The sequence below is a fragment of the Ranitomeya imitator genome, chromosome 6, assembly GCF_032444005.1.
Source record: "Ranitomeya imitator isolate aRanImi1 chromosome 6, aRanImi1.pri, whole genome shotgun sequence".
Classification (NCBI taxonomy): domain Eukaryota; kingdom Metazoa; phylum Chordata; class Amphibia; order Anura; family Dendrobatidae; genus Ranitomeya; species Ranitomeya imitator.
Genome location: NC_091287.1, coordinates 441623557 through 441911914, shown reverse-complemented (window position 1 = coordinate 441911914; position 288358 = coordinate 441623557). Strand labels below are relative to the sequence as shown.

General features: G+C 43.1%; 2 protein-coding genes across 6 annotated transcripts; both read left to right on the top strand.

The window, feature by feature from the left end:
- The first annotated feature begins 56113 nt into the window (after positions 1–56113).
- ASPH (aspartate beta-hydroxylase) lies at positions 56114–280096 on the top strand. 5 transcript variants are annotated; one of them, XM_069731393.1, is made up of 28 exons: positions 56114–56335; positions 94503–94649; positions 98368–98412; positions 111073–111141; positions 138956–139024; positions 146398–146463; positions 146629–146676; positions 151961–152035; positions 153964–154380; positions 156144–156200; positions 158331–158354; positions 161562–161606; positions 164792–164818; positions 166637–166675; positions 168707–168748; positions 171385–171429; positions 191491–191526; positions 214271–214356; positions 225280–225366; positions 230133–230283; positions 235295–235431; positions 237584–237682; positions 242458–242547; positions 243689–243826; positions 271010–271145; positions 273668–273759; positions 275655–275788; positions 279467–280091. In XM_069731393.1, exons 1-28 carry the CDS (start codon positions 56302–56304, stop codon positions 279615–279617), a joined length of 2586 nt encoding a protein of 861 aa, XP_069587494.1. In that variant the 5' UTR covers positions 56114–56301; the 3' UTR covers positions 279618–280091. The 5 variants fall into 5 exon arrangements, with proteins under 5 accessions (XP_069587494.1, XP_069587497.1, XP_069587498.1 ...); XM_069731394.1 differs by lacking the exon at positions 56114–56335 and adding an exon at positions 88728–90028 and having other exon boundaries at positions 279467–280096; XM_069731396.1 differs by lacking the exon at positions 166637–166675 and having other exon boundaries at positions 279467–280094.
- Positions 116914–128602, top strand: LOC138642286 (uncharacterized). The gene is made up of 4 exons (XM_069730366.1): positions 116914–116947; positions 122613–122657; positions 125552–125593; positions 127947–128602. Exons 1-4 carry the CDS (start codon positions 116914–116916, stop codon positions 128183–128185), a joined length of 360 nt encoding a protein of 119 aa, XP_069586467.1. The 3' UTR covers positions 128186–128602.
- Positions 280097–288358: the final 8262 nt, after the last annotated feature.

Sequence of the window (288358 nt, the reverse complement as noted above, 5' to 3'; positions counted from 1 at the left end):
TTGGAGACCCTCTGATGTACCTCAACAGTGGAAACCCCTCAATTCTAACTCCAACCCTAACCCCAACACACCCCTAATCCTAATCCCAACCCTAATCCCAATACACCCCTAACCCTAATCCCAACCCTAACCATAACCCTAAACCCAAACCTAACCCTAATCCCAAACCTAACCCTAATGCCAAACCTAACCTTAATCCCAACTCTAACTCTAATCCCAACCCTAACCCTACTCTCAAGCCTAACCCTAATCCAAACCCTAATCCCAACCCTAACCCTAATCCCAACTCTAATCCTAACTTTAGCCCCAACCCTAACCCTAACTTTAGCCCAACTCACTTTAGCCCAACTGTAACCCTAATTGGAAATTGGAAATAAATACATTTTCTTTATTTTATTATTTTTTTACTAACTAAGAGGGTGATAAAGGGGGGTTTATTTACTATTTTTATTTTGATCACTGTGATAGGGTCTATCACGGTGACCAAAATGAACCAATAGCAAAAATCTTAATCTTGTTGCCAGGTGCCAGCCAGCAGATCTCGGCAGGCGCACTGCGCATGCGCTCGCCATTTTCTTATCGGATGAAGACGCCAGCGGCCGTGAGGGGAAGCAGGAGGACCCAGGGACACCGGGAGACACTGGTAAGTATCGGGGGCGATCGTGGACCCTATTTCTCTGTCCTTTGTTGTGCGAAGAAAGACATTAAATGGCACATCATACTTCTTTTTTTTTGCGGTAGCCGGTATTCGGTTAATACCGGCGATCGCAAAACAGGGGTCGTTAAAAACCGACTCGAATCATGTTCTTTGGGCAGCTGAGACCCCAAGATCTGTGGGGTGCCAGCCGGCAGTGCCCATTTTCTTCCCAGAAGATGGCAGCACCCATGGGAGGGATTCACGAGGGCCGAGGAGCAGCAAGAGGGATCGGGGACCCTATTTGTCTGTCCTCTCATGTGTGAACACATCGGAGGAAAGGAAATTAAATGGCAAATTGCGCTTTTTTTTGCGGTCCCGGTAAATGATTAATACCGGCGGTAGTAACCTTGGGGTCGGCAAAAACCGATCAGAAACATGTTTTCTAGGGTCTCGGCTACCCCCCGGCAGCTGAGACCCCGGAGATAACACACTTTTTCCACAATGCCGCTAATTAACGGCGCTGTGGTTTAAGTACCCTCAACTACCGCCGTTAAAAGGCGCATCGGCGATTATTAAGGGATTACAAAAAGCCTAAAAGCCACCCGACCGCGACAAGGTATACCAAAATCAAGATGGACCCTAGCTCTTGTAGTTCACCTTGCTATGCATCAGCAGACTTCAAAACAGACAGGGGCAGCGCTGGACCCAGACCTGACTGCAGGGTATTTGCTCATTTTGTTTTTATCTTAGGTTTTGTCTTGACAACTGGCTAATGTGAATGTGAGCCTACACATTACACTTATACCAACATGTGTTTCTGCTCATTTCTTTGGTTTTGTTATTTTCTTATATAGGCACAAGTCTCTGCATAAATTTTGCACATCTTTTGCTGTGCTTGCACCAGAAATTGGCTAGAATACATTTGCACTATAATTCATACAAATTTCAGGAGTAAAATACAGTAAATATGTGAGGCTGCAGCAGGCCAACCTCTCCCATTAAACCATACGCTCTTTTGAAAAAATTAGATAATAAAGCATAAAATAGAAAAAAATGCAAATTATTGCACAAAATAAGTAGAATGTTCCTTGAAACGAGCACTTTTTTATCTTAAAGTAACTTTTTATCATTGCTGTTTAAGATAAAAATGTTCATTTTTCAAGAAGCAACTGCTGCTATATTCTCCTCTAGTTTTATGGATATTTTCCTAGCATTGTGCCGAGCAGCCCCCATCTGTGCGAAGCTAAACTGTTGAGGAGCGTTATGTTGTATATGTTTCTGGATATGTTCTGGGAAGCCGCTGGTTGATGAACTTTTCACTGTCGATGAGAAACAAACTTTCTTGCTGCCTATACTGTCCAGAATTGTTGTTTGCTATAATTTGCAACGTTTTCACTCCCATTGGCAAATAGTCCAAAGAATCCGCCCTCTTCTGTATCAAAACTTAAAAATATTTGTCTATATAGAAGACACGAACACATTCTCGATTTTATACATCTGTTTGCAATGACTGTGTCTGAGACACCTAACTCTAAGGGTACGTGTCCACGTTGAGGATGGCCGGCGGTTTGGACGGAGCGGCAAAATCGCTCCGCCCAAAGCTCCGCCCCCTTCTGGGGATGCGATGATGCCGGATGTGTTCATTGCACACATCCGGTATCATCGCACCCCACACATAGGGCCCTGTGTTATATCTTGCGGCGGCGCAGCGGCGCCGCAAGGTAAACGGACATGCTGCGATCTAAAAAGACGCGCCGCATGTCTGGAATCGCAGGGCCGCCGGATGCGTGTTACCACACATAGTGGAGACAGGATTTCATTAAATCCCCTCCACTATGCTGTAACATCTGGACGCTGCGTGCTTGACGCTGCGTCTCTATGCAGCGTCAAACATGCAGCGTTTCCTGAACATGGAAACATACCCTCATAAATAGGAGCTGTGTTCAAAAACATATTTTTGCCACACAGATTATTTGTGACCAACATTTTCTAACCATAGAAATCACTCTTTCTGGCCTAAATATAAAAGTACTTTTTCAATTTCAGTAAATCTAAATACACAAGTTTCAGTGAGCCTAAGTGGACCCATGAATAGTTGCTGACCTAGGCAATGTTATATTTACATAGCGAGGAATAGGATCAAACTGGTAATTCAAGTTTTCGATCGGGAACAGTTTCTATCCCTGTAATGAATTCTTACATTGTGGATAGAATCTGACCCGCAGCTGTAAATGAGTTATGTCGCTTACTAACTACGTCCGTTGACCTCAACATGATAAAGAGGTCATACACTTTAAATAGATATTTTTTATTACCGACTCCGAAGAAAGCCAATGGAAAGCTTCTAGCTACTGATAGATTTATAGAGCCATATAAAAGGCAACCGAATGGACTGAAAATAGTTTATAACCCTATTGGCATATTTTACTGATGTATGAGTATTTCTAGAATTCACTTACACTCCTAAACTCACAAGCTCTCCATCACAAAGTACGTAGCGTTGAATAGTGTACTCCATATTTCTTCATGCTATATACAGGTCCTTCTCAAAAAATTAGCATATAGTGTTAAATTTCATTATTTACCATAATGTAATGATTACAATTAAACTTTCATATATTATAGATTCATTATCCACCAACTGAAATTTGTCAGGTCTTTTATTGTTTTAATACTGATGATTTTGGCATACAACTCCTGATAACCCAAAAAACCTGTCTCAATAAATTAGCATATGAAGAAAAGGTTCTCTAAACGACCTATTACCCTAATCTTCTGAATCAACTAATTAACTCTAAACACATGCAAAAGATACCTGAGGCTTTTATAAACTCCCTGCCTGGTTCATTACTCAAAACCCCCATCATGGGTAAGACTAGCGACCTGACAGATGTCAAGAAGGCCATCATTGACACCCTCAAGCAAGAGGGTAAGACCCAGAAAGAAATTTCTCAACAAATAGGCTGTTCCCAGAGTGCTGTATCAAGGCACCTCAATGGTAAGTCTGTTGGAAGGAAACAATGTGGCAGAAAACGCTGTACAACGAGAAGAGGAGACCGGACCCTGAGGAAGATTGTGGAGAAGGACCGATTCCAGACCTTGGGGAACCTGAGGAAGCAGTGGACTGAGTCTGGTGTGGAAACATCCAGAGCCACCGTGCACAGGCGTGTGCAGGAAATGGGCTACAGGTGCCGCATTCCCCAGGTAAAGCCACTTTTGAACCATAAACAGCGGCAGAGGCGCCTGTCCTGGGCTACAGAGAAGCAGCACTGGACTGTTGCTAAGTGGTCCCAAGTACTTTTTTCTGATGAAAGCAAATTTTGCATGTCATTCGGAAATCAAGGTGCCAGAGTCTGGAGGAAGACTGGGGAGAAGGAAATGCCAAAATGCCTGAAGTCCAGTGTCAAGTACCCACAGTCAGTGATGGTGTGGGGTGCCATGTCAGCTGCTGGTGTTGGTCCACTGTGTTTCATCAAGGGCAGGGTCAATGCAGCTAGCTATCAGGAGATTTTGGAGCACTTCATGCTTCCATCGGCTGAAATGCTTTATGGAGATGAATATTTCATTTTTCAGCATGACCTGGCACCTGCTCACAGTGCCAAAACCACTGGTAAATGGTTTACTGACCATGGTATTACTGTGCTCAATTGGCCTGCCAACTCTCCTGACCTGAACCCCATAGAGAATCTGTGGGATATTGTGAAGAGAAAGTTGAGAGACGCAAGACCCAACACTCTGGATGAGCTTAAGGCCGCTATTGAAGCATCCTGGGCCTCCATAACATCTCAGCAGTGTCACAGGCTGATTGCCTCCATGCCACACCGCATTGAAGCAGTCATTTCTGCCAAAGGATTCCCGACCAAGTATTGAGTGCATAACTGAACATTATTATTTGTTGGTTTTTTTGTTTGTTATTAAAAAACACTTTTATTTGATTGGATGGGTGAAATATGCTAATTTATTGAGACAGGTTTTTTGGGTTATCAGGAGTTGTATGCCAAAATCATCAGTATTAAAACAATAAAAGACCTGACAAATTTCAGTTGGTGGATAATGAATCTATAATATACAGTGGGGCAAAAAAGTATTTAGTCAGTCAGCAATAGTGCAAGTTCCACCACTTAAAAAGAAGAGAGGCGTCTGTAATTTACATCATAGGTAGACCTCAACTATGGGAGACAAACTGAGAAAAAAAAATCCAGAAAATCACATTGTCTGTTTTTTTATCATTTTATTTGCATATTATGGTGGAAAATAAGTATTTGGTCAGAAACAAAATTTCAACTCAATACTTTGTAATATATCCTTTGTTGGCAATGACAGAGGTCAAACATTTTCTGTAAGTCTTCACAAGGTTGCCACACACTGTTGTTGGTATGTTGGCCCATTCCTCCATGCAGATCTCCTCTAGAGCAGTGATGTTTTTGGCTTTTCGCTTGGCAACACGGACTTTCAACTCCCTCCAAAGGTTTTCTATAGGGTTGAGATCTGGAGACTGGCTAGGCCACTCCAGGACCTTCAAATGCTTCTTACGAAGCCACTCCTTCGTTGCCCTGGCGGTGTGCTTTGGATCATTATCATGTTGAAAGACCCATCCACGTTTCATCTTCAATGCCCTTGCTGATGGAAGGAGGTTTGCATTCAAAATCTCACGATACATGGCCCCATTCATTCTTTCATGTACCCGGATCAGTCGTCCTGGCCCCTTTGCAGAGAAACAGCCCCAAAGCATGATGTTTCCACCACCATGCTTTACAGTAGGTATGGTGTTTGATGGATGCAACTCAGTATTCTTTTTCCTCCAAACACGACAAGTTGTGTTTCTACCAAACAGTTCCAGTTTGGTTTCATCAGACCATAGGACATTCTCCCAAAACTCCTCTGGATCATCCAAATGCTCTCTAGCAAACTTCAGACGGGCCCGGACATGTACTGGCTTAAGCAGTGGGACACGTCTGGCACTGCAGGATCTGAGTCCATGGTGGCGTAGTGTGTTACTTATGGTAGGCCTTGTTACATTGGTCCCAGCTCTCTGCAGTTCATTCACTAGGTCCCCCCGCGTGGTTCTGGGATTTTTGCTCACCGTTCTTGTGATCATTCTGACCCCACGGGGTGGGATTTTGCGTGGAGCCCCAGATCGAGGGAGATTATCAGTGGTCTTGTATGTCTTCCATTTTCTAATTATTGCTCCCACTGTTGATTTCTTCACTCCAAGCTGGTTGGCTATTGCAGATTCAGTCTTCCCAGCCTGGTGCAGGGCTACAATTTTGTTTCTGGTGTCCTTTGACAGCTCTTTGGTCTTCACCATAGTGGAGTTTGGAGTCAGACTGTTTGAGGGTGTGCACAGGTGTCTTTTTATACTGATAACAAGTTTAAACAGGTGCCATTACTACAGGTAATGAGTGGAGGAAAGAGGAGAATCTTAAAGAAGAAGTTACAGGTCTGTGAGAGCCAGAAATCTTGATTGTTTGTTTCTGACCAAATACTTATTTTCCACCATAATATGCAAATAAAATGATTAAAAAAAAGACAATGTGATTTTCTGGATTTTTTTTTCTCAGTTTGTCTCCCATAGTTGAGGTCTACCTATGATGTAAATTACAGACGCCTCTCATCTTTTTAAGTGGTGGAACTTGCACTATTGCTGACTGACTAAATACTTTTTTGCCCCACTGTATGAAAGTTTAATTGTAATCATTACATTATGGTAAATAATGAAATTTAACACTATATGCTAATTTTTTGAGAAGGACCTGTATTAGACTTATACCTGACTTTATCCTATTAATACATTTTGCTGAATTTATTTTTACATTTGCAATTTACATTGCAGCATAAAATTGCTATGGAATTCTGCTTTAGGGCTCATGCAAACGAATGTATAAATCAGATGTGTGCAGTCCGACTTTTAATCGGACAGCACGGTGACTGATGTTATTCGACAGCGCTGATCAGATTAACTATTTTTTTCTCAGCTCGATTGTGAGAAAAAAAATCGCAACATGCACTACTTTTTTCCGAGTTTCGGATGAGATTCAACCATTCAAGTCTATCCGAGTGGTATACGATTTTTACGAATATATTTTTATTATAAACCTGGGAATCTGTATTTGATCAAGTACATTTTTTAGGATAGATATGTGTGAAAAAGGAACGCACACAGAGAAATCAGACATAGGGATGAAAATTAGAAAAAAATCATCAGTTTTCTCGATGACTCACAATTTCTCATGCACCCATCGACAGAAACACACGGATGGTACACAGATGAAAACTAGAAACAAAAAGTCAGAGTTTTCTGGATGAAACTTGGCCGATTTCTCATACACTCATTTGCAGGGGCCTTTATAGAAAGATTTTGAAAAAAATTGACACCAATACTCTTCTTTAGCTAATGTCCTAACAAATCATCACCATCTCAGAACAAAGAAATCTAGTATTTTTTAAAAAGAAAAAAGCTGCAAAAAAATTGAAGACACAAAATAAAACATTTGGTTTTCTGAGTGTCCAGGATTTTAGGTGATGAGCTCCTGTTCTCCATCCGGCTCAGCTTTAGTGACCAAAATATAAGGTAAAAGGAAGAAAAAGAGTTACAAGAATGATGTGCATACCTCAATACAAAATAAATAATGATAATATATAAAATAGAAATACTTTATTGAAACATCACATACAGTGACGGAAATAATTATTTGATCCCTTGCCAGTCTCCAGACCTTAATCCCATAGAAAAGTTATGGAGTTGAAGCTCTGAGTTGCCAAGCGACAGCCTCAAAATCTTAATGATTTAGAGATGATCTGCAAAGAGGAGTGGACCAAAATTCCTCCTGACATGTGCGCAAACCTCATCATCAACTACAAAAAACATCTGACTGCTGTGCTTGCCAACAAGGGTTTTGCCACCAAGTATTTAGTCTTGTTTGCCAGAGGGATAAAATACTTATTTCTCACTGCAAAATGCAAATAAATTGATATAATTTATACAATGCGATTTTCTGGATTTTATTTTTGATATTCTATCTATCAATGTTAAAATTACTGTATTTTTTGTACTTTAAGACGCACTTTTTCCCCAAAAAATTTTGCGGAAAATGGGGGTGCGTCTTTTAGTCGAAATGAACTTACAGTTAGCGTGGTGGCAGCAAGAGGCAGGTGATTTTTCCGGTGGTCCGATGCTGCAGTGTGGTGATCTTGCTTCCATTCCAGCCTGGTGCTGCTGGTGTGGCAGGTTCAGCGGTGCTCATAGGTGCGCGATGGTGCGGGCAGCTCCAGCAACATTTTGTGAAAGCTCCTGCACTTCTATTGCCTCGGAGCTGCGGTCTCAGGGAAAATAACTGCCGAAGGCGGCGCATGCACAGATTGAGATCTTGGCTCCGAGATCTCATCTCTCGAGTTCTCGGGACAATATTTCATTGCTGAAAACTCAATCTGTGCCTGGGGAATTAATCTTGCCTCCGGAGGTGGTGCAGGCGCAGATAATATAAGAACGTAGCCTAAAAGAGAATACTCTGCTGCGTTTATTTCATGACCTCCATCAATGATTTAGATAGGTAACTTTGGCCCTGAGAAATAAAGAAATAATAATAGGTTGCTCAAATGATGCTTTATTGATCTCCGACCAATGAATACAGACAAAGGTGATACCATTTTGGAAGCTACCTCCATCTAGGAATTTAAATCCATTGGTGATTAGTGGAATTGTATAATATTAGGTTGTGCAAAGGAGAAATTACCATACATTTTTCCACTAAAATGTTGTTTAAGCCCAATGATTTTAATTTTCAAAAGGGCTAGTAGGAGAAAATGGACTACATTGGAGTGCAGATTTTACTAGAATGGTTTGTTGATGCATGGTCACATTGAGTCCCTGAGGTACCAGAACAGTAGAGCCCCCCACAAATAAGCCCATTTTACAAACTACAGCACTCAATTAATTCATCTAGGTGTACATATTGGCACCAGAGGTAATAATAATAATAATTGCATTTTCCCACTACATTGTTGCTTTAACCCAAATTTATATTAACCCAACATAAACCTGGTATCGCTGTAATCGCATCGACCCGAATAATAAAGTCGTCTAATCACTTACAGTATATGCAAGGAGGAATGGCGTAAAAAATAAATAAAACCAATTCTTCACCTGCTGTTGATTTGTTCATTCTGCCTCCCAAATATCGCAGTACAGCTCAGCTCACATTTATCCTGCGCTTTAAACTGAGCGTGTAAATATCTGAAATAAGTGATTCAGATGGAATCCCCTGCAGAAGTTTCCCTATAATGAGGAAGATGGAGGCACTGTGAACGCTGTCTGGCCTGTAACCCAGCAATGTCTGTCTTTTTATTAGGAGTACAAAAAAGTGCTGTCAGACACAGTTTTCTGCACCTCTGAAAAAAAAGAAAACGCTGAACAGAGGCCATATGGAGTCCAGAGTTACTCTTCACCCTCAGGAGTGTTAGGGGTCGAGTTCTCACCTCTGCACAGGGAGAATCTCGAGCCATCTCCGTTGCGGTCTCCCATTCTTCTCCTGCCGCAGTGGAGCCTGCTCAATGGAGGCGTCGGTCCCAGCGTCTCGCTCAGTCTGACACTGTGCAAAGGGTTACTGCTGCCTTTCCAGCTTCTGCCATTGTAGCCAGTACTGGTCAGTGGAGAGCAGACTAAGTCCTATTTTTCCCCTTCTGAGCATGCCCAGGGTAAGATCTCTCATTGGAGATCAAGGGTCACATGCTCAGGTACTGCAGCAACTCCCATTGGTCCTCTTGGAAGGTCCTGAAGATGCTTAAGTTCTGTGGCAGCCTCCCATTGGTCCTTCTGGGAAGGTCCTGAAGTTGCTGCAGCTATAAAAGGTTTGCATGACCACATGGTCATGCGCCAGTATCAACCTATGTTATGTGCTTTGCGCCAGTGTGGTCTTGTGTCTATGTATTTAGGGCCCCGGCTCAAATAAGCCCCTAGAATACTGGCACCTCCGGTGAGGAGTTTTGTGTGTATGTATTCAGGGTCCCGGCTGAAATAAGCCCTAGAATACCGGCACCTCCGGTGAGGAGTTTGTGTGTGTGAAAGACCACTGACTGCTATCAGCTCAGCAGTTAGCTGTGTACTCATGTGAGTCTAACAGGGCACAGTGCTTTCTTTTGTTGGCGACTCTGTGAAGTAACGGAGTTCGCTTATACCGTCACATAGTGCCATTTGCTAGCAGTAGGTTCCTCCTGCACGGTGGACCCTGGGCTGCAAACGCACCAATAACTTCATCTATTTACTTGGTGCATTCTGCTAGCCCTAACAGAATACTAGCGCCAGTATACTGGCTAGTAAATGGCAGACAATCAGTGTCCACAGCGGTACATCCAGCAGCTGGAGGATAGGTTGACGGCACTAGAACACACAACCTCAGCTGTGGATGTTACCACAGTCGCTGTTCAGGCTGCTAGTGTGGCTGCAGCCAGTTTATCCTCTGCCACCCCTGCTCCAACTTTATCCCGTCACCCGGTTCCAGACAAGTTTGTTGGTGACAGTAAGCAATGTCGGTACAGGAAGAAGGTGTCAGTGCCCGGGAACCAGGGACGTCCAGGGACCGCGCCAGGAGCAGGTGAGTATAATTAGACAGTCCCTGCTCCCCCTCCCCTGCCGACCCCTGGGTATGACTCGAGTATAAGCCGAGAGGGGGACTTTCAGCCCCCAAAAATAGGCTGAATATCTCAGCTTATACTCGAGTATACACGGTACTTGAGAAAATCACAAAAATAAATACCGTATTTTGTGGACTATAAGACGCACTTTTCCCCCCTCAAATTCGCTGGGAGCCGGCGTCAGTCGAGCTGAAATGCAGGAGCTGGTAGCCACGGAGATCTTTCAGCGCTGCCAAAGCCGCCGGCGGTGGAGTGGCCACTGCAGGAGCCGCCGGCGGTGTTACAGCCACTGCCTGAGCCGCCGACGGTGGAGCGGCCCTGCTGGAGCTGCCAGCGGTGGAGTCACGGAGGTCTGTCCCAGAGCGGCCTTGCTGGAAAGGCCACTACGGGAGCCGCCTGCAGTGCAGCGGCCCAGCCGGAGCCGCTGGCAATGGAGTGGCAGTGTGGGAGCCGCCGCAAAGTCGCTATCTGTCGGCGGTGCAGGGGCCACTGCGGGAGCCGCCAGCAGTGCAGCGGCCCTGCCGGAGCTGCCGGCGGTGCAGCGGCAGTGTTGGAGCCGCCGGTGGAGTCGCTGAGGTCTGTTGGCGGAGCAGCTGCTGTGGAGGTGTCTTGGCACAGCCGCTGTAGTTCAGTATACTGCAGCCACACTAAACAGAAAGTAGGAGGTCTCACATCCGGTCACGTGCTGCAGTGAAGTACTGGCCCTGTCTCATCAGCTACTATTGTTACTGTGGCTCGTGATCTGGATGGGAGAACATCTACCGTACTTCCCCTTCTAACGTGGCCACGGTAATTTGGAGCAAAAGTTTAAAAAAAAGTTACAGTAAAACACTCACTACTGTCGCGCACTCTAACTCCCAGCATGTTACAGGAGCTGCATGTTGGGAGTTAGGGCCTGTTTCCATGTGGCATAATACATCCAGATTTGCTGCGGATTGGATGCTGTGTACATCCATAGCGTCCAATCCGCAGCATCCAGATGTAATAGTATAGTGGAGAGAATTTTATGAAATCCCATCTCCACTATGCGTGTATCCGCATGTGTATCCGGACATGCGGCGCGTCTTTATAGACTGCGGTGCAGCGCCCCAGAGACCTGGTCGTTGCAGTATGACACTCTGACACTCTGCTGCTAAGGGGAGTGATGGTACGTCTGATGGCACTGAAGGAATTCTACTGACCAGGTATCACCAGCACACATTACACTTCACACGCCGGCCACTAGGGGGAGAAAAAGGCTTTATTTATTGGGCCACTCCTCACACTGGTAAAACTAGGGGTTGGATAGGAAGTTAGTCAGAAGCTGACTGGGTTGGATTCAGGCAACATCCCGTGGCAGGGGGTGTTGCAGGGAGAAGATTCAGGGGGGTGCCTGTCAGGCGTGGGAACCTGGCAGGTACCTAGCGAACAGAACGTTACGGAACCGTGCCTGCACTACCTTGCGGTGGTATCCTAAGAAAGAGACACGAAGCGAAGGATATTGTGGAACAGTGAGAAATGAGATCAAGCACAATGGAGAACCAGTAGGAGTCGTGCCCCGAGAACGGCAACATCCTACTGAGGCGCGTGGCCGGAACACCGAGGAAGTAACTGACTCTATGCCTTACTTCAAACTCTGCAGGACAGTTAATTATAGGTTGGCTGTCTACCTTAAATTTCCTACGCAGACATAGGGGGCAACGCGTGGAGAGGGGCGTCTCTAGGGTCCCGGAAGAGCTCCGAGCCTTCCCGTCATACAGGTGCGTCCTAGCCATAACATACCTGGGGGACGAGAAACTAGTAACATCTGGAACGAAATAGAAAGAAAGAGAAAGAACTAGAAAGAACAAACGAATGAACTAGAACAGAAGTTGTGAGGACTATACCGAATGCTCAGCAGGGTAGCACTACAACACACAGGCGCTATTGGTAGGCAACGATTTCCACCTGCAAAGGGAACTCTGGATGTGCCCATCGGACCGGCCTGTCTCAGATAGCCCTGTTAACTGTGCTCTGGAATGAGGATCCTGAAGTCTTCAGTAAAGAGGTAAAGAGACTGCAACCATGTGTCCTCATTATTGTCTGTACCTCACACCATCTCCATCCACCCTACTGGGAAGCCCTGGGGACATACTTCACCTGTGGGAAGGCATACCATCTAGCTGCCATTCCATCACCCCAGTGGACCCCACAGCAGCGTCGGTCACCCTGACCGAACACCACAGGTGGCGTCACGAAACCTTGACAGACTCCTATCACCTTTTATTGGACGCCCCTTAGCAGGGTCACGGACCGGGTCCAGCCACCGTGACTAACACCAGAACTGAGACAGAAAGGACTGGTACCAAGTAACCTGTGGCCCTGTGTCTGGGGGCGCTCCAGCAGCATGTCTATCTTGTGGAGACGTAAATACCAGTCAATGAATACGATGCGGACTTCCGCATGTGCTCAATGAACACATTTGGAATCACCGCGCATACAACAGGGACTGGTGCTTTGGGCGGAGCAAGGCATCCGCTGCGTCCAAAGCGCTGAGTTTCCTGAATGAACGTGGAAACATAGTCATAGTCCTCCAAAGCACTTGACATACGGTACAATAAATGGCACCTATGACATACTGTATTAAAGGTGATATGTTTTCTAAATACAGGCTGTCCAATGCATAGGCAGCATGCATTAGTGTAGCAACCAGCTGTATGACTTTAATCACTTTTTTCTCTGAAATGCCACAGCATTTCAGAGGAAAAAAAAGTGGCTAAAGTCATACAGCCCACTGTTACGCTAATACCGTACATGCTGGCTATGCATTGAACATCCCGTACTTTAAAAGCCACCTAAAGACTAGTCAGACAGGTCCCCAGCCGCTTCTCCCCATCCGCTCCCAATGAGTGACAATTTTCTTACTGCGTGCGCATACAGGAAGAGACCTGTCAGTGATTGGCAGCAGGAGGGGAAAAGCCAAAGGTATGGTACAGTGTGTTTTTCTCTGAAACGCCGTAGCATTTCAGAGTGAAGCATACCATACCTGGCTTATGGTAGATGATACAGCCAGTGTCTGATACATGCTGTCCGTGGATTACGGTAGCATGTGGTATCAGCTGTCAGGTTCCCTTCATACTGTAGTGTTTACGGTACTTCCGCATTGGGAGATGAGCTGCATTCACATGTGGACAGATGCATGATTGGCAACTACAGTGTCATGTAGGTGCCTTGGTTGGTTCACTTTGATGGTAGGATGTCAGCACTACTCACTTCCCAATCCAGAAGCAAACGGTGCCAGAAAAACCCCTTTAACCCATCAAAAATACAAGATGTCATCAATCTGTACACACGCTTTTTTTTATCACGCCGCATAAAGAAGTGATTGAAAACCATAAGTACGGTACCATACCACAAATTGGTACTAATAAAAACTTCAGCTTGTTAAAAAAAACTCATACATACGGTGAACAGAAAAATTACCACAGAGTTAGTGGTCAATTACGGTATCGGTATTACCGTATTTTTTATTATGCATTGACTACGGTACCGTATATTGGACTATCCTATTCCACAGTATTTTACAGACATTATCATCACTGTCCCCATTAGGGCTCACAATATCTCTATCTGTATGTGTTGGAAGTGTGGGAGGAAAGCTGAGAATGCGGAGGAAACCCACACAAACCTGGGGACAACATACAAACTCCTTGGTAGGGTGTTGTTCCGTACAAGAGTGTAGCACTACCTATGGCCCTCCAGCAACAGATCCCTTACCATAACAGTGTCAGCAGCAGGACAAAGTACTGTACTGATACCGTAATTTTGTATTTTTGTATTTTCTTGCAGAAAGATACGTTACCGTACTCTCCTGGAAAGAAAGATGTCAAAGCAGGGAAGAATTTCATATAAAATCCCTTTTAAACTGGAGGTAGTGAAGTACGCCAAAGAACATGGGAACAAGGCAGCGGAGAGACACTTCGGGCCACCTCCAACTGAAAAAAAGATACAAGAATGGAGGAAACAGGAGGATCAGCTGCAAATAATGGACAAAGATAAAAAAAAAATTTGTGGGCATGCTGCAAAGTGGCCACATTTAGAAGTGGATGTGAAAGAGTGGATCATACGCCACAGGAACGATGGATATTCTGTATCGACAAAAATGATCATTTACGAAGCTAAACGTCTTGCTGCAGAGAAAGGCATTCAGGACTTCACAGGATCACCATCATGGTGCTATAGATTTATGAAGCGATGTGGCCTTGCTATGCACACAAAAACTAGGATTGCACAAAAAATGCCTAAAGAATACGAAACCAAGATTGTGTCTTTTCACAAATTTGTACTGGAAGCAAGAAAGAAAAATGGATATGAAATTACTCAAGATTGGGAACATGGATAAAGTCCCGTTGACCTTCGATGTTCCGTCAATAAAACGGTTGATGCAAAAGGTGCCAAAACTATAGCCGCGAAGATGTCAGGGCATGAGAAAACCCATTATACAGTTGTGTTGTCCTGCTGTGCAGATGGCACCAAATTGCCTCCACTGCTGATTTTCAAGAGAACATCCATGCCAAAAGAGGCAATCCCAAAAGGATTTGTTTGTCATTGTTCATGTTCACAACAAGGGATGGATGGATGAAAATGGCATGAAGATATGGATAGAAAAAGTGTGGTCCAAACGTCCTGGAGGGCTTCTGAAAAAAACTGCTCTATTAGTGCTGGACTAGTTTAGGGCACATATCACTGAAGCCACAAAAAGGAGATTTAAAGAAGAGAAAACCCATATTGCCGTAATTCCTGGAGGGCTTACCAGTCAGTTGCAACCTTTGGACGTTTCCATTAACAAGCCATTTAAAGTTTTCATGAGAGAAGAGTGGAATAAATGGATGGCTGCTGGAAACCATGATCTGACACCAACTGGATGAATGAAGAGGCCCACAATCACCCAAGTTTGTGAGTGGGTGAAAACCTCATGGCAGTCCGTTAAGGATGAAACCATTGTGAAGTCCTTCAAAAAATGTGGCTTCAGCAATGCCTTAGATGGCTCTGAAGATGACATCCTCTATGAACAGAGTGAAGACAGTGATACTAGTGATTCTGAGGAACCGAGCTTCATAAATATGGACAGTAGTGAAGAGGAGTTCTTGGGGTTCCTGATGACAGAGGAGTTTCTGTACTTAAATCAGTAATGGTTGTTAATGTTGCTGCTGAGTTCTGTTTACATTTCCATTGGTGAAATATTATGTTATTTATGTTATTAAATATTTTACCCAGTTATTTGCTTCAAAACATTTTTATTTCCTATTTTCAACCTCTAAAACTTAGGTGCGTCTTATGGTCCGGTGAGTCTTATAGTCCGAAAAATACGGTAGGTTTCACATCCTGCTGTGCTTGCACTTCTTTCACCAAAAACACTGCACAAACTAATAGCAGCATTTTTCCACTTTCGCAATGCTTTTCCTGGGTGAAAAAAACATTACAACATAGTTTTCAAAAACACAGCAGTTTTCCCAATTCAGTCAGGAAAAAAATCAAGAGTGTGTCTGAGATTTCTGAAATCTCATAGCTTTTGCTGGTACTGCAAAAAAAGCAGCTTTTAATTTGCATAAAGAACACATCAAAAATGCTGAAAAAATGCAATGTAAGAACATAGCCTAAAAGAGAATGCTCTGCTACGTTTATTTCATGACTTCCATCAATGATTTTAGATAGGTAATTTCAGCCCTGAAGAATAAAGAAATGATAATAGGTTGCTCAAATGATGCTTTAATGATCTCCGACCAATGAATACAGGCAAAGGTGACAACATTTTGGAAGCTACCCCCATTTAGGAATTAAAATCCAGTGGTGATTTGTGGAATTGTATAATATTGGGATGTGGAAAGGAGATATTACTGCACATTTTTCCACTAAAATATTGTTTTAGCCCAATGTTTTTAATTTTCAAAAGGGCTAGGAGGAGAAAATGGACTACATTGGAGTGCAGATTTTACTGAAATGGTTTGTGGATGCACGGTCACATTGACAGAGTCCCTGAGGTACCAGAACAGTAGAGCCCCCCATAAATAAGTCCATTTTATGAACTACAGTACTCAATTAATTGATCTAGGGGTACATACTGACACCAGAGTCGTTTCACAAAATATTATACTATTGAGCTGTAAAAGAAAAAATAATAACATTTTTACCACTACAATGTTGTTTTACCCCAAATTTATAAAAACCCAATATAAACCTGGCATCGCTGTAATCACACCGACCCGAAGAATAAAGTCATCTAATCACTTATATGTAAGGGGGAATGGCGTAAAAAATAACTAAAACCATTTTTTCACCCGCTGTTGATTTGTTCATTCTACCTCCCAAATAGCGCAGTAGGGCTCTGCTCACATTTATCCTGCACTTTATGCTGAGCGCGTACATCAGGGGGTTTCCATGTAAATCACTGAAATACATGATTCAGATGGAATTCCCTGCAGAAGTTTCCCTATAATGAGGAAGATGGAGGCACTGTGAACGCTGCCTGTCTTTTTATTAGAAGTACATAAAAGTGCTGTCGGCCACACTTTTCTGCACCTCTGAAAAAAAGGAAAATGCTGAACAGAGGCCAGACGGAGTCCAGAGTAACTCTGCTCCCTCGGGGGGTTTCATCTCAATCATGTCACTCAGAGATTTAGGAGGAAACACCTATATAAGTGCTCAGCGTCGAGCGTCATATAAATGTGATCCAAATTGTTATGTAAAATGTTCCCAATAAAAGCTTCAACTCAACCCACAAAAACAGCAAGTCCTCATTCCTGTCCATCATCTGTTAACGGAAATATAGGGGGTTTCCACGTTACTGGTCACATGATCGGGGGTCAGCGATGCATTAGGATAGTAACCATAGAGGTCCTTAAGACCTCTATGGTTACTGATGCTGGCCTGTTCTGAGCGCCACCTTGTTGTCGGCGCTCATAGCAAGCCTGCAATTCAGCTACAGGTCCTTCTCAAAAAATTAGCATATAGTGTTAAATTTCATTATTTACCATAATGTAATGATTACAATTAAACTTTCATATATTATAGATTCATTATCCACCAACTGAAATTTGTCAGGTCTTTTATTGTTTTAATACTGATGATTTTGGCATACAACTCCTGATAACCCAAAAAACCTGTCTCAATAAATTAGCATATTTCACCCATCCAATCAAATAAAAGTGTTTTTTAATAACAAACAAAAAAACCAACAAATAATAATGTTCAGTTATGCACTCAATACTTGGTCGGGAATCCTTTGGCAGAAATGACTGCTTCAATGCGGCGTGGCATGGAGGCAATCAGCCTGTGACACTGCTGAGATGTTATGGAGGCCCAGGATGCTTCAATAGCGGCCTTAAGCTCATCCAGAGTGTTGGGTCTTGCGTCTCTCAACTTTCTCTTCACAATATCCCACAGATTCTCTATGGGGTTCAGGTCAGGAGAGTTGGCAGGCCAATTGAGCACAGTAATACCATGGTCAGTAAACCATTTACCAGTGGTTTTGACACTGTGAGCAGGTGCCAGGTCGTGCTGAAAAATGAAATCTTCATCTCCATAAAGCATTTCAGCCGATGGAAGCATGAAGTGCTCCAAAATCTCCTGATAGCTAGCTGCATTGACCCTGCCCTTGATGAAACACAGTGGACCAACACCAGCAGCTGACATGGCACCCCACACCATCACTGACTGTGGGTACTTGACACTGGACTTCAGGCATTTTGGCATTTCCTTCTCCCCAGTCTTCCTCCAGACTCTGGCACCTTGATTTCCGAATGACATGCAAAATTTGCTTTCATCAGAAAAAAGTACTTGGGACCACTTAGCATCAGTCCAGTGCTGCTTCTCTGTAGCCCAGGTCAGGCGCCTCTGCCGCTGTTTATGGTTCAAAAGTGGCTTTACCTGGGGAATGCGGCACCTGTAGCCCATTTCCTGCACACGCCTGTGCACGGTGGCTCTGGATGTTTCCACACCAGACTCAGTCCACTGCTTCCTCAGGTTCCCCAAGGTCTGGAATCGGTCCTTCTCCACAATCTTCCTCAGGGTCCGGTCTCCTCTTCTCGTTGTACAGCGTTTTCTGCCACATTGTTTCCTTCCAACAGACTTACCATTGAGGTGCCTTGATACAGCACTCTGGGAACAGCCTATTTGTTGAGAAATTTCTTTCTGGGTCTTACCCTCTTGCTTGAGGGTGTCAATGATGGCCTTCTTGACATCTGTCAGGTCGCTAGTCTTACCCATGATGGGGGTTTTGAGTAATGAACCAGGCAGGGAGTTTATAAAAGCCTTAGGTATCTTTTGTATGTGTTTAGAGTTAATTAGTTGATTCAGAAGATTAGGGTAATAGGTCGTTTAGAGAACCTTTTCTTGATATGCTAATTTATTGAGACAGGGTTTTTGGGTTATCAGGAGTTGTATGCCAAAATCATCAGTATTAAAACAATAAAAGACCTGACAAATTTCAGTTGGTGGATAATGAATCTATAATATATGAAAGTTTAATTGTAATCATTACATTATGGTAAATAATGAAATTTAACACTATATGCTAATTTTTTGAGAAGGACCTGTACATAGCAGCGATCTAGTGATCGCTGCTATGTAGCTGAGCCGATCGAGTTGTGCCAGCTTCTAGCCTCCCATGGAGGCTATTGAAGCATGGCAAGAGTTAAAAAAAAGTTTTAAAAAATATGAAAAAAATAGAAAAAATATAAAAGTTTAAATCACCCCCCTTTTGCCCCATCCAAAATAAAAAAATTAAAAAAAATCAAACCTACACATATTTGGTATCGCCGCGTTCAGAATCGCCCGATCTATCAATAAAAAAAAGCATTAACCTGATCGCTAAACAGCATAGTGAGAAAAAAATTAGAAACGCCAGAATTTTTTTTGGTTGCCGCAACATTGCATTAAAATGCAATAACGGCGATCAAAAGAACGCATCTGAACAAAAGTGGTATCATTAAAATACTTCAGCTCAGCACGCAAAAAATAAGCCCTCAACTGACCTCAGATCACGAAAAATGGAGACGCTATGGGTATTGGAAAATGGCGCTTTTTTTTTTTTAGCAAAGTTTAGAATTTTTTTGACCACTTAGATAAAAAAGAACCTAGACATGTTAGGTGTCTGTGAACTCGTAATGACCTAGAAAATCACAATGGCAGGTCAGTTTTAGCATTTAGTGAACCTAGCAAAAAAGCCAAACAAAAAACAAGTGTGGGATTGCACTTTTTTGCAATTTCACCACACCTGGACCCGTCGAAGCACTTTGTGTGCGAAACGGCCGTCGTCCACACTCCAACATCGCACCCTCCTGTGTACCTGATGTCCTGACGGATGCATTTCTTTCATTTTCTCCAATAAAATTCACGATTCCCACTGCTATATTGGGGTGAGTGACGCATATTTCCTTCGTTTTGGCTATTTTGGACTTTCAGTTCTACTTTTAGTATGCAGAGCACCATAGCCCGCAAGAACTCGTGAAGCCTGATTTTCATTTGTCCGCCATCAGTCCTGTCTGTCGGATTTCGTATTTGCTCTAGTGCCGTCCTTCTTCTTCTATTGGTTATAGCTTTACAAAAAGATATCCAAAGAATTGATAATGCCAGTCAGCAGCGTTCAAACTGTGATTAACAAATGGAAAATCAGGGGCTCTGTAAAAACAAAATAATTTTGTTGGCAGTTGTTGAAAACATTTTTTTTGGTCTACCTGATGTAGACCAAAAAAAATGTTGACAACAACTGCCAACAAAATTGTTCGGGATGCAAAGAAAAACCCACATATAACATCAGCTAAAATACTGGACTCTCTGAAAACTAGCGGTGTGGATGTTTCAAGATGCACAATAAGGAGGCACTTGAAGAAACATGGGCTGCATGGTCGAGTCGCCAGAAGAAAGCCATTACTGTGCAAATGCCACAAAGTATCTCACCTATAATATGCAAAAAAAAAACCACAGAGACAAGCCTCAAAACTTCTAGAACAAGGTAATTTGGAGTGATGAGACCAAAATTGAACTTTTTGGCCACAACCATAAACTTTACATTTGGAGAGAGGTCAACAAGGCCTATGATGAAAGGAACGCCATTCCCACTGTAAAGCACGGAGGTGGAACGCTGATGTTTTGGGGATGTGTGAGCTACAAAGGCATGGAAAACTTGGTCAAAATTGAAGGAAAGATGAATGCAGCACGTTATCAGCAAATACTGGAGGCAAATTTGCAATCATCAGCCCGGAAGCTGCGCATGGTATGTACTTGGACGTTTCAACATGACAACAATCCAAAACACAAGGCCAAGTCAACCTGTCATTGGCTACAGAAGAACAAAGTGAAGGTTATGGAGTGGCCAGCTCAGTCTCCTGACGTCAATATCATTGAGCCACTCTGGGGAGATCTCAAGTGTGCATTTCATGCTAGACAGCCCAGAAATTTACAAGAACTGGAGTATTTTTGCCAAGGAGAGTGAGCAGCTTTAACATCTGAGAAAATAAGGAAATAAAATGTCATGCCATTCTGTCTGTTTCTGGTTTTGGCATGACAATGCATATGTTTGCTTTAACCCTTTACTCTTTTCCCCTTAATTTGAGCAAGGATACTGTTGGCTTTTACCTGAATGGAGCCTTCTCAGTTCCCTGCACTGCTGCGCAGTCGTACATGGGCATTTAGGTATTTGCCCTGCTGCATACCTTCTGTTATGGCTGGCAATCAGGCAACACAGCGTGCAGTAATCAGCGCACATACAGAGATCTGGCAATAACCAAAAACAATAGGACGAGCTCTGAGACGTGGAATCTCTGTAGACTGCAGTACCTGATCTATCCTCACACAACTATAAGCAGCAGTGGATTGCGCCTAACACTACCTATGCAACTCGACACTGCCTGAGGAGCTGACTAGCCTGAAGATAGAAATACAAGCCTGACTTACCTCAGAGAAATACCCCAAAGGAATAGGCAGCCCCCACATATAATAACTGTTAGCAAGATGAAAAGACAAACGTAGGAATGAAATAGATTCAGCAAAGTGAGGCCCGATATTCTAGACAGAGCGAGGATAGCAAAGAGAACTATGCAGTCTACAAAAAACCCTAAAACGAAAACCACGCAAAGGGGCAAAAAGACCCACCGTGCCGAACTAACAGCACGGCGGTGCACCCCTTTGCTTCTCAGAGCTTCCAGCAAAAGTTAATAGCAAGCTGGACAGAAAAAACAGAAAACAAACTAGAAGCACTTATCTAGCAGAGCAGCAGGCCCAAGGAAAGATGCAGTAGCTCAGATCCAACACTGGAACATTGACAAGGAGCAAGGAAGACAGACTCAGGTGGAGCTAAATAGCAAGGCAGCCAACGAGCTCACCAAAACACCTGAGGGAGGAAGCCCAGAGACTGCAATACCACTTGTGACCACAGAAGTGAACTCAGCCACAGAATTCACAACAGTACCCCCCCCTTGAGGAGGGGTCACCGAACCCTCACCAGAACCCCCAGGCCGACCAGGATGAGCCACATGAAAGGCACGAACAAGATCTGGGGCATGGACATCAGAGGCAAAAACCCAGGAATTATCTTCCTGAGCATAACCCTTCCATTTGACCAGATACTGGAGTTTCCGTCTAGAGACACGAGAATCCAAAATCTTCTCCACAATATACTCCAATTCCCCCTCCACCAAAACAGGGGCAGGAGGCTCCACAGATGGAACCATAGGTGCCACGTATCTCCTCAACAACGACCTATGGAATACATTATGTATGGAAAAGGAGTCTGGGAGGGTCAGACGAAAAGACACCGGATTGAGAATCTCAGAAATCCTATACGGACCAATAAAACGAGGTTTAAATTTAGGAGAGGAAACCTTCATAGGAATATGACGAGAAGATAACCAAACCAGATCCCCAACACGAAGTCGGGGTCCCACACGGCGTCTGCGATTAGCGAAAAGCTGAGCCTTCTCCTGGGACAAGGTCAAATTGTCCACTACCTGAGTCCAGATCTGCTGCAACCTGTCCACCACAGAATCCACACCAGGACAGTCCGAAGACTCAACCTGTCCTGAAGAGAAACGAGGATGGAACCCAGAATTGCAGAAAAATGGAGAGACCAAGGTAGCCGAGCTGGCCCGATTATTAAGGGCGAACTCAGCCAACGGCAAAAATGACACCCAATCATCCTGGTCAGCGGAAACAAAACATCTCAGATATGTTTCCAAGGTCTGATTGGTTCGTTCGGTCTGGCCATTAGTCTGAGGATGGAAGGCCGAGGAGAAAGATAGGTCAATGCCCATCCTACCACAAAAGGCTCGCCAGAACCTCGAGACAAACTGGGAACCTCTGTCAGAAACAATATTCTCAGGAATGCCATGTAAACGAACCACATGCTGGAAGAACAAAGGCACCAAATCAGAGGAGGAAGGCAATTTAACCAAGGGCACCAGATGGACCATTTTAGAAAAGCGATCACAGACCACCCAAATGACCGACATTTTTTGAGAAACGGGAAGGTCAGAAATGAAATCCATCGAAATATGTGTCCAAGGCCTCTTCGGGACCGGCAAGGGCAAAAGCAACCCACTGGCACGTGAACAGCAGGGCTTAGCCCTAGCACAAATTCCACAGGACTGCACAAAAGCACGCACATCCCGTGACAGAGATGGCCACCAGAAGGATCTAGCAACCAACTCCCTGGTACCAAAGATTCCTGGATGACCGGCCAGCACCGAACAATGAAGTTCAGAGATAACTTTACTAGTCCACCTATCAGGGACGAACAGTTTCTCGGCCGGACAACGATCAGGTTTATTAGCCTGAAATTTCTGCAACACTCTCCGCAAATCAGGGGAGATGGCAGACACAATGACTCCTTCCTTGAGGATACTCGCCGGCTCAGATAACCCCGGAGAGTCGGGCACAAAACTCCTAGACAGAGCATCCGCCTTCACATTTTTAGAGCCCGGAAGGTATGAAATCACAAAATCAAAACGAGCAAAAAATAACGACCAACGGGCCTGTCTAGGATTCAAGCGCTTGGCAGACTCAAGATAAGTAAGGTTCTTATGATCAGTCAAAACCACCACGCGATGTTTAGCACCCTCAAGCCAATGACGCCACTCCTCGAATGCCCACTTCATGGCCAGCAACTCTCGGTTGCCCACATCATAATTACGCTCAGCAGCAGAAAATTTCCTGGAAAAGAAAGCACATGGTTTGAACACTGAGCAACCAGAACCTCTCTGTGACAAAACCGCCCCTGCACCAATCTCAGAAGCATCAACCTCGACCTGGAACGGAAGAGAAACATCAGGTTGACATAACACAGGGGCACAGCAAAAACGACGCTTCAACTCCTGAAAAGCTTCCACGGCAGCAGAAGACCAATTAACCAAATCAGCACCCTTCTTGGTCAAATCGGTCAATGGTCTGGCAATGCTAGAAAAATTACAGATGAAGCGACGATAAAAATTAGCAAAGCCCAGGAATTTCTGCAGACTTTTTAGAGATGTCGGCTGAGTCCAATCCTGGATGGCCTGAACCTTAACCGGATCCATCTCGATAGTAGAAGGGGAAAAGATGAACCCCAAAAATGAAACTTTCTGCACACCGAAGAGACACTTTGATCCCTTCACGAACAAGGAATTAGCACGCAGTACCTGGAAAACCATTCTGACTTGCTTCACATGAGACTCCCAATCATCTGAGAAGATCAAAATGTCATCCAAGTAAACAATCAAGAATTTATCCAGATACTCACGGAAAATGTCATGCATAAAAGACTGAAAAACAGATGGAGCATTGGCAAGTCCGAACGGCATCACCAGATACTCAAAATGACCCTCGGGCGTATTAAATGCCGTTTTCCATTCATCTCCCTGCCTGATTCTCACCAGATTATACGCACCACGAAGATCAATCTTAGTAAACCAACTAGCCCCCTTAATCCGAGCAAACAAGTCAGAAATCAATGGCAAGGGATACTGAAACTTAACAGTGATCTTATTAAGAAGGCGGTAATCAATACACGGTCTTAGCGAACCATCCTTCTTGGCTACAAAAAAGAACCCTGCTCCCAATGGTGACGACGATGGGCGAATATGTCCCTTCTCCAGGGACTCCTTCACATAACTGCGCATAGCGGTGTGTTCAGGTACGGACAAATTAAATAAACGACCCTTAGGGAATTTACTACCAGGAATCAAATCGATAGCACAATCACAATTCCTATGCGGAGGTAGGGCATCAGACTTGGACTCTTCAAATACATCCTGAAAGTCCGACAAGAACTCTGGGATGTCAGAAGGAATGGATGACGAAATTGACAAAAATGGAACATCACCATGTACTCCCTAACAACCCCAGCTGGTTACCGACATAGAGTTCCAATCCAATACTGGATTATGGGTTTGTAGCCATGGCAACCCCAACACGACCACATCATGCAAATTATGCAGTACCAGAAAGCGAATAACTTCCTGATGTGCAGGAGCCATGCACATGGTCAGCTGGGCCCAGTACTGAGGCTTATTCTTGGCCAAAGGTGTAGCATCAATTCCTCTCAACGGAATAGGACACCGCAAAGGCTCCAAGAAAAATCCACAACGTTTAGCATAATCCAAATCCATCAGATTCAGGGCAGCGCCTGAATCCACAAACGCCATGACAGAATACGATGACAAAGAGCACATTAAGGTAATGGACAAAAGGAATTTGGACTGTACAGTACCAATAACGGCAGAGCTATCGAACCGCCTAGTGCGTTTAGGACAATTAGAAATAGCATGAGTAGAATCACCACAATAGAAACACAGTCTGTTCAGACGTCTGTGTTCTTGCCGTTCTACTTTAGTCATAGTCCTGTCGCACTGCATAGGCTCAGGTTTACTCTCAGACAATACCGCCAGATGGTGCACAGATTTACGCTCGCGCAAGCGACGACCGATCTGAATGGCCAAGGACATAGACTCATTCAAACCAGCAGGCATAGGAAATCCCACCATTACATCCTTAAGAGCTTCAGAGAGACCCTTTCTGAACAAGGCCACTAGTGCAGATTCATTCCACAGAGTGAGTACTGACCACCTCCTAAATTTCTGACAATATACTTCTACATCATCCTGACCCTGGCATAAAGCCAGCAGATTTTTTTCAGCCTGATCCACTGAATTAGGCTCATCGTAAAGCAATCCCAGCGCCTGGAAAAATGCATCAACATTACTCAATGCAGAATCTCCTGGTGCAAGAGAAAACGCCCAGTCCTGTGGGTCGCCGCGCAAAAAAGAAATAATAATCAAAACCTGTTGAATAGGATTACCAGAAGAATGAGGTTTCAAGGCCAAAAATAGCTTACAATTATTTCTGAAGCTCAGGAACTTAGTTCTGTCACCAAAAAACAAATCAGGAATCGGAATTCTTGGTTCTAGCATCGATTTCTGATCAATAGTATCTTGAATCTTTTGTACATTTACAACGAGATTATCCATTGAGGAGCACAGAGCCTGAATATCCATGTCCACAGCTGTGTCCTGAAGCACTCTAATGTCTAGGGGAAAAAAAAGACTGAAGACAGAGCTAAGAAAAAAAAATGATGTCAGGATTTCTTTTTTCCCTCTATTGGGAATCATTGGTGTGGCTCCTTGTACTGTTATGGCTGGCAATCAGGCAACACAGCGTGCAGTAATCAGCGCACATACAGAGATCTGGCAATAACCAAAAACAATAGGACGAGCTCTGAGACGTGGAATCTCTGTAGACTGCAGTACCTGATCTATCCTCACACAACTATAAGCAGCAGTGGATTGCGCCTAACACTACCTATGCAACTCGACACTGCCTGAGGAGCTGACTAGCCTGAAGATAGAAATACAAGCCTGACTTACCTCAGAGAAATACCCCAAAGGAATAGGCAGCCCCCACATATAATAACTGTTAGCAAGATGAAAAGACAAACGTAGGAATGAAATAGATTCAGCAAAGTGAGGCCCGATATTCTAGACAGAGCGAGGATAGCAAAGAGAACTATGCAGTCTACAAAAAACCCTAAAACGAAAACCACGCAAAGGGGCAAAAAGACCCACCGTGCCGAACTAACAGCACGGCGGTGCACCCCTTTGCTTCTCAGAGCTTCCAGCAAAAGTTAATAGCAAGCTGGACAGAAAAAACAGAAAACAAACTAGAAGCACTTATCTAGCAGAGCAGCAGGCCCAAGGAAAGATGCAGTAGCTCAGATCCAACACTGGAACATTGACAAGGAGCAAGGAAGACAGACTCAGGTGGAGCTAAATAGCAAGGCAGCCAACGAGCTCACCAAAACACCTGAGGGAGGAAGCCCAGAGACTGCAATACCACTTGTGACCACAGAAGTGAAGTCAGCCACAGAATTCACAACAACCTTCCTCATGTGCGGTCCCTGGTTGCTGCTGTGAAGCTGTCCATGGGTTGTGAGGTAATTTGCGGCTGGTGCATGACCTTCCACGTGGCTCAGTGCATGCAGTTTCAGTCAGGTGCCCAGAGCCTCAGAACCCGCACTGTTGGTGCTGTAATGGTTTCTGTGTGTGCTTAGGGCATGCGCGGCCACATCTCCCCTGCTTTTATCAGGGTTAGGGTGTGTGCTTCAAATGCTGTCCCCAGCCAATTACTGAGGGGCAGCTCATATATGAAGCTCTACTGCCCTATCGGCGGGGCCTGAGCTACACTCACAAAGCTCCTGAACTTTGCTATGTGTGTTTGTGTTCCTGCACCTCTCCTATGTTTTGGTACCAAAGTCCTTGCCTTGATTCCTGTTTTGTCCTGTTCTGGCGCCTGTCCTGGAGGCGGTATATCCAGGCCAGAATCCTTGATCCTGTACCTGTCCTGAACCTGTCTGAACTGTGTCTGCTGTGATTATGTTCCTGGAATCCCTCTGCATCTGGAGCCTCACTCCCAGTGACTTTGAGTCTCCTGAAACCGGTGTTTCTGCTGAGCATCTACTACTCTGTGCTCTGTCTACCATGCGGTGTTAATGCTGTCTGGCTCATGTCCAGTACAGCGGTGTTTGCACCATCACGCTTGAGTTCCTTCCTAGGTCCTATGCCCGGAGCCTGACGACCGCAGTCTGGAACCTGATGACCGCTGTCTGGAGCTTGGAGCTGGATGACTCTGGTGGTGCCTGTAGGTCGTTTCGGATGTCCGGAACTGAACGATTCCTGTCTGATGTCTGCCGGTGACCCTGGGTCCAGATGTCCTGTCTGTATCCTGATGTCCTGCCTGTGTCTTGATGACCTCATGGACCCTGATGTCCTGATATCCTGTCTGTTCCCTGGTGTCCTGATGTCCTGAGATCTTTCCTGAGTCCAGATGTCCTGTTTGTATCCTGATGTCTTGCCTGTACCCTGATGTCCTCATGTACCCTGATGTCCTGCCTGGGTCCCGATGTCCCGCCTATCTGTGCCTCGGTGATCCGTTGGTGCCTTGGGGTCCACTGGGTGGTACCCTTCTGATGTGTGGAATCGGGAGCCTGACATCGTCATGTTTTGTTTACGTATTGTGTGACTTTACTTTAATAAACTTTACTTTCTCTATACCTGAAGTATCGGTGTAATCAAGTCCTACGTGTCTCTTTCCTTGCCCTAGTTCGGGTAGGCCGGGTCCCCCTCTGCAGTTTAAAGGGTCTGTATTTCGTCCCTGGGGGACGCACGCCCCACGCCTTCTGAGGTTGGTCGGCTTGGGGGCGTCTATGGGCTGTGCCGCATCTGCGGCCGCAGCTGATCGTGACATAAAGAACCTTACCCACAACTACCACAAAAGACTTCAAGCTGTCATTGATGTTAGAGGGAGCAATACATGGTATTAAGAAATGGGGTATGTTAAGTTTTGATCAGGGTCATTTGGGTGTTTTGGGCTATCATTGATTTAAAAAAGAGAAAACACAATAGTTTGACAATAAATGGCTTCACCCAACTACTAACTATGAATGGAGAAAACGTTTTGGTGTTGTCATTCATATTCTCTGAAAGAAGGCCAAGAAAGCAAAAATTCTGCAGGGGTATGTAAACTTTTGAGCACAACTGTACAGCTGTGCCATAAACCATAACACTGCAAGCCAGTTACTAGACTATTTGATCATTATTCTTATCTATTACTATGATTCTGCAAGCATGAATTAGTTGACATTACTGCTACCCTGCTATTAACCATTTGCTTACTGCTTGCTCCTGATGGTCTATACTTTTTCCTTGTACCCTCACATCTGGCTTGGTTTAATCTATGGAATCTTGCTCAGCTTATCTATCTGCTGCCCGTCATATCCTGCTGCTCTGATCTTTGCTGATTCACAAGTCATCTCACAAAACCTGCTCTGCTTTTGGATTGTTGGTGCAAAATATATGAGCATTGCACTATATCATTTAACATACTTATAAATATACTTATATAAGTATATACTTATATACAGTATATACTTCTTGTTTATAACTAAACAATGCTGATATATAAAAACTCAGCGTTAGCCACATGACAAATCCTGGCTATTATATAGAAGCACACTACAGTTTTTGAGGAGCCATAGAAGCCAAATCTGTTTGTCTATTATATATAGGTACATTACTGTCATATCTAACAGACCGAACATTCAGTGTCTCCCTCTCCCACACCACCTCTTCACCTCGCCCCCTGCCTGTCGGTCTTCCCCAAGGCTCAGTCCTAGGACCCCTGCTCTTCTCCATCTACACCTTCGGCCTGAGACAGCTCATAGAATCCCACGGTATGCAGTATCATCTCTACGCCGATGACACACAGATCTACCTATCTGGACCCGACTTCACCTCCTTACCCACCAAAATCCCTCACTGTCTATCTGCTATTTCAGCTTTCTTTTCTGCTCGCTTTCTAAAACTGAACATGGACAAAACAGAATTCATCATCTTTCCCCCTTCTCACTCTACCCCTCCACTAAACCTCTCCATCAATGTCAATGGCTGCTCACTTTCCCCGGTCCCGCATGCTTGGTGCCTCGGGGTGATCCTCGACTCTGCCCTCTCTTTTAAGCCTCATATCCAAGCCCTCACTCAAACTCAAAAATATTTCCTGGATCCGAGCATTCCTTGACCATGAAACCACAAAAATGCTAGTGCACGCCCTTTTCATCTCCCACCTCGATTACTGCAAACTCCTACTCTCTGGCCTCACGCTCCAGCACTCTGGCACCACTCCAATCCATCCTACCTCTGCTGCCAGACTAATCCACCTGTCTCCCCGTTATTCCCCAGCCTCTCCTCTCTGCCAAGCCCTTCACTGGCTTCCTATTGTCCAGAGGCTCCAGTTAAAAATCCTAACTATGACGTACAAAGCCATCCACAACCTGTCTCCTCCATACATCTGCGACATGGTCTCTCGGTACTTACCTACATGCACCTTCGATCCTCTCAAGATCTCCTTCTCTACTCCCCTCTTATCTCTTCTTCCCATAACCGTATACAAGAATTCTCCCATGCTTACCCCATACTCTGGAACTCTCTACCCCAACACATCAGACTTTATCAGACTTTCGCCTACCACGGAAACCTTCAAAAAGAACCTGAAGACTCACCTCTTCCGACAAGCCTACAATCTGCAGTGATCCTTACTCTGCTGAACCGCCGCATGATCAGCTCTATCCTCTCCTGTGTATCCTCACCCATCCCCTGTAGACTGTGAGCCCTCGTGGGCAGGGTCCTCTCTCTTTCTGTACTTGTGTGTGACTTGTATTGCTCATGTTTATTATGCTTGTCTATATTTGCCTCTTTTCACATGTAAAGCGCCATGGAATAAATGGGGCTATATAAATGTATAATAATAATAATAATAAATTACTGTTTCCGGGAGATATGTAACTATAGTAAAAATATATTATAGAACAGTATACTATAATACAATATACTGCAGTAAAGGACAGTATAGGATAGTATATGTTAGTTACTCCGGTGTGTCGGAGCTTCTAGCCTCCCAAGGGCGGTATTGTGACTTATTGTCTATTTACCATAATGCTGTTAGAGCCACAAGTGCTATTTGAAAGCCATATAAAACTCTGAGCTGTTTAATCACTATTCAAGGACAATATGCTGTTGATGTAATCCCAAAGGCTGGAGGGTTTAAAAGCTTCTGTGGGAAAATGTAAATAGTAAGGTTTAAAAACCTAAGCTCCAAGTTGATAGCGATAGCAATCACTACCCTGAATATATGAATATAAATGTATTAGAGTAGAACACATTTGTTTCTACATCAGCAGTCTGTCGTTCCCTTTACCTACCAGTAGGCTTTCTATATATGTACAAAAATCTCTTGCTTCCAATGATACATCTAGACTAGGAATGCACAAGATTTTCTGTTCTTCGGGCCACACTATCAACTGTACAATTCTTATGGACCACAATAAAATGTTAACTAGTTGCTGACTCCCCAAAGGCTAAAAATGTCCAGATTGTTGATACCTGTTTTAATACAACCTGCAGAATTATCCTTTCTTCTCTCACTCCACCTCCATCACAGCTATGCCCCTACTGATTTTAGATACCTGGAAATATTAAGTTTTACTCCGAGACCAATTAGAATGATTTCAAGCATGAAGGCCAAATGTAGCAGCCACAGTGCCGGGATGATATGCACAAGAAATTACAGTTTCACAACAAATCATAGGCATTTTTTGAATGTGATATTTATAGGTAAAACAGTAGTCTGAAATTGTATAAATTCATGGAAAAAAACCCTTGTCTAATTAATTTATCTCGCAAAAAGTAACTCCAAGAAAATAACTGTTTTTACCATTTTTTTTCTTCCATTTTGAATAGGAAAAATCTTAGAAGACGTGGAAGTTCTACACATTAAAGGAGTTGTCCAGTCTTAAGCTCCATGTCTGCAGTCACTCTATGTGAGGACATTGTTGTGAATTCTGCTTTTGGGCTCCCTCCGGTGGTTGTAGGTGGTAATGCAGTTGTCCCAGGGCTGCAGTCATGGTCAGGTGTTTCTGCTGATTGCAATTCTGACTGGGGTATTTAGGTTTGCAGGATTCATTAGTCCTTGCCAGTTGTCAATGGTTCTTGGGAGGTGTTAGACTTCTGTCTGGTTTCTCCTGCTTAGCTGCCAATTCAGCAAAGATAAGTGTCCGGTTGTTTTTTCTATGGCACACATGCTGTGTGCTGGATTTCTGATTGGATTTCTGCTCTGTGTGTAGGATTCTCTGGAGTTGCAGATATACATTCCACGTCTTTAGTTAGATGGAGGATTTTTTTGTATAATCTGCTGTGGATATTTTTGGAAGGGTTTTAATACTGACCGCACAGAACTCTGTCCTATCCTTTCCTATTTTAGCTAGAGTGGCCTCTTTTGCTAAATCTTGTTTTCGGCCTACGTGTGTCTTTCCTCTCCTACTCACAGTCAATATTCGTGGGGGGCTGCCTATCCTTTGGGGTTCTGCTCTGAGGCAAGATAGTATTCCTATTTCCATCTATAGGGGTATTTAGTTCTCCGGCTGTGACGAGGTGTCTAGGGTTTGTTAGGCACACCCCACGGCTACTTCTAGTTGCGGTGTCAGATCAGGGTTTGCGGTCAGTACAGTTACCACCTACTCCAGTGAAAGTTATTCATGCGGCTCCAAGGTCACCGGATCATAACAGGACATACTGCACGCAATGAGGACTCTTCGGCATCGGGAACACAATATGCAAACTCCCAGACACATTCCGACTAGACTGTTTCCAGCCAGTGTGCACATAGCATACTTGCGTCACATGACTGCTGTTTCCGACACCGGAGAGTCCTCACTGCATGCAGTGTGAGCGATGTGAGGATTCACAAGTGTGTAGTGACATAGAGTGACTGCAGACTTGTAGCCTAAGACTGCATAACACCTTTAAGAAAAGAACAAACACATGTAGAGTGGCAGAGGAATAGTACAAAAATATAGTATTATATTATCACTCGACTTGTAAGAGGATCGAAAATGAGTTTACTCCCCAATTACGAATATTACAGGCTGTGGTTATCTGATCCCCCATTGCTACCTGTTGAATTGTAGAACTATGCTAATGCCATGTTCATGTTATATGTTTGTATATGTAGTGCAATGTCTTATATTATGACTGGGGTTTATATGTATGTTTTGACAACTGAGCAAAAGATTCAGTGAAGTGATAGAAGTGTGATGCGAATGGTTGGTGTTGCATGTATCAATACATTTAATAGAAGATATCCTCTGGGTCTAATGTGGAAAAACAGGATGCCACTGAGTAGCAGGAGTAATGTCAGAAGTTCTGAAAGCAGAGCATAAAGAGTTAACACTCTGAGAAGCTGTGTGAATTGTTGAGTCCTGGGGCATATTTAGCTTGCATTAGCTTGATTGTCCATGCCCCCTGTAGGATACAGAGAGTGCCTATGGCTGTCCTCTTTTGTTTTGAACACTAAACAAGTTGAAAACAGACTCAAGTATGCTCAGCTGGAAAGATAAAAAGTAAGTGGTGAATAACACCACCCCAGAAAACTAGTTAAAAACTAGGACCAAAAACAAACATGAAAGTAGCTCCATCCTGTACTACATGGCATGACACAGCTGTCAGGTGACCCGGAGCTCCTTCCCCGTCCCTAACATTTGAAGGCACCAAAGCTCACCCTACTCGCGGGGATACTTCTGGTGAAGATGCCGGAGCCTCTACCCTTGCCTTATCGCCTGAGTTAGACTTCCGTCTATTCTCTTCCCCCACCCAGGGAAGAGAGGCACTACTGTGCACCATAGTTCTCCAACCCGACAAACAAGGCAATGCAAACAAGGGTTAACAGAAAACTCCAGGCATACAAAATATTCACTCACAAATAAAAGAGGAATGCATCGGGGCGTAGAGGTAGGGGAATAAACCAAAATAGAAAAGGATAGGGAATTACCACACATATAAACCAAACAACAGTCACAGATAACTCCTCCAACTCTCCTTTTCATATGAACTCCCTCCGTTAGCCATGCAGAAAATGTTTGCTCTGACAAGGATTTGTAACAGAGCCCAGATTATAAAGGGGAAAGGAGTGGCTCAGCTGTGAACACAGGGATTTCCAACATGGCCAATTAACCCCTGTTCTACCAGAAGAAATAAACACATTTAAAATGAAGAAGTGCTTCTTCTCAGCGCCGGAGTAGGAGCAATCAGAAGCTGTTGTCTTCTGGTTACACACTGTGGCGGTAATCCCGTGACACTACAGTTGTTGTAGCCAGCCCCAAGAGAAAGAGATTATCCTTCTTGGATGTAGAATGTAATAGTATTGCCACTATAAACGGAAGTATAGAGGCTTATCCCTATGTCTAAAGACAGGGTGAATATTCACCGACGTAAAAGCACAGACTAGACATAGCAGAGGGTAGGAGAGGGGCTTATTTCTGACTTTGAGAATTGCAGTATTAGAATAGGCCACAAGAGGGTGCTAGTTGCTACACATGAACTACTTCATTGCACCATTGCCAAGAGAGGAGATTGTGAGTAGGGCCATGACAAGGACTGTAGATATATGCTGCACTGTGAAGGAAACAACAGGATTGTGTCTGTGTGAAGGAAATGCTGCTGATAGTTTGCTAGCAAACACCTAAGTACAAGAAAAGTATCACCAATGTTAGCTTATTAATGTGTAAAACAATCAAGCAACAAAAAATTGAGCAGACTTGTTTTGTCCACACACAGGATGCTTTTTTTTCTATACGACAAGCATCATGTGAAAAATTAAAGAACTTTAAAAGTTAACCTTCACTTAACAATTTAAATGATGTAAGCTGAAGCTACACATATGCGCACAATATTAGACAAATAACAGAAATATATACCACCAGAGATCAGTCAATCACGGAGTACAATGAATATCTATATACATAATTGTCTAAGGGTCACTTCCGTCTGTCTGTCTGTCCTTCTGTCTGTCACGGATATTCATTGGTCGCGGCCTCTGTCAGTCATGGAAATCCAAGTCGCTGATTGGTCGTGGCAAAACAGCCACGACCAATCAGAGACGGGCACAGTCCGGAAGAAAATGGCTGCTCCTTCCTCCCCACAGTCAGTGCCCGGCGTCCGCATACTCCCCTCCAGTCACTGCTCACACAGGGTTAATGGCAGCGTTGACCGTGGTGTAACGCACTCGGTTAATGCTGCTATTAACCCTGTGTGACCAACTTTTTACTATTCATGCTGCCTATGCGGCATGAATAGTAAAAATATCTAATGTTAAAAATAATAATAATAAAAAAAAATAGTTACATACTCACCCTCTGGTGCGTCATCATCTCGCGAGATCGCAATGCAATCTTCAGACCGGAGCGCGCGACGACCATCTGGAACTGGCCGCTTCGATCCGGAGGCTCCAGGAAGTGAGTATGTAACTATTTTTTATTTTAATTCTTTTTTTTTAACAGGGATATGGTACATACTACGTGACTGGCCAATATACTACGTGACTGGGCAGTATACTACGTGTCTGTGCGGTATACTACGTGGCTCTGTGCTGTATACTACGTGGCTCTGTGCTGTATACTACGTGGCTCTGTGCTGTATACTACGTGACTCTGTGCTGTATACTACGTGGCTCTGTGCTGTAAACTACGTGACTCTGTGCTGTATACTACGTGGCTCTGTGCTGTAAACTACGTGACTCTGCTGTATACTACGTGACTCTGTGCTGTATACTACGTGGCTCTGTGCTGTATACTGTGTGGCTGGGCAATATACTACATGGCTCTGTGCTGTATACTACGTGGCTTTGTGCTGTATACTACGTGGCTCTGTGCTGTATACTATGTGACTGTGCTGTATACTACGTGGCTCTGTGCTGTATACTACGTGGCTCTGTGCTGTATACCAGGGGTCCCCAACTCCAGTCCTCAAGGCCCACCAACATGTCATGTTTTCAGGATTTCCTTAGTCTTGCCCAGGTAATAATTGCATCACCTGTGCAATGCAAAGGAAATCCTGAAAACATGACCTGTTGGTGGGCCTTGAGGACTGGAGTTGGGGACCCCTGCTGTATACTACGTGGCTCTGTGCTGTATACTACGTGGCTCTGTGCTGTATACTACATGGCTGGGCAATATACTATGTGGCTGGCCAATATACTATGTGACTTGGCAAGCTGGGCAATATACTACGTGACTGGGCAATATACTATGTGACTGGGCAATATACTACGTGAACTACATGGCTGGGCAATATACTATGTGGCTGGGCAATATACTACGTGGCTGGGCAATATACTATGTGGCTGGGCAAGCTGGGCAATATACTATGTGACTGGGCAATATACTATTTGACTGTGCAAGCTGGGCAATATACTACGTAGCTGGGCAATATACTACGTGAACTACGTGGCTGGGCAATATACTACGTGGCTGGGCAATATACTACGTGGCTGGGCAATATACTACGTCGCTGGGCAATAAACTACGTGGCTGGGCAATATACTACGTGGACATACAGTACATATTCTAGAATACCCGATGCGTTAGAATCGGGCCACCATCTAGTCTACTATATAATTGTCTAAGGGTCACTTCCGTCTTTCTGTCTGTCTGTCACGGACATTTATTGGTCGCAGCCTCTGTCTGTCATGGAAATCCAAGTCGCTGATTGGTCGCGGCAAAACAGCCAGGACCAATCAGCGTCGAGCACAGTCCGGAAGAAAATGGCCGGTCCTTACTCCCCGCAGTCAGTGCCTGGCGCCCGCATACTCCCCTCCAGTCACTGCTCACACAGGGTTAATGCCGGCGATAACGGACCGCGTTATGCCGCGGGTAACACACTCCGTAACCGCTGCTATTAACCCTGTGTGTCCCCAACTTTTACTATTGATGCTGCCTATGCGGCATCAATACTAAAAAAATGTAACGTTAAAAATAATAAAAAAACAAAAAACCTGCTATTCTCACCCTCCGTAGTCCGCCAAGCCGCTCGCGCCGGCCGCCATCTTCCGTTCCCGGCGATGCATTGCAAAATTACTAAGAAGACTTAGCGGTCTTGCGAGACCGCCAAGTCATCTGGGTAATTTCGCAATGCATCCTGGGAACGGAAGATGGTGGCAGCCGCGCGCGTATCGCCGGAGCTTTGGTGGATCCCAGGGGGTGAGTATATAACTATTTTTTATTTTAATTATTTTTTTAAAAGGGATATGGTGCCCACACTGATAAATACTGTGTGGGCAGTGTTATATACCTTGTGGCTGCTATATACTACATAGGCAGTGTTATATACTGCGTGGGCTGTGCTATATATTATGTGGCCACTGTTATATACTGCATGGGCAGTGTTATATACTACGTGGCTGCTATATACTGCGTGGGCAGTGTTATATACTACGTGGCTGCTATATACTGCGTGGGCTGTGTTATATATTACGTGGTTGTTATATACTGGGTGGGCAGTGTTATATACTACGTGGCTGCTATATACTGCATGGGCTGTGCTATATATTACGTGGCCAGTGTTATATACTGTGTGGCCTGTGTTATATATTACGTCGCCTGTGTTATATACTGCGTGGCTGTTATATACTGCGTGGGCTGTGTTATATAGTACGTGGCTGTGTTATATACTGCGTGGTCACTGTTATAAACTGCATGGCCTGTATTAACGCATCTGGTATTCTACAATATGTATGTATATAGCAGCCACATAGTATATAGCACAGGCCATGTAGTATTTGTCTGCTATATACTACATGGCTCCTATATACTACGTGGCCTATGCTATATACTATGTGGCTGCTATATACATACATAAATACATATTCTAGAATACCCGATGCATTAGAATCGAGCCACCATCTAGTATAATATAATGAATATCACATTCAAACAGTCCCTCACTACTTTCAAGGCCACACTCGCCACATCTAAACAAACCTACTTCTCATCTCTCATATCCTCCCTGTCTCACAACTCTAAACAGTTATTCAACACCTTCAATTCTCTCCTCTGTCCTCCAGCAACGCCTCCCTCCCCACTCATCTCAGCTGAAGACTTTGCCTCATTTTTCAAGCATAAGATTGATAACATCAGAGACAGTTTTGGTCAACAACCCCCAGAGCCCTTCCTCCCAACTTTCCAGCCCTCCACCTCCAAAACCAACTTCTCCACCATTACAGAAGATCAACTCTCCACTCTACTCTCAAGATAACATCTCACTACCTGTGCACTTGACCCGATATCATCCCACTTCATCCCAAACCTCACCACAGTCTTCATCCCAACCCTAACCCATCTCTTCAACCTATCACTAACAACTGGTGTTTTCCCCTCAAGCTTTAAACATGCCTCAATCACACCATGTTAGGGCTAGCGGAACGCACCAAATAATTAGAGAAAAGGAATAAGGTGCGTTCGCAGCCCGGGGTCCACCGTGCAGAGATGGAACCTGCTGCTAAGCAATGACGGACTATATGGCGGTACAATGAGAATACACACACGGGTTAGCTTCACCCTGTGTGAAAGAAGCGAACCCTGTTGCGTCACAGGGCCGCAGTACCGCACGTAACAGAAATAATAAATAATAAAGTAGCACAAGAGTGCATTCGGTGCCACACTGCTGGACGCCACTAAACTTGGGTTTGGAAAGCGTGGGGATAGCGCACGGCGCTGCACTGGCGGTCACAGCAACCAGTGGGAGCTGCTACAGTAACTGAGCAACTTCAGGACCTTCCTAGAGGACCAATAGGAGCTACTGCAGTACCTAAGCATGTGACCCCAGACCTCCACTGAGAGGTCTTCCTTTGGGCATGCTCAGAAGGGGAAAAGCAGGACTTAGTCCCAGAGACGTCTGCTCGCCGCTGATCAGTACAGGCTACAATGGCAGAGCCTGGAAAGGCAGCAGTAACCCTTTGCACAGAATCAGACGCTGGGACCGACGACTCCGCTAAGCAGGCTCCACTGCCTCCACAGCAGGCTCCACCGCAGCAGGCAAGGTTCGAGATTCCTTTGTGCAGCGTCGGGAACTCAACTCCTAACATACCTATCCTCAAAAAGTCCTCTCTTGACCCATCCTCTGTATCTGGCTATCGCCCTATATCACTTCTCCCCTATGCCTCCAAACTACTGGAACAACACGTCTATCTTGAACTGTCCTCCCATCTCTCTTCTTGCTCCCTCTTCGACTGCTTACAATCTGGCTTCCGGTCACACCACTCCACTGAAACTGCCCTAACTAAAGTCACCAATGACCTATTAACCGCCAAGAGCAAGCGACACTACTCTGTCCTCCTCCTCCTGGACCTGTCCTCTGCCTTTGACACAGTCGACCATTCCCTATTACTACAGACCCTCTCATACCTTGGCATCACAGATTTGGCCCTATCCTGGATCTCGTCATACCTAACAGACCTAACATTCAGCGTCTCTCACTCACACACCACCTCCTCACCTCGCCCCCTATCTGTCGGAGTCCCGCAAGGTTCAGTCCTAGGGACCCTGCTCTTCTCCATTTACACCCTTGGCCTGGGACGGCTCATGGAATCTCACAGCTTTCAGTATCACCTCTATGCTGATGAAACACAGATCTACATCTTTGGACCAGATATCACCTCCCTACTAACCAGAATCCCTCAATGTCTGTCCACTATTTCATCCTTCTTCTCCTCTAGATTTCTGAAACTTAACATGTTCAAAACAGAATTAAGAAGCAGAGCTGGCTTCTCCCCCTTTTTCATTTTGATATTGGTTTGTGGCTGATCACCACTGTTGCCGTGCGTGCTGGGTTATGTACGCCATTCTTTCTGTGTTTTTTGTGATTGACCTAGGCTGCTGTACACACATACAGCAGCCCTGCCCTGCCCCAGGCTCTGTTTGATTGTGCACCTGTGTCCAAGCCTGTCTCACCCTTCATCTGTGGTGCTGGTTGGGCAGTGTGGAGGTTGTACCTGAAATGTCTATGTCCAGACCTGGTCAACCTTTATCTGAGCTTGCCCTTTCCGGCGCCATGGGGATGATTCACAAATGCTTCAGGTACAGTTTGCATTTAATGTGGTCTTGCTTTTAATACATGTAGGAGGCCATAATGGCACAGTGAATATAAAAAACGTAGAGTAGGACTGCCCCATTATGAGAATGCCTTGGCTTGGCGGGGTGGCTCAAAGAATTGATCAATTGTTTGCTAAATTTCTCATTTTGAAATACAGTTAGAAATCAATATATGCATGTGCACTTTATGTATTGCGTTCTGACCATAAGCAGCTCTGGCTTCTCCCCCTTTTTTATAAAGAAAAATATACTCACATAAACAACAGATGTAAACATCAGAGAGTGGAGGATGGGGTAAAACCAAAGTAGGACAAGGAGGGGAAATTAGCACACAAGCAAAACCTAGAAACAGACTCAGATAAATCCACCAAACTCCTTCTCAAACAACAACAAACCACCATGTCCTAACCATGAAGCATGAAGCTAGTCTGACAATGAGTGCTTGTCAGGACCCAGAATATATAGGTGGGGAGTGGTCAACAGTGAACAGCTGAGAGTCTTAATGCATGAAAGTTTCCAAGAGCTGATTAACCTTTGCACTGCTAAAAGACACCTGCACCATTTATTATGAAGGTGAAATGCTTCTAAACAGTGCAGAAGTAGCAGAAATCAGACGTTGCGGTCCTCTGGTTTGCGGTAAACCCATGACAGGTACCAAATTAACTCCACAGCTGACCCTAGATACAGAAATACCCTGTATATATTTGTAGATATACAATTTCAAGGGTGCCAACACTATTGGCAATGACTGTATATAGAATATATACAGTACAGACCAAAAGTTTGGACACACCTTCTCATTTAAAGAATTTTCTGTATTTTCATGACTATGAAAATTGTACATTCACACTGAAGGCATCAAAACTATGAATTAACACATGTGGAATTATATACTTAAAAAAGTGTGAAACAACTGAAACTATGTCTTATATTCTAGGTTCTTCAAAGTAGCCACCTTTTGCTTTGATGACTGCTTTGGACACTCTTGGCATTCTCTTGATGAGGTTCAAGAGGTAGTCACCGGGAATGGTTTTTACTTCGCAGGTGTGCCCTGTCAGGTTTAATAAGTGGGATTTCTTGCCTTATAAATGGGATTGAGACCATCAGTTGTGTTGTGCAGAAGTCTGGTGGATACACAGCTGATAGTCCTACTGAATAGACTGTTAAAATTTGTATTATGGCAAGAAAAAAGCAGCTAAGTAAAGAAAAACGAGTGGTCATCATTACTTTAAGAAATGAAGGTCAGTCAGTGCGAAAAATTGGGAAAACTTTGAAAGTGTCCCCAAGTGCAGTGGCAACTGCAACCATCAAGCGCTACAAAGAAACTGGCTCACATGAGGACCGCCCCAGGAAAGGAAGACCAAGAGTCACCTCTGCTTCTGGGGATAAGTTTATTCAAGTCACCAGCCTCAAAAATCGCAGGTTAACAGCAGCTCAGATTAGAGACCAGGTCAATGCCACACAGAGTTCTAGCAGCAGACACATCTCTACAACAACTGTTAAGAGGAGACTTTGTGCAGCAGGCCTTCATGGTAAAATAGCTGCTAGGAAACCACTGCTAAGGACAGGCAACAAGCAGAAGAGACTTGTTTGGGCTAAAGAACACAAGGAATGGACATTAGACCAGTGGAAATCTGTGCTTTGGTCTGATGAGTCCAAATTTTGAGACCTTTGGATCCAACCACCATGTCTTTGTGCGACACAGAAAAGGTGAACAGATGAACTCTACATGCCTGGTTCCCTCCGTGAAGCATGGAGGAGGTGTGATGGTGTGGGGGTGCTTTGCTGGTGACACTGTTGGGGATTTATTCAAAATTGAAGGCATACTGAACCAGCATGGCTACCACAGCATCTTGCAGTGGCATGCTATTCCATCCAGTTTGCGTTTAGTTGGACCATAATTTTTTTTTTCAACAGGACAATGACCCCAAACACACCTCCAAGCTGTGTAAGGGCTATTTGACCAAGAAGGAGAGTGATGGGGTGCTACACCAGATGACCTGGCTTCCACCGTCACCAGACCTGAACCGAATCAAGATGGTTTGGGGTGAGCTGGACCGTAGAGTGAAGGCAAAAGGGCCAACAAGTGCTAAAAATCTCTGGAAACTCCTTCAAGATTGTTGGAAGACCATTCCCGGTGACTACCTCTTGAAGCTCATCACGAGAATGCCAAGAGTGTGCAAAGCAGTCATCAAAGCAAAAGGTGGCTACTTTGAAGAACCTAGAATATAAGACATAATTTCAGTTGTTTCACACTTTTTTTGTTAAGTATATAATTCCACATGTGTTAATTCTTAGTTTTGATGCCTTCAGTGTGAATGTGCAATTTTCATAGTCATGAAAATACTGAAAAATCTTTAAATGAGGTGTGTCCAAACTTTTGGTCTGTATGGTATAGTAGAGGTTTGTACTCACTCAGCTGCGGTTGAGGTAGGTACAGAACGTGGTATTACTGAAATGTCCAGACAGGTTTATTAAGACTGCATAAACCGCTCAGGGAAGCAAGCAAAAGAACAGCCTTTTCCGTCACAAATTGAAAACACAAAGTAAAAAGTCCATACAATATAGGGAGTCCACTCACTCAGTGTCCTTTTCTTTAGGCCTTAGTACAGACCAACACATCTCCAGACCCAGACACTGAATGAGACACTTGTTCTCAATTTTATCTGCCAAACTATGCCCCTGTGGTGGGGATATGTCAGCAGTCATTCCCATCTCTTTTGACTGCTCATAAAACCTGGCCCTGTAACGGCCTTATAACTCTCTCAGCACTATATGTGCTGGAGCATGCTTTCTGAGCTCACATCACTGAATCTACCAACCACAATGATACATATCTCCCCTCAAGGAACTGTCCGGCGGCCATCTTACAAATACAGTATATATATATATATATATATATATACTGTGTACAGTCATGACTGATAATGTTGACACCATTGAAACTGTTCTAGAAAATGACTTATTTCTCCCATAAAATTATTGTAAATACTCGTTTTGTTATACACATTTATTTCCTTAAAAAAAATGAGAAACAAAAGGGAAAATGGGGGAACAAAATTGTTGGCACAGTTCCAAAAATGCGGTTAAACAACTTTGATTCAACAATATGATCCTCGTTCAAACTCACCTGTGACAAGCAACAGGTATGGGCAATATGATAATCACACATGAAACCAGATAAAAAGGAGAGAAGTTGACACAATCCTTGCATTTTGTGTCTGTGTGTGCCACACAAAGCATTGAGAACAGAAACAGAAGAAAACTGTCTGAGGAGTTGAACCAAAATAGTTCAAAAATATCAACAATCTCAAGGTTACAAATCCATCTCTAGAGATCTTGATGTTCCTTTGTCCACAGTGGGCAACACAACCAAGAAGTTTTCAACCCAGGGCTCTGTAGCTAATCTCCCTGGGCGTGGAAGACAGAGAAAAATTGATGAAAGGTTGCAATGCAGGATATTTCGGATGGTGGATAAGTAGCACCAATCAAGTTCCAAAGAAATTCAAGCTGTCCTGAATGCTCAGGGTGCATTAGTGTCAACGTGAACTATCCGTCTACATGAGTGAAATGAAACGCTATGTCAGGAGACCCAGGAGGATCCCAATGCTGACAGAGATATAAAAAGCTAGACTGCAGTTTTTCAAAATGTGTGTAATCCAAAACCCTACTAGGAAAGCATATTGTGGACAGATTAGACCAAGATAGAGCACAACAGTCAAATATAGTGTAGGTTCAAAGATGTTTTGGGGTTGTTTTGCTGCCTCTGGCACTGGGTGCCTTGACAGTGGGCAAGGCATTATGAAACCTGCAGTTTACCAAAGGATTTTAGGTTGCAATGTAGTGCCCAGTGTCAGGAAGCTGGGTTTGTATCCTAGATCATGGGTCTTCCAGTAGGACAATGACCCCAAAGATACTTCATGACGCACCCAGAAAAGGATGGAAACAAAGCGATGGAGCGTTCTGAAGTGGTCAGCAATGGGTCCAAATCTAAATCTCATTGAACACCTGTGAAGAGATCTTAAAATTGCTGTTGGGAGAAGGCACCCTTCAAATATGAGAGACCTAGAGCAGTTTTCAAAAGAAAAGTGGTCCAAAACTCAAGATGAGAAGTGTACGGAGCTTGTTGATGGTTACAGGAAGCAGCTGATTGCAGTTATTTTGTTCCAAAGGGTGTGCAGCCAAATATTTAGTTGAGGGTGCCAACAATTTACCTGGCCCATTTCTGGGGTTTTATGTGAACTTATGTATAATTTGCATTTTATTCTGTTTTTGTTTTGTGTTTTTCAAAACACACAAAGGAAATAAACGTGTATAATAAAATACGTGATTTTAATATTTTTGGAGAAAACTATTTCATTGTCTGGAGGAAATTCAAGGTTGACACTTTCGGCAATGACTGTACAGGTCCTTCTCAAAATATTAGCATATAGTGTTACATTTCATTATTTACCATAATGTAATGATTACAATTAAACTTTCATATATTATAGATTCATTATCCACCAACTGAAATTTGTCAGGTCTTTTATTGTTTTAATACTGATGATTTTGGCATACAACTCCTGATAACCCAAAAAACCTGTCTCAATAAATTAGCATATTTCACCCATCCAATCAAATAAAAGTGTTTTTTAATAACAAACAAAAAAACCATCAAATAATAATGTTCAGTTATGCACTCAATACTTGGTCGGGAATCCTTTGGCAGAAATGACTGCATCAATGCGGCGTGCCATATGAGGGCCATACGAGGGCTTGTCTTTTGATGGACTAAGTTGTACTTTTGAATTTTATAATCAATTTTATCATGTGATGTACGGCAAAACTTGGGAAAAAATTCCAATTGTGATAAAACGGTGTAAAATGCACAATTCTGCAATTATTGTTTGTTCTTTATGTCGAAACGCGTAGATTGCGTGCTTGACAATTGACATATATGGATTGATATTTTAAGCATGGAATAATAAAAAATATTTTTTCGCTCACCCACGCCCTATTGCTGGATTATTCCTCTTTTTTCATGACTACTACATTGGACTGCTCCTCCAGATCCGTGCAAGGTGGTGGGTGATATATGGGAATCCTCAGAAGGCTCGGTAAGCTGACTTTACCTGTTATTTATTAGGGTACGTTCACATTAGCGTTTTGTGGGGCTGCGTCGGGCGCAGCCGCGGCGAAGCATGCGTCATGCGCCCCTATATTTAACATGGGGGCGCATGGACATGCGTTGTCTTGCGTTTTGTGACGCATGCGTCTTTTTTTGGCGCAAGCGTCAGGGCGCAAAGGACGCAGCAAGTTGCATTTTTTTTGCATCCAAAATCATGCCAAAAAAGGACGCATGCGTCACAAAACAATGCGTTTTGCATGCGTTTTTGTTTGCGTTGTGCGTTGCGTCGCCGACGCAGCCCCGCACAAGGCAAATGTGAACGTAGCCTAAACTAGGCTCATAATTTGGCTCACAGAGAGCGCAAGACACGGACTGAATGAAGCAAGAACTTTTCATTTTGTTCCATATTTTGATACATTCTGTGCTGAATGTCCATCTCGAAGAAGTTAAATAATCCTTTCCTTTGTTTCATCTAACTATTTTATTATTGAGCCCAAGTGATCTTTCAATAGGACAAGTTGAACGGCTTGGTGAGGTGTATAAAAATTTGTTTTCAGTTTATTTTTCACTAATTTTTATACCAACTTTTTTTTTTTTAACTCTGAGTGATCCCATCATTTTGTCTTCCACCTGATCAAGAAAAAAAAACATATGCCATTAATTAAAAAGAATACTTTCATATGTTTTACAAATCACAGCTAATCGCTAAAGTGATTACCCAATAGATTAACCCCCTTAAGGATTGAGTCACTTTTGGCGTTAATGACCAAGCGACGATTTTCAAATCTGATATACTGTATGTCACTTTATGGGGTAATAACTCTAGAATACTTCAGACCAAAGTGAGTCTGAGAAAGTTTTCCAAGACATATTTTTCTTCATGATGGTTTTAAATTGAGGTCAGTATGATTTGTGCTTATGAAAATTATCTTATTAATTTATATTCTGGCTGATTTATTAAAATGCACCCCCCCCCCCTTTTTTTGAGCAAGGCACATCACTTATATAGCTTCCCATGGGCTGGTGTCTGAAACAGTCAGGCTCTGGTCCTGGTCTGCTCTCATCTACATTGAGGTCAGCTGCCATAAGGTGAGGTTTTAATATTAGAAGATAGGAACTTTCTGATAAGGGTAAATGTTGCTTTATCCCAAAATAAATAATTTTGACAAGGTAGCAGGAGAAAATTGTACAATTTCTCATGAGTATGCAAATTTGTCTGGAATACAGGGTGAGCCATATATATGGACAGCCCTAAATAAAATGGTAATGGTTGGTGATATCAACTTCCTGTTTGTGGCACATTAGTATGTGGGAGGGGGAAAACTTTTCAAGATGGTTGATTACCATGGAGGCCATTTTCAAGTCGGCCATTTTTGATCCAACTTTATTTTTTCCAATGGGAAAGGGGTCATGTGACACATCTAACTTATTGAGAATTTCACAAGAAAAACAATGGTGTGTTTGGTTTTAACATAACTGCATTATTTCATGAGTTATTTACAAGTTTATGACCACTTATAAAATGTGTTCAAAGTGCTGCCCATTGTGTTGGATTGACAATGCAATCCTCTTCTCCCACTCTTGACACACTGATAGCATCATCACAGAATAAATGCTAGCACAGGCTTCCAGTATCCATTATTTCAGATGCTGCACATCTCGTATCTTCACAGCACAGACAATTGCCTTCAGATGACCCCAAAGATAAAAGTCTAATGAGGTCAGATCGGGAGACCTTGGAGGCCATTCAACTGGCCCACGATGACCAATCCACTTTCCAGGAAACTGTTCATGTAGGAATACTCGGACCTCACATCCATATTGTGGCGGTGCACCATCTTGCTGGAAAAACTCAGGGAACATGCCATTTTCAGTGCATAAATAGGGCAACACATCATCATGTAGCAATTTCAGATATCTAGTGGCATTGAGGTTTCCATTGATGAAGAATGACACCATACCATCAATTTTTGTGTTCCAACAGTCTTGGAGGGATCTATCCCCTGTGGGTTAGTGTCAGACCAATAGCAGTGGTTTTGTTTGTTAACTTCACCATTCACAAAAAAGTTTGCCTCATCACTGAACATAATGTTCCGTGTAAACTGAGGGACCTGTTCCAATTTTTGTTTTGTCCATTCTGCAAATTCAGCTCGCCGATCTGGGTCATCCTCGTTGAGATGCTGCAGCAGCTGGATTCTGTAAGGGTGCCATTTGTGATCAGCTAATATCCGCCGAAGGGATTTTCGACTGATGCCACTCCAGTGACACGCAGTGACTGCTACGCTGTGGGCTCTTGCTGTATGAAGCTAGGACAGCCAATGATGTTTCTCCAATAGTGACAGTTTTCTTGCGTCCACATTTTGGCAAATCCAACACTGAATCAGTTTCATGAAATTTGGCAAGCAGTTTGCTAACTGTAGCATGGGAGATGGGTAGTCTTGTAGGGTGCTTTGCACTGAAATCTGCTGCAATGACCCGGGTACTGCGTTCACCAGAAATCAACACAATTTCTATCCGCTCCTCACGTGTTAACCTCTGCGACATGTCAATGGCTGTAAACAAAGAGAAACTTGTAAATAACTCATGAAAGAATAAAGTTACGTTAAAATCAAGCACACTATTGTTTTTCTTGTGAAATTCTCAATAAATTTGATGTCACATGACCCTCTTCCCATTGAAAAAAATAAAGTTGGATCAAAATGGCCGACTTCAAAATGGCCGCCATGGTCACCATCCATCTTGAAGTTTTCCCCCTCCCATATACTAATGCGCCACAAACAGGAAGTTGATATCACCAACCATTCCCATTTTATGTAGGTATATCCATATAAATGGCTCACCCTGTAGATTGCAGACACCATGTCGCATTTGACGAGCCCCCAAAGTGCCTACATAGCAGAAACCTTCAAGTACCGACCCTATTTTGGAAACTACACCCCTCAATATCTATACAAGCCTATAGCTGCTACTGCGTAGGAGCCCCGTGCGCCATATTCAAAATGACTTTTTTTTACTCACTCAAGTAAATCCGAAAAAAGGGATTACGTGCACAATAACCATGCGATTATGTTGCAGTGCAGGTGCCACGGCCGATACCTGCCCGCAGAAGAATTTTTTTTATTCAGTATGTAATGGTGTTCATTATGCAAACTAGGGGGCAGGTCAGTGAGGGATCAGTGACCTGTCAGCAGTCTGCATTATGAATACCGAATCAGAGCACCAAATACACCAACCCCACCTTAGGGCACAAGAATCTCATTAACACAAAACTGAAAATAAAGATTAAGAAACAACAAGACAGATTTCATCAACCAAGGTATTATTTTAATCAGTATAGTGCGCTGCGTCCTGCCCTGTGCATTCGTGCTCTTCCTGTTGCCACAGTGCACTGATCAGTATCGCTGCTGATCAGAGTCTGCACCAAGGGATTTTTTTCTTTTTTTAGTTAGCTTGAGTAAAGCACATCGCAGTGTAAGTGACATCAGATTTATTTTTTTGGAAAAAAATAATAGCAGTTAGTACAGTGCAGTTTCATAGATAGCGAGGTAGTGCATTAGAGTAGCAGACGTCACACTGTTAGTGAAAGCCAATTTCCTTTTAGAAAAAAAAGTTAGTACAGAGTAGCTCTACAGGTAGGGATGTAGCGTCTTTCTTTTGCATAATAAAATTGTTGTTGCTCTCAATTGCACCCAATTTTGTGTTAAAAAAGTCAAATGGCGCTCCTTACCTTCCTAGCCCTGCCATGCACCCAAACAGTGGTTTTCCCCCACATATGAGGTATCGGCATACTCAGGACAAATTCCACAAGAAATTTTGGTGTCCATTTTTTCCTGTTAACCTTTTGAAAATAAAAACTTTGTGGCTAAAAGATATTTTTTATGGAAAAAATATTATTTTTATTTTCACGGCTCTACGTTATAAACTTTTGTGAAACACCTGGGGGAGGTTGAAGGTTCTCAATATACAGCTAGATAAGTATATTGAGGGGGTCTAGTTTCCAAACTGGAGTCACTTTTGGGGGGGTTTCCACTGTTCAGACACATCAGGGGCTCTCCAAACATCATGGATTCTGTTCTCAATTCCTGCCGTGCGCCTAGTGGTGTTCCCCACACATGGGGTATCAGCGTCAAGAGAAATTGCACAACAAATGTTGGCTTTAAATTAAATGTTCATTTTTTCCTTCCACAATCCATTCATTCCTGTGAAGCACCTAAAGGGTTAATACACTTCTTGAATGTGGTTTTCAGCACCTTGAGGGTGTCCTGCAATTAACGTTTGGTCCATGATTTTGATGCCCCCAAATGGACCAAACATTAGTCACAGGGCAATAAAACTTTCACACTCCTTATCTGTGAACTGTTCCAAAATGTATGGCCACAACTGGTTCTTCCCTTCCCATACTGATAGTTCTGCTTAATGTCACTTGTCTTATTGCATTATTTCTGTTTCCTGTTGTGCATAAATATGTGACTCTTCAGTTAGCCATATAGGGTATGTGCCGATGATCCAGAACTGGCAGCGCTCTGGAAACAGGACATGTTTGCTGCTTCCGTCTATTAAACGCAAGTGAATCCGCATCTGTTCACCGAACCGTTCGAATTCACCACGTCCAATACATTGTATGGGTGAAATTTGACATGCTCAGGTATGGAGAGACGCCCCGCATGTCTGTCTCCACGGGTGATCAACCGACGCATAGTGGGCATGGGATTTCTTGAAATTCCATCTACTATGGTTGAACTAGATGGACTTATAGTCTTCCTTCAACCTTAACCCCTCTCTGACCTTAGATGTACTATCCCGTCGAGGTGCCCTGGGCCTATCTGACCCTCGACGGGATAGTACGTCATAGCGATCGGCCGCGCTCACGGGGGGAGCGCGGCCGATCGCGGCCGGGTGTCAGCTGCCTATCGCAGCTGACATCCGGCACAATGTGCCAGGAGTGGTCACGGACCGCCCCCGGCACATTAACCCCCGGCACACCGCGATCAAACATGATCGCAATGTGCCGGCGGTACAGGGAAGCATCGCGCAGGGAGGGGGCTCCCTGCGGGCTTCCCTGATCCCCCCGCAGCAATGCGATGTGATCGCGTTGCTCTGCGAGGGTCTCCGTACCTCCCTCCCTGCTCCAGGCCCGGATCCAAGATGGCCGCGGCATCCGGGTCCTGCAGGGAGGGAGGTGGCTTCACAGAGCCTGCTTAGAGCAGGCACTGTGAAGCCTGCAGTGCTGCAAGTCAGATCGGTGATCTGACAGAGTGCTATGTAAACTGTCAGATCACCGATCTGTGATGTCCCCCCCGGGACAAAGTAAAACAAGTAAAAAAAAATTTTTTCCAAATGTGTAAAAAAAAAAAAAAATCCTAAATAATGAAAAAAAAAATATTATTCCCATAAATACATTTCTTTATCTAAATAAAATAAAAAAAAACAATAAAAGTACACATATTTAGTATCGCCGCGTCCATAATGACCCAACCTATAAAACTGGCCCACTAGTTAACCCCTTCAGTTAACACCGTAAGAAAAAAAAAAGAGGCAAAAAACAACGCTTTATCATACCGCCGAACAAAAAATGGAAAAACACGCGATCAAAAAGACATTTATAAATAACCATGGTACCGCTGAAAACGTCATCTTGTCCCGCAAAAAACGAGCCGCCATACAGCATCATCACCAAAAAAATAAAAAAGTTATACTCCTCAGAATAAAGCGATGCCAAAATAATTATTTTTTCTATAAAATAGTTTTTATTGTATAAAAGCGCCAAAACATAAAAAAATGATATAAATGAGGTGTCGCTGTCATCGTACTGAACTAAAGAATAAAACTGCTTTATCCATTTTACCAAACGCGGAACGGTATAAACGCCTCCCCCAAAAGAAATTCATGAATAGCTGGTTTTCGGTCATTCTGCCTCACAAAAATCGGAATAAAAAGCGATCAAAAAATGTCACGTGCCCAAAAATGTTACCAATAAAAACGTCAACTCGTCCCGCAAAAAACAAGACCTCACATGACTCTGTGGACTCAAATATGGAAAAATTATAGCTCTCAAAATGTGGTAACGCAAAAAATATTTTTTGCAATAAAAAGCGTCTTTCAGTGTGTGACGGCTGCCAATCATAAAAATCCGCTAAAAAACCCGCTATAAAAGTAAATCAAATCCCCCTTCATCTTCCCCTTAGTTAGGGAAAAATTAAAAAAATGTATTTATTTCCATTTTCCCATTAGGGCTAGCGCTAGGGTTAGGGCTAGGGTTAAAGGGACACTGTCTCCTGAATTTGGAGGGAACAATCTTCAGCCATGGAGGCGGGGTTTTTGGGTGTTTGATTCACCCTTTCCTTACCTGCTGGCGGCATGCTGGCTGCAATATTGGATTTAAGTTCATTCTCTGTCCTCCATAGTACATGCCTGCACAAGGCCATCTTGAAGCGTTCCAGAGTTATAACCTCATGAAGGGACAGTGGTCAGAATTGTAAAAATTGGCCCGGTCATTAACGTGCACACCACCCTCAGGGGTAAAGGGGTTAATAACTATGTTACTATGTAAATAGCACTTTATTATAGGAATTGACATTTTATGGTATTAAGTGATTTTGTATATGATCCATATTGTATCCGTCTAAGCATATGTTGTGGTATTACTACTATTAACCCCTTTCTGCCATCGGACGGAAGAGTACGTCCGAGGTCAGATCCACTGCTTTGATGTGGGCTCCGGCGTTGAGCCGCATCAAAGCTGCGACTTGTTAGGTGGAATCACGATTCACCCGCCACTATTAACTAGTTAAATGCCGCTGTCAAACGCTGACAGCGGCATTTAACTAGCGCTTCCGGACGGAAATGCGCGCATCGCTGACCCCGTCATGTGATCGGGGGTCAGCGATGCGTTGCCATGACAACCAGAGGTCTCATTGAGACCTCTATGGTTGTTGATGCCGGATTGCTGTGAGCGCCACCTTGTGGTCGGCGCTCATAGCAATGCAGTAATTCTACTACATAGGAGCGAAGCATAGATCACTCCTATGTAGCTAAGCCGATCAAGTTGTGGCAGCTTCTAGCCTCCCATGGAGTCCATTGAAGCATGGCAAAAGCAAAAAAAAAATGTTTTGAAAGATATGAAAAAAATAAAAAACATATAAAAAAGATTAAATCACCCCCCCTTCGCCCCATTCAAAATAAAACAATAAAAACAAATCAAATATACACATATTTAGCATCGCCGCGTTCAGAATCGCCCGATCAATAAAAAACGTACTAACTTGATCGCTAAACGGCATATTGAGAAAAAAATTTGAAACGCCAGAATTGTTTTTTTTGGTCGCCGCAACATTGCATTAACTCCTTCATGACCTTGGGATTTTCCGTTTTTCCGTGTTCGTTTTTCACTCCCCTCCTTCCCAGAGCCATAACTTTTTTATTTTTCCGTCAATTTGTCCATGTGAGGGCTTATTTTTTGCGGGACGAGTTGTACTTTTGAACGACATCATTGGTTTTACCATGTTGTGTACTACTAAACGGGAAAAAAATTCCAAGTGCGGTGAAATTGCACAAAAAGTGCAATCCCACACTTGTTTTTTGCTTGGCTTTTTTGCTAGGTTGACTAAATGCTAAAACTGACCTGCCATTATGATTCTCCAGGTCATTACGAGTTCATAGACACCAAACATGTCTAGGTTATTTTTTATCTAAGTGGTGAAAACAAATTCCAAACTTTGCTAAAAAAAAATAATTGTGCCATTTTCCGATACCCGTAGCGTCTCCATTTTTCGTGATCTGGGGTCGGGTGAGGGCTTATTTTTTGCGTGCCGAGCTGGCATTTTTAATTATAGCATTTTGGTGCACCTACGTTCTTTTGATCGCCCGTTATTGCATTTTAATTTAATGTCGCGTCGACCAAAAAAACGTAATTCTGGCGTTTTGAATTTTTTTCTCGCTACGCCGTTTAGCGATCAGGTTAATGCTTTTTTTATTGATAGGTCAGGCGATTCTGAACGCGGCAATACCAAATATGTGTAGGTTCGATTTTTTTTTAATTGATTTATTTTGAATGGGGCGAAGGGGGGTGATTTAAACTTTTATATTTTTTTCACATTTTTTTTTTACTTTTGCCATGCTTCAATAGCCTCCATGGGAGGCTAGAAGCAGGCACAATGCGATCGCCTCTGCTACATAGCAGCGATCTTATGTTCGCTGCTATGTAGCAGAAAATCAGGTGTGCTGTGAGCGCCGACCACAGGGTGGCGCTCACAGCTACCGGCGATCAGTAACCATAGAGGTCTCAAGGACCTCTATGGTTACTATTCAGAAGCATCGCCGACCTCCGATCATGTGACGGGGGTCGGCGACGCGATCATTTCCGGCCGCCCGGCAGGAAGCGGTAGTTAACTGCCGCTGTCTGCATTTGACAGCGGCATTTAACTAGTTAATAGGCGCGGGCACATCGCGATTCTGCCCGCGCCTATTACGGGCACATGTCAGCTGTTCAAAACAGATGACATGTCCAGGCTTTGATGCGGGCTCACCGCCGGGCCTGCATCAAAGCGGGGCTTCTGACCTCGGACGTACTATCCCGTCCGTGGTCAAAAAGGGGTTAAAATGCAATAACGGGCGATCAAAAGAACGTATCGGAACCAAAATGGTATCATTAAAAATGTCAGCTCAGCACGCAAAAAATCAGCTCTCACCCGACCCCAGATCACAAAAAATGGAGATGCTATGGGTATCGGAAAATTGTGCAATTTTTTTTTTTAGCAAAGTTTGGAATTTTTTTTACCACTTAGATAAAAAATAACCTAGTCATGTTAGGTGTCTATGAACTCATAATGACCTGTGGAATCATAATATCAGGTCAGTTTTAGCATTTAGTGAACCTAGCAAAAAAAGCCAAACAAAAAACAAGTGTGGGATTGCACTTTTTTTTGCAATTTCACCACACTTGGAATTTTTTTCCCGTTTTCTAGTACACGACATGGTAAAACCAATGATGTCGTTCAAAAGTACAACTCATCCCGCAAAACATAAGCCTTCACATGGCCATAGTGACGGAAAAATAGAAAAAGTTATGGCTCTGGGAAGAAGGGGAGCAAAAAACGAAAAAAGCTCCGGGGGTGAAGGGGTTAAGCTATATTAGTTTCCATGATCGTCCTTGGGTCTGACATTTAAAATATAGGATGTCATGGATGAATATAGCAATTTGTCCCTTGTAACGTGTAATGGACCACAAAGGCCAATTCTAAATCCAACTTTGATATTGCACCCCATGTTACACCTCACACCAGAGTACATCACTTTTTACTTATGCTGATATTTTTGGGTCAAAAAGGTAACAATACCAGTAAGTGTGGTTGCCGGCGCTTGTTACCTGACCCATTGGGGGAAGGCGTTAAGGGTCCAGTTACCTTAGTCTCTCACCCACTCATTTGCTTGGCACCAAAATACCTTGTCCAGGTCTGGCTCACCAGAGGGAAGTGCTGGGTTTGGACATGAGGCAGAGGGGGCTGGTGTGTGAGCTTGGCGATAGTGTAACACCCCAGGTTCCTGGTTGTCACAGTGGCGATGCTTTCCTCACAGGGAGAGTGATGTCACGCTTGGAAGCGATGAAGGATTCCTCTTAACAGGTATTCACAAGCATACAACACGTTCACACTCCAGGCCAGAAGGGGGAGCTCTGATCCAGTTTGTGGGAGGCTCCCTTATATATTCTGGTCTGGAGGGAAAGTTGGTGTTGTGAAAGGAAAGGGGCCGTGCAGACGAGAAGAGCTGCAGCTCCTGTGAGGAAAGTGAGGGCCATGCAGCCACGTGAGATTCTGCAGCTCTTGGAAAGAAAGGAAAGCAGAACAGATTGTAGAGAGCGTGAAGGAGAGAAGCACAGGCAAAGTGAAGAGCTAGGGGTTAGCTGCGACTGAGCTGCCGCCGTACTTAGCGCATGAAACCGATAGCTGGAAGACCGAGGTTGTGCAGTATTCTACATCTCACAGCAGAAACGGGCGGGACAGCTGATTGCAAGTTACCTTTCCACCACTAACACCCGAGGACACAGGAGCAGATAGAGCCTGGGTTGTGATAGAAATTCTGTAAAAAGGCTCCAGTTACCTGTCATACATGTAGTGTCCTACCTAAAGGGGGACAGGGAGAACGTGAGGACTTTGTGTGAGGCCTAAGGCAGCAATGGACTACAACTCAGCGCTAGAGTGAAGGCTTCCAACCCCACCTGGTTAGGGGGATTCCAGATAATAATAATCTTTATTTATATAGCGCCAACATATTCCGCAGCGCTTTACAGTTTAACAGTTTCAAACACAACAGTCATAGGTAACAATGTTAACAATACAGTAATAAAGCGAAATAAGACGACCCTGCTCATGAGAGCTTACAATCTACAATGAGGTGGGGGAGAAACAAAGTACAGGTGTGTATTTACAGTGATGTATTTACAATGATGGTCCAGCCATCTTCAGGGGGTGGGGGGTAGATGGGGATAGTGAATGGGCCACACACACAAACATAAAATGACTGATTAGGGAACGTGATAGGCCGCTCTGAACAAATGAGTTTTGAGCGAGCGCCTAAAACTATGCAAGTTGTGAATGGTCCTAATTTCTTGGGGTAGAGCATTCCAGAGGATTGGCGCAGCATGGGAGAAGTCTTGGAGTCGGGAGGTACGGATTAGTGCATAGGTTAGTCGAAAGTCATTTGCAGAGCGCAGTGGTCTGTTAGGCTGATAAGACAGAAATGAGGGAGGAGATGTAAGGGGGTGCCGCACTGTGGAGAGCTTTGTGAGTGAGAACAAGTACTTTGAATTGTATCCTGTAATGAATGGGCAGCCAGTGTAACGACTGGCGAAGAGCGGACACGTCCGAGTAACGACGAGCCACGGCTGCGGCATACTTTGCTCTGCCCTCTTGAGGGCAGAGGATAGTACTGCAGTGCGCAGGAACTGGAAAGGTCAGAGGCCCGGCGCCTGCGCACTGCAGTACTTTGTTGTGCCCTCAACAAGGCAGAGCAAAGTACGCCTGCGCCGGAGCTGAAGATCAGAAGAGGACGTCTTGTAATGAAGATGGGAGGCGCCGCAGCGGACCAGAGACGCCCATCTGACCAGACCGCAGCGGGACCGCCCCTGGGTGAGTATAATAGAACGTCTCTTTCTCCTCTTTCAGGTAACATTACAGAATGCTGTAGATAAGCCCCTGATGCCGGTGGGCTTACCTCACCCGGGATTATCGGGGTGACAGGTTCCCTTTAAGTACTGGACACGGTACCAAGTACCCCACGGCCCTGGCGGGCGTCACGATAGCAGCACGGTCCAATCCTGCATTACAGCGGTGCTCGGTCATCATTTTGCTCGATTTTCGCAAACTAAATCCCCAACTATTTGTTATATTCTGGGAAATCTGTTGATGTGGCTTGTGATGTGCAATCCCCACCCGTGCACACGGCAGTTTCAGCCTGTGACACGGAGAGGAGACGGGAGCTGCGCCGGTCACTCCGCACTACAACCCGCACCGTGACTGGCACTGACTGCACAGTGGACAGTGGACACGGAGGCGCGAACGTCTCTGATTTACTCCCGAAACCTCGCGAGAACTGCGCCGCTTCCATGTTGCCACGTTCAATACTCCTGGAACGCAAGAGAAATCCCAGCTCCGGGGCAGGCCACGCCCACTATTGTGCTTTATTGGGGTCAGGGCTAAGGGAATGGTCTCTTCCCGGGGGCGTGGTCATGGATGAAACCACGCCTATTTGTGACTGCTATTGGCCCACATCTGCTGCCAGTCACGAAATTGGGCGTGTCTCGCGAAACGGAGAACGGGGAGGTGTGTGGTCACGTAACAAAGCGTGGCTCAGGCTCGGTCCAGGTGAACGGAAGACGGTGACTGTCACTTCATCACTTCCCGGAGGGACGACGCGGTTTCTGCTTTCTTTCATTTCCTGCTCTTCCATTTACCTCTAATACCCACAACAACAATCATGGCTCCAAAGAGAAGCAAACCAGTGAGGAAAGGTCAGTGTTCCCAGTGCTCGGGGCTGAACTTTGACCTGGCAGTGGAATGTTCTGATTTTTGGCAACAGCAAAATCTCCATGATGTTGTGTGCAGCAGGGCATGATGGGAAGAGTAGTTCTCCCGTCTCACTGACTGAGCCACATGGGTGATGCTGGCGGAGCGGTGCCGGTGTCCTCGGTATCAGGCGATGGCAGCAGCTTCTCCGTGCAATCTTGGAGCAGTTATAGGTTATCGTCCCCATAAACCTGTAGTGTGGGGTCATGTCTGGGACTGCTCGCCCGCATGCCAGATCTCTCACCCGTGCCCAGGTCGCCCGCATGTCAGATCTCTCACCCGTGCCCAGGTCGCCCGCATGTCAGATCTCTCCCCCGTTCCCAGGTCGCCCGCATGTCAGATCTCTCCCCCGTGCCCAGGTCGCCCGCGTGCCAGATCTCTCCCCTGTTCCCAGGTCGCCCGCATGCCAGATCTCTCGCCCGTGCCCAGGTCGCCCGCATGCCAGATCTCTCGCCCGTGCCCAGGTCGCCCGCATGCCAGATCTCTCCCCTGTTCCCAGGTCGCCCGCATGCCAGATCTCTCGCCCGTGCCCAGGTCGCCCGCATGCCAGATCTGTCGCCCACGTGCCAGATCTCTCGCCCGTGCCCAGGTCGCCCGCATGTCAGATCTCTCACCCGTGCCCAGGTCGCCCGCATGTCAGATCTCTCACCCGTGCCCAGGTCGCCCGTGTGTCAGATCTCTCGCCCGTGCCCAGGTCGCCCGCATGTCAGATCTCTCCCCCGTGCCCAGGTCGCCCGCGTGCCAGATCTCTCGCCCGTGCCCAGGTCGCCCGCATGCCAGATCTCTCCCCTGTTCCCAGGTCGCCCGCATGCCAGATCTCTCGCCCGTGCCCAGGTCGCCCGCATGCCAGATCTGTCGCCCACGTGCCAGATCTCTCGCCCGTGCCCAGGTCGCCCGCATGTCAGATCTCTCCCCCGTGCCCAGGTCGCCCGCATGCCAGATCTCTCCCCTGTTCCCAGGTCGCCCGCATGCCAGATCTCTCCCCCGTGCCCAGGTCGCCCGCGTGCCAGATCTCTCGCCCGTGCCCAGGTCGCCCGCATGCCAGATCTCTCCCCCGTTCCCAGGTCGCCCGCATGCCAGATCTCTCGCCCGTGCCCAGGTCGCCCGCATGCCAGATCTGTCGCCCACGTGCCAGATCTCTCGCCCGTGCCCAGGTCGCCCGCATGTCAGATCTCTCCCCCGTGCCCAGGTCGCCCGCGTGCCAGATCTCTCGCCCGTGCCCAGGTCGCCCGCGTGCCAGATCTCTCGCCCGTGCCCAGGTCGCCCGCGTGCCAGATCTCTCGCCCGTGCCCAGGTCGCCCGCGTGCCAGATCTCTCGCCCGTGCCCAGGTCGCCCGCGTGCCAGATCTCTCGCCCGTGCCCAGGTCGCCCGCGTGCCAGATCTCTCGCCCGTGCCCAGGTCGCCCGCGTGCCAGATCTCTCGCCCGTGCCCAGGTCGCCCGCGTGCCAGATCTCTCGCCCGTGCCCAGGTCGCCCGCGTGCCAGATCTCTCGCCCGTGCCCAGGTCGCCCGCGTGCCAGATCTCTCGCCCGTGCCCAGGTCGCCCGCGTGCCAGATCTCTCGCCCGTGCCCAGGTCGCCCGCGTGCCAGATCTCTCGCCCGTGCCCAGGTCGCCCGCGTGCCAGATCTCTCGCCCGTGCCCAGGTCGCCCGCGTGCCAGATCTCTCGCCCGCGTGCCAGATCTCTCGCCCGTGCCCAGGTCGCCCGCGTGCCAGATCTCTCGCCCGTGCCCAGGTCGCCTGCGTGCCAGATCTCTCGCCCGTGCCCAGGTCGCCCGCGTGCCAGATCTCGCGCCCGTCCCCAGGTCGCCCGCGTGCCAGATCTCTTGCCCGTCGCCCGCGTGCCAGATATCTCGCTTGTTCCCAGGTCGCCCGCGTGCCAGATCTCTCGCCCGTTCCCAGGTCACCCGCGTGCCAGATCTCGTGCCAGATCTCTTGCCCGTCCCCAGGTCGCCCGCGTGCCAGATCTCTCGCCCGTCCCCAGGTCGCCCGCGTGCCAGATCTCTCGCCCGTCCCCAGGCCGCCTGCGTGCCAGATCTCTCGCCCGTTCCCAGGTCGCCCGCGTGCCAGATCTCTCGCCCGTTCCCAGGTCGCCTGCGTGCCAGATCTCTCGCCCGTTCCCAAGCCGCCCGCGTGCCAGATCTCTCGCTCGTTCCCAAGCCGCCCGCGTGCCAGATCTCTCGCTCGTTCCCAAGCCGCCCGCGTGCCAGATCTCTCGCTCGTTCCCAAGCCGCCCGCGTGCCAGATCTCTCGCCCGTTCCCAGGTCACCCGCGTGCCAGATCTCGTGCCAGATCTCTTGCCCGTCCCCAGGTCGCCCGCGTGCCAGATCTCTCGCCCGTCCCCAGGTCACCCGCGTGCCAGATCTCTCGCCCGTCCCCAGGCCGCCTGCGTGCCAGATCTCTCGCCCGTTCCCAGGTCGCCCGCGTGCCAGATCTCTCGCCCGTCCCCAGGTCACCCGCGTGCCAGATCTCTCGCCCGTCCCCAGGTCACCCGCGTGCCAGATCTCTCGCCCGTCCCCAGGCCGCCTGCGTGCCAGATCTCTCGCCCGTTCCCAGGTCGCCCGCGTGCCAGATCTCTCGCCCGTTCCCAAGCCGCCCGCGTGCCAGATCTCTCGCTCGTTCCCAAGCCGCCCGCGTGCCAGATCTCTCGCTCGTTCCCAAGCCGCCCGCGTGCCAGATCTCTCGCCCGTTCCCAGGCTGCCCGCGTGCCAGATCTCTCGCCCGTTCCCAGGCCGCCCGCGTACCCACATCTCTCGGACCGTTCCCAGGTTGCCAGCGTGCCAGATCGCTCACCCGTTCCCAGGTCGCCCGCCACAATTTCTTAGGTTGCATGCTCCTCTGTGATTGCCTGTTGGAAATGAATGAGTCGCATTGTAAATGTCACTGGTGTAACTGTAGCAGCTGCTATAGGGCCCAGAGGGTGAGGGCCCACCTGGGAGTCACAAGATGGCATTTTTCTGCTATCTGTGAGCTCCGATAGATGCCGCCCCTAACCCCACCTCAGATTCCTGGTGCTTGTGCCACTGTTGTTGGTTTTTGTCAGTAGGTGGGGATCAGTCTAATTTTTGCTCTGTGAACCAATCTCATGCTAGATTTTCAACTGCAGGTATCATAGGTCTTTAATAGTATTGATCTTCTTCTCATATGGGACCTTTTCTGCTTCAGGACCCACATGTCACCTCAACCCCCCCACCCCCCTGTACCTACCTACTATAACTACACCCTTGCCATCAGAGGTGTAACTTGAAGCTCGTGGTCCACAATGCAAAATGTCCAACCTCTGATATCATGGGTCTTAAATAGTGTTGGTCTTCTCATATGGGACTTTTTTAGGCTCAGATGTGACTATCCCTGCATCCTCTACAGTCATACCCCTGACTGTCGGGGCTTTCAGTGAGTTGTGACTTTCTTCTGCACCTTTTTTGATGTCACAAGAAGCTGAGTTCAGCCGGTCCTGACTACAACATTTCTAGCTGAGCTGCCTTTGGGGCGGTGATCGTTGTTACTAAGTGAAAGGACATCAGGAATTTGCAGAACAGTGATCTCAGATTAATGATTGCAGGACAACTCCCAGCAGTCACTGTGAATAGACATTGGCATCTGACTCCTAAATCTTGGTGTCTTGGTTTTTCTTTTTTTATTGATCGCTTTGGAAGCTCTGGCCGCTGAGTCGGCCTCCTGCGGTTCTCCGGGTCTGGCCGCTGGGTCGGCCTCCTGCAATCCTCCGGGTCTGGCTGCTGAGTCGGCCTCCTGCAATCCTCCGGGTCTGGCCGCTGAGCCAGCCTTCTGCGGTCCTTCAGGTCTGGCCGCTGGGTCGGCCTCCTGCGGTCCTCCGGGTCTGGCCGCTGGGTCGGCCTCCTGCGATCCGCTGGGTCGGCCTCCTGCGATCCGCTGGGTCGGCCTCCTGCGATCCTCCGGGTCGGCCTCCTGCGATCCTCCGGGTCTGGCCGCTGGGTCGGCCTCCTGCGGTCCTCCGGGTCTGGCCGCTGGGTCGGCCTCCTGCGGTCCTCCGGGTCTGGCCGCTGGGTCGGCCTCCTGAGGTCCTCCCGTTGAGTGGAACAGACCCAGTAGCTCAATTGTTTCCAGGCATGCAAGACGTGTAAAATAAGCAGGCACTATGACCAGCCTTCATAAGATGTCAGGAAATGAAGAATGAATGAACTGCTGTGTCTCCAGGTGGAGAGAAAATCCTTTCCATGTGGCTCTCCAGTCTTGCTCACGTGTCACTTTGTAAGAGGGTCTATGGAGATTGCGGAGGAGGGGTTATGGGGGATGCAGACCCTCCTCCCTGCTATGTGGTGGAGCTGGTAGCACTAAGCTGTGATCCAGATGTTGCAGTGACTGAGGACACTGGGGGTGACAGGCCGAGGATGGACGGATGCAGAGTCCCGCTCCTTCCTGATATCTATCACATTCTTTCTAGTTACACGTTAACAAGGCGAGGTGATTGCAGTTTATAAGCGATGATGGTTCACGTGTCTGCACCGTAGTTAAGGTCTTCACCCTTTATCCACTTGTTATCAGTTTCCATCTCTGACCTCTGACCGTGCCGTCTTCTAATCTGCACAGGAAAGCTGCACCTTTCTGCTGATGGATCCCATTGACTTATTTTCCTGTTAAGCTTCATTCAGACGTCAGCGTTTCACGTACAGAACACGTGCCCTTTATAGTCTATGGGGCTGTTCACGTGGCCATGGTTGTGTGCATCTAGTGTTGCAATGTGTCTTTGGGGGAACATTAGCCATCTTTGTATTACCTGCGTGCTGTCAGTTTTTTACTGTCTAAGGCTGGTTTCACACTTGCGCTGCGGATGGCAGCGTGCTTCCTTCGCCTACGCTCTGCCTACTGCCGCCTGCGTTCCCCTGCGTACCTATGTTTAACATTGGGTACGCAGGGACATGCGTTGTGTGCGGATGTGTCCTCATGCGGCAATTTGAGGTGTGCGGCGACCGCACGGGAACACAAAATTTAGCGTTCCCGTGCGATCGCCGCACACCTCAAATCTCTGGGTTCTTAGTAACTTTTTGATCAAAAATAGCGCAAAAGCCATCCCACCATCGTCAAGGATGGCTTCTCAACCTCTCTGCTATTAGCCATGGAGACCTCCGCGCAGCCGCCTTTCCACAGACTGATGGTCCGACATGGCGCTGTTGTTCAGATGGATGCGGTTCCCAGCGCTCGTCACTTGCAGTCAAATATCCTTTGGATTTTTGGTGACCGTCATATTTTGGTCACATCACATATCGTTACCAAATTTACACTAATTAGATTCTGTGTCACTGAACTCTGCCTGTCGCCTGACAAATCTTTGCCGCCTCGGCCAAAGCTTGCCACGGGCATGATATTTTTCATCTAGGACGATCGCTAGCCATCGTTACATTTTTGGGCCGACCTCCTATGCATTAATATTTTTTGACGCTTCTGGGCCATGTGGTCCGCAATGATTCCTGCTGCCTTTCTAACATCTGTGCGTTTGGTGATGGCTTTATTTCATATGGCAGAAGGCCATGTCATATCACTCCGGTGTATTCCTTCTAGGTTTACATGACGGCATTAGTGGTTGTCCAATCTCCGGTAATGAAAGCTGGGCTCAGTAATGTGGCAGTAATGTAGTGATGTGTGGTTCAGTGCATCACAAAGCATCGCAGCCATGTGCAAGAGCTGAGTCAGCCGAATCCTGGCTGGAAAAGAACATAGGACATTCCTCCTCTGAGTTACATAAGCGGGACTTCACTGCCCATTTTGGCACCAATACCCAAGACTAGAAAAAAAAATCCTCGTACTTAGCTGAGATCTGGTACTTTTACCTAAAGTTTCCCTGTAGCATTAGATCTTGTGCAGACAATGGTGGATCTTCATCCGATCACAGATGATGATGCACGGTCTGACCATGGGCCTCCTGACTCGAGCGTGACGGCCTCATAGAATCTTATGAAGCTGTCTTCTTGGCCAGTCTGTGATCAGACTAAGATTCCCGGGTGTCTGTATGAGCCCCTACCCAAACCTGCTTTTCTGTACAGAACTGTGGGAATTTCATGGGCTTTCTAAAAGGGCTGTGGAGTCAGTAAGCCAAACCTCCGCCTCCTCCGCCCTGCTTTCTAAGGCTATGTTCACATTTTTTTAACTGTTTTTTTTTTAAGCAAATTAAAACTGCTTTTTACAGTGCAAGCAAAAGCTATGAGATTTCGGAAATCTCATGCATCACATTCTCAATGTTTTTTTTTTTTCCCTGAATTTGACAACTGCAGCGTTTTCGAAATATGCAGCATGTCAATTGTGTCATCATTTTTCGTTGAAAGTTTTATTCACCAAAAATGCTTCAAAAATTCAATTACCGTAACTAACTTTCTATTTCTCACTTCGAGCTGCTGACGTCAGTAAAGTGACCGCAGTTCATCAGCTGTGAACTGCGATAACCTTACTGACATCAGCGCGCTCGTCACAGCACCCGGATTCACACGCTACTGTCACTGTGTTTGGGCTGACGTGGTGAGCCGTCACATTACTGATGTCACCGCTCATCACAGCATTTGGATGAAGCAGAGTTTGGCATCGTTGTGGGACCTCTTGGATTATTCTATTCTTTTTAAAGTAATAAATGGGTAAAAGAGGGTCGGGGAGCGCTTTTTACAATTAGGACTTTTCTGTGTGTGTTTTATTGCTTTTGACTACGCGGTTAGTAAAGAGTGTGTCTAATCGACTCCTCTCCATTACTAACCCCTGGACTTGATGTCAGCGGACATTAAATGGCCTCCATGAACCCCAAAACTATTACCCCAATTACTGATGCTCCAGGGCAATTGGGGAGAGCCGAGGCTAGGTGTCAGAATTGGCGCAGCTAATGTATGAGCCATTTCTGGGGCAGCTGAGGGCTGGTGTTATTTAGTCTAGAAGGGGGCCAATATCCATGGGCCTTTCCCAGCCTATTAATATCAGCCTACGGCTGTTTGCTTAGCCTCTGCTGGTTATTAAAAATAGGAGGGGGCAACACATTTTTTTTTTTTTTTGCTCTCCCTTTTTAATAACCATTAAGTCTGTGTGCACACGATGCGTCTTTTTCCTTCGTGAAATTGGCTCAAAAATGCTATGGAATCCTGAAGTGCTGTGCAAGTGATCAGCATTTTTCCCTTCAGGATTTGCTGTGCGTTTAAATCCACAGCATGTCAATTCTTTGTGCGTTATTGCCTTCGTTTTTGATACACTGAATGCACAGGGAAAAAAAAGCACTAAAAACAGTGGAATTTTCCGCAGCATTTTTGCTGCCAAGAGGTTACTCAACATGCTCACATAGCCTAAAGGCTATAAGCAGACTCCTGTGAGCTGATATTAATAGCCTGGGAAGCTCCATATTTATTGCCCCCTTCCCAGGCTATTAAGAGCAGCTCTAAGCTGTCGTCTTTCCCTTAGCTGGCTAAGGGGGGCCCCACTCAATTTTTTTCATTTATTAGCTAAATAAAAGTACAGAAAACTACACAGGCAAAGCATTAATTCTATATCTCACTGGTATATATCTATATCTGTTCTTAAGATTGTTTGAATTTAATTAGATAACTAGCTTGAAATAATAGAGAATTACTGAACGTAAAAGCTGATGTTAAAAACACATTGCATACGGATGCTAGGTGAGAAAAAAACGCATGACACTCTTCAACTTTTCTCAGCTGCATTTATATAGGCAGATGTGAGCGAACCCTTAGGCAGGTCATACACAAGAGATCACTGTCTGTCAAATGATCTTTCAGCTGACTGCTTTCTCTCCATTTCCTGGCTGATGTGTGTTTTCAGTAGAGAGGAGAGAACTGCTGCCAGACACCAGAAGTGACAGCTCTGTCCTGAAAACAATGGATCGGGTGTTCAAACTCTGATTCCCCTTCTCGGTGGTCGGTTGGTCCCTCTGAAATGTATTTTGGGGTCTTTATTCAGGGTGACGGGGGTCTGCATTCTGGAGAATTTTGCAATTTGCACTGATCCACAAAGAATTCTCCAATTGATTCCATTCTGGAAGCATAATTCAGCAGGAGAATCAAGCTTCCAATAGTAATGGACTGAGAATGCCCGTCATGGGCCGTTTAATCGGACAGATATTGGTGATTACGTATGTTCAATCATAAACTATATTTATTGATAATTTATACAACTGTACAACAACATTAACATTTAAAAACGTACCACTTATGTAATATTATGTGATAATTCCGTGGATACATCAAAAAAACAAAGATCATAGATCAGAACTCTGCCCGGTATACCTATAGGTAACATGCAGCTAATGTGCTATAATAGCAAGTGCTGAGCTACTGATTGGCCATGGCATTCAGACTGTCCATCAGAGAAAATGTGTGCAATGACAGAGAATGTTTAATAACAGCTATGCCACCCTGCCGATCATGCGCTCAAGATGGTAACATTAAAACAGTACAATCCAGGTTGTATTACCCATAGTAGATGTGGCAGGTCCTGTCCTGGTCCTTGTGTGGCTACCCCAACGCGCGTTTCGCGTCTTCCTGAGGAAGCGGTATTCACCATACGCGAAACGCGCGTTGGGGTAGCCACACAAGGACCAGGACAGGACCTGCCACATCTACTATGGGTAATACAACCTGGATTGTACTGTTTTAATGTTACCATCTTGAGCGCATGATCGGCCGGGTGGCATAGCTGTTATTAAACATTCTCTGTCATTGCACACATTTACTCTGATGGACAGTCTGAATGCCATGGCCAATCAGTAGCTCAGCACTTGCTATTATAGCACATTAGCTGCATGTTACCTATAGGTATACCGGGCAGAGTTCTGATCTATGATCTTTGTTTTTTTGATGTATCCACGGAATTATCACATAATATTACATAAGTGGTACGTTTTTAAATGTTAATGTTGTTGTACAGTTGTATAAATTATCAATAAATATAGTTTATGATTGAACATACGTAATTTTGGCTATTTTTGGACTCTTAGTTCTCCTTTATATATGATTATGATTTGAGTCGCCAGCATTTATCTTTGGTATTTTTTGCTGATGTTTTGTTTATAGATATTGGTGATTGTTGTAGATGTCTGAGTATCAGTCCTAGGAGAGTGTTTACACACCATGGATCGTCTAAGTAATTATCCTAAGGCGACGTGTCACATGACCCTCGTCACAGTATCACATGGCGACATTGCATCTGATGATTTCCTATGGTGACGTTGCGTCTGATTTCCTATGGTGACGTTGCATCTGATGATTTCCCATGGTGACGTTGCGTCTGATTTCCTATGGTGACGTTGCATCTGATGATTTCCTATGGTGACATTGCATCTGATGATTTCCTATGGGGACATTGCATCTGATGATTTCCCATGGTGACGTTGCGTCTGATGATTTCCCATGGTGACGTTGCATCTGACTTCCTATGGTGACATTGCATCTGATGATTTCCCATGGTGACGTTGCATTTGATGATTTCCCATGGTAACGTTGCATTTGATGATTTCCCATGGTGACGTTGCATTTGATGATTTCCCATGGTGACGTTGCATTTGATGATTTCCCATGGTGACGTTGCATCTGATGATTTCCCATGGTGACGTTGCATCTGATGATTTCCCATGGTGACGTTGCATCTGATGATTTCCCATGGTGACGTTGCATTTGATGATTTCCCATGGTGACGTTGCATTTGATGATTTCCCATGGTGACGTTGCATTTGATGATTTCCCATGGTGACGTTGCATCTGATGATTTCCCATGGTGACGTTGCATCTGATGATTTCCCATGGTGACGTTGCATCTGATGATTTCCCATGGTGACGTTGCATTTGATGATTTCCCATGGTGACGTTGCATCTGATGATTTCCTATGGTGACGTTGCATCTGATGATTTCCCATGGTGACGTTGCATCTGATGATTTCCCATGGTGACGTTGCATCTGATGATTTCCTATGGTGACGTTGCATCTGATGATTTCCTATGGTGACGTTGCATCTGATGATTTCCCATGGTGACGTTGCATCTGATGATTTCCCATGGTGACGTTGCATCTGATGATTTCCCATGGTGACGTTGCATCTGATGATTTCCCATGGTGACGTTGCATCTGATGATTTCCTATGGTGACGTTGCATCTGATGATTTCCCATGGTGACGTTGCATCTGATGATTTCCTATGGTGACGTTGCATTTGATGATTTCCCATGGTGACATTGCATCTGATGATTTCCTATGGTGTCGCACGGCGACCTGTCACCTCCTGCAACCCTGCGACCTGCAGCAACACCAAGTCACAAATGTTTCCAAGTGTTTCATTTTCTGTTGCAAGTTGCACGCGACTCGCTTGCCATGGAATTCGCAACATATCTTTGATTTGGCCTTTTTTTATTTTTTTTCAGTACAGCAAAATCACAGCTGTAAAATGGTCTCGCGACAACAAGTTGCACAACTGTTTTTGGTTGCTCTGAGATTTGCTGTCGCCATGTAGCCCTATCCTTAATAGGTGGTCTTTTTTAATAACATCACAGGTGTTTAATGGATCATTTTGCATAATTCCGAAAAAGAAAACTACTAATGAGCATAAGTAATGGTTCCCATGGCTGTCATCTGTAGGACTTGCTGCAGTTGACAGTAATGAGTCATTCTGGTTGAGGCTGCCCCTGCTTCCAGATGAATTCTTCTGATCGTCCTGATTAGTTTGGCAATGAATGCTATCAGCCTGATCAGTATCTGACATTGCTGCTCTTTATCCCCCTGTATTGTATGGTGCCGTAATGCAGCCCCCAAAGTATCCTGTGGGGCTCTGCAGCGCCTCCACATGGAATAGAAGATTCCTGCCTGACACCATGATGGGCACTCATAGTCTGTCTTGTGACAAGTCCTCTATTGGGGGAAAACACCTATATAATAGGATGTCATACAGCGGCAGAACTTGCTATTAGTGATGAGCGAACGTGCCGGGATAAGGTGTTATCTAAGCATGCTCGTCTGGTGTGCCTCAAAAAATAATTTTGAGTCCCCGCTGCTGTTCGACAGCAGAGACACATGTAGGGATTGCCTGATTGTTAGGTAATCCTTGCATGTATTGTGGCTGTCGAAGAGCTGTGAGACGTTCAGCTGCGGGGACTCAAACATATTTTTCGGGCACGCCAAAGTTACTCGGTTAGCAGGTGAGCATGCCAAGATAACACCTTATCTGACCATGTTCTCTCAATAATAGGTGCTATACGTTCTTTATACATGACGTATCAGGCCAATATCTTGCTTTTTTATCTATTATACATAATAATGATCATTACAATTTGTACATTTCCAAATCATTGCGATTATTGTCTATCAACCATGAAACCTTTACTCCCCGAGGTCCACCAGAGAATGCTAGACTTAATCACATCCGGCGTTCTGCGCCCGCATATTACTAAATGGCCACTATTTAACTCGGCCCTATGGGGGCACGGGGGTCTTATACCTTACCCAAACCCATCCAGGGCTCATCCATTGCCTTTATATCTACCTCCCTCATCACAAGGCCACCACTACGGGTATGTGCACACAATGTCTGTGTCAGGCGAGTCCACTACAAAACCCACCGAAAAAGCCATATCTAAATGCTTGAAGAATGGGCATAAGCATTTCTATGCCAAAAAGACTTTCTGTTCCTGTATTCAGTCTCTTGTGCGTATTTTAACCACTTCAGGTTCCCAGAGAAGTGACCCGATCATGATCAGCTCTGAAGATGCTCTATACTTTATAATGTAAGTCGGTGCATCTTTGAGCGTTTCGGCAGCGTTTTTGTTGAATGGAGTTAAAAATAATGTTTGGAAAATGGCAGTAAAAAAATCTAAATGCCCCAGAAGTGCTGCCAGATGTCAAAAACTTAAAAAAAAAAAAAACTATATCAACATGTCCTGAAGGGTCTTTCTTGAAAACCACCGTGGGCTTGCCCTCCTGAAAGAGACTTGGTCATCCACATATCGTACTACTTGTCCCTGCGCATTCTGCCCCCTGGTGGCCGCACTATGTTAAAAGTAATGTGCCATTTACTGCGTTTGTTGCATGTGGGTGAGAGAGGGGACAATACGGGCGAGTGGTGACTCCTGGACTCTTCGGACCTTTTTTTTTTCAAGTGAGAGATGCGTTGTAGAGAAATCTTTTACATTGTGGATTCTTGCTGATCCCCAAAACGCCACAATGCGAGGCCTAGAATCCTATAACTGAAGACTAATGTTGTTTTTGTTGGGTTGTCCCTCAAATTCAGATCTTGATCTCAAGTCAGAAGATGCGTGCCGTGAGGAAGAGACCAGCCTGGTAATTGTGTGGCCTTGGTGTTGTGCCTCTTGGTAGCTGCCGTATTTCTGCTCGGTTTTTGCATTTCATATTTGCATGGTGTTTGTAGCGTCTTTGGTCTGAATTTGCTGGCTAACAATGCATGGAGTGAGCTATTGGCGATTTTATATAAATATTCTGTGCATTTTTGCTTAATGTATTTCCATTGTGTGCACATGTGATCCTAGGGATTAGACGCATCCTTCCTACACAGCCACCATTGGCATCAGACGGGACGTGTGCGTCATGTATGTGAATTCGGGGTTGTATACATATTAATCAGTGATTATTAACCACAAGTGCCATGCTCCGTGCATGCAGATAAATCGGCTAGAAGCATGCATTCTGGATAAACCCAGTGTATCGGCAATGTACAGATTGTGCTTATATTAATATCACTTTTTTTTTTTTTTATGAAATGTTAAAAGGTGTGAGGGGAACCTGCTGCTTCGTCCATGCAGTCTGGTCTGTGGGCAGCACGGTGTAGAGGAGATGCTGACCAGAATGATCTACAGGTTTGTTGGAAAAGTTCACTATAACTTGTATTTTATTCATTGAATTCCCTGACAGCTATCTCTGCATGCACAGTCCTAGAGGAAAGCCTGTCAATCACTTGATAGGACCGCCCACTGGACTCGTGTGCAGACAGACATCAGGGATCTCATTGAATGAAACTTTTCCCATACAAATGTATCAATCTGATCAGCTCCTCCTGCTCTAACATTACTGCTGTAGAACAGATGCAGTTTGCAAGACCACCAGTCCTGTATTGATGTTTTTTGTCCTGAAATCATGGTAGCGGGGGTAGAAGGAAAGTAAGTGACACTTGGGTAGATATTTTACCTTTTAACATGTCAAGTTTAAAGCGTACCTGTCACCAGGTCTGGCCGAAATAAGCCGCGGCCACCTCCTTTCGGGGCTTATCTTATTTTATAATCCTGTAGATAAGCCCCCGATCCGACCTGAAAGATAAGAAAAATCAGTTTTATTATACTGACCCGGTGGTGGTCCGGTCCGATGGGTGTCGCAGGTCCGGTGCCTCCCATCTTCTTATGATCGCCGCCCTCCTGCGGTAACATCTGGGCACTGTGGATTGGACAGTGCGGCTGTACGCAGCGTCCAATCCGCAGCAAATACTGAACGTGGAAACATACCCTTATTGTCTGGAAAATTTAATACACATAAAAGGTAATCCTTTTTTATCACAAATTGAGTGCCAACTTTGTCATATTTCATATTCTATATCACTATGTTTTTACAATTGCTCATTTTGCCTTTCTACCCATTAATTCTTCTCTTTTCCATTCGATCTGTGAGATCACATGATTAAAAACGGATTAGCTGAATCGTTCTAAGCTCTGTGGGAACAGTAGGTCAAATTTCTCTGCACAAGTCATGAGTCATTGCAAACGTATCATGGCGGCAACCTGCATGCATCCTCAGTCACCCCACTCAACGTGCGGTTTCTCATCGTGGCGGGCTGCTCCACAGAGTTTTTCCTCCTGCTCTCCTCAGCACCACCGCATGTACATGTGGTATCCATCTTGCCTTAGGGGGGCGTGGCCGGTCTGTGCAGGAATTTAGCCCTGCCGTGTCCTGCAGAGATTAGTTTTCCCAGCCTTTCCTGTGCCGACAGGTCCTATATTAGGCAGCGCTACCCGCCACTCTCAGCCTGAACGTTGGTTCCTACCTTGTAGCACATGGTTATGCGTTATCCTGTATGCTGCTTTCCATGAATAGCAGAGCCTGTATTCCTCCTGCCTGACCTCTCTGCTCCAGACCTCTCTGCTTCTCCTACTGACCATGTCTTGTTTTTTACCCTCCTGTACTTCATGCCTGTGCCTCTGACCCTCTGGTGCAGTCCCAGAACTGCCCTGGTGTGGTACCTGGCGACGACGACGACCTGCGACCAAGCCTAACCTCGCCACGAGAGGCGATAACCAGCTTGTTGTTTAGTCACACCCCCCCAGGGTAAGCCCGGCCCGTGGCACAGTGGCTTCACACCCACCGGCGTTACAGAAATGTTATTGCAGGGGAGGATCCAAACAGCCATGTAGAGCAGAGAAAAGAGGAGAATTATCTCGGTAGAAAGGCAAAATGAGCAATTGTAAGTACTCAGTGCCATATAATATGACTATAGTATACCATGAGGATAAACTCTGAGAGCGCGTCATTAATTTCCAAATTCTTCATTCTGCAAGAACAAATAGTGCTGTGTGTGAAGCCGCTGCTTGCATGGACGGTTGGAGCGTGACTTGTGTAATCACATGTGATGTAGCGTGCAGCGTCTGGCATTCAGTGTAGACTTTTTTTTCTTAGGGGCAGGGTTGCTTCTAGTTCTAAGTTCACAGGATATTGGAGGTAGAAAGAATGTTGTTCTGTCCCGGCAGGTCTCCGGTGGAATGAGTAGCATTACACAGTGCTATTGTGCAGCTCTGCAGATGATTTGTGTGACCTGCACAATGGAGGAGCTATACCGCTGCCTGCGTCGTGCTTCTGGTCAATAAGTCTAATATTTCGGAAACAAAGCGATCAAACGCATAATGTTATTAAATGGAACCTGTCATGGGGTTAATCTGCAGGTCAACAGTGTTATGATGCTGCCCGGCACCTGCGCATAGTCAATGCAGCAGGGAGAACATGATGTTTATTCCCCCTGCCAGCATGGGGTATTCCGTCATAGGGGCGGGGCTAGTGCTCGTTCAGTCACCGCTCTGAGCATAGCGGCGGGGCCGGCGACTGTGGCCCTCACTGACAGCCAGCCGCAATGTAGAGCCGATGTCAGTCAAGGTTGGAGGCACGGTCACAGCGGCCGCTGTTGTGAATTCTGTGGCTGAGTTCACTTCTGTGGTCACAAGTGGTATTGCAGTCTCTGGGCTTCCTCCCTCAGGTGTTTTGGTGAGCTCGTTGGCTGCCTTGCTATTTAGCTCCACCTGAGTCTGTCTTCCTTGCTCCTTGTCAATGTTCCAGTGTTGGATCTGAGCTACTGCATCTTTCCTTGGGCCTGCTGCTCTGCTAGATAAGTGCTTCTAGTTTGTTTTCTGTTTTTTCTGTCCAGCTTGCTATTAACTTTTGCTGGAAGCTCTGAGAAGCAAAAGGGTGCACCGCCGTGCTGTTAGTTCGGCACGGTGGGTCTTTTTGCCCCTTTGCGTGGTTTTCGTTTTAGGGTTTTTTGTAGACTGCATAGTTCTCTTTGCTATCCTCGCTCTGTCTAGAATATCGAGCCTCACTTTGCTGAATCTATTTCATTCCTACGTTTGTCTTTTCATCTTGCTAACAGTCATTATATGTGGGGGGCTGCCTATTCCTTTGGGGTATTTCTCTGAGGTAAGTCAGGCTTGTATTTCTATCTTCAGGCTAGTCGGCTCCTCAGGCAGTGCCGAGTTGCATAGGTAGTTGTTAGGCGCAATCCACTGCTGCTTATAGTTGTGTGAGGATAGATCAGGTACTGCAGTCTACAGAGATTCCACGTCTCAGAGCTCGTCCTATTGTTTTTGGTTATTGCCAGATCTCTGTATGTGCGCTGATTACTGCACGCTGTGTTGCCTGATTGCCAGCCATAACAGTACAAGGAGCCATCCAATGATTCCCAATAGAGGGAAAAAAGAAATCCTGACAGCATTTTTTTTTTCTTAGCTCTGTCTTCAGTCTTTTTTTTCCCCTAGACATTAGAGTGCTTCAGGACACAGCTGTGGACATGGATATTCAGGCTCTGTGCTCCTCAATGGATAATCTCGTTGTAAATGTACAAAAGATTCAAGATACTATTGATCAGAAATCGATGCTAGAACCAAGAATTCCGATTCCTGATTTGTTTTTTGGTGACAGAACTAAGTTCCTGAGCTTCAGAAATATGTGTAAGCTATTTTTGGCCTTGAAACCTCATTCTTCTGGTAATCCTATTCAACAGGTTTTGATTATTATTTCTTTTTTGCGCGGCGACCCACAGGACTGGGCGTTTTCTCTTGCACCAGGAGATTCTGCATTGAGTAATGTTGATGCATTTTTCCAGGCGCTGGGATTGCTTTACGATGAGCCTAATTCAGTGGATCAGGCTGAGAAAAATCTGCTGGCTTTATGCCAGGGTCAGGATGATGTAGAAGTATATTGTCAGAAATTTAGGAAGTGGTCAGTACTCACTCTGTGGAATGAATCTGCACTAGCGGCTTTGTTCAGAAAGGGTCTCTCTGAAGCTCTTAAGGATGTAATGGTGGGATTTCCTATGCCTGCTGGTTTGAATGAGTCTATGTCCTTGGCCATTCAGATCGGTCGTCGCTTGCGCGAGCGTAAATCTGTGCACCATCTGGCGGTATTGTCTGAGAGTAAACCTGAGCCTATGCAGTGCGACAGGACTATGACTAAAGTAGAACGGCAAGAACACAGACGTCTGAACAGACTGTGTTTCTATTGTGGTGATTCTACTCATGCTATTTCTAATTGTCCTAAACGCACTAGGCGGTTCGATAGCTCTGCCGTTATTGGTACTGTACAGTCCAAATTCCGTTTGTCCATTACCTTAATGTGCTCTTTGTCATCGTATTCTGTCATGGCGTTTGTGGATTCAGGCGCTGCCCTGAATCTGATGGATTTGGATTATGCTAGACGTTGTGGATTTTTCTTGGAGCCTTTGCGGTGTCCTATTCCGTTGAGAGGAATTGATGCTACACCTTTGGCCAAGAATAAGCCTCAGTACTGGGCCCAGCTGACCATGTGCATGGCTCCTGCACATCAGGAAGTTATTCGCTTTCTGGTACTGCATAATTTGCATGATGTGGTCGTGTTGGGGTTGCCATGGCTACAAACCCATAATCCAGTATTGGATTGGAACTCTGTCGGTAACCAGCTGGGGTTGTCAGGGAGTACATGGTGATGTTCCATTTTTGTCTATTTCGTCATCCATTCCTTCTGACATCCCAGAGTTCTTGTCGGACTTTCAGGATGTATTTGAAGAGTCCAAGTCTGATGCCCTACCTCCGCATAGGAATTGTGATTGTGCTATCGATTTGATTCCTGGTAGTAAATTCCCTAAGGGTCGTTTATTTAATTTGTCCGTACCTGAACACACCGCTATGCGCAGTTATGTAAAGGAGTCCCTGGAGAAGGGACATATTCGCCCATCGTCGTCACCATTGGGAGCAGGGTTCTTTTTTGTAGCCAAGAAGGATGGTTCGCTAAGACCGTGTATTGATTACCGCCTTCTTAATAAGATCACTGTTAAGTTTCAGTATCCCTTGCCATTGATTTCTGACTTGTTTGCTCGGATTAAGGGGGCTAGTTGGTTTACTAAGATTGATCTTCGTGGTGCGTATAATCTGGTGAGAATCAGGCAGGGAGATGAATGGAAAACGGCATTTAATACGCCCGAGGGTCATTTTGAGTATCTGGTGATGCCGTTCGGACTTGCCAATGCTCCATCTGTTTTTCAGTCTTTTATGCATGACATTTTCCGTGAGTATCTGGATAAATTCTTGATTGTTTACTTGGATGACATTTTGATCTTCTCAGATGATTGGGAGTCTCATGTGAAGCAAGTCAGAATGGTTTTCCAGGTACTGCGTGCTAATTCCTTGTTCGTGAAGGGATCAAAGTGTCTCTTCGGTGTGCAGAAAGTTTCATTTTTGGGGTTCATCTTTTCCCCTTCTACTATCGAGATGGATCCGGTTAAGGTTCAGGCCATCCAGGATTGGACTCAGCCGACATCTCTAAAAAGTCTGCAGAAATTCCTGGGCTTTGCTAATTTTTATCGTCGCTTCATCTGTAATTTTTCTAGCATTGCCAGACCATTGACCGATTTGACCAAGAAGGGTGCTGATTTGGTTAATTGGTCTTCTGCTGCCGTGGAAGCTTTTCAGGAGTTGAAGCGTCGTTTTTGCTGTGCCCCTGTGTTGTGTCAACCTGATGTTTCTCTTCCGTTCCAGGTCGAGGTTGATGCTTCTGAGATTGGTGCAGGGGCGGTTTTGTCACAGAGAGGTTCTGGTTGCTCAGTGTTCAAACCATGTGCTTTCTTTTCCAGGAAATTTTCTGCTACTGAGCGTAATTATGATGTGGGCAACCGAGAGTTGCTGGCCATGAAGTGGGCATTCGAGGAGTGGCGTCATTGGCTTGAGGGTGCTAAGCATCGCGTGGTGGTTTTGACTGATCATAAGAACCTTACTTATCTTGAGTCTGCCAAGCGCTTGAATCCTAGACAGGCCCGTTGGTCGTTATTTTTTGCTCGTTTTGATTTTGTGATTTCATACCTTCCGGGCTCTAAAAATGTGAAGGCGGATGCTCTGTCTAGGAGTTTTGTGGCCGACTCTCCGGGGTTATCTGAGCCGGCGAGTATCCTCAAGGAAGGAGTCATTGTGTCTGCCATCTCCCCTGATTTGCGGAGAGTGTTGCAGAAATTTCAGGCTAATAAACCTGATCGTTGTCCGGCCGAGAAACTGTTCGTCCCTGATAGGTGGACTAGTAAAGTTATCTCTGAACTTCATTGTTCGGTGCTGGCCGGTCATCCAGGAATCTTTGGTACCAGGGAGTTGGTTGCTAGATCCTTCTGGTGGCCATCTCTGTCACGGGATGTGCGTGCTTTTGTGCAGTCCTGTGGAATTTGTGCTAGGGCTAAGCCCTGCTGTTCACGTGCCAGTGGGTTGCTTTTGCCCTTGCCGGTCCCGAAGAGGCCTTGGACACATATTTCGATGGATTTCATTTCTGACCTTCCCGTTTCTCAAAAAATGTCGGTCATTTGGGTGGTCTGTGATCGCTTTTCTAAAATGGTCCATCTGGTGCCCTTGGTTAAATTGCCTTCCTCCTCTGATTTGGTGCCTTTGTTCTTCCAGCATGTGGTTCGTTTACATGGCATTCCTGAGAATATTGTTTCTGACAGAGGTTCCCAGTTTGTCTCGAGGTTCTGGCGAGCCTTTTGTGGTAGGATGGGCATTGACCTATCTTTCTCCTCGGCCTTCCATCCTCAGACTAATGGCCAGACCGAACGAACCAATCAGACCTTGGAAACATATCTGAGATGTTTTGTTTCCGCTGACCAAGATGATTGGGTGTCATTTTTGCCGTTGGCTGAGTTCGCCCTTAATAATCGGGCCAGCTCGGCTACCTTGGTCTCTCCATTTTTCTGCAATTCTGGGTTCCATCCTCGTTTCTCTTCAGGACAGGTTGAGTCTTCGGACTGTCCTGGTGTGGATTCTGTGGTGGACAGGTTGCAGCAGATCTGGACTCAGGTAGTGGACAATTTGACCTTGTCCCAGGAGAAGGCTCAGCTTTTCGCTAATCGCAGACGCCGTGTGGGACCCCGACTTCGTGTTGGGGATCTGGTTTGGTTATCTTCTCGTCATATTCCTATGAAGGTTTCCTCTCCTAAATTTAAACCTCGTTTTATTGGTCCGTATAGGATTTCTGAGATTCTCAATCCGGTGTCTTTTCGTCTGATCCTCCCAGACTCCTTTTCCATACATAATGTATTCCATAGGTCGTTGTTGAGGAGATACGTGGCACCTATGGTTCCATCTGTGGAGCCTCCTGCCCCTGTTTTGGTGGAGGGGGAATTGGAGTATATTGTGGAGAAGATTTTGGATTCTCGTGTCTCTAGACGGAAACTCCAGTATCTGGTCAAATGGAAGGGTTATGCTCAGGAAGATAATTCCTGGGTTTTTGCCTCTGATGTCCATGCCCCAGATCTTGTTCGTGCCTTTCATGTGGCTCATCCTGGTCGGCCTGGGGGTTCTGGTGAGGGTTCGGTGACCCCTCCTCAAGGGGGGGGTACTGTTGTGAATTCTGTGGCTGAGTTCACTTCTGTGGTCACAAGTGGTATTGCAGTCTCTGGGCTTCCTCCCTCAGGTGTTTTGGTGAGCTCGTTGGCTGCCTTGCTATTTAGCTCCACCTGAGTCTGTCTTCCTTGCTCCTTGTCAATGTTCCAGTGTTGGATCTGAGCTACTGCATCTTTCCTTGGGCCTGCTGCTCTGCTAGATAAGTGCTTCTAGTTTGTTTTCTGTTTTTTCTGTCCAGCTTGCTATTAACTTTTGCTGGAAGCTCTGAGAAGCAAAGGGGTGCACCGCCGTGCTGTTAGTTCGGCACGGTGGGTCTTTTTGCCCCTTTGCGTGGTTTTCGTTTAGGGTTTTTTGTAGACTGCATAGTTCTCTTTGCTATCCTCGCTCTGTCTAGAATATCGGGCCTCACTTTGCTGAATCTATTTCATTCCTACGTTTGTCTTTTCATCTTGCTAACAGTCATTATATGTGGGGGGCTGCCTATTCCTTTGGGGTATTTCTCTGAGGTAAGTCAGGCTTGTATTTCTATCTTCAGGCTAGTCAGCTCCTCAGGCAGTGCCGAGTTGCATAGGTAGTGATAGGCGCAATCCACTGCTGCTTATAGTTGTGTGAGGATAGATCAGGTACTGCAGTCTACAGAGATTCCACGCCTCAGAGCTCGTCCTATTGTTTTTGGTTATTGCCAGATCTCTGTATGTGCGCTGATTACTGCACGCTGTGTTGCCTGATTGCCAGCCATAACAGGCCGCTCTATATGCTCAGGGCGTGACTGAACCCACGCAGCCCCGCCCCTATGACTGAATGCTGGTGGGGCATAAAGGTCATTTCTGCCCACTGTGTTCGGCTGCGTGTAGGCCCCAGACAGCACCATAACGCTGTTAACCTTCAGATTAACCCCGTATCTGCAGGCTACCAGCGTTATTCCTGGTGACGGCTTCCCTTTAACACAAACCCACAACAGGACTAGGCTAGGTCATCATGGTGACCAGGAAACTGTCTCTGGGTTTGCTCCCAGCCCTCCATGTATTTGGCCACATAATCCATCTAATCTCCCTGCAAAGGAGGTGAAAGACCAGTCCTTCAGGGCAGGGAGAGGGCAGATGTTTCCTGCAGTAAAACTTGCTGAGCTGCTTACTGCCAAAAGTACAGTCCAAATTCAGAAACTGTTGGGCTATGTTAGTTTACATAGTAACGTAGCCATCAAGGTTGAAGGAAGACTTTAAGGCTGTGTGCACACGTTCCGGATTTTTTGTGTTTTTTCGCTATAGAGCCGAGATAATCTCGCTGTACGGATGTCATATTAATGTCACACGAATGTTTACATGTGAGAAAATCGCATCCTCGCACTGCACACGGATGACGTACGGATCACTGTTCAGGGAACATTTCTGTGATTGTCGTCCGTGTAACAGACCAATTTTTTTTATACGTTGTGTGTGACTCCAGCCTAAAGGAGATCCCCCAACATTAAACATAATGGTATTTTACTTACTGATCAGAAGGGGTCTGATTGTCAGGATCCTGTAAAAGAACAAGGGGCAGCAGCATTTTTGCCCCTCCACAGCAGCACTGCCATCTACCTGCAGTGTAGGGAAGTGCAGCACAGCGCTATGTATGTGAACGGAGCAGCTCCCTGTACAGCAGTGCCACTTTGACAGTAAAAATGATGGAGAATTGACCGCATAACTGAGCGTATTTACACCATTGTATAATAATTGGGAATATCCCTTTTAAAAAAAAAAAAGTAATATCTGCAGATTATTTTATTTTTCCCCTATGGTTGGATTTTTATTTTTTTTTTCTATTTTTGCAAGGTTGTTTCCACCAATCTCTCCCATCGGGAAACAATGTGCAGTCTGAATTACCGTATGCAACCTTGGAAGATAGACTTTTCATTGACTGTTCAATAATACGGAAAATCTGATGGTTCAGAACCTGTCCGGTCCATTTTAGGCTGCATTCATTTACATCTTCAGTTTTAAAGCTGAAGTCTTAAAACAGGTAAAGGTTTACATTTATTCTACTTCCACATATGTAGCAAATATTTTATATGTACCTGCCTGAAATCGGCTGGGCAGGGAGTTCGGCAAGCTGGAAAGCCCCCAAGGCAAATGTTAGGATTTGTTTCATCTTTGTGGCAGTAGGCTTTGGGGTAGTGTGGTGCCACCTGCAGGTCATTTTTCCTTACTGCAGTTTTATGAAAATGAATGTTTAAAATGTATTTTGTGATCACATCGTGGATGTGTGGTTTGTTTGGCTATTTTCTTGCTGAAGGGGGCAAGTTTGCCTTTCAAATGGTGTATCATTTGTGTGTGTGGGTGCAGTATGAACGGAGATACAAAGTAATCACCGAAAAAGAGTGTTTTGAAATAATACAGAAGGATAATTATAATTCAAATTGAGCGGAATTAATTGTTTCGGGCTTCCACAACTCTCACGTGGAACCTTGGAAAATGAATTGCCTAACTTTTGGTCTATGATGTACGGCGATACATACATCAAATGTTTTACAAAATACATATTATTATACAGTATACTATCAGGTGTCTGTAGTCAGTTTACCATATGCTAGTCACATATTCTCCTGTATACTGTTTGCGGTGTACTGTGTGCAGACATCAGATGTTATATTCATTAGTTACAAAAGGAGGAGGAGGATCTGAGTCATTAAATATAACAATTTGCAATTTTATTATACACGAAAAAGGTTTTGTATTTACAATAAATACAATTTTGATTAAAAAAAAAGTCTTTGTCTATATGGGTACATAAATTTCTGATCCATAAAGGTACAAATAAAAATAGTGGCTGAAGGCTACGGTCAGGACAAAGATATTAAAACAAAATGCCAATTTAATTTATTATAAGCATGATTTATAAAACAGCAACATGGTAGAGTGATGACTATAACTCATCAGTATGTGATCCTTGATTCAAATGTGGCAAAACAAATTATCTAGACCAACATGTTGCTATAGATGATCTAAGATCTGTTAGCATAAAATTCATTTAGGTATCCATTGTACAGGGAAGTATAATCAAACGGTTATGAGGTTAATGGCTCATTATGTAGCTGTTCCAAGACTGTGGCCACGTACCCCGACGCGCGTTTTGTGTGGATATCGCTTCTTAAGGGGGCGTCCCCTGAAGCAGCGGTACCCCAACATATTTCGCATGGCTATGTGTGAAGTCTTTTTCCTGAAGTGGCTTCTCTGGCAGCAATGTGTGAACACACCCTGAAGATTTTCTCACCTGGTTTTCTTCAGATCTGAAGAGTGTAACCCTTCCCCTCTTACTTTAGTTAATTTTTTTTTTTCCTTTATGAATACTAGTGGTTGTATTCAGTTTTCCATATGGGAATGTGGACTGTGTTGGGGTGATTTATGCTCAATTTCCAAACTATTATATGCAGATAAAGTAATTAGGAATGAATTAACTACTTAAGCCCCTCTCCCCATATACAATATAGATGGATGTCGACTTTCTCTCCCGGCTCCTCAGGAGCGATCGGCAAAGCTGGCCCCTACCAGACTCCTCGATCTCATCGAGAACAAAGGATTAGCCGTCTGAAATTGGACACGGCAGATCCGTCTTTCCACTGAAATAATCTGAGGAGGGAAGATTCGGATGCCCCCATACACATTAGCCTGTCATCTGAGCATGCTGATATTGGCAGGTGTCACCGATGTTGGTTCATTGTCTAGGGGGCTTTTAAAGTATCATCCACGGTGATAAGTTGGGTATGGATAGCATGTGCCCAGATAATAGATTTTAGGTTTTGACAATTCCCGTACAATATGGAACCAGGGCTGCAAAAACCAAAGGCGTTGGGGAATAAATGACCTACATGTTAATAAAGGTAGAACCTCACAAATACTATATTAATACCTACTGTCTAGAAAGGGCAACTAAAAGGTCCTCCTGCCTCAGAAGAGCTGTTGGTTGAGTAGTCGGGCACATTGCCCCGTGGGTGGATGCCAGCGTTGCCCTAATAAGAACCTGCTAAGTGGAGAAGCAGGTGGGCCGTCCGCGCTTCCTGTGGTTGGGGCTGTATACTGTTACATATTAGTGAAGCCTGAGACTTGACCTGTGAAATTACCCCGGCGCACGCACTGTACCGGGCTGCCACATCCAGCAGGGGCAGAACGGTGGAAGGATTAATCCCACAAATGAGGAAACTGTGGAGTGATCTCACTTTTTTTGTGTGTCTTTCATTAGAAGTAAAACATCTGGAGCTTCTGTTTCATAGTAAAATTATGAAGGTTTCTTTATGGAGGACAGTAATTTCCCGGCCTGCAGAATTCCTGATAGCTGAAACGACAACCAGATTAAAGGGACGCTAAGCCGTGTATTAATAACGCTGGTTAGTAATGAAATAAAAAAGCATCTCTGTAATATACATGATCATTGATCACTTTCCTGCTCATCAAATGCCTTTAGCAGAGGAATGTCCCTGATGGTCTTCTGTCCAGTGTACCCTACATGACTGCTGCAGCCAATCTCTGGCGTCAGCTGTGTACATAATAAGACATCTGAGGCCAGTGATTGGCTGCAGCAGTCACATAGGGTAGATGGGACTCGATGTCTGCAGCCAGGGTAAACGGAAGACCAACTGGTAGCATCGGGTGAGGAGCCTTGGAATGGTGGGTAATAAAAGGGTAAGTATTTTAGGTGAATAGCCTTCTGGGTGCACAACTTTAAAGATCTGGCAACCCTTTTAATGTATTTTTCATTTTATTTTCTATCCTTACAATAATGGGCATGTGTATATCTATATATAATTGTCTAAGGGGTACTTCCGCCTTTCTGTCCCGGAAATCCCGCGTCGCCGATTGGTCGTGGCAGCTGCCTGTCATGGCTGCCGCTACCAATCAGCAACTGGCACAGTCCAATTAGTCCCTCCACTACTCCCCTGCAGTCAGTGCCCGGCGCCGGCTCCAGAATCCCCTCCAGTCACCGCTCACACAGGGTTAATGGCAGCGGTAACGGGCCACGGTGTAACGCGCTCCGTTACCGCTGCTATTAACCTTGTGTGTCCCCAACTATTTACTATTGATGCTGCCTATGCAGCATCAATAGTAAAAATATGTCATGTTAAAAATAATAAAAACAAAAAACCTGCTATACTCACCATCCGCCGCCTTTCCCGCTCCTCGGGACGCTTCGGTGACCGCTCCATGCAAGCGGCAGGTTCCGGTGCCAAGGATTGTATGCGACAAGGACCTGCCATGATGTCACACTCATGTGACCGCAACGTCATCACAGGTCCTGCGCTCATACCAGCCCTGGGACCGGAAGCTGCCGCTTGCAGTGGAGCGGTCACCGGAGCGTCGCGAGGAGCGGGAAAGGCGGCGGATGGTGAGCATAGCAGGACTTCAACGGGCCTTCGGAAGGTGAGTATATGTTTATTTTTTATTTTAAGTCTCTATATTGCGTGGCTCTGTGCTGTATACTCCGTCGCTGTGCAATATACTACGTGGCTGGGCAATATACTACATGGCTGGCCAATATACTAAGTGGCTGGCCAATATACTAAGTGGCTGGCCAATATACTAAGTGGCTGGCCAATATACTAAGTGGCTGGCCAATATACTAAGTGGCTGGCCAATATACTAAGTGGCTGGCCAATATACTAAGTGGCTGGCCAATATACTAAGTGGCTGGCCAATATACTAAGTGGCTGGCCAATATACTAAGTGGCTGGCCAATATACTAAGTGGCTGGCCAATATACTAAGTGGCTGGGCAATATACTAAGTGGCTGGGCAATATACTAAGTGGCTGGGCAATATACTAAGTGGCTGGGCAATATACTAAGTGGCTGGGCAATATACTAAGTGGCTGGGCAATATACTAAGTGGCTGGGCAATATACTAAGTGGCTGGGCAATATACTAAGTGGCTGGGCAATATACTAAGTGGCTGGGCAATATACTAAGTGGCTGGGCAATATACTAAGTGGCTGGGCAATATACTAAGTGGCTGGGCAATATACTAAGTGGCTGGGCAATATACTAAGTGGCTGGGCAATATACTAAGTGGCTGGGCAATATGCTAAGTGGCTGGGCAATATGCTAAGTGGCTGGGCAATATACTAAGTGGCTGGGCAATATACTACGTGTCACACTACACACACACTGTAAATAGAATGCAGTTAAGTATTTGTACCTAATTGCAAAAATTATTTTTAGCTCGGATTGCATGCATATGTTTGAGAAAAAGATAAAATCTGCCATAAAGTCACCACAGGTGGACAAATTCTATAAATCCTAGATGGTAGGACATTATAAAACAACTAGATGGTAGCTCGATTCTAACGCATCGGGTATTCTAGAATATGTATGTAGTTTATTTATGAAGATTTTAGAATATTACATTGAATACACAGGATTCGGCTGGCTGCGACCAATTAACGCCTGTCGCTGATTGTTCGCGGCCAGCCACGTAGTATATAGCACAGCCACATAGTATATAGCACAGCCACGTAGTATATAGCACAGCCCGCGGAGTATATAGCACAGCCCACGGAGTGTATAACAGCCCACATATCATATAACACATTGCACAGCCCACGCAGTATGTTGCACAGCCCACGCAGTATGTTGCACAGCCCACGCAGTATGTTGCACAGCCCACGCAGTATATTGCACAGCCCACGCAGTATGTTGCACAGCCCACGCAGTATGTTGCACAGCCCACGCAGTATGTTGCAATGTGGGCATCATATCCCTGTTAAAAAAAGAATTAAAAAAAAAAGTTATATACTCACTCGTGCGCTCTGGTCTCAAGAGTGCATTGCGGTCTCGCGAGACCGCTACGTCATCATCTCGCAATGCATGGAGCGGTTACCGTCCCAGGGTTGGTATGAGCGCAGGACCTGTGATGACGTCGCGGTCACATGACCGTGGTGGCATGGCAGGTCCTTCTCGCATTGCATCCTTGGCACTGGAACCTGCCGCTTGCACTGCCGATTAGAGCAGGGCGACGTCGGAGGGGGAGAATAAAACTTTTTGTAACATTAGATCTTTTTACTATTGATGCTGCATATGCTGCATAAATATAGCCAAATTTCATTTAGTTCTGAATATCGTCCCATTAGTTCAGGTTCCCCATTCCTCTGCTAGCCACTGCAGCTCATCTATTACCGGTAATTTAGCAATTGGCTGATGCACGTACAGTCCAGCCTGTCTCCCCGTCAGTCTCTCTACAATCCTGCAGTTAAGAGACCTATGTGACCATGGTGTCACCAAACAGCCTTAACCTCAGAATAGAAACGCTGGGGGCCCTGAGTAATTACCCAGTTTCCGCCCCCCTAATGCCAGTCCTGACTGTAACTGGGGCTTACTTTTGGAGTAGGGCTTATATTAAGCATACTACAAAAATGTTGTAAAATCATGCTAGGGCTTAATTTCAGAAAATGCCTTATTTTCGGTAAAACGCGATAGTTCTATATTTGTAAGTTATATAATTTCCTATTTAAAGATACAATGGCTAAAGTTTTTCTTTTCTGCTGAATAACTTAGAGCTTTGTCCTTGAAGACCCAAAATTTACATTGAACTGCTCTGTTTATATAAATATGAGAAAGCCAAACTCGTTTAATGGCCCGTCGTGGACTATAGTCCCATGAAAATTTCATTAGGATTAAGATGTACCTTTAAGGATGGTTTCTCCCCGAGTCTGTACTAGATTTAGTATTATAGGAATACAACATATCACATCTGCGAAGTTTATAGGCTAGTAAATGTTATATTTAGTATAATAAAAAATATCAAAGGAAGCGCTCCATATTGTAAAACCAAAAGTAGGTTAGCTGGGGGGTGACAAGACCGATTTTTATTTGTAAAACTGGGCCAATTTTTTTTCCTGTTGTAATCCGTATTTTTTACAGCCGCGGTTATTAATCAACTAGATGGTGGCCCGATTCTAACGCATCGGGTATTCTAGAATATGTATGCGTAGTGTATAGCACAGCCCACGCAGTACATTGCGCAGCCCACACAGCCCACGTAGTATATTGCGCAGCCCACGTAGTATATTGCGCAGCCCACATTGTATATTGCGCAGGCCACGTAGTCTATTGCGCAGCCCACATAGTCTATTGCGCAGCCCACTTAGTCTATTGCTCAGCCCACGTAGTCTATTGCGCTCCATGCAAGCGGCAGGTTCCGGTGCCAAGGATTGTATGCGACAAGGACCTGCCATGATGTCACGGTCATGTGACCGCGACGTCATCACAGGTCCAGCGCATCTTACCAGCCCTGGGACCGGAAGCTGCCGCTTGCAATGGAGCGGTCACCGGAGCGTTGCGAGGAGCGGGAAAGGCGGCGGATGGTGAGTATAGCAGGACTTCAACGGGCCTTCGGAAGGTGAGTATATGTTTATTTTTTATTTTAAGTCTCTATATTGCGTGGCTCTGTGCAGTATACTCCGTCGCTGTGCAATATACTAAGTGGCTGGGCAATATACTACGTGGCTGGGCAATATACTATGTGGCTGGCCAATATACTACGTGGCTGGCCAATATACTACATAGGCAGCATGAATAGTAAAAAGTTGGTCACACAGGGTTAATAGCAGCGTTAACCGAGTGTGTTACACCGCGGTCAACGCTGCCATTAACCCTGTGTGAGCGCTGACCGGAGGGGGAGTACGGCGCGGGCGCTGTGACCGGAGGGGGAGTACGGCGCGGGCGCTGTGACTGGAGGGGGAGTACGGCGCGGGCGCTGTGACCGGAGGGGGAGTACGGCGCGGGTGCTGTGACCGGAGGGGGAGTACGGCGCGGGCGCTGTGACCGGAGGGGGAGTACGGCGCGGGCGCTGTGACCGGAGGGGGAGTACGGCGCGGGCGCTGTGACCGGAGGGGGAGTACGGCGCGGGCGCTGTGACCGGAGGGGGAGTACGGCGCGGGCGCTGTGACCGGAGGGGGAGTACGGCGCGGGCGCTGTGACCGGAGGGGGAGTACGGCGCGGCCATCTTCTTTTGGACTGTGCCCGTCGCTGATTGGTCGTAGCTGTTTTGCTACGACCAATCAGCGACTTGGATTTCCATGACTGACAGAGGCCGCGACCAATGAATATCCGTGACAGACGGAAGTGACCCTTAGACAATTATATAGTAGATTACACGAGCTCTTACAGTTTCTTATGGTACAGAATTGTAATGTATCCGTAAAAGTCGGATGCTATACTGTGGAATCTGATTGTATGTTTTTTGTTCTTGAATGGGTGAGTCTCATGCAATTTCAGCACAATGACAGATTTTTTTTTTCCAGACACAATCTGTGAAAAAAATTGCATCTGTACTGTTTCATTGAAAAACATTGGTTCAGTGTGCTACACGATGAAAAAAAAAAATCTGCTAGTACTCGTACAATTTACCGTATATACTCGAGTATAAGCCGACCCCCTGAATTTTGCCACAAAAAACTGGGAAAACTTCATGACTCGAGTATAAGCCTAGGGTGGGAAATGCAGCAGCTACCGGTAAATGTCAAAAGTAACAATAGAAACCAATAAAAGTAAAATTGAGACATCAGTAGGTTAAGTGTTTTTGAATATCCATATTGAATCAGGAGCCCCATATAATGCTCCATAAAGTTTATGATGGGCCCCATAAGATGCTCCATATTAAAATATGCCCCATATAATCCTGCATAAGGCTAAGTGCACACGTTCAGGAATTCATGCAGAAAATTCCTGTGAAAAACCGGACATTTTCTGCATGAAATCCGGAAGAAATCCGCATGCGTTTTTTGCCGCGTTTTTGACGCGGTTTTTTCCGGACACTTCCCAATGCATTTTGCAGTGGGAAATCCGCATAAAAACCGCAAAAAGAATGAGCATGTCCGGATTTTGTGCCTGATGCGTTTTTTATGCGGAAAAAAACGCATCATGTGCACAAAACATGCGGAATTCATTCTAAATGATGGGATGCTTCTTGTATGCGGTTTTTTTGCGGTTTTATAGCGTTTTTATGGGGAAAAACCGCGAAAAAACCGCGAAAAAACCGGAACGTGTGAACGCAGCCTAAAGGTTAATAATGGCCCCGTAAGATGCTCCATAGAGCTCCATACAGACATTTGCCCAATATAATGCTGCACAAACGTTATGGCCCCATATAATGCTGCACAAACATTATGGCCCCATTTAGTGCTGCACAAACGTTATGGCCCCATATAATGCTGCACAAACGTTATGGCCCCATATAGTGCTGCACAAACGTTATGGCCCCATATAGTGCTGCACAAACGTTATGGCCCCATATAGTGCTGCACAAACGTTATGGCCCCATATAGTGCTGCACAAACGTTATGGCCCCATATAGTGCTGCACAAACGTTATGGCCCCATATAGTGCCGCACAAACGTTATGGCCCCATATAGTGCCGCACAAACGTTATGGCCCCATATAGTGCTGCACAAACGTTATGGCCCCATAAGATGCTCCATACAGACACTTGCCCCATTTGCTGTTGCTGCGATAAAAAAAAAAAAATCACATACTCACCTCTCCGTCGCTCAGGCCCCCGGCACTTTCAATATTCACCTGACTTCGTTCCGGCACCGCTCCATCTTCACTGATGGTCAGGCAGAGAGCGCGCACTAACCACGTCACCGCGCCCTCTGACCTGAGCGTCAGTGCTGAAGACAGAGCGGCGGCTGGAACGAGGAGCAGGTGAATATCGCGCAGCTCAGCGCTCCCCCTCCCCGTTATACTCACCTGCTCCTGGCGCTGTCCCTGGCTGGCTTCCCTGGCGCCGGCAGCTTCTTCCTGTACTGAGCGCTCACCGTTACCGCTCATTACAGTAATGAATATGCGGCTCCACCCCTATGGGAGGTGGAGCCACATATTCATTACTGTAATGAGCGGTACCATGTGATCGCTCAGTACAGGAAGAAGCTGCCGGGGAACAAGGGACATACAGGGACCGCGCCAGGAGTAGGTGAGTATAATTAGACAGCCCCTGCTCCCCCTCCCCTGCCGACCTCTGGGTATGACTCGAGTATAAGCTGAGAGGGGGACTTTCAGCCACAAAAAATGGGCTGAAAATCTCGGCTTATACTCGAGTATATACGGTATACTCTTGTGTGCACGAGCCCTAAAGATGAATATTCTAATATCCACCTGTAGAACCAACCAAGGGTCAGTTTGCTAGGAAGAAACCGGATTCGAATGAGCGCCGCAACTTCCCTTGGTTGTTCCTTCCCGGGGAAAGGCCTGGCTATTCACTGCCTGCGTTGAGAAACACGTGATGGTGTCTCCGCAGCTTCTCTACATGCATTTGCATATTTGGGGGCAGTCTTCTGGATCACTGCGTTGAGAAACACGTGATGGTGTCTCCGCGGTGTTGGATGTTTTGGTCTCAACGAGGTCAATCATCCGTGCCTTTATAGACTTTCTACTAGGCACTGCTCCTGATAGCCAGTTTCCTACTTCACACTGATGAGGGGCAAAAACCCTGAAACAGCTGTCTGTGGATGGATACCATGCTTGGCATAGGTGGTTTTCCTTTAGTGGATGTTTTCCTTTATTGGATGCTGCCCTTCCCTTGGTTGTTCCTTACCGGGGAAAGGCCTGGCTATTCACTGCCTGCGTTGAGAAACACGTGATGGTGTCTCCGCAGCTCCTCTACATTACTCATGAGTAGGACTGCCTAGTGCAGTCGAAGCGCGTTGACTGGGTCATGTCGACCATGTAAATATTTTCTTTTGTATGCACTATATTTTCTTTTGAAAAAGAAAAGGAAAATCCAGTCGTGTTGAGCCGGACTCCAATTTGTATCTATTTTCCTTGATGTGAGGCCAGGGCGAGGCCGGTGTCTGAGCCTCAGGTGGATGACCATAGAGCAACTGGGTGAGCTGGAATCAAGTTTCTATAATTTTTTTTTTTTTCTGCAAGCCTCTGGTTACTCCTATGGGCCTAGGTTCCCAGCAACACTTTTTTTTTTTTTTTTAAGATTTCCACAATGCTGACACGTAATAGAAAACTTACGGTAATAATAAATATGAACAGTCATGTTGGGAAACGTCCCCTCAGGGCGCATCCCTGTGACGAAGTGTCCTGATCATTCTGGTTCTTTGACAGGTAGTGGACACCTCATATGCCAGTAAGCAGCACTTTCAGCTAGGTATCTTGTGCATCTATATTTATTGGGTTCTCTGACACCTCTCACTTTTGCATTCAGAGATGGAAGGGTCGGATGACATTGTGTTGAAAGGTGCCTTGCTGGATGTGCACAGCAGCTGTCGGATTTTGTGCACCAATCCTATTCTAATGAGTAGGACAGATGCACAATACCACTGACTGCACACATCCTGGCAGAGCCAGTACTGATCTTACATACTGTAGCTCAGCTCCCATTCACATCAGTCTACTGTGAGGTGTGGTGCTGGAGAAGGATGTTATCAATACCATGGATGGCAAGAAGAACAAGCAAATCAATTTTGGAACAGATCAAGCCAGACATGTCACTCAAAGCAAAGGATTACTAAGCTACAACTTGCCTACTTTGCTCTCTTATGATGTCTAATTACTGGAGAAGGACATCATGGACGGAAGAGTAGAAGGAACAAGGTGAAGATGAAGACTAGCAAACGGATGTCTTGATAGACTCAAGATAACGGCTGGGGTGGCCCTGGTGGACCTATCAAGGCTTGCACAAGAGCGATCTTCCTACAGAGGATTCATCCATCAAGTTGCCATGGCTCGAGATCAAGCTGAAGGCCATTACTATTATAATAATAATAATAATTATTGAGAATGTCCTCTACACGGTGCGCAGAGCTCTGCTGTTCCAGCTTTGTATACAGTTTATATCCAGCCGGCACTGTGGCTCTTCGCTGCCAGGTATCAAACCCCCACCAATTTGATATTGATGGCCCTAGTACTGGACTTCCAGTTCTAAGCCAGAACAACTATATCTGCTGCATTGGTTGAAATCTAGACGTCTGGCTGTATTTCCCTTTTATATCTTTCATTGTTGATTGATTGTTTAGACTGGCAAAATAAAATGCCAGCAGAGCGTTTAATTCTGGGCAGATTCTGCCACGGCTGCTGCTTAATCGATGCTCTTTCCCAGTAAATGGATTGCTGGAATCTGTGGTCTGGAGCCAGCTGTCCTGCAGCCCGCTCTAATTCCCTCTCCAAATAGTTATGGATTATATGGTGCAGAGCTGATTGACCGGGTCTGTCATCGTCTGCTGCAAGGTGTGTGCACTACAGTGGCGTGCTCTCGCTTGATGTCGCCGTCTCCTAGGACTTCGCCTTTGTCTGTGGCCATGAAGGAGTTAAGGCTGTGCAGAGCACTTGTTCCATAGCCCAGGATTTCCATATGAGTGCCTGCAAGAGTTTGGCTTTGGAAGGCAGGACTAATAATAGATATTCAGCAGCTTTGCTGGGCAGGTCTAGTTTCGGAATCCAGCTGACTTAACTGTGCAGAGCCATTCCACCCCTGCCGGATGGGGGACACTGGGTCTCGTCTTGGGTTTTATCAGTCAGAAGAAGCAGAGTGATTTTCTGGAACAATTTATTTGGCTGATGTTCGTGGGTGAAGAAAGCTGACAGCATGATGGAGGATACAGGTACTATAGATCTATAACCTCATATAAGTGGTTAGGTTACCAGCCAGGCTTGGAGGAAGAGCACTCCAGCCAGTTATGTTGTGTGCTACGTAGTCCATCAAACTGGCTTTATATCGAGGATCCGAGAAGATAAAGTTAGAATAAACAGTCTGCAGTCCATAAATCTATAGGTTAAAGGTTTGGTGGCCGATGGCCACCTATGGGCCCCCGCTCTTCTCCAGTCACACAAGCCACAACTGTTTTAGTTCATTTGATATCTCCTATTGCTTTCTTGTTTTTACATGAGGGTACAGGTCGAGCCTTGGGGCACATTCCCATGCATAGCTGGCGCTCCACGTGGAAGGCTCTCCATAACTTGCTCCTCCGAATGGTGTCGTCTTCTATTTGGGTCTTTAGATTGAATCCTCAGTTCTGCTGATCAAAGACTTTGAAAATTAGATGATTTTGATCTTCTCGATCTATATCGCATCATCCTTGTTTTTTTGTTTTTTTTTAATGGGACTAGGAAGAAAATTAAAATTAGAACGGCGTCTTCTGATGTTACATTTGCTGGCAGATTGGCTGCTTATGTCAAAATAGCATCATGAAAGCAGAGCGTTCTCCATCAGTCAGCAAAATACACCGCGCCGAAACAATTCTTTATAAAGTCAAGGGTCGAAGAAATAAAAAACCTGACCTTTTTGTGTCTGTGCTTACTGGCTGGCACATTTTTGTAAGAAGTTGAGTAATTTTTTGTTTCTTCACTCGTGATACTTTATCCAGATACATTTGTCACGTCTTTGCCCGCTTGCACCATAATAAGCAAATGTAATTCATGGGGTTGTCTTATGAACCAAGTACATTTTAATCGATAGATCTGAATAATAATAAGTTCCACTATTGGGTGTGTAAACAAAAAAAAAAATAAATAAATTCCTGTGCTGAGATAAGTGAATACATGTGCCCCTGCTTTGCCTGATCATGCGCTGCAGTACATGATTGATATATACTACAGCTTCTGGGCAGGGGAGGAAGTATAAGTCCCTTAAAAGTGAGTAAACAGACTAAACAGCGGCTCACAAGCTGCTGCTTTTTGAGGTAGCACCTTTGCTTGCCTGTTTTATCACAGGAGCCAGTGTTTTTGCCACGTCTCCAGCTCGGGTCATCCTAAATCAAGTCAGTGATCCAGCGGCCATTGAGCTTATGATGTCATTTATGATGAGCTCAGAGGGCTGGCAATGCAGCAGAAACACTCGCTCCTGTGATAAAACAGGAAGGGAAATATGTTACCTGAGAAAGTAGCAGCTGCGAGCCCCTGCTGTTTCATCTGAATACTCATTTATCATAAGTGCTTAGCTCCTAGCCAGAGGAAGATGTATACCTAAATATCGACTTTATCAAACCAATTTTGCGTCAATATTTTCTGCAGTATTTAGCGCGGTGACATTTCTACGGAAGGAATTTTGCAGCTGAAATGCCATGTGGGAATGTACGCACAAAGGAAATATATAAGACAATTTTCACTGGTGAAGTGAAATGTCCTGAAATTTGCAGCATGAAGCGGATATCCTCATGGCGATTGCACCCTTTGTAATTCTTGCATGTTCACGGTGCCAGCTCATTGCATATCTGCATTCGTGACTCTGAGGAGAGAAGGATTGGGCTGCATGAAGTGTAACAAAGAAAATAAGCAGAGCCAGCCAAAGTTCCTGAGTACAAATATGTTTAAGCGCAATTTATTCTTTACCACTAATTCACACAAAGATGTTTGTGAAAGTAAGCAATTCCTATCATTCTGAATTTGGAGAGCTGCGGTTGTCTCTCTGCTTTGGTTAAAGGGTCGGTCCGAAAACTATAATTTATATAATCCTAAATGCCTATCTATTGTCATCTTTAAACTCTCTTCTGATATACTTTAATTAAAAGGTTCCCTCACTACACAAACTGCTTTATTTTTTTACTACTTCCTCTTTGACTCTTTGTTTCAGAATCCCAGTGCATCACTTCACTTGTGGGGGAGGTGTTGGTCTCTGCTTTTCTAACACACAGAGTATCCTTCTTACAACATGCGCTGACAGTGCACTCTGTTGCTGGCTTGTTACTTATCAGAGCGAGTGCACTGTTACTATTGACAAGATCCTACTGATCGTTCCTCAGAATTCACAATTGATGCATGCTCAGTAACACAGGGACTAGCTCAGACCCTGAAACGGACATCACTGATACCCCCTGATTTCATGCACTGGGATTCTCAAACAAAGTGTTATCAAAGAAGAAGTACGGTAGTCAAAAAATAAATGAATACAGCAGTTAGAGTAGTGAAGGAGCAATATAACTTTTTAATTTAAAGTAATTAAAAAGATTAGATTATGATATTTAATTAGGCATTTAGGATTCAAATACATTTTAGTTTCGGTTCAGCCCTTTAATATCAGTTAGGATGATTCATGATCTTCAAACCAGTCCTTAAAACTTTTCCAGTGTGGCAGGAAGCATTCTCCTGATGAGTCTCCTAACAGAGGGTAATGGGTATTGGTGAAAGGGGGCTTTCTTGATCTGCAGAAATGTTTAGGTGGGCTGTGTGTGTCACATAACATCCACGGGCACCGAACCTAAGGCTTCCCAGTTGAACATCGGTAATTTCTGATGCCCCTTATAAACTTTCAGCGCTGGACAACACCGCTTTACAACAAAATAAGCTGCAATGCACGGTCTAACCTGAAGTCTGATATAGCCAGCATTTAAGGGGCTTTCTAGGCTGAAAGGATACAAGGTTTTTCTTGTATTTTACACTCCTTGGGAAAATACAGTTTGTAATAGTATTGATAGAATCTTCAACGGATGTTTAGCCATTGTGAGTCGCATGCGTTCATTTTTTCATGGTTTTTGGCGCAGAAAAAACTGCATCATGCAGCGTCCTCTGCGCCCTGACGGTTGCGCCATAGGGACGCATGCGTCACAAAACGCAAGAGCAACGCATGTCCATGCGCCCCCCCATGTTAAATATAGGGCTGCCCCCGACGCAACGCTAATGTGAACGTAGCCATACCAGGACAGGGGGAGCCACATATAGTAGGACAGGGATGAGGGGGACAATGCATATCCGGCTTATACTCGAGTCAATAAGCTTACCCAGTAGGTGCCTCGGCTTATACTCGGGTCGGTTTATACTCTTGTATATAGGGTATATATTTTTTATATTGTATTAATTTCGCTATGTATTGTGCGTGTTAGTGTTGTTGTTTTTATTATTTGTATAAAAATATATAAAGTAAATTATATATATATTTTTTTTGGTTTTTTTTTTCCCCCCCTCTGTTTTTATTTCTAATAACTGTTGGAATGTATAAGGTTACAGAATTTTGTTATTTTCTGTGAGAGGGTACGTTGCTGTCGGCTATAGTTGTCTGTGACAAAAGTACTTCTTTGTCCTCAGAACTCGCTTGCGTGGTATTGAGAGTAAAATTCTCCGTGTTGACAGCCCGGCCTCTGTGAGATCTGTGTTACTGCCACATATGGTGATCTTTACTGCCTTTCCAGAAAATAATGTACACTTGTTAATATTTCAACCCTAGAATAAATAGGAATATTAAACCTAATGTTATATGCCTTCTTTATGCCTGCTCTACGTTTGTAACTTTTCGGTCACCCGCTCTGGCTGATAACAACAGGAAATAGCATAATCCAGTATATTGTTAGCACCCATGATCTGTGCTTTATCTGACATATTGTGAGGTCTGAGAACCTCTAGAAACATTGAAATACATATGTGAGATTAAAATTAGCAGCTTTTATGTAGGGTGATTTTTTATTTATTTTTTTTAATTTTTTTTGTGTGTGTGTATATATTTATATATATATATATATCAATCATTTACTATTATTGTAAAAACAAACTTAAGCCACAAAGCTATTGTTGATTATTGATCGCAAGACTGTGAAAATCATTGGTGTCTGTGGCTCTTGCTGGAGCCGTCACTGCGAAACGGTTGTGCTCATCCCTGAGCCTTTCCTCTCTATTTTTAAACTGATTTGACATTGGAGCTTCTTCACCCTTCTTTGGGGTCAAGAGTGGTCTGGGACTGTACATAAAATGTTTCCTGCCTGTCAGGGTGCGTTTTTTTGGTCTTTATGTACACCCAGTGAATTGGGCCTGTTCTTTATAGATATCATATGTTCATTTTAATACTTCCACTTAAAATGAAATTTGCCATTTATTTTTGGAAGGGATTCCATATATTTTGCATCCCTTCGTGCCGAGTTCATTCAGCCGGTTACACAATTTATTGTAGGTCTAATACAAGCAAGGTACAACATTACTATAGACTATTAGACTATAAGAGATGGGTAATGCTATGATAAGTCATTGAGCAAGGTGATCCAGATCCTGAAGAGTCGTGCTGTCGCTCTTCTAAAAAAATAAACCATATGAAGTCTTTTTATCGTGTGTTCCTGTTCTAACAATTTTTTTTCTTACTCTATTCTTTTCCAACAGACCAAAAACATGGTGGTAAAAATGGGAAAAAGGAAGGCCTGTCCGGCAGCTCCTTCTTCACCTGGTTCATGGTTATTGCTCTGCTCGGGGTTTGGACATCTGTTGCCGTCGTGTGGTTTGATCTTGTAGACTATGAAGAAATTCTTGGTAAGAACTCTGGTTATTTCTCTAACTGATTATTGTATTTTTGTATTATTATTTTGGTTTAGGTTTACTGACGCTATTATTAATTTTATTCTTTATCTAGCTGAAAAGCCCGGTGTTGCCTGGGCATAGTAAATATCTGTGGTTTGTTATAGCACCTCACTTCTCTCATTTTCCCATCACACCTCTCATTTTCCCCACTCACTCCTCTTATTTTCCCCCTCCTCTCATTCCCCCCTTACTCCTCTCATTCCCCCCTAACACTTGTCATTTCGACCTCACACCTGTCGTTTTCCGATCACTCCACTATTTTCCCTCATTCCTCTCATTTTCACCTCACACCTCTCATATTCCCCTCAGTATACACGTTTGTCATCTCCGTTATATATAGTATACACCTGTATGTCATCTCCTGTATATAGTATATACCTGTTTGTCCTCTCCCCTGTAAATAGTATATACCTGCTGTATGTAATCTCCTCCTGTATATTGTATATACCCATGTGTCAACTCCTCCTGTATATAGTATATAACTGTATGTCATCTCCTGTATATAGTATATAAGTGTATGTCATCTCCTCCTGTATATAGTTTATACCTGTGTGTCATCTGCTCCTGTATATGGTATATACCGGTGTCCTCGCCTCCTGTATATAGTATATACCTGTGTCATCTGCTCCTGTATATAGTATATACATGTGTCATCTCCCCTGTATATAGTATGTACCTGTATGTCATCTCCTCCTCTATATAGTATATACCTGTATGTCATCTCCTCCTGTATATAGTATGTACCTGTATGTCATCTCCTCCTGTATATAGTATATACCTGTCATCTGCTCCTGTATATAGTATATACATGTCATCTCCCCTGTATATAGTATATACCTGTGTCATCTCTCCTGTATATAGTATATACCTGTGTCATCTCCCCTGTATATAGTATATATCTGTGTGTCATCTCCTCCTGTATTAGACCTCGTTCACACGTTATTTGCTCAGTATTTTTACCTCCGTATTTGTAAGCTAAATTGGCAGCCTGATAAATCCCCAGCCAACAGGAAGCCCTCCCCCTGGCAGTATATATTAGCTCACACATACACATAATAGAAAGGTCATGTGACTGACAGCTGCCTTATTTCCTATATGGTACATTTGTTGCTCTTGTAGTTTGTCTGCTTATTAATCAGATTTTTATTTTTGAAGGATAATACCAGACTTGTGTGTGTTTTAGGGCGAGTTTCGTTTGTCAAGTTGTGTGTGTTGAGTTGCAGGTGGCGACATGCATGTAGCGACTTTTGTGAGATGAGTTTTTTGTGGCGACATGCGTGTAGCAACTTTTTGTGTGTCGAGTTGCATGTGACAGGTTAGTGCAGCAAGTTTTGCGTGTGGCGATTTTTATGTGTGGTGCTTTTTGAGTATGTGCAAGTTCTGTGTGAGGCAACTTTTGCATGTGTTGCAACTTTTGTGCATGTGGCAATTTTTCCACGTGTGCAAGTTTTGTGTGTGGCGAGTTTTCCATGAGGTGAGTTTTGCACGTGTAACGAGTTTTGCGTGAGCCTAGTTTTGTGTGTGGCGAGTTTTGAGTAGCGACTATTGTGTTTCGACTTTTATGTGGCGAGGTTGGTGTATGTGTGGTGAAATGTGTGCTGAGGGTGATATGTGTTCAAGCATGTGGTAGTGTGTGGCGCATTTTGTGTGTGTGTTCATATCCCCGTGTGTGGTGAGTATCCCATGTCGGGGCCCCACCTTAGCAACTGTACGGTATATACTCTTTGGCTCCATCGCTCTCATTCTTTAAGTCCCCCTTGTTCACATCTGGCAGCTGTCAATTTGCCTCCTACACTTTTCCTTTCACTTTTTCCCCATTATGTAGATAGGGGCAAAATTATTTGGTGAATTGGAACGCGCGGGGTTAAAATTTCACCTCACAACGTAGCCTATGACGCTCTCAGGGTCCAGACGTGTGACTGTGCAAAATTTTGTGGCTGTAGCTGCGACGGTGGAGATGCCAATCCCGGACACACGTATACACACACACACACACACACACACACACACACACACACACACACCCACACCCCCACACCCCTTTATATATTAGATATTCAAGATTTTGCTCCTTTTTTTTGGGGGGGGGGGATGGGGAAGTTGAATCAATATCTCTTGCTGTCCTCCCATTTTACAAGCCCATATAATATACAAATTGTTTTGGAGGTGAGGAAACCTGAATCAACCATTACATGAAGATAAATTCCAGGTAAAAATGAAAAAATAGACGTGGATCAATAAATCTTTATATAACAATTATGTTATGAGTTGGCATAAGGGGAACCTGTCAGCCGATACTTGCTCCAAACTGTGGGTAACCTGTATCAGCCACTGTAGAGTCTCTGCCATGTAGGTTATGCTGTGGTCTTTCAGAGAAAAACATACTTTTAATAGCCACCGGTGACCGAGTCGCAGTGTGCACTAGTCGTACAGGTGAGGGGTCCCTGGTGGCTTTTCTCCACCGCTGACCGTGACTGGCAAGCTTCTGTCTTTGTGCGCATATAGGTAGAGGCTTGTCAGTCACTGTCAGTGGGCGGGGAGAAACCACTGAAGACCCGCCTATATGTTAACACACCTACAGGGCTCGGTCCCCGGCATCTAAATATATATATATATATATATATATATATATATATATATATATATATATATATATATATATATATATATATATATATATATATATATATATATATATATATATATAATTTTTTTTTTCCTTTTTTGAAACGCCGCAGCTTTTCAGAGACAAACTTACATGGCTGGGATATACTACAGCCAGTGGCTGATTCGTGCTGCCCAGAGTTTGGGCAGCATGCATCAACTGACGGGTTCCCTTTAAAGCCATTGTCTGATCACACCTATTGATCCGTTATCCATTGAATAGTTCATGAATATCAGATTGATGAGGGTCTGGCACCATGCACCCCCCACGGATCAGCTGGTACATGATCTGGTGTCTGCCAAATGTAAATTCATTGTACCGAGCTGTAAAAAAAAAAAAATTATAGGAGCTGTTCTGCAGCACCCCCAAAGTCCCTGCACCTTAAATGGAGCTGTGCTCTGCAGCTCAGTTCAAAGTGTTGACATCCTGTGGTCTCTGGAGCATATAACAGCATATAAAGGTGACGAGATTGGCAGCGGCATTTGCCTAATTAATAGCCGCGGGTGGATCGCGATTCCACCTGTGGCCGTTGTGGGGCACACGACAGCTGATCAAATCATCTGTCATGTGCTGGAAAAGATGCGGGCTCGGAGCCCTCATAAAAGGTGATACATGACGTATATGTATGTCATATGTCGTGAAGGGTTTAATATCCAATTCTATGGCTAGGTCATCAATATCTGTAACCAGGCAACCTCTTTAAATTAATGAACACTAGTACGTGACATTATCAAAATTTACTCCCAATTTTTTTTTTTTTTTATATTTTGTTGAGATTCAATGCAGTGAAGCCATGTAAGAAACAGATTTTAAGATGCTCTCCCAAGAGACCACCAGACGCCTGCTGGAAGACCCTATTTTATGGCAATGATGGCATTAGGCAGTGCTGTGTGGTTTTGTTTTCTTTTGCTCTGTGTTAATCCCATTTATAAAATGAAATTGTCAGTACCATCTTGGTTATAAGTAATGTATTATACAGATTTTTATATTTATTCACACATGCAGCCAAGGCAAAGGATTTCCGCTATAACTTGTCAGAGGCTCTTCAAGGTAGGACTTGTTAGCTGCAAATGTTTTAACTATGTTTTTTTTTATACACTTTTAGTTTTGTATTTCCTATAACCATTTCCAGGCTTTCTCTAGATCTAATTTCACTTTTTTTTCCCCTTCTACTTCTCAAAATAACTATATTTTCGTTTTTCCAACTTTCTAGTAAGTAAAAGTACAACGGGTACAACAACCTTCCAGCCTTTCTTGGTTTTACAGGCTTATGCCAAACATCTAAAGGTTTATTTGCGATTAGGTCGGACAAGCGCCATAAAGCAGCTCTAAATAAAAAAATGATAAATGACCCCCCCCCCCCCCTTTGTCACCCCCATAGGTAGGGACAATAAAAAAAATATAGAATTTTTTTTTCCACTAATGTTAGAATAGGGGTAGGGTTAGGGCTAGGGTTAGGGCTAGGGTTAGGGCTAGGGTTAGGGCTAGGGTTAGGGCTTTGGTATGTGCACACGTATTCTGGTCCTCTGCGGATTTTTCCGCTGCGGATTTGATAAATCCGCAGTGCTAAACCGCTGCGGATTTATGGCGGATTTACCATGTTTTTTCTGCGCATTTCACTGCGGTTTTACAACTGCGGTTTTCTATTGGAGCAGTTGTAAAACCGCTGCGGAATCCGCAGAAAGAAGAGACATGCTGCGGAATGTAAACCGCTGCGTTTCCGTGCAGTTTTTCTGCAGCATGTGTACAGCGATTTTTGTTTCCCATAGGTTTACATTGAACTGTAAACTCATGGGAAACTGCTGCGGATCCGCAGCGTTTTCCTCAGCGTGTGCACATACCTTTAGAATTAGGCTATGTGCACACGGTGCGGATTTGGCTGCGGATCCGCAGCGGATTGGCCGCTGCGGATTCGCAGCAGTGTTCCATCAGGTTTACAGTACCAAGTAAACCTATGGAAAACCAAATCCGCTGTGCCCATGGTGCGGAAAATACTGTGCGGAATCCGCAGATGAAATCCGCACAAAAAACACTGGAAATCCGTGGAAAATCCGCAGGTAAAACGCAGTGCCTTTTACCCGCGGATTTTTCAAAAATGATGCTGAAAAATCTTACACGAATCCGCAACGTGGGCACATAGCCTTAGGGTTAGGGTTGGAATTGGGGGTCTGATTAGGGTTATGGCTACAGTTGGGATTAGGGTTAGGGGTGTGTTGGGGTTAGTGTTGGAGTTAGAATTGAGGGTTTACCACTGTTTAGGCACATTAGGGGTCTCCAAACGCAACATGGCGCCACCATTGATTCCAGCCAATCTTGTATTCAAAAAGTCAAATGGTGCTCCCTCAATTCCGAGCCCTGACGTGTGCCCAAACAGTGGTTTACCCCCACATATGGGGTACCAGCATACTCAGGATAAACTGCGCAACAATTACTGGGGTCCAATTTCTCCTGTTACCCTTGTGAAAATAAAAAAATGCTTGCTAAAACATCATTTTTGAGGAAAGAAAAATGATTTTTTATTTTCACGGCTCTGCGTTGTAAACGTCTGTGAAGCACTTGGGGGTTCAAAGTGCTTACCACATATCTAGATAAGTTCCTTGGGGGGTCTAGTTTCTAAAATGGGGTCACTTGTGGGGGGTTTCTACTGTTTAGGCACACCAGGGGCTCTGCAAACGCAACGTGACGCCCGCAGACCATTCCATCAAAGTCTGCATTTCAAAAGTCACTACTTCCCTTCTGAGCCCCGACGTGTGCCCAAACAGTGGTTTACCCCCACACATGGGGTATCAGCGTACTCAGGAGAAACTGGACAACAACTTTTGGGGTCCAATTTCTCCTGTTACCCTTGGGAAAATAAAAAATTGCAGGCTAAAAGATCATTTTTGAGAAAATAATTTTTATTTTTTATTTTCATGGCTCTGCGTTATAAACTTCTGTGAAGCACTTGGGGGTTCAAAGTCCTCACCACACATCTAGATTAGTTCCTTTGGGGGTCTAGTTTCCAAAATGGGGTCATTTGTGGGGGATCTCCAATGTTTAGGCATACAGGGGTTCTCCAAACCTGACATGGTGTCCGCTAATGATTGGAGCTAATTTTCCATTTAAAAAGCCAAATGGCGTGCCTTCCCTTCCGAGCCCTGCCGTGCGCCCAAACAGTGGTTTACCCCCACATATGGGGTATCAGAATACTCAGGACAAACTGGACAAGAACATTTGGGGTCCAATTTCTCCTATTACCCTTGGCAAAATAGGAAATTCCAGGCTAAAAAATCATTTTTGAGGAAAGAAAAATTATTTTTTATTTTCATGGCTCTGCGTTATAAACTTCTGTGAAGCACCTGGGGGTTTAACCCCTTAATGACCGCCAATACGTCTTTTAACTGACCTGAGATATAAGAGAATAGCCTCCCCATACAGATGACAATCCAGCATCTGTTGGTTGTACACTATAGCTGACAACTTGCTGTATCAGCCACGATCAGTATTTGCACCTTCTAAATCTGTTTAACCCCTTAGATGCTGCTGTCAATAGTGACTACATCATTACAAATGGTTAACAGAGTGTGGGGGCTTCTTCTTTATCCCAATTGGTGCCCTCAGATCATGATTTTGTTGTCCTGATGTTTGCGATGGCAATTCATGACCAAATAGCGGCCTTAGAGTCTGACTGCTGTAGTAATCTGTTTAGAAGTTAGCAACATTTAGGTGGTAAAAATACACATTTTCATTTCTGTCATGCCACTTTGCATTAATTCCTGTAAAGCACCTGAAGGGTTAATAAACTACCTGACAGCAGTTTTCAATATGTTAGGGGGTGCTGTTTTTAAAATGGCATCACGTTTGGGGGTTTCCCAATATATGGGACCCCTAAAGTCACTTCAAACATGGATAAGTCCCTAAAAAAAAAAATGTGGTAAATTTCTTTGAAAAAATGAAAAATTGCTGCTACATTTTTAAACCTCCTAAAATGGTAACAAAATAAAATGACATTTTACAAATGGTGCTGATGTAAAGCAGACATGTGGGAAATGTTATTTATTAATGGTTTGCTGTTGTATGACTATCTGGATTAAAGGGATAATCATTCAAATTTAGAAAATTGCTAATTTTTTAACATTTTTCTCAAATTTTTTATATTTTTTACAAATAAACACAAAAAATGTTGAACTAAATTTACCATTATCATAAAGTATAATGTGTCACGAAAAAACAATCTCAAAATCACTGGGATTTGTTGAAGCGTTGCAGAGTTATTACCACATAAAGTGACACTGGTCAGATTTCAAAAATTTGGCTCGGTCACTAAGGGGTTAAAGTGCTCAATATGTAACATAGTAACATAGTTAGTAAGGCCGAAAAAAGACATTTGTCCATCCAGTTCAGCCTATATTCCATCATAATAAATACCCAGATCTACGTCCTTCTACAGAACCTAATAATTGTATGATACAATATTGTTCTGCTCCAGGAAGACATCCAGGCCTCTCTTGAACCCCTCGACTGAGTTCGCCATCACCACCTCCTCAGGCAAGCAATTCCAGATTCTCACTGCCCTAACAGTAAAGAATCCTCTTCTATGTTGGTGGAAAAACCTTCTCTCCTCCAGACGCAAAGAATGCCCCCTTGTGCCCGTCACCTTCCTTGGTATAAACAGATCCTCAGCGAGATATTTGTATTGTCCCCTTATATACTTATACATGGTTATTAGATCGCCCCTCAGTCGTCTTTTTTCTAGACTAAATAATCCTAATTTCGCTAATCTATCTGGGTATTGTAGTTCTCCCATCCCCTTTATTAATTTTGTTGCCCTCCTTTGTACTCTCTCTAGTTCCATTATATCCTTCCTGAGCACCGGTGCCCAAAACTGGACACAGTACTCCATGTGCGGTCTAACTAGGGATTTGTACAGAGGCAGTATAATGCTCTCATCATGTGTATCCAGACCTCTTTTAATGCACCCCATGATCCTGTTTGCCTTGGCAGCTGCTGCCTGGCACTGGCTGCTCCAGGTAAGTTTATCATTAACTAGGATCCCCAAGTCCTTCTCCCTGTCAGATTTACCCAGTGGTTTCCCGTTCAGTGTGTAATGGTGATATTGATTCCCTCTTCCCATGTGTATAACCTTACATTTATCATTGTTAATCCTCATCTGCCACCTTTCAGCCCAAGTTTCCAACTTATCCAGATCCATCTGTAGCAGAATACTATCTTCTCTTGTATTAACTGCTTTACATAGTTTTGTATCATCTGCAAATATCGATATTTTACTGTGTAAACCTTCTACCAGATCATTAATGAATATGTTGAAGAGAACAGGTCCCAATACTGACCCCTGCGGTACCCCACTGGTCACAGCGACCCAGTTAGAGACTATACCATTTATAACCACCCTCTGCTTTCTATCACTAAGCCAGTTACTAACCCATTTAATATGCATCTAGATAAGTTCCTTGGGGGGTCTAGTTTCCAAAATGGGGTCACTTGTGGGGGAGCTCCAATGTTTAGGCACACAGGGGCTCTCCAAACGCGACATGGTGTCCGCTAACAATTGGAGCTAATTTTCCATTCAAAAAGTCAAATGGCGCGCCTTCCCTTCCGAGCCCTGCCGTGTGCCCAAACAGTGGTTTACCCCCACATATGAGGTATCGGCGTACTCGGGAGAAATTGCCCAACAAATTTCATGATCCATTTTATCCTATTGCCCATGTGAAAATGAAAAAATTGAGGCGAAAAGAATTTTTTTGTGAAAAAAAAGTACTTTTTCATTTTTACAGATCAATTTGTGAAGCACCTGGGGGTTTAAAGTGCTCACTATGCATCTAGATAAGTTCCTTGGGGCGTCTAGTTTCCAAAATGGGGTCACTTGTGGGGGAGCTCCAATTTTTAGGCACACGGGGGCTCTCCAAACGTGACATGGTGTCCGCTAAAGAGTGGAGCCAATTTTTCATTCAAAAAGTCAAATGGCGCTCCTTCCCTTCCAAGCCCTGCCGTGCGCCCAAACAGTGGTTTACCCCAACATATGAGGTATCAGCGTACTCAGGACAAATTGGACAACAACTTTCGTTGTTCAGTTTCTCCTTTTACCATTGGGAAAATAAAAAAATTGTTGCTAAAAGATAATTTGTGTGACTAAAAAGTTAAATGTTCATTTTTTTCCTTCCATGTTGCTTCTGCTGCTGTGAAGTACCTGAAGGGTTAATGAACTTCTTGAATGTGGTTTTGAGTACCTTGAGGGGTGCATTTTTTAGAATGGTGTCACTTTTGGGTATTTTCAGCCATATAGACCCCTCAAACTGACTTCAAATGTGAGGTGGTCCCTAAAAAAAATGGTTTTGTAAATTTCGTTGTAAAAATGAGAAATCGCTGGTCAAATTTTAACCCTTATAACTTCCTAGCAAAAAAAAATTTTGTTTCCAAAATTGTGCTGATGTAAAGTATACATGTGGGAAATGTTATTTATTAACTATTTTGTGTCACATAACTCTCTGGTGACATTGATTCCTTCTTCCCATGTGTATAAGGAATCAATGTCACCATTACACACTGAATGGGATTTACCCAGTGGTTTCCCATTCAGTGTGTAATGGTGACATTGATTCCTTATACCAGGGGTCCCCAACTCCAGGCCTCGAGGGCCGCCAACAGTGCTGGTTTTCAGGATTTCTTTAGTATTGCATCGGTGGTAATGTGATCATCTGCACAGGTGATGATTCCAACCCCTGTGCAATACTAAGGAAATCCTGAAAACCTGCACTGTTGGCGGCCCTCGAGGCCTGGAGTTGGGGACCACTGCCTTATACACATGGGAAGAAGGAATCAATGTCACCATTACACACTGAATGGGAAACCACTGGGTAAATTTGACAGGGAGAAGGACTTGGGGATCCTAGTTAATGATAAACTTACCTGGAGCAGCCAGTGCCAGGCAGCAGCTGCCAAGGCAAACAGGATCATGGGGTGCATTAAAAGAGGTCTGGATACACATGATGAGAGCACTATACTGCCTCTGTACGACCGCACATGGAGTACTGTGTCCAGTTTTGGGCACCGGTGCTCAGGAAGGATATAATGGAACTAGAGAGAGTACAAAGGAGGGCAACAAAATTAATAAAGGGGATGGGAGAACTACAATACCCAGATAGATTAGCGAAATTAGGATTATTTAGTCTAGAAAAAAGACGACTGAGGGGCGATCTAATAACCATGTTTAAGTATATAAGGGGACAATACAAATATCTCGCTGAGGATCTGTTTATACCAAGGAAGGTGACGGGCACAAGGGGGCATTCTTTGCGTCTGGAGGAGAGAAGGTTTTTCCACCAACATAGAAGAGGATTCTTTACTGTTAGGGCAGTGAGAATCTGGAATTGCTTGCCTGAGGAGGTGGTGATGGCGAACTCAGTCGAGGGGTTCAAGAGAGGCCTGGATGTCTTCCTGGAGCAGAACAATATTGTATCATACAATTAGGTTCTGTAGAAGGACGTAGATCTGGGGATTTATTATGATGGAATATAGGCTGAACTGGATGGACAAATGTCTTTTTTCGGCCTTACTATGTTACTATGTTACTATGTTTAACAGAATAAAAATTCAAAATGTGAAAATTGCGAAATTTTCGCCAAATTTCCGTTTTTATCACAAATAAACGCAGAATTTATTGACCTAAATTTACCACTAACATGAAGCCCAATATGTCACGAAAAAACAATCTCAGAACCGCTAGGATCCGTTGAAGCGTTCCTGAGTTATTACCTCATAAAGGGACACTGGTCAGAATTGCAAAAAACGGCAAGGTCTTTAAGGTCAAAATAGGCTGGGTCATGAAGGGGTTAAGGGTAGGTTAATTTTAACATTGAGAGATAGAATATCAAAAATAAAATCCAGAAAATCACACTGTATAAATTATATAAATTTATTTGCATTTTGCAGTGAGAAATAAGTATTTGATCCCCTACCAACTATTAAGAGTTCTGGCTCCTAGAGACCATTTAGACGCTCCTAATCCTTACCTGCATTAAAGACAGTTGTCTTACATAGTCACCTTTTATAAAAGACTCCTGTCCACAGACTCAATTAATCAGTCAGGCTCTAACCTCTACAACATGGTCAAGACCAAAGAGCTGTATAACGATGTCAGGGACAAGATCATAGACCTGCACAAAGCTGGAATGGGCTACAAACCCATAAGTAAGACGCTGGGTGAGAAGGAGACAACTGTTGGTGCAATAGTAAGAAAATGGAAGAAATACAAAATGGCTGTCAATCGACATTGATCCGGGGCACCATGCAAAATCTCACCTCGTGGGATATGTTTGATCATCAGGAAGGTGAGAGATCAGCCTAAATAAATCTACATGGGGGGGGGGACTTATTAATGATCTCAAGACAGCTGGGACCACAGTCTCCAAGAAAACAATTGATAACACATTACGCCTTAAAGGTTTAAAATCCTGCAGTGCCCACAAGGTTCCCCTGCTCAAGAAGGCACATGTGCAAGCCTGCCTGAAGTTTGAAAACAGATGAGACAAAAATTGCTCTTTGGCATTAACTCAACGTGTTTGGAGGAAGAGAAATGCTGCCTATGACCCAAAGAACACCGTCCCCGCTGTCAAGCATGGAGGTGAAAACCTTATGTTCTGGGGTGTTTCTCTGCTAAGGGCACAGGACTACTTCACCACATCAATGTGAGAATGGATGGAGCCATGAGCCATAAAATCCTGAGTGACAACCTCCTTCCCTCCGCCGGGCCATTAAAATTGGGTGGTGGCTGGGTCTTCCAGCATGACAATGACCCAAAACATACAGCCAAGGCAACAAAGGAGTGGCTGAAAAAGAAGCACATTAAGTTCATGGAGTGGCCTAGCCAGTCTCCAGACCTTAATCCCATAGAAAACTTATGGAGGGAGTTGAAGCTCAGAGTTGGCGAGCGGCAGCCTCAAAATCTTAATGATTTAGAGATGATCTGCAAAGAGGAGTGGATCAAAATTCCTCCTGACATGTGCGCAAACCTCATCATCAATTACAAAAGACGTCTGACTGCTGTGCTTGCCAACAAGGGTTTTGCCACGAAGCATTAAAGGGCACCTGTCACCCCGAAAATCGCGGGTGAGGTAAGCCCACCGGCATCAGGGGCTTATCTACAGCATTCTGTAATGCTGTAGATAAGCCCCCGATGTTACCTGAAAAAGGAGAAAAAGACGTTATATTATACTCACCCAGGGGCGGTCCCGCTGCTGGTCAGGTCGGATGGGCGTCTCCGGTCCGCTGCGGCGCCTCCTATCTTCTTTCCATGACGTCCTCTTCTGATCTTCAGCCACGGCTCCGGCGCAGGCGTACTTTGCTCTGCCCTCTTGAGGGCAGAGGATAGTACTGCAGTGCGCAGGCGCCGGAAAGGTCAGAGGCCCGGCGCCTGCGCACTGCAATACTTTGTCTGCCCTCAACAGGGCAGAGCAAAGTACGCCTGCGCCGGAGCCGTGGCTGAAGCTCAGAAGAGGACATCATGGAAAGAAGATAGGAGGCGCCGCAGCGGACCGGAGACGCCCATCCGACCTGACCAGCAGCGGGACCGCCCCTGGGTGAGTATAATATAACGTCTTTTTCTCCTTTTTCAGGTAACATCGGGGGCTTATCTACAGCATTACAGAATGCTGTAGATAAGCCCCTGATGCCGGTGGGCTTACCTCACCCGCGATTTTCGGGGTGACAGGTGCCCTTTAAGTCTTGTTTGCCAGACGGATCAAATACTTATTTCTCACTGCAAAATGGAAATAAATTTATATTATTTATGCAATGTGATTTTCTGGATTTTATTTTTGATATTCTATCTCTCAATGTTAAAATTAACCTACCCTTAAAATTATAGACTGCTCATGTCTTTGTCAGTGGGCAAACTTACAAAATCAGCAAGGGATCAAATACTTATTTCCCCCACTGTATAGGTCTATTGAGTAAAATCTCTATAAAAATGGCAGTTCTTTATTATTATTATTCTTCAAAGCAATGTACTCTACTGGGCAAACCTTTTATTTATGGACCTTTTAAAAAGGTGAACAAAAATAAAATAAAATTCCCTTGCCACCCTTGTGTAAATTTGTACAACAGCAGGCAGGGTCGTCTTGTGAGCGTGGTGCAGGATCAGCTTGCAATGTTCACATTTTGTCAATGCCAGAAGACGCAGCAGTAAATGCCCTGATGAATTGTCTAGAAGTAAGAGCCAGTAAGAAGGATGATCTGGAGAATTCTTAAAAAAAAAAAAAAAAAAAAATCTTCAAATTTGAAAGAATACATTTAACATAAATCTGTCAGTTTATAATAACACATTCTTTTTAGATAATCCATATATTTTCAAAAAGCGTTGAATAAAGTAGTAAAATTGAAAAAGCCTCTTTAATTATCAAAGCCTTTTTCTCCCTCCCCTTCCTGATTTTATAATTCATGTTGATATAAGGCTAAAATCTACCCTTAGATATAAGAACTTCAGCTTATTGAGCAATGAAGTTACTTTGTGCTCAGGTCACAGGATCGGGTGGAGGAGGGGTTTGCTGCAGAGTGTGACACAAGCACAGCAGCCTTGTCTTGTTTTCTCACTCCAGTGCTGGATGTACATCTACACTGCTTGATACTACTGTATAATGCCCTTTATGCTACAGATGAGGATATGTTAGAGAGTGATGGGGGAGCAGAATCTCCACCTGTGTGTACTGTGTATGGGAGACAACATAGTAGTAGTCTCCACCCACTATCTATTTACCTGTAGATATAGAGGTAATCTGCAAGTAAATAGCCTTTAAATCCTGCTCGTCTGGTTTACTGGAGCCCAGGTATAGGGAAATTGAAGTCCTATTCTCCTTGCAGCCGCTCTCTTCCAGTCGTCGGAGCGGTGCTGGGTTCTGTAATAGTCACCGCTCACTACACAGCGAGTGCTCTCGCCACACACTGACTGACAGCCTGCTGTACGATATCTGGCAGACCTGGCTTTCAGTTATGTGTGCGCTGTGTAGTGAGCGGTGCCCATTCCTGCCCCCTGCACCACAATGATGATCGGAAGAGAGCGGCTTCACAGAGAATAATTATTTTCTAAGAGCCTGCCCTGATTTTAAAAAGGTTTAAAAGTGTTGGATTCAGACAGATTGCTTTAAAAAGAAAAAGAACCCTCTGCTTGACTCTCCATCTCAGGGTGCTGATTCTCCGCAGCTGCCTCGGTGTCTCTAACTGGTGAGCTTTTGGTAGCTCGTGCCATCTATCCGGGCAGAGCTGGTAGAGCTCAGTTATTGGCTTCAGCGCTGTCGACCTGACACTACAGACCCCGGGGTGGCCGCAGAGACTCCGTGGAGGACCCATGGAAGGTGAGTAAAGCCAGAGGGTCCCCTTACAAACTGCACCAGGATACACATTTTGAAAATGGAGAACCCCGTTACACGCCATTTACCTTGGTTTTCCACTAAAACTTGTGTTTGGCAGATTTCTTTGGAGTAATGTGAACACTTGAGGAGGTTTTGAGCCAGAAGCGCCTTGTTTTTTGAGGACAAGCTGGAGAGTTTCTGTTCCAGAACCTCTGTGTGCACATACTCTAACGTAGCATTCCCTTGTACAGACCCAGCAGTGGCATCTGAGTTTACATTGCGGGTCGCAGAGAGCTCCGTCATTGTTTGTGGCCATTGATGGGTGAATAGTCTTTGTTTTCTTCAATTATTTCCAAGTTAATGATTCTGAAGAAAGTTGTCTGCTTCATTCTGTGCATAACATAGATAAATCTATTTGGCCAACTTTGCCTGTCGCTCCTGGCTTGCAGTAGCTGAAGGGGTTAGTGCCAAGTTTTTTGGTTTGGATATGGAATAAATTGGTGATCACTTGGGGGGTCACTTACAGGAATCCCCTGCAGCCCTCCCTGAGAATGGGGCTGCGCAGAGCTTGCTCTGACTATAGCGAAGGTTTCGCCTTCACCCCCTTGCTCCATTCATTCCCTAGGGGGGCTGCCTCTATACCCGAGTGCTGTATGGCGGCTCCCACATGTTCGACTACTGGGAGCTGCCGTACCGCGCTCTGTTATGGAGGCAGCCCCCCTAGGGAATGAATGGAGCAATGGTGTGTATGCGAAGCCTTCACTATAATCGGAGGAAGCTCGGCATTACCCCGTTCTCAGGGCCGGAGGGGATTCCGGTAACCTCACACACAAACACATTGTTCTACCACTTTTAATTGCAGTATGAGATTTATTCAGGTCAAAAGAAAGCCTGAGACTATGGTAGGAATTGATGGGAGACTTTTTTTTACCTTCTTATTAACATTCTCTATATTTAGCGTCCCAATAAGAATTCAGCTATGTTTCTTAGCCCGTTTACTTATTTTGTCCCTTTTGTGACGTAAAATCCTTACTGGATTGTCAAAAATGACATTTACGTTTCAGGTATTTTTTTGTGCAAGCAAGACCTCCCCTAAACGCTTACGGCGAAACGTCTGAGGAGCTTTATAGTAAGACTACATTGCCACTGTGAAACTATTGGACAGCAACCACACCATAAACTAAAGGATTCATATATTGGTGGATACACCTGCATGAATGGAGATATAGTGTCCAATGGGGTTACAATCTAGTAGGCAAATTTGATGCAATTCTCAAATGTTCAGTTTCTTATTTAGTGTGAAGACACTAGCGTCTATAATGTCTTCTATTCACATTACAAAGACCTACTTTGCGGTCTTTATTTTTTTTTTAGTAGCAATAGCTGCATGGAGGACATTATACAGCAGTACTGAGCAGTGTAGCTGTGATATACAACACTTAAAGGGAACCTGTCGCCATCAATGCTCATATAATGATGTCAGCTGAATACTGTACAGCAGTCTCATTCTCTCTTATGTGAGGTATAGCGCACATAGGATACCCTGGGACTTTTGTGTATATACATGACGATGGAACAGGTGTATATACAGCATATGGGAGACAATGGGACCGCTGTCTTCATCAGTAGGACTTGTGCAGAGCGCGCTAACTTTGCTCAGGAAAGATGTCTGGTCAGCGCCAGGTCGTAATACTTTGGCTACGTTCACATTAGCGTTGTGCGGGGCAGTGTCGGCGACGCAACAAACAACGCATGCAAAAACACATGCACAACGCAGCTTTTTGTGACACATGCGTTCATTTTTGCATGATTTTTGGCGCACAAAAAACTGCGTCATGCAGCGTCCTCTGCGCCCTGACAGTTGCGCCAAAATGACGCATGCGTCATAAAACGCAAGACAAAGCATGTCCATGCGCCCCCCATGTTAAATATAGGGGCGCATGACACATCCGTCGCCGCAGCTGCGCCGAGGACGCTCCTGTACGACTAGTCTCTCGTGTGGCTTGTCCCCGACCGCTACTATGCTACCCTATGGATTTTCTCTGCAACGCCAGTGTTTGAGTCACACATACCCGGCTGAAATGGGTCAGCCATTGTGTTACGTGCTGCCTGTAGATTGGGCAGGGGGTATTAATAATTAGGCTACCTTTTATCTTTCAGTATTGGCAGAGCGATAATTGGGAATTAGTTTTACGATACATGTAATAAGTGTGACAATATGAAGTGACCCTGCCACCCACTGGGCTCCATGCTCTCTCCTCTGTAACAATGCTTACAGCAGACCATTTTTATAAGTAAGTTTGTAAATAAATGTAATCTTTAACTTTTTGATACAAATTCATAATTCTGTCTGAATTTCCTTTTATAGGAAAACTGGGCGATTACGATGCTGACGGCGATGGCGATTTTGACGTGGATGACGCCAAGGTTTTGCTAGGCAAGTACATGTTTCTTTGCTCTGTGCAGATTGATTTGCAGAGACCTCGTTCTGCAATTTCCTATGTGCTTTACCTTTATTATGTTTGCTCATGTCCTAAAATAAAACGTCCCCGCGTTAAGGGCCCAATCCTGAGCCTCGTTAGTTAGATTCTACAGTGTGTGTGATCAGTGTCTCCGAGGTGATTGTTCACACCATGCATGTCCACCTCCACCCACCCACTGTGTCTGTGCACGGGTGTGAATGTGCTCGTTTATGTCTTTATTACATCTTTATTTCTATTTGGTGGCTTTAAAGGGGACTTTCCAGGGACTATAAGACTTTGTGATATTAAATTTTGGAAAACTCCTTTAAGTTCCATGAAATAGTTTCTGATGAGCCGGATTATACACTTCCAATCTCGCCTGATGATCGGCAGCCATCATTCATGCACGTTTGCTCATATTGTCTCTTACTTTGCATGCTTCATGAACATTAAAGCATGAATAGCGAGGTGCTTTGATAAAAATGATGAAGTATGAAAAATGTAATCCGATCTGTCTAACTTCATCCATTATGATCTACATTTTAGACCAGATGAGGCCGATGTACTTGTGTAATCTTTGTCAGAATGGCTGTATGATTCTATTTGAACGTTTTACACTCAATGTCGGCTGACCCGGCCTGATTGACGGCTCCTCAGTGTCCCTCCTCCCTGCTGCTGCTAATATATCCCACATCTCAGTACCAGCTGCAGTTGTCAGTCAGGCTGGGTGGGCGGGACTCCATTTTCTAAATGGGTACACCAGGCTCATCTGGTCTAACACATTTATAAACATGTGCCGTTAGTGTTGTGAAATCTGATGTCAGATCCACTTTAAATAATCTTTCCACACTCTAAAGACAATGTCCATGTCTTAAAGGGTTGTTCTGCGTGACCTGGTCTGTCTGTAAATCGGGGTACTCGGTTAAATGCTACAACAAGGCAGATGAGGTTTCTGCAACGTTTGCTCCGATTTATGGTTTTTACGTTAGACAGAAGTCCAGTGCGTTCAACCTATAACCTAATATGTTGATCCAGAGGAAGGCAAGACCCCCTTGAGACGGATGATAATTGACCTTATATTAGGGGAAACCTTGCTCTGTATTAGGGGGAAAATTCCTGACTGGTTCCCTGGACCAATGTCCCATCTTCTAATGCTACGGGTACTGGATTCTATGGCGTCCAGGTCCTCTTGAAGTTTTTAAATTAATCGTCCAGTACAGTATCATGTGGCGGAGAGTTGTATAATCTCACTGCTCTTACAGTGAAGAATCACCAAAGCCCTTTTATGTAATAAAACTGAAGTTATCAAAGAAACCTCTCTCGTCCAGATAAGTAGTATGCCAAAAATCAACTCTACCTGATATGTATTTGCCATCATTGGATGATCATGCACGATACATGATCTTTTTTTTTTTTTCACCTCCCTTTTAAATCTTTTTTATGGTAGTTTTCTTTTTCTCGTTTCATGCTGTTAAAGTTAAATATTCTATACACTTTTTTTTTATTTTTTTAAATTTCAAATTCCTGATCTGGGATAAACGACGAAGTTAATGTAGTTTCCATTGCCCCACCCTATTCCGTGCTCTCCAACATTGACGACTTCTTCTATTGTGCATTATTATTAGTCAAACATTGGTGTTGCCCAGTCTTTGTACAAAGAAGGGAGTATTCTCTGCTGTTTACTTGGCATTGTCAGGCGCTGCTCGTCATCACTGCCACTATTCACTGTCGGAGATATTGCTCAGTACATAAAGCCTTATTTACTCTTAGATGTTCAATCACACTTGGAAATGTGTAGCCATGTCCTATAAAATGGTTTAAAGCTTAAATTTATCTTTTATTTTTTTTCTTTACCTGTTAGTGGATAATATCAGCCTCTAAGTTTAATGTTAAAGGTGTTACCTGGTCTTTTCATTTGTGATGACGTATCCAAAAGGATAGGTCATCAATACCAGATTGGTGGGGTTCCAACATTTGATACCCCCCACTGATCAACTGAAATCTGCTTTGGTTGTTATAGCTGTTCTCTAGCACCCAGCAGCGGCAGCTACACATAGTGAAGCTGTAGAGCGCACCTCCATTCAGAGTGTTTATACTGTCGCCACCAAAGCAGATTTCAGCTGATTAGCGGGAGGTGCCGTATGTCAGACCTCCACTGTTCTTACATTAATGACCTATCCTATACACATGTCATCAGTATATTACATCCTATGTGATACTGAGTCTGAGTTTTGTCTTCGGGTAATATTACATAGGTTGAACTTGATGGAACTGTCATTTTTCAACCTTTTTCTCGATTAATTATACATTATCGCTAAATTATTGATAACTCACAATGCCATTTGTTATAAGAAAAGCATTCTGCCCTTTTTTGACTACGATAACTGCTATTACTACCCCCTGCTGTCAGGCATTTCACAGTCTAGCTACTCTAACAATAAAGAATCCTTCCCAATTTAGATAATAGAATTCTTTCCTCCCCATGTGATGTGGCCCTTTGTAAGGTCCTTGGAAGGAGTAAATAATGTGCCAGTCCATTGTATTGATGACACGTATACAGATACATGTATGCATATATATTTATATCACCTGAGGCAACTTTTTTCTAACGTCTCGTTATAAGGGAGGTCTTCCATCCCATGTAATAATCATTTATTATCCTGCTAAGTTTTGTGCCATCACTAAAAAAGAAATATTATACTTTAACTCTGGGATTTTGAGTATTCATGATGTGATAAAAAGAATTAGGTGACTTAAGCCTAGTTGGTGCATGCTCCTTTTTATAATGACTCTGTTTCCTGTCCCTCAAGCAGTTTTTTTGTACCAATATGCATATATTATACCATAGTCCCTGCTTCTAAAGGTTGCATCTGTAGCATTGATCCTATATTTGATGCTCTTATTTTGTCACGTATTAGGAACTCTTCATACAAATCACTTTAAGTGGTCCTCCAAGAATATAATAAAATAGCCCCTGCGCATATTTCTAATTACAACATGTCTTCGTCACGCGTCAGAGTGGGTTGCAGTCTGAAGAATCACAGCTCCTGAGACCTGTGTCTCAACTGACACAGGAGCTCAATTGTAAGCACACATTCCAGCGAGCTGCTGGAGAAGGGCTGTGATGGGAGAAAAAAATCTTCTCCTCAGCTGATTTGAACACAAAGGATTTTTTTCTCCTCTTCAGTACTCCATGTGCAGTTGGTGAAGGGGAAGGATTGTTTCTTTTCCTGTCAGTCTTTCTCTGGCAGCTAACCAGTATGTGTGCTTGCGATACATCTCCTCTTTCAGTTTAGACACAGTTCTCAGTACCTGTTTCTTCAGACTGCAATCCGTCCTGACACGTGAATAAGATGGGTTGTAGTTTGAATTGCAGGACAGGGCCCATTTTTATTACATTACTGAATAACCTCTATAAAGTAATTTGTCGATTACATAAACTGTTGATGTATTACCAAAAAATATTAGTAAGAATCTGAATAATAAATTCTGAGACTGCTGAGGCTACAGAGCTGGTTTAGCAGTAAACCAGGTTCTGGTCACCTTCTGCGCAGGGAACTTTACGTAGTCTCTGGTTCACTTCATTCTTTGGACCGATGCAGGCCGCAGCAGTCTAACTCCCCTAATCTAAAAATGGTGGCATCTCATTACTATGTGGCATTACTTTCTCTGGTAGAAAATATTCAGCTTATTAAAGAGGTTGTCCATTTTTTTAACATTTATCGTCTATCCTTAGGATAGGTTATTAATATCTGATCGGTGGCTGCGGCCAGGTATTGCGCATGCGCCCCTATTAAGATCCATAGGTGGCCGGTGTGCAGTACATGACCGCTGCCACTATCTGTAGACTGAGCAGCTTCGTAATTGAGCACTTCCGGACTCCACTGGCAACTAGAACTGGTACCAGGTGTCGGACCCCTAATAATCATATATTGATGACCTATCCTAAGGTTAGAAGATCTGTATTAAAGTAATGGACAACCTCTTTAACATGTGTAAAGGAGATAATGTGAAACCTAGTTACCCTGTACTATTCTTAGTGTTCTTTGCTGATCTCCTTCTGTCCCTTGTCTGCATGTAACCTCTCCTTTATGTTGAGGTGGATGGAGTGCGCCCTTGTGTCCCAATAAACATCTGCATGAGCTGTTTTTTGTCTTGTACGTTTTTTTTTTTGTACATCAAATGGTCATTCACTTTTCTTTTATAGTTCCGGTCTCCATTGTCTGAGAGAAGTGAGTGGATGAAGCATTTTCACATCCCTGCTCTCCATGGCCCTTCTGTCTACTAAACTGCTCCTCTTCTTTCTTCTTTCCTCTCTTTCCTTTTTTTTTTCTTCCCCTTTTACTCTTGTGTAGGCCTCACCAAAGATGGCAGTAGTGTGAATATTGATTCTCTAGAGGAAGTCCTTAATATTTTAGCTGAGGAAAGCTCTGATTGGTTTTATGGCTTCCTCTCCTTTCTTTATGACGTAATGACTCCTTTTGAAATGGTAGAAGAAGAAGAGAACGACCCCTCAGACGATGTTGATGGTACGTCACAGAACGAAGGGGTTCAGGGAAAAAAGACCTGTGTCATACTGGATTTGCAGAACCAATAACCTCTCTTCACAGACCAGATACTAATTTCTCTCTGGTTTTGTTTTTCTCATAAGTAAAGCCACAAGATACGGGATCACCCACTTCATAGTGGACAGTCTGGATTCAAGGAGCCATATGGTGGCCACATAGCCGAGTGTCCTACTTGGCAGATCCTGTACACAATACAATGATTATTTGTACGGGCCGGTCCTAAATCCCAGTGAAGATTTCTGCAGTTCAGGTCTTGTTTGTTTTTTTTTTGTTTTTTTTGCATATTTTTTAATTTAAGTTCATTAAGCTTTGCACAATGACCCTTCCATGGCTTAGGAGGCGGGCACCGGCGACATTTTATTTCTAATGCCTTTGTCCATTGGGCATATGCCACATGCTTCCACCCAGCCTGCAATATTCCATGTCCTGTATCATCCCAAGACCCCAAATGCAGCCAGACTAAATTAGTGTTCCCCCAAATTCTTTTCTCATCTTCATCTGCCTCACTAGTCCCTTGTGTCCATTCAGCCTGGGAGTACCTCAGCTTGCAGTGACTGTGACTGGAGCACCCGAGACCTAACCTTGCACTCGCTTGGCTGTAGCAAACTTATGGCACGATTCTCAGGTCATACTTTTTGCTTGGCTGTATAACTGTCTTAATCCTGCTATTGGGACTTCTGTCATCTGTGCAAATAAAACCTGATCACTTTTATCCTTTTTGTGTGTCCGTACGTAAAACTAAACAGATTCCGTTTGTTTTACTGGTTTTAATTATTGGTAATTTAGGAAAAAAATTTTTTTGATGCAAATAAAATATTTCCCAATATGTTCTGAGTAGCACGTTTGTTAGCGTCCTTGTCTGATTATAATCTAAAGCGAAAAACTGCTCCCGATTTAGAGGATCTACATATGATAAAACGTGAGGGATTTATTTAGGAAAATATCACTGGTTGTATTAATGGGGTTGTCCACAACTAGGACAACCTCTTACATACTATATTTCCCCTTGTAAAATAAAAGCACCTTCTACCCCACTCCCAGACAGGCACCGTTCCAGCGATGTCAGCACCGGGTGCCGCTATTGAGCTGTTGTGCCCTCATGTCCTTCTGATGTGGAGGTGTGAGCACTACAGCCCAAAAGCGGCTGGTTATTGGCTGCAGGGCTCATGTAGCACAATAATGTCATGCAAGCCTCGGGAGACCAGTATGGGAGGTGAGTATAAGGATGCTGTCATATGCATGAAACTCATTATTTGGGCAGCTTTAGCCTAATGGGTAAGGCCACTGTTAATACTCTTAGTGGGGGACCTCTTCACTTTTTTTCTAGTTGACAAAAGTCAACGTATTTAACTTGTTGTTTTCCAGCTCTCAACCCCCCCCCCCCCCCGTAGTAGTTGACCAGCTTATATGTTGAGCCCATTTGCACTTGATAAGTGGTTATGTTTTCAAAAATGCTTATGTAATTTTGATTAAATGTTTAAATCTTTATTAAAGAAGCACTCCCATCACAATGTTATATTGCAATCTTCATTCTGTATAGCACTGTGTACTTACACTTGCTTATTTTGCCTTTTTACCCAGCTAATTCTTCTCTTTTCCATTAAGTCTTTGATATCACTTGACTACTGACCTCTGAGCTCTATGTAGAAACGGGAGGTCAATTTTCCTTGTATGAGTCATGAGTCACTGCAAAAGTTTCTGGCAGGGGAAGGAGGGAGCAGCTGGTTCAGGAGCTGAAGAGGGGAATGATCAATGCAGGGAAAAGAGACTTCATGTTTCTACATGGAGCAGAGAAAACAGAAGAATTAGCTGGGTAGAAAGGTAAAATGAGCAATTGTAAGTGCACATTGCTGTATATTATGATTGGAATATATTAAGAAGATACAAACTTTGATGGGAGTGCAAACAAATAGTATTTGTCTTTGTGTCAGTAACACAAATGGCCTCTTCAGAGAGGAAGAGGACTCAAACTCTGGTGACACTTTTTGGAAGTAGTAATCCTAAGGCCATGTTCACACCATCCTTTTTTTCATGCGGAATCGCCGCGATTTTCCCGCTGCGGGTCCGCAGCTGTTTTCCATGCAGGGTACATTACAATGTACCCTATGGAAAACAGGAACTGCTGTGCCCACATTGCGGAAAATCGCGAAAAAAGCTGCGCTGAATAGCCACGGTAAAAAAGAAGTACCATGTCACTTCTTTTTGCGGAACTGCAGCGGTTCTGCACCCATAGACCTCCATTGTGAGGTCAAACCCGCAGTAAAACCCGCAGATGAAAAAAAATATCTGCGGGTTTTCTGCGGTTTGTGGTGCAGAACCGCTGCAGTGTGGCTGCCCCCCCGTGCCCCAATCCCACCCCCCCATGCTCCGATGCCACCCCCCCGTGCTCCAACGCCCCCCCCCATGCCCTCATCTCCCCCCCTTATACTTACCCGGCCTTCCGGTGTCCGTCCGGCCGTCTTCTCCCTGGGCGCCGCCATCTTGCAAAATGGCTGGCGCATGCGCAGTGCACCCGCCGAATCTGCCGGCCGGCAGATTCGTTACAAAGTGCATTTTGATCACTGAGATAGGTTATATCTCAGTGATCAAAATAAAAAAAAAAATAGTAAATGACCCCCCCCCCCCCCCCCCCCTTGTCACCCCCATAGGTAGGGACAATAAAAAAATTAAGAATTTTTTTTTTTTTTTTTTTTTTTTTCACTAAGGTTAGAATAGGGGTAGGGTTAGGGTATTTTCAGCCATTTTAACCTAAAAAACTTCCTAGAAAACACACAGACTCTCTGCATAGAAAACTGCATAAAAAAACGCATCAAAAAACGCACCAAAAAAGCACCAAAAAAAGCACCAAAAAAAGGACCTGCGTTTTCTGCAAAGAGCTGCGGTTTTTAGTCCTGAAAAAAAGGAGGGAAATCAGGAACGTGTGAACATAGCCTTAAAGCCCAATATCGACTCTTTCATGAGCCTTGTCACATGACTTAGTGTAAAAGCCAAATCAGAATCTCAATTTACAGACACATGTTTCGGTGTGTTGCCCCTCGTCAGTGCAAAGCATGAGATTTGATTTGACGGTATGAGAGAGGCCTCTGACTAGTGTCTAAGGGGTAACATTTCTCTTTGTGGGGAGTCAAAACATACAAAGAAAGGGAACCTGCCAGTTGGCTTTCACAATTGCAGATACAGACTACTTTGGTGCCGCGTCAGTCCAGCTTCTTCCCTTTCTCCTCTAGTTGATTGCTGGGTCTTTCGCACGTTGCAGCATTTCGGAAAGAAACATACCTGGCATCAATCGTGCAACCTGACTATGGTTTATGCTGGCCTGCTTTGGGCAGCATGAATTGACTGATAGGTTTCCTTTAAGAGACCTGTTGTCAATCAATTATGACCAAAATTAAACAGAGGGCATTTCTGCAAAATGAGCGGCTCAAGTGCATAAAGCAGTATTCGCTAGGGTTGAGCGAAACGGGTCGGCCAGATTCAGAAGTCGCCAACTTTTGGCAAAGTCGGGTTTCATGAAACCCGACCCGACCCCTGTGTGGGGTCGGCCATGAGGTCGGCGATCTTCTGATCTGGAATCGGAATTCCGATACCGAGTTCCGATATGTTTAAGATATCGGGAATCGGTATCGGAATTCATATTTAAGTGTAAAATAAAGAATTAAAAAAAAAAATATTGATATACTCACCCTCGGACGCACCCTGGTTCTCACCGGCAACCTTCCTTCCTAAGAATGAGCGCCTGAAGGACCTTAGATGACGTCGCGGCTTGTGATTGGTCGCGTGACGCCCATGTGACCGCTCACGCGACCAATCACAAGCCGCGACATCATCGAAGGTCCTTCAGGCGCTGATTCTTAGGAAGGAAGGCTGCCGGTGAGAACCAGGGCGCGTCCGAGGTCAAGTATATCAATATTTTTTATTTTGATTCTTTATTTTACACTTAAATATGGATCCCAGGGCCTGAAGGAGAGTTTCCTCTCCTTCAGACCCTGGGAACCATTAGAAACCCAATGCACTGCATTGGGTTTCGGCCGACCCCGACTTTTCTATAGGATCGGCCGATTTCACTCGACCCGACTTTTGAAAAAGTGGGGTTTCGTGAAACCCGACCCGATCCTACAAAAAGAAAAGTCGCTCAACCCTAGTATTCGCTAATACAGTATAAGCCATGGAAGCCCCTCTTGGAATGCCCTAGAAACCTAGCCAGAAAGCCATGAACAAAGAGCAGCTCTTGTGCGCTCAGCCATCTATGATATGGTATCTATTATTTATTTATATTTGGCTTGCTGTATTTTTGATAACCTCTTGCCATGTAGCTCTGCATAACCCTGCCCCCACCACTGATTAGCACTTTTCTGCCTATGCACAGTGTACAGAGAAAGATGCCAATCGCTGGTGTTGGCGGGGTCATACAGAGCTCAACATTCAGAGAACTGGGAGATCTGTAGCAGATGAAACGGTGATTTTATCAGCATGACAGCAAGTAGCCCAGTAAGTGACACATCGCTGGAATCGGATTATCTGTCCCTGTATTGTGCTGCTCTCAGATCGGGTAGCAAAATCCTGCTTACAGATTCCCTGTAATGGCAAGATATGTCCCTGGACCTAGTTTTGTTGTCAAAGTCCATTGACCAGACTATACACGGCATCGCTCCTTGCAGCGCTCTGGAGGTGTCATTTGTGTGACTAATGCATTTTCGTTATCCATGATTGTATGTCTGGTCTGTGTATGGAGTGCAATAACATCTAATAAGTGCACCTAATAGATGCATGTCTGTGTTCACATCACTGGTAACACATTTCTATGAAGGACAGAACCCCTGAATTCTGCGACCGCCCTCAATATTTGGGGATAATTTACACCGATATATAATATCTGCACTATAATGAATGCAGTATATATGTGTGTGTATCTCTCTCTCTCTCTTTATATATATATATATATATATATATATATATATATATATATATATATATATATATATATATATATATATATATATATATATATATATATATATATATATATATATACAGGCAGATATACAGGCAGATATATAGATAAATATATAGATAGATATATAAATATATATAGATATCTAGAGATATATATATATATATAGATAGATAGATAGATAGATAGATATAATATATATATATAGATAGATATATATATAATATATATATATATATATATATATATATCTATATAATGTGTGTATACAGATACATGTACATATACAATTTATTTATATAATACTATATATAATCTGCACTAATAGTGCTGTTGTTTTACTTTGGAAACTTGTGGATAACCGTTGACCACTAAATTGATGTAATCTACTGTAAGATGGAGTAATTGAACTCGTCTGAGGTTTTATTATAAGAAGACATCAGTTCCCTTTTCTCTCCATTATCGCCTTGTTGGCATTACTATACAGACGGTTGTGTAATAATGTGGCAAGAAAATAGCTGAAGGCTTTCAACACAACAAAATATGTCCTTTATGCAGTTTTTCACTTATCTGTAGAAGATTTTTTGGGAGGAAATGCTTTTCAAATGAAGACAGTATGCAAGTCTGATGTGCCGATGTTACATTGAAAGAGAACCGTTAACCAAATTCTCATGTTGTACTAGACACCGGATGTACTATCAGCTGTAGAGCAAGATAAAAAAAAAAGTTTTTCTTTTTTTCGCCACCCTGTTGCGGAGATATTAGCAATCAAAGTATTTGGCGCTTGTTAAGTTATTTTTTTTTTTTTTTTTTAAAGTCCACATGTTATAGTTTTCACTAAGGGCATGTACTCTTCATTCTGACCAATCAAAAGCAGGCAGCAAGATTCAATGGAAAAAAAACTTGCCTTGCACCATAGCGTAGAGCAAGGTTTCTAGGTGTTTTGCGTTGTAATGATACAGCTCTGATATTCTTGGAAAACCTCCTACATGAATCGGTAATGATGGGGGGGCAGTGCAGCTGAGTTTACCTGTGCCACATTACAAACCCTTCTCTCCAAGCACTGTACTCTGCTGTAATGCCTCTCCTCCACACTGTCTGTCTGGATATAAGAACACGGTGTCCGTATCACACTTTTATGTCTGTTGTGCTCAAATGATAATCCCTCTGTAATGAGATCAGAGCAGGTTCTCATTACATCTCACACACGTGCAGTCCAGAACAGGCAGGTTACTCCAGTGTGACATGTAATGAAAGCCCTGATCTTACTGCAGGGCAGACAGAAGTGTGACTTACACACTCAGAAATGAGGAGATAAAGGTGTGTATTATGACACCTCTAAACTCAGCTGCACTATGTCCCCGACCTACTCATATAGGAGGTTAGACCAGGAGGTCAGAGCTGTATCATTACATCTCACACACTCAGAGACCTAAGCTATGGTGGATGCACGCTCTTCTTTCCTTTTGAGTTTTTGCTGCCTGCTTATGATTGGTCAGCATAGTACAGGGAGAAGTAGTACCCGCCACCAGTAAACACTCTCTATTAATACTCACTTAACTTTTTTTTTCCCTAGTGCCAAATACTTTGAAAATATCTCAGCAATGGAGTTGGTTTATATTAATAAAAAAAAAAAAGTGTTACTCAAAGCAGTTTTCAATGTAATATTTTTTGATGTGTGTATAAAACTTATAACGATATATCGTGTTTGTTTTTGTATTTCTTTTATGACTGCACAAAAATATTGAAATACAGTATTCTATTGTTCACGCTGACTACTAGAGTAGTCACAACATCGAATACATGCTACTTATCTTATAGACTAGGCCAGTCCTCTCAACGGACTTGGGGATTTAACCCATTTCTATCATATTTTTTTTCCCCACTATGGTTTGTTTCTAACAACATTTTATTTTATAAACCTCAGGATTTGCACAGTCTCCAAAAGCGGAGAAAGCCATCAAGGCACCAGGTACTTCGGATTTCCATAACTGCTCCAGATGGTTTCAGTGTAATACTAATCATTGCATGCTGTGCTCGAGTTAGCGCTATGCCGGGACAATAGTGTTTTAGGGCAAATGCTCTCCATGACTTGCTACATGGCGCCCTGAAGTTTTACCATAGTTATAGAAGACCTCAATCTTTGCAGAATGATCTTCAGACCCTGGTATCCTCTGGGTAAATTGTTAATGGTGCATGATTCGTGTTGTGAGATTATTCGGGCCACGTTTCTTATTGATCCTTGCAGTGTAAACCTTCATGTGTAAGTTTGGACTCTGTATGAATTTCGTGATGTGCATGTTGGTTACGTGGATGAGGGCCGTCACAAAACGGTACAGCAAATGGAGCGCCCGAACCTCGCTCCTTTCATTCTACAACCCCTGGCAAAAATTATGGAATCCCAGGCCTTGGAGGATGTTCATTCAGTTGTTTAATTTTGTTGAAAAAAAGCAGATCACAGACATGGCACAACACTAAAGTCATTTCAAATAGCAACTTTCTGGCTTTAAGAAACACTAAAAGAAATTGGAGACCTTGGAGAGCTGTTGCACCAAGTGGACTGACATGAATCATAGCTCCAACACGAGATGTCAATTGAAACAAAGGAGAGGATTATCAATCTCTTAAAAGAGGGTAAATCATCACGCAATGTTGCAAAAGATGTTGGTTGTCCACAGTCAGCTGTGTCTAAAATCTGGACCAAATACAAACAACATGGGAAGGTTGTTAAAGGCAAACATACTGGTAGACCAAGGAAGAGATCAAAGCGTCAAGACCAGAAACTTAAAGCAATATGTCTCCAAAACAGGAAATGCACAACAAAACAAATGAGGAACGAATGGGTGGAAACTGGAGTCAACATCTGTGACCGAACTGTAAGAAAACGCCAAAAGGAAATGGGATTTACATACAAAAAAGCTAAGCAAAAGCCATCATTAACACCTAAACAGAAAAAAAAACAAGGTTATAATGGGCTAAGGAAAAGAAATCGGGGACTGTGGATGACTGGATGAAAGTCATATTCAGTGATGAATCGCGAATCTGCATTGGGCAAGGTGATGATGCTGGAACTTTTGTTTGGTGCCATCCCAATGAGATTTATAAAGACCGCAAGCTGTTATAAAAGCCAGAGGTGGTGCAACAAAATACTAGGGATGTTTTGGAGTGTTTTTTTGTTTGTTTTTCATGATTCCGTAATTTTTTCCTCAGAATTGAGTGATTCCATATTTTTTGCCCTATGTTTGGTTAAAAAAGTATCCATTACTGACTGCCACCTTTTTTGTTCTTGATTTCTTTTAGTGTTTCTTAAAGCCAGAAAGTTGCTACTTGAAATGACTTTAGTTTTGTGCCATGTCTGTGATCTGGTTTTTTACTACAAAATTAAACAATTGAATGAACATCCTACAAGGCCGGTGATTCCATAATTTTTGCCAGGGGTTGTATATGATCAAGCACAGCTCCCTGTATCTCCATGAGGAGTGAATGGAGCGCAGGTCACATATGTGCACAGCCACTCCTTTCTGAAGGGAGTAGAAGTTCCCCGTTCTGCTAATATATGTAGCCGTAGAGTATAGCAATCGCCTTGCATGGATGTGGATTGTGCAGGTGTCTCACATCTGTCGAAAAGAATTGCCGCCCAACTAATCAACTGGTCTTGCCTGCATTATAAGGTGGTGGCTCCAGCACAGGCCTCTTTTACTTTTGTTTGGCTAACAGGTGGATATTTTTTTATTTTTTTTGTACAAGACAATTGGTGGCGCAAGAAAAAAACCTGAAGCCGATTTTTACCTTAGATTTTAAATCTGCATCGCCGTTCCATATTTTTTTCCTTCATGCTTTCTGCAACGCGGATTTCAAATCTGCGCCATATAAACGAGGGCTGTTGAGTCGAAGTCTGTGTCCTATTTGGTGGAGTTGGTATAAGATGGACCAACTCCGACTCCTTCTAAAATATATAATAAATTGGGTACAGTAGGACAATGCAGGATGTGCTGTAAATGTTTTCATAAGAATTTGAGATGGTTATAAATAAAATGTCCTACTAATCAGGACTGTGGAGACGGTAAACCAAACCTCTGACTCTGACCCCACAGCACTGGTCAGTACCGAGCAGGTACATAAAGTGCACCACAGATTCATCTCCACTAAAAGCCGAGATCCTTACATCAGGAACAAAACCGACAATTATAGGACATTTTATAACTTTCCCAAATTATTGTAAGAAAGCCTTCAGCACATCCTGCACTGAAGTACTCTACCCAATTTAGTCGGTCCACTTTATACCTACTCCACCAAAATGGACTCCGACTGCACAGCCCTTCTATTAAATGTCTGTTCTGTTCCTGACCTAAGGATCTGGGCTTTTAGTGGAGATGAATCTGTGCTGCACTTTATGTACCGACTCAGTAGTGAGGCAGTGCTGTGGGGTCGGAGTTGGGGATACTGAGGAGTCTGTGGTTTGGCTTACCGTCTCCACACTCTTGATATAAACTGCAGCTCCTGTTCTCATTAAAATGAATAGGAAATGGAACAGTTTGTCTAACTTTCTTGCTGTCCAGGTCAGATTTCCCCCTTTCTCTGTCTTCATGTCCTTTCAGTGTTCCCCACTAGCGTCTCTGATCTGCTGCGTCCCCGTTGGCTCTTACCCATTGCTCCTGGCGCTTTGTTTTGTACTGGTAGACCATTTGTGTTACTGGTCAATCGGTTATTGTTTAGTGGCTTTCCACCACCGACTTTTTGCATTAAATGTTTCTATTCGTACTTGTTCATCATAACCTTGCAGTGTAATTTTTGCCGTCTTACTGCTTGTATTTTATTTTTTTCTTAGTATGTTGTTAATTCTAATCTATTCAACCCTAAACTCAGATATATCAGGAGGTATAACCAAGACCAAAACCAAGGCGGAAGGTATTTTGCATCCTTTGTGGTTCTGCTGTTTGGTGCATGTCGGTTTTAGAGTAAAATATTTTGCAAATCTTTGTTTTAAAGAGATGTAAAATCTAAATAATGTTTGTTTTGCTCATTATAACCTTTTTATGTTGCAATTATCTGTTTATAGCTATGCACTTTTTTCCTTTTTTAACAAAATGGAGTTTTTATATTGCTAAATCCTCAGTCTCGCACTTTAGCTTCATCGGCACAAAGGTCGGCCATTGTGTCATACTTTAATGGGAACCTGACTCATTACACTTGTAGTCCGATGTGTGGACAGCATGGTGTAGAGAAGAAGCTGAGCATATTATACAAATGATACGTGTTCTAGGATTGTGGAAAAAGATTCTGCAAAACCTGTCGTTCCTTCATTGACATCCTTGGTGTTGGTATGGATAGGAGTCATGTGAGCGTTCCTATTAGTGTTTGACAGTTTCTCGTGTATGACTGTGCATGCAGAGAAGGCTGTCAATCACAGAGTAGGACCGCCTACAGGACATTTCCAGACGCACATCCAGTTGAAGTATGAATCGGCATCGGTAGGCCCCTCACCCACATGGGTCCGGTCGCGATGTATGCGACCATGATCGTTATGTCCCTGCATTATACTGCTCTCAGATGGGTAGTAAAAGCCTGGTGACGTTCCCATTTATTGACACTAGCATTAGTGTGTTTTAATGTAGTTCCATCTGGATGTCTTGGCCACTCGCTCTGTAAATGCATATATAACATGTCATGGAAGCAGCTAATTAGTTTGACTTACGCTGGCTGTAAGAAATAAGCTTTTTATTATTTTCTTGCATGGTTCGTGAGTGAAAGCCTCAACCCCATTTGGAGTTCATCTAGAACAACCAGTGTTATCATGACCATAAAAGAGTGACGTTTTCACGCATCCTTAACTATACAGTTATAAGAGGCAATTTAATTTGACATGCGTTGTGCGTAGTTTTTACTTTATAAGACTATTTAAGTCTCATCTGTGTGACCCACATCTTTTAGACATTTATGATCTGTGCTGTGGACGTTCCAGAAATGTCTGAGGTGGGATCAAAATTTTAATACAATTTTAAATATATATTTTTTTTTACTGTTTACTATGTCACGCTTTAAAGGGGCTGTCCTACGAACAAATTACACTTTAATAGATCTTAGAATAATAATTGGATGTGTTAAAAAAAAAAAAAGTTCCTCTTCTGACATAACTTTGTAAATGCCCTCTTACTGTTATTTGCTGTGTCCAGCTATGCTGACCTGCTATGCTTCATGGCCAGCACATGCTACCGCTCCTTTCCAAGGGAGGAAGCATAAGTCAATTATAATAAGTGAGTATACAGCTCGCAGATTCAACTTTTTGCGTTAACACATTTATCTGCCTGTTTTATCACAGGAGTGAGTGTTTCCAGCTTTCTGAGGACATCATAAATCAAGTCACTGGATTCCAACTGCTGCTGATTCTGCTGACCTAATGTCACTGACCTGATTTATGGTGAGCCCAGAGGGCTGGAGACATGGCAGAAATGTTCACTCCTGTGAGAAAACAGACAGATAAATATGTTAACTCAGAAAGCTGCAGCTCTGAGCCCCTGCTGTGTCATCTGTATAGTCGCTTATCATTTCATTATGATTTCTACTCTGCCCAGGCCTTTGGTATGTGTCGACCATGAACTGGAGCAACTCTGCATGGTGAGACAGCCATTACACAGTACACAGCAGGGGCACATTTCTAAGATTTTATCAACTTAGGAACATTTTATTGAACACATCCAATTGTAAAGCTTATTGTTTCAATATCTATTGATTAAAAATGTGCTTTGTTCATGGGGCAAATATTGTTATCAATTACGTTGCTCTTGCGAGAAGTATCATTGGAGAAACGCTCAGTTTTTTGTTTTGTTTTTTGCAACTATGAAAAGTGTTGTGTTTTTGTTTTTTAATCATTATTTCTCCATTTGGGGTTGTGTGTAGTGATGAGTGAGTATACTCGTTGCTCGGGTGGTCTCCGAGTATTTGTGAGTGCTCAGAGATTTCGTTTTTGTCAATGCAGCTGCATGATTTGCGACTGCTAGACAGCCTGGATACATGTGGGGCTTGCCTGTTTGTTAGGGAATCCCCACATGTATTCAAGCTGTCTAGTAGCCACAAATCATGCAGCTGCGTGGACAAAAACGAAATCTCCGAGCACTAACAAATACTCGGAGACCACCCGAGCGTGCTCGGGGAAAACCCAAGAAACGCGTACTCGCTCATCACTAGTTGTGTGCTTTTATAGTTACTTCATTATTAAAGGGCTAGGTCCATTACTTTTTTTTCTTGTTGTTTATGATGCAAGTTAAAGAGGGTATAAAAGAACAACTAAAAAAGGTAAAAGAAAGATATCTAGCTCATGGCAGAGAACAACCAAAGGATAAACCAACCAGAGAGTCTAAGGACAAAGAACAAAAACATGAGAAGAATGAATCAAGGAGGAAAAAAGATGAGAAACCCCGGGAGACTACAAGAAGGACAACAAGCGGCAGGACCTCAAATGGAGAGAGGGGGAAAAAGACTGAGAAAAAGGGGGACAAATGATGGATGATTGTGTATCTGGTACGGGATGCTGAGAAATAAAATGTCAACTGAGAAGGAAACGTCCGTGTTCTGCACTGGCTAATCAATAGCAGAGAACCATTTTGCACCGTTTGCTTAAGTAGCACTCTGAATTAGTAATAATGCCAAACTACAAAACTGAATGAGCGGTAAAATGCAGTAAGGACTGTGAATTAGTGTGGATGAATGTGAGGCACTTCGGTGCTGTATAGGTGCGTTTAGCACTTTGCCAAACCTTTGATTTTCTTTTTTTTGGGCCTGTGACTAGTCTTTTGAATGTGGTAGTCGCTGATTTGGTAATTTACGAGATGAAATGGAGATGTTGGTATTACCCGTGTAATCTTTTCTTGCTTGCGCTGACTCTTGATTAGGGATTTAAATAAATACCAATATTTTAAACCCTGTGTTGTCTTGTTTGTCTGGGCTTCAGGCTTTTTTTTTTAGCAGCTGGACATGGGGACAAATATTATAAACCCAGTTGTGAGACAATCCGTTTTTAGATGTCACGGAGCTCAGAAAGCTGCTCGCACCACAGTTTTCTGTGTACATGATCAATTGACAGTGAGCTGCTTATCAGCGGAGAAGGTGTGGTCTGTCTATCGGAAAGCTGCCCCGCCCACACAATAGCTTTCTATGTACATTGACAGTGAGCTGCTTATCGGAGAAGGCGTGGTCTATCTATCAGAAACCTGCCCCGCCCACACCACAGCTTTCTATGTACATGATCTATTGACAGTGAGCTGCTTATCAGTGGAGGTGGCGTGGTCTGTCTATCGGAAAGCTGCCCCACCCACACAAGAGCTTTCTATGTACATGATTTATTGACAGTGAGCTGCTTATTAGAGGAGGAGGTGTGGTCGGACCAGCAGTCTGTGAGCTGTAGTCCGGTAGTGCTAATTATTTGATGAAACCTTCATTATAAGTAAACCGCACACATCCAGAGTGCCATATCTCTGAAATCTGTATGTCAGCCCCTATCTCATGATGTCTTCAGATTACTGCTGACCGATTCCTTTTAAGTATTTGCTGCAGAACATATGCTTCATCGAAAACAAGTATTTTTGCGTGCATTTTTTTTAGTGAAATTTTCTTTACCTCCCCCCCCCCCCCCCCCATGTATTACAATGGGTGAAGAACATTGAAAAAATTGGCAAGCTGCAGATTTCAAACTGCTTTAAATCTGCAAAGACAAAATAATCTCATTCACTTTGCTCGGACGGTAAAATGCTAATTTTTTCACGCAATAAAACACGATTTGTGTGCATATTCTAAAGACCAATACTTACAGAATTCATCTCTATGGATCTTACTTTGTAAATCTGCTGATTATTGGAAGAAATGAGCACCATAAGCACAAACTTGGCGAATGTAGTTCCGCTTGACAATCAACCATAAGGCATTTGAAATGCTTGGGTGCACATTAGATGCGTCTTTGACTATTTTTTTCTGCAAAAATGCACTAAAGGTACCGTCACATTGAGCGACGCTGCAGCGATCTAGACATCGATTACCTACTTATTTTCCACATCGAATGTTATTCTATGGGGAAAGGCTGTACAGAACTCAGCGTACCCGCAAGAGAAATTGACACGCTGCGTCTTGGGAGAAAAAAGCACTGCAGGTGAGTTTACAGGGTGTACAGGAGAACCACAGTGGGCAGGAGCTTTCTATAAGTCCCAGCCACTGTGCTGGTACTGTAAAATGCCGTGGCTTTTTTTCCCCCGGAGTTTTTGTCGGGATACACTTGTTTCTTGTCCATGCTGATAAAATTTAGTGCCTAAAAAAAATGGTTCTATTGTGATTGTATCTTAGAATTTAACCCCTTTACCCCCAAGGGTGGTTTGCACGTTAATGACCAGGCCAATTTTTACAATTCTGACCACTGTCCCTTTATGAGGTTATAACTCCGAAACGCTTCAACGGATCCTGGTGATTCTGACATTGTTTTCTCGTGACATATTGTACTTCATGATAGTGGTAAAATTTCTTTGATAGTACCTGCGTTTATTTGTGAAAAAAACGGAAATTTGGCGAAAATTTTGAAAATTTCGCAATTTTCAAACTTTGAATTTTTATGCAATTAAATCACAGAGATATGTCACACAAAATACTTAATAAGTAACATTTCCCACATGTCTCCTTTACATCAGCATAATTTTGGAACCAATTTTTTTTTTTGTTAGGGAGTTATAAGGGTTAAAAGTTGACCAGCAATTTCTCATTTTTACAACACCATTTTTTTTTAGGGACCACGTCTCATTTGAAGTCATTTTGAGGGGTCTATATGATAGAAAATGCCCAAGTGTGACACCATTCTAAAAACTGCACCCCTCAAGGTGCTCAAAACCACATTCAAGAAGTTTATTAACCCTTCAGGTGTTTAATAGGAATTTTTGGAATGTTTAAATAAAAATGAACATTTAACTTTTTTACACAAAAAATTTACTTCAGCTCCAATTTGTTTTATTTTACCAAGGGTAACAGGAGAAATTGGACCCAAAATGTTGTTGTCCAATTTGTCCTGAGTACGCTGATACCCCATATGTGGCAGTAAACCACTGTTTGGGCGCATGGGAGAGCTCGGAAGGGAAGGAGCGCTATTTGACTTTTCAATGCAAAATTGACAGGAATTGAGATGGGACGCCATGTTGCGTTTGGAGAGCCACTGATGTGCCTAAACATTGAAACCCCCCACAAGTGACACCATTTTGGAAAGTAGACCCCCTAAGGAACTTATCTGGATGTGTGGTGAGCACTTTGACCCACCAAGTGCTTCACAGAAGTTTATAATGCAGAACCGTAAAAATAAAAAATCATATTTTTTCACAAAAATTATATTTTTGCCCCCAATTTTTTATTTTTCCAAGGGTAAGAGAAGAAATTGGACCTCAAAAGTTGTTGTCCAATTTGTCCCGAGTACGCTGATACCCCATATGTGGCAGTAAACCACTGTTTGGGCGCATGGGAGAGCTCGGAAGGGAAGGAGCGCCGTTTGACTTTTCAATGCAAAATTGACAGGAATTGAGATGGGATGCCATGTTGCGTTTGGAGAGCCACTGATGTGCCTAAACATTGAAACCCCCCACAAGTGACACCATTTTGGAAAGTAGACCCCCTAAGGAACTTATCTGGATGTGTGGTGAGCACTTTGACCCACCAAGTGCTTCACAGAAGTTTATAATGCAGAGCCATAAAAATAAAACAAAATTTTTTTCCCACAAAAATTATTTTTTAGCCCCCAGTTTTGTATTTTCCCTAGGGTAACAGGAGAAATTGGACCCCAAAAGTTGTTGTCCAATTTGTCCTGAGTACGCTGATACCCCATATGTGGGGGGGAACCACCGTTTGGGCGCATGGGAGGGTTCGGAAGGGAAGGAGCGCCATTTGGAATGCAGACTTAGATGGAATGGTCTGCAGGCGTCACATTGCGTTTGCAGAGCCCCTAATGTACCTAAACAGTAGAAACCCCCCACAAGTGACACCATTTTGGAAAGTAGACCCCCTAAGGAACTCATCTTGATGTGTTGTGAGAGCTTTGAACCCCCAAGTATTTCACTACAGTTTATAACGCAGAGCCATGCAAATAAAAAATATTTTTTTTTCCACAAAAATTATATTTTAGCCCCCAGTTTTGTATTTTTCCAAGGTTAGCAGGAGAAATTGGACCCTAAATGTTGTTGTCCAATTTGTCCTGAGTACGCTGATACCCGATATGTGGGGGGGAACCACCGTTTGGGCGCATGGGAGGGCTCGGAAGGGAAGGAGCATCATTTGGAATGCAGACTTGGATGGATTGGTCTGCAGGCGTCACATTGCGTTTGCAGAGCCCCTAATGTACCTAAACAGTAGAAACCCCCCACAAGTGACCCCATATTGGAAACTAGACCCCTCAATGAACTTATCTAGATGTGTTGTGAGAACTTTGAACCCCCAAGTGTTTCACTACAGTTTATAACGCAGAGCCGTGAAAATAAAAAATCTTTTTGTTTTCCCACAAAAATTATTTTTTAGCCCCCAGTTTTGTATTTTCCCAAGGGTAACAGGAGAAATTGGTCCACAAAAGTTGTTGTCCAATTTGTCCTGAGTACGCTGATACCCCATATGTTGGGGTAAACCCCTGTTTGGGCACACAGGAGAGCTCGGAAGGGAAGGAGCACTGTTTTACTTTTTCAACGCAGAATTGGCTGGAATTGAGATCGGACGCCATGTCGTGTTTGGAGAGCCCCTGATGTGCCCAAACAGTGGAAACCCCCCAATTATAACTGAAACCCTAATCTAAACACACCCCTAACCCTAATTCCAACGGTAACCCTAACCACACCTCTAACCCTGACACACCCCTAACCCTAATCCCAACCCTATTCCCAACTGTAAATGTAATCTAAACCCTAACCCTAACTTTAGCCCCAACCCTAACTGTAGCCCCAACCCTAACCCTAGCCCTAACCCTAGCCCTAACCCTAGCCCTAACCCTAGCCCTAACCCTAACCCTAGCCCTAACCCTAGCCCTAACCCTAGCCCTAACCCTAGCCCTAGCCCTAACCCTAACCCTAATCCTAGCCCTAACCCTAGCCCTAATGGGAAAATGGAAATAAATACATTTTTTTTTATTTTTCCCTAACTAAGGGGGTGATGAAGGGGGGTTTGATTTACTTTTATAGCGAGTTTTTTAGCGGATTTTTATGATTGGCAGCCGTCACACACTGAAAGACCCTTTTTATTGCAAAAAATATTTTTTGCAATACCACATTTTGAGAGCTATAATTTTTCCATATTTTGGTCCACAGAGTCATGTGAGGTCTTGTTTTTTGCGGGACGAGTTGACGTTTTTATTGAAAACATTTTTGGGCACGTGACATTTTTTTATCGCTTTTTATTCCGATTTTTGTGAGGAAGAATGACCAAAAGCCAGCTATTCATGAATTTCTATTGGGGGAGGCGTTTATACCGTTCCGCGTTTGGTAAAATTGATAAATCAGTTTTATTCTTCGGGTCAGTACGATTACAGCGATACCTCATTTATATCATTTTTTTATGGTTTGGTGCTTTTATACGATAAAAACTATTTTACAGAAAAAATAATTATTTTTGCATCGCTTTATTCTCAGGACTATAACTTTTTTATTTTTTTGCTGATGATGCTGTATGGCGGCTCTTTTTTTGCGGGACAATATGACGCTTTCAGCGGTACCATGGTTATTTATATCTGTCCTTTTGATCGCGTGTTATTCCACTTTTTGTTCGGCGGGATGATAATAAAGCGTTGTTTTTTGCCTCGTTTTTTTTTTTTTTTCTTACGGTGTTTACTGAAGGGGTTAACTAGTGGGACAGTTTTATAGGTCGGGCCGTTACGGACGCGGCGATACTAAATATGTGTACTTTTATTGGTTTTTTTTTTTTTATTTAGATGAAGAAATGTATTTATGGGAATAATATATATATATTTTTTTTCATTATTTTGGAATATTTTTTTTTATTTTTTTTACACATTTGGAAAAATTTTTTTTAACTTTTTTACTTTGTCCCAGGGGGGGACATCACAGATCAGTGATCTGACAGTTTGCACAGCACTCTGTCAGATCACTGATCTGACATGCAGCGCTGCAGCCTTCACAGTGCCTGCTCTAAGCAGGCTCTGTGAAGCCACCTCCCTCCCTGCAGGACCCGGATCCGCGGCCATCTTGGATCCGGGGCTCGAGCAGGGAGGGAGGTGAGGAGACCCTCGCAGCAACGCGATCACATCGCGTTGCTGCGGGGGGCTCAGGGAAGCCCGCAGGGAGCCCCCTCCCTGCGCGGTGCTTCCCTGCACCGCCGGCACATCGCGATCATCTTTGATCGCGGTGTGCCAGGGGTTAATGTGCCGGGGGCGGTCCGTGACCGCTCCTGGCACATAGTGCCGGATGTCAGCTGCGATAAGCAGCTGACACCCGGCCGCGATCGGCCGCGCTCCCCCCGTGAGCGCGGCCGATCGGCTATGACGTACTATCCCGTCCAGGGTCAGATAAGCCCAGGGCACCTCAACGGGATAGTACGTCTAAGGTCACAGAGGGGTTAAGTGATCATCCAAATTCTTTTTTTACCGTTTCTTTTTTTAGGAGTGAATAGATCTTCAAATAACAATGATTTCCATAATTGGAAGTGTTTAAATAAAATGTTCCTGTGCTGAGATAATCTTATAAATGTGCCCCTGCTGTGTACTGTGTAATGGCCGTGTCTGACTGTGCAGGAACATGGTCTGATCATATCACAGCTCCTGGAGAGGGGAGGAAACAAGAGCATACAGACATTACAGCAGGGATCACAGCTGATTCTTTCTGTGAGGTAAAACATTTCTCTGCCTATTGTAAAAAATGTTTTACTTGAAAGAGAATCAGTTGTGATCCCATAATGTAATGTCTGAATATATACCGTATATTTTTTTTTTTCACCCACCCCAAGATCTATTGATTGAAATGAAATTTTTATCCGTGGGACAACCCCTCTTAACTTTTTATGAGTTATGATCATGTATTTGCTGAAATCAAAAATGTTGTAGCTTTAGTGGTTGATCACTTCCATTATATTTTCCTTCTCACATTGGATGCATTGATGTACAGAGGAATAACCTTATGGAGGTGCCTGGGTTTCTGCTACATAAAAGAAAGGAATATACAAGGATTTTTTTTTGTCTAAAATAGAGTAAATGCGTCATTTTTAACTTTAGGCCTTTCAGAGATAATTTCATCATTTCTAGAATTCTCCCTTTTCTTAATTTCGACTCTGCAAAAACTCTTACTGTTTCACTTATTCATTCTCGTCTGGACTATTGTAACATAGTAACATAGTAACATAGTAACATAGTTAGTAAGGCCGAAAAAAGACATTTGTCCATCCAGTTCAGCCTATATTCCATCATAATAAATACCCAGATCTACGTCCTTCTACAGAACCTAATAATTATATGATACAATATTGTTCTGCTCCAGGAAGACATCCAGGCCTCTCTTGAACCCCTCGACTGAGTTCGCCATCACCACCTCCTCAGGCAAGCAATTCCAGATTCTCACTGCCCTAACAGTAAAGAATCCTCTTCTATGTTGGTGGAAAAACCTTCTCTCCTCCAGACGCAAAGAATGCCCCCTTGTGCCCGTCACCTTCCTTGGTATAAACAGATCCTCAGCGAGATATTTGTATTGTCCCCTTATATACTTATACATGGTTATTAGATCGCCCCTCAGTCGTCTTTTTTCTAGACTAAATAATCCTAATTTCGCTAATCTATCTGGGTATTGTAGTTCTCCCATCCCCTTTATTAATTTTGTTGCCCTCCTTTGTACTCTCTCTAGTTCCATTATATCCTTCCTGAGCACCGGTGCCCAAAACTGGACACAGTACTCCATGTGCGGTCTAACTAGGGATTTGTACAGAGGCAGTATAATGCTCTCATCATGTGTATCCAGACCTCTTTTAATGCACCCCATGATCCTGTTTGCCTTGGCAGCTGCTGCCTGGCACTGGCTGCTCCAGGTAAGTTTATCATTAACTAGGATCCCCAAGTCCTTCTCCCTGTCAGATTTACCCAGTGGTTTCCCATTCAGTGTGTAATGGTGATATTGATTCCCTCTTCCCATGTGTATAACCTTACATTTATCATTGTTAAACCTCATCTGCCACCTTTCAGCCCAAGTTTCCAACTTATCCAGATCCATCTGTAGCAGAATACCATCTTCTCTTGTATTAACTGCTTTACATAGTTTTGTATCATCTGCAAATATCGATATTTTACTGTGTAAACCTTTTACCAGATCATTAATGAATATGTTGAAGAGAACAGGTCCCAATACTGACCCCTGCGGTACCCCACTGGTCACAGCGACCCAGTTAGAGACTATACCATTTATAACCACCCTCTGCTTTCTATCACTAAGCCAGTTACTAACCCATTTACACACATGTTCCCCCAGACCAAGCATTCTCATTTTGTGTACCAACTTCTTGTGCGGCACGGTATCAAACGCTTTGGAAAAATCGAGATATACCACGTTCAATGACTCACCGTGGTCCAGCCTATAGCTTACCTCTTCATAAAAACTGATTAGATTGGTTTGACAGGAGCGATTTCTCATAAACCCATGCTGATATGGAGTTAAACAGTTATTCTCATTGAGATAATCCAGAATAACATCCCTCAGAAACCCTTCAAATATTTTACCAACAATAGAGGTTAGACTTACTGGCCTATAATTTCCAGTAACTCTCTACTCTCTTGTAACTCTCTTGTAACACTCTTGTAACACTCTTGTAACACTCTTGTAACACTCTTGTAACTCTCTACTAATCGGCCTCCCTCTTACCAAACTCTCCCCGCTCCAATCTGTCCTGAATGCTACTGCCAGGATCATATTCCTCACCAACCGTTACACCGATGCCTCTACCTTGTGCCAGTCATTACACTGGTTACCCATCCACTCCAGAATCCAGTACAAAACTACTACCCTCATCCACAAAGCACTCCATGGCTCAGCACCACCCTATATCTCCTCTCTGGTCTCGGTCTACCACCCTACCCGTGCCCTCCGCTCCGCTAATGACCTCAGGTTAGCATCCTCAATAATCAGAACCTCCCACTCCCGTCTCCAAGACTTTACACGTGCTGCGCCGATTCTTTGGAATGCACTACCTAGGTTAATGCGATTAATCCCCAATCCCCACAGTTTTAAGCATACCCTAAAAACTCATTTGTTCAGACTGGCCTACCGCCTCAATGCATTAACCTAACGATCCCTGTGTGGCCTATTTAAAAAAAAAAAAAAATGTTCTCATTCACTTTATGCAGTTAATAGCCCTCTGTGTCTGTACTGCTACATACTTAGGCAGTTAACTGGTTCATGCAGCTTTACATGAACACCTGAGCCTTACACTATAGCTGGTCCGAATAACTAAAGCAATTGTTACTATCCACCTCTCGTGTCTCCCCTTTTCCTCATAGTTTGTAAGCTTGCGAGCAGGGCCCTCACTCCTCCTGGTATCTGTTTTGAACTGTATTTCTGTTATGCTGTAATGTCTATTGTCTGTGCAAGTCCCTTCTATAATTTGTAAAGCGCTGCGGAATATGTTGGCGCTATATAAATAAAAATTATTATTATATTATATTATTATCTTCATCTTGCGCAGCTGTTCACAATAACAGTAATTTTGACCAGGGGTGCCCAAACTTTTACATGCCACTGTATGCTTTTATAGTTTTATACATGATGTATACATATTTGCTATATACCAGCAAACAAAATAAAAGATATACTGTATTTTTGTAGACAAGGACATCTGAGCGGAGGTCAAGCATACGCACTGCTCTTCATTCATTCGTTACGGAAGTGCTGAGTACTGGATATGGTTATGTCCAGCGGTCCCACTGAGAATGAATGGGGTGAGTGCGCATGTTCGACCTTCGCTCCAGTCATACTGTGCTCCAGTCTGAGGATGGATAGGGTCACAGTGATTGTACCCTGAGCAGGTGGGAAGTTACTGCTTATCCTTTGGCTAGGAGATCACTTTCAAACTTGGCACCACCCCTTTAAGCAAAGCCATATAAGTGGCATGTTCTCACTGACTGGTTCACCATAGATTACCTCTATTAAAGGCAGGTGCAGACAAGCGTAGTTATTGCACACCAATAGAGAACTATGAAGACTCTGGATCGCAAGATAAATGTTAAAAACCACAACTTTTATTACAAAAAATCTAAAATACATATAAATCAAATAACATACTGGTGAGACGTTACAGTGAACGGATACAGGATCGGAACAGAAGCTACAGACTGATAAGACCCCTAATATATATCACATGTCAAATAGCAAATGACCATAATATACAGGTGACCATAGCATGCTAATAACTCCCTAGTTCTGCTAAATATATAGTAAATCCACGGCATACGTATAACTAGTGCACCACTCTAGCATCCCATAATAGGCACAATAGTCTCCAACTAAATGATAAGTCACAGCTAAGAGTGATATCTACCTGTGGTCATGCTTGAACCAGGGAGAGAGGGGTCGTACCAGCTGAGCGCACCTCGACGCGCGTTTCACTGCAACAGCAGCTTCGTCAGGAGCGTAGTTATTGGTCTAAGTGTGATCCAAGAAAACATTGGATCGTGCTCTACCAAAGGTAGTCTATGGCCCCGTGCATATGTTAAATTTTTTTCAAATCTATTTTATTGTTTTCCTCACTGTCGGTCATGTTGCAAGTTTTCCTTGGACAAAGTTTGATCCGATATTTGCAACGCATTCTGCTATTCAAATTAATGAGTTTATGGGAAACGGCGGACTGCACTCGGATGACATTTTAATGCAGTCCGATTTCCGCTGCCTCGTCCAAGAACATCTAAGCACACTACACTATGTTCACACTCTGATCCGACTGGGTGTGATTTCCATAATCCGCCCGATTCTCTCGGCCGAGAGGATGTATGGCCGTAATCACCTGCCCTAAAAGTTGTAGCCATGAAGCCACACTCTATAGGCATACAGGATCGTGAGCCATAGGGAGGCTGAAATAAGCTGTCCGGATGGTAAGTCGTGTCTGCCATTGCTGCTTACCACCCTGTCCTGTCCGGAGGGTGACGGCCAGAGTACTGTGTGTTGCCATTGGGAATACACAGAGCGTGGAGTTTTGGGGACATGAGCAAACATAAATGTGAACTTGTTATTTGAATTTTCACTTTTGCATGTAGTCACTATTTTAATAAATTGTAACTGGGAAATGCAGGACTGAAAGAGAGAATCGTATCGAAGAAAATTTCTGAAGACCTTGATGAGACCGACTCCCTGCCGTCAGGTAAGCCCTCTTCTGACCCAGTCTCAAATCTTCTATTTTTTTCTTCTCTTTTAGCATTTCATAAGTTACTATTGTTTTAAAAGCGATGGGGAAAAATCCAATTTTTCTTTTATTATGTAAAAATATATTGTCTATTTTTTTTTCTAATCGTTTTTTTTTTTTTTTTCAGATTGTAGAAGTTTTATTTTTATACAAGACCATTTTGTCTAATTTGATGATTTGGGGGACTCAGCACAGTATACTGTAGCTTCTGTTTTATGGGCCTTTGTGTGCCAAAGTGAAAAGTGTTAAGATTTCAGGCTTTTTTAATATACTGTAGATAGTTGAAAATAAATCCCCAGAAATTCTTTAATACGTCCTGTTTGAGTCATCAGTGACTGAGTAGTATTTGTACCTAAGTTACAATATTTGCCAGAAAAGTTTGACTAAGTTCCCATACACCGACGGATAAGGAGTGTTCCAATCCTAAGAATATTATTATTGGTCTGGCAATTGCCTAAATAATATGGAAAAACATTAGTTATTGGGTGAAATAATTTTTAGGCTTGCTTAAAAATTATCATTCTATGCAGCACAGCATCCTGAGTAAACCTCTGCTGTTAACTTTGATCTTTCTGTGTGCATGGAAGTGAGGTCGGCTTGTCTAAACAGGTCATAAATCTTTGTAGAAAACACAACACTTTCTAGAAATGCAGCAGAAAATCTGCAACATCAAAAACTCCCCAAATACTCATCGTGGGAACATAACCTAAAAGCCCAAAGTGTTAAAGGCTTCTGAAATATTTTATTCTCCAATGTAAAATAACAATATCCTGTATTTGTATTTCACGCTGGCACCTATCCAACGATGTTGGCGCCGGGTCTCCCGAACTTTGCGTGACGTTACGCCACGTGAGCCCTGCAGCCAATCAGCTGGCAGTTTGGGCTGGTGTGCTCATTGCATAACACCTATAAAGGCAGTAAGAGCAGAGCAGCCCTGTGGCAGGCGCGGACCGGCTGCACGGCTCATGTGATAACACCTTACAGTGACTTCGAGAGATCCGGCGCCAACATTACTGGAACATCGCTGGTGTGGGAGGGGAGTATCGGGGATTTTTATGCTACATTTGAAAATATATTTAGGAAGGTGCTGTCTTGAGTAGTGGACATTCCCTTTTTAATATGATTTTAATATGATATTCAGGAGTTTTCCACCAATTTGATATTAATGACCCATCTATCCGAAAGGTAGTCCATGTCGGGCGATGAGAATCCAACACCGATGTTCATCAGCTGTTTACAACCCAACAGCGGCAGGATGTAGACCGTGAATAAAAGTATTGTAGATTTAATTTAGATTTCATAAATTAGTCGTGCACAATAAGATAAATGAGTTTTATTTTTATCAGAGAAATCTTTCTCCTTTTAGGGCCGGTGTTTTATTTTTCTAAATTCTCAATTCCAAGGTAAAATCTGTATTTGGTGAAGACAGATGGTTACATTACTGAGATAGGAGATGATTGTTGGTTTTTATAAGATTCTTTATCAATAAAAGGAGACGGAAGGAAGGAGTTTTGCATCTAGTACTTACCTCCTCCTTCCCTCTGCTTTATAAAGAATCTCCTCAGCAGCAGCCGCCGCCGTCTCCTATCTCAGTAATGGAACAATCTGTCTTCACTGGGTACAGATTTTACCTGTAAATTCTGAATTTTGAGAATAAATTATCAGTCCTGGCGGAGAAAGAAGCAGATTTGTCTGATAAGATTTCTTACAAATTCTCTTATTTCCATGTGTACTATTGGTTTATGAAATGAAAATGACGGGTTACTCTTTAACCCCTACGATATCTGCCGTACATGTACGGCGCAAGTCTGAAGCACTGTATGGTGCGGGCTCACATGGTGATGGCTGTGTATTACCGGTCTGTAAAACTTGCAGATGGAGAGGAGCCCTGCCTGGGATTGTTAGTCTCTGACAGTGGCCTTTAATACGGCATGGGGGGTGTGACTCCATTCACTCATCTGCGGGACCGTGACGTGATCGCGCGTCGCCATTGGGTTGCTGTGACACCCAGGAGTCTGCTGAAGTCCCTCCATGCTTGTCGTTACGGAGCTCCTTTGAAAACCTGCTTGTGCCGCACTTCAAAGGAGACCGTGATTTTTTTTTCTATATGTGGCATTGCTGTATATAGCAGGAGAGATCAGGTAAAAAAAATAAATCAAAACAATTTGAAAGATATGAAAAAAAAGGTTCAAATTACCCCACTTTTCCCTGATTAAAAATGGATATTAAAAAAATATAATGAAAATACACATGTGATATCGCCGCTTTCAGAAAAGTCCGATGTATCAATATATAAAACACCAAATCGAAGCTTTTTGGTCACTGTAATGCCACAGTAAATGCTGTAACAAGTGCTCAAAATGTTCCATCTATCCCAAAATTGTGTCAATAAAAACATCTCTCCCCGCAAAAAATAAGCAGTCACACATCGCCATCGACCAAAAGAATAGAACGTTACAGGTCTCGGAAAATGGCTACCTAACCCCCCAATTTTTTTATTTGCAGACTTCTGATTTTTTTAATTTTTTTTATTTTTTCACCACTAAAATAATTTAAAAACACTGGACATGTTTGATATCGCAGGAATTGTACTGATGGGCAGGATCATATTGTAAAGTTATTTTTACAGCACAATGAACAGGGTAAAAACAATTCCCAAAAAATGTCAGAATTGCAGGGTTTTTTTTTCACAATTTCTCCCCGCTTGGAATCTTTTTTCCGTTTTCCAGTATACTGTATGGTAAAATGAATGGTGTCATTCAAAAGTACAACACAAAAAACAAGCCCTCATATGTCTGTCGACCGAAAAATAAGAGTTATGGCCCTGTGAAGAAGAGGAGGAAAAACGAAAACTCAGAAACAGAATTTGACCCTGTCGTGAAGGGGTTAAGCAAATACAAATGTAAGAATGTTGGTTAAAGCATCACTCCAGCATATGTATTTTTTTCTTTAGTGTTGGAGTGGTGCTTCTAATGTAAGGTCCCAGCTCCGGGTCTTATACTCGATCTCTAGCATCTTCACCTTTTCTCAACGCCGCTCCGGTTCCGCGACACCATCTTTTGACCGGAAATTTGACTGTCCGGAAGTTACGTCACAAGCTCTCAGTGCAATTCTTATGAGAGCCAGAGCAAAGCCCTCAGACCTGGATTGAAGAGTGACCTTCTGCTCGCTCCATGAAACCCTGGAGTGATCCGGGAGGTCACAAGATGCCGGAGACCGACGAGCAGCGGTGATGAAAGGTGAAGATGGCAGCAGATGAGCATAAGAGTCAGGGACCTTAGATTAGAAGCATCACTCCAGGGGTGAAATAAAAACGCTGGAGTGGTGCTTTAATGGAGATAAAAAATTCCACCCTTTGAACAGTTTGTATCTATGGAAATTCTTAGAGGAAATTCTACAGGACCGCTGTTAGAGACACTACATGTGCACTTTTGTTTTGACAGAATGAAACTGAATGTCCCAACATAAGTCTGCTTTTAATAAAGGATAGCTCCGACCATTTGGGTATTTAAACCATCCTTTGTGGGCCGTACAAATAGCACACTAACGTCGCCCTCAAAGTATGTCCTGACGCCAACACTGGTGTCAGGATCTAAGCTTTCATTGCATGCAGCTCAGCATTCAGTAGTGAACACTGCGTGCGCATTCTCACACAGCAAGAAGAAATTAACATCAAAATACAGCTTCTGGCCCAAGTACTGTGATATTTTTTTTTTTCAGGAATCTCACTGAGGTCCGAATAAAAGGTCATTGAGGTTCCTCACATCTGCTTTAGGGTTACATGTCCCCACTGTTTTCTAAAGCTTTTTGCCTCCTTCCCACTGGCATTTAAAGGGAATTTGTCAGCAGGTTTTGCTACCTTATGAAATGGCAGCCTAATTTAGGGAAAAAAAAGCTGAAACCAATGATGTATCACTTGGATTACTAGGTGCAGCCGTTGTGACACAATCAGCATTTTAGATTTAGCAATACAACAGAGCTTAGGAAGCTAGCCCTGCCCCCACCACAGCCAACCCCGCCCACACCAGGCTCTGTATACAATGTATGTACAATGTGCATAGACAGTGAGGTGCCTATCACAGGAGGGGGCGTGTCAGACTAGCATGCATGCGCTGCTGTGTCCAACACTGGGGAGCTCCAGGTGCTAAAACATTAATTGAAAGAAAACAAAACTACTGAGCTTGATAAAAGAGGCATGACTGAAATCTGTGTTTTAACCCCTTCCTCATGCTGTCTTCAGATTACATGACAAAAACCTGCTGACATATTCCCTTTAACTGCTTCTTGACATAAGTATACATGCTTTCAGTACAGGGCAGTAGCCACCTCCTGATGTGCAAAATGTTAATAACCCACAATTCCACTTATGAGAAAAACATCCAGCCTCCTTTGTTAAACGCTGCTTTATTGTCTGCCATTACTACCTCTTGTGACGGGGCTCTTCACAATCTGACTGCACTAACTGTAAAGAACCCTTTCCTCCACCTATAGTGAGTGCCCCCTGGTACTTTGGAAGGAACCAATCATATGCCAGTCCTTTGTATTGACCACACATCTATTTAAACATATAAATGAGATCTCCTCTGAGATGTCTCACTTGTAAGCTAAACTTTTCTAACCTCTCAACATATGATAGATCAAAGGCAGTGACTCGATTATTACATTTGATGGAAGGCCTGACTGTAGCTTTCCAAAATCCTTTTTAATATATGGATCCCGTATTCATGAGTTATCTATGGAAGATGTAGGGAATCAGGACGTAAAGTCCTGGATGGAAGATATGTGTCATTGGATTGGATCCCATATTCTTGAGTTCTTTATGGAAGGTGTAAGGAATCAGTAGGCAAAGTCCTGGCTGGAAGATATGTGTCACCAAGGTGGCTGGCATCGGTAATGTAACTCCTGGAAAAGAGGGCATTGGTGACAATGTTACGGAGAGGTATTTTAGTGGACCAGATTTTGGGTCTGGGATTTAGGAGTGACCACAAGAGCTTGGGTGGTAAAGGTCATTCCTATACATTCTAGTCCCGGGGCTTGCAGGTCCTACATTAGGCAGCTGGGTTGCCTCGGGAATGGTCTGTAGTGTTGGAGAGGAAAAGAACATTAAAGGAAACTTGTCACCAGTTTTTTTTTGCTCTTAAACCCTGCCCATCTCTTTTTCAAAATCCTAAGTGTTACCGCAAACCCTTTATAGCCTCAGATAGTGCTTTACTTTTGTCCCACACTGTATGTAAATTGCGCTGTCCGGTCTGATGGGTGTCTCCACATTGTGTTCAGCACCACCCTGGACCATTCAAACGCCGCCTCTTATAAGTACATGTAAGTGGATGACATCTCTCAGTGATCCTCTTAGTGCCCGAAGTCTCGCACCTGGATTTAATATTACATCAGGATCTGAGTAAGATGATTGAATGGGCAAACAATTGGCAAATAAGGTTTAATATAGAGTATTACACAGAGTAATCCTATTGCTGCATATTCATTAAATGAGTGTGTACTGGGGACTACAGAAGAGAAGGACTTGAATATTCTGGTTACAAGTAATATATTGTCAAGCTCCGTTTTTATTATTCTACAAAGTTTTATGTCCTCAGCAAAGGCAGACACTTAACTCTCAATCCCATGCACAAGGCCATTAATAAAGAGTAAACAATTGAATTTAAAACTGACCCTTGTGCTCCCCACCGCTGACCCTCGTGCTCCCCACCGCTGACCCTCGTGCTCCCCACCGCTGACCCTCGTGCTCCCCACCGCTGACCCTCGTGCTCCCCACCGCTGACCCTCGTGCTCCCCACCGCTGACCCTCGTGCTCCCCACCGCTGACCCTCGTGCTCCCCACCGCTGACCCTCGTGCTCCCCACCGCTGACCCTCGTGCTCCCCACCGCTGACCGTCGTGCTCCCCACCGCTGACCCTCGTGCTCCCCACCCCTGACCCTCGTGCTCTCCCCCGCTGACCCTCGTGCTCTCCCCCGCTGACCCTCGTGCTCTCCCCCGCTGACCCTCGTGCTCTCCCCCGCTGACCCTCGTGCTCCCCACCGCTGACCCTCGTGCTCCCCACCGCTGACCCTCGTGCTCCCCACCGCTGACCCTCGTGCTCCCCACCGCTGACCCTCGTGCTCCCCACCGCTGACCCTCGTGCTCCCCACCCCTGACCCTCGTGCTCTCCCCCGCTGACCCTCGTGCTCTCCCCCGCTGACCCTCGTGCTCTCCCCCGCTGACCCTCGTGCTCTCCCCCGCTGACCCTCGTGCTCCCCACCGCTGACCCTCGTGCTCTCCACCGCTGACCCTAGTGCTCTCCACCGCTGACCCTAGTGCTCTCCACCGCTGACCCTAGTGCTCCCCACCGCTGACCCTCGTGCTCTCCACCGCTGACCCTCGTGCTCTCCACCGCTGACCCTCGTGCTCCCCACCGCTGACCCTCGTGCTCCCCACCGCTGACCCTCGTGCTCCCCACCGCTGACCCTCGTGCTCCCCACCGCTGACCCTCGTGCTCCCCACCGCTGACCCTCGTGCTCCCCACCGCTGACCCTCGTGCTCCCCACCGCTGACCCTCGTGCTCCCCACCGCTGACTTTATTCCAGTTAGCAAATGTACCAGTTACAACAACTAATTCCTGTCCCTTTAATGCACAATGCAATCATATAGTGTAAAAATATGATTTTAAAACCATGACCAAACCATGAGCGAATTCAGAAATATTGCGCCATGCTAAATGTTGCAGCAGGTAAAGCAATTTAATTAATCACATGAAGGTAAAGAAAGTGATGAATCTATCCATAAAATGCTGTAGAGGAGAATACTTTGTGTAAGCCACCCTATTTGATATATGAATACAAAAATCTATCAAGTTCTTGTCCTGCTGTGAGCAAAAAAATTAAACGATGAAACAAAAGTGGAGCTTATAAAGAAATAATGTGGCAGCAAAAATAAAAGGATAAAGTAAATTGCAACAGGAGCCAACAAATGTGGATCTGAGACCAATGTTCTGTCAGGAGAGTACGAGCTCCCAAGTTAAGTTACAATCACAACTTTGCCAGTGCATGCTGGAAGTTGTAGTTTTACACCGGCTGGAGAGCCGCAGGTGGCTGACCCCTGGTCTGCTGTAAGTAGCTTACACCGAATGACTTGATATTTCTCAGTGGCATCATATATTTACAGTGCTAATCACAAATGTAAATGTTCACATCCCTTTTTCATGTTTAAACCTGTCTGGTTGTGTACTCAGGGCTATATGCTGATATACGCTGACCTTAGACACCATAATCCTGTGTAAATGGCAAGTGTACAGTTGCAGAAAGAAGGTTTTATTATTTTACTGTACTTCTTCCAGACATCTCCGATGCTACTTTAGAGGAGGTGCTGAAGGATATAAAAGATTCCCAACCGTCTGAGAATGGTAAGTGAATTGGCTCCTACTTAGTAACTGTCGGAGTTCACATCTGAATCCCAACGTAGCGCACTGTATTAATGTCAACCAAGCCTAATGCTGTCATACCCTGCCCTCAGAATATTTTCTGCTTTACGGTTTTTGTAATTTTAGAAAATTCACCTCTTGTTTCAGATGATTTTGACTTAGAAGATGCGCTGGATGATCACGAAACACAAGATGGTAATGGCTTTTCCTTTGTTATCCATTTATATATTGGCACAGGGTTGTACAACTTGGGACAAAGCACTGCCATCAAAATTTTTATCCTCTTAATATATTGCAGTCATCATATTATATGGCACTGTGTACTTACAATTGCTCGTTTTGCATTTCTACTCAGCTAATTCTTCTCTTTTCCATTAAGTCTGTGACATCACGTGATAAACTGACTAGCTGAATCCTTCTAACCTCTTTCTATAAAAGGGAAAATATTTAGAATTGAGAGTCCTCAGTGGTTGATACCATGGATTTTTTTTTTTTTTTTTTTTTTTTCCCTATACTATGTTGTGCATAAATATGTGATTCTTCAGAATTTGTTTTAGTCTTTGCCTGATGAAGAGACCTGTGTAGTCTCGAAAGCTTGCAATGTGTTACCATCTTTTCAGTTAGCCATTAAAAGGTATCAACCACTGAGGACTCTCAATTCTAAATATTTTTCTATCCACTGGCTAACACGGTACCAAGATATATTTCTTTCCTGTATAAAAGGGAAATCATTTTTCCCTATATGAATCATCACTGCAAAAGTCCCCTGGCAGGGGCCTCTGGGTCAGGCGTTACATAGAGCAGCGAAAAGAGAAAAATGATCTGGGTAGAAAGGCAAAATGAGTAATTGTAAGTACACAGTGCTATATAATATGATGAGTGCAATATTATTTATATTTATTATTATATTGTCATTTATTCCATGGCACTTTACATGTGAAAAAACAAGTACAATATTCTCACGTAAAGAGTCACCGACTGGTACGAGAGGAGAGTGGACCCTGCCCGCGAGGTCTCAGTCTACAAGGGATGGGGTGGATACAGTAGGTGAGGGTAGAGTTAGTCATGCAGCGGTATGGTGGAACGAGGGTTAGTGCAATTTGTACTCCTGCCAGAAGAGGTGGGTCTTCAGATTCCTTATGAAGGTTTCCATGGTAGGCGAGAGTCTGATATGTTGGGGTAGAGAGTTCCAAAGCAGGGGGATGCACAGGAAAAATGTATGTAATTGTGGGAAGAGGAGATAAGAGGGGAGTAGAGAAGGAGATCTTGTGAGGATCGGAGGTTGCGTGCAGGTAAGTACCGGGAGACGAGGTCACAGATGTATGGAGGAGAAAGGTTGTGGATGGCTTTGTATGTCACGTTACAGGTCCAGGAGGACAGAGTAGTGTCGCTTGGATTTGGCAGTTAGTAGGTTATTGATTTTAGTCAGGGCAGTTTCAGTGGAGTGATGCATTCGGAAGCCAGACTGTAAGCGGTCAAAGAGAGAGCAGGAGGAGAGATGGGAGGACCGTTCAAGATGGACACTGTTCCAGAAATTTTGAGGCATAGGGGAGAAGCAATATGGCCCTATAGCTAGACACAGAGGATGGATCAAGGGAGGGCTTTCTTAGGATGAGTGTGATCGAGGCATGTTTGACGCACGAAGGGAAGACACTAGTTAGTGATAGGTTAAAAAGATGAGTTTGGGTTGGGATGAAGACTGTGGTGAGGTTTGTGATGAGGTGGGACTGGATCAGGTCAAGTGCACAGGTGGTTAGATGTGATTTGTAGAGTAGAGCTGAAAGTTGATCTTCCATAATGGCGGAGAAGCTGGTTTTGGAGGAGGAGGGCTGAGTAGTTAGGAGTAGAGATGAGCAAATTTGCTCGGGTTCCTTCTTATTCAGCTACAGCTATAGCTTGCCGAATTATAGGGAACCCGAGCAAATTTGCTCATCTTTTAGTTATGAGGAGGGGCTGTGGGTACTGTTCAAACATTTCTCTGATATCTTTAGCTTGAAGAATGAGGCGAAATCTTCAGCTGAGATTAGAGAAGAGGGAGGAGGTGCTGGGGGCAGAGGAGACAAGTGAAAGTACTGAATAGATGTTTAGGGTTGTGAGACAAGGTGGATATGAGAGATGAGAAGTAGGTTTGTTCTGCTGCAGTGAGTATGGACTTGAAAGTAGTGAGGGACTATTTGAATGTGATGACTTGTCATTGGAATGGGATCTTTTCTATCTCCGCTCAGTAACCCACCTCAATTCTTTAGTCATCAGGCTAGTATGCCAGGGTGGCCTGTTGATGTGCAAACTTTGATATGTGTGAGGGGAGCAACTGATTCGAGAGGTGCAGCTGTTGTGCTGTTATATAAAGCGGCAGCAGCATCTGCTTTATGTAAGGAATAGTGATGAGCGAACATGCTCAGATAAGGTGTTATCTAAGCATGCTTGGGTGCTAACAGAGTGACTTCGGCATGCTTGAACAATATGTTAGAGTCCCTTTGCCTGCATGTCTGACTACTGTTGGACATCCTGAACACATGCAGGGATTACCCCATCAGAAGAATTATACTACATAGATGGAGTTACTTGTACTCTGCCTGACCTCATTTTCATCAATGTCAAGCTTTTTTAGGTGGGTGCAAAAATGTGCTCTGTGCTTTTGCTCCTGCCTCAAAAATATGGACACTGATTATAATGATGCCAGGCAGAGCACAAAGTAACTCCATTTGCTTCATTAAAGTCCACTGACGATTGGCTTTTATGTGATGTGATCCCAGCCTTAAAGGAGATGTCCACTACTATGACAACCCCTTCTCTATCTTAATGTTTGCTCTCTTTAAAATAAAAAAAACCCCTATAATCACCTCTGATGCTGAGGCTGGCCCCTCACTTTCTCTTCATTACATATATCTAAAATCGGGGGCAGTGACGCCAGGGATGATTGGGCGCTGAGTGTCAACACCGCTGGAACATCGCCAGCACCGGAGGGGAGTATAGGGGTTTTTATTTCAAAGTGAACCTGTCAGCAGTTTTGACCGATATAAGATACGGGCATCACCTTTCAGGGCTTATACACAGCATTCTATAATGTTGTATTATCTACCCCCATCTCGACCTGGAAGAACTGAAAAATAGGTTTTATTATACTCACCTGGGGGACGGTCCGGTCCGATGGGTGTCGCTGGTCTTGGTCTGGCGCCTCCCATCTTCTTATGATCCTCGTCCTCCTGCCTGCTGCGACTCTGCATCATCCACACAGTCTCCTCGGCATCACGCTCCTGCCCAGGCGTACGTATCTGCCCTGTTGAGGGCAGAGCAAAGTACCTCAGTGCACAAGTGCCGGAAAAGGTCAAAGAGCCCATGGGACCAGACCGCCCCACCACAGGTGAGTATAATACGTTATTTTTCAGTTCTTCCAGGTCGGGTTGGGGGCAGATATACAGTATTATACAACCCCTGGCAAAAATTATGGAATCACCGGCCTTGGAGGATGTTCATTCAGTTGTTTAATTTTGTAGAAAAAAAGCAGATCACAGACATGGCACAAAACTAAAGTCATTTCAAATGGCAACTTTCTGGCTTTAAGAAACACTAAAAGAAATCAAGAACAAAAAATGTGGTAGTCAGTAATGGTTACTTTTTTAACCAAGCAAGGTGATTCCATAATTTTTGCCAGGGATTGTAGAATGCTGTACATCAGCCCTGAAAGGTTATGGCCGTATCTTATATCGGCCAAGACTGCTGGCAGGTTCACTTTAACGGGTGCAGACATTCTGATTGAGCCATTTAAGAGGGTTACAGCATGAAGATGCCAGCAAAAGTATTCATTCTTTGTCATCAAGCTTATACAATGATGTGGAGGTTAAACATATAAAATATTAGAAGTTTTAATTGCTCTTTATTTATATTGGAATTACCGTATATACTCGAGTATAAGCCGAGATTTTCAGCCCAAATTTTTGGGCTGAAAGTGCCCCTCTCGGCTTATACTCAAGTCACGGTAGCGGTGGGGTCGGCAGGTGAGGGCGCTAAGGCATACTTACCTAGTCCCAGCGATCCTGGTGCTCCCCCTGCCCTCCCACGGTCTTCTGTGCTGCAGCTTCTTCCCCTCTTCAGCGGTCACGTGGGACCGCTCATTAGAGAAATGAATAGGCGGCTCCACCTCCCATAGGGGTGGAGCCGCCTATTCATTTCTCTAATCAGCGGTGCCGGTGACCGCTGATAGAGGAAGAGGCTGCCGCTTAGAAGACCGTGGGACAGGCGGGGAGCGCCAGGATCGCTGGGACTAGGTAAGTATGTAATATTCACCTGTCCTCGTTCCAGCCGCCGGGCGTCGCTCCATCTTCCCGGCGTCGCTCCGCTCTGACTGTTCAGTTCAGAGGGCGCGATGATGCATATAGTGTGCGCGGCGCCCTCTGCCTGATCAGTCAGAGTGGAGAAACGCCGGGACCGGACGCTGGGAGCTGCAAGCAAGAGAGGTGAGTATGGCTTTTTTTTTTTTATTGCAGCAGCGGCGGCACAGATTTATGTGGAGCATCTATGGGGAAATATGAACGGTGCAGAGCACTGTATGGGACACAGATATGGGGAAATGTGTATGGTGCAGAGCACTATATGGGGCACAGATATGGGGAAATATGAACGGTCAGAGCACTATATGGCACAGCTATGGGACAAAAATGAACGGTGCAGAGCATATATGGGGCACAGATATGGGACAATATGAACGGTGCAGAGCACTATATGGGGCACAGATATGGGGAAATATGAACAGTGCAGAGCACTATATGGCACAGCTATGGGGCAGTATGAACGGTGCAGAGCACTATATGGCAGCTATGGGGCAGTATGAACGGTGCAAAGCACTATATGGTACACCTATGGGGCAGTATGAACGGTGCAGAGCACTATATGGCACAGATATGGGGCAATATGAACGGTGCAGAGCATATATGGGGCACAGATATGGGGCAATATGAACGGTGCAGAGCACTATATGGCACAGATATGGGGCAATATGAACGGTGCAGAGCACTATATGGCACAGATGTGGGGCAATATGAACGGTGCAGAGCACTATATGGCACAGATGTGGGGCAATATGAACGGCGCAGTGCACTATATGGCACAGCTATGGGGAAATAATGATCTATTTTTATTTTTGAAATTCACCGGTAAATGCTGCATTTCCACCCTAGGCTTATACTCGAGTCAATAAGTTTTCCCAGTTTTTTGTGGCAAAATTAGGGGGGTTGGCTTATACTCGGGTCGGCTTATACTCGAGTATATACGGTAAGTATTTGGTCCGACCGATGACTAAAAAGCAATTGTTGCTTCTACTGTTCCTCCCAAAGCAACAGTTTTGACCTTCTCCAGATCAGTGGGATGGGAGCCAATGGAGATTAAAAAAAAACAAACAAGCATTTATTATGCCACTTTGAGCCTCACAGCCCTTTCAAACCTCTGAGATTACATTTTTGAGCCCCGTTTGTCTTTTCAGATGCAGCAAGTGAATTCTCCTTAGAAGATGCTGTGGATCCCAGTGTTGTTTATGGATCACTTAGCTCTGAACCAGGTATGGAACTTAATTTATTACATAACTGAAGGGAACAAATGTGGTGTTCTTATTTCTGTTTTGCAAAGTGCCATATGCACTCGTTTTCTTGAACATCCCATATTTATTGTGTAATTTAGTGTCTGAAGGAAAAAATGTCTAATATTTATCATGTTTCTATTTTGTCAGTGTATATCTAATCCAAGTAAGTTTTTGTTTCGACACCTTAGATCAGTGTTCCCCAAGTTCAGTCCTCAAGAACCACCAACGGGTCATGTTTTCAGGATTTCCTTAGTATTGCCCTGGTGAGAATTCCATCATCTAGACTGGCAACAATTCCATCACCTGGGCCATACTAAGGAAATCCTGAAAACATGACCAGTTGGTGGCTCTTGAGGACTGGAGTTGGGGAACACTGCCTTAGATTATAAGCTACTGTCACCTTTGTACTGACTTTTGCAATTTGACATTTTTGCAAAATAAACCACTTTCTAAATAATCTTCAAATACATATTTCCTCCAGTTTTGCTGTTGTAAAGACTGTTTAACTTCTTAAGCATAGCTGGTTGTCCTGACGCAGAACTGTCAGCACTGGCCCCTTTTTGGCGTTCTGCTCTGTCGATGGTTCTGTGACAAATTGGCACACACTGACTAATGACGTCCTAGTGCCGTTTGCTTGATTAAAGATTGATAAACCTCCATCGGTATTTTTTGGCATTTGATAAAAACTTTTGAAACTATGATGGTAAAAACTAACACTGATGAAAATCTGGTCCAAAACTAAAAAATGTTCAGTTTATTTTTTGCGTATGATAAAAATCACTGATCACTTTGTGTGAATACAGACTTATGAATCCCCCCAGTGCACGCACTGTGCACTGCGAGGATTCCCCAGTTTCTGAGCCGGGACCAGCGGTACGTATGCAATATGTATAATGCCTGCCACAGCCCGACTAGTAGGTGCAGTCTCTCTCCATACACATAGTGATTGCAGACTTATCAAATTAGACCAGACAATATGTGTACACAATGTCTCTTTCAGCCAGGTCTTAGTCTAATCCTGCATAAAAAAGCGCTAAAAACTATAAAAAGAATTACCCTATGTACAACAATGTCAAAATTACTTTTATATTCAGGTTTTTGGAGCTTCTTTCAGAGAACCTGAAAGCTGACACATGCTGCCCAATCCGCACACAGCATGTGTAAGACATTAGAAAAAATACACAAAAATTGAGCTTGGTTTGAGTTGGTATAAATGCAGCACATAGACGCATGTTCACATTAGCCATCAAATAAAACCTGCAAGAAACAAAATGAGCAAAAACCCTATTGTAACTAAATAAGTAAAAAAAACAGTGCATTTAAAATACAGAGTTCTTAGTAATACTATTTTTGATCAAAAATAGCATATACGCCATCCCACCGCGACAAGGTGACTCTGATCGGGACGGTCCTACACTGTCTAATTAAAGACCTTACCATGCATCGAAGTTGACCTCCGTGTGTGAATAAAGGCTGACAAAAGGACCGAGTTCCAACCAGCGGACACCAGTCTGGGGAAGCCTTTAAATCTGATTACCAGCTCAGGAGAGGGAGGCCACACCCCAGCTTGCACAGAATGCAAAAATACAAAGAAAAAACACACAAAAATTGAGCTTCATTTGAGTTGGTACACATGCAGCACATGTATGGGAGGGATATGCCACATGAGAAAAGTCTGAAGGTAGGGGAAAGTTGTAAGCTAAATATTGTGGGGTGTAAATCTGAAGAGAATAAGACTGCAGACTGAAACGTCAATGTAAGATCTGTCTGATGGATGGGTTTCGGGGTGTAGTCAACAGTTGCCTTTCAATAATGTTTTCTCCAAAATGCCAGAACATAAATTTAATTTTCTGTGATTGATTGCCAGACATTAAATAGACCTTTATTAATTGTTCTCACCATCTTAGAAGTAAATGAAGAGCCGGTGGAAGAACTAGTAATAGAGGAACGTGTTGGTGTGGACGAGCCTGCAGCAGATGACCTGGTCTTTGAGGATATTTTGGAGCGCGAAGCTGCTGCTGATGACAGCGAGGAGGAAGAAACATTAAATCTGGAAGATGAACCAGAACCTGTATATGAGCAAGAGGTAGAGGAGACCGAAACTCAATATCTGAATGCTCCGAACACAGACACAGAAGAGCCTGTACCTGCAGATGAGGAAGATGAAGCTGAAGAACCTGTAGAGCCCAAAGCAGAGCCGGCTACAGAGGAACAAGAACCGTGGGATGACAATTTTGAGAACGACCCAGAAAATGAAGAATTTGAAACACATGAAGACTTGATAAACCAACCAGCTGATGAAGCGGTGTTTGATGGCGATGAAGGTATTTACATTGTTCTTTTATATAGAGATCGTTCTCTCCATGAGATGAATTGGCTACTTACAGAGTGAGGCTAATGTCATCTTGGAGAATCTTGTGTATGCGGTTAGTTATTTTACGTCCATGCTAAGTAATGGAATAATAGGTTCCAACGTTTGCAGAACTGGTCACATATAGAACTATCAGTCTAAGAGCCGTTGTCCTCCGCAAGGAAAAGCTAAGGACATTTCAGATTTTCTTTGCACTCTTAAATATGGTGCCTTGGCTGCATTTTTAACAGATTTGGTCTTCAAATAACATGACTGGTAGTATGAAAAGGGCCACAAAATACATTGCAGTTCAACACACAGTATTTTCTTAGAGCGGAAAGCAAAAAAAAATAGTCTACGGACAGCAAAGTTCCAAAGATCCTCATACTCTGGGCACACTCGCTTTAAAAATATACTCATCGTACAATAACATCTGTGCTGTGCTTGCATTTAGGGAACATCAAGGCGCATCTCACAAAATTAGAATATCATCAAAAAGTTACTTTATTTCAGTTCTTCAATACAAAAAGTGAAACTCCTATATTAGTCATTACCGACAGAGTGATCTTTCAAGTATTTATTTCTGATAATGTTGATGATTATGCCTTACAGCCAATGAAAACCCAAAAGTCATTATCTCAGTAAATTAGAATACTTTATAACACCAGCTTGAAAAATGATTTTAAAATCCGAAATGTTGGCCTACTGAAATATATGTTCAGTAAATGCACTCAATACTTGGTCGGGGCTCCTTCTGCATCAATGACTGCATCATTGCGGCGTGGCATGGAGGTGATCAGTCTGTGGCACTGCTGAGGTGTTATGGAAGCCCAGGTTGCTTTGATAGCAGCCTTCAGCTCATAAGCATTGTTGGGTCTGGTGTCTCATCTTCCTCTTGATAACCCCATAGAGAATCTATGGGTATTAAGGTCAGGCGAGTTTGCTGCCAATCAAGCACAGTGATACTGTTGTTTTTAAACCAGGTATTGGTAATTTTGGCAGTGTGGACAGGTGCCAAGTCCTGCTGGAGAATGACGTTTCATCTCCATAAAGCTTGTCGGCAGAGGGAAGCATGAAGTGCTGTAAAATTTCCTGGTAGACGGCTGCGGTCTTGATTTCTTGATAAAACACAGTGGACCTACACCAGCAGATGACATGGCTCCAGAAACGATCACTGATTGTGGATACTTCACACTAGACCTCCAGCAGCTTGGATTGTGGCCTCTCCACTCTTCCTCCAGACTCTACCATCTACCAGGAAATTTTAGAGCAGGCCTATAATATTGATGACCTATCCTTAGGTTGGGTCTTCTATTGCAGACCAGTGGAGATCAGACACCCGGCAGCCCCATGATCACCTGCTACTAGCTATGACGATGGCTGGCTGTTCCATTCAGTGTGTTGAGAACTACAGAACAGCTCCTATGTAAGAGAATAGGAGCTTCGAATCTCCTTTACTTTACCGAGAACCATTTAATAACCATTTACGCAAGGAGTTAAGTGAATTGTACCAGATACCTGAGTTATTATTGATGGGACCACCGAAGCTGCGCATGGGGTCTTTCTTATATCTTATGCAGCAGAATTTGAAGGACTGAACCACAAGATGTCAGTATTGTTTTCCGAACCAACATTGCCATCCAAGCTCGTAGTTATGTCGCTAGCAATCTGCTTTGTTACCGTCCTAGATAATGCTTTTGTGTATATAATTATAAATATGGATTGTTTTGCTTTCAGTCCATGAATATAGTCCTCAAACCGAACTGGAAGAGGAAGAACCAGCAGAATTGTCAGGTAAGGAAGGCGACCTGTATACTATGTGTAGAGGACTCGTTGGGTCTTCTCACCAAATACCGGCTTATCGGACATATTTAGGAGTAGGAACTTTTTTTTATTTTATTTTTTTTTTAATCGGATAATTTTTTATTAACAGTAATCAAGTTGACAAACAGACACAATTGTGTCAAAAATTACCTCCCCCCTCCCTTAAAGCCTCTATAAACAAGAATAGGACAATACCATACATTGCTTACATAATAAAGCCACATTCCTTGGAATCAGTTCCCCTCCATCCACGTAGGAGTAGGAACATTTTTATTAACGTCCTATTACCTGGTGTTGTGCAGATTTTCCAGACACAAATGCTGTGCATGAGCAAGCAGAGGAATCTGCCTCAGACACAGCAGGTAACGGCCTCCTTCATCCCTCAGTATTGTAATTCTAGAAGCCGTGGTGATGTAGTAAACTGTCCGTGCCCTCAGACCACCATTGTGTCACTACTATGTAATCCTGTGTCCTCGAAAGTGGAGCAGTAGTGATGAGTGCTGAGATAAGGTGTTATCTGAGCATGCTCGTGTGCTGTGTCTTACATGTTCAGGTCCCCGCTGCTGCATGTCTCGTGGTTGTTCGACATCCGCAACACATGCAGTAAATGCCTGTTTGTTAGGTAATCCCTGCATGTGTTGCTCCTGTCGAACAGCCCGAGACATGGAGCTGCGGGGACTCGGAACATATTATTCCAGGCTGCCAAAGACACTCGGTTAGCACCCGAGCATGCTCGGATTACACCTTATCCAGGCACTTTCGCTTATCAAAACGGAGCCGTAATCTGTGCGGATGACAACAGACTGCTCCGTGCTGTGGGCTATATACAATGCAGTGGTTTTCAGAAATGATTGTACTGCGAAGTCCGACACAATAAAACCTCATTTGAGCCATTGATTAATAGACAAGTTATAGCCACAACTAAAATTGCTGCAAAATGTATAAATGATCTAAAGGATATATATTTATATACGCCTTAACGTGTCCTGTGTTGGTTTTAACATTTGCTACTCAAATACTGCCACCATGTGGATGGATGGCCACATGACACACTAAGGCGTTTTTATGTGTGGGCCGACAGAGGGAGACATTATTGTTTATGGCATAAAGGACACTGTGGCCCGCACTCACCTCCCAGGGTGTGGGGCTGAGGGAAAACAATGCTGCGCCACCAACTCACCAGTGTAGTGTAGAGCGGCCCCTGCTACCCCTCTAGTCATCAGTAGTGATGAGCGAGTGTACTCGTTGCTCGGGTGACCTCCGAGTATTTGTTAGTGCTCAGAGATTTAGTTTGTCTCCCTAGCTGCATGATGTGCGGCTGATATACAGCTTGAATACATGTGGGGATTCCCTAGCAACCAGGCAACCCCCACATGTACTCAGGCTGGCTAGCAGCCGTAAATCCTGCAGCTAGGGAGACAAACTAAATCTCCGAGCACTAACAAATACTCGTAGGTCACCTGATCATGCTCTGGAAAACCCGAGCAACGAGTACACGCGCTCATCACTAGTCATCACCCATGCCAAAGTGCTTTAGGAATGTGCAGCGTGATGTATTGGTACCAAGTGGGGGAGGAGAAGTGTCCAGTCTTATCCAAGCTCACTCCTCCATGCCCTGCACTTGGCAGGCAGCAGAGATAGTCTCCAGCTCCACTGACCTGCGGGTTTACCTCAGCTGATCCTTCTTCACCCACCTGTGGCCGGCCACACCTGGTGCATTCATCGCCCATATCAAAGCGCTGTCCAGGGTTCGCCCAGCATGTTTTGGGCATTAACAAGGGGGTTCACACTTAGCGGTTCCTTCTGCCCAAGGACAGGAGGGTGGAGGACACGCGCCTCTCAGATCAGGGGCTCCTGTGTCATCAGATCCTGGGTGTGTGGTGGAGAAGGCTGGACTCGGGGTAAACCTTCTGGGACAACACTCATAGGGACCTACAATACAGTGCTACTGAGTGAGGGCTCCACCAAACACCACTTGCACAAGGCAGGTAAAATGCAATGTAAAGGGGTCCCAACCACCAATGGTTACAGCTTTCATTGTATTTGTTTGTGTGTTTGAAGCATCAAATAAATATCTTTATTTTTCCAATCTAAATCTAGAAACAGCAGAAGATAATGTAAAAGGTAAGATGGACACTTTTATACCTTTTTATAACTTTCTTGTCAAGGGCCCGTGCCACAGAGCATTAAAAGGTTTTTGTTTTTCCTTTGGATGATGGGTGAGGGTGTAGACAAACAACATCTCCTGCTCGCCAGCATTACAACCATCTGTTCATGGGACAAATGGGAGAGGAAGATGGCTGCTGCCTCTCGGCTTCCTGTGTGCCTGTACCAATGTGTTTCAGAAGCCTGACACCTCCGGCAGGCGGCATGGCCCAGCTCTGGCCTAAACTGTGTGTTGCCATTCTGCAAGCAAAGGCAGTTCTGTCTCTACAGTATTGGAGGAGCATGAGGCTTTTGAAGCCGGTCTAATCCACAAATCCAGACCGCTACAGAGACGCAGTACAGTGGCATGTAAAAGTTTTGGTACCCCCTGGTCTAAATTACTGTTATTGTGAACAGTTAAGCAAGTTGCATAGCAAATAGGTGAATGGCTGCACTCAACTGTACTAAAGCAAGGGAATGTGCGAAACATGAAATGTGAATAGCATAATGGCTCGTGAAATCTATGAAAAAACACATGAGATGCTTAGCACAAAATTTGGCCAAAAAATGTGAGCCCATTCACCAACATCAAGGTAATCTCATGGATCAGATAGGTCCTGACTGCCTAGTGTGAACACTTACCTCTGGCTAATAACATGGTAAAGCCTGCATTTATAGGAAGGTCGGAACCAACTGTGTTTAGATGTAATTAAAATCACAGCATGGTGAAGGGCGAGGTGTTCAAGTCAGAAAAAATAGTACATAGTAAATATAGGTAAACTGACTGAACAGCAATCTAGTCTGAACTGGTGCATAACCAAAAACAACTTGCATAGCAAATAGATGAATGGCTGCACTCAATTGTACTAAAGCAAGGGAATGTGTGATACATGAAATGTGAATAGCCTATAAATGCAGGCTTTACCATGATATTAGCCAGAGGTAAGTGTTCACACTAGGCAGTCAGGTCAGGGACCCATCCGATCCATGAGATTACCTTGACGTTGGTGGATGGGCTCACATTTTTTGGCCAAATATTGTGCTAAGCATCTCGTGTGTTTTTTTTTCACAGATTTCACAAGCCATTATGCTATTCACATGTCATGTATCACATATTCCCTTGCTTTAGTACAATTGAGTGCAGCCATTCATCTATTTGCTATGTAAGTTGTTTTTGGTTATGCACCAGTTCAGACTAGTTCGCTGTTCAGTCAGTTTACCATTACTAGTTAAGCCAGTTGAGCATTAAATGAACTTTTACATGAGCTTATTTTCCTTTTTGTAATTTTTAAAATGTAAAAGATGAATATATGAAAAAGATTTTTGCCTTAAATACAAATTAAATGTCATCTTTAGCTTTAGGTCTTTTAGAGATCGTTTCATCTTTATCTTGCTTAACTGTTCAGAATAACAGTAATTTTGACCAGGGGTGCGCAAACTTTTACACACAAGCCACTGTAGTACACAATAGAATTAGGAAACCTGTTCTTGAGTTGCTTGTTTGTAATTTTACCCATTTCTGATTATGAAAAGAAAACCTTTAAAGATGAGCTGTGTCTGCAGCTTATTCAGCCCCCTAATGGTATTATGGTAAAGCACATTTAATTCTTATTATATTCATGACTTGCTAGTAGAATTTCATTGGAGCATTTTTGAGAAATGTATTTTTTTGAAGTTTCGTGCGAAAGTGCATTGTTGCAGGTACTTGATTGCTCCCCTCTGCTGTACTTTGCCGCTCACCTTTGCTGTACTTTGCCGCTCACCTCTGCTGTACTTTGCCGCTCACCTCTGCTGTACTTTGCCGCTCACCTCTGCTGTACTTTGCCGCTCACCTCTGCTGTACTTTGCCGCTCACCTCTGCTGTACTTTGCCGCTCACCTCTGCTGTACTTTGCCGCTCACCTCTGCTGTACTTTGCCGCTCACCTCTGCTGTACTTTGCCGCTCACCTCTGCTGTACTTTGCCGCTCACCTCTGCTGTACTTTGCCGCTCACCTCTGCTGTACTTTGCCGCTCACCTCTGCTGTACTTTGCCGCTCACCTCTGCTGTACTTTGCCGCTCACCTCTGCTGTACTTTGCCGCTCACCTCTGCTGTACTTTGCCGCTCACCTCTGCTGTACTTTGCCGCTCACCTCTGCTGTACTTTGCCGCTCACCTCTGCTGTACTTTGCCGCTCACCTCTGCTGTACTTTGCCGCTCACCTCTGCTGTACTTTGCCGCTCACCTCTGCTGTACTTTGCCGCTCACCTCTGCTGTACTTTGCCGCTCACCTCTGCTGTACTTTGCCGCTCACCTCTGCTGTACTTTGCCGCTCACCTCTGCTGTACTTTGCCGCTCACCTCTGCTGTACTTTGCCGCTCACCTCTGCTGTACTTTGCCGCTCACCTCTGCTGTACTTTGCCGCTCACCTCTGCTGTACTTTGCCGCTCACCTCTGCTGTTCTTTGCCGCTCACCTCTGCTGTTCTTTGCCGCTCACCTCTGGCACCCAGTTGTAAATTGACAATTCACTCTTCCCTTACTGTCCTGACTTCCTTGTGCAGGAACCCTCATTGCCTGGGTTTGTTTCATCCGGGTGGGCTGTTCCTGCTAAGCGAGTTCCTGATGACACTGTGACATCAATGTGCTGGCTCCAGCAACGTTATTAGTCGCTCCTTGCGTAGGTGCCATAATTGCAATGATGGTGCTTATGTAGGAGACACGGTTCACTGAGGGAGGAGTGACCTGTCAGTCAGTGACCACAGGTCAGTGGTGGGTGGTGAAGTACAGCAGAGCTGAGGAGTTAAGCACCCGCCCGATTGGAGTTGAGCATAGGATTTCAAACATGGATTTCTCAATAACGTGCAAAACAATATTCTACTAGCAAGGTATGGATGAAATAAGCACTCATATCCTGCTGACAGGTGATCTTGGTGATATGGGGTTTTTTACACAATAAGTCGTCCTCTTCCTTATGGATCTCTTTGTACAGATGATATAATAGTCAGGTGTTTGTATGGTCGGCTTTCTTTATGCCGACATGGCAAGAATCTGCGCCAGCTTGCAATTAGCTTTGCTAAAGTGTTGAGTTGGGATTTTACGGTTATTCTCACTTCTACTAATGAGATCAGAGTATTAAATGCTACAGTGTTTTGTTCTAGCACCTCCACTTTCTGCACTTTCGCTCTACTCTTTTTCTTTCCCTTTTAGCTACAGAAGATGTTTTCAATGATGACATTGAAGACGAGGTTAATGGTAAGAACCGTTTAGCTCCATGTAATAAGTATATGATGATTTAACATAACCGGCCACTTGTGTAAGCACAATACTTTTCTAGCCAATTAAATCAGAAATGCATGTTAGGAGGATTTTGTGCAAGTTACACAGCAATAATTAGAAATGTCAGGAGATGATTAATGATCGGTAGGGGCCCGGTAACTGCAGAAGGCGGCATATTCCGTATAGATAGGAGCTTGTGTGTATCCACCCATAAGTATATGGAGTAGAGGTGCGGTATAACTGTACAATATGGTCAGTGCTATTATTGAATCTTGGTGCTGATATATTCCTGCACGTATCCGTCCTCACATCATTTGCATATATGTGCAGGGAGATGTTGGCTTTCCTGCTATTGCAAAATATGCAAGTGTGCTGGGCCTAAATGGAGAGTATATGATGTAGGCATTCAAGGCGAGATTCCAAGTGTCACACACACTACCCTCAGGTCCTGCACTGGCCTTAAAGCACCACTCCAGAGTTTATTTTATTATTTCTCTGCTGGAGTGGTACTTAAAATCCAAGTTTCCTGCCCCCTGTCTGATACCCGCCTTCCAGCATTTATCAGCTCGTCTCCTGCAGTTTGTGACCTGCCGTCTGCTCCAGAGTTTCATGGAGCGAGCCGGAGGTCGCTTACTGGTGACTTATCTTCTGACTTCCAGCCAGTCAGAAGCTTTGCTCATAAGATGGCACTCTGGGACCGAAGCGGTGGTGAAAAACGATGAAGACGTTGGAGGGTGGGTATATAACCGGGGGCGAGAGACGTACTCTTAAAGCCCCATTCCAGTAGTGAAAAAAACAAAACGCTGGAGTGTTGCTTTTAAGGCTACAGTCACACAACTGTGTGCTACCATCCAAGAGAAACAGAACTGTTTTATTTATTTTATTCTACTCCTCGGCTGTTACCTAGTTGCAGCTATTTTTTTCCATTTTTTAAGCCGATAGACTGTGGACCTATGAAATTATTAGTCAGTGTGATGTCCACACGGACGTGTCCCACAGATGTGTGAATGTAACCTAAAGCTTTATTCAAATGTCCGGCATTCGAAAATGTGTTATCCATGGTTAAAATAAGTTGTGTGTTCGTGCAAAAAAAACTCGGAGACATGTCCACTTTTTACCGACATCCCGTATGATCAGCACCATTACAAGTCTATGGCTCCGTGAAAATCATGGCCAGCACACGAATGGCGTCGGTGTGCAGTCAATAAAGTCAATCAGTTATGTATAGGAGAAGCTTTGTCATTTATTTATCCATGTAAAGAAGCTGCGGAGACACCATCACGTGTTTCTCGACGCAAGCAGTGAATAGCCAGGCCTTTCCCCGGGAAGGGCAGCATCCTATGAAGGAAAGCCACCTATGCCAAGCATGGTATCCATCCACAGACAGCTGTTTCGGGGTTTTTGCCCCTCATCAGTGTGGAGTAGGAATCTGGCTATTAGGAGCAGTGCCTAGTAAAAAGGCTATAAAGGCACAGATGATTGGCCTCGGGGAGACCAAAACATCCAACACCGCGGAGACACCATCACGTGTTTCTCAACGCAGTGATTCCAGAACACTGCCCCCATCCCTTATGGGAAATATGCAGATGCATGTAAAGAAGCTGCGGAGACACCAGAACACTGCCCCCAAATATGCAAATGCATGTAGAGGAGCTGCGGAGACACCATCACGTGTTTCTCAACGCAGGCAGTGAATAGCCAGCACTGCGTTGAGAAACACGTGACGGTGTCTCCGTGGTGTTGGATGTTTTGGTCTCCCCGAGGCCAATCATCTGTGCCTTTTATAGCCTTTTTACTAGGCACTGCTCCTAATAGCCAGATTCCTACTCCACACTGATGAGGGGCAAAAACCCCGAAACAGCTGTCTGTGGATGGATACCATGCTTGGCATAGGTGGCTTTCCTTCATAGGATGCTGCCCTTCCCGTGGTTGTTCCTTCCCTGGGAAAGGCCTGGCTATTCACTGCTTGCGTCGAGAAACACGTGATGGTGTCTCCGCAGCTTCTTTACATGCATCTGCATATTTCCCATAAGGGATGGGGGCAGTGTTCTGGAATCACTGCGTTGAGAAACACGTGATGGTGTCTCCGCGGTGTTGGATGTTTTTGGTCTCCCCGAGGCCAATCATCTGTGCCTTTATAGCCTATTTATTTATCCATGACTCCGATCCAGAACACTAACACTCACATTTTTTTGCATACGGGGACAAACAGACAACTGAATGAGAGGTCATGGATCTTGTTCAGACATCAGTGTTTTTCACATCTGTATAAAGAATGGCTGGCGTGTCCTCGGGAGTTTGGCCGGCGTGTCCTCGGGAGTTTGGCCAGCGTGTCCTCGGGAGTTTGGCCGGCGTGTCCTCGGGAGTTTGGCCGGCGTGTCCTCGGGAGTTTGGCCGGCGTGTCCTCGGGAGTTTGGCCGGCGTGTCCTCGGGAGTTTGGCCGGAGTGTCCTCGGGAGTTTGGCCGGCGTGTCCTCGGGAGTTTGGCCGGCGTGTCCTCTGGAGTTTGGCCGGCTTGTCCTCGGGAGTTTGGCCGGCGTGTCCTCGGGAGTTTGGCCGGCGTGTCCTCGGGAGTTTGGCTGGCGTGTCCTTGGTGTTTTTAAAATATGGCTAAATAAATAAACTACAATTCTTCTCCTATTCTTTGACATGTTGTATACAGACAGCATGGACCCATTGACATGTATTGCATGCTCGTGTCGTAAATGAGTATTTTCTGTGTCCTCAAAAAAATGTTCGAGTCGCCACTACTGCTTGTCTTGCTGCTGTTCCACAGCCGCAACACATGCAGGGGTTGCCTAACAATGAGGCTTGTGTTGCAGCTGTTGAACAGCTGTTACAGAAGCAGCCGCAGCGACTCGAGCATTTTTTTCAACACACCAAAAACACTAGTTTAGGACGCGACTGTACTCGGATAACACCTTATCCAAGCACGCTCACTCATGACTAATTGGGACTTTTCTTCTGTGTTACCAATGAAAAACGGACATGTCTGATTTTTTTCCCCTTACTACTTTTCCCTACACTATTTCCATCTGGCAGCTGCCTGTGCTGCACACTAATGATCTCTTGGGGTATGTTTTATGCTGTTTAGCTTTTGTTATGAACAAAAAAGCATTTGACATTTTCACTGATTATATCTCTTTATGCTTTCTTATCTAGAAGCTGAAACTGAGGAACCAGAGAGTCGTAAGTAATGGCCTTCCTCAGATCATATACTTTACAGCGCATTGGCATTATAGCTTAACAGCGTTATTAAACTGCACGAACTTAGCCAAACGCTGTGGGGAGAAAATGAAGTTATTCCCCCGCAGCATTCCGGTTTCAGCCACGGGGGCGGCGCCATCGCTGGCTGAGTTATGGCTTTGAGTATAGAGATGACCACCGCCAATGCAGAGCAAGCTGACAGTGAGTACAGGGGGCGTTGTTACAGCCGCCACTCTAAAGCTGTGACTGAACCCGCGTCGGTGCCTCCCTTGTGACTGAAACTGGAACACTGCAGGCGAGTAAAGTTTGTTTTCTCCACGCAGAATTCGACTAAATTAGGGAGCCGAGCATGTTAACGCTATTAACCTGCAGATTAACCCCATATCTGCAGGTTAAAGGGGTTGTCCACCACTAGGACAACCATTTCTTAAACTAAATGTTTGACCCTCATAAAATAATAAAGCCTATACTCACCTCCGATGCCGTTCCCGCGGAGTCAGCACTCTCTCTTCCCGATACTGTGATGTGGTGTTGTGACACGTGATGCCTGGCGCCCAATCAGCGGTGGTGTCACCGTCTCCGCCTTCAGAAAAACTGAACATGAAGAGGAAGCAGCTCATCCCTGACATCCTCTTCATGTTCAGTTTGTCCGAAGGCAGAGACAGTGACGCCAGCGCTGATTTGGAGCCAAGCATCACGTGTCACAACACCGCATCACAGCCCCTGCATCGCGAGTGCCGACGCTGCCTGCATGGGAGGCGAGTATAGGCCTTATTATTTTATCAGGGCCAAACATTTAGTTTAAGAAGGGGTTGTCCTAGTAGCGGACAAATCCTTTAATGGCGTTTTTTTCTGGTCAGAGGTTCCCTTTAAAGGAGTATTCACATTTGACATATTTCTTAATATACAAAATGGTGTATACTCCTTTTTAATTTTCACTAGAAATAAATTTATGCATTCCTTACTGAATACATAACATTTTGGGCTGCATTACTGCTATATACAGGTACCTGGTGTACAAATTGTCCAACTCATGTGCGCCACTAGTCATGACAAGTTTTACCTTTCTTTTATGGGCATGCATAAAACATGAACTCAATTAACTGGTAGGGTAAATGCTGTAAAGAGCGAAAAAAAAAAAAAAAAGCCGGAATTCCTGTTTTGTTTTCTCGCTCGCTGCACCTCCCCCCAGAATACAATAGGAAGCGATCAAATGTGGTATGTACCCCACACGGTACCTATAAAAACATCAGCTCCGCACAGAAGTAACAAGCTCCCACATAACTCCGTTGGCTGAAACTTGCCAGGTCATTTTACCATACATGAATGCTATAAAAACGGAACCCATGAACCAATAGCGACATTGCGTTTTATTCACTGGGTATTTTTTTTCCCACTTTCCAGTATATTATATAGTGTGAGGAATCATTTCATTCCACACTACAACTCATCTCTCATAAAACAAACCCTGATTTGGCGACTTTGATGGAAAATTGAAACCATTATGGCGCTTGAAATAAGGATGAGACAATGGCCTGGTCTGGAGGATGTTTTCATTAATATATCTGTGTTTTCGCTCCAATATTCCTTGCTAGCTTGGTCTTTGGTGGGGTTATGGTGTTTTATAGTTAGGTTGTAATTAAAGAGCCTTTTACGCCCAATCATGATCACTTGTGCTGAGGTTGGCACCGTGCAGCATCATGTCATGGGACACGAGTTACGACAAGATCCTGTCCGCCTCTTTATTGCAATCTCTGGGTTCCCGTTACCTGTTGCAGTAACGTCTGCATTTTCTTGTAGCTCACGACCATGCTGACGTAGAGCAGGATGACGTACCGGGTAAGGATCAGATCGCTCTTCAGTGATATTCGTGATGTGTTTCTGCTCAAACAATGTTATATCTGTTGGAAACCGTTTTTGGTTTGTTCTTTTTTCCCTATGTAATAGAAATGAAAAGTGAAAGGCTACAAAAGTCAGTGTGCACCTCAAAACACAGGAGAGACCATAACTGCGCAAGTGGATGACACTTGCCGTTTCCAGCGGTTTCTTGCTCGGTTTACAGCACCGCCCCTAATGATGATTCGGTTGAGGGTGGTGCTAGCAGTTGTGAGGCGGCACTGGTGTCACTCATTTTTCACTACCCCTAATTGGGGATCTGTTTTATGGAGGTGCTAGAAGCTTTGAGGTGGCAATGGTGTCACTCACTGCTTTTATCTCCGCCCTTAAAGGGGATCCATTTGAAGGCGCTGCTACAAGCTGTGGGGCGGCGCTGGTGACACTCGCTGCATTTATCACCGCCCCTAATGATGATTTGGTTGAGAGCTGTGCTAGAAGCTGTGAGGCAGCGCTGGCTTCACTAGCTACTTCTGTCTCTGCCCCTTTACGTCGTCTTCTTTCACAGTTAGAAGATGCAGTGGCGGCGATAGAAGCAGAATGGGGGTGCTGCACTCACTAGGACCCAAGATGTCTTCAGAGGGGGCGGTGATGTAAGAAACTGCAGAAAGTACCTGCAGTGCCGATCCCTGATCATGTCCTGTTCCTGGAGGAGCGATAGATGTTGCGGGGAATTGAGTGCAGCTCCAGCTTCCTGTGATGTCCTATTTGACACTCCTCTCAAATGAAAAGTAACAGCAAGTGAAATTAAAAAAAAAAAAATGCATTTGTGGATTTGCAAGATAGGGAGAAGTGCTAATTATAAAAGTGGTTCAGGTGTAAAAATAGATATTTTGAAAGGACATTTTCGGTACCAGACCAACCCACTAAAACTAGTGGCTCTAAGATTAAGGCTTTACCATTTGCCTTCTTTCATGTTCAGACCCCCTGATATGCAATTTGCAACTTGCTCCTGTTTTCAGACTTGTGTTATGTGGACATGTCCCTCCCAGTGACCCATACAGGATGCAGTTACTGATTTTTTTTTTTCTCTTACAGCCCATGAAGTAGCCCTAATTTCCGCCTTCCCATGCAGATTCTGCCTTAGGATCTTTCTCTTTTCCTGCACATACACAGGCTATGATTCACCCCCTGCCAGGTCGCACTGCTGTGTGCATTTCTCCCCATTTACACTATTTTTCCACCTTTCCACTCTCATCTTCTTTCCTATTGCTACTATCTTTAACTCTAAAGGACTTCATACTCATTTAGATTATTTTTAATAAAAAGAGCAAAATCTTAAGAAGGAACAATTGTTTTAGCTGACCAGTCATTTTTCAGCCAAAAAGTTGGGAAAAAAGAGATCTTTCATTCAAAAAAATATCTTTCAACCATTAACGATTTATCATTGAAAGAATATTCTTAGAAATATTGCTCGTTTGTCGCCTGGTGTCACTAAACATGCATGCCCAAGGTGTAGTATAACTGACATTATGGACTGAAATATGTATAGCACTGTTGGCATTGAGCTATTTCATGAAATGATTGTTCAACCAGCAACATTCATTAACCTGATCCTTAGGAGTCCCTTTTTAAAAGGGTTGCCTGGCCTTGGGGTCCAAGTCTGCACTCACTATATGTCTGCACGCACTCCCCGTATTTTCTGGTTGTGTAGCAGCTGGTCACATGCTGACTAGACGTGCTCTGCCTCGCTCAATACAAGAGCACTGAGCAATGACGTAAGTCTAGTGGGAATGTGGCCTGTAGTATGCCAGTTGCATTATTGTGGTCATGTGACGCCCACTCCCGACACCAGAGAATGCTTGTACCCCAAAGACGGACATCCTTTTTAAGAGAAGGGAGGGGAGAGAAGAAAGAGATTGGGTACAGCCAGGAACATGCAATATAATCGCTTTCTGCACCTAGATTTCAGTGTACAAAGTATTTTTAAATTGTCCTCATCTTTACAGTTTCTCATAAAAATATTTTATTTTGCAGAAAATCCAGTTGTGGACGATAGGCCAAGTGAAAAGGCAGAAGGTTTGTATAGCCATTTACGTCTTTAGTGTTATTACCCATTTTAATAATGTTGTGTGGCCATACGATCGTTGCAATGAGTTGTAGCACAACACCGTATTCCCAACCTGCTACAATTTTTTGTGGACACATCTGCAAAGGATACTCTACTCCAGACGTGCACATGGCATCTTCTGTATAGGCTGGAAACAGGACCGAGGCTCCGCAGTTCAAGACTGGTTAAAGGGAGTCTGACAGCTAATCTGAGAGCAGCATGGTGTAGAAACACAGACACTGATTCCACTGATGTCACTTACACTGCTGTTAGTGAATGGATCCTTTGGGGGTCTCATCTGAATCACGTGTTTCCGATATTTAGATGGAAGCTCTGATGTAAGTGCTCAGCGTGGAGTGCAGGATAAATGTTAACCGATCTAAAGTATTCTCTACTTCAAATTGGCACTAATAAAAGCTTCAACTAAACCCACAAAAAACAAGTCCTCACTCTAGTTTGTCGTCTGCTAACAGGAATATAGGGGGTGTCTACATTACTAGTAGCACAAAGAAGCCGTTCGCATCCACATGTTTGACATTCATGTTGTGGGGAGAACCCACTTAACTTAGGGATGCATGGCTCCATAAGCACAAACTAGGCACAGTGTATTGGATATTGTAATGGCATATTTGCAATTTTCACTCTGCAACTTCCACTGCATGTTTGTTTCTGGGAAACGCCCATAGTGTAAAAATCGTGACTACACCCATAGATGAATTCCCAGAGGGGTTTACACTCCAATAAGGAGTCACTTGAGGGGCACATCAGGGCTCTGGAAATAGTCTACAAACTATTCTAGAAAAATCTGTGCCATCTTGAGCCCTGCTGTGTGGCCAGACAGTACTGTACAGCCTTATATAGGAAATTGCCACGTTCAGGAGAAATTGTGTAACAAATTATGGGGCATTTTTTACCCATATCCCCCTTTATGAAAATAAAACATCTGGGGCTAAAACCGTATTTTAGTGATTAAAAATGTTATTAGTTCTTCACCACAGAATGGTAGTGCTCTGTGACACACCTGTGGTGTCAACTTGCTCACTGCTAGAGATGAGTGAACATCGTCACGCTCTCTCCTTATTCGGCATACTTTAGCTCTTACCGAAGAAGCTGCATCGGGAACCCGGATACCTGGAGCGCTCCCGATAATCAGCTGTTCAGCGCCACAGTTCCACGTGTCGCGGCTGTGTGACAGTCACAACACACAGGCTGTCCATGCATGTGTTGTGACCTTCACACAGCCACGACACGTGGAACTGATTATTGGGAGCGCTCCAGGAATCCGGGTTCCCGATGCATCTTCTTTGGTAAGAGCTATAGCTTGCTGAATAAATATGTTTAGCTCATCTCTACTCACTGCATCACTAAATTTATTCACTGAGGGGTGCAGTTTGTAAAAGGAGGTCACTTAACATGTCAGACTCCGCAAGGAGAAATGATACTTCTTGGATCCCGGTCAGACGCGCCTCTCACAGCCAAATCAGATCTCACACTTTGCACTGACGAGGGGCAGCACCCCAAAACACAGTATATGCAAATTGAGATTCTGGTTTTGGCTTTTATCTTAAGTCATGTGACAAGGCTCGTTACAGGGTCGACGTTGACTTTTAGGATTGCTACTTCCAATAGGTGGCGCTAGAGTTCTAGTCCTCTTCCTCTCTCAAGAGACAATTTGCATTGTGTCACAAAAAACTCCTAATCACCAGGGTCTGTTAAGGCGTTCCAGAATTATTACCTCATACAGTGACACCGGTCAGAATTGTAAAAGAAGGTGAAAACAGACTTGGTGAAGAGCTTAGCACTCTTGCTGAAATACAAAAAGATTTGTCAAAACCAGACAGTCTGTCACCGCTAGTATTTTTGCTTCGTATGTTCCTAATGCTGGTGATCCTATCTGCTACATTTGTTCTGCCTATCCTACTTTTCTTTCCCTGCTGCATACTAAATACGCTGTTCAGTAGGGATGAGTGAACCCGTGGATCGTACTGGACATCCCAGTGTTCGGTGCTGAATTCTGAACAGGGACTTTTCCCCAGATGTCCATTTTACTATTCAGGTTCGATACCGAAATTTGCAGGGCAATTGTCCTACTCTTACCCCCATTTAACTTCCTTTTGCAGCCCCTATTGCCCTGACTAGGACCATTTTACAGCACCAAAGTTCAGATTCCCATTGACATCTATTGGGTTTGTTTTCAGGCTCAAGTTCTAACTTTGTACTACAGTTTGAACGAACTTGATGAACCCGAACGTCCACGAGTCCGCTCATCCCTACTGTTCAGTTCTCTCTACATCATGCATCTTCTGCCTCCCGTTGTTTTACATAGGATCAGCTGGTTTATTAATTTGGCAGATATTTAGAGTCACAGAGCAGTCCATCTTCCACTGTGAACGTGAGGCAGACAAGAACCCATCTTTATTACTCTTTATTGGGATTATCAGAAAGTCAACGGAACATAAACTAGGACACAGCCTTTATTGGATTCAATACAGGAAGTTAATCTGACTTCTTAATTCGGAAAGTTGGCTGTGCTACAATTTTGCTTTATTCGTGTATTTGCTTAGGATTTTGGGGCAAAATTAAATATTTATAATATTTCTTGCAGAACAAGAGGTGGAGACCTTAGAGGGTCAACACGGAGAACATGCAGGTAAATTCATTTCTTTTGCTTGATCTTTTGGTACGATCTGGTAATATTTCTAATTTACGCAATAAAGCACCCTCATATTCCAGACTACGAGGGTGAAAATTTTCTATAGCCAAGTATCCTGCACCTCGTTTATTGTCCCACATTGATTGTAGATGTATCAGACCATGTATTTCAAGTCCTAGGCCGGGGTCACACTTGCAATGCGAGAAACTTGCGCAAGACTCTCGCATCCATACCCGGAGCGTTCAGCTGCATAGAAATACACTCCGGTCTGAGTGCCGGCGGCAGTGCCGGGTATTGATGCGAGAGACTCGGGCTAGTTTCTCTCATTGATCTTGCAAGTGTGACCCCGGCCTTGCACAGATTGTTCTGCCTGAGAGATGAGATTGATGAGATCTGTGCAGTCACATTTCACTTGTCCATATGGCATTCATTACTTAAATTCATGTATATGGGGTAAACCATGATTTTTACGATTTTGGTCTTTTGGCTTTTACGGGTTCTTTGCGTCACTGTGCATTCAACTTTGATGCAGTCTGTGGTCATAGATCAGCTGGGAGTTGATGATAAAGAAACAGACAGGAGTGTGAGCGCATTCGGAAATTTGTTCAACAGCCACAACATGTTCAGGGATTAATCCCTACATCTGTTGCGGCTGTCGAACAGCCACAAGGTACGCAGCTGCGAGGACTCAAGCATATTTCTCGACACTCGGTTAGAACTCGAATATGGTCGGATAACAACCTTATCCCAGCACGTACGCTCATCACTGCACCATGAGCTCATGGATCAGGTTACTATTGCGTTACTGCCTGCATTACGTCCCGAGTTGACGTCACCGTTCTGTACTCTTCGTAGCTGAAATTTAGAATTAATTGTAAGAGTGACTTTGCGAGAGTAACAGGATCAGAGTGAAAGCCGTGAGTTTAGGCCTCAGAGATAACTGAAGGCAATGCTGATGTCATCCAAAGCTAAAATCCTAAATCAATGAAGGTATTTTATAGTCGGGAAACCAAAGCTAATCTGCTGCCGTTATGTTGCTGAGGGGATTAATCCGGCGTCTGTGGACAGCCTTGGATACACAAATTAATTTGTTGTTGCTGTGTTGTGTCCTGACAGATAATGAGGCTGATGCTTGCCCAAAGGACGGCAAATGAATGTTTTATGCCCCCAAGGAAACTTAATTTGGCACTGCTTCCTGTCCCTGAGGTTCGTAATGTTGTTGCACTGAGGAGGAATTAGGAGTTACAGCTGACATAGTGATCAGACTTCAGCATTGTGTGGAGGTATAAAGCCAAGTGACGATAGTAGCAGGTCTGTAACATTTGTCCTCCATATAACACTCTTTGCTAATCTTTCTGCTATGGAATTCCCTTATTGGAAGCACATATAGAGTAGATTATAATTGACAAAATCTGGTGGAAAAAAGAACCTTTGTAAGGTTCTTCAGGTAGGTTGATGTCCACTGCTAGTGATCATACATATTCTCTACCCTCGGGCAATGATTGGGAGGATGCGGCTGGGCGATACTTGCCCTGTATGGTCCCTATAATAACATCTTGCAGACTTCCCTGACTCCCATGTAGTGTTCTGTGTGATCTTGGGTTTGGATACCTTGGCGAGACTTTGGGTACACTTTGTTCTGTACCTAGTAGAAAGCAGGAAAGCATCTGGTCTCTGGGGCATTCACAGTGTGTAGTGTATGTTGGCCGAATATATCGGACAGATCAGTAGGCATACGCCACCCATAGGCTCTTATGCTAAAGATTTTGTCTGGTGAAAATAAATTACCACCTACTCATGGGATTGGTGAAACTTGTCGTTCAGTGGAGGTCTGACTGGTGAGACCTTCACTGATCGGCAGAATGGGGGCCTTCCATCCCTTTTAGAATGGAGTTCCAGTGCACACTTGTGACTTGTGCTCCATTCAGTCCCTATGGGGCTGCCAAGTGTCACACGCGGCTTTTTCCCGCAGCCCAATAATATAATGAATGGGGCTGCGGTCGGACATTTGACCTGTTGCACCGTTTTGTAGCGGGATATAAATACAGTGGGGCAAAAAAGTATTTAGTCAGTCAGCAATAGTGCAAGTTCCACCACTTAAAAAGATGAGAGGCATCTGTAATTTACATCATAGGTAGACCTAAACTATGGGAGACAAACTGAGAAAAAAAAATCCAGAAAATCACATTGTCTGTTTTTTTAACATTTTATTTGCATATTATGGTGGAAAATAAGTATTTGGTCAGAAACAAAATTTCATCTCAATACTTTGTAATATATCCTTTGTTGGCAATGACAGAGGTCAAACGTTTTCTGTAAGTCTTCACAAGGTTGCCACACACTGTTGTTGGTATGTTGGCCCATTCCTCCATGCAGATCTCCTCTAGAGCAGTGATGTTTTTGGCTTTTCGCTTGGCAACACGGACTTTCAACTCCCTCCAAAGGTTTTCTATAGGGTTGAGATCTGGAGACTGGCTAGGCCACTCCAGGACCTTGAAATGCTTCTTACGAAGCCACTCCTTCGTTGCCCTGGCGGTGTGCTTTGGATCATTGTCATGTTGAAAGACCCAGCCACGTTTCATCTTCAATGCCCTTGCTGATGGAAGGAGGTTTGCACTCAAAATCTCACGATGCATGGCCCCATTCATTCTTTCATGTACCCGGATCAGTCGTCCTGGCCCCTTTGCAGAAAAACAGCCCCAAAGCATGATGTTTCCACCACCATGCTTTACAGTAGGTATGGTGTTTGATGGATGCAACTCAGTATTCTTTTTCCTCCAAACATGACAAGTTGTGTTTCTACCAAACAGTTCCAGTTTGGTTTCATCAGACCATAGGACATTCTCCCAAAACTCCTCTGGATCATCCAAATGCTCTCTAGCAAACTTCAGATGGGCCCGGACATGTACTGTCTTAAGCAGTGGGACACGTCTGGCACTGCAGGATCTGAGTCCATGGTGGCGTAGTGTGTTACTTATGGTAGGCCTTGTTACATTGGTCCCAGCTCTCTGCAGTTCATTCACTAGGTCCCCCCGCGTGGTTCTGGGATTTTTGCTCACCGTTCTTGTGATCATTCTGACCCCACGGGGTGGGATTTTGCGTGGAGCCCCAGATCGAGGGAGATTATCAGTGGTCTTGTATGTCTTCCATTTTCTAATTATTGCTCCCACTGTTGATTTCTTGTTTTCACCGGACAACTCATTTAATAAAGTTGTATTAATTTACTGTATTCCTCTTGTAGTGCAGCGGGGTTTGTTCAGTGTGACCACCAGTGACCACAGGAAAAGTTCACAGCAAACGTGTTTTAATGTCCACACTTACACCGTGTACAGCACACGGTATCCTTCGGATCACAGCCGGGAAACAAAACGGTCCATTGACGTCCGGTTGCCGAGGGTGAAGGCACCACCGTATCACGCTGCAAGGTGTCAGGAGTTCGCTCTGCTTGCTCTGTGTTAACTCACACAGGTTGAGCTTCTGCAGAGCCAACTGCTCCGCAAGTTGCAAATGAACTGACACACCCAAACCCTTCCTGCTGTGATTTTTTTAAAATTGGAATCTGTGGCCATGGGCCACTTTCAAGACACGGCCTGGAGGAAATGGACCGCCCCGCTACCTTCCTGTAGTCCGTTTAAAAAATAAAAGCCCATAACGGGTTTTCCTGAACAATGCCTTGGCCAAATAGCTTGACCAGGTCCATGCTTACTTTTGCTTTGTGACTCACAGGCGTCTTGCTGTGACCACTTGGCACTTCAGCGGGTCTAATAGGGCTCCCTCCACATCCTGGGGGATACAGATCGACCCTCTCATATGATCCTCCTCCCTGCCTCACACCCTCTATTAAATACTTCTGCTGACTGCAATAAAGATGGTGCATAGTTGTAACCATTGATGGATGGGTTCCTATGGGTATATTTAATGTAGACATAGGAAGCTTTTCTGGCACACGGAAGACTTTATGCCAAACATACATGTGATCAGGGTCTACTGTATATTGAAATATTGCAATAAGGCTATAAAAATTGATCCAGTATATCTGTATGTTTTCACTTGTACCCCCTGTTTCCCATATCCCCTACCATTTCTGTGGGGCATAAAAAGTAATAACCATGGCACAAGATATATAAATCTTTGTAGAGGTTAGGCAGCTGTATTTATGGTGCTGAAGAATACTTGTTGTATAGAGAATGTGGAAAAACCTATCTTGGGTCAATTATTATATACATCACCGGAAAACATGACTAAAGTACTTGCCTATAGGGCTTGTGCACATGACCATGTTTTTTGTCCAAGTGCAATCTGATAAAACATCGGATCGCACACAGACATTGTATTTCTGTAGGGCCATGCACGTGTCCAGTATTTACCTCAGACCGAGCCGTGGCATGCCATGCAAGTCCATGAATACGTGAAAAACATCGGACTCCACTCTGATGACATCTGATCCGATTTTTACCGATGACATAATAAACAAGATGTTGAAATGTTTTTTTCCTCAACCGAGAAAATCTGATCACTCTACGATCATACTGTGATCAGCGTGTGATTAGCATAATTGACCCGACTCTATCTGATGAGAGAGAATATGCTGCTGTGACCCCAGCCTTGTTGTGGAGTCTTGGGATTAGCGGTTTTGACTTTATATCGGCAGCACCTAGTTCCCAGCCGCATGGAAAGTGTGAGTGCAGACTTAGGTTTCCATGTTTTATCTTCTCTGTGATGTGTAATGTTGTATGATTTGTACCACAAGCTTTCTTGCGAACTAGCAGTAAAGGGCGACAGGCTCAGTATTGCGGTGTGTTCAGTCCCCGCTTTATTCCTTATGGAGTATAGATAATATTTAGACTTTTTTTTTTTACAATGAGCATTGCTTGTTTTCCAATGCCAGTCGTCACAAGGAGAAGCAGACCTGTGTGGGAAGCCATGCTTGCCCACACATCTCTCTCCATAGAACAGGAATGAGTAGGATAAATGGTTATTGGATGTAGATGAGATGTAACGATGTACCTTCACAATAAGGCCGTATTACACTCGTATCGCATAAACTGGCCGTCGATTCTCCTTACCTGACCTGAGCTGTATAGAAATATATGCTGTGACACTCCGGTCAGGAGAGCCGCCAGCCAGTCCGAGGATTGCATTTCAGTCCTCACGTGAGTAATACGGCCGTCTGACTGGAGACTTAAGATGAGGAACGTCGATGTGCCTAATGTTTAGTTTATAGAAAATACATTCACAGTTCTGAATATCCAGTTTTTGGACACCATAATTTATACTCACAGATTAGGTGATCTTATCTCGGAGTTAAAGGGAACCTGTCACCCCCAAAATCGAGGGTGAGCTAAGCCCACCGGCATCAGGGGTTATCTACAGCATTCTTTAATGCTGTAGATAAGCCCCCGATGTGTCCTAAAAGATGAGAAAAAGAGGTTAGATTATACTCACGCGGGCGGTCCGATCCGGTGGGTGTCACGGTCTGGTCCGGGGCCTCCCATCTTCATAGGATGACGTCCCCTTCTGGTTTCACGCTGTGGCTCCTGCGCAGGCGTACTTTGCCCTGTTGAGGGCAGAGCAAAGTACTGCAGTGCGCAGGCGCCGGGAAGGGTCAGAGGGACCCAGCGCTTGTGCACTGCAGTACTTTGCTCTGCCCTCAACAGGGTAGAAAAAGTATGCCTGCGCCGGAGACGCAGCATGAAGACCAGAAGAGGACGTCATCTGATGAAGATGGGAGGCGCCGGACCAGACTGCGACACCCATCGGACCGGACTGGGTCCGCCCCTGGGTGAGTATAATCTAACCTCTTTTTCTCATCTTTTAGGTTACATCGGGGGCTTATCTACAGCATTACAGAATGCTGTAGATAAGCCCCTGAAGCTGGTGGCCTTAGCTCACCCTCGATTTTGGGGGTGACAGGTTCCCTTTAAACATAAATCAATAAAGTTTGTCTTTCTTTCCACTTTTCAATTACTCTGGATATATACCGTCAGTTGGTAATTAGGTTATTTTCTTTGAGAGATGTTAGCATTATCCTGCTTTATTATGGCAGTCATTTTTGCAAATGTGACGAAAGAAAAATCTACCATATTGGATCTATCAAAAACTTTGGCTACTAGAAAGCCTATTGCTAAAGTATATACTGGACAACAGATGTTGTGTGTTTTTTTTTTTTTTTTTGTTTTTTTTTTTAACTTTAAGGGTATGTGCACACGTCAGGATTTCTTGCAGAAATTTTCCTGACAAAAACCGGACATTTCTGCCAAAAATCTGCATGCGTTTTTTGACGCGTTTTTGTGTGTTTTTTTTGTGCGTTTTTTCCCAAATGCATAGAATTGCGGGAAAAAGGCAGAAAATCCGCAAAAATAATGAACATGCTCATTTTTTTACTGCGATGTGTTTTTTTCGCAGAAAGAAACGCATCCATGTGCACAAAACATGCAGAATGCATTCTAAATGATATAATGCATGCGTTTTTAATGAGTTTTTATAGTGTTTTTAGCACGCAAAACGCGAAAAAACCTGAACATGTGCACATAGCCTAATAGGAGTTAGACTGGAAGCTCTGCCAGAGGAAGTTGTAGATATAGTGAATCGGTTAGCAGGTCTTTGCTACCTTATCTGAGAACTGCCTGATATAGGGAAAGACTCTGAATCCAACAATGTATCACTTATTACTGGGTTCCGTCGTTGTAACATAATCAGTTTTTAGATTTGGCATTGAAGCAGAGCTGAGAGCTGACCCCGCCCACACCCCCAGCTGACCCCGCCCACACCCCCAGCTGACCCCGCCCACACCCCCAGCTGACCCCGCCCACACCCCCAGCTGACCCCGCCCACACCCCCAGCTGACCCCGCCCACACCCCCAGCTGACCCCGCCCACACCCCCAGCTGACCCCGCCCACACCCCCAGCTGACCCCGCCCACACCCCCAGCTGACCCCGCCCACACCCCCAGCTGACCCCGCCCACACCCCCAGCTGACCCCGCCCACACCCCAGCTGACCCCGCCCACGCCCCAGCTGACCCCGCCCACGCCCCAGCTGACCCCACCCACGCCCCAGCTGACCCCACCCACACCCCAGCTGACCCCACCCACACCCCAGCTGACCCCACCCACACCCCAGCTGACCCCACCCACACCCCAGCTGACCCCACCCACACCCCAGCTGACCCCACCCACACCAGTCTCTGTACAATATCCATAGACAGTGAGGTGCTTATCACAGGAGGCAGGAGCTGCTGTGTCCCAACAATAAGCTCCTGGTAAAAAAAAAACAATCATTACAAGCAAACAAAAACACAGAGCTTGATGAGAGAGGCATCCCTGAAATCTGTGTGTGAACACCCACAGTATGCTTTCTTCAGATTACATGGCAAAAACCTACTGACAGATTTCCTTTTTAAAGGGGTTGTCTCAGACTTTTACACTTTTACATTGACGGCCTTTCCTTAGGTCATCTATATATGATCGGTGGGGGTTGTGACGCCTGACAACCCTGCCAATCAGCTGTTCCCTTTGTGGCCGGATATGTGCAGAGCTACACAGAGCACCGTCAACCATATAGTGCACTTAGCCTAGTATTGCATTCACTATACAGTTAACGTAGCAGTGCTGTGCAGCTTTGCAACTGAGCACAACTGACAACAGGGATGCCGGGTATCGCACCCCCACATATCAGATATTAACCCCTTCACGAGCTATGACATACATATATATGTCATAGGTCGTGTCCCTGCACTCCATGCAGGCTCTAACTGAGAGCCTGCATGTTGTCCGGCACATGACAGCTAATTTGATCAGCTGACGTGCCCCTAAAAGCCGCTGGTGGAATCATAATCCACTCGTGGCTGTTAACACGTTAAATGCTGCTGTCCATCTCAGACAGCCGTATTTAGCATGGCGGCGCCGTGTGTCATTAATCCCGCCCATCGACGCCCGTGTCAAATGATTGCGGGTCGCCGATGGGTTGTCATAACATCCCGGGGGCTACAGGAGACTCCTCTGGTTGTCATTGCTGATTTGCCATGAGTGCCGCCCCGTGAAGCCCTGCTATGTGTCGCCCAGGCAATCAAATAATCACAGCTTCTAGTCTTCCATGGAGACTATTGAAGCCAGTAAAAAGTAGAAAAAAAATGTTTTTAAAAATATTCCAAAGATTAAAAAAATATAAGGTCAAATCACCCCCTTTCACCCCATTCAAAATAAAACAAGAAAAACCATAATGTAGGAGAACGTAGTCAAATTCTGCGCTGCTGAATCATGTAGTCTAAAGGTATTATTAAAAGTGGTCTTTATTCAACGCGTTTCTGAGTTTCAAAGAACTCCATCAGGAAATACCACATAAGAATCATGATGGAGTTCTTTGAAACTCAGAAACGCGTTGAATAAAGACCACTTTTAATAATACCTTTGGACTACATGATTCAGCAGCGCAGAATTTGACCACGTTCTCCTACATTAACAGTGCAACGAGAAAAAAAAATCAAAACTCCAGAATTATTTTTTTTTTTGGCATTGCAATAAAATGTACTAACAGGTGATTAAAACATTTTGGCGCGCAAAAAGTAAGCCCTCACCCAGCCCCAGATTCCCAAAAATTGAGACGCTACAGGTCTCGAAAGATAGTGCCAATGTTTTTTTTTTTTTTTGCAAATTTGGGATTTTTTATTCACCACTTAAATATATGATAACCTATACATATTTGGTATCTGTGAACTCTTTATGGCCTGGAGAATCATAATGGCAGGTCAGTTTTAGCATTTAGTGAACATGGTAAAAGAAAAATGGTGGAATTGCACTTTTTTGCTATTTTTGCTTTTTTGCTATGCGGTGAGCATTTTTTTTCCCGTTTTCCAGGACAAAATATGGTAAAACCAGTGGAGTAGTTCAAAAGTACATATCATCCTGCAAAAAACAAGCCCTCACATGGCCATATTGACCGAAAAATATAGGGAACAAAAAACGAAAACGCTAACATGGAAAACCCCAAGGTTGTGAAGGGGTTGTTGACCTATCCTAAGGATATGCCGTCAATGTGAAAGTACTGTAAACTCCCTAAATTTATGAAAAAAAAAAGTGTAATAGGGGCTGGGATGTCTATAAGTATCAGTATTATCTGTTGTATATCTTAGAATAGTGGAAATTAGTTGTTACCCAAAAATTAGCAGAACAATATATGCCGCTGTATTATATATAGATATATTTTTTTTTTGTAGTGTTTCATGTTAATTGGGTTATGCTGGCTCTACACATCTGTAGCTCTCGTTTCTTTATTTGTTGTGTTTGGCTATCTGTCTTGCTTGTATAGATTCTTGCTTGTATAGAATTGAATCCTTAATCCAGGGATTAATCGTTGCAGAATAATTTGATGAATTGGAGGATTTGTCTTTCTTGAACCTTTTTATGTTAATGATCTAATTCCTGATTGAAAACACCCTGTGGCATAGACCTGCTGGTTGTCATGATGAGTACACGAGTGTTTCTCAAACTTTTATAAAGTGTAACCTTTCAGAATAACTAATCTTTGAGGCTTTTTGTTTTTTATACCTTTTTAGGCCCTTTAATTGCCTGCATATCAGTGGGGTCCCTGGTCCTGATTCCCCCATCAGTCACTTAGAAGTGCGCTGCTCTGCTTGCGGGAGTACATGGCTCCAACCGGAGTGTGCACAGAGAGGAGGACAGAGTCGGTAGAGAGTCTTTAGCTTTTAGCAGATTCCACACTCCTCTCCGATCATTCGTTCAGTCGGGAGCTGTACACCTTGCCTACTGAGCTGTGAACTTCTCAGAGGTCTTCTGATCAATTGGTGGGAATCTCAGGACCAGAAACCCTGCTGAGCTGCAGGCAACTAAAGGGTAAATGATTATTCTTTAAGAGACTCCCATCATACCAAGATTATTTTATCTCATACTCCGCCATGCTGGGTATTACTCTTGTGAATGCGTTTTCTAATAGTGAGGACTTGTGACTAAGGGTGGACCAAGTTAAGGATGGCCCAGGTTCAGATCAGGCATTAGTCTTTTATCTGTGGTCCTGGGTTGGCTCCTTAGAGTAGATACTAGACCTCAGTACACTTATACTGATCAATGGAAACGTATCAACATGGTTTTAAGTAAATGGTTGTATTTCGGTTTTTAATTTTTGGAGGGGAGGGTGTTGGGTGGTTATGCACACCCCAGGTAGAGTAACACCCAACACAAGTCTGGAATACCTACATTTCCAAAGAATAACCTGAAAACAGGCAAATCTGACCTGTAAATAGCATTATCATATGATTATTTTTTTGACTTGTACAATTATTTCATATGTATTTGGTTGGTCCTTAATTTAGATCTCCCCTTATTTTTACAGATACTTAAGAAGTTCAAAAAGCCTGCCCCTACATCAAGAGGACCAGCCCTAACCAAATACTTCTCAAGGGAACAGAGGGTTTAATGGAACCCATGAAGTATATTACACAGCAGCAGTTCCTGAGTCTCTGGGAGAGAACACTATTTCTATTAGATTATTTCTAGGTTGTTTTTTTTAGGGTACACTTTTTATGTTTGAATATCTTTTTAAAGCATTAGGTTTTTTTGTTTTTTTATAGATTTTAATTTTTTTTTCCAATCTCTAGCCAAGATCTGTGTGGGTTTTTCTTGTGTTTCTCTGTTTTGTCGTTGCGTTTGTTTGTACCCTTCTACCAGTCTTAATGGACCGTTTTGTTAATATTCTATTTATGAGGTAGAAGACATGGGTCTGGTTTTTAGATGTTAATGTATGTTGTGGGTATATAGCTAGACCTTCTTGTAGGCTTTGCGTGAGCTTGTGTAATTTATAATGACTAAATGGATATTATTTGTAACACTAACAAATCAAAACTTATGGGTTTTTTATGTAGAAAAATGTGTTTCTCCATGTTCTTGTGTTTTACCAGCACACTTTCTACGTCGGTGTTTGTGTACAATGACATTTAGGCTACAATATATTACAACATAGGGGTTTCTGGTGTGATCTACACAACGTGTTGACCCATGTTTTGTTCTACTTTCTTATTCTAGTGATCAAGTATCAAATAATTGAGCCCGTAGGGATCTTCTCTTTTGGCTATGCATAGACAATCACTGCTTTCTGATATTTTATTAATGATATAGCAACTGTGTTCTGAGGTTGGTTCTCAGACTTGTAGTATTTTTCTACTGATCTCTTCCTCTGTTCAAGCTGGACAGTACTCAGGGGTAAAGGACACATAGATGGTGTGAGTAGCACGTTCTGATATTGAGCCAATGTTGACGGTACAGAGTAGACCTTCAAAGTGGACGATGCCTCCTCGTACATTTTGGCAACTGTGAAAAGTGTTCTGGATTCAAGGCCTTGTATTAAGACTCTGGATGTCTGGACATTGGCTTGATAGGTGTCCCACAACATAAGCTGTAGATTTACGTACTCTAAAGATGTGTCCTGTAGAGGTGGCTCCGTCATGGTCCTCCAGGAGTAGGATCACGTGAAGATTTTCGAAGATTAAATGTGGTATTTGTAGAAACTAAAACTTGAACTAAATTTGGTGTCACAGGAAGCACAATAGCTAAATTTCTTGTGGGGCACTTTTTAAAGGATGATGGTTTCCGCTCGCCGCTCATTGTAAACTCACTTTTGAAGTAACTCCCAAGCTTTGGTTTAAGGATGTCCCATTATGTTGATTGTTTAGAAACTTAACGACTCCTCTAAGAAAAATAAATATCAAGAAGAATTAATTTTTTGTTTTTGGAAATCATGATCATACTTGGGCTTGACTTCTGAAATGCCACATGCTTCATATCACAACTCCCAGATGGGCTTGTAGGCTCCATTTTCCTGCCAACAATAACGACTGTGCCCACTGTATATAAGAATCCGATACACTTTTGTCTTGGATTTAACGGGTTATTTGCCACTATCCATATATTTACCTGAAACCCAACGCCATTATGTACACTGTAGCCCTACCTACTATAGATTAATAATCCTTGAAACATGGCCATTGGTTGTACTTGCAGAGAGGGAATAACTATTTTCATACATTTATAACTCCAGAATTGGGAGGATGAGCAATAATCTTCCAAAGATGTGATATTTTTTTCTTCTTCTTATATTGTGTAGTAGAACGCTCAACTTTATTTTGTGATTTACGAACGTGTTTATAACAGAGCCATATTTTATGAGAGGGATCAAAGATACCCATTTGCGGTTGCTTATTTTTATGTCTTTATTGAAAAAAAAAAAATTAAAATGGAGGTTTACATTCTTGCCTAATGCATTATATAGCTAATCCTTTTCCAGATGAATGATTGCGTGACATAAGTTGTCGTGTTTGTGTGTGACAATAAACATAGGTTGCTGCTCATGTTAGGAACGCATTATGCTGTGAGATGATTTTACTTGGAGCTTGTTTATCCCTTTTACTGAATTTTTAAAAGCTTGGTGTTTTATGAAAGTGTGCCAACCTTGATGAGGTTTATAGGATTTTCAAGATAATGTACAGTAATTCTCTCTCGTATTTTTGTCTGAAATAAAATACAGAAGAGTAAGCCATCTCTGTGTCTTTATTGGATTTTGATATAGTTTTCTTTTATTTCAATGTTTAAAGGTTGTTTGTTTTTTTTTTACACTGTTTTGAGTTGATCCGAACGCTGGATCCTGAGAACTTGTTCTGAAATGGTCCATCTGAATTCGTCTGGTGGCAACACACAATTTTCCTAAAGGATTGCCTGATGCAGCAGAGATCAGTGCTCAGCTTTTTCTGGCAGTTCCATTAAGAACGAATGGAGAAGTCTGGAGCAAACCATGTATTTCAGAGCCTTGGTCTCCAGATCAATTGGGGGTCCAAGAGGTTGGATCCCACTACCAATCTTCAGAATAGATGATAACATTCATTGTTGGAAATAAACTGTTGCAGCTGCTTGTGGTCTGTACAGCACATTGCGCATGAAGGGAAGAAAAAGGTATATTGAAGTAAAAGAATATACACCATCACAATCCTGGCACAGCAAAATAATTACATTTTATTAAAGTCCCCAATAATAAACACAGGAAAAAGCCTAATAATAAACATTTAAAATGGCCTGAAAGCTGGAAAAATCCTACATAACAGCTAAAAGTAAGAAACTTTCTTGTCTAAAAATAGTCATCTAGTAACATCGATGAATAAATGAGCATCTGTATTTTTCGGACTATAAGATGCACCGGACTATAAGACGCACCCATGTTTTAGAGGTGGAAAATAGGGGCAAAAAATATTTGAAGCAAAAAAAATGTGGTAAAATATTTAATAACATAAATAACATACTATTATATGTGGTATTATTATATATAATAGTATGTTATTACGTTGGAAGCTATGGGTAGAAGATGGTGCTGCGGGACCAGTGTGGTGTCTGTAAAGTACTATATGAAAACGCTGGAGGGTGAGTATAAGAATGGGGGCACAGGGCTTATAGTTAAAGCACAAGTCCGGCACTGAAAAATAACACTGGAGTGCTGCTTTAAGATCCCATGGGAGAACTAGAACTCCCAGCATTTTCTGCAGATCCTATGGCATGCTGGGAGTTATACGGTATCAAAAATTATTAAATATTTTATACATATATAGTACAAAAAAATATCTCAAAGAAAGGAAAAATGACCCTAGTAAAACACGTGGGTCCAGGGCATCAATGCATGTACATAGTGAATATCATCATGGTAATAAAAAAGGCATTTTAAATCCTAAAGGTATTAGCCATAATAATTACAGAAAAAATCTTTAAAGCCAATGCACATCCATAATTATGCTGACCCAAATGCACATATTACCTCAAGAAATGAAAGTCAGATTTGTCAGACTCCTATCATGGAAAAAAGTCCCTGGGGCTGCCATAGTGACATTGCATACGAAACTGAGGGGCTGTGCCTTTAATGCTTACCCATGATATGAGTAGAAAAATACCCAGGAGCCAAGCACACCCCCTCTGATGCACGGGGTCTGCAGGACCTGTGATGACGACATGAAGAGGGAGGGCTCTGTGCTGTCATGTGATGCTCCAGCTCGCCCTCTTCATGACCTCACACAGGTCCTATGTGGGAGCACTCAGCATCAATAGCAATCCGGCTGTGCTGTCAGGTATTTATTATTATTTATTTATATAGCACTATTAATTCCATGGTGCTGTACATGAGAAAGGGGTTACATACAGAGTTATAGATATCGTTTACAGCAGAGTTGTCAAACTGCATTCCTCGAGGGCCACAAACAGGTCATGTTTTCAGGATTTCCTTGTATTGCACAGGTGATAATTTAATCACCTGCACAGAATGATTCCAGCACCTTGTGCAATACAAGGAAATCCTGAAAACATGACCTGTTTGCGGCCCTTCGAGTAATGCAGTTTGACACCTCTGGTTTACAGTAAACAAATTTACAGTGACAGACTGGTACAGAGGGGAGAGGACCCTGTCCTTGCGGACTTACATTTTATGGGATAGTGGGGAAGAGGCAGAAGGTAGGGGCGAGGCAGTGGCTCTGGCGATGGCGAGGCGGCAGAATGGTTACCCATCTGAAGAGATGGGTTTTCAGGTTCCGTCTGAAGGAGCAGACGGTGGTCGATAGTCGAACGTGTTGAGGCGTGGAATTCCAGAGGATGGGGGATATTCTGGAGGAATCTTCATACGCGCCCTCACCACTGCGTGCTGAACGGACTCCCTGCATCTCTGTCCCGACTCCCGGTGCGGCAGCTTCTTCCTGTGTGAGACCCTCGGAGCTGCAGGCACCGCTGGAGGAGGGTGAGTATGTCGTCTTCAAGGAGGTGGGGGGGAGGTAGGCGGGCAGTGACCCCAGACTTTAAAAAAAACAAACATGCTCTGGTGCCGCCCCCCGTATCCTGGCGCTCTAGGCACGTGACTAGTGGCAAATACGGCCCTGTGTACGGTCAGACACAGCCATTACACAGTACACAGCAGGGATACATTTATAAGATTATCTCAGAACAGGAACACTTTTTTTCATTATGATTCAAAGATCTATTCAATCATAGTGTGTTAAAGTTGGAAGGGACCTCAAGGGTGATCGTGTCTAACTACTTGCTCAAGGCAGCCCAGTATTCACTAAACCAGCTCAGACAGATGTCAAACCAGCCTCTGTGTGAAGACTTCTATTGAAGGAGAACTCCTCATCTCTCGTGGCAGTCTGTTCCACTTATTCATCACCCTCACTGTCAAAAAGATTTTTCTAATCTTCATCTTCTCCCTTTCATTTTCATTGCAAATAATAAGGATGGTACCTCTACAGTGTGACATCTCTTCAGAGATTTGTGGACTGATATTAATTCTTATATAGGCCTTCTTTTTGCAAGCCAATCATTCCCAGATCCTTTAACCGTTCCACGTAGGACATACTTTGAAGTCCGCTCACCATCCTGGTAGCTCTTCCCTGAACTTCCTCTAGTTTTTCAATGTCTTTTAAAATGTGGTGCCCAGAACTGGACACAGTATTCCAGATGAGATCTGACCAAGGAGCAGTAGAGGGGTATAATTACTTCACATGATCTAGACTTTATGCTTCTCTTAAGGCTATGTGCACACGTTGCAGATTTTGCTGCAGATCCGCAGCGGATTGGCAGCAGTTTTCCCTGAGTTTACAGTACCATGTAAATCTATGGAAAACCAAATCCGCAGTGCACATGCTACGGAAAAAAACGTGCGGACACGTAGCGTTGTTTATTCCGCAGCATGTCAATTCTTTGTGCGGATTCCGCAGCGGTTTACAACTGCTCCATAATAGAAATCCGCAGGTGTAAAACCGCAGGTGGAATCCGCACCAAATCTGCAAAAACATTGCGGTAATTCCGCAGGAATCCACAGTGCGGTTTACCTGCGGATTTACCAAAATCAGTCCGGAAATATCCGCACCACTTTCCGCAATGTATGCACATAGCCTAATATATCCCAGAACGGTGTTTGCCTTTTTTGCTGCTGCATCACATTGTTCACTCATGTGCAGTCTGTGATCTATTAGTATAGCCAAACGTGCTGCTGGTTAAAATCAACTTTAAAATTCACTTTGTTCATGGGAAAACCCCTTTAAGTAGCATTGATGTAATATATTACGTTGAATTATTCTATTATTTACCCATGGTGAAATGTGCTTCAGGGATTTTAGTGCCTCCATTTCCTCATTTGTAATGGAGGAAAGAGTCATCTCACCTCTTCTCTGCCAACGAAGAGCTAAGTGAACATTTCCTAATGATTGGGCCCTTGGCTATGAAGAACTCCTATGAGAATGTAAAAAGAAATATTGTATTGAACCCTAAGAAGTTGTGTTTTGAGTGCTTGTCGGAGTTGTAGAAATCTCAACCTCCATGTTTGTTATATTTATGGCTATATCTAAACTAGAGCACGTACTGTATGTTATTATCACTCGACCAGATCTCCAAGTTCTGACCATCTGGTGAGCTTGTGATTGGCTATACATAAGTCCATCTCTCAGAAAGTAGAACTGCAGGGGAGAGTGAAAGCGGCAGCCTAAACCAATCATGGGACAGGAGGCATGTGTCAGGCTACTTGTCATAATGGATCTTAGTTGGCAAGCAATACGATCTGAGAACAATAAATATGCGGTAAGTATCACCTATATAAACTGACCTACCCATCATCTGTATACTGGCAATATGCGTCTAGCTAAGAGTTAGCCTATATGTGGGCAGAAATAGAGCGCTACTAATGACCAGAGGCCAGTTTTACACATCTATGAAACATGCAATGTGCTCTGATCACAATACACAGCCCAACTGTTGGGTCTCCTCACCGGAGCTGGCACACCAGGCTGATTGGGTGGGACAAGGGATATTATGATCCAGGCAGATGTTTGAAAACCAACCTTATATAGTGGTGAAACAAAGACAGATGGGTCACTGGCCACCATGTGTTTATTTCCCAAAATCCACTAGGGTCAATTTCATAGGAAACTAAATAACCTCATAGTGGGAGGCAAAGTACGTGGCAGAAGCACATGCAGACTCAGGGAACAAATTCCATATATAACCCCTTCTCAGATTAGACCCAGGACCCCAACACTTCAAGGCAAGAGTGCTAATCACTCGGACACTGATGCCCACTGGCAATATCTGAACTGTTTCCTAAAAAGATCACTTGGCCACTCAAAAGCTTTTGAAATCCATTTAGAATGCTGTAATGAAAGTAATACCTTACCAATCTTCTGTTCTAAAGTTTACCTAGTCCCCAGCCGGTCCCTGTACATCCTGCACTGTCTGAATGGACATGCAACTTCTCAGCAGTGACTGACATGTTACCAATTCAAGTAGCGCATGACTTTTTGGGTCACTGATCGGTCTAGATGGAGTAATTAGTGCAAGGACAATTAGGGCTTCCAGGAAGTCTCAGAAAATGGAACAGCAAGCATGTATTAATTTAAGGGGGATTTACAGTTCTAGGGTACAGTTTTGTTTTAAAATAAGAAACTCTTCTTTACTCACCCTCCCCGGGTCCAGTACTGAGTCTCCGCTGATGATCCCAGTGTCTCCGATGCAGCCAATCAGAGAGCTAAGTGCTGACACTGTCTACTCGGGCACAGCTGCTAATCTCAGTGACCGCCTCCATGCCACGCCGCATTGATGCAGTAATTGATGCAAAACGAGCCCCGACCAAGTACTGAGTGCATTTACTGAACACACATTTCATTAGGCCAATATTTCGGATTTTAAAATCATTTTTCAAGCTGGTGTTATAAAGTATTCTAATTTACTGAGATAAAGACTTTTGGGTTTTCATTGGCTGTAAGCCATAATCATCAACATTATCAGAAATAACACTTGAAATAGATCACTCTGTCTGTATTGACTCTATATAATATGTGAGCTTAATTTTTTGTATTGAAGAACTGAAATAAATGAACTTTTTGATGATATTCTAATTTAGTGAAAAACACCTGTATATCCTAGCTACATGCATGTCATTTGACAAACGGGTAAGGTTTTTAATATTAGAGTTAGGATTGTCCCAATTACAGTCACCGTGAAGAGTTGGGATGGCTTTTGCATTCAAAAACATGTTAACCAAGTACTGCGTATTATTTTCATGCACTATGCTGCTTATTTATTTACTGCAGGGTATTCAATCATTATGTTTCTGTTTTTTTCTGTTTACTGGCCGGTGTGAACGTGCGCTTACAAGCTACAGGCACACCAATTTATACCCCAGTTCATACCTTTGGTTTTTTTTCTATCCATATCAGTACATAAGATTGCTTTATTAGTTAGGAAACTAACTTTAAATGACATAGAGAATTTCTGTATGCAAAAAATGAAATGATGTTAAAATCGCATTGCATATGGATTGCATACACATGGCATATGGATGCTAGGTGAGATAAATCACATTGTAATCACATGACACTTGTCCTACTTTACTGAATCAACACTGGGCCTTTTTTTTGTACGCTAGTGTGACGCCAGCCCGACAATCACATGGCATGGCAGTCCATGGCAACTCTAGCAAAAAAGAACAGACTTGTAAAGGAGGCATCCAATGATGGTGCGATTATGAAAGGCATCAAGATCTACAGCAAGATCCTTTCTACTGATATTTATCTGTGTAGGTCATATGACATAAAGGGAGCCTGTGACCTCCATAATTGATATTTACATGTAGATATAGGGTTAATCTGTAGGTAAATAGCGTTAAAAACCTGACTACCTGTAACACAGGAAGCACAGCTACAGGGAAAAAATGAACTTATATTTTCCCTGCAGCCACTTGCTTTGAGTTATTCGGGTGGTGCAGGTAGTGGGTACAGTCAACCTGGAACATTGATTGACAGCTGCTCCGCAGGGTTTGTGTGCAGTGTGTATGTACAGAGCTGGCTGTCAATCAATGTCCCAGGGAGTGATTACAGCTGTGTTCACGGTATAGTGAGTGGTGACTGTGACAGCTCCTGGCACCACCCTGATGACTGGAAGAGAGCGACTACAGGGAGGATATAATTTTATATTCTCCCTGCAACGTGCTTCCAGTATAGCAGGATTTTAACACTATTTACCTGCAAGTACAGGGCTAATCAGTAGGTAAACAGTGTTTCTTGAGGTGATAGGTTTTCTTTAAGGAACTGTTCAATGCCTAACGCTTCTCTCAAAGTTCCGCTATGCATAATAGGCTTTGGGTTTACCGTTACCTCTGCATCAGTCCTGCCCAACGTGCTGTGATTGGGCGCAGCTTCTGAACATTTTTGACTAGACAAAAATTTTAAAGGGGTGGTCCGAAATCCAAATTTATTTTCATCCTAAATCCCCTATCTATTTAATGCCATAATCTAAACTATTTTCTAAAATTCTTTAATTTAAAAATAACTATACTATCTATCTGTCTTTCTATTTTTTATTTACAATTTCCTCTTTGATGGCAATTTGTTTGAGAATTCCATTGCATAATGGGATACTCAGTGTCCTCAGGGTGCAGTGGCTGCGATCACTGTCGCAGCCTCTACCCGAAATGAAGCATCACCAATGACACTTGTTTCAGGGGCAGGGCTAGTCACTGCAGGAGTGAACTGTCAGTGTGCCTTGTAAGACACATGCCTGGCTTACAGAAATCATTGCTGTCCCTGCGAATGGGCGGCACTGGTCTCTGCACACTAGGTATTCTGACCATGCGCTCTCATGCTGGCTCATTACTGCTGATCTAAGTCAGCAAAGGAGTGCACTGTCATTGTGCACATTGTGCAGAGACTAACCCAGCCCCAGATGACAGTTTGTTTGAGTATCTCAAAAAAAGCATCATCATAAAGGAAGCTGTTAAAAAAAAAAAAAAAAAAAAAAAAAGCAGTTCGGGAAAGATAGGGAATAATTACTTCTAGTGTATTAGAAAATAGTTGAGATTATGGCAGTAAATAGATAGCGATGTATGATGAAAATTACTTTGGATTATGGACCACCCCTTTCAGAACTCAACATTTCACGACTGTAAGGCGTTTGTTCAGAAGTTTGCATAGCAAGCAAAACTTGTGTGTGAATTCTGCCTTGTGCAGGTTTTTTTCATCATGTTTTTTTTTCTTTTCTAGGAATTGAATCATCGTCACAAGAGAAAAAGGAGAAAGGTAGAAGGATTTCTTCATGAATAATGTATCTGTTTTCTGTGTTCACAATTGTGAGGAATGACAAATGACAGATAATCACAGATGGTGCTATACTTACTTGTAGATTTAGGATGAACAGGCTGGTGATCTGCATGATTTCTGTGCTATTTACCGTATGGGCAGGTTAATTTCCCCACAAGTGTAGCACATTGATGTGAGACTTAGTTTATTACAGTTATGAAGGTACATAATCCTAAACGCTTTATCCCTGTAGTCGTGCAGGTAACGTCTTTTTTAGGCAGGTTCGCCCCAAAACCCTCCTGACAAGGGTGCACAGGGAACTCAAAAGAGTGAATATGAAGATGCATTTCTAAGTAAAAGTACGTTCTTTCTGTGCACATGTCCAGGCCTTTAAACATGTTTTAACACAGAATGGTTAAAATAAGTGACTTGACCATTCTTCAGGTGTCTTCCCCTCGAAAAACACTCTGTACTTTACAGTACAAGTCAATGTCAAGACTCAGAAGATTACCGGGCATCTTTTGGGGCATTTTCACTGCAGAAACTTCTAGTGTTTTCTACTTTGTTGAATGGAGAAGATAAAAATATAATAAAAAAAACATAATAAAATGCCAGTACAAAAGTCAATTCAAAAACTATTGAGAAGCGCTCAAAAAAGCGTCAGTGGTCAAAAATGACAAAGCAAGTGCTCTGGAAACAAAAAGGAAGTTTCAGGACATCTTAGGAAAGATATCACTGGAAAGGCACTGCTGTAGGAGATGAGTATACATTGCTTTTATTTTAATTTGGGTCCCGATTTGATTAAACTGGAGTTGTGCAGTAGTGGATGGACAACCCCTTTAATTCCAGCTTCATGGAAAAGAATGGCACAGACATGCTCGTCTTGCTTTATGGCCAAGTGTATGATTTTGGGTCAAGTTGATTGTTAAAAGAAATTTTAGTATCATGCAAACTGGTCTGTTGTCTTCAGAAGCAAGAGCCACTGGCTAGTTATGAACCCTCCTGACTCGTTGGACGACCAGTCACTAAAGGTACCGTCACACTAAGTGACGCTGCAGCGATACCGACAATGATGTCGATCGCTGCAGCGTCGCTGTTTGGTCGCTGGAGAGCTGTCACACACACCGCTCTCCAGCGACCAACGATCCTGAAGTCCCCGGGTAACCAGGGTAAACATCGGGTTACTAAGCGCGGCCCTGCGCTTAGTAATCCGATATTAACCCTGGTTACCAGTGAAGACATCGCTGGATCGGTGTCACACACGCCGATCCAGCGATGTCTGCAGGGAGATCCAGCGACAAAATAAAGTGCTGGACTTTCCCCAGCGACCAACGATCTCCCAGCAGGGCCCTGATCGTTGGTCGCTGTCACACATAACGATTTAGTTAATGATATCGTTGCTACGTCACAAAAAGCAACGATATCGTTAACGATATCGTTCAGTGTGACGGTACCTTAATAGCAACCAGTGAAGCACATTAGTATGTGCACCCCCATAGAGGCTAAATAATTTTAGAAATATCGTTACTGGTGGGGTCCATTCTCTCGAGACACTATTTTAATGTTGTTGAATGGTGATGCGCTGGTACGTGGTAGACACATGTTACAAATATACAGAGCAGATGTCCAGGAATCATGAGGTTCTGTAATAGCTGTGGTTGGCTTTGATGACGATCTCGTCCCTGAGGACATATGCAATACATTATCACTGTCCAAGCTCATGAGGATTAGTAAATCACAATGTAAATGTGTGACTCAGGAGTAACGCAGCACCATACCTCACCGAGGATTAAAACCTTAAAGTGTCCAGTAGGTGGCCCCAGCAATCAAGCTTTCTCTGAGAGCCATTTTATTTTTATAGGTCCTGGATAACTAAGGAGCATCATTACACCACATTTTATATCCACCTATGTCATTAACATACGCATAGGAAATAAGTGTTTGCTAAAAATAATTAGATAAATGTGTCTGCTTTATCCAAATGATGCTAGAAAAAACATAAATAGGGTCTTATCCAGGTAAAAAAGAATGGTAAGTGTGAATTATATGCTCACCTTATAGGACTATGTCCGCCTTGTATCAGCTGCTGCGGCACCTACAATAATATAGAATGTGACAAGGTGTTGACAGAGCTGATTTACTTTGCACTGCTGATTTTCTGGTCAAGGACCCACGAGTATAGTTCAAAGTAGTTTATTGTCAATGCGTTTCAAAGTCATCAGTCTCCTTCGACTAGAGTTCTCTCTCTCTCTGAAGGTGCACATATAAATACAAGTTTTCCAAAATGGCCGATTTTGATCACAACGAATAACATTAGCTGTTTTTCTAAATCATTTGTTTGGTCTGATGACTGACACAGACGTTCATTATCGTTCAAAACAACGGTCACATGATATTTTTATCAGGTGATGGTCAGCCCGGTCTGCTTCATCGGCTGCAAAAATCCAGTCTGAAATATATTTGGGTCCATTGATGAATGATCGTATAGCTGCCCATTTTCATGTAATGTGTGTGAAGGTCTTAAAGAGGTTGTCTACATTCAGGACAATTTAGTTTTTTCTTTCTGCTTAAATACATGCACTTTGGGGCTAGAAATCATATTTTAAAAAAAATTTTAAATTCAGCATCAAATTCCTTGTATAACATCTTTTATAGAGGCGCAACCGTGCATCATTACGAAGCCAGCTGTCAGTATGTACTCAGGGGTTACTGAAGCAGCGCTTCTATGACTGAAATCTGGAGATCTGGAGGCTGCCAGGTGGAATCAAGTTCTTTTCCTCCCGGTAGCCAGGCTTGCAGCACAGTGGCATGTAGCTTTGTAACACTATTAACCTGCAGATTAGCCCCATATCTGCAGGCTAATAGCATTTGGGGACATGACAGGTTCCATTTAACTATACAGATAGCACCTTTTAAGAAATACTGGTGTGCTCTTAGTCCAGGGCATATTGTGATGTTCAATCTTGCAGCGTGCCTTAGGGTACCGTCACACAGTGGCATTTTGATCGCTACGACGGCACGATTCGTGACGTTCCAGCGATATACTTACGATCTTGCTGTGTCTGACACGCTCCTGCGATCAGGGACCCCGCTGAGAATCGTACGTCGTAGCAGATCGTTTGAAACTTTCTTTCGTCATCTAATGTCCCGCTGTGGCGGCATGATCGCATGGTGTAACAAACGATACGATATTGTATAAGATGTGCGCATAGTAACCAACAGCTTCTACATCGCAAATACGTCGTGAAGTTATCGCTCCAGCGTCGTGCATTGCGAAGTGTGACTGCAGTCTACGACGCTGGAGCGATGCTGGAGCGTCACGGATCGTGCCGTCGTAGCGACCAAAGTGCCACTGTGAGACGGTACCTTTAGCCTTAGGGAACAGAGGAACACTGAAGAGATTGCCTGAGCAGAGAGAGTAGTGCTGAGGAGACAGCCTGAGGAAACAGAACAATGCTGAGTAGATGGCTTGAGGTCAGAGAGGAAAGCTGACTAGACAACCTGAAGGCAGAGAGGAGCGCTGAGGAGGCAGCCTGTTTTCAGACAGTAATGCTGAGGAGATGGCCTGATGGCAGAAAAAAACACTAAGATGGCCAAAACGCAGAGAGGAACACTAAGGAGATGACCTAAGGGCATCGAGCAACGCTGACGAGATGGCCTGATGGCAGAGAGGAACATTAAGGACATAACATGAGGGCAAAGGGGAATGCTGAGGAGATGGCCTGAGAGCAGCTATGAACGCTGAGGAGACGGCCTGATGGCAGAGAGGAACGCTAAGGAGATGACCTGAGATCAGAAAGGAATGCTGAAGTAATGGTCTAATGGCTGAAAGAAACACTGAGAAAACGGTCAGAATGCAGAGAGGAACGTTAATGAGATGGGAGGGACGGGACGAATGCTGAAGAGACAGCCTGGCAGCAGAGAAGGACGCTTAGGAGATGGAATGAGGGCAGGGAGGAACGTTAAGGCGGTGGCCTGATGGTAGATACGTGACGCATTTGTTGCCCCTTTTTGTCTTCTTTAAAAGTTGGGAGGTATGTATAACATGCATACAGCAATATATAACACAAGTACATAACATATGGTAGAAAACAAGTATAACAGTGACTAAATGACTACAGACTGGTGTAGGGAGAGAGAGGAGCCTGCCCGCATGGGCTTACAGTCTTCCAGATGGAGATAATACTCCATGTTTATGCTACATGTCTCTGTTTAGGAAAATGCAGCCAACTATATTTTTGTATACCATTAATTAAAAAAATATTTTATTAATTCATACCGGCCAGGATGTGAGAAGGACACTCTTTTACATTGATTGTATGAAATGAGCGCTTTCCTAGTCCGTCATCAACTATAGGGGTAAAATAGTAATGTGAAATGAACACTACATGTATGGTCATCATTAGCCTGAATACTTCAATAGGTCAACCCTAGAGCTCAAATCCTGCTCAACAGCAATCATACTGTACCCATAGACAACCCACGTGCAGTTCACATATGGGCACTAATATCATTATGTTGTAGAGATACTTTTGATTGTTTTCTCTAAGAAAAGACATCCTAACATTATCTTGATTTGAGTCTTTGGGAATATGAAGTCCCATCATATACTGTCCTTCATGAATAGTGGGTTACATCATTGTGTTCCCCTGCAATGCATGCTATACAAGATGAGGTTTACCATCCCAGCCTTCATCAGCTGAACACTTAATTACACATCACTAATTAGCTATTTACATAATTCTAGATAAATGTTGAATTACTAGTAATCAGGAAATTAACATATGCTTATTTAAGCCATCGCTGAAAGAAAATCAATATTTAATTACATTAAATTATTAGCTTTTGCACACATTTCCTAATTAGGTCTCAAATAATAAGTCAGATTAAAAAGAGCTTCACTTTATTCTTTAGTAGTTCTCCTCAATCGTCTTAATTAGACTAAATGGTAATTAGGCAGCTAGGCATTACAAGAGGAAGTGGTAATCTCTATGTTTCCTACTTTGTGCTGGCAAGGACTGTAACATTCTCCTTTAGGTAGCAGAATATTGTATCTACAGTGAGATATAGGACCGCCAGCCCCCTGACCCTGGAGGTCCAGTGCCTACATGGGGTGCCTTGTCGAAAGTGGTCCCAGAAAAATAAACAATAGTTTTTATCCTTAGATCCCTTGCCCCAGGAAGCTGAGGTAGGGCTACCCACTGCCTAACCCATCAATTGGACCTAAACCACAGATCTTACATTGGTTGACATTCTCTGGTGTTACTGTACACAGTTTTCTCTAGAGTCTCCTCATGGTTAGGGACTGGGGTGACAGGAAAAACTAAACTTGTAATGATGAATATCTACCTATCTTTCTAGAAAAAATCAAGGCATCACCAACAAAAAAAGGGGGTAGGGGTGCAGAGCCTCGCAGGCATAAACCAATCGTCCAATATACAGGTCCTTCTCAAAAAATTAGCATATAGTGTTAAATTTCATTATTTACCATAATGTAATGATTACAATTAAACTTTCATATATTATAGATTCATTATCCACCAACTGAAATTTGTCAGGTCTTTTATTGTTTTAATACTGATGATTTTGGCATACAACTCCTGATAACCCAAAAAACCTGTCTCAATAAATTAGCATATCAAGAAAAGGTTCTCTAAACGACCTATTACCCTAATCTTCTGAATCAACTAATTAACTCTAAACACATGCAAAAGATACCTGAGGCTTTTATAAACTCCCTGCCTGGTTCATTACTCAAAACCCCCATCATGGGTAAGACTAGCGACCTGACAGATGTCAAGAAGGCCATCATTGACACCCTCAAGCAAGAGGGTAAGACCCAGAAAGAAATTTCTCAACAAATAGGCTGTTCCCAGAGTGCTGTATCAAGGCACCTCAATGGTAAGTCTGTTGGAAGGAAACAATGTGGCAGAAAACGCTGTACAACGAGAAGAGGAGACCGGACCCTGAGGAAGATTGTGGAGAAGGACCGATTCCAGACCTTGGGGAACCTGAGGAAGCAGTGGACTGAGTCTGGTGTGGAAACATCCAGAGCCACCGTGCACAGGCGTGTGCAGGAAATGGGCTACAGGTGCCGCATTCCCCAGGTAAAGCCACTTTTGAACCATAAACAGCGGCAGAGGCGCCTGACCTGGGCTACAGAGAAGCAGCACTGGACTGTTGCTAAGTGGTCCCAAGTACTTTTTTCTGATGAAAGCAAATTTTGCATGTCATTCGGAAATCAAGGTGCCAGAGTCTGGAGGAAGACTGGGGAGAAGGAAATGCCAAAATGCCTGAAGTCCAGTGTCAAGTACCCACAGTCAGTGATGGTGTGGGGTGCCATGTCAGCTGCTGGTGTTGGTCCACTGTGTTTCATCAAAGGCAGGGTCAATGCAGCTAGCTATCAGGAGATTTTGGAGCACTTCATGCTTCCATCGGCTGAAATGCTTTATGGAGATGAAGATTTCATTTTTCAGCACGACCTGGCACCTGCTCACAGTGCCAAAACCACTGGTAAATGGTTTACTGACCATGGTATTACTGTGCTCAATTGGCCTGCCAACTCTCCTGACCTGAACCCCATAGAGAATCTGTGGGATATTGTGAAGAGAAAGTTGAGAGACGCAAGACCCAACACTCTGGATGAGCTTAAGGCCGCTATTGAAGCATCCTGGGCCTCCATAACATCTCAGCAGTGTCACAGGCTGATTGCCTTACATGCCACGCCGCATTGAAGCAGTCATTTCTGCCAAAGGATTCCCGACCAAGTAATGAGTGCATAACTGAACATTATTATTTGATGGTTTTTTTGTTTGTTATTAAAAAACACTTTTATTTGATTGGATGGGTGAAATATGCTAATTTATTGAGACAGGTTTTTTGGGTTATCAGGAGTTGTATGCCAAAATCATCAGTATTAAAACAATAAAAGACCTGACAAATTTCAGTTGGTGGATAATGAATCTATAATATATGAAAGTTTAATTGTAATCATTACATTATGGTAAATAATGAAATTTAACACTATATGCTAATTTTTTGAGAAGGACCTGTACATATAAAAATGAAGGCAGCACTCCCAAAATAGAAATTTAGAAAAATGTAATAGCCCAAAGTAACAGCAGTGTTTCGGTCCAATTGAGGACCTTTCTCAAGCTTGAGAAAGGTGCTCAATTGGACCAAAATGTGGCCATCACTGTGGGCAATTACATTTTTCTAAATTTCCATTTTGGAAGTGCTGCCTTCATTTTTGTATATCTATGTAAAAAGAAAAAGACAAAAGCAGCACAAGCAAAACCGGCGTGCAAAGCCTCTCAGGTACATACCAGTCCTTTAACCCCTTAGTGAGAGAGCCAATTTGGTACTTAATGACCAGGCCAATTTTTACAATTCTGACCACTGTCACTTTATGAGGTTATAACTCTGGAACGCTTCAATGGATCCCGCTGATTCTGAGATTGTTTTTTCGTGACATATTGTACTTCATGTTAGTGGTAACATTTCTTCGATATTACTTGCGATTATTTATGGAAAAAAAACGGGAATATGGCAAAAAAAATTAAAAATTTTGCAATTTTCAAACTTAGTATTTTCATGCCCTTAACCCCTATCTGACCTCGGATGGGATAGTACGTCCGAGGTCAGATCCCCTGCTTTGATGCAGGGCTCCGGCGGTGAGCCCGCACCAAAGCCGGGACATGTCAGCTGTTTTGAACAGCTGACATGTGCCCGTAATAGGCGCGGGCAGAATCGCGATCTGCCCGCACCTATTAACTAGTTAAATGCCGCTGTCAAACGCAGACAGCGGCATTTAACTACCGCATCCGGCCGGGCGGCCGGAAATGACGTCATCGCTGACCCCCGTCACATGATCGGGGGTCGGCGATGCGTCTCCATTGTAACCATAGAGGTCCTTGAGACCTCTATGGTTACTGATGACCGGTGGCTGTGAGCGCCACCCTGTGGTCGGCGCTCACAGCACACCTCCATTTCTGCTACATAGCAGCGATCAGCAGATCGCTGCTATGTAGCAGAGCCGATCGAGTTGTGCCTGCTTCTAGCCTCCCATGGAGGCTATTGCAGCATGGCAAAAGTAAAAAAAAAAAAGTTGAAAAAAATGTAAAAAAAAATATAAAAGTTTAAATCACCCCCCTTTCGCCCCAATCAAAATAAATCAATAAAAAATATATATAAAATCTACGCATATTTGGTATCGCCGCGCTCAGAATCGCCCGATCTATCAACTAAAAATAAGCATTAACCTGATCGCTAAACAGCATAGCGGGAAAAAAATTCAAAACGCCAGAATTACGTTTTTTTTGGCTGCCATGACATTGCATTAAAATGCAATAATGGGCGATCAAAAGAACATATCTGCACCGAAATGCTATCATTAAAAACGTCATGGATTCACCCTGGATAAACCAGGGATTCAAGCTTCAGGAGGCTAATTTGCATATTCCAGGTGCCTTCTGGGAGAAGCGAAGTCTCCCTAAGCTAGAAGATCGTTGGGTACAGCCGGGACCAGCTGCTTCGAAAGCATCACCAAACCGCGCGCCGTAAGGAATTTTTGCCTGTAGGACATTATTGCAAGAGAGCTTGGCTGAGTAGATTACACAAGAAGGAAAACACACAGCAAGTCAGCAGGATCTAGGAGCAACATGGCAGATGTGACAACCTACATGGTGAGCTGCAGCATGTGCTACATGTTCACAGATCGACCAGAAGAAGAATCCAATTTCACCTGTCAGAAGTGTAGACTAGTGGCCCTTTTAGAAGAAAAGGTGCGGGGTCTGGAAGAAAGAATAGCAACTTTGAAACTCATCAAAGAGAATGAAGACTTTCTAGACAGAACAGAAGCATCTCTACTGGTCACAGAAGGTGCAAAAAGTGTCAGAGAACCTCCAAAAGCAGATGAGTGGAAGCATGTGACCAAAAGAAGCAAGAAGACCATGGAGAAATCACCAACCACACAACTGAAGAACCGATATCAAATCTTTGTAGAGGATGAAGATGGCACACCTAAGAATGAAGCAATACCAGCAAGCAAAAAAGAAAAGGGCACACAGCAACAAGTGACAGCAAAAAGTACAGCCAAGAAGCAACGAAGAGTGGTGGTGGTGGGAGACTCACTACTGAGAGGCACCGAAGCAGCCATCTGCAGACCGGACATAACTGCAAGAGAAGTATGCTGCCTTCCAGGTGCGATGATCAAGGATGTGACCGATAGGATACCAAAGCTCTTCAGCTCCAAGGACGTCCACCCATTTCTTCTGATACATGTTGGCACCAATGACACGGCAAGGAAGGACCTACCGACAATCTGCAAGGACTTTGAAGAGTTGGGGAAGAAAGTAAAGGAACTGGATGCACAGGTAGTTTTTTCTTCTATCCTTCCAGTAGACGGGCATGGCACCAGGAGATGGAACAGGATCCTTGATGCAAACAACTGGCTAAGACGATGGTGCAGACAACAAGGATTTGGATTCCTGGACCACGGTGTGAATTACTGGTATGATGGACTCCTCGCCAGAGACGGACTACACCTCAACAAACCTGGGAAACACACATTCGCCAGAAGACTCGCTACACTCATCAGGAGGGCGTTAAACTAGAAGAAGAGGGGACGGGAAGAAAAACATTAGACTCAAACAAAGACGACCCAGGAAAACATACTCAGAAGGGAGGTAAGAACATTTCTAAAACAATCCACAGTGAGGAGATTGGAACAAAACAAAATCCTCTAAACTGCATGCTCGCAAACGCCAGAAGCCTGACAAACAAGATGGAAGAACTAGAAGCAGAAATATCTACAGGTAACTTTGACATAGTGGGAATAACCGAGACATGGTTAGATGAAAGCTATGACTGGGCAGTTAACTTACAGGGTTACAGTCTGTTTAGAAAGGATCGTAAAAATCGGAGAGGAGGAGGGGTTTGTCTCTATGTAAAGTCTTGTCTAAAGTCCACTTTAAGGGAGGATATTAGCGAAGGGAATGAGGATGTCGAGTCCATATGGGTTGAAATTCATGGAGGGAAAAATGGTAACAAAATTCTCATTGGGGTCTGTTACAAACCCCCAAATATAACAGAAAGCATGGAAAGTCTACTTCTAAAGCAGATAGATGAAGCTGCAACCCATAATGAGGTCCTGGTTATGGGGGACTTTAACTACCCGGATATTAACTGGGAAACAGAAACCTGTGAAACCCATAAAGGCAACAGGTTTCTGCTAATAACCAAGAAAAATTATCTTTCACAATTGGTGCAGAATCCAACCAGAGGAGCAGCACTTTTAGACCTAATACTATCTAATAGACCTGACAGAATAACAAATCTGCAGGTGGTTGGGCATTTAGGAAATAGTGACCACAATATTGTGCAGTTTCACCTGTCTTTCACTAGGGGGACTTGTCAGGGAGTCACAAAAACATTGAACTTTAGGAAGGCAAAGTTTGAACAGCTTAGAGATGCCCTTAATCTGGTAGACTGGGACAATATCCTCAGAAATGAGAATACAGATAATAAATGGGAAATGTTTAAGAACATCCTAAATAGGCAGTGTAAGCGGTTTATACCTTGTGGGAATAAAAGGACTAGAAATAGGAAAAACCCAATGTGGCTAAACAAAGAAGTAAGACAGGCAATTAACAGTAAAAAGAAAGCATTTGCACTACTAAAGCAGGATGGCACCATTGAAGCTCTAAAAAACTATAGGGAGAAAAATACTTTATCTAAAAAACTAATTAAAGCTGCCAAAAAGGAAACAGAGAAGCACATTGCTAAGGAGAGTAAAACTAATCCCAAACTGTTCTTCAACTATATCAATAGTAAAAGAATAAAAACTGAAAATGTAGGCCCCTTAAAAAATAGTGAGGAAAGAATGGTTGTAGATGACGAGGAAAAAGCTAACATATTAAACACCTTCTTCTCCACGGTATTCACGGTGGAAAATGAAATGCTAGGTGAAATCCCAAGAAACAATGAAAACCCTATATTAAGGGTCACCAATCTAACCCAAGAAGAGGTGCGAAACCGGCTAAATAAGATTAAAATAGATAAATCTCCGGGTCCGGATGGCATACACCCACGAGTACTAAGAGAACTAAGTAATGTAATAGATAAACCATTATTTCTTATTTTTAGTGACTCTATAGCGACAGGGTCTGTTCCGCAGGACTGGCGCATAGCAAATGTGGTGCCAATATTCAAAAAGGGCTCTAAAAGTGAACCTGGAAATTATAGGCCAGTAAGTCTAACCTCTATTGTTGGTAAAATATTTGAAGGGTATCTGAGGGATGTTATTCTGGATTATCTCAATGAGAATAACTGTTTAACTCCATATCAGCATGGGTTTATGAGAAATCGCTCCTGTCAAACCAATCTAATCAGTTTTTATGAAGAGGTAAGCTATAGACTGGACCACGGTGAGTCATTGGACGTGGTATATCTCGATTTTTCCAAAGCGTTTGATACCGTGCCGCACAAGAGGTTGGTACACAAAATGAGAATGCTTGGTCTGGGGGAAAATGTGTGTAAATGGGTTAGTAACTGGCTTAGTGATAGAAAGCAGAGGGTGGTTATAAATGGTATAGTCTCTAACTGGGTCGCTGTGACCAGTGGGGTACCGCAGGGGTCAGTATTGGGACCTGTTCTCTTCAACATATTCATTAATGATCTGGTAGAAGGTTTACACAGTAAAATATCGATATTTGCAGATGATACAAAACTATGTAAAGCAGTTAATACAAGAGAAGATAGTATTCTGCTACAGATGGATCTGGATAAGTTGGAAACTTGGGCTGAAAGGTGGCAGATGAGGTTTAACAATGATAAATGTAAGGTTATACACATGGGAAGAAGGAATCAATATCACCATTACACACTGAACGGGAAACCACTGGGTAAATCTGACAGGGAGAAGGACTTGGGGATCCTAGTTAATGATAAACTTACCTGGAGCAGCCAGTGCCAGGCAGCAGCTGCCAAGGCAAACAGGATCATGGGGTGCATTAAAAGAGGTCTGGATACACATGATGAGAGCATTATACTGCCTCTGTACAAATCCCTAGTTAGACCGCACATGGAGTACTGTGTCCAGTTTTGGGCACCGGTGCTCAGGAAGGATATAAGGGAACTAGAGAGAGTACAAAGGAGGGCAACAAAATTAATAAAGGGGATGGGAGAACTACAATACCCAGATAGATTAGCGAAATTAGGATTATTTAGTCTAGAAAAAAGACGACTGAGGGGCGATCTAATAACCATGTTTAAGTATATAAGGGGACAATACAAATATCTCGCTGAGGATCTGTTTATACCAAGGAAGGTGACGGGCACAAGGGGGCATTCTTTGCGTCTGGAGGAGAGAAGGTTTTTCCACCAACATAGAAGAGGATTCTTTACTGTTAGGGCAGTGAGAATCTGGAATTGCTTGCCTGAGGAGGTGGTGATGGCGAACTCAGTCGAGGGGTTCAAGAGAGGCCTGGATGTCTTCCTGGAGCAGAACAATATTGTATCATACAATTATTAGGTTCTGTAGAAGGACGTAGATCTGGGTATTTATTATGATGGAATATAGGCTGAACTGGATGGACAAATGTCTTTTTTCGGCCTTACTAACTATGTTACTATGTTACTATGTTACTATATGTCATCACGGCACGCAAAAAATAAGCCCTCAACTGACCCCAGATCACGAAAAATGGAGACGCTACGGGTATCGGAAAATGGTGCAATTTTTTTTTTTTTTTTTTTTAGCAAAGTTTGGAATTTTTTTTCACTACTTAGATAAAAAATAACCTAGTCATGTTAGGTGTCTATGAACTCGTAATCACCTGGAGAATCATAATGGCAGGTCAGTTTTAGCATTTAGTGAACCTAGCAAAAAAGCCAAACAAAAAACAAGTGTGGGATTGCACTTTTTTTGCAATTTCACCGCACTTGGAATTTTTTTCCCGTTTTCTAGTACACGACATGCTAAAACCAATGATGTCGTTCAAAAGTACAACTCGTCCCGCAAAAAATAAGCCCTCACATGGCCAAATTGACGGAAAAATAAAAAAGTTATCGCTCTGGGAAGGAGGGGAGTGAAAAACGAACACGGAAAAACGAAAAATCCCAAGGTCATGAAGGGGTTAAATCAGAGAGATATGTCACAAAAAATAGTTAATAAATAACATTTCCCACATGTCTACTTTACATCAGCACAATTTTTTTTTTGTTAGGGAGTTATAAGGGTTAAAAGTTGACCAGCAATTTCTCATTTTTACAACGCCATTTTTTTCTAGGGACCACATCACATTTGAAGTCATTTTCAGGGGTCTATATGATAGAAAATAACGAAGTGTGACACCATTCTAAAAACTACACCCCTCAAGGTTCTCAAAACCACATTCAAGAAGTTTATTAACCCTTTACGTGCTTCACAGGAACTGAAACAATGTGGAAGGAAAAAATGAACAGTTAACTTTTTTTGCAAACATTTTACTTCAGAACCATTTTCTTTATTTTCACAAGTGTAAAAACAGAAATTTAACCATAAATTTTGTTGTGCAGTTTCTCCTGAGTACGCCAATACTCCATATGTGGGGTTAAACCACTGCTTGGGCGCACCGCAGAGCTTGGAAGAGAAGGAGCGCTGTTTCACTTTTTCAATGCAGAATTGGCTGGAATTCAGATCGGATGCCATGTCACGTTTTGAGAGCCCCTGATGTGCCTAAACAGTGGAAACCCCCCACAAGTGACACAATTTTGGAAACTAGACCCCTTAAGGAACTTATCTAGATGTGTGGTGAGCACTTTAAACACCCAGGTGCTTCACAGAAGTTTATAACATAGAGCCGTGAAAATAAAAAATCGAATTTTTTCTACAAAAATGATCTTTTTGCCCTCAAATTTTTATTTTCACAAGGGTAACAGGAGAAATTAGATCACAAAAAGTTGTTGTGCAATTTCTCCTGAGTACGTCGATACCCCATATGTGGGGGTAAACCACTGGTTGGGCGCACCGCAGAGCTTGGAAGAGAAGGAGTGCCGTTTTACTTTTTCAATGTAGAATTGGCTGGAATTGAGATCGGACGCCATGTCGCGTTTGGAGAGCCTGTGATGTGCCTAAACAGTAGAAACCCCCCACAAGTGACCCGATTTTGGAAACTAGACCCCTTAAGGAACTTATGTAGATGTGTGGTGAGCACTTTAAACCCCCAAGTGCTTCACAGAAATTTATAAAGTAGAGCCGTGAAAATAAAAAATCCTTTTTTTCCTCAATAATGATTTTTTTAGCCTGCAATTTTTTATTTTCTCAAGGGTAACAGGAGACATTGGACCCCAAAATCTGTTGACCAGTTTGTCCTGAGTATGCTGATACCCCACATGTGGGGGGGGCACTGTTTGGGCACCCATCGGGGCTCGGAAGGGAAGGAGCGCCGCTTGGAATGCAGACTTTGATGGGATGGTCTGCGGGCGTCATGTTGCATTTGCAGAGCTCATGATGTACCTAAACAGTAGAAACCCCCCACAAGTGACCCCATTTTGGAAACTAGACCCCCCAAAGAGCTTATCTAGATGTGTGGTGAGCAATATGAACCCCAAATGCTTCACAGAAGTTTATAATGTAGAGCCATGAAAATAAAAAAAATCATATTTTTTCCACAAAAATGATCTTTTCACCCTCAAATTTTTATTTTCACAAGGGTAACAGGAGAAATTGGATCCCAAAATTTATTGTGCAATTTATGCTGAGTAGGCTGATACCCCATATGTGGTGGGGACCACTGTTTGGGCGCATGGCAGAGCTCGGAAGGGAAGGAGCTTCGTTTTGGAATGCAGACTTTCAGAGAATGGTCTGCGGGCGTTATGTTGCGTTTGCAGAGCCCCTGATGTACCTAGACAGTAGAAACCCCCCACAAGTGACCAAATTTTGGAAACTAGACCCCCCATGGATCTTATCTAGATGTGTGGTGAGAACTTTGATTGCCCAAGTGCTTCACAGAAGTTTAGAATGCAGAGTCGTGAAAATAAAAATAAAAAATTTTTCCACAAAAAAGATTTTTTAGTTTTTATTTTCACAAGGGTAACAGGAGAAATTGGACCCCAAAAGTTGTTGTCCAATTTATCCCGAGTACGCTGATGCCCCATATGTGGGGGTAAACCACTGTTTGGGCGCAAGGCAGAGCTCAGAAGGGAGGGAGCACCATTTGACTTTTTGAGCGCAAAATTGGCTGTCGTGTTTGGAGACCCCCTGATGTACCCAAACAGTGGAAACCCCCCAATTCTAACTCCAACCCTAATCCCAACCCAATCCATAATCCTAATCACAATCCTAACGATAATCACAACCCTAACCCCAAAACAACCCTAATCTCAACTCTATCCATAACCCTAATCAAACCCCTAAATCCAACACACCCCTAATCCTAATCTCAACCCTAACCTCAAACCTAACCCTAATCTCAATACACCCCTAATCCCAACCTTAACCCTAATCCCAAACCTAACCCTAATCCCAAACGTAACCCTAATGCCAACCCTAACCCTAATGCCAACCCTAACCCTTATCCCAACTCTAACACTAACTTTAGCCGGAACCCTAGCCCTAACTTTAGCCCCAACCCTAGCCCTAACTTTAGCCCCAACCCTATCCCTAGTCCTAACCCTAACTTTAGCCCCAACCCTAGCCCTAACCCTAACCCTAACTTTAGCCCCAACCCTAGCCCTAACCTTAGCCCCACCCCTAGCCCAACCCTAACCCTAGCCCTAACTTTATCCCAACCCTAGCCCTAAGGCTTCTTTCACACTTGAGTCGTGTGGCATCCGTCGCAATCCGTCGTTTTGGCCAAAAAACGGATCCTGCAAATGTGCGCGCAGGATGCAATTTTTGCCCATAGACCTGTATTGCCGACGGATGTCCACACGTCGCGTCCGTCGTGCACTGGATCCGTTGTGTTTTGGCAGCTCGTCGTCACAAAAAGACGTTCAATGTAACTTTTTTTGTACGTTGCGTCCGCCATTTCTGACCGGGCATGCGTGGCCGTAACTCCACCCTTTCCTCCCCAGGACATAGACTGGGCAGCGGATGCGTTGAAAAACTGCATCCGCTGCCCATGTTGTGCACAATTTTTACAATGTGCGTCGGTACGTCAGGCCGACGCATTGCGACGGCCCCATACCGATGCAAGTGTGAAAGAAGCCTAACCCTAGCCCTAACCCTAAATTTAGCCCCAACCCTAACCCTAAATTTAGCCCAAACCCTAACCCTAAATTTAGCCCCAACTCCTCTAGCTGCCGGCCGGCAGATCATGGCGGGCGCACTGCGCATGCGCCCGCCATTTTCTTTCTGGATGAAGAAGCCGTCGGGCAGTGGAGGACCCAGGGACACCGGTAAGTGTAACAGGGTCCTTGAATCCCCCTATTTCTCTGTCCTCTGATGTGCGATCACATCAGACGACAGAGAATGACACATCGCTTTTTTTTTTTGCGGCCGCCAGTAAACCGTTAATTACCGGCGATCGCAAAACAGGGGTCAGTAAAAACCGACCCCAATCATGTTCTTTGGGTTCTTGGATACCCCTGGCAGCCGAGACCCCAAAGATCTTCCGGGTGCCGGCAGGCGGACGCTCTGCGCATGCTTCCGCCATTTTTTGGCCGGAACAAGATGGCGGCGCCCATCGGGAGCCTTGAGCACCGGGGTAGACAGGTGAGTATCGGGGGGCTATCAGGGACCCCATTTCTCTGTCCTATGATGTGTGATCACATCGGAGGACAGAGAAATTAAATGGGAAATCGCGGTTTTTGGTTTTTTTTGCGACCGCCGGTAAACGGTTAATTACCTGCGATCGCAACCCGGGGTAGGTAAAAAACCCCTGAATCATGTTCTCTTGGGTCTCGGCTACCCCCGGCAACCGAGACCCCAGAGAAAATCCGACTCTGGGGGGTGCTATTCACTTTTTCCACAGCGCCGTTAATTAACGACGCTGTGATTTAAGTACCCTTAACTGCCGCCGTTAAAAGGCGTATCGGCGGTCATTAAGGGGTTAAATATAGTGAAAAAATTGGAAGCAGCACACCATCTCAAGTAGAAACAAATGCTATTTAATAGCCCATCATGCGACGTTTCAGCTCCATGTGTGAGCCTTTCTCAAGCCAGACATTTTATTAACCAGCAAAGGGAAATCAGACAGCTGGGGGCAGATGTTAGTAGCCTGAGAAGGGGGTAATACGCATGGAGCTTCCCAGACTATTAATATCATGTCACAGCTGTATACTTCGCCTTCACTGGTTATTAAAATGGGGTACTGGGTAATTAATAACCAGAAAAGGATAATCGGACAGCTGCGGGCTGATATTAATAGCCTGGGAAGGCACCATGGATATTGACCCCATCCCAGACTAAAGACATCAGCTCTAAACCGCCGCAGAAATTGCAGATCCATAAGATGCGCCAATTCTGTCACAGCCTCTTTCTTCGCACTTACTCTGGTTGGTGGCATGTCGGGTGATGTTAGTAAGGGTCACTTCCGTCTTTCTGTCTGTCCTTCTGTCTTTCTGTCTGTCTGTCACGGATATTCATTGGTTGCGGCCTCTGTCTGTCATGGAATCCAAGTCACTGATTGGTCGTGGCAAAACGCCCACGACCATTGCCACAACCAATTAGTGACGGCCACTGTCCGGCGGCAATATGGCCGCTCTTTCCTCCCCGCAGTCAGTGCCCGCTCCATACTCCCCTCTAGTCAGCCCTCACACAGGGATAATGGCAGCGTTACCGGAGCGTGGTGTAACGCACTCCGGTTACGCAGCTATTAACCCTGTGTGACCAACTTTTTACTATTGATGCTGCATATGCAGCATCAATAGTAAAACGATCTAATGTTGCCAATAAGAATAGTAAAAAAAAAGGTTATTCTCACCCTCCGACGTCGCGTCCTCCCCTTGGCAGTGCAAGCAGCAGGTTCCGGTGCTAAGGATGCTATGCGAGAAGGACCTGCCATGACGTCACGGTCATGTGACCGCGACGTCATCACAGGTCCTGCACTCATACCAACCCTGGGACCGGAAGCTGCGGCGTGCACAGCACACAGATGCCGGGACTACAAGGGGCTCTCGGAAGGTGAGTATATGTTTATTTTTTATTTTTTAACCTGTTACATACGTGGCTGGGCAATATACTACGTAGCTGGGCAATATACTACGTGACTGGCCAATATACTACGTGACTGGGCAGTATACTACATGTCTGTGCTGTATACTACGTGGCTCTGTGCTGTATACTACGTCGCTGTGCAATATACTACGTGGCTGGGCAATATACTACGTGGCTGGGCAATATACTACGTGGCTGGGCAATATACTACGTGGCTGGGCAATATACTACGTTACTGGGCAATATACTACGTGACTGGGCAATATACTACGTGACTGGGCAATATACTATGTGGCTGGGCAATATACTATGTGGCTGGGCAATATACTACGTGGCTGGGCAATATACTACGTGGCTGGACAATATACTACGTGACTGGGCAATATACTACGTGGCTGGGCAATATACTACGTGGCTGGGCAATATACTATGTCGCTGGACAATATACTACGTAGCTGAGCAATATACTACGTGACTGGGCAATATACTACGTGGCTGGGCAATATACTATGTCGCTGGACAATATACTATGTAGCTGAGCAATATACTACGTAGCTGGGCAATATACTATGTGGCTGGGCAATATACTACGTGGTTGGGCAATATACTACGTGGCTGGCCAATATACTACGTGGGCTGTGCAATATACTACGTTGACATGCATATTCTATATATATATTATAAATAAAATGTTGCTGCTTCTATCTGGAGTGCCGGACCTATTTCCTTCTTGAGTATTTTTTTTTTCATATGGCTGGGATGAGCCGGCGTTGATTTCCACTGTATCTATTGATCAAAAATACAACTTGTTCCTTAAAGAACAAGTACTCCCATGGCTCTGTACAGTGGAAAACAGTTATTGTTTTATTTTTAAATTAGTAAAACATAAAGCTTAGTTTTACCTTAACTGTACAGACCTGAAAAATAAAATTATGGTGTCACTTATACTGTTATTTATAACACATAGGGAATGCACTAAAAGTGAATATCAACATCAACGGGTTTATTCAATCTCCTCTAAAATAAACTTTTTTTTTAAATTAAATTATGTGTACCATAAAATAATACCATTAAAAATAAAAGTTCATAAGGAGTTAATGGAGCACATTCAGGCTGTAGGCTTCCTACCGATTGTCTGGTCTTGAGTATCTTGGCGTACTGGGAGTATGATTCCATAAGTCTTTGTGAGTCATATGCGGTCATTTGTCATCTGCTGCTGATCTATGTAAAATGAATGCTTTCATCTTACATGATATTGTAATTAAATTGTGATCATAGTCACACAGCAACAAAATTGTTGTTTGTGCACTTATAGTGGTCATCCAGGAAATATAAAAGCTTGCCCTGGGAACAGGATGTATAGAAAATATCAAACGCATTCATATCTACTGGCACCCAGTGGTCAGATGACTTTGAACAGCATGTCATCAGAAACTAAAACATCTGACTACACTTCTAAAGTCCACTGACCACTGCAGCCAATCACGGGCCGCAGTGGTCCTGCACCAGATTGAACAGCGGCATCTCCACTCCACGCCAGTGTAGACCATGGAGCGACGTACACTAGATCCAAGTGTGTTACAATAGGTGAGCATTAATGAGTGTGTTACTTTTTACACATCCAGCCTTCCTGACAAGGTTTTACTTTGCCTGGACAGCGTTTTTAATTGACCGATTAGACATTAGACTGTTGGCCGATGTCACTGGCTTCGGCAGACATTATGGAGGTTTTCCACTACTTTTACATTGATGGCCTATCCTTAGGATAGGTCATCAATGTCTGATCAGCTGGGGTCAGGCACTCTGCACCGCCACCAATCAACTGTTATCGGTGGCAGCGGCCACTGGCTAGACATACATACCTGCGGAGATGGCCCATCTACTTGTAGTGGCTGGGGATTGTTATTGCACATCCACCTCGTATTGATTTGAATAGGAGGCGGATGTGCAGTGCCGTGCGGCAGCCACTACAAGTAGATGGCCAGCTAAACAAGTAAGTACGTCTGGCCGGTGGCCGCTGCCACCCATGACAGCTCATCGGCGGGGTGTCGGGTTCCTGACTCCGGCCAATCAGATATTGATGACCTATCCTAAGGATATCCAGGCCATCAATGTAAAAGTAGTGGACAACCTCTTTATTCTTACGTGTATAGGGGGCCATTAACCCTATCAGGAATATAGATCTTACAAAAGTGAAGAGACTGCCAAAAAATGGGCGAGACATACTGCAGGGTGAGACAAATGCATGATGCTGCAATAAGATGTAAATGTAGTAATTAAATGACCCCTAGATGGGTGTCCAGTTGTATGTATAAATGAGGATATAGCCAAAAGTACACCTTTCTATGAGTAACCAGGTAAAAGAGCAGAAACACTATAGTCCAAGTCAGGGGTCTAAAAGTCAGCTGGGTATATGGGCCACACATAGAAAAAAAAATGAATTTGTGATTAATATGTTATTTTTTGCAAAATTAAGGAAGTGTAATTTCATCATACTCCAGGATTTGACAGTTCTAGAAAGATTAAAGAAAGCACTTCACATCTTTCCTTGAAGAATTCCACATACAGGGTTATGTTACAGGATATATACACTAGATTCCTTGATAGGGCGTTGATCCAGGGAACTAGTCTGACTGCTGTATGTGGAGTCGGGAAGGAATTTTTTTCCCCAATGTGGAGCTTACTCTTTGCCACATGGGTTTTTTGCCTTCCTCTGGATCAACATGTTAGGGCATGTTAGGTTAGGCTATGGGTTGAACTAGATGGACTTATAGTCTTCCTTCAACCTTAATAACTATGTAACTATGTATTACCTTATAATGAAGTCCCATGAGGTTAGGCTATTGTGACCAACTAAAAGAATAATGGTTTTAACAGAATTTGTGACTTAAAGGGGTTGTCCCACGAACCAAGTACATTTTAAACAATAGAGCTTTGAATACTAACTAATTCTACAATTGCATGTGTTAAATAAAAGTTCATGTACTGAGATAACCTTATAAATGTGCCCCTGCTGTGTACTGTGTAATGGCCGTGTACTACAGCTTCTGGGCGGGGAGGATACAAAAGAGAGTATACAGACAGTACAGAAGGGATCACAGCTGCTGCCTGTTTACATGCAATTTTTTTACCTCATAGAAAGAATCAGCTATGATCCTCGCTGTAATGTTTGTATCCTCTTTTGATTTCCCCCCTGCCCAGGAGCTGTGATATGAACAGACCATGTTCCTGTACGGTCAGACACAGCCATTACACAATACACAGCAGGGACACATTTATAAGATTATCTCAGCACAGGAACATTTTATTTTAGCACATTCAGTTATAGAATTTACAGCTCTGGCAAATCCCTGTCATGGGCAGCCCAATCTCCAGACCTGAACCCCATTGAAAACCTCTGGAGTGTAATCAAGAGGACGATGGTACTTACAAGCCATCAAACAAAGAAGAACTGCTTACATTTTTGCACCAGAAGCAGTGTGAAAGACTGGTGGAAAGCATGCCAAGACGCATGAAAGCTGAGATTAAAAATCATGGTTATTCCACAAAATATTGATTTCTGAACTCTTCCTGAGTAAAAACATTAGTATTGTTGTTTCTAAATGATTATGAACTTGTTTTCTTTGCATTATTTGAGGTCTGAAAGCACTGTTTGTTAGTTTTTTTTTTCCAATTTTGACAATTTCTCCTTTTCAAAGAAAAAAAGAAAAAATATATTGCTTGGAAATTCGGAGACATGTCGTCAGAAGTTTATAGAATAAAAGACCAATTTTACTCAAAAATACACCTATAAAGAGAAAAATCAAACAAACTGAACATTTTGCCAGAGCTGTATTATTATTCCAAGATCTCGTAATTTAAATGTTGATTAATGTGGATATATATTGTGTTTCCAACTCATACATTTTATACTGATTTTATTTTTATTTAATATTCAGCGCTTTGCTTTTCAAATGCAGAATTTGATATCCCCTTTGTAGAAGTAGAGAAAAATAAAAACATTCAATCTGCTTGCTGCCATGCTGGGGTAAACTTTGGAGCTTATTGTCTATTATTTCATGGTTAAATTTAATGTAAATTCTCCTAATCTCTAATAATACTGGCTGTTTACAGTTTCTATGTAGGATATGTCCAGAAGCAGCAAATTGAAGGATATTATATTGAATACCTAAGCAGTATAGCTGTGAATCTAGCAATGGAGTGGGATAAAACACTGACTAGAAAGTAGCAGCACCATATACGCTACTTCACTAAGCAAATATAATTTGGCAGTCCCTCTTGTTTTCAACAAGAAGGATTTTAGCAGTATTTCGGTGTGAATGATTAACTTGTGGGAAGTTGTTGGCTAAAGTCGAGAAATAAGCATTTTTCGGTAATAAAATATATTATAAATTTTCTTATATTTGCTTTACTTATTATAAAAATAAGTTGAAATGACAGTGACCTTTTAACCATTTAGTTTTAAATTAGAAAAATAGAGCTTCAAGCTCATTTAATATATGACTAAGCAAATAATCAATAAAATTATGAATCACTTTAGATAAAAAAAAATTGTGTTGCAAAATCTGTTGAATCCAAAATGAACTTAGTTTATATTTTTTACAGCCAAGAAAAAGAAGCCGAAGCTGTTAAACAAGTTTGATAAAACAATAAAGGCTGAACTTGATGCTGCTGAGAAACTACGGAAAAAGGCAGGTTTTTTCTTATCACATTATTATTATTATTTGTTTTTAGAGCACCATTGATTCCATGGTGCTGTACATAAGAAGGGGGATATATACAAGATACAAATATACGGAGAACAAACTAACAATGACAGACTGGTACAGAATGGAGAGGATTATGGGTAAGGAGACATTAGGATGAGGAGTTGTGGCAGCTGTGGTGGTGGTGAGGTGGTACTGGGGGCATTGTAGGCTGTAAGCTGTCTTGAAGAGATGGGTTTTCAAGTTCCGTCTGAAAGTTCTGACTGTGGTGGATAATAAGATGTGTTCAGACACTGATTTCCAGAGGATGGGGGATTCATAGAAGACGTCTTGGAGGCAAATGGGTGAGGAACGTATGAGTGTAGAGGAGAGAAGGACGTCTTGGGAGTGCAACATTGAAAGAAGGCCGGCACCACTAACAATACATTATACATTTAAATGGTGGTGCAACCAAATGCGCCGAAAGGCATGCAGTGTAGAAAGAGACAGAAGCGCAATAAACAGTGCACACATCAAAATTAGAGACATGAAAAAAGCCTTCACTGAAATGCCAAATACACCAACAAACATAAAACACAGAGTACACATGTGCAACTGATATAAAGGTGCACATGTAACAGGCTGACATAAAATATAATAAACTACAAATGGAATATACTGTGCTATCCAAAGCGAGGTTCAAATAGATATATATATAGAGAGAGAGAAAAAATATGTGTAAAAAAACATGACAAGTGGGTGGAGTACCAAGAATAATGTGTACTATAATGATATAGCCATCACATTACAGCGGGGAATGTTGAAAGAAATGCAAAAATATCAAATATAAAAGAGATTAAATATATATAAGGAATTCTCAGATTATTGATATATATAAAAAGTGGAGGGCACAATGGAAAGCTAAGTACAGAAAATGGGATCAATCCCGCAGCATACGAAAACAATAGTAGATACACGGAGAAAAAGAATATGCTAATAGGGAGATCACCATACAAAATAGTAAATAAATAACTTTATTAGCAAAGTGCACACAGACAAACCGTATAGCTAAAAACGTTTAAAAAACATGAATGTAAACAATTTCTCTGGAAGATGGTAATGCCCCCCTGTAACTCAACACCTGGTACACCAATGTTAGATTTAAACTATCACAAAAATGTCCAAACAGTGCAAATATGAAAAATGAACTAGGTTCCTGTCTACCGTATATATTGCACGACTATATCCCAGCAGTAAAGGACATACAATAAGTCCTGCCTGGAACAATAATAGAGAGCCTGGCTAACCTGGTGGTTTAAATAAATACCTAATGCAACCACTTTGACCATGAACACATAAAAACATGGAACGCTGTTAGATCAAACATCTGAGGCCACTATGCTAGACAATAAGTCATAGACCACGATCAGTACCATGTTCAAATAAGTGCAGGAAAATAATGGAAATGAGAGATACAAACGTGAAATGGTGCAAAGGTTGCAGGCTGTGAGAAGATCCAATGGAGCAGGAGCCAAGGTATGGACCAGGGAAGAGAACGAGGGGACCGAAGCCCAACGCGTATCGCCAAGCACTGGTAGCTTCGTCAAAGTGGTTGCATTAGGAATTTTTTTTTTTCCATGTCACTTTTTGTGTTTTTTAATACTAAAATCTTCAAGGTCTTATTCTGAGCCTCTTAATAGGTTGATATTTCTTGCCCTTTTATAGATCTCTCTTCAGTAGTTATCATCACAAGTAGAGTTACAGTGAAAAGTACCAGCTATAAGTTGATAACACAGGATCAAACCATTCGCAGTAGCCAGTGGTGTGGAGCCCTCCCTGCACAAAGATCTCTGCACTAGTGATGAGCGAGTATATTCGTTGCTTGGGTGGTCTCCGAGTATTTGTTAGTGTTCGGAGATTTATTTTTAGTTGACGTAGCTGCATGATTTGCAGCTGCTAGACAGCTTGAATACATGCGGGGATTCCCTAACAACCAGGCAACCCCCACATGCACTCAGACTGGCTAGCAGCCATAAATCATGCAGGTGCATCGACAAAATCTCCGAGAACTTACAAATACTCGGAGACCACCCGAGCGTGTTCGGGAAAACCCAAGCAACGAGTACACTCGCTTATCACTACTCTGCACTGGTCAGAACATGCCTAGAAAGCTCTCCTCAATGAGTCGGGGGCTGTCTGTTGATGTGTATGGATCAAGCTCCAGCTCCCATAATCATGCACAGAAAATAGCATTATAAATCAATAAAAACTAGTACATGTATTACTATATGCTTTTACTTATTTAAATATAGTATATACCATACATTCCTTTGAATAGGTAAAAAAATAATAATTTGGATGAATGATCTAAGCATTTTCTGCTGAACTCCCCCACTGATTGCAGTTGATTTCTATTTCTATCCTTATACCAAGGAAGGTGACGGGCACAAGGGGGCATTCTTTGCGTCTGGAGGAGAGAAGGTTTTTCCACCAACATAGAAGAGGATTCTTTACTGTTAGGGCAGTGAGAATCTGGAATTGCTTGCCTGAGGAGGTGGTGATGGCGAACTCATTCGAGGGGTTCAAGAGAGGCCTGGATGTCTTCCTGGAGCAGAACAATATTGTATCATACAATTATTAGGTTCTGTAGAAGGACGTAGATCTGGGGATTTATTATGATGGAATATAGGCTGAACTGGATGGAGAAATGTCTTTTTTCGGCCTTACTAACTATGTTACTATGTTACTGACACAGTTTGAGATACCAGTTGTTGGTGGATCCTTCTAATAAGAAGGGATTTTGAGCCCCTAAAGGTCAATGATGTAGCATCGTAATATTGTTGCCATGGAGATCGGAATTTATTGCACATAGTCCTTCTTTATGTAGAGATCTGCCAGTGAATAGTGCCAATGTGGGGCTCAGTATACAGACAACTGCAGTATATCACGTCACTGGGAGCTCTGGCTGTACATAGGCATTAGTGATGGCATTAAATCTTACAACGATGAAATATTAACTCTGCCTGTCCTATAAAGGTGGTGAGGGGCGTTTCTTATGTACATGAACTGTTGACCGTATCGTGCACTCTAAAAAATATATACAGATTTATAACTGAATAGGCCTGTAATACCGATATAAACTAAGGCATCAATGCTGCCTCCTTCTTCTGGGATCTTGGATTAAGAGATCACTTTGCATCACATACAATGCAATCCTATTTGACCATATCTCCAAGTCATAACCAGCCGACATTAATGAAAATAAAGCTGCTTTAGTTTTCCCTCCATGGAGGCCTTTCCATCAGGCAGAATTTAGCTGCAGTTTATCAGCTGAATGTGTCATTCTCTGAGCAACAGCTGTGAGAGTTATCTTGTCATAGTTATTGCATTTCTCATTTCTGTGCTGCTCACTCCTGTATAAAAGTCATACATCAGTTTCTCTCTTCACCCGTCCTGGTAATAATAGTCTGTTTATGTATCATTCTGTCATTGGATAAGAAATGTATATTACTTGTGTAATCATGTCATATACAATCCGCTATAACCGTGTCATCCACAATCCTCTATAACCATGTCATCTACAATCCGCTATAACCATGTCATCTACAATTCACTGTACCATGTCATCTACAATCCACTATGGCTATGTCACCCACAATCCACTATAACCATGTCATCCACAATCCATTATAGCCATGTCACCCACAATCCACTATAACCATGTCATCTACAATCCGCTATAACCATGTTATCTACAATCCACTATAGCTATGTCACCCACAATCCACTATAACCATGTCATCCACAATCCACTATAACCATGTCATCTACAATCTGCTATAACCATGTTATCCACAATCCATTATAACCATGTCATCTACATTCCGCTATAACCCTGTCATTCACAATTCTCTGTAACCATGTCATGTGCAATCCACTATAACCGTGTCATCCACAATCCACTATCACTATGTCATTGACAATCCGCTATAAACATGTCATCAACAATTCACTGTAACCATGTCATTCACAATCCACTATAACCATTTCATTGACAATTCACTGTAATCATGTCATCCACAATCCACTATAACATGTCATCCACAATCCACTATAACATGTCACCCACAATCCACTATAACCTTGTCATCTACAATCCACTCTAGCCATGTCCCCCACAATCCACTATAGCCATGTCACCCACAATCCACTATAACCATGTCATCTACAATCCACTATAACATGTCACCCACAATCCACTATAGCCATGTCATCTTCAATCCAAGTTACAGCTCACAGTGCTTGTCAGACCACATGAGAATCATGAGGTCAAATGAACTGGCCAAGGAGCCCAAAGACTGAATTGTGGAAAGGCACAGATCTGGCCAAGGTTACAAAATAATTCTCCAGTACTCAAGGTTTCTAAGAGCAAACTTAAATGGAAGAAGTTTGGGACCACCAGAAGTCTTTCTGGACCTGGCCGTCCAGCCAAACTGAGCAATTGTGGGAGAAGAGCCTTGGTGAGAGAGGTAAAGAAGAACCCCAAGATCACTGTGGCTGAGCTCCAGAGATGCAGTAGAGAGATGGGAGAAAGTTCCACAAAGTAAACTATCACTGCTGCCCTCCACCAGTTGGGCCTTTATGGCAGAGTGGCCCAAAGGAAGCCTCTCCTCAGTGCAAGACATATGAAAGCCCAAATAGAGACTAAGAGAAATAAGATTCTCTGGTCTGATGAGACGAAGAGAGACCTTTTTGGTGATAATTCTAAGCGGTATGTGTGGAGAAAACCAGGCACTGGTCATCATATGCCAATACAGTGAAACATGGTGGTGGCAGCATCATGCTATGGGGGTGTTTTTCAGCTGCAGGGACAGGATGATTGGTTGCCATTGAATGAAACATGAATGCGGCCAAGTACAGAGATATCCTGGATGAAAACCTCTTCCAGAGTCCTCTGGACCTCAGACTTGGCCGAAGGTTCACCTTCCTACAAGACAATGACCCTAAGCATTCAGCTAAAATAACAAAGGATTGGTTTCAGAACAACTCTGTGACCATTCTTGACTGGCCCAACAAAAGCACCTAAACCCAATTGAGCATCTCTGGAGAGACCTGAAAATGGCTGTCCATCATCGTTCACCATCCAACCTGATGGAACTGGAGAGGATCTGCAGGAAAGAATCCCCAAATCTAGGTGTGAAAAACTTGTTGCATCATTCCCAGGAAGACTCATGGCTGTACTAGCTCAAAAAGGTGCTTCTACTCAATGCTGAGCAAAGGAACTGAATACTTATGACCATGTGATATTTCAGTTTTTCTTTTTTTTTATCAAATTTGCAAAAATTACTACATATTTTTTTTTCAGTCAAGATGGGGTGCAGAGTGTACATTAATGAGAAAAAAAAGATCTGTTTTGAATTTATCAAATGGCAGCAATGAACCAAAGAGTGAGAAATGTAAAGGCTTAAGAATACTTTCCGTACCCCGCCCTTAAAAGAATATTTATTAATTACTATTAAAATAACTGAGTAAACAGTGAGGCAGTGTATCTTGAAGATCTACAACAAATATGTGCAGATATTGGGTAATCCAGATCTATCCAGAATAAAATACGGTAGATAGATCCAGTTGACCTATACAAAACAATGTATCCAGATGACCCAAATCCATTGTGTGCATCTACCCAGAGATAGAATGGGATGTATACAAATGGACTTGCAGATCATGTGGCCACAATGTGCCTGTGATCATCTCGCATCAAGGCACAGAGACAAGTATCCTAAAGAATGCAAGCATTTCACCTTTTTTTCTATATTATGGTGGTCTCCCCTAATGCCTATAATGTTGTCTATATGCAAATGTATCTATATTACACTGCTCAAAAAAAAATAAAGGGAACACTAAAATCTCACATCCTAGATAACACTGAATGAAATATTAAATCTTTATTCATTATATAGTGGAATGTGTTGAGAACAATAAAACCTAAAAATGATTAACTTAAATCACAACTAATATCCCACGGAGGTCTGGAGTTGGAATGATGCTCAAAATCAAAGTGGAAAATGAAGTTACAGGCTGATCCAAATTCAGTGGAAATGCCTCAAGACAAGGAAATGATGCTCAGTAGTGTGTGTGGCCTCCACGTGCCTGCATGACCTTCCTACAATGCCTGGACATGCTCCTGATGAGGCAGCAGATTGTCTCCTGAGGAATCTCCTCACAGACTTGGACTAAAGCATCCGCCAACTCCTGGACAGTCTCTGATGCAATGTGACGTTGGTGGATGGTGCGAGACATGATGTCCCAGATTTGTTCAATTGGATTCAGGTCTGGGGAATGGGCGGGCCAGTCCATAGCTTTGATGCCTTCATCTTGCAGGAACTGCTGACACTTCAGCCACATGAGGTCTGGCATTGTCCTGCATTAGGAGGAACCCAGGGCCAACAGAACCAGCATATGGTCTCACAAGAGGTCTGAGGATCTCATATCGGTACCTAATGGCAGTCAGGCTACCTACCGAGCACATGGAGGGCTGTGCAGCCCTACAAAGAAATGCCACCTCACACCATTACTGACCCACTGCCAAACCGGTCAAGCTGAAGGATGTTACAGGCAGCAGATCGCTCTTCACTGCATCTCCACATCTGTCACATGTGCTCAGTGTGAACCTGTTTTCATCTGTGAAGAGCACAGGGCGTCAGTGGCGAATTTGCCAATCCTAGTGTTCTGTGGCAAATGCCAAGTGTACTGCACGGTGTTGAGCTGTGAGTACAACCCCCATCTGTGGACGTCGGCTACTCATACCATCCTCATGGAGTCAGTTTCTAACCGTTTGCGCAGACACATGCACTTTTGTGGTCTGCTGGAGGTCATTTTGCAGGGCTCTGGCAGTTCTCCTCCTGATCCTCCTTGCACAAAGGCTGAGGTAGCAGTCCTGCTGCTGGGTTGTTGCACTCTTACGGCTCCCTCCACGTCTACTGGTGTACTGGCCTTTCTCCTGGTAGCACCTCCAGCCACTGGACACTACGCTGACGGATACAGCAAACCTTCTTGCCACAGTTCTCATTGATGTGCCATCCTGGATTAGCTGCACTACCTGAGCCACTTGTGTGGGTTGTAGAGTCCGTCTCATGCTACCATGAGTGTGAAAGCACAACCAACATTCAAAAGTGACCAAAACATCAGCCAGAAAACATTGGTACTGAGATGTGGTCTGTGCTCCCCACCTTCGGAACCACTCCTTTACTGAGTGTGTCTTGATAATTGCCAATAATTTAAAATCAGATTTTTTATATTAAAGTTTTCAGAACATAACAGAATTGCCAATAATTTCCATCTGTTGTCTATTCCATTTTCACAACAGCATGTGAAATTGATTGTCAAACAGTGTTGCTTCCTAAGTGGACAGTTTGATTTCACAGAAGTTTGATTTACTTGGAGTTACAGTGGGACAAAAAAGTATTTAGTCAGTCAGCAATAGTGCAAGTTCCAACACTTAAAAAGATGAGAGGCGTCTGTAATTTACATCATAGGTAGACCTCAACTATGGGAGACAAACTGAGAAAAAAAAATCCAGAAAATCACATTGTCTGTTTTTTTAACATTTTATTTGCATATTATGGTGGAAAATAAGTATTTGGTCAGAAACAAACACTCAAGATTTCTGGCTCTCACAGACCTGTAACTTCTTCTTTAAGAGTCTCCTCTTTCCTCCACTCATTACCTGTAGTAATGGCACCTGATTAAACTTGTTATCAGTATAAAAAGACACCTGTGCACACCCTCAAACAGTCTGACTCCAAACTCCACTATGGTGAAGACCAAAGAGCTGTCAAAGGACACCAGAAACAAAATTGTATCCCTGCACCAGGCTGGGAAGACTGAATCTGCAATAGCCAACCAGCTTGGAGTGAAGAAATCAACAGTGGGAGCAATAATTAGAAAATGGAAGACATACAAGACCACTGATAATCTCCCTCGATCTGGGGCTCCACGCAAAATCCCACCCCGTGGGGTCAGAATGATCACAAGAACGGTGAGCAAAAATCCCAGAACCACGCGGGGGAACCTAGTGAATGAACTGCAGAGAGCTGGGACCAATGTAACGAGGCCTACCATAAGTAACACACTACGCCACCATGGACTCAGATCCTGCAGTGCCAGACGTGTCCCACTGCTTAAGCCAGTACATGTCCGGGCCCGTCTGAAGTTTGCTAGAGAGCATTTGGATGATCCAGAGGAGTTTTGGGAGAATGTCCTATGGACTGATGAAACCAAACTGGGACTGTTTGGTAGAAACACAACTTGTCGTGTTTGAAGGAAAAAGAATTCTGAGTTGCATCCATCAAACACCATACCTACTGTAAAGCATGGTGGTGGAAACATCAAGCTTTGGGGCTGTTTCTCTGCAAAGGGGCCAGGACGACTGATCCGGGTACATGAAAGAATGAATGGGGCCATGTATCGTGAGATTTTGAGTGCAAACCTCCTTCCATCAGCAAGGGCATTGAAGATGAAACGTGGCTGGGTCTTTCAACATGACAATGATCCAAAGCACACCGCCAGGGCAACGAAGGAGTGGCTTCGAAAGAAGCATTTCAAGGTCCTGGAGTGGCCTAGCCAGTCTCCAGATCTCAACCCTATAGAAAACCTTTGGAGGGAGTTGAAAGTCCGTGTTGCCAAGCGAAAAGCCAAAAACATCACTGCTCTAGAGGAGATCTGCATGGAGGAATGGGCCAACATACCAACAACAGTGTGTGGCAACCTTGTGAAGACTTACAGAAAACGTTTGACCTCTGTCATTGCCAACAAAGGATATATTACAAAGTATTGAGATGAAATTTTGTTTCTGACCAAATACTTATTTTCCACCATAATATGCAAATAAAATGTTAAAAAAACAGACAATGTGATTTTCTGGATTTTTTTTTCTCAGTTTGTCTCCCATAGTTGAGGTTTACTTATGATGTAAATTACAGACGCCTCTCATCTTTTTAAGTGTTGGAACTTGCACTATTGCTCACTGACTAAATACTTTTTTGCCCCACTGTATATTCTGTTGTTTAAGTGTTCCCTTTATTTTTTTGAGCGGTGTATATTATCAAGTCTGAATAGGGACAACTAGAGAGAGACAGGGAGAGCCACCATTGAGCGGGGGAACCACATTTCACATATCTAGGGTGATGACCTCTGTGGCTAGGCAGGACCAGCTTAGGTATCTATCTAGGGTCTCTCAGGCTTATGTTGATGTCACCTGGGCACTTTTTTCATCCAGTATTCCTGACCTATATGCATTATCTGTAAGTCTATTTTGTATACTCCCAATTCTATCTCTGGGTGGATTCACACAATGGATTTGGGTAATCTGGATACATTATTTTATATAGATCTTTTACACAATGCAAAAGATCATCAGATCATCACTGCTGAGAATTATTGCAGCCTATGCGCACTGAGCGCTCTAGTGTAGATCACTTGTAGTTGGTACACATCATTTGCTTTGGTCTGCCTCTGCACACGACCGCTGATTGGTAAAGGTTTGCTGATCAGTGGTTATTTCATGCCTCTGGTTGGTCCTGATACAGTGTAGAAACAGAATCAGTATTGATATGCACTTATCGCTGATGTCTCATCTATTTAGAGGCACTTTCTCTGTTTTCTTTGTTTCCTAAATATAAACATCTTCCATACTTCTCTGCTGAACACAAACATGCACTACACCATTAGGATATAATTAGTTATTGTGCAACCAACCATTCAAAATATAAATTAATAATCCAGCACAGTGCCCTGCATTAACTATAATTAGCCACTTTTCCCTGCCCAATAAAAATATAAATTAATTAGCCACTATACTCTTTCCCTCAATCCATTACCAGTCACTCTCCCTTGTCATCAAGCCCCACTGCTGTTCTCCTCCCACACCGCCAATTCATAATTAGATGCCCCCCAATTTATTATAACAACATGTCCTCTTTCCCACCCCTTCCACCCCCAATTCATAACATTTTCTTGTCCTGTCTCCCACCCCTCACCTTCAGTTTATTAAACTTTCATGTTCTCTATCTCACCCACCATACTTCAGCCTTTCTAATTTCATGTCCTCTCTCCCACCGCCCCCAATTTAGTATATTTTCATGTCCTTTCTCCCTTTGTCACCACAATTCATTCAATTTAGAAAAAAAAAAAAACCTTTCTCCAGACGATCCCATGCTGTTGGGCAGGAAGCCAAGAATAGTCCCTGCAGCTACGCTGAGATTCTTTTTTGCCAGCAATGGAGCTAAAAGAATGCTCCGGGCCCGATAGCTGTATGCCGCCAATAGTGGTAAGAAAAACACTATAATGACTACAATCTGGCCATGGTTCTTTATGGTCGTATGTATATCAGCCAGGACACGTAGGGGAATAAATGCTTGGACAGTCCTTCATTTTCTTGCTGTATAAGTCAACAGTAGCCTGTTTTTTCAAGCTTTGCGGCTTTCATGGACTTCTCTCCGAGAATTACTGCTCTATTTATAGCATGCTTATATCATATCCTTTTCCACTGTTGGTTTATTCAGCGGCACTCGGGATTCTGGATGAAGTCGATGCAAGGTCACACTGCTAACTCACCTCTGGTCATGGGGAATAATTTGATTTGTGCTCAGATTGAGAACTCAGGGTGAATTTTATATCAGCTGCCATATTTAGCAGAAGCAGTCAAGCGACTTTCTAATGCAGGGAGGTTTATCAGAAAGGTCCACCGGTGAGGATGTCGGTGTGCCGACCTTTATTCTTATCACGGCTCTCTCACCTCTGCCCACTCGTTCTTTCATTTTCCCATAGAGATTTATTAGTGTGTTTTGCCGAGGTGGTTATACGACTTGTTTTGCTCGGTGCGTTGCATTTTATGACGATAGTAATTATTACCTTCTTTATGATCCATAGGGAAAAGTCGAAGACGCTTTAAGAGCTTTTGAACTTCTGGTGACTAAATATCCTCAGAGTCCGAGAGCCCGATATGGGAAAGCCCAGGTATGTTACTCCGAAATGAATGTAATGTTTTACTGCTTTGTCTGTACAGTACAACCAGCTTATGGGTCTTCAGGGTAAGTAGTAGGTAATATCTCAGAAAGTCTTGTCCAGCCTTGTTTCCCTGGTGTGGTCTTGCAAATGACATGAAAATCTACCATGGTGCGACTAATGGTCCTAAGGTGAATGCTTACTGTTCAACATCATTTTGTTTTATAACACTTTACAATTATTTTCTGGTATACAGGTCACACCAGCTGTACAATAGGGTGGAAACCAGGAGCGTAACTATAGTGGGTGTAGGGGTTACAGTTGCACCTGAGCCTTGAAGCCCAAAAGGTTTCTTTGGCCCATATAAGAAGATCGTTACTATAAGGCTATGTGCACATGTTGCGGATTAGGCTTAGGAATTTCTGGTGCGGATTCTGCCTCTCCTGGCAGAAAACGCAGCTGCGGATTTGTCGCGTTTGTTGTGTGGATCCGCAGCGTTTTTTGTGCATTTTTTCTGCGGATTTTTTGCTGATTTACTGCGTTTTTTACCCCTGCGGTTTTCTATAATGGAATGGGTACAAAAACTCTGCAGATCCGCAAAAAAGAAGTGACATGCTACTTCTTTTAAACCGCAGCGTTTCCGCACTGGATTTTCCGCAACGTGCGCACAGCTTTTTTTTTTCTCATTGATTTACATTGTACTGTAAATCTTTTGCGGACCTGCAGCGTTTCTGAACTGCAAAAAATGCTGCGGATCCGCAGAAAATCCGCAACATGTGCACATACAGACCAATTATCTATAGCATCTTCACAGAGAAAGAGGAAAGGAACTCTAGTGTCAGCTACTGAAGGTGGGAGTCCTAAAGGTAAATAACAACCCTTTAAAGGACCTTGCCAAATTCATTTGGATAGCAAGTCAAACCTGACACTCCAGTTGCAGGCTTTTGTTTCAGGATTTTTGCCCCTCATCAGTACAAATGAAGAGAACTGGTTGGGCTGGGTGAGAGGTCTTTAAAAGGGGTAAAGTTATCCTCGTGAAGAGCATCAAGTTGGCATAGGGAGAATTACAGGCCAAAGTGAGACTTATAGGCCAAAATTCCTCTGGTAATTTTAATATGCATATCCTTTTTCTCTTCAGAGAGGAAAAATACTGGGGCTTTAGTGCCATCTACTTTGGATAGCAATCCTACAAGCCAATATCCACAATTAGGAGTCCTCTCACCAGTCTAACCGTTCTCTTGCTTTGCACTAATGAGAGTCAAAAGCACATGTCTGCAAATGGAGCTTCTGGTTTGGCTTCCTATCCTAAGTCATGAGACATGCACCCTTAAAGAGCATACAATCTCATATGCCTTTGCATATGGTCGATTTTTTACACAGACTAATGGTCCACATGGTAAAAATTACTGCATGCCCTATTCCAGTCCATGACTGGTTTTGTGTGTTGATTTGCATTGTGGACAGTGCTGGAGTTGTCTTTACATTGCATGCACCATTCTGGCTGTCTTATCAGACCAGAATAAGGCACCAATGTACAAATCGCATCGGACATGTCCGCAATACAGATGAGTATATGAAGTCAGGCATCTTCGCAATTTACGGATCGGACTGGCCCTTTATTTTTTTAAATCCGCTACAATTTTATTGAATTTTTCAACATACGATAAAGACACCCAACCAAACCTGCTCCACCTTGTTCTGGACCACATAGCAATTATCTTATTATATTAATCAACATATTTAAGCTGAATACGGCAATCTGTACACTCAGGTGCAAATAAAGATTATGAAAGATAAATCCCAAGTCTCCAAGTTCTTAAGTTTCCACCTGAAACAGGAAGGACATTATGGAAACTGATTTTATATGCATCACTCCAAGGACCTTAATCAGACATATCTCACTCGACACAAGTAATCGTATTACCCAGCACCTCCAAGTAAGGACATAATATCCATGCCTTGGTGAATTCTCCAGTCCGCCCATATTTTACAGAATTTATGCAGGGCTTTCCTCTTTTTATATACTCCTTCTTCCAGACGTAGCAGTAAATTCATTTTTTCTATAAATTCCCTAATGGCTCTTTTTTAAATACAGATATCAGAACTTGACGTTAGTCTTTCCAAGAGAACTCCATTAGTTTAAATATCTATGTATTTCCAAGTCAGGCTCCATGACTGGCATATCTTGCTGGTTCTATGATTGATGTATTATCTTCTGAAATCTGTAGGCATTTTAACCAATAAAATACTCTTGGAAGAATCCACTGTCTCTTGGAAGCATTCGCTCAGCGGCACAGGAATAAAAAGCTTCCTCTATAGCTCTACTTCTCACTACAGGCCTACCAAAGAAGCACTTCAGTATATACTAATTGGACCATTTAGGGGTAAAAGCGTTCTCTTAGCATTTAGTATCGGCATGTAATGTATGTGGTATGTACATGTCCATCCATTATGTCTAATGTTTCATTTTCTTCTTTTTGGCACGTGCTCACTGAATTGTGTGATTTGGGTAGGTGATATATTGTAGAATTGCCTAGTGTATAGTATAGTAATGTATTTCATAAAAATGTTTCTGTATTGTTCCGGTATTGGCATTAGCCAGTCTGCATGCTATGTAGAGCCTCCAATAATACATCTTTATGAGTGATTGTGGAGGGAATCTCAGATGTGTGCTTCACTGGTAGCAAATCTAGAGGGAAGCGGCAATCATAAACCCACACTTACACAAGTCGCTGTAATTTTACTATGAAAATTACTTAAATGCCTGAGCTAACACTGCAGGTGAGCTACACATAAATGTTCATTCACTGCTGTTAAGCGTTTGCAGGTATTATTTTACCTTGCTTTTTTTTATCAAGCAATAGAAATGAAAATCAGCTGTAATACAGCTTCACCAGATAGTAGAGATGAGCAAATTGATAAATTGATTTGATGCGAATTGGATTTATCGAAAGTTTTTAGGAATTCCCTGAACTTAGCAAATAAAACATCAATATGTAATTTGTTTGGTGCAAATTGCTTAAAAAACAGGTTACATCATCCAGAAAAGGGTCCAAATGACCCCAGGGCTGGCCAGGCGGCCTAGCAGCATCCCGTCACATGGGAAGGACTATCAGGAGAGATGATCATCAGGAGGTCAAGGACTTAGGGCAGACGGGGAGAGATAGAGCTGTTCATGCTGGCAACAAAGATGAATCCGTTGCTGTGATTAGAAATCAGTGCGTGGCATACATGCTGGTGATTGCAGATGACAAAGGAAAAAAACGAGGGTAGTTTTCGGCACAACCAACTGGATAAACAATGTAATGGCTAAGGGCATCTTATTACGCGAGAAACGCGTCAGGTGTTGAGGTTTTAACCTATAATGAACTTTTCACTTGATTCAATAAACATTTTTTATCCAGTTGGTTGTGCCGAAAACTGCCCAAGTTTTTTCTCTATCATCAGGAGGGACTATCGTTGCCTGTGTAAAAGCAAAAGCCGAAAAGCCGCAGTCATTTTGCAGTGAATTTAGATACCGAGATAACGTCATAGCCTTGTCATAGAGATGAGGAGAGAAAGCCATAAAGCACTGAAAAAACAGTACAGATAGTGTGTGACAGCAAAACAGTGAAGAAGAGTTAGCATTGGTTTACCCACGGCCGGATATGTTGAGGTCAATCTGACATTACTATGGCTGAGTTTAGATGCTCTCCTAGAAGACCTCGGAGTGTCTTACACGTCTTTTCAGAGCAACTGGACACTTTGCTGTACTTTCAATTTTCTGCTAATTAATTTACAGCAAATAATGTTTTTTTTTGCCAAAATTGTTGAATTCCAAAAGATTTACTTGTCTTTAACAGATAGATGTTATGGTTTATGCAATGAAAATTTACACAATTTTCAAATTACTTTCATTATTAATGCCGTGCACATTTTAAGATTTCCAGGAGGATAGAGATTTGTTCTGGTCATGTGATGGTCCCTCAGGTGAACAGCTCTGATAAGTTTACCCGTACTTTTTATGAGCCATGCACATGTGCGCCCATCACATGACCTGAATTGATGCCTTTTCCTTGGGCGTAATCAATAAAAGTTCCTATTGCAAACAGAGATCTTGAAAGTCATTTATTAAAGGTTTGAAAAATGTGATCATTTTATATCCTGCATTGGTTTCCCATTAATTACTGACTTAGTATCTCTTTTATGGGAATCTGTCACCAGGTTTTTGTTTCCTAATCTCTGCACCATAATGAAAAGACAGAGACCCTGAGTTCAATGATGTGTCACTTACTGGGCTGTTTGCTGTATTCTTTATAAAACCACTGCTTATCAGCAGGAGATCATCACTACAGTCATTTGCTGCCTTGTAGTCAAACATATTTATGAGCTCTGTATAACCTCACACCCACCACTGATTGGCGGCTTTCTGCCTATGCACAGTGTACACCAAAAGCTGTCAATCAATAGTGGTAGTGGGGTTGTACCAAGCTCAGCATTCAAAGAACTGATAGATCTGCAGCAGAGAAATTATTGATTTTATCAAATCTGTAGCAAGTAGCTACAGATATCATGCCCCTATATCATGCTTCTTCACATCGGGTAGCATAAACCTGGTGACAGATTTCCTTTTAGAATTCTGGAAACCAATATTTCTTTCACGTGAAAAGACCAATATTGTGCGGAAAAAAAACAGGATTCCGATAGACTCAAACACTAGTCAATGGGCTCAGTCCATTTAGATGTAAGGTTCATAAAAACTTCTCTTTAACTGCTTCCATCCATAACTTTTCCTTCAGTCTGAAGATGAGCTCGCTGAGAAGAAGAGGAGCAATGAGATTCTGTTGCTTGCTATTGGCACTTATGAAGAAGTGACTGGATTGCCCAATGTTCCTACAGATCTTGTGAAAATTGCACTTAGGAGAAGAGCTAATCGCCAGCAATTTCTTGGTAAGATGGCTCTAAAAATCCCTGGAAAAAGAAATTACGCCCGATGTTTTACAAAAATGTGGTTAATATCTCCAAGGCTAGTTATGATGTGAATTAGTATGTGCTACCAGACCGTTCACTGTGATTGAACCACCGGGCATTTAGGGTTTCAGTTGTGTCTGCCAATGGCAGATACGGTTATTGCAAGTCAGCAACCCATGTTAAAATTATTTGCAGATGACAAAAATTGGCACAAAAATGGCAAAGTCTTCAGCAGAGATAAGGGAGGTTGGCGAGGGCAGTGGAGAGTGCAGAAGGGAGTTAAAAGTTTTGATTAACTGTTTGGGGTTGTATGCTAAGGAAGGTAAGGTTGTGAAGTAAGCGTGCTTAGCAGGCTGATTTGAATGTGAGTGTTTCTCGTTTGAATGCAGTGAAGTCATCCTGCGAATGTGTTTTCTTCCAATGCCGCTCCGCAACCCTGGACACCTGCCAAAGCTTTTTAGTGAACCTATTGTGCCAGGGTTGTCTGTTGATTCTTGGCACTGTAGAAAGTATTGGCAGTGTCTGTGTCGTGGTGTGAAGATATGGATGTCAGTGGTAGAATAGAGTCGGAGAGTGCGTGAGTATCTAGATGTGCAAAGTTTCTGTGGGGGTGTGCTAGTTGCTGGACATGGGAGGGAGGTGAGGAGGACAGTGATGAGAACATGAGTAGATGGTGGTCAGAAAGGAGGAGAGGGGAGGTTGTGAGGTTAGATAGGGAGCAGAGTCGGGTCACCTCTACCCTCCCTCGGGTGAAGGGAGGGTAGAGGTGAGATAAGTTTGCAGGTGCAGTTGGTAGAAAGGAGAATACCAACTCCTCCACCATGTCTGTTGCCAGGGCGAGAAGTGTGGGTGAAGTGGAAGCCGTCATAACACAACGCAGCAGGGGAGGCAGTGTCCGAGGATGTTAACCATGTTTCTGTGAGGCCCAGGAAGGAAAAATTGTGAGACCAATCACAGTGCAGCTTTCATTTCACAAACTGATCTGGTAAACTGAAAGCTGCTCTGTGATTGGTTGCCGTGGATATCAAAGACAGTTCTCTCTTTGCACACTTTTGATAAATCTGCCCCAATGTTCCTTCTTTTCTAATGACTTTTTGCAGAATTTAAAATGCTGTATAAGTTTAAAGGGAACCTCTTGTGAAAAAATGCTATTAACCTGCTGATATGGGGTTAATCTATAGGTTAATAGCGTTCTGAAGTTGTGCGTCTGTCGCAGTTGAAGCCAGGAGGACATTAACTTTATTCCACTTGGTAGCCTAAGACTTTCAGTCATAGAGGCGCGGCCAGCGAGTCTTCAGTTACCACTCAGTGCATAGTGATCGGCTACTGTAACCATGCATCGGCACTGACTGACAGCCGGCTCAGCAGTGCATCAGAACAAAGTGGGATGCAGCCCGTGCCAGGGCACCATTACAGCCGCTGCTCATTATATACTGAGCGGTGACTGAAGCTGCGCCTCTATGACTGAAAGCCTGAGGCTGCTCGGAGGAATAACGCTCATTTCCTCCCAGCAGCGAGCCTTTCAGTTTGGTGGCTGCACAGCTTCAGAACTCTATTAATCTGCAGATTAAACCCAGAGGTTCCCTTTAAATGGAAATTTTCATGTGAAAAAATTCTATTAACCTACAGAAATGGTGTTAATTGCATTCTGACCCTGCCCGGTGCCGGCACTTAAACCTTCACTCCCGGGATTAAACAAACTTTATTCCTCTCTATAGCTTTTGGGTTTCAGTCATGAAGGCGTCACCGGTGCAGGTTCGGTCACTGCTCTGTGCATGGAGAGTGGTGGCTATAGCAGTGTCCCCGCACTTACTGTCATCCGCCTGAGCCAGCGGTCACAGCCACCACTCTCTATACACAAAGCGGTAGGTGAAAACGCGCCGACACGGCTCCGTGCCACAAACCCAAAGGCAGTGGGGGAAAGTGAAGTTAATTTCCTCCCAGCAGTGGCGGTGTAAGTGTCAGCTCTGGGCAGGTTCAGATTGCTATGAACCTGCAGATTAACAGCATTTTTTTTCACATAACATGACATCTGGAGCAATTCACATTTGATCTGAATCTGATTGCTTTGTTCTGACATCAGGTATTATGTACCTGCCTGTCAGTAGAGATTCTCCGTTGACATGAATTGTACAGATATTAGTTGCTGGTCCTCATAGATAATTAGTGACTCAGAATCAATTGGAGTTAGGTATGATTGCTTTAGTCCTGTGTACTTACAGTGGCAGCGAGGAGCATACTTAAAAGCCCATGAAAACGTTCAGATCTTTACTGATTGAGAATTAGAAATCATTGGGGAGAAGTGTGAAGGTCTGAACTCTGTAATTACCAAGTGACATAGCCTGGAAATAAAGGTGTTTCGACTGTGCGATGACATGACGGGTGGCACAGGCTGATTACTTAGTGGACTCGGCGGTCCTTCCCTGGATACATTAATAATACAGAACAGTAATGAAAATGACAAACTTTCCGGAACAAAACATTTCCATTATCACCTGTAGTCATTCTCATTTAAGCAACAGAAAAGAATATGCTATTTGGAGACTAACAATGCAATCATGTTGTGCTGCAGTGAAACAGCACTGGAATGAATAAACGGTACTTATAGTTTAATTTCTAACCACACACTTTACCAACAAGTCAGCCTTTTACTGGTTTGCTACACTTTGCATTTTATGTTAGAAATCATCTGCTGGTGAAGATAAGAAACTTTGTTACAGTATATATCTTATTAGAAAAAATACTTCTATCCCACTTATTACACTTCTCTCCTGCACTGATCGTGCACTCTAAATAATTGCTCAAATCTGTCTACAGATCTGTCTTCAGTGAGGGATAAAATAACAAGGGCTACACATAGGGGGTGAAGCTGGAGGGAGAAAGAGCCAGAGTACACAAGAAGAAATTGATGGAGCTTTATTGACTAGAGCCTACAAAAGAAAAATCGCTAATTAATGCAAGTCATAGAAGGGCCTCAAATCGTATCATTCCTCATATTCACACATGACAGTTGATTCTGAAAAATTGCCAGAAAGTGCAATTACACCTGAAAGAGGACCTCTCACCAAATTTTTCATCTTGAACTGGACACACAATATAATAAAACTTTTTATTAGTGATGAGCGAGTGTACTCGTTGCTCGGGTTTTCCCCAGCACGCTCGGGTGACCTCCGAGTATTTGTTGTTGCTCGGAGATATAGTTTTCATCACCTCAGTTGCATGATTTACGGCTTCCAGATAAGCTGAATACATGTGGGAATTCCCTAACAAACAGGCATTCCTCACATCTGGCAGCCATAAATCATGCAGCTGAGGTGATGAAAACTATATCTCCGAGCAAGAACAAATACTTGGAGATCACCCGAGCAACAAGTACACTCGCTCATCACTACTTTTTATTTATTTATTTTTTTACAATTTCTCTTTTCCGTTACAGAGATATCAGCAAGCAGAGTATTTGGCACCTAATGTATTGACTTTCGTTAGGTCCAAGTGGGTGTTCAGATAACAACTCATACAGGGAGTGGATGAAAAATGCAGAAGTGGTGACGTGTTCCTATTATACTTTTCCTCTTTCTCGTCCACTACTGGTTTTGGTTTACAAATACTGATGTCTAAGGGGTATCGTTTCTCTTTATGGAGAGTGACATACCATCTCTGGCTTGTCAAGGTAAGGAGGCTTATTCGCCATGCAATGCTCCTCTGGGAAATATAATATGCAAATTGCCTCTTCTGAGAAAAAGAGGACTTAAACTCTATAGCGCCACCTGTTGGAAGTAGCGATCCTACAAGTCACAATCAACCCTTTAACGAGTCGTGCAATATGACTTAGGATAAAAGCCAAATCAATATCTCAATTCGCAGACACGGTGTTTCGGGCTGTTGGCCCTCGTCAGTGCGAAGCATGAGAACTGATTTGGCTAGGTGAGAGTCCAACAGGTGGCACTATAGAGTTTAAGTCCTCTTTTTCTCAGAAGAGGCAATTTGCATATTATATTTCCCAGAGGAGCATTGCATGGCGAATAAGCCTCCTTACCTTGACAAGCCAGAGATGGTATGTCACTCTCCATAAGGCTGCCGTCACACTAGCAGTATTTGGTCAGTATTTTACATCAGTATTTGTAGCCAAAACCAGGAGTGGGTGATAAATACAGAAGTGGTGCATATGTTTCTATTATACTTTTCCTCTATTTGTTCCACTCCTGGTTTTGGCTACAAATACTGATGTAAAATACTGACCAAATACTGCTAGTGTGACGGCAGCCTAAGGAGAAACGTTGCCCCTTAGACCCCAGTCCAGAGCCTCTCACCTAGCCAAATCAGTTCTCATGCTTCGCACTGAAGAGGGCCAACAGCCCGAAACACCGTGTCTGCGAATTGAGATACTGATTTTGCTTTTATCCTAAGTCATATTGCACGACTCGTTAAAGGGTTGATTGTGACTTGTAGGATCGCTACTTCCAACAGGTGGCACTATAAAGTTTAAGTCCTCTTTTTCTCAGAAGAGGCAATTTGCATAAAATACTGATGTAACATTCTGACCAAATGCTGAACATGTGAACGTGGCCTTAAAGAGATTTTCTGGCCACTGAATTTTATTGTTGGGCAGACACATATTAATTTAAAATAATAAATGAAATCATACTCACTCTCAATTATCACTTGAGTACACGTTTTACTGAAGCAGCTTCACCTGGCAAAACTCGGTGGCTGCGGCGACATCTAAAAGAGGCCATGTACACGTCATCTTAGCTATGCAGATGTTCAGAGCCCTCCTACCCCAATCCTCATAATTAATTGAATAGTAGAACAATTGTCTTCAAATGCATGCAAATGTTTGCACTTGTAAAACATTGATAGGAAATTGGTTTTGCTCCTACGAAGCCTTTTTTTGAGGACACTTTCCTTTATATAAGCCATTGAACTGCTTTTATTTCATGAGGAAACTAATTTTATATATTAACTTTTTGGCTTTGTTTATACACCCCAGGCCGCATGCGAGGATCTATACTTACTCTCCAGAAGTTAGTACAGCTGTACCCTGAAGATACATCACTCAAGAATGAGCTTGGTGTCGGCTACCTTCTGCTAGGAGATAATGAGAAAGCCAAAGAAGTGTATGAAGAGGTAAATCGAGTACATTAAACCTACTTTTGCAAGTGTTTTCCTCTATTTGCTTTTATATGTTTAGAATTTTGATATAGATTTTTCATAAAGAGAGTTGAGTAAAAAGATTTACAGGACTCTAGTCCAGGAGCCACAGTGGTAATCTTTGGCTGCCTAACCAGAGCGTGCAGACCTCCTACTCCCTGAGGCATCCTTGGCACCTCTTCTGATTAGCAGGTAATTTTGTCTTCAGTACTCTGCAACGCTAGGAACACATGACATCCACGGCCTACTAATCAGGACAGGCACCAGGGATGTTGGAGTTAGGAGGAGCTTTGCAGGGCTATGGTCCAGTGTTGAAGTTCTACAACCTTTATTTCCAATTTCAGAATTCCAAAATTTGTATTGTAACATAGTAACATAGTTAGTAAGGCCGAAGAAAGACTTGTGTCCATCCAGTTCAGCCTGTATTCCATCAGAATAAATCCCGAGATCTACGCCTTTCTAAAGAACCTAATAACTGTAAGATACAATATTGTTATGCTCCATGAACACATCCAGGCCTCTCTTGAACCCCACGACTGAGCTCGCCATCACCACCTCCTCAGGCAAGGAATTCCAGATTCTCACTGCCCTGACAGTAAAGAATCCTCTTCTATGTTGGTGGAAAAACCTTCTCTCCTCCAGACGCAGAGAATCCCCCCTTGTGACCGTCACCTTCCTTGGTATAAACAGATCCTCAGAGAGATATTTGTATTGTCCCCTTATATACTTATACATGGTTATTAGATCGTCCCTCAGTCATCTATTTTCTAGACTAAATAATCCTAATTTTGCTAATCTCTCTTGGTCTTGTAGTTCCCCCATCCCATTTATTAATTTTGTTGCCCTCCTTTGTACTCGCTGTAGTTCCAATATGTCCTTCCTGAGCACTGCTGCCCAAAACTGTACACAGTACTCCATGTGCGGTCTAACCTGGTATTTGTACAGAGGCAGTATAATGCTCTCATCATGTGTATCCAGACCTCTTTTAATGCAGAGTATATCTTTACTCTGATTTTTAGATTAACCATTTACACTATGCGCAGCAAGAGTTTTAAAGCTATAACCCTGATGGCTTGATGTTAGAATAGTCTATCCATATATGAGTTTTGGGCTCCACACTTTTTTACCTCCAGTAACTTGTATAAAGAGCAATTTGGGTTTTTTTGAGAGTGTTACCCAACAGTCTCATCCATGTGGCTGTGTCCAATCAGGGTGCTCTTCACTCTAGGAAGCACCATGCTCCATGTTCTGCTATTGACAGATTTCTGTCTTTGGTATCTGTTTATCTGCATCAGAGCTCTATCACCTACCGTATTTTCTGGTGTATAAGTGACTGGGCATATAAGACGACCCCCAACTTTTCCATATAAAATATGGAATTTGGGATATACCCGCCGTATAAGACGGGGGTCATCTTATACGCCCAGTCATCTTATACGGCGTGTGCGGTGCGTATGGTTCACTGGGTCTGGAGGAGTGGAGACTCTCTTTCAGGCCCTGAGATCCATATTCATGTAAAAAATAAAGAATAAAAATAAAAAATATGGATATGCTCCCCCTCTGACGGCCCCTGGCTCCTAAGAATGCATTGAGTGTAGGACCTGCGATGACGTCGCGATCGCGTGACCGCAACGTCATCGCAGGTCCTACGCTCAATGCATTCTTAGGAACGGAGGCTGCCGCTTGCAACGCTGAGAGCCAGGGGCCGTCAGAGGGGTGAGTATATCCATATTTTTTATTTTTATTCTTTATTTTTTACATGAATATGGATCCCAGGGCCTGAAGGAGAGTCTCCTCTCCTTCAGACCCTGGGAACCATCCAGGATCGCTCCCTGCACACGCCGTACCCGGCGTATAAGACGACCCCCGACTTTTGAGATGATTTCCAGGGGTTAAAAAGTCGTCTTATACGCCGGAAAATATGGTATATTTTTCCTGTCAGAATGAAAAATACGACAACAAAACCAAATAAAACCAACATATCTCAATGGGATCCATTGAATGCTGGTGTTCCACATTACCCAAAGGATCCAGCTATTGCGACCTCATCTAAGATGGCTTCTTTTGAAAGGTTTTTTTTTTTCTTATTCAGGTATACTAAGGGGAAAGTCTTCTTTTCTTGTTTAAGGTTTTATCATTGGAACCTACTAATGGTTTTGCCAAAGTACATTACGGATTTATCCTCAAAGCAGAAAATAAAATTGTTGAAAGCATTCCTTATTTAAAGGTAAGGAGCAAATTGCTTTTAAAAAGTTTATTTCACACATCTTAGCATATTTAGTCATGCCTCTTTGTAATTTAATTTATTCACTACACACATTGGATGCCACCAGCTTCCTTTTTAACCAACAGCAACTTTCGTGCCGATTGTCAACACGCAAAGAAATACTGACTTTACAGAGCTCTAGAGTATTGATGAAGATCCTAGTATTTTGGTGGACATTCATGATTGTATTTGCATCTATTTTTCATACATACTACTCCAGAATAATGTCTACTGTGTTTTGTAACATATTTATTAGTCATTTGGGCTACAATTTAGAGCCATTTGAATCATGCGTGTTAGTTTTCCCCAAAAAAAATAAGTGGACATGGCTTTCTGTTTGGCTATTACAGTGGGGCAAAAAAGTATTTAGTCAGTCAGCAATAGTGCAAGTTCCACCACTTAAAAAGATGAAAGGCGTCTGTAATTTACATCATAGGTAGACCTCAACTATGGGAGACAAACTGAGAAAAAAAAATCCAGAAAATCACATTGTCTGTTTTTTTATCATTTTTTTTGCATATTATGATGGAAAGTAAGTATTTGGTCAGAAACAAACAATCAAGATTTCTGCCTCTCACAGACCTGTAACTTCTTCTTTAAGAGTCTCCTCTTTCCTCCACTCATTACCTGTAGTAATGGCACCTGTTTAAACTTGTTATCAGTATAAAAAGACACCTGTGCACACCCTCAAACAGTCTGACTCCAAACTCCACTATGGTGAAGACCAAAGAGCTGTCAAAGGACACCAGAAACAAAATTGTAGCCCTGCACCAGGCTGGGAAGACTGAATCTGCAATAGCCAACCAGCTTGGAGTGAAGACATCAACAGTGGGAGCAATAATTAGAAAATGGAAGACATACAAGACCACTGATAATCTCCCTCGATCTGGGGCTCCACGCAAAATCCCAGAATGATCACAAGAACGGTGAGCAAAAATCCCAGAACCACGCGGGGGGACCTAGTGAATGAACTGCAGAGAGCTGGGACCAATGTAACAAGGCCTAACATAAGTAACACAGTACGCCACCATGGACTCAGATCCTGCAGTGCCAGACGTGTCCCACTGCTTAAGCCAGTACATGTCCGGGCCCGTCTGAAGTTTGCTAGAGAGCATTTGGATGATCCAGAGGAGTTTTGGGAGAATGTCCTATGGTCTGATGAAACCAAACTGGAACTGTTTGGTAGAAACACAACTTGTCGTGTTTGGAGGAAAAAGAATACTGAGTTGCATCCATCAAACACCATACCTACTGTAAAGCATGGTGGTGAAAACATCATGCTTTGGGGCTGTTTCTCTGCAAAGGGGCCAGGACGACTGATCCGGGTACATGAAAGAATGAATGGGGCCATGTATCGTGAGATTTTGAGTGCAAACCTCCTTCCATCAGCAAGGGCATTGAAGATGAAACGTGGCTGAGTCTTTCAACATGACAATGATCCAAAGCACACCGCCAGGGCAACGAAGGAGTGGCTTCGTAAGAAGCATTTCAAGGTCCTGGAGTTGCCTAGCCAGTCTCCAGATCTCAACCCGATAGAAAACTTTTGGAGGGAGTTGAAAGTCCGTGTTGCCAAGCGAAAAGCCAAAAACATCACTGCTCTAGAGGAGATCTGCATGGAGGAATGGGCCAACATACCAACAACAGTGTGTGGCAACCTTGTGAAGACTTACAGAAAACGTTTGACCTCTGTCATTGCCAACAAAGGATATATTACAAAGTATTGAGATTAAAATTTTGTTTCTGACCAAATACTTATTTTCCACCATAATATGCAAATAAAATGTTAAAAAAACAGACAATGTGATTTTCTGGATTTTTTTTTTCTCAGTTTGTCTCCCATAGTTGAGGTCTACTTATGATGTAAATTACAGACGCCTCTCATCTTTTTAAGTGGTGGAACTTGCACTATTGCTGACTGACTAAATACTTTTTTGCCCCACTGTATATAGAAACGTATTAAATGTAAAACCTTTTTAAAAGTCTAGAAACAATTTGAAAATTAGAAAAAAGTAAAATCTTTACTTTGCACAGGCCATGATTTAGAAAAAGTGATGAAGTTTTCACCAGTGTGAAAGTTGATCTTGTGTCAAAAATGAAGAAATGTGTCTCAATATTTGTCTATGAAGTAGACAAGCTTTACCTTCGAAATTGGATAAAATGGTTCAGTTTTAAAAAAAATGTTGGCCAAGGTTTTAGTATCCTGGCTAGGTACAGACCCAAGAATGTACGGTATATTGAATTTTATTGTTTGCTTCCAATAGTTTTTTTTTTTTAAACAAATACTGAAGTTTGGTTAACAACTAATCTTGAACAACACAGCAACCAATTATTGACGTGATAAAGTTAAGCAACCAGAAAATAATTTTTCTTAAGTTGGTGAAAAAGCTCACATTGGGTCACATTAAAAAAAGAGTACCGTATTTTTCTGACCATAAGACGCACTTTTTTTCCTCCAAATTTGGGAGGAAAGTGTGGGTGCGTCTTATGGTACGGATGTAGCATGTGGGGAGGGGGGCAGCAGTGAGTGGGATTGCACTGTTATCCCACTTCAGGATGTCCCTGCTACCCAGAATCAGTGCTGGGGAAAGCATGTGGTCCCGATGATTAAGTGCAGTGAATATTCATTAGCTACTCCCCGCCCACCTATCAGCTGAGAGGTGAGCTGGGAGAGGCAAATGAATACTGCACTTAAGCAGGGACACACATGGCTTCCCCAGCGCTGATTCCTGCAGCAGCTGGGGAGATCCGTGTGTCCAGGAGAGAGGAGGCAGCAGCAGCAGGGTCCAGGGAGAGGAGATCAGTGCTGGAGCTGAGTGCTGTGCAGGAGGACCTGTGATGATGTCAGAAGTGGGCGGGCTGGAGCATCACATGGCAGTACAGAGCCCTCCCTCTTCTTGACATCATCACAGGTCCTTCAGACTCCAACACTAGAATCTGCTGGCTTCCATTACCTGTGCTGTGGAAAAGCAACAAGAGGGAGGGCTCTGTGTGCAGTCATGGGATGCTTTTATCTCACCACAGTGTGGCTGGCTGCCACAATTAAGAGGTTAGTCTTTCCAAAACACAATAAAGCACTCTGCCACTTCTTTAGTGAACTATAACTCCCAGCATGTCATAGGATTTGCAGGACATGCTGGGAGTTATAGTTCTCCCATTGGATTTTAAAGAAGCACTCCAGTGTTATTTTGCAGTGCTGGAGTGGTGCTTTAAATATAAGCCCTGTGCCCCCATTCTTATACTCACCCTCCAGCATCTTCATATAGTACTGTACAGACACCACACTGGTCCCGCAGTTTCCCACATAATAACATACTATTATATGTGGTGTTATTATATATAATAGTATGTTATTAAATATTTTACCACATTTTTTTGCTTCTAATATTTTTTTTCCCTATTTTCCACCTCTAAAACCTGGGTGCGCCTTATAGTCCGGTGCGTCTTATAGTCCGAAAAATACGGTAATTAAAGCAATGAAATAGAATTCTACAACTGATCAAACAAGATGAACTATTATAAATGGATATTCCAGTTAATCCAGGATAGGTGTTAGCTACTAGTTCACCAGAACGGGGACTCCATTCGAGTGGAGCTGTGGTCGAGCATGTGCACTGCTGCTCCATTCAATTTCATGGGACTGCTGCAGATAGACTATTGCTGTAGTTGGTTATTTCTGGCATCCCCATAGAGATTGAATGGAGCTATATTCACAATGGCTATTAAAGGGAATCTGTCAGCATAAAATGACTGTTCAAACCATGCACAGGCTTTCAATGCGCTCTTGGTGTGTCAAAACCATAAAATACGGACAAATGGATGGCACAGAGATGAAAATCGAGTTTTCTGTGTGACAATTTGACAATTTTTTCATACGCTCATATGACCCTGACATAAATTTGGCAATTCTATATAGGTTATCCTGTTCTTCTTCTTCTTGGTGATTCAGAGCGCACAGGTACAGGGACCTTACAACAGGGTAATAGGAAACTCACTGATACCAACGTTGCTAAGGCACCTCTTTTGGGGAAGGTGCCTTAAATACCTAATGTCTCCCAGCCATTGGCTGGGGACATTTTCAGAAGTTCACACATGGCCCCTTTAAGAAGCAGCCCTTTTAAGAATCAGGGAGAGCACGCCCTAAGCATTCTCCTAGGAAGTTTGCGTGCCTTTTCGCAGGCCCTGGGTGGAGACAGAGATGGCGGGGACCGGAGCACCATGGACAGGTGAGTGAGCTTGCCAGCATCAATGTTGAGAGTAGTCAGGGGACTCACTCAGGGGAGCTGGTGCTGTCCTAACATTAGTCTGTGTGCTGTTGTTTCAATACAATGAGTGTTTTATTAGCAAGAGATTATCACTGCCAGACTAGCTCCCTCGTGCATCCTGATCCAGCTGTGCCCCCAGCACTAATAAGTAGCTTACTGTCAATAGACAATGTACACAGAGAGCTGCTTATCAGGAGTGTGGGCAGGGTCAGCTTTCTGAGCTTTGCTACATGCTACATCTAAAAACTCTGATTGCATAAGTGCCGCACCCAGTAATCTAAGTGGTACATTGCTAGAATCAGGGTCTCTTTTCCTACATTATACTGCTCTCAGATGAGGCAGCAAAAACCTGCTGACAGATTCCCTTAAACCAGTGTATCATGCTGTGCTTATTTTTCGATCATGTTACTGCGCTTCTTACTAGTTTCAGAGTGGATGTTCCTCAGTGTAAGTTCACAATGATCTATATTTCAGGAGGGCCTGTTGTCTGGTGAGCCTGGCACCGATGATGGCCGCTTTTACTTTCACTTGGGGGATGCTCTGCAACGAGCTGGAGACAAAGAGGTATGGAGTTCATTAAAACGTGGGGAACACCTGTCAACATGAAGCACTTCTCTGGAGGCAATAATCGGCTACCATCTGCTTACAGTAGAATGTGCGATGCATTTAGTTATGTCACCTTTGCTGCTACAAAGACTAAGGCTGCTGGGAGACAAGGGCAATTTACAATTTTAACAGTTTCAAGCTACAACGCAAGACCAAAAGGATACATTTCATGCAGCTGTGAGCACTTCCGTGTACTGCAACCGTCACGTGAAAATTAAGGTGTAATAAGTCTTCACATAGTTCCAGCCTAAGGCCTTTTTTACACTGCCCTACTGCAGACACCACCTAGTCCTGGTACATGGGTGACATTTAGAGATGAAGCAATATATTCAGTGCAAATTGAATGCGGGTTGCGTTTTATTTTAATTTCACTGGACCCGGCTAATTGGAACAATTTATGATTTTGATTGATGCAAATCTCTAAAATTACCCACCAATGATTTACACAATGTATGACCAGGCAGGTTTCCAATAATTCATTCGTTGCAGTTCTCGCATTACATATTATAGCACTGTGTATCATAGCCTGTAATAAAAGCCAAGGCTGGGAATCCAATGCACCAACCATTTTTGGGTAAATTTTTTAGTGAGAGATCACAGTTCACAGGTTAGCAGCATAAATAGGGAGAAAAGACCCCCAAACTCTGGATATACTGTACAGATAGCATGTGATAAAACATCCGTGAAGAACCATTGCCATACCTTTACCCTTAGCCATGTACAGTCTGGAAAATAAATATTTGATACACTGCCAATTTTGCCAGTTTTTCCACCTACAAAGAGTGGAGAGGTCTGGAATTGTTATCGTAGGTACACTTCACCTGTGAGAGCCAGAATCTTTAAAAAAAAATCAAGAAAATCACATTGTATAATTTTTACATAATTAAGTTTAATTTTATTTCATGAAATAAGTATTTGATAATTAGGACCAGTAATTAGGACAGTTTTGAAATTAAAATTTTGTTTGGACTTCTTTAAATTGCTCCATTCACAAATCTGATGTGTCAAGGACTTGAATGCTGACATAGTCCTACTTGTTTTCTGTTCCTCCCTAAATCTAACATTTCTAGAACTCTGAAGTATTACACTTTTTTATCAGGCATACACTTGGTACGAGGTTGGACACAAGAGGGGCCACTTTGCCTCCGTTTGGCAAAGGTCTCTTTACAATGTGGATGGACTAAAAGCTCAGGCATGGTGGACTGCACGAGAAACTGGATACACGGATTTAGTCAGGGTAAGTCTTAAATGGATATTTTAGTAAAATAAGCGGACATCATGTACAGAATTGATTGTCGTGTTTCTCCTGTTCTTCCATGAGTACCAGGTGTATTCCAATGGTGACGCATTATATATTGCTGGCCCGGTTGTCCAATATCAGCACTTTTTCTGTCCAAGTGTAAAGCAATGGCAAATAGTCATATACATAACGTTGCTGATTTTCCTCTTGTAAAAGCTGCACAACCAGTTTAAGTTTATATAAGGTTATATCATAGAATATTAAAAAAAAGTAAAAGAAAACTCAGGCTTGGAAGTTGTATGTGAGATGGAGGTAGATTAGGAATTAGGGAATTTATGGTGTGACCAGTAGACCAGAAGATGGCTACCTGCCTGCTTCCAAGATGTGCCATATGTTGACTTCTTTTTGAGCATAAGACTTTTATGATTAGATATTGGGGCTCCAGACCTGAATGAAGTTAGATTACTGTCAGTGGAGTGATTGCCTATTGGACTATTCTCAAGTAGGAGGTGATGTATCCTAGGTATTGCGTTACCCCCAAAAGTTGGACAGATGGATTCTTGCACTATGTTATTTATCAAGGAGATGTAAGTTATGGTGAACCCGTCACCTCTCTGGGGTAGCAGACAGTTGTGATTTCAACCGCCCGTCTGTTTCTATTGATTTGCTTAAGTTTGTCCAAAACTACATTTTATTTGATACAACTCACAAATTGAAATCTGACATATATGATATATATATAGGCTCACCCCACGCCTTGCTGATGACCTAAAGTTATTCCTTTATTACTGTGCATAGAGAGAAATCTATCAATCAGTCACACTGTATGGAGGAACCTATGGCTCATGAATGCGCCGGCCTCCTGGCTTGCAGCTCACTACATCAATTAAAACATGTTTGTCCAAAGGATAGAAAATACAGAATATGATTTTTGGCCTCCATTTAGTGAATGGGAGTCTGTAGGAACTTTATGGTATTTTTGTGCCTATACAGCGTAGATAGCTGTTGGCTGATTATTCGGATTGCAGCTATCTCGGCATCCTTTCCCATACACAGGAATGCTCACTCCTACGTTCTTTATGAGAGAGCTGCTGCCAGACATCTCTGGTGGTGGTTTATTTCAGAAAGAACAAAGGTCCAATATCGGACTCGCAAGATCCTTAACTCTCCAAACATCATGCGTCTGGAAATCCCACACAGATCAGACTGTCCTCCTAACCAAACTTGATCAATGGATTCTGCCAAAATTAATCTAATGTGTATGGGGGGCTTTATTTTGTTCTTTTACCAAAAGAGGGCTTCTCTTACCTGTTGGCTTCAAAGACAGATCAGCTACATTGAAATCAATGGAGCTGAGCTGTAATACCACACACTACTGGAGGACAGGCATGGGTGTAACTACAACAGGTGCAGGGGTTGCAATGGCACCTGGACCCAGGAGCCTAGGGGGCCCTAAAAGTCCCTTTGGCCTATAGAAAAAGAATATTGCTATTAAAGATTTAAAATATTTGAGGGCCCCGTTGGAGCTTTCGCATTTGGGCCCATGGGCCACCGAGGACAGGTGTGCCAATATTTTTGAGGAAGAATGAAGCATTGTTTGGCGATGTCTAGAAAATTGCTTTAAGCTTTATTCACACATTGTAATAGTATTTCATCGGTATTTGTATGCCTAAACCAGGACTGTTTCCTAAACACAGAACAGGTGTAAATTTTTCAATTACAGATTTTTACTGCAAAATACACTCCTGGTTTTGGCTCGCAAACACTGATGCAAAATACTGACCAATTACTGACATGTAAATAGGCCCTTTCGGGTGTGTAATTACGGCATCTTGTTCACATAGATTCCAATAAAAAAGCTCATAAAAATGCTAAAATTAATGAACATATGCACAGCTATTTCAAAACAACTTGCTGTGCATATGCTCAGTCTTTTTGAGCTTCTTTTAACCACTACAGTTTTCGAAAGCCGTAAAGGGGCTAACAAAGTGACTGACCCCCATTCTTCATCCGGATATATATATATATATATATATATATATATATATATATATATATATATATATTTATATATACTGGAGATAATCACCAAAGAAAAGATGCAAGAAAAATACGCTTCAGGACAAACGATGCCACCGTGTCCTGGAGCATCTTCCTCCGGCAACACTCAGCGGGTACCATGTCATCTAAAAACGCCACATGCAAATAACCTGAGACTGAGCAACAATACAGGCATGAACTATGGACGTGGGTGGTATAGCAGACTCCTTTTTCCTGTAATCTCATGAAATCTTTGTTGCCCTGCTTATTTGCCTCCTAGAACTTTGTTTACTCATTTTATAGAAGAACTGAACTATTAAGAGTATAATGATTCCCAACGCGATTCATTCATACAAGAAATTGGGACTTTTGTAATCAGAATGCTATTGTTCTGTGTCTCAATAGTTAAGCAGCTGGAGAATAATGTAGTAAGCCATACTTATTACCACATTCTCAGTAGACCCTTAAAATACCAGTAAAATAGACATTTATCACTCTGAAACATTGCCTATGAATAATGAGTATCCTATTATTCACCAGATTGATTAGCAGGAGTTCAATTATTCACAGCGTGATTCTCCTGCGTTATAGTGGGACCGTGCATTTCATACACTGCATTGCGTGTCAGTATACCTGGCTTCTCTTTATAATGAGATTGTGCAAAGGACTCTAACCCCTTTTTTTCCTAGGTGTGAAATAAATCCTTAAGATCCTCAGGAGTTCTTCTAAAATGGCCTTTTCCTTTTCACACCACAGTCATTCGTGGCATTAAGCAGCGTTCTGCATACGAATTTGAGATATCCCTTACTTCTTATCAAAGTGAAAGAACAGACTCAGATCAGACACAAATATACTTTGTATATCAATGCCTTAAGGGAAGCTAGTATTGAAAAGCGAGTTATTGTTTAAATCAGGTTTCTATGTTAAATGTATTTTAAAACATTTTTTGGCAATTTTTTTTAAATATCACAATTTTGCAATTTTCACAGTGATCTTTTGGGTTTTCACTTTCTAACTCCCTCTTTTTTCAAGAAATTCACATGTACATTAGCAGCAGGGAACAGATCTTGATCCCAATTTGTTTTGATGCACCTAATAAGCATACGCAAAGGCCAGTGTGAAGGAGGAAGGAGCAGGGTCAGCTGTGACATGTCTATTGTGCATGATGAATGCTGTGTTACCTGTCGTATTCCTGCCTCTGCAGATAAGGAGCCTGCTGAAAACTCTTCCTGAAAGGGCATAAAGTATTAGTCAAAAAAAGCCGCAGTGGCTAGTGTGAAAGTTGCAAGATTACTAATTTTTATCATATAAATATATATATATATATATATATATATATACACACTGTATATACTCATGTATAAGCCGAGATTTTCAGCACATTTTTTGTATGCTGCCCTTGGCTTATACATGTGTCATGGTCTAGAAAGCCGGCAAGGGAGGGGGAGCGGGGAACCGGTGGCTGTGGCACAGTGACAGCTGCAGCCGCCGGCTTCCAGAAGACATCAGTACTCACCCTCCGTTGCTGCATCTCCGTCCCTGCATCTCTGTCCCGGCAGCTCTTTCTTGTGCTGAGCGGTCACATGGTACCGCTCATTAAGGTAATGTATATGCATGCGACTCCACTCCCATAGGCGTTGAGCGCATATTCATGACCTTAATGAGCGGTACCACGTGACAGCTCAGCACAGGATGAAACTGCCACGCTGGGACAATGGAGATGAAGGGATGTTCAGCGAAGGCGCGAGGACGCAGAGCCATACATACAAGGGGGAGGATGGGGGAGCCCAGCCATGCATACAAGATGGGACGGGGGGAGCCATGCATACAAGGATGAGAGGGAGCCGAGCCATGCATACAAGATGGGATGGGGAAGCCATGCATACAACAGGGGGAGCCACACAGAGCAGGACAGGATGGGGGCATACCGGGTTAGGAATGAGGGGACAATACATACCCGGCTTATGCTCGAGTCAATAAGCTTACCCAGTTTTCTGTGGAAAAATTAGGTGCCTTGGCTTCTGTATATATATATACATATATACATACATACACAGCAGGCAAAATACCGTAAGTATTGAACACATCACTAATTTTCTAAGTAAATATAATTTTTAAGGTTCTATTGACATCAAATTCTCACCAGCTATTTATATATATATATATATATATATATATATATATATATATATATATATATATATATATATATATATATATCCATGAAATTAAATTGTGTATAAACATGAGAAATGACACAGGGAAAAGTATTGAACACGCTTACTGAAATTTAATTAATAATTCATACTAAAGCCTTTGTTAGTGATAACAGCTTCAAGGCGCCTGTGGAGAAACTAGTCGAATGCATTGCTCAGATGAGATTGTGACCCATTCTTCCACACAAACACTCTTCAAATCCTGAAGGTTCCATGGTCTACTTCTATGAACTCTGAGCTTTAGTTTCTTTCATAAATTTCTATTGGCTTCAGGTCAGGTAACTTCTAAAATTAGATGGATAATGAAAAAGGGCAAATAATACAGCAAGGAGATCTATTTTTGCTTCATCCACTACATTAATTGTAGTTCAAAAAATTGGAGTAATATTCAATATGTAAAAGGTTTCAAAAAATCTTTATTAAACAGTTATAAACACATATATTGAAAAAGATCACTATTCATAAACAAAATAAAAAAGGACCAATGACCCTAGTAAAAAGCATTAGTCCAAGGCATAAATTTTAGTACATATGCAGTCATAGTGAAGACATCATGGTAATAGCCAAGGAGCAGGCTGATCACCAAGATACATGTGTACCATGGCAGCAAAACACGAACAGTCAAGAAATCAAGGCAAGTGCAATTTAAATATAACTATGCTGCCATGATACACATAGTAACAGGCACCAACCATCTGAAATGTGCAACAGGGTACTCCCTCAAAGCATCACTAAACTATATTGCAAGTCAGAGACAACTGTCCAATTGTGTGCATTAATGCTTGCTAATGATGAGCGAGTGTACTCATTGCTCGGGTTTTCCCGAGCACGCTTGGGTGGTCTCCGAGTATTTGTAAGTGCTCAGAGATTTAGTTTTCGTTGCCTCAGCTGCATGATTTACAGCTGATAGACAGCTTGAATACATGTGGGTATTTCCTAGCAACCAGGCAACCCCCACATGTACTCAGGCTGGCTAGGTGCCGTATATCATGCAGCTGTGTCAACAAAAACTAAATCTCTGAACAGATACAAATACTTGGAGACCACCCGAGCAACGAGTACACTCGCTCATCACTAATGCTTACCCATTATGTGAGTATAAGTATGCCGAGGAGCCAGGCGCGATCCCGACTCGTGTTTCGCGATAGCTTTATCAAGAAATTCTTACCCTAGGGAGTCTTCTCCACCACTAGCAGTATATTCAGATTGCAATACCTTCCGCCCCATGTAGTCCGAGTCCATCATTCCCTGTAGCTGCACAGGCTGAGTTCACCCAAGGCCCCCGACGTCCATCTTGAGGTTGCCCCAGGCCATGAGACAGATTCACACAGAACGGTATTTTCGGCAATCCACTGCCCTGAGTATTAGGCCTTTGCTGTCCCTAGCAGCCTCTTGACTTAAGCCTGCTACTTCACACAATGTTCTCCACACTCTAACTTGCCCTGTCTTGGACTTGCAGTTTAACCCTTGGAGTGTCACTGAGCAAACCAGCAGCCCCCACCACTGCTACATATGGTCGCAGGAACATATTTTAAATACTTTATTAAAAGTTGTATTTTATTAGTCTAATTTTTGCTATAGCAATGTGTGAACATAGCCTTAGATTATCTATATGCGTCTGGAGACAGCTTGTGTCTACATCTTTGTGGACTTTTTCAAAGTATTTTTTTTCATGAGGTATCATTTCATGTCACGAATAGAGTGAGAATGGAGCGATTCATAGGGGTATGCCTTGCTAATGGTTCCCTTTGAGGTTAAACACGGAATAATTTAGATTCTGCCAGTACTCCTGTGGCCAAATGAATCTGAAAGAAATAATACACGTATCCCTCCCTGCTTTTGGTAAGGAATTTAGAAAAGTTGAGAGCTCAGATATGATAGATGGAGCTCAACCATACATATATTGTCCACTAAAAATGACCATTATTATTCTTTAGTTGCCTTGTAGCCAACACTTCATCAAAGCATTTCCACTGGGAAATAACAAAGTAGAGAGGAGTGAACTGTAAAGTTTTAGTAGAGCGCTGTCTTCACTGATGATTAATTGCAGTTATGAGGCCAAATGTAATCACTTTACCAGTATATTGCATCAAATTTCATGTCACAGTAAATATATACCGCACATAGGACAGTTTTTGTCAGACATCAATCATAAGTATAGTCCACTACTCTCACGTCTAGGGATATTGATGCTTCTTCCTTTTCCAGTGTTTTAACCATTATTTTTAGCATCAATTTAGCATCTGAAACTGTTTTCTGAGACTGCTCATGGTTAGGATAGGGTGTCAATAACTAAGTGGTGGGATTCTGACTACCTGCACCCCTCAAGAGAATCGGTATGAATTGTAAAACCAAATCTGATTAGTATTTACTTGGATCTGTGCGGGGTAAATAATGATAGGGGCATGGTGCCCTCCGGTACTCCGCAACCCTTCACTCAGCTGATTATAGGGGAGCTGGGAGTCCATTCACAACATCCCTTATTAAAGGTCAATCCTAAGGATATCAATATCAAAACACATCAATATCAATATCCTAAAAGTGTTAAGTCATTAATCATATATCATGAGTAGGGAAGTGGAATTTATAATTCAGTGGCATCACTGCTACCTTGTTGTCAATGCTTTCTATACTATTGTCTTTGTATACTGTAAATTCTGATCCTCTCGTACCCCCTGGATTCAATTTGATTCATGATAATTTAAGCACTGAAATAAAAAAAAAGCTACATTGACAGGATTGTGATAGACGACTAAAAAAACCTCTAGAGAGAAGAGATAACTTCCCGTGTTGACACAAAAAAAGTGCCAGAATATATGACCTATAAAAGTGATCCTGTCAGATCAAAAAAGGGCAAAAGAAACATATGTATGCCTCTACTTAATATAACAAATGACAGGATCAAAAACAAGGGTAACAGTAGTAAAAAATATAATACTTTATTGATATTAGAAAATAGTCAATTTAACACTGACCAAACAAGTGAGATTTTTAAACGGACAACAAAGAAAAAAAGGGGAAACAGTCAGGGACAAAAACGGCATTCGTCTGAAAAACCAAGGTGGGGCCAATACAGAACAATCCAAAAAATGTGTATATAATAAAGTTTTCAGTTGCAAACAATATATAGGACACCCAGTCCTTGAAAGGTTATTATCATGACATCACAATGCAGTTATGCATATATCGTTAGACTTCTATCTAGTACCATATAACACCATGTGGCAGCATTTAGTATAACAATCAGTTTGTGTATAAAAAGTCAATTTGTATATAACAAGAACCTCTTCATAGTGAAGACGGTCAATATGACATTAATGACTTAAACTAGAAAAGAAAAGTACCTGAAGTCATGTTTGAAGTATAAAGAGCAGAGGAAAATGCCTCAGTACCCTGCTGAGCTGCACCTCAACGCGCTTTTTGTCCGACAAGGCTTCGTCAAGTCCTGACAACTTTATTATATACACATTTTTTGGATTGTTCTGTATTGGCCCCTACTTGGTTTTTCAGAGGAATGCCGTTTTTGTCCTCGACTGTTTCCCCTTTTTTTCTTTGTTGTCCGTTTTAAAATCTCACTTATTTGGTCAGTGTTAAATTGACTATTTTCTAATATCAATAAAGTATTATATTTTTACTACTATTACCCTTGTTTTTGATCCTGTCATTTTGTGACGGAGCCACATTTTTGAAATCTGACCAGTGTCACTCTATGTGGTAATAACTCTGGAACGCTTCAACAAATCCCAGTGATTTTGAGATTCTTTTTTTTCGTGACACATTATACTTTATGATAATGGTAAATTTAGGTCGACATATTTTGTGTTCATTTAAAAAAAATATCAGAAATTTGAGAAAAAATTTAAAAATTTAGCAATTTTCAAACTTTGAATGATTATCCCTTTAATTCAGATACTCATGCCACAGAAAAACATTAATAAATAACATTTCACTCATGTCTGCTTTACATCAGCACCATTTGTAAAATGTTATTTTATTTTGTTAGCATTTTAAGAGGTTTACATACAGTCATGGCCAAAAGTATTGACACCCCTGCAATTCTGTCAGATAATACTCATTTTCTTTCTGAAAATGATTGCAAACACAAATTCTTTGGTATTATTATCTTCATTTAATTTGTCTTAAATAAAAAAAACACAAAAGAGAATGAAGCAAAAAGCAAAACATTGATCATTTCTCACAACTCCAAAAATGGGCCAGACAAAAGTATTGGCACCCTCAGCATAGTACTTGGTTGCACAACCTTTAGCCAAAATAACTGCAACCAACCGCTTCCGGTAACCATCAATGAGTTTCTTACAATGCTCTGCTGGAATTTTAGACCATTCTTTTTTGGCAAACTGCTCCAGGTCCCTGATATTTGAAGGGTGCCTTCTCCAAACTGCCATTTTTAGATCTCTCCACAGGTGTTCTATAGGATTCAGGTCTGGACTCATTGCTGGCCAACTTAGAAGTCTCCAGTGCTTTCTCTCAAACCATTTTCTAGTGCTTTTTGAAGTGTATTTTGGGTCATTGTCCTGCTGGAAGACCCATGACCTCTGAGGGAGACCCAGCTTTCGCACACTGGGCCCTACATTATGCTGCAAAATTTGTTGGTAGTCTTCAGACTTCATAATGCCATGCACACGGTCAAGCAGTCCTGTGCCAGAGGCAGCAAAGCAACCCCAAAACATCAGGGAACCTCCGCCATGTTTGACTGTAGGGACCGTGTTCTTTTCTTTGAATGCCTGTTTTTTTCTCCTGTAAACTCTATGTTGATGCCTTTGCTCAAAAAGCTCTACTTTTGTCTCATCTGACCAAAGAGCATTCTTCCAAAACGTTTTAGGCTTTTTCAGGTAAGTTTTGGCAAACTCCAGCCTGGCTTTTTTTATGTCTCGGGGTAAGAATTGGGGTCTTCCTGGGTCTCCTACCATACAGTCCCTTTTCATTCAGATGCTGATGGATAGTACGGGTTGAGACTGTTGTACCCTCGGACTGCAGGGCAGCTTGAACTTGTTTGGATGTTAGTCGAGGTTCTTTATCCAACATCCGCACAATCTTGCGTTGAAATCTCTTGTCAATTTTTCTTTTCCGTCCACATCTAGGGAGGTTAGCCACAATGCCATGGGCTTTAAACTTCTTGATGACACTGCGCACGGTAGACACAGGAACATTCAGGTCTTTAGAGATGGACTTGTAGCCTTGAAATTGCTCATGCTTCCTCACAATTTGGTTTCTCAAGTCCTCAGACAGTTCTTTGGTCTTCTTTCTTTTCTCCATGCTCAATGTGGTACACACAAGGACACAGGACAGAGGTTGAGTCAACTTTAATCCATGTCAACTGGCTGCAAGTGTGATTTAGTTATTGCCAACACCTGTTAGGTGCCACAGGTAAGTTACAGGTGCTGATAATTAATCAAATTACAGAGGCATCACATGATTTTTCGAACAGTGCCAATACTTTTGTCCACCCCCTTTTTTATGTTTGGTGTGGAATTATATCCAATTTGGTTTTAGGACAATTCTTTGCGTGTTTTTTTCATTTAAGACAAATTAAATGAAGATAATAACAAAGAATTTGTGTTTGCAATCATTTTCAGGACGAAAATTAGTATTATCTGACAGAATTGCAGGGGTGTCAATACTTTTGGCCATGACTGTATGTAGCAGTAATTTTTTATTTTTTCAAAGAAATTTACAAAATTTATTTTTTTAGGGACCTATCCATGTTTGAAGTGTCTTTATGGGTCCTATATATTGAGAAACCCCCAAATGTGATACCATTTTAAATACAGAACCCCCTGATATACTGGAAACTGCTGTCAGGTAGTTTATTAACCCTTCAGGTGCTTTTCAGGAATTAATTCAAAGTGGCGTGACAGAAATGAAAATGTGTAACATTACTACAGCCGTCAGACTCTAAGGCCGCTATTTGGTCATGAATTGCCATGGCAAACATCAGGACCACACAATCATGATCTGAGGTCACCAATTGGGATAAAAACGAAGCCCTCACACTCTGTTATCCATTTATAATGATGTAGTCACTATTGACAGCAGCATCTAAGGGGTTAAGCAGATTTGGACTGTGCCAACACTGATCGTGGATGATGCAGCAAGTTGTCAGCTAAAGTGTCCAGCCGACAGCTGCAGGAATGTTACCTGCATGGGGATACTATTCTCTTATATCTCAGGTCAGTTAAAAGACGTATTGGCGGTCACAAAGGGGTTAAGTAAAAGCATACATATGTTTATTTTGCCCTTTTTTGATCTGACAGGATCATTTTTATAGGTTATATACAGATAAGTCCATATATATTTGGACAGAGACAACATTTTTCTAATTTTGGTTATTACCACAATGAATTTTAAACAAAACAATTCAGATGCAGTTGAAGTTCAGACTTTCATCTTTCATTTGAGGGTATCCACATTAAAATTGGATGAAGGGTTTAGGAGTTTCAGCTCCTTAACATGTGCCACCCTGTTTTTAAATTGACCAAAAGTAATTGGACAATTGGCTCCAAGGCTATTTCATGGACAGGTGTGGGCAATCCCTTCATTATGTCATTCTCACTTAAGCAGATAAAAGGCCTGGAGTTGATTTGAGGTGTGGTGCTTGCATTTGGAAGGTTTTGCTGTGAAGTAAACATGCGATCAAAGGAGCTCTCCATTCAGATGAAACAAGCCATCCTTAAGCTGCAAAAACAGAAAGAAACCATCCGAGAAATTGCTACAATATTTGGAGTGGCAAAATCTACAGTTTGGTACATCCTGAGAAAGAAAGAAAGCACTGGTGAACTCATCAATGCAAAAAGACCTGGACGCCCACGAAAGACAACAGTGGTGGAAGATCGCAGAATAATCTCCATGGTGAAGAGAAACCCCTTCACAACAGCCAACCAAGTGAACAACACTCTCCAGGAGGTCGGCGTATCAATATCCCAATCTACCATAAAGAGAAAACTGCATGAAAGTAAATACAGAGGGTTCACTGCACTGTGCAAGCCACTCATAAGCATCAAGAATAAAAAGGCTAGACTGGACATTGCTAAAAAACATCTAAAAAAAGCCAGCACAGTTCTGGAAGAACATTCTTTGGACAGATGAAACGAAGATCAACCTCTACCAGAATGATGGAAAGAGAAAAGTATGGCGAAGTCGTGGTACAGCTCTTGATCCAAAGCATACCACATCATCTGTAAAACACGGCGGAGACAGTATGATGGCTTGGGCATGCATGGCTGCCAGTGGCACTGGGTCACTTGTGTTTATTGATGATGTGATACAGGACAGAAGCAGCCAAATGAATTCTGAGGTATTCAGAGACATACTGTGTGCTCAGATCCAGCCAAATGCAGCCAAACTGATTGGTCGTCGTTTCATACTACAGATGGACAATGACCCAAAACATAAAGCCAAAGCAACCCAGGAGTTTATTAAAGCAAAGAAGTGGAATATTCTTGAATGGCCATGTCAGTCACCTGATCTCAACCCAATTGAGCATGCATTTCACTTGTTAAAGACTAAACTTCAGACAGAAAGGCCCACAAACAAACAGCAAGTGAAAACCACCGCAGTGAAGGCCTGGCAGAGCATCAAAAAGGAGGAAACACAGCGTCTGGTGATGTCCATGAGTTCAAGACTTCAGGCAGTCATTGCCAACAAAGGGTTTTCAACCAAGTACTAAAAATGAACATTTTATTTAAACTTATTGAATCTGTCCAATTACTTTTGGTCCCTTTAAAAACAGGGTGGCACATGTTAAGGAGCTGAAACTCCTAAACTCTTCATCCAATTTTAATGTGGATACCCTCAAATGAAAGCGGAAAGTCTGAACTTCAACTGCATCTGAATTGTTTTGTTTAAAATTCATTGTGGTTAATGTCTATAACCAAAATTAGAAAAATGTCTCTGTCCAAATATATATGGACGTAGCTGTATTTACAGGATTGTTCTTAGATTGCTTTAATTAGAGATTTTATCTCTTATAGTGTACAGCTAGCTTGGCCCAGAGTGTGCAGAGGTTACATTCCTGGAGAGAGGTTAAAGGGGTTCTCCTCTAGGGAAATAAAAAATTATCTTAATGCTCATACCTTCATAGACTATTAGGATAACATGAATAGTGCTGTTTTCCATCCTCACAGTAGTTGTAATTCTGTGACTCTGGAGCTGCTCGTTGATGATCCCCCAACCTTCTGGGATGTTATGGCACACATCAGGGGACGTGGCCAGCTCCTAGTGGCTAGCAGCCGCCTGCCCTGTAATTAATACTATCTGCTTCTATTCCATTTGATATCAGGGGGTGTGGCCTGTTCCCCGCTGCTAGCAGCAGCCAGCCCCCCACTATAGGTGCAGGCAGCCCCTGTTAGGCCATGTTCACACAGTGCGTTTTTTACCGCGGAAACGCAGCGGTTTTGCCGCTGCGGTTCCGCGGCTGTTTTCCATGCAGGGTACAGTACACTGTACCCTATGGAAAACAGGACCCACTGTGCACATGGTCCTGAATTGAAAAAAAAAAACCGCACTGATTAGCTGCGGTAAAAAAGAAGTACCATGTCACTTCTTTTTCCTGAACCGCAGCGGTTCTGCACCCATAGACCTCCATTGTGAGGTCAAACCCGCAGTAAAACCCGCAGATCAAAAATAGATCTGCGGGTTTTATTGCGGTTCGTGGTGCAGAACCGCTGCAGCAGGAAGTGCGGGGAAGCGGGCGGAAGTGCGTGGGTGGAGTGTGGCTGCCCCGATCCCACCCCCCCATGCTCCGATGCCCCTCCCCCGTGCTCCGATGTCACCCCCCCGTGCTCCGATGCCCCCCCCCGTGCTCCGATGCCCCCCCCGTGCCCTAATCTCCCCCCCTTATACTTACCCAGCCTCCCGGTGTCCGTCCGGCCGTCTTCTCCCTGGGCGCCGCCATCTTGCAAAATGGCGGGCGCATGCGCAGTGCGCCCGCCGAATCGGCCGGCAGATTCGTTACAAAGTGCATTTTGATCACTGAGATATAACCTATCTCAGTGATCAAAATAAAAAAAATAGTAAATGACCCCCCCCCCTTTGTCACCCCCATAGGTAGGGACAATAAAAAAAATAAAGAATTTTTTTTTTTTTTTTTCACTAAGGTTAGAATAGGGGTAGGGTTAGGGTATTTTCAGCCATTTTAACCCTAAAAAAATTCCTAGAAAACACACAGACTCTGGCTAGAAAACTGCATCAGAAAACTGCATCAAAACGCATCAAAAAAGGACCAAAAAAAGGACCTGCGTTTTCTGCCAAGAGCTGCAGTTTTTTAAAAACCAGTCCTGAAAAAAAAAGGATGGAAATCAGGAACGTGTGAACATACCCTTACCGTCTGCTTGTATTCAGTCTGAGCTCAGGCAGCGTGGTGGTGCGTGGCCTGCTCCCTGCTAGTTGCTGCCGATATATTCACGGACCCATTGACTTTCATTGCCAAGTTTGATCAACATGGGATATTCCTCTTTGATTCTGAATAGACCACTTGGTCCGCAAGAAATCACAGACATTTGAACAGCCCCATGGTCTTTCATAAGTACGAGTGCGATCCATGATATACATGAACAGTTTTTGTATGCAAAAAACATTTGTGAATGAGCCCTAACAGTTATACCAGCAAATATTCAGTCGCTAGTCAATGTAGTGGTGGGATCCTTTGATGTGACAAAATTAGTGTATAAAAATGGATTGAAATGAATGTTTACTTCGAGTTTATTATGCTTTTGATTGTTTTTTTATCGTAGTGCTCATAGTAAAATATATAACATACAATGGCAGCCCGGAACGGTGTAGACACAGCTTTGTATTATTATTACTGTCTATGTGAGCGGATAAGAACATTTTTTATGTAATGTATTGGAGAACGCTTTACAATACTTCATTTTCTTTGAGCGTCTTTCCAGTAATGAATGTTAGCCCAAGTTCAGCGTAGGTGTAAAACCGCTTTGGGGATGCACGTTACTGTCAAAACAGGAGGCTCATTAGCTCCTCGGAGACAATACCTCTGTCATGCTATCACTTCACAAATGACAATCCGAGCTTTTTCATCTACAGTCAAAGCACGACAATTACTGTGTTTAAGTGATTCTGTCGCCTGCACACAATGGAGGCGACCATGTGCCGGGCTAATATTTATGAGTATGTAAACTGTGAGCAAGAGCCTGTGCTGTCACACAAGGAGTGGGTCGATAGTTACTTGTGGTACGCCATATAATGTAGACTCATTTGTATGTTTAGATGACAGAAAATCGGTAGTTTTGTATTGAGGAATATAAGATGAGGCTCACAATTTTGACAAACAAGACAGACTCCAAACTGATAAGACTTTAGTGTTAAAATATCAGTCTATTGCTTAGGACAAGTTTACTCAACGTGTATAGTAATGAGAAAAAATATCCTAAAACAAAGTTAAATGGTCAATGACTTTTCAACAAACTTTACATATATCAATAATACAAGCATTTATAAGAAGATTTATAATGTATATTGTGAGAGAAATATGCTTCTTTCTGCATTTATCCTCAATTCTCAGCCATCTTAACTAACTATCCACTTGGAAAAACAGCTCGTCCATCTAGATGAAAGCAAGGCAGACTGCAAGCTCACTGAAGTATCAGGTTACAGCTCCTACTAAAGTGAACCTGACTGCTGATACGTGCTGCTCAATCCATGGGCACCATGTACAGGTACTGGCCATGTGATCTCAGCCATTTATATTTGATTCTGAAATAATGCAGCCTTTCAGAGTAAAACATACTTTAAAAGCAGTCGGAGACCTAGCAGCGCTAGAGATTAGCCGGACAGGCATGTACGTATAGGCAGAGACCTGTCAATCCAGGGCAGCGGGTAAGGAGAAGTTGTCGGAGACCCATCTGTCCGGCTAGTCTCCAGTGCTGTTTTTAAAGTTTGTTTTTCTCTGAAATGCTCAGATCATAGAGCCAGTGCCTGATACATGCTGCCCATGGATTGGGCTGCATGCGCCAGCTGTCATGTTCACTTTAAAGTCTATAGAAGGGGAGAGGATGTACTGATAAAAAACAGAGAAATTCAAATCGTGCTGCAGCTTCTAGCAAGTAATTTATTTCATCCCAGAGCTGGATTCACATATACACCGTTTAGTACTGCTGTATAACATTTCCCATGATGCTGCTGCTGCTTCAGAATATGTTCTACTCAGAAAACTGAACTATAAATGAAAGGTTAGCTATGCTATCGCTGTAGAGGGCTGCAGTCATCCTGCTACATTTTTATTACAGTGTAAGGACTCGCTCACATGAGCGTATAGCTCAGAAAACTGCTATGTGATGTTTTATCGGATACCATTCGGACCAATTTTATACTATGGGGCAATTCAGATCTGCTTGCTGCGAATGGCTCAGCAAATCGGATTACGCATTCAAGTCTTTGGGTGCGTGTAAAACATGTGACTGGGCATCCGCAGACTCAGACAATGGAGAAGATGGAGAAATTATGTTCTCCATCTTCTCCTGACATGTGATACTCATTCGAAATAATCGGCTCACAGTAAACTGACTCTCGGCTCAGGCTCTGATCAGATCTCTCGGAAGAGAAAATCATTGGTTGTGCCTGGCTGCTCCTGGCCTAAGATAATGGTTGCGCTCGGCAGCACACTGACTTTTTTGGGTTGGGAGACTTGGATAGGCATGTGGTCCTATGGATCTCACAGGCTTGAAGTTAACAAGGACAGATCACCAATCAGGAACTACGGAAAAGCCATATCAGGACGAAATGGAAGAGCAAATGGGTCCAACAGAATATTTTTTTAAATGAAAACGGTCAAGTACTAAACGGTCAAGCACAGGTAGTTTTTTCTTCTATCCTTCCAGTAAACGGGCATGGCACCAGGAGATGGAACAGGATCCTTGATGCAAACAACTGGCTAAGACGATGGTGCAGACAACAAGGATTCGGATTCCTAGACCACGGTGTGAATTACTTGTACGATGGACTCCTCGCCAGAACTACACCTCAACAAACCTGGAAAACACACATTCGCCAGAAGACTCGCTACACTCATCAGGAGGGCGTTAAACTAGAAGAAGAGGGGACGGGAAGAAAAACATTAGACTTGAACAAAGAAGACCCAGGAAAACATACTCAGAAGGGAGGTAAGAACATTTCTAAAACAATCCACAGCGAGGAGATTGGAACAAAACAAAATCCTCTAAACTGCATGCTCGCAAACGCCAGAAGCCTGACAAACAAGATGGAAGAACTAGAAGCAGAAATATCTACAGGTAACTTTGACATAGTGGGAATAACCGAGACATGGTTAGATGAAAGCTATGACTGGGCAGTTAACTTACAGGGTTACAGTCTGTTTAGAAAGGATCGTAAAAATCGGAGAGGAGGAGGGGTTTGTCTCTATGTAAAGTCTTGTCTAAAGTCCACTTTAAGGGAGGATATTAGCGAAGGAAATGAGGATGTCGAGTCCATATGGGTCGAAATTCATGGAGGGAAAAATGGTAACAAAATTCTCATTGGGGTCTTTTACAAACCCCCAAATATAACAGAAACCATGGAAAGTCTACTTCTAAAGCAGATAGATGAAGCTGCAACCCATAATGAGGTCCTGGTTATGGGGGACTTTAACTACCCGGATATTAACTGGGAAACAGAAACCTGTGAAACCCATAAAGGCAACAGGTTTCTGCTAATAACCAAGAAAAATTATCTTTCACAATTGGTGCAGAATCCAACCAGAGGAGCAGCACTTTTAGACCTAATACTATCTAATAGACCTGACAGAATAACAAATCTGCAGGTGGTTGGGCATCTAGGAAATAGCGACCACAATATCGTACAGTTTCACCTGTCTTTCACTTGGGGGACTTCTCAGGGAGTCACAAAAACACTGAACTTTAGGAAGGCAAAGTTTGACCAGCTTAGAGATGCCCTTAATCTGGTAGACTGGGACAATATCCTCAGAAATAAGAATACAGATAATAAATGGGAAATGTTTAAGAACATCCTAAATAGGCAGTGTAAGCGGTTTATACCTTGTGGGAATAAAAGGACTAGAAATAGGAAAAACCCAATGTGGCTAAACAAGGAAGTAAGACAGGCAATTAACAGTAAAAAGAAAGCATTTGCACTACTAAAGCAGGATGGCACCATTGAAGCTCTAAAAAACTATAGGGAGAAAAATACTTTATCTAAAAAACTAATTAAAGCTGCCAAAAAGGAAACAGAGAAGCACATTGCTAAGGAGAGTAAAACTAATCCCAAACTGTTCTTCAACTACAGTTAGGGCCAGAAATATTTGGACAGTGACACAATTTTCGCGAGTTGGGCTCTGCATGCCACCACATTGGATTTGAAATGAAACCTCTACAACAGAATTCAAGTGCAGATTGTAACGTTTAATTTGAAGGGTTGAACAAAAATATCTGATAGAAAATGTAGGAATTGTACACATTTCTTTACAAACACTCCACATTTTAGGAGGTCAAAAGTAATTGGACAAATAAACATAACCTAAACAAAATATTTTTATTTTCAATATTTTGTTGCAAATCCTTTGGAGGCAATCACTGCCTTAAGTCTGGAACCCATGGACATCACCAAACGCTGGGTTTCCTCCTTCTTAATGCTTTGCCAGGCCTTTACAGCCGCAGCCTTCAGGTCTTGCTTGTTTGTGGGTCTTTCCGTCTTAAGTCTGGATTTGAGCAAGTGAAATGCATGCTCAATTGGGTTTAGATCTGGAGATTGACTTGGCCATTGCAGAATGTTCCACTTTTTGGCACTCATGAACTCCTGGGTAGCTTTGGCTGTATGCTTGGGGTCATTGTCCATCTGTACTATGAAGCGCCGTCCAATCAACTTTGCAGCATTTGGCTGAATCTGGGCTGAAAGTATATCCCGGTACACTTCAGAATTCATCCGGCTACTCTTGTCTGCTCTTATGTCATCAATAAACACAAGTGACCCAGTGCCATTGAATGCCATGCATGCCCATGCTATCACGTTGCCTCCACCATGTTTTACAGAGGATGTGGTGTGCCTTGGATCATGTGCCCTTCCCTTTCTTCTCCAAACTTTTTTCTTCCCATCATTCTGGTACAGGTTGATCTTTGTCTCATCTGTCCATAGAATACTTTTCCAGAACTGAGCTGGCTTCTTGAGGTGTTTTTCTGCAAATTTAACTCTGGCCTGTCTATTTTTGTTATTGATGAATGGTTTGCATCTAGATGTGAACTGTGACGCCCAGGAGACCGGGATACCCAGCACCGGACCAATGGAGTCTGTCTCTTGAGGGGGATGTCACGGGTGGCTTGACCCGGTGCTGTGGCCTCAGGCAATGCACAGTGTAAGGGGTATCATGAGGGGACAGGCACTTACTTGATCAGCAGCAGGTTCTCCCAGCGGTGACGATCCCGATCCTGGATAGATGGCTATTGTCCAAATGAAAGACTGAGGCACTGAAACGTTTAACCAGTTTACTTTAACATAAAAGGATTTACAACCAGTCCTGTCACCGGAGTCTGTATGGGAACTCTGAGTTACTTTGACCCTGCCGGGGTCTTCGCCTCTTATTGTGCGCAATTTCTGTGTGGCCCTGCTGCTGTATGTGAACTGGCTGCCGGCCCAATCTGTCCCCTCCGGGTCCTGGTTCGACGGGCAACCCGAGTCCTTTTATCGGTTTACCCCCTCCGGGAGTACCGCTGAACTCTGTGTCTGTTGCTGCGTCCGGCCCTAGTGAAGCTGATATCACCTCACGTTTTTCCGGTTGCTGTATTATATATAATGAATACAGCCACGGATCCGGTATCCGTCTTTGCGCCTGTTCTGGGTAGTGATTAATGCTACCCGGTTCTCACAATGTCCTTTTTCTCTATCCCTCTTCTCCTCAGGCCGGTGATTTAGGCCTGGTAACAGTCACAGGGCTGTTAGAGATTCAACTGTATGACCTCTCACTTTCAGCTCCTTAGCCCAACTGCCATTTCTTCTCTCAGACCAGAATGGATCAAGGGGAGTCTCTGGAGCTCCCCCTTCTGGCCGGAGGTGGTAGTGCAGTCTTGCTATTTTAGTATTTGTACTTACTGTCAGTAACTATTTTTGTGGCAAATACCCCTAGGGGTGCCACAGATCCCTTTGTATTTACTGTCATGGAGTTTTCTCTTTACTGTTGACTTAGAGACAGATATACCTACTTCACTGAGAGTGTTCTGGACTTCAGTTGATGTTGTGAACGGGTTCTTCTTCACCAAATTAAGTATGCGGCGATCATCCACCACTGTTGTCATCCGTGGACGCCCAGGCCTTTTTGAGTTCCCAAGCTCACCAGTCAATTCCTTTTTTCTCAGAATGTACCCAACTGTTGATTTTTCTACTCCAAGCATGTCTGCTATCTCTCTGATGGATTTTTTCTTTTTTTTCAGCCTCAGGATGTTCTGCTTCACCTCAATTGAGAGTTCCTTTGACCGCATGTTGTCTGCTCACAGCAACAGCTTCCAAATGCAAAACCACACACCTGGAATCCACCCCTGACCTTTTAACTACTTCATTAATTACAGGTTAACGAGGGAGACGCCTTCAGAGTTAATTGCAGCCCTTAGAGTCCATTGTCCAATTACTTTTGGTCCCTTGAAAAAGAGGACGCTATGCATTACAGAGCTATGATTCCTAAACCCTTTCTCCGATTTGGATGTGGAAACTATCATATTGCAGCTGGGAGTGTGCACTTTCAGCCCATATTATATATATAATTGTATTTCTGAACATGTTTTTGTAAACAGCTAAAATAACAAAACTTGTGTCACTGTCCAAATATTTCTGGCCCTAACTGTATATCAATAGTAAAAGAATAAAAACTGAAAATGTAGGCCCCTTAAAAAATAGTGAGGAAAGAATGGTTGTAGATGACGAGGAAAAAGCTAACATATTAAACACCTTCTTCTCCACGGTATTCACGGTGGAAAATGAAATGCTAGGTGAAATCCCAAGAAACAATGAAAACCCTATATTAAGGGTCACCAATCTAACCCAAGAAGAGGTGCGAAACCGGCTAAATAAGATTAAAATAGATAAATCTCCGGGTCCGGATGGCATACACCCACGAGTACTAAGAGAACTAAGTAATGTAATAGATAAACCATTATTTCTTATTTTTAGGGACTCTATGGCGACAGGGTCTGTTCCGCAGGACTGGCGCATAGCAAATGTGGTGCCAATATTCAAAAAGGGCTCTAAAAGTGAACCTGGAAATTATAGGCCAGTAAGTCTAACCTCTATTGTTGGTAAAATATTTGAAGGGTTTCTGAGGGATGTTATTCTGGATTATCTCAATGAGAATAACTGTTTAACTCCATATCAGCATGGGTTTATGAGAAATCGCTCCTGTCAAACCAATCTAATCAGTTTTTATGAAGAGGTAAGCTATAGGCTGGACCATGGTGAGTCATTGGACGTGGTATATCTCGATTTTTCCAAAGCATTTGATACCGTGCCGCACAAGAGGTTGGTACACAAAATGAGAATGCTTGGTCTGGGGGAAATTGTGTGTAAATGGGTTAGTAACTGGCTTAGTGATAGAAAGCAGAGGGTGGTTATAAATGGTATAGTCTCTAACTGGGTCGCTGTGACCAGTGGGGTACCGCAGGGGTCAGTGTTATGACCTGTTCTCTTCAACATATTCATTAATGATCTGGTAGAAGGTTTACACAGTAAAATATCGATATTTGCAGATGATACAAAACTATGTAAAGCAGTTAATACAAGAGAAGATAGTATACTGCTACAGATGGATCTGGATAAGTTGGAAACTTGGGCTGAAAGGTGGCAGATGAGGTTTAACAATGATAAATGTAAGGTTATACACATGGGAAGAAGGAATCAATATCACCATTACACACTGAATGGGAAACCACTGGGTAAATCTGACAGGGAGAAGGACTTGGGGATCCTAGTTAATGATAAACTTACCTGGAGCAGCCAGTGCCAGGCAGCAGCTGCCAAGGCAAACAGGATCATGGGGTGCATTAAAAGAGGTCTGGATACACATGATGAGAGCACTATACTGCCTCTGTACGACCGCACATGGAGTACTGTGTCCAGTTTTGGGCACCGGTGCTCAGGAAGGATATAATGGAACTAGAGAGAGTACAAAGGAGGGCAACAAAATTAATAAAGGGGATGGGAGAACTACAATACCCAGATAGATTAGCGAAATTAGGATTATTTAGTCTAGAAAAAAGACGACTGAGGGGCGATCTAATAACCATGTATAAGTATATAAGGGGACAATACAAATATTTCGCTGAGGATCTGTTTATACCAAGGAAGGTGACGGGCACAAGGGGGCATTCTTTGCGTCTGGAGGAGAGAAGGTTTTTCCACCAACATAGAAGAGGATTCTTTACTGTTAGGGCAGTGAGAATCTGGAATTGCTTGCCTGAGGAGGTGGTGATGGCGAACTCAGTCGAGGGGTTCAAGAGAGGCCTGGATGTCTTCCTGGAGCAGAACAATATTGTATCATACAATTAGGTTCTGTAGAAGGACGTAGATCTGGGGATTTATTATGATGGAATATAGGCTGAACTGGATGGACAAATGTCTTTTTTAGGCCTTACTAACTATGTTACTATGTTACTATGTTACTATAACTTTGTATATGTTGATTTTACCACTGTTAAAATAAATCATCATGTAACAATCCTTTTAATCAGTGTAGGAGTAAGTGGAGTCCATAGTCGCAACAATAGCATGAAAAATAAAGGAATCAACTTATGAAATTAATGAGCATGGCTTTTGATGGTAAGAATGGCTCCCAAGAGAGTGATCATAGCAGTCTCCTATTGAATATCTGACTTCTGGATATTTCCTGACACAACTTATTGAAATGTCTATAAAAGAATAATGTCGAGTTTACACTGACCGATTCGGGCCACTAAAAGGAACCTGTCAGCAGGATTGTGCACAGTAACCTACAGACAGTGTCAGGTTGGCGCCGTTATAATGATTAAACTGATACCTTGGTTGATGAAATCTGTCTTGTGGTTGTTCTTTAATCTTTATTTATTTTCAGTTTCTAGTTAATGATATGCTCGTGCCCTAAGGCTGGTCTGGAGGGGGCTTCATGTGGTGCTCTGATTAGATATTCATAATGCAGACTGCTGACAGGTCACTGATCCCTCACTGACGTGCCCCCTAGTTTGCATAATGAATATCTACATATACTTTAAAAAAAAAATACTGCAGCAAAATCGCATGTTTTGTGTGCCAATAATACATTTTTTCAGGTTATTCAGCTACAGGAAAAAAACAATCAATTTGAAAATGGTGTCCGCCACGCCTGCGCAGTAGCTGCTATTGGTGTCTGCTGCTGTGAACTGATAGCTGCTGCTACGCATGCGCCGGCGGTGCCATCTTACTGGAGAAGTAGAAGAAAATTCCTCCTCCAAGATGGCACTGCCAGCACATGCACAGTAGCAGCTATTGCTTCACAGCAGCAGACACCGATAGCAGTTACTGCGCAGGCACGGTGGGTGCCATTTTCAAATAAATTTTTTTCTTAATGGAAAAAGTTGTATTTTTACTGACTGACATATTTGCTGTAGTATGTGCTTCTATTCCTATAATACCCATCATTGTGCCTCACAGAACTAATATATATATATGTTTTGGTTTTTTTTTCAAAAACGGTGCTGAAAAATCCACACACAAATCCGCAACGTGGACACATAGCCTTAGGGTTAGAGTTGGAATTAGAGTTAGGGTTGGAAATAGGGCTAGGGTTGGAATTAGGGTTAAGATTAGGGTTAGGGGTGTGTTGGAGTTAGGGTTAGGCTTGTGGTTAGGGTTATGGTTAGAGTTGGGATTAGGGTTAGGGGTGTGTTGGGGTTAGGGTTGTGGTTAGGGTTGGGATTAGGGTTAGGGGTGTGTTGTGGTTAGGGTTGTGAATAGGGGTGTGTTGTGGTTAGGGTTGTGATTAGGGTCATGGTTAGAGTTGGGATTAGGGTTAGGGGTGTGTTGGGGTTAGTGTTGGAGTTAGAATAGAGGGGTTTCCACTGTTTAGGCACATCAGGGGCTCTGCAAATGCAATGTGATGCCTGTAGACCAGAGGTGTCAAACTGCATTCCTCGAGCGCCGCAAACAGGTCATGTTTTCAGGATTTCCTTGTATTGCACAAGGTGCTAGAATCATTCTGTGCAGGTGATTAAATTATCACCTGTGCAATACAAGGAAATCCTGAAAACATGACCTGTTTGCGGCCCTCGAGGAATGCAGTTTGACACCTCTGCTGTAGACCATTCCATCAAAGTCTGCATTTCAAAATGTCACTACTTTCCTTCCGAGCCCCGACGTGTGCCCAAACAGTGGTTTACCCCCACATATGGGGTATCAGCGTACTCAGGACAAACTGGACAACAACCTTTGCGGTTTAATGTCTCCTGTTACCCTTGTGAAAATAAAAAATTGCGGGCTAAAAAATCATTTTTGAAGAAAGAAAAATTATTTTTTTATTTTTACGTCTCTGCGTTATAAACTTCTGTGAAGCACTTGGGGGTTCAAAGTGCTCACCACACATCTAGATAAGTTCCTTGGGGGGTCTAGTTTCCAAAATGGGGTCACTTGTTGGGAGTTTCTGCTGTTTAGGCACATCAGGGGCTCTGCAAATGCAACGTGACGGCCGCATACCATTCCATCAAAGTCTGCATTTCAAAACATCGCTACTTCCCTTCTGAGTCCCGACGTGTGCCCAAACAGTGGTTTACCCCCACATATGGGGTATCTGCGCACTGAGGACAAACAGGACAACGTTTGGGGTCCAATTTCTCCTGTTACCCTTGTGAAAAAAATAAATTCTGGGCTAAAAAATAATTTTTAAGGAAAGAAAAATTATTTTTTATTTTCACGGCTCTGCATTATAAACTTCTGTGAAGCACTTGGGGGTTCAAAGTGCTCACCACACATCTAGATTAGTTCCTTGGGAGGTCTAGTTTCCAAAATGGGGTCACTTGTGGGAATGTTTAGGCACACAGGGGCTCTCCAAACCGAACATGGTGTCCGCTAATGATTGGAGCTAATGTTCCATTCAAAAAGTCAAATGGTGTTCCTTCCCTTCCATGCCATGTGCCCAAATAGTGGTTTACCCCCACATATGAGGTATCGGTGTACTCAGGATAAATTGCCCAACAAATTTTAGGATCCATTTTATCCTGTTGCCCATGTGAAAATGAAAAAATTGAGGCCAAAAGAATTTTTTTGTAAAAAAAAAAGTACTTTTTCATTTTTACGGATCAATTTGTGAAGCACCTGAGGGTTTAAAGTGCTCATTATGCATCTAGATAAGTTCCTTGGGGCGTCTAGTTTCCAAAATGGGGTCACTTGTGGGGGAGCTCCAATGTTTAGGCACACAGGGGCTCTCCAAACGCAACATGGTGTCCGCTAAAGATTGGAGCCAGTTTTTCATTCAAAAAGTCAAATGGCGCGCCTTCCCTTCCGAACCCTGTCGTGCGCCCAAATAGTGGTTCCCCCCCCCACATATGGGGTATCAGCGTATTCAGGACAAATTGGACAACAACTTTCGGGGTCCAGTTTCTCCTTTTACTCTTGGGAAAATAAAAAAAATTGTTGCTAAAAGATAATTTTTGTGACTAAAAAGCTAAATGTTCATTTTTCCTTCTATGTTGCTTCTGCTGCTGTGAAGCACCTGAAGGGTTAATAAACTTTTTGAATGTGGTTTTGAGCACCTTGAGAGGTGCAGTTTTTAGAATGGTGTCACTTTTGGGTATTTTCAGCCATATAGACCCCTCAAACTGACTTCAAATGTGAGGTGGTCCCTAAAAAAAATGGTTTTGTAAATTTTGTTGTAAAAATTATAAATCGCTGGTAAAATTTTAACCCTTATAACTTCTAGCAAAAAAAAATGTTTCCAAAATTGTGCTGATGTGAAGTAGACATGTGGGAAATGTTATTTATTAACTATTTTGTGTCACATAAATCTCTGGTTTAACAGAATAAAAATTCAAAATTTGAAAATTGCAAAATTTGCTAAATGTTCGCCAAATTTCCATTTTTTTCAGAAATAAACGCAAAAATTATCGACCTAAATTTACCACTATCATGAAGCCCAATATGTCACGAAAAATAACAATCTAAGAATCGCTACGATTTGTTGAAGCGTTCCTAAGTTATTGCCTCTCAAAGGGACACTGGTCAGAATTGCAAAAAATGGCCAGGTCATTAAGGTCAAAATAGGCTGGGTCATGAAGGGGTTAAAAACATTCAGTGAAATATTTCCCCTCACAAAATGAATCCACTGTGATCCCCTGCTGTAATGTCAGTATTGTCTTTTGCTTCCTCCCCTGCCCAGGAGATGTGGCATGTTCCGTACACGGTCAGACATAGTCAATTTTTAAAATGAACTTTCGTTCATGGGAAATCCCTTTAATGTGACCAGCTTCCTCCGCCTGCAGACACATCGCGCATCTGCCACCGGGATCAGCCGAATGATTCACTGCACCTGCGTGTAATTTGCGCAGCGCAGTGAATCAGACCACCGCCATCTTTGTGCAGACAGATGGCGTCGGTCACATTAAAACTGTGCATGCACTCCTCCTGTGCAAAGATGGCGGCAGTCAGTGAATCATTCCGGCAGTGGTGTGTTCGTGAAGGTGTTCCGCTGGTGGTACCACGCAAGAGGCTGCGTGAGTGTGTGAGTGAGAGTGTGATTGTGAGTGTGTGAGTGTTAATGTGAGAGTGTGAGTGTGAATGTGAGTGTGTGTGAGTGGGCGTGTGTGTGTGTGAATGGAAGTGTGTGTGGTACGCACAGCGTATAGAGTGTGTGTGTGTGTGAATCATTCAGCTGATCCCGTTGGTGGCGTGTTCACGATGGTGTTCCGCTGGTGCTACCACGCAAGAGGCTGCATGAGTGTGAGTATGTATGAGAGTGTGATAGTGTGAGTGTGTGAGTGTGTGAGTGTAAATGTGAGTGAGTATATGAGTGAGTGTGAATATGAGTGTTATTGTGAGTGTGTTTGTGTTGCGTACGGCGTATAGAGTGTGTTTGGTTCGACGGTATTCCGCTGGTGGTACCGTGCAATGGGTTGGTACCAGCAGCAGTTTCCATATTGAGACACCCATCACTTGGGTGTCCCAATATGGCGGTCGGTGAACTTCCTTCGCTTAGAATTCTGGGATACGGTGACATCTGGGCAGAATAGGAACTGAAAACATTACAAGGCAATTATGTAAATATATATATATACATATATATATATATATATCTACTCTTGCATCACAACTTTTTGCAGTATTTTGTGTGTAACAAGACATTTCAGCCCCGAGAGAGACTGAGTGCAATACTCATAAGAATTTCTGAACATAAGCCCCCAAAAATGCCATAATGAAGAGCATGTTTTCTCACACAGCTGCTCTCCTGATCTCGCACATACAGATGTGTGAGGAATTATATTAGCATCTCTATTACAAGCTGCCCTGTATTAGTGTATTAGTTCTCCAATATGAAAACAGTGTCCAGAATCTGAAATATGTTTCCAGTCCTTATCTCCAATAAGATATGTAAATTGTCTTTCACTTTCTCCTACGGCGATTTTAATATTTGTAGGCAGTGATAAGATTTCTCCCTGGTGCGGTGCCTTCTGCATACCAATGAGCAAGCCGGAGACGCGGTGTCCAGGCAAACATCTCTTGTTTTATTATTCACAGCCGGTTACCTGCTCTATATCTACACTAACATTTTGTTTCAATGAGAAACCAAGCAGCTAAAGCTTTTTTTTCTCTCAGAAATCCTTATTAAGACCTGATAACGGATGGACACATGTTCAGATAATCATGGCATCACACAGATGTACGATATATACGGAGTTGTCTGCTTATTAGGGTTGTGGTAACGTTATGTATGACCTTCTTTTTTTTTTACCTCATGAAGGCCATGGAAGCCAACTGGAAGGTTATTCGTGATGAGGGCCTGGCCGTCATGGATGAATCCAAAGGCCTTTTCCTTCCTGAAGATGAAAATCTTAGAGAAAAGGGTGACTGGAGTCAATATACATTATGGCAGCAAGGTAACCATTTAATGCAGTGCTTGTGAGGTGGGCTCCATTGAGGAGGAGCCCCCAGTTGTTGGTAAATCAAATCGGTACATTTATCTAAGGCTGTCAGCTATGCTGCGATGTAATGTAACCCAAGAAGAAGATAGCTTCTCCTTCATTAATGTCACCACTGAACTGCAATTGCAAAGATCTTGTGTTTTATAACCTTGTAGTCATTTTAGGTCCACCTGACTAAAAGGTCCATGGGTATAAGTACCTGACCATTAAACATAGCTGCTACAGAGCCAATCTCCACCCGAAGGGAAGGCACGCTTGATATGAGTATGGATGTTGCAAGGTGGCATCAACAATTGAGCCCCATTTCAATTTCGTTCTATGGAGTTTTGTGACTACTAGTTGCTCCTTTGCGACGTGCATTATTCCATCTTTATTATGTGCAGCATATACGGTATATATATTTATATACTGTATATAGTGACAGTACTTTTTGCATTAATCTTTGCATTATGAAATCATACTGTGCTGCAACGTCATCTGCTCCTTGTTGGTGCTGTGATCTCACCGCTGTGTCAAGCATAATCCTTATATGCAGTGAAGATTACAGGGTACTTGGGCTCATAATTGTCTATAACTTATCAGTCTAAATATCATGTGATTAAAAAATTCTGAGACACAAACAGAAGTTGGCCTGAAGGCCGCGGTGTTTATTTAGGGTTACCCAAAGTAAATTCAAATAATAATACATTTTAATCAAATATTTAATAAATAATTATACCAAAATCACCTCAATACATTAAAATCCTGTCCACCCAGCATTGGCTGGATGACCCTTCAAAAGAAACACTTCAACAAGAAAACAAATAACAATTAAATAGGGGCGGGTGGGCCGGGAGATGCTTCACTGTTGAAATCTTCTGTCAGACAGCTCAAGATCCAGAAAGCAGAGGTTTTATATATGCCCTTTTCCCACCTAAACTGACAACTGCCAATCAAAGCCCTGTTAACAAAATCTGCCCTATCAAGGCAAAATGATCTCAAGTGCCCCCTTTGATGATATATTACGGGGACTCACATTGTCACACCTCCATGACATCTCTGTGAGCATTATCCTTGCACTGAGACATCATGTGAATTATTTCTGGGAAGTGACTTCTCTGTGACGTGGCTGTGTGCATTATCCATATGCTGTGTAGTCACAGTATTATATGTCTACTGTGACATCGCTGTGCAGAATATCCTGTTACTGTAATATCACTGTGTGCATGATTTCTTTGCTTTTCTTTAGGCCGGTGTCACACTTGCAACTGCAATGCGAGACCCACGCCTCAATACCCGGCACTGCCGCCGGCAGTTCGGACCGGAGCGTTCAGCTGCATAGGAATACATGCAGCGATACACTCCGGTCCCGAGTGCAAGTGTGACACCTGAAAGGGAGTCTGTCTGGAGACTTAGCAACCATGCTACCACTGTACCTGTTACTGATACAGTTCCTGAGAAAGTAACTTTTAATTCATATGCAGGAGACATCGGAGCACCCATGTTATGGCCATTAGTTTTGTGCTCCGTCATGCCTTTTCAGTTACATATTGGGTCTTTCCTCCACTTCTGACTGACACTTTCCAGAGCGAACACTGTCTGAAGGTTGCCGATGTGCGTCCATTCCCCCCCTGTCTTTTTACTTCTGACGCCGCTCGCTGCACTTCCAGGTATAGTGAGCGGCGTTAGAGAAAAGGAGAGAGGGAGCAAAACACGCGTGCCCGCAAACACGCAGGCAGCACTCAGACAGCGCTCACTCTGGGAAGCAAGTTAATTCTTAATTCCTGTATGTTACATTACAGTATATTAGCTATCTGTTGCAAAAGACAAGTGGCGCAAAGAATTATCTAAAATATTGATACATTTTTTATGTTCTGAACTCATTGGTAATGGTGGTAGGGGTGGCTGTGGTTGGATGAGATTATATTCGTAGTTTTGCAGAAGAGTCCCTCAGTTACTAGTTATTTCATTTGGTAGCCTATTTTAATGTATGTAAAATATTTCTAAATGCTGATAATAAATTATACGCTTCATAGTAGTTATGAAATCTGTCAACTGTATTTGAAATATATTAAGATTCATACAGTTTTTTTCATTAAATAAAAATAAAATGATTGGAAAGATTATAATAATATTGTGGCTTATCAAAGCATTATAGAATTGAACAATGAACAAAAACAAGAGTTTCCATTTCTCTAGAAACAGCACCACTGTCGCTCATGGGCTTTGTCTGGTATTACAGTATATTCACTGTAATGGATCTGAGCTGCAGTACCAGACAGAGCCCTTAAACAAGAGCTTTGCTGGATCTGGGGGAAGAGACCATTTTTACTAATCCTGGACAGTCCTCTCAATTTTATTATTGTGTTCCTATTTGTTCAACATTTTATTTGTTCAACATTTTTCAAATCCAAATGATTTACAGAAAGAAGCAGGAAGGAATATTGGTATTCGATTTTTCAAGCCGTTACTCGTTAATGTACTAATTTGTTTTACAGGGCGAAAAAATGAGAAATCTTGTAAAGCCGCACCTAAGACATGTGCTTTGTTAGAAAGGTTCCCAGAGTCCACTGGATGCCGCAGAGGACAGGTAAGAGATGATGCTTATGAAAATAAACACATTGTTTCATCAGCAGGAAATTAAAGATGGTATCGAAAAATTTAAGAAAATTGCCACATGTAATAAAGGAACCTAAACTCATCTGATAATCCTACTGCCCCTCTGGCGCCCCTCAGCTGTTTGTGTTTACCTTGCTGCTGCAATGACCCTCAAGATTGCTGCAAAATATTAATTTCATCCCCCAGTTTTGTGGGGTATGTACTGTATATTACCTGACAGTAACAGACTTCACCGTTACACAACGCTCCACATAACAGCAAGAGTTTTCAAATTGTGCTTTGACTCTATTAGGTGAAAAAAGCTAATTACAAAAAGTAATGAAGGTTGCAATAATCATGGAAGGGTTTTTTTTGTTTTAAATATGGCAGTGTTGTTCTCAGTAAATGTAAGAAAAAAAGAACATTTCTCCACCTTCCAAGAATGAAATATCCAAAACATTTCATACTGAATAATGGTCTGTTAAATGGTGCACGGCAATGGATCTGAGCCGGCTAATGAGATGCCACAATATAATTATATCTTTAGAAGATAAGGAAGTTACAGCGCTCAAAGAAACAAAAATGTGAAGACTTTATTTCATAACAAGCTGTTCCGAACCTGGCACCTCGCAAAGAAATTATAAAGTCCCAACTGTTGGGTGATGTGTGCGTCATGCACTTCACTCACTTTTAGGTTAGAGTCCTCCTCAGGTTGCAGAGGTCCAGTTTCTGACGACATCACACACCAATTAACGGATTCCCAGTTCATTTTCTTCCAAAACAACTTAACTTCATGCGTCCAGTTCAGTCACAGACATTGTGCAATAATCTTCAACAATCCTAGATCCTTTACTCTGTGTTCTTCCTTTCTCTCTTGCAATTCTGCGTTCCTGTACCGTACCCTCTGATACCGCAGCGTCCAGACTAGCCACCCTATTTCATGCCCCGGGCCGTTTTTCCCTCTGAGGGCGAAATCAAGGATGGTGCTTTACAACCTTTTCCAAACCATATGTTTTGGAATTTCCTGCTGAACCTAGTTGCTATTCCTTCCTCGCTGCACTTTTCCCTTCGTATCAGTATAATTTCCGTCCCAAGGCCCTGGACTTCTCTCCTTCTTGTTACCTCAGCAACCTCACTTCACCATGTAACATACTCTAACACTCTATCTCTATCCCTAGTCCATAAAAGGTACCGTCACATTAAGCGACGCTGCAGCGATATAGACAACGAGCCGATCGCTGCAGCGTCGCTGTTTAGGTCGCTAGGAGACGTCAAACACGGCAGCAGAACGATGCAGGAGCGATCCAGTGACGTACTTATCGTTCTCGCTGGTTGTTAGCTCCATGAAAAACCATTGCAGGCATTGTTGCTTTTGCTGTCAAACATGACGAATCACGCCGACCTGACGACCAAATAAAGTTCCGGACTTCTAGCTATGACCAGCGATGTCACAGCGGGGTCCTGATCGCTGCTGCCTGTCAAACACAACGAGATCGCTATCCAGGACGCTGCAACATCACGGATCGTTGTCGTTCTCGTTGGAAAGTTGCTCAGTGTGAAGGTACCTCATAAAGACACACAACTTACACAGTATTCAAACATCATAACATTGTTTAGCATATTACTACACAATACACCAGTACCACATAACACACCATTTTTGCACATAAAACGTACCCGCTTTATTAGGAAGGAGCGTGAATGGATGCAGGGCATAATTTAGCCACCCAACACACTCCTTACACCTACTGACTTTTTGTGACCAGTTTTGTGTGTGACAGTTATGTCCCCTCTGCCTAAACTGTACAGCCTTGTGTCATCACAAACTCTAGATGCTTCTGTCCCCTAGTTCTTCAGACTAATAAAGACTTTAATTTTCTTCCACAGATTAAATATTCCGTAATGCACCCAGGGACTCACGTGTGGCCTCACACAGGACCAACAAATTGTAGACTACGAATGCACTTGGGTTTGGTTATACCAAGGCAAGGCTGCAAGATAAGATGTGCCAATGATACCCGGTATGTTTTTACCCGTAGCGTTTTACATCTATTGTGTAAATTTATAAGTACAATGCCTAAAGGACTAACTCACATTAAATGTAGGCTTAATATAAATGGAGGCTCCTGACTTTCTTGTGATGGCAAATGGCAAGGAAAAGAATGATCAAACTTGTTGGATTTCAAGTGGCTTATTACCTTCTCCCTATTGAAAAACATACAAGTTTGTGGTGAAGTCAAAAGAACAATTGTTGACTGACTGATCCTTCAGCTGACAACTAGGTTGTTTGTTCTGTCAGCTAAAAAACTCTGATTAATCAAGACTAGAATGTTTCACACTGTTATTGTTGAGGAGTAGAGTGGACTGTGAGGTGCCTGATTCATTAAGAGGCACATGGATCAGGTGAGGCATGAAGTGGTGTGAGTCTCCATGTGCACTGCACCACAAGTCTTACTTTAGTCAGAGACTGAAGTGAGATTTGAGGCATGAGGAACACCACAGCTCATCGAGAATTGGATGAATGGTGGTAGCCAAGCCTCCGTCTCCCCACAGCTTTGTCCACTTTGTCAGAGATGGGCTAAAATGGGGTGAAAAATGCAAAAGTCTCAACAGACTCGCGTTGCAAATAAATGTTGTGCCTTTTCGAAACTTTTTTTACAATCATTTTCTGATGTAAAAGCTTTGATGAATCTAGGCCTTATTGAGGTATCATCTTGGAAAACAACATAACATTTTGTCTAGTGGGATTCCTATAAAATGGTTAAATTATCGCAACTTTTTCTTTCAGATGGTATTAACAGCAAAACAGAAATCGTAAAATGTAATAATAGTTGTAGTTTGTGGTGTCTGTTTCGGTCTCCCGAACCGCGTCTGTAGTCATCTTAAATGAAGCATGTACCGTATAAATAAGTAAACACAACTGGCGTCACAGCTCTCCTTAAGGCTTCCAATTAGGCTGAGATTTTACTGTATTAGTCCTTGCAGATGATGACATGCTGTCTCAGCTAATCGTTAATTTTCCCTGGTGGTTTTATCTGTTTATTTTTCCACTTTTTGTGTTTTTTATAGAAGAGTATCAATATGTGGTGCGACAATAGAACAAGTATCTCTTGTTCTCTTAAGTCCTTACATTCTCCACATACAAAATACTGTCATGGTTCGAGCTCCACTTGTCCAATTATGCATTCTGTTCATCTTTTCTTTATTATTGTAAGGTCTAGGAACTTAATTAACTTTTGTGTCTTTAATATGTGTAGACAATTCTGAAATATAATACATTTTGTGATCCCTCAAGCCTCTCGGATGTAACACTCATCATCCATGAGCTCTTCTAAGCAGCTGACGCTATGAAATGAAAGATAATTGACTCTCATAAAGTTTGAGGAGGCTATAAAAATATATCTAAATGTTTCTTACTTGTACATTTTTTCTGTTGTGTAACTAAGAAAAAGAAGTTATGGCGGACATCTGGTAGACAGCAGAAGATAGAACTGTCTATAGACCAGGAAAAAGAAATTCCCATATTACGACCATGGACCATTATGGATGGTCATTAGTGTAGTGGTGCCAGTACACAATGCAGTATTTATTTCAAAAACTTAGTTTTGCATGCAAGAGTCCTTAACAGAAAACCTTTATAGTAACTCTTTCACAAATGTCAATGTGAAGAATGGATTCAACAGCTGCAAAAAGTTAATGTGCTGGGAAAACTGTAGACAAAAAATGTGCAATACTGCAGGAAAAAAACACTTTAAATTGAAATACAAATGTCAATATTATTTATTGTCCATATGGGACCACCCCATTTTTTAAGCAGCTTCCATCTGATCACCTGGGTTTTGGCTTCTGGACCACCAAATGATCACTAAAGAAAAGTGGTCAGTGTTTCTGTTGTGGTCAGTAGGCGACCATGTAATACCTTGTTGTGAATGTTCTAGCCACACTCCCAATTGGTTGTTTGCTTACCCTGACCAGCCAGGAAGAGGTCTAGCGGAGTCACTGGCTTGGCAGTCTCTATATCTCCATTAAATTAATGATAAAAGAGCCGCATAGATGGATGCCTACCTCTCCTATTTGTGGTTGTGAGGGTCAGGTGGCATCTGGATCCCAGACATGTGATAGGGGTCACTCAGTTGTCTTTCAGCAGCCACCCACGATAATGTTCAGATCCACTGATACAAACAGGAGATGACCTGAGTGGAGTCTATTATAATATGCAGTATGGGCCATGAATACAGCAGTCATTTATCAAACAAGTAACAAAAAGTGAGGTATCGAGGAACTAGGTATGTATTTGGGATACTTTTCAAGCTAAAATGAGAGTTATCAGATTTGACAATACAAACTGCATACAGTATCAAACTGATCTCCTAGAACTGATGAGACAGGAGTACTTACTTTAAAAATTCACGTCTTAGAGTGGCTGTATAATTCTGATGTTATCATGAGGATTTTATGAGTGTGGGTAATAGTTAGACCTCCACAGGATCCAGATGTGGTCAATCCCCACCCACGCAGTCTGACTGACAGCTGCAACTTGTCCTGAGCAGTGTGTGTCATCATATTATATAGCACTGTGTACTTACAATTGCACATTTTGCCTTTCTACCTGTTATGCCGGTAACTTGCACTCCTTCTAAGCGCCACCCTACTCAAAGCTTGTTCTGTTTTGCTCCACCTAGTCTCTGACCATTATGCTAAGCTACCATGTACTTCACTTACACCTCTACTGTTTCTGCCATTTCTATGTAAGCCGCCACCTGGCTATAGGGATGCACAGCCAAACTCTGCAGGAATTAGTAGCCACTCTGTCCTGCAGAGATCTGCTTCCCCAGCCTATCACCTGCCAGCAGGTGATATACCAGGCAACTCCACCCTCCTATCCTCCCCTGAACATAGGTTCCTTGTAGCTCAGTCTCTAGTTGCTATATTAGCGTATTCCTGTTTTGTCTCTCCTGTTATCATCTCGGCTTGCTTACTCATTTATCCTGATCTTTCTGCTCCTGACCTCTTCTACATATATTCAACCTGTGCTGTCTGCTCTGACCTCGGATTGTCTGACCACATTTTTGCCTTCATCCACATGTACCCCGTACCTGTGTCTCTGACCCTTCGGTCACCTGCTGCAGACTGCCCTGGTGTGGTACTTGGTGTCCACTGGCGGCCACGCCTAACCTCACCACCAAAGGCTCTAGTGAATACCCGGTAGACACATAGTCATGCCCCTCCAGAGTAAGCCCAGCCAGTGACACAGTGGGTCCACACCCACCAGTGTTACACATCCAGTAAATTCTTATCTTTTGTCTCCTTTATGTAGAGAAAGGAAAATCTCTTTTCCCTGCATGAATCATTCCCTTCTTCAACTCCTGACCCAGCTGCTCCCTCCTCCCCATACCAGGGACTTTTGCAGCGACTTATGAGCCATGCAGGGAAAATTGATCTCCTGTTTCTACATACAGCTTACAAGGATTCAGCAGCTTTTAATCACATGCTGTCATAGACCTAATGCAAAAGAGAAGAATTAGCTGGGTAGAAGGGCAAAATGAGCAATCGTTAGTACACAGTGCTATATAATATTAAGACTGCAATATATTAAGAGAATAAAAACTTTGATGGAAGGAGGCTTCTATAGGGTCCTAGAAGGGAGCATAAGGGAAAAAAACACAGAATCTTGATAACCTGCTGCTAATATTTTGCAGGTCGTGGGAAGAAGGCAAAGTGCTCATATTTGATGATTCCTTTGAACATGAGGTTTGGCAGGACGCTAACTCTTACCGCCTGATATTTATCGTGGACGTATGGCATCCAGAGCTGTCACAGCATCAACGGCGGACACTGCCAGCTATCTAGTCACTGTCAGAAAAGGTTTACAGGGTCCAATATGTGAAGGAGAAGAGGGTTTCCGGCTGAAGCCCCCACAACATTTCCCATTGTCGCTGCCTATTTGTATGTGTTTATGTTGCTTTTTTACTGAATACTATTTTTACAAAAGATGTAATTGAATTGTGGTCGTAGAAAGACTAATTGAAGGCGTTTCTTATAATTCACACTCTCTTATTCTGTTTTTGTGAAAGAAAAACCACTATAATTGTTTTCCAGAATTGTATTTTATATTTAAACAGTTTTTTACATAGTAGCATCACCCATAACTTACCGTACCCAGACACTAACTACCAATATTTACCATGGCCTACTATTATGTCATGGAAGAATATTGGGTTTGAGCTGTTTTTATAGTAAATAATGCACAGCCTTAGTTTGTTCACTATGAAATATATACACACACACATATATATATACACACACACATATATACATATATATGTGTGTGTGTGTGTATATATATATATATATATATATATATGTACAGTGGGGCAAAAAAGTATTTAGTCAGTCAGCAATAGTGCAAGTTCCACCACTTAAAAAGATGAGAGGCGTCTGTAATTTACATCATAGGTAGACCTCAACTGTGGGAGACAAACTGAGAAAAAAAATTCCAGAAAATCACATTGTCTGTTTTTTTAACATTTTATTTGCATATTATGGTGGAAAATAAGTATTTGGTCAGAAACAAAATTTCATCTCAATACTTTGTAATATATCCTTTGTTGGCAATGACAGAGGTCAAACGTTTTCTGTAAGTCTTCACAAGGTTGCCACACACTGTTGTTGGTATGTTGGCCCATTCCTCCATGCAGATCTCCTCTAGAGCAGTGATGTTTTTGGCTTTTCGCTTGGCAACACGGACTTTCAACTCCCTCCAAAGGTTTTCTATAGGGTTGAGATCTGGAGACTGGCTAGGCCACTCCAGGACCTTGAAATGCTTCTTACGAAGCCACTCCTTCGTTGCCCTGGCGGTGTGCTTTGGATCATTGTCATGTTGAATGACCCAGCCACGTTTCATCTTCAATGCCCTTGCTGATGGAAGGAGGTTTGCACTCAATCTCACGATACATGGCCCCATTCATTCTTTCATGTACCCGGATCAGTCGTCCTGGCCCCTTTGCAGAGAAACAGCCCCAAAGCATGATGCTTCCACCACCATGCTTTACAGTAGGTATGGTGTTTGATGGATGCAACTCAGTATTCTTTTTCCTCCAAACACGACAAGTTGTGTTTCTACCAAACAGTTCCAGTTTGGTTTCATCAGACCATAGGACATTCTCCCAAAACTCCTCTGGATCATCCAAATGCTCTCTAGCAAACTTCAGACGGGCCCGGACATGTACTGGCTTAAGCATTGGGACACGTCTGGCACTGCAGGATCTGAGTCCATGGTGGCGTAGTGTGTTACTTATGGTAGGCCTTGTTACATTGGTCCCAGCTCTCTGCAGTTCATTCACTAGGTCCCCCCGCGTGGTTCTAGGGTTTTTGCTCACCGTTCTTGTGATCATTCTGACCCCACGGGGTGGGATTTTGCGTGGAGCCCCAGATCGAGGGAGATTATCAGTGGTCTTGTATGTCTTCCATTTTCTAATTATTGCTCCCACTGTTGATTTCTTCACTCCAAGCTGGTTGGCTATTGCAGATTCAGTCTTCCCAGCCTGGTGCAGGGCTACAATTTTGTTTCTGGTGTCCTTTGACAGCTCTTTGGTCTTCACCATAGTGGAGTTTGGAGTCAGACTGTTTGAGGGTGTGCACAGGTGTCTTATTATACTGATAACAAGTTTAAACAGGTGCCATTACTACAGGTAATGAGTGGAGGAAAGAGGAGACTCTTAAAGAAGAAGTTACAGGTCTGTGAGAGCCAGAAATCTTGATTGTTTGTTTCTGACCAAATACTTATTTTCCACCATAATATGCAAATAAATTGTTAAAAAACAGACAATGTGATTTTCTGGATTTTTATTTCTCAGTTTGTCTCCCATAGTTGAGGTCTACCTATGATGTAAATTACAGACGCCTCTCATCTTTTTAAGTGGTGGAACTTGCACTATTGCTGACTGACTAAATACTTTTTTGCCCCACTGTATATATATATTTATATATTAATCATAAAACAGTTAAAAATCTATTGAATGCAGTCATTGTGTGCAGAAATTAGAATGTAACCTCAAGGTAAACCCGATGCAATTATTCTGGATGCACTGAAAATAATGTACCACACTACAGTACCTGACATTACGGTGCCCTCTGCAATATTCTTTCATTGTACTGCTTTTTGGGGCACTTGATATTAAAGGGTTGTTCTGCAGATTTATCTTTTTTTGTTCAATTCCTCAGGGTGCTCTAAAATGAAAATAAATAACGATACTGTCCTCGATCCATTTTGAGTTTTCGCATGGTCCCACTGGTCTCTACTACCTTGTCCAATCTTTGACAGCCCAGGAACACCCTGTCACTAGCTGAGGCTGGTTACCGCTGTGATTGGTTAAGCAGGCATTACTGGCCAGACACAAGGAAATGTGCCAAAAAATGCACAGAGCATGCTCACCAAAAAACACACTTTGTCTGTAAGTCAATAGGGAATTGTTAAAAGCACTAATTCCTGGCCAAAGTAGGTTTTTTAAGCGGAGAAAAAATAACCAAAACCCCTAGGAAAAACCCGCTGTGTATGAAACCACCCTGAGATGCCTAGGTAGAACTCTACTCTCAGTAGTTTGTGTGCCTCGAAATTACAATAAAAAGCATAGACTATTAAATCCTACCCCTTGGTTAAACCCCCACTGAAGGAAGTTATTACCTGCCTCTTTTGGGATCATGCAGACATTTTTGCCAGTATAATGGGAGGGAGAATGAGTTTTCTTCACGAGTAGGAGACTTAAATGAAAACCTTAATCCTGAAAAACCCTTAATGATGTTATAGATATTAGTCTCTGTGGCACCCATAGCAGAGCCATTCATTTTGACCCCTAACAGAGTGTTTAAGGCCAGTGTTCCAACTGTCCAGTAATTCTCAGACTGTAAAAATAGCACTTTTTTAGCCTTTCCGTAAAAAAAAAAAATTCTGTATTATTTATATTTTTGTAGCTAGAGAAACTTGTACAGATAATAGTGTCTGTAATTATCATTTTACAGTTCACAGTGAATGCAGCTGATGTCTCCTTGTTAGCATTATGGACTGTAGACATGTATCACTTATAATCTTACAGGGGTAGTCAGAAACTAACACTGAATTAATCCTAATTGTCCATCTATTTAGTGCAATAATCTAATAGCTTTTCTAATATACTTTAATTAAAAATTAACTACCAATCCCTCTCTAACTGCTTTTTTACCAACTTCTTGTTTAATGATGTTTCAGTGCATGCTAGGATACTCAAACAGGACATCATCAGGGAGCAGAGGCTGAGGTCACTGCCGCAACCCCTGCCCCCTCCCAAAAACAAAGCATCATAAGTGATGTCAATTTGAGGGGGTAGTCTTAATCCCTCCTCTAATGAGCATACGTCAGTTGTCAAATCCAGCATATGCTCAGTAGATTCTTGTCAATGGGCAGTATTCTTTTTACTGCGCATTGACAGTGCACTCTCTTGTTGGCACATCACATCTCATCAGAGCCTGAGAGGGAGTGCACTGTCACTGTGCATTGAAAAGAATATTACACAGTGCCAAGATCTTACTGAGCATACATCAGAATTGACAACCAACACATGCTCAGTAGAGCAGGGACTAGCACAGGACTTGAAATGGATTTCATTGATGACGCTTTGTTTCAGGGTGGGAACAGAGGCTGCGTCAGTAACTGCAACTTCTGTCACCTGATGACTTCTCATTTCAGTATCCCAGCATGCACTGGGGATTCTCAAATGAAGCGTCATCAAAGAGGAAAGTAGCTAAAAAAAAAAAAGCAGTTAGATAGAAAGGAAACATTAAGGAATTCTTTATTAAAGTACATTAGAAAAGCAATTAGATTATCACATAAAATAGACATTTAGGATTAACCTCTTAACGACCGCCTATACGCCTTTTAACAGCAGCAGTTAAGGGTACTTAAACCACAGCGCCGTTAATTAACATCGCAGTGTAAAAGTGTATAGCGCCCCCCAGAGTTGGAATTTCTCCAGGGTCTTGGCTACAGAGACCCCAGAGAACATGACTCGGGTCGGTTTTTATCAATTCCAGTGTTGCGGTCGCTGTTATTAATGGTATAACGGCTACCGTAAAAAAAAGTCTGATTTCCCATTTATTGTCTCTCTCCTCTGATGTGATCCCACATCAAAGGAGAGAGCAATAGGGTCGCCGATCACCGGTACCTGTGGTGTGCAAGTATTCCCCAAAGAAGTCCCCCTGTCCGCCGATGTCTTCTTCCGGGAGAAAATGTCGGGCACATGCGCAGTGTGCCCGCCGAGATCTGCCTATTAGTTCATTTTGATCACTGTGATAGACTCTATCACAGTGATCAAAAAAAAAAAAAAAAGTAAACAAAACCCCCCTTTATCACCCACTTAGTTAGGGAAAAATAATAAAATAAAATAAAAACTATTTCCATTTTTCCATTAGGGTTAGAGTTGGGCTGAAGTGAGTTGGGCTAAAGTGAGTTGGCCTAAAGTTAGAGTTAGGGTTGGGCTAAAGTTAGGGCTAACGTTAGGGTTAAGGTTGGGGTTAGAGCTAGGGTTAAGGTTAGGGTTAGAGTTCATATTACGGTTAGAGTTATAGTTAGGGTTGGTATTAGGGTTAGGGGTGTGTTGGGGTTAGGGTTAGGATTAGGGATGTGTTGGGGTTAGGGTTGGAATTATAATTGGAGGGTTTCCACTGTTTAGGTACATCAGGGGGTCTCCAAACGCGACATGGCGCCACCTTTGATTCCAGGCAATATTGCATTCAAAAAGTCAAACGGTGCTCCCTCCCTTATGAACTCTGCCATGCACCCAAACAGTGGCTTTTCCCTACATATGGGAGAAATTGCACAACAATTTTGTGGTCCATTTTCTCTTGAGACCCTTGTGAAAAGAAAAAAAATTCCAAGTTCCAAAGTAAATTGTTTGTGAAAAAAGTAAAATGTTAATTTTTTCCTTCCACATTGCTTTAGTTCTCGTGATGCACCTGAAGGGTTAATAAACTTCTTGAATGTGGTTTTGCGCACCTTGAGGGGTGCAGTTTTTAGAATAGTGTAACTTTTGTGTATTTTCTGTTATATTGACCCCCCAAAGTCACTTCAAATCTGAGGTGGTCCCTAAAAAAATGGTTTTGTAAGTTTTGTTAGAAAAATTAGAAATCGCCGGTCAACTTTTAACCCTTATAACTTCCTAACAAAAAAAATTTTTTTTCCAAAATTGTGCTGATGTAGAATAGACATGTGGGAAATGTTATTTAAGTATTTTTTGTGACACCACTCTCTGATTTTAGGGCATAAAAATTCAAAGTTTGAAAAAATGTTCAACATTTTTGCCATATTTCCATTTTTTCATAAATAAACACAAGTCATATCGAAGAAATTTGACCACTCACATGAAGTACAATATGTCACAAAAAACACTCTCAGAATCGGTGGGATACGTTGAAGCGTTCGAGAGGTATAACCTCATAAAGTGATAGTGGTTAGAATTGTAAAAATTGGCCCGGTCATTAAGCACAAAATTGGCTCTGTCACTAAGGGGTTAATACCCTTTTAATGATTTACTATGGTTTTCTAATGTATCTGTAAAAAACATTTGCTGTTTGTGATTTTTGGATAAGTTGCCCACAAAAATAAAACAAAAGAACAAGTTGTCAACCCTGGTTAGGACACTCACAATCGGTATAAATTCACATCTGCACCATCTGTTCTATCGTCAATGCACCTTATGTGCTATTTATGAGAAGAAAAGGGCATTAAAAGCGTATATGCTGGAGCGGGTTATTATGGGTTTATGCTGCTATACATGTCAGTTGTATATTCTGCACACATTTTTCTGTATTGTATAATTGACTTCACTTTGTGTCACATTAAACAGATTGAACACTTGGTTCAGAACTCTATTAACAATTTTTTATCATACACAGCAAAATTGCTTCCATTTAAACTGCTGAGTAAATATATTCCACTCCGTTTGTCTTTAGTTTACTCCCTTTGCTCTGAAGTCGTGTTTTTTTTATGGTAATCTTATATATTTCTGGTTGATCTTTCAGTAATAGAAGTGTGGGCTGCTTCATCATCTTAAATCACAGCTAAACTAAGGCTTATTGAAAAACACATATATGTCATTATCTGCATCCTCGGCTCATGCACTTTACCATCAGAAATAGAACATAATTGTATGTTATTCACACAATATAGGCTTGGAGAAATCAGCTTAATTCCAGACTTTATAGCTGAGAACAAACCTTGTGTGGGCAAATTCAATTTATCTCTGCATAACAGGACACATTTGCCATTCGGGAGGTTAGGAAAACGGAGTCTGGGGCTGTAAACCTACAATTAAAGGGAACCTGCGCAAGCAGAGGTAATATGGGATAGGGCAGTGGAAAACATTATGAAGGATACCTATTATGGCACCATCCACTGTGGCTTTTATTGATATGTAAATTGGCTTCGCAATGCACTGGCCAAGTTTCCTGCACACACAGTCTATGACTCCTTCTGTGCTTCTCCCCATCGGTTCTGCCTCTGCTTCTTCATTGACAGTGGAGACAGAGTTTTTTAGAGCTTCAATGGTGCCATCCTGCTTTAGTAATGCAAATGCTTTCTTTTTACTGTTAATTGCCTGTCTTACTTCTTTGTTTAGCCACATTGGGTTTTTCCTATTTCTAGTCCTTTTATTCCCACAAGGTATAAACCGCTTACAGTGCCTATTTTGGATGTTCCTAAACATTTTCCATTTATTATCTATATTCTTATTTCGGAGGATATTGTCCCAGTCTACCAGATTAAGGGCATCTCTAAGCTGGTCAAACTTTGCCTTCCTAAAGTTCAGTGTTTTTGTGACTCCCTGACAAGTCCCCCTAGTGAAAGAGAGGTGAAACTGTACAATATTGTGGTCGCTATTTCCTAGATGCCCGACCACCTGCAGATTTGTTATTCTGTCAGGTCTATTAGATAGTATTAGGTCTAAAATAAGTATTTGATCCCTTTCTGATTTTGTAAGTTTGCCCACTGACAAAGACATGAACAGTCTATAATTTTAAGGGTAGGTTAATTTTAACATTGAGAGATAGAATATCAAAAATAAAATTCAGAAAATCACATTGTATAAATTCTATACATTTATTTGCATTTTGCAGCGAGAAATCAGTATTTGATCCTCTACCAACCATTAAGAGTTCTGGCTCCTACTGACTAGTTAGACGCTCCTAATCAACTCATTACCTGCATTAAAGACATTTGTCCTACATAGTCACTTTTATGAAAGACTCCTGTCCACAGACTCAATTAATCAGTCAGACTCTAACCTCTACAACATGGGAAAGACCAAAGAGCTGTATAACGATGTCAGGGACAAGATCATAGACCTGCACAAAGCTGGAATGGGCTACAAAACCTTAAGTAACATGCTGGGTGAGAAGGAGACAACTGTTGAAGCAATAGTAAGAAAATGGAAGAAATACAAAATGACTGTCAATCGACATCGATCTGGGGCACCATGCAAAATCTCACCTCGTGGGGTAACCTTGATTATAAGGAAGGCGAGAGATCAGCCTAAAACTACACGGGGGGAACTTGTTAATGATCTCAAGGCAGCATGGACCACTGTCACCAAGAAAACCATTGGTAACACATTACGCTGTAAAGGTCTAAAATCCTGCAGTGCCTGCAAGGTCCCCCTAGGGGCTTAACAAGACACATGTGTAGACCCATCTGAAGTTTGTCAATGAAAACCTGGATGATTCTTTGACTGATTGGGAGAAGGTGCAGTGGTCAGAGGAGACAAAAATTGAGGTCTTTGACATTACCTCAACTCGTGTTTGGAGGAAGAGAAATGCTGCCTATGACCCAAAGAACAAATCCAAATCCGAAAAACTTGGCACTCTAGAGGAATAATTATCATATGCAAAAGGTTTATTGATGAGCATCCATAAAAGCAAGTGGTACGTTTTCGGCCCACATCCGGACCTTCACCAGAACAAATATAAGAGATATGGTGCAGGGAGAAACGCTGGGTAAATGAGCGCCATTTACCCATCAACTCCAGTCGCATCACACGTGCGCCTACGTGAACAGGACTTCTTGCTGCATCCAGGCTACCCTACCAATATTGGAATTTATAGAGACAGGATTAACGTTTCTCCCTGCACCATATCTCTTATATTTGTTCTGATGAAGGTCCGGATGTGGACCGAAAACATTCGACTTGCCTTTATGGATGCACATCAATAAACCTTTTGCATATGATAATTATTCATCTAGAGTGCCAAGTTTTTTCGGATTTGGATTTGTTGGGCTGGATACGCTACTTGAGCACCTACTCTATGCACTACAATGAGTGCCGTGTTGTTCTATTATTATATGACCCAAAGAACACCATCCTCATTGTCAAGCATGGAGGTCAAAACATTATGACAACCTCCTTCCCTCCGTCAGGACGTTAACAATGGGTCGTGGCTGGGTCTTGCAGCAAGACAATGACCCAAAACATACAGCCAAGGCATCAAAGGAGTGGCTCAAAAAGAAGCACATTAAGGTCATGGAGTGGCCTAGCCAGTCTCCAGACCTTAATCCCATAGAAAACTTA

Excerpts from the sequence above, each read along its gene's own strand:
- LOC138642286 (XM_069730366.1), top strand. The coding sequence starts at position 116,914 with ATGTCATGCAAGCCTCGGGAGACCAGTATGGGAG. Across the intron at positions 122,658-125,551 it reads GAAAGCCATCAAGGCACCAG|ATATATCAGGAGGTATAACC; the intron begins GTACTTCGGATT and ends CCCTAAACTCAG. Across the intron at positions 125,594-127,946 it reads GACCAAAACCAAGGCGGAAG|TTAAAGAGGGTATAAAAGAA; the intron begins GTATTTTGCATC and ends TTATGATGCAAG.
- ASPH (XM_069731393.1), top strand. The coding sequence starts at position 56,302 with ATGGCTCCAAAGAGAAGCAAACCAGTGAGGAAAG. Across the intron at positions 152,036-153,963 it reads ATCACTTAGCTCTGAACCAG|AAGTAAATGAAGAGCCGGTG; the intron begins GTATGGAACTTA and ends TCACCATCTTAG. Across the intron at positions 242,548-243,688 it reads AACGAGCTGGAGACAAAGAG|GCATACACTTGGTACGAGGT; the intron begins GTATGGAGTTCA and ends CTTTTTTATCAG.